We start from the raw sequence: 288,358 nt of genomic DNA, 5'->3' as shown, positions 1-288,358 counted from the left end.
AGTTCTTTATCCACCTAGCTAGAACACCCTGCACATCATGTGACTTCACTTTCTCTATTAGTCTACCATGGAGAACCTTATCAAACTCCTTACTAAAGTCCATGTATATGACATCAACAGCCCTACCTTCATCTACCAGCTTGGTCACTTTCTCAAAGAACTCTATTAAGTTGGTAAGGCACGATCTCCCCCGCACAAAACCATGTTGCCTATCACTGATAAGCCCATTCTTTTCTAAATATAAATAGATCCTATCCCTCAGTACCTTCTCCAGCAACTTTCCCACCACTGACGTCAGGCTCACTGGTCTGTAGTTACCTGGAATATCCCTACTACCCTTCTTGAACAGGGGGACAACATGAGCATGCCAGACCTCTGGCACCTCACTTGTGTTTCAGGATGCCACAAAGATATGTGTCAGGACCCCAGCTATTTCCTCGCTCGCCTCCCTCAGCAACCTGGGATAGATCCCATCCGGTCCTGGGGATTTGTCTACCTTAATAGCCTCTAGCCTACCCAATACATCTTCCCTACTTATGTCAACATGATCCAGACTAATCAAACTTCTATCTCTAATCTCAGCATTCATCATGGTCTTCTCCTCAGTGAACACTGATGCAAAGTAATTATTCAGAATCTCACCCATTCTCTCAGGTTTGACACACAGCCTTCCTTCATTATTCTTTAGTGGAGCAATCCTTTCTCTAGTTACCTGCTTGCTTCTTATATAAGAATAAAATACTTTGGGATTCTCCTTAATTCTGTTCGCTAACGTTATTTCATGACCCCTTTTAGCCTGCTTGATTCCTCATTTAAAACTGGTCCTACTCTTCCGATATTCCTCCAGGGCCCAATCTGTTCTCAGTTACCAGGACCTTATGTATGATTCCCTTCTCCTCTTGGCTGGTCATTTGATTTCTCCAGTCATCCATGGTTCACGAATCTTGCCCTTCCTATCCTTTGCCTTCAACGGGGCATGCCTATACTGCACTATCTTTAACGTATCTTTGAAAGCCTCCCACATCTCAAATGTGGACTTCCCTTCAAATAGTTGTGTCCAATCCACATTTCCCAGCTCCTGCCTAATTTTGATATAGTTGGCCTTGGCCCAGTTTCGTACTCTTCCCTTAGGACCACTCTCATCTTTGTCTAGGGGTATTGTCTACCTGACCCTATCCTTTTAACCATGCATTTCCCTTGGTTAATCCACCTGACATGTACATCCCTTGACACTGCAGGCAATTTAGCATGGCTAATGCACCAACCTGCACATCTTTGGCCTATGGGAGGAAACCGGAGCACCGAGAACAAACCCACACAGACATGGGGAGAATGTGCAAACTCCACACAGACAGTCATCTGTACTGCGATACAATGAAAAGTATTGTTTTGTGTGCTAATCATACCTTGCATAAGTACATCAGGGTAAGAGAACCGAATATAGTGTTACTGCTACAGAGAAGGTACAGAGAAAGATCAACTCTACCGATGAGAGGTCCGTTCGTAAGTTGCTAACCATGGTGAAGAACCTGTTCTTAAATCTTTTGGTATAGAACACAGAATGTAGAACACTACAGCGCAGCTCAGGCCCTTTGGCCCTCAATGTTGCACTGACCTGTGGAACAACAATCTGAAGCCTATCTATCCTACACTATTCCATTTTCATCCATATGTTTATCCAATGACCATTTAAATTCCCTTGATGTTGGCGAGTCTACTACTGTTGCAGGCAGTCCATTCCATGCCCTACTACTCTCTGAGTAAAGAAACTACCTCTGACATCTGTCTTATATCTATCAACCCTCAATTTAAAGCTATGTCCCTTCGTGTTAGCCATCACCATCTGAGGAAAAAGGCTCTCACTGTCCACCCTATCTAACCCTCTTATTATCTTATATGTCTCAATTAAGCCACCTCTCAACCTTCTTCTCTCTGACGAAAACAGCCTCAAGTCCCTTAGCCTTTCCTTGTAGGACCTTTCCGCCATGCCAGGCAACATCCTAATAAATCTCCGCTGAACCCTTTCCAAAGCTGCCTTCCTGTATTGCCCTGACCAGAACTGCACACAATACTCCAAATGCAGCTGCACCAGAGCTTTGGACAGCTGCAGCATGACCTTGTGGCTCGAAAATATAATTCTTTTACCAATAAAAACTAACACACCGTATGCCTTCTTAACAACCCTATCAATCTGGGTGGCAACTTTCAGGAATCTATGTTCCTGGACACAGAGAACTCTGCTCATCCACACTACCAAGAATCTTACATTAGCGCAGTATTCTGCATTCCTGTTGTTCCTTCCAAAGAGAATCACCTCACACGTTTCCACATTAAACTTCAGTTGCCACCTCTCACCCCAACTCTGCAGCTTATTTATGTCCCTCTGTAAACCGCAACATCCTTCAGCACGACCCACAACTTTACCAACCTTAGTGTTATCCACAAATTTACTAACCATTACATCTCCACCCTCATCCAGGTCATTTATAAAAATGACAAACAACAGTGGGCCCAGAACAGATCCTTGTGGTATACCACGAGTAACTGAACTCCAGGATGAACATTTCCCATCAACCACCACTCTGTCGTCTTTCAGCTCGCCAATTTCTGATCCAAGCCATTCAATCACCCTCAATCCCATGCTCTGTATTTTGTGCAATAGCCTACCATGGGGAACCTTATCAAACACCTTACTGAAATCCATATGCACCACATCAACCGCTTTACCCTCATCCACCTCTTTGGTCACCATCTCGAAGAACTCAATAAGTTTTGTGAGGCACAACCTATCCTTTACAAAACCGTGTGGACTATCCCTAATCAACTTATTCCTCTCTAGACGATTATAAATCCTATCTCTTATAACCTTTTCCAACACTTTACCCACAACCAAATTAAGGCTCACTGGTCTATAATTACCAGGATTATCTCTACTCCCCTTCTTGAACAAAGGTACTACATTTGCTCTCCTCAAGTCTTCTGGCACTACTCCTGGACACAATGATGACATAAAGATCAAAGCCAAAGGCTCTGCAATCTCTTCGCTGGCTTCCCAGAGAATCCTAAGATGAATCTCATCTGGCCCAGAGGACTTAACTATTTTCATATTTTTGAGAATTGCTAACACTTCCTCCTTGTGAACCTCAATCCCATCTAGTCTAGTAGCCTGTATTTCCGTATTCTCCTCAACAACATTGTCTTTCTCTATGAATACTGATGAAAAATATTCATTTAGCACTTCCCCTATCTCCTGCCCATGCACAACTTCCCACTACTATCCTTGATTGGCCCTAATCTTTCTCTAGTCATTCTTTCATTCCTGATATAGCTACAGAAAGCTTTAGGGTTATCCTTGATCCTATCTGCCAATGACTTCTCATGTCCCCTCCTGGATCTTCTTAACTTTCTCTTTCGGTCTTTCCTGGCACACTTGTAACTCTCAAGCATCCTAACTGAGCCTTCAAGTCTCATCCTAACATAAGCCTCCTTTTTCCTCTTGACAAGAGATTCAACTTCTTTACTAAACCATGGCTCTCTTGCTCGACTACTTCCTCCCTGCTTGATGGGTACATACTTATCAAGGACATGCAGTAGCTGTTCCTTGAATAAGCTCAGCATTTCAATTGTGCCCATCCACTGCAGTTTCCTTCCTCATCCTATGAATCCTAAATCTTGCATAGTCACATCATTATTGCCTTGCCTCCAGCAATAACTCTTGCCCTGTGGTATACATCCATCTCTTTGCATTGCTAAAGTAAACATAACTGAGTTGTGGTCACCATCACCGAAGTGCTCAGCTACCTCCAAATCTAACACCTGACCAGGTTCATTATCCAGTACCAAATCCAATGTAGCATTGCCCTTGTCAGCCTGTCTACAAACTGTGTCAGGAAACCATCCTGCTAACCTTGGACAAAAACTGACCCGTCTAAATTACTTGAACTATTTCCAGTCAATATTTGGAAAGTTAAAGTCCCCATAACAACCACCCTGTTACTCCTGCTCCTATCCAGAATTATCATTGCTATCCTTTCCTCTACATCTCTGGAACTATTCGGAGGCTGATAGAAAACTCCCAACAGGGTGACCTCTCCTTTCCTGTTTATAATCTCAGCCCATACTACCTCAAACATGCTTTCTGCCACCGTAATACTGACCTTGAATAACAATGCCACACCTCCCCTTCTTTTACCATCTTCTCTGTTTTCCTGAAAAATCTAAATCCCAGAACCTGCAACAACCATTCCTGTCCCTGTTCCATCCATGTTTCCAAAATGGCCACAACATCAAAGTCCCAGGTACCAACCCATGCTGCAAGCTCACCGACCTGATTACGGATGCTCCTGGCATCAAGGTAGGTACACTTCAAACCACCTTCCTGCTTGCCAGTAAACTCTTGTGACCTTGAAACCTCATTTCTGATCTCACTACTCAACCTCCTGGACACTGAAACTACAATTTAGGTTCCCATCTCCCTGGTGAATTGGTTTAAACCTTCCCGAAGAGCATTAACAAATTTCCCTCTGGTTCAGTTGTAGACCATCCTGTTTGTAGAGGTCGCACCTACCCTAGAATGAGACCCAATTATCCTGATATCCAAAAGTGTTAGGTGCATTCATCAGAGGGAAATGGGTCTGGGTGGGTTACTCTTTGGAGGGTTGGTGTGGACTTGTTGGGCCTCTTTCCACACTGTGGACGAATCTAATCTCTTTGAATCTACTCTCCTCTTCCCCTTCCCTTCTGAGCAACAGGGACAGACTCTGTGCCAGAAACCTGTACCCTATTGCTTACCCCAGTAAGTCGCTCCCCCCCAACAGTATCCAAAATGGTATACTTGTATATGATTGAGGGGAACGGCCACAGGGTTTCCCTGCACTGCCTGCCGGTTCCCTTTTTGTCCTCTAACTGTAAAGTATCTGCCTTTTTCTTGTACCTGAGGTGTGACTACCTCCCTGTAACTCCTCTCTATTACCTTCTCTGCCTCCTGAATGATCCGAAGTTCATCCAGCCAGCTCCAGTTCTCTAACACGGTTTTCGAGGAGCTGGAGTTGGGTGCACTTTCCACAGAGGAAGTCAGTAGGAATACTAGTGGTGACCCTTACCTCCCACATTCTGAAGGAGGATCATCCAACTGCCCTAATCCCCATTTCCCACCATTCTAAATTCACAAAGAGACAGTAGAAAAAATAAAGAATAAAAAAAATCTAGTTATCTTACTAATCTGGAGTACAGAACTCTTTTTTTTTGGTTAGCGGAGGATGATGGGTGGGAAACACTACTTAAGTAAGTGAAATACTACATTTCGGTGGTTGTGTTACCTGAAACAATATCGAAATAGTGTTTTGGGTAACGCAATCACCCAAATGTACTATTTAACTTACCCAGAAGTCCCGTGTCTGTTCCTGCTCAGAGTGTGCTCCGCCTATTCACGAGGTAAGTTTTAAATCAGTGATTCACCTTCCCATCAGTCCCCTGGTCAACGCTCCTGCTCTTCCTGCTGCTGTAACAAAAATGGAGGGCCCGATGCTCAAGGAGTGAAACTTACTTAATGTATGATTTATCTTGTTATCTAGCAAAACAATACATTTCACTGTATCTCGATACATGTGACAATAATGAATCAAATCAAGTCAACTTTTGTATCTTCTGGGAGAGAGTGGAAGAGAGTATAATCATGGTGCGAAGGGTTTTTGATTATGTTGGCTGATCTCTAGGCAATGGGAAGTATAGGTGGAATCAGCAGAGTCAACCATTTACATTTTAAGAACTTTCCACAGATGTGAGTTAGATCTCATTCGAGCAGAAGGAAAAACACAACAAAATATCACAATAACTCACCTGGCTGCCAGTTTCCATTTTGGGTTACAATAGAGGATTCCGATATCTTTCTTCAAAAAAAGTGAAATGTCCATTGTCTCCAGAAATTCCCATCAAATATCACAAGTCGGGCTAGTTGAGTTGCTCTTACAGAGATCTGACGTGGCAACAACAAGTTGAACTTCCTCCTCTTCTGCTGTAACTATCTTATGGATCTATTCTATAAATTATATCTGCTATATGTAGGAGAGAATGAAAGTAGCTCAAATCACAGCAAGCACTTAGTGCTCCTTATAACATTGGATCTTTTGGACTCAACAAAAGCAAACATAATTTATGTTTAGAAGATCTATACGCGACTTCCTATTCTCTTACCATCCATAAGGATGTGTGTCAGTGGATTACGTTCATTCTTAAAAATATCGATGTTTGATTATAATTAAGTGAGCATCACACAGCAATCCCTAATGAAGCGAATTTTCTCACAAGCAATTGTAACTCCTTTCATGGAAGAGTAAAAACCTCTTCATTTCAGCAGCTATCTGACCAGGGAGATCTGTGGATTTTTCTTTGTACAGAGGATAAATACTTGCAAAATAATTAATGAGTACAGCCCAAACCTATTTATACTCAGCTCAGGTTCAATGGGCTTTGAAGGTTGTATGTGACCAATTTGATTTGTAATTGTGATACTATTATGTGCAATGTTTGTGAACATACTTCATATGCTGTAGATTTGAATCACCCGTGTTGACTGTAGTTTTTTTCCTATTGTGCACAGTGGCTCAGTGGTTAGCACTGCTACCTCACAGAACCAGGGTCCCAGGTTTGATTCCAGCCTCTGGCGACTTTCTGTGTGGAGTTTACACATTCTCCCCGTGTCTGTGTCGGTTTCCTCCCACAATCCAAAGATGTGCATGTCAGATAAATTGGCCATGTTAAATTACTCTTTGTGTGGACTGGTTGGGCCGATGGGCCTGTTTCCATACTGTAGGGGATCTAATCTAATCTAATCTATATTTTCTGGAATTGACTGGTTCTTCATTTCAATTTTAATGTACAATGAAATCATTCTTTTTCTTTGTATTTTACAGTGGTAAGAAGCTCAAATGCAGCATAAATACAGACAGGAATCCGTTGGGCTGAATAACCTGTTTGTTCTCTATGTAGTATGCTATTTTGTTTTGGTCATCATATTATTTAAGAATTGAATCTCTAAAATTCACATTTTCATCACCTACCTTCCCAATTATTTGCCAGAGTATTCAGAAACCGAAGACTTACGCAAGGTGTCATTTTCTTGTGGTGCTGTCATCAAATGTTAATCTTTCACTGTCTGACATTAATCAGAAATAATTAATTCAATGTTATTTGAAAGATTGTACAGGTTGAGGCTCCTTTCTCCAGAAGAGATTTGATTGATTGTAGTCATGTGTACCTAAGCACAGTGAAAAGCTTTGTTTTGTGAGCAGTACAGGCAGATCATGGTAACAAGGACATACAGAACATAGGGTACTTAGACAGAGTAAGGCACAAAAACTACCCTGCATAGGAGGTGCTTGAAGCAAGATCAATGTAAACAAGATCAATATTATTTCAAGTGAGAAAATCCACTCATCGGTCTATTAACAGCAGGGAAGAAGAAGCTGTTTCTGAACCTGCTAGTGCATGTGTTCAAGCTTCTGTATCTCTGCCAGGCAGAAGAGCTTGTAGGAGAGCACTGTTGGGGAGTGACGAGTCTTTGATGATGTTGGCAGCCTTTCCATGACAGTGAGAAGTATAAATGTAGTCCATAGATGGAAGGTTCCGTGATGGTCTGAGCTGTGCACACAACCTTCTGTAGTTTCTTATGGTCCTGGGCAGTGCAGTTGCTGTAACAAGCTGTCATGTAGCTGGATAATATACTTTCTATGTTGCATCTGTAAAAGTGATGAGGGTGCTTATGGACTAGCTGAATTTTCTCAGCTGCCTGAGGAAGAAGAGACGTTGTTGAATACTGAGGAGTGATTCAGTAGAGGTCTTCAAGATTATGATAATGTTTGATAGGATATATATATGTTATATATTTGACCATATATATATATATGTTTTATATATATAATATATATATTTCCACTTGAGGCAGACAAAGCTAGGAATCATAAATGTAAAAATGCTAGTTATTAATATCTCCAATTGGCAACTCAAGAGAAATTTATTTAGTCAGAGAGTAATTAGTGTTACATTGAGATTGACTATTTTTAAAAAGGTATTTGAATTTCCAGTGACTGACATTGCACAATAGATTTCAAGTTTTATAACTTTTGCTGTAACAAACTAAAAGCAGTATTGACTAAACATCACCCAGCAGGCAACTAATGCTCTAAATTATAGAAAAGATAACCTTATTAATGTTTTAGCATGACGGATAATTCCACGCCACATACATATTTATTCCATCAAGTTTTCCACATGATTACAGTGTTTATGGGAAACTGTCCACAATCACTCCCACCTCTCAATGGGTTCGCACCATTCACATCAAATGGAGGTGGAGGAGAGGGCTGTAAAGTGCTGTCAATTGGGCTTAATATTTAGTTCTTCCCTAATTGTGGGTTGAAATGTTGTTGTACACAAATGCTCTTTAGCAGCTGAGGGCTGACTAAGACCATCTAAATTGCATTTATGCCACAATGTAAAAGTCCAAGGCTCCTTCATAGCAGCATCATCAAACAACACTTTACACTGAACCAGAGAAGGAAATATTGAGGCAGGCTAGCAAGGAGGGCAGTTTTTAAGGTGATTCTTAAAGAAAACAAAGAATTGAAGATACTTCAAAGAAGGAATTGTAGAGCAGAGGAGTTAGTTGGTTCAAGTTTCTTGGATGATGTTTAAATATGTCTCTGCCATTCAGGTTGTGACTCCTTTACTCCCCTATAAGATTTTACGATCCAGGACGAATCCTACATCAGGTTTGCATCCACCTTTCTCCTCTTCCCTCTACACCATCAGAATGGTAGGATCATATTCATTATAATAATTGCAGTAATCTCCCTGTAACACATCCAATTTTGCTTAAGGTAAGACTGATGGAGTAGGGCTACTGCAAGACTGTGATGTTTGCAGCTGTTTGGCTAATGTTACAGATCTCCAAGTGACAGCCTGAAGTCAGTTGTAATTCCATTATTAACAGTTCATTTGAAGTTATCAGCCCAGGAATTACTCGAAAGCTAAGGGCTAAGTCCGTGCATCTGTTCACACTGTTATATAAATTTGGAATTCATCAAAATGTTACACAAGATCACTCAATTTGAAAGAAAACAATCACAATTTGTAGCATGATTTGCATCAAATTCAATTATTTCCAGCTCTTCCTGTACCTTCCTGTTGTGATAGTAATAATAAAAGCAGCAAGTATTAGGACAATATCCTGCAATTGGTGGGAGGAGTCTGCTGTAATTCTGGCACTGAATTATTTACTAAGCAGAGGAGAGAATTAAGCCATTTTTCAGGAGCTGGTAATGACCCATGGAATGGAATCATTATCCTAACAAATTCAATCTACAGACTGCAGAGTGTAAATACAAGGCAACGGTCTACATTTTGTGGCAAAGTCCAAGATAGTTGCTCTGGATGTGGGATGAAATGCAAGAAATGGTTGTGGTGGGTGCAAATCAACTGTACATTTAATAAATGGAAACCCTTCCTATTACTGAAGGCCAAACTCTGGTTAGTGGGACCCTTATTTTGTCAAAGTGCCAGAAGGCCTTATTGACACCCTGCATGACTCTCATGTAGACACATATCAAGTCTCAGATGGATAGCCTAATTCCCTGAGTATTTGTTCTCTGTTATACATGGATAACATTGCACTACACACTGGCTACTTTCAATACACACATCAAAAAGATGAACAGTACTATATACAAATAACTTACATGATAAATTGAGAATTAGCTACTATTTACATAAACTGGCTTGCTCTCAGTCTCTTTGGCAGCTCCTGATAGTGTAAAATTCATACCACGTAACAAGTTACATAGTCCTCTAGCGACACAGTGCGGGTTCAATCATTTCTTGGCTGTAGAAATATAAATTCCATGGTTAGTTTCTGGATGAGTTCCTTCTTCTAGCGGGTGAATTTAAGCATGAGGACGGTGAGGTAGATCAACGTAAACTGGATCAATAACTAGGTGTGATAGTAGGAGACATATGCACAGATGTATCTGCACAATTGAGCCCAAGTCTTACAAGTCATCCTGACAATTAGTCACTTTCATATTCCTGACACCCTTTTGAATTTGCTGAATAACAGTAGCAAAAGCTTATTGTGCATTTGCTAATTGAGTCCAGATCTTGATGTAATGTTTCTGAGAGAAATTCAATGCCAGTGTTGTGCTTCCAATTATCCGTTAAAGTTTGTTGGAGTCCATCACTGACACTGACAAAGATATCACTCCTCCCTTTGATATTTGTGAGCTCGATTAGGCACATCTTGGCTGGTGCCAAATGTGGTGTTTTGAATGTGAAAGTCCCGTACTAGTTGTGTTTTCGGGAAATACTGTATTCTCCATTCCTCGATACATTATCCTGGTGATGTCTGAGTTCAGGCTCAAGGTCTCTCAGTACAGTTTAGAATGGTATTTGGCCGAAAACCATGTAAGACATGCTCATTTGAATAAATGAGTTAGGGGCACACAATTACTCTGTTTATCTGCTGACATTTATCTAGAATAGTTACTATGAGCCTTCCATCTTTCTCAACAGTGAATGGAAGGGTACTATTATATACTCCCTCTCAGATAATGTCAACATTTTCCACCCTGAAGACTTGTAACCCATTTTGATCTAGTGTTATGATCGGGATCCTCAGTACCATCCTCTGGCATTTCCTCGGCACCCTCACAATCAGTGTTAAACTAGACAATATTCAGTTGATGTAATTGTTGCCAGAAACGTTGATTTTCCTGCTCCTCGGATGCTGTCTGACCTGCTGTGCTTTTCCAGCACCACTCTGATCTAAACTCATACTGTATGGTGCCTGCTTGGGAAAAGTGGGTAATCTTTGTGGCTTTAGATCCAATCTGCCCATTGCTCCCTCCCTCTCTATACGACTGCAGTCTTGTTTGTTTCCACGGGTCCTCCAGACTGTACAAGCCTATGCTAGGTTTCTTTTTCCATGGGTCCCTGATTCTGTACTAAGTGGCCCACTCTCCTGTCTCTGACTCCCATCAGCGTTCATCGGTTAAATGAGAGCAGAGTCTGGCTCTCACTAAATTCCTGCCCTGGGCTATCCTAGCTCTGAACTTGGGCTTTTTGTCCTCCTCAAGCACTTGATTTATAGGACAAACTGAGGACTGCAGTTGTTGGAGATCAGAGTCGAGAGTGTGGTACTGGAAGAGCGCAGCAGGTGAGGCAGCATCCGAGGAAGAGGAGAATCGACGTTTTGGGCATAAGCCGTTCATCGGGAATGAAGGCTTGTGAGCCCCGGAGGGCTGAGAGATAAATGGGAGGGAGTGGGTTTGGGGGGAAATGTAGCTGGGAATGTGATAAATGGATAAAAGTGGGGGTGAAAGTGATAGGCCATAGGGGAGGGTGGAGCGGATGGGTTGGAAGGAAGGAAGTTGGACAGGTAGGACTGGTCAAGGGGGTGGTGCCGAGTTAGAGGCTTGGGACTGGGATAAGGTAGGGAAGGGAAGTAAGGAAACTGGTGAAATCCACATTGATCCTGTGTGATTGCAGGGTCCCAAGGTGGAAGATGAGGCATTCTTCCTCCAGGTGGCAGGTGGTAAGGGTTACACAATGGTGGAGGCCCAGGACCGGCATGTCTTGGTGGAGCGGGAGGTGGAGTTAAAGTGTTCAACCACAGGGCAGTGGAGTTGGTTGGTGCGGGTGTCCCAGAGATGTTATCTGAAATTATCTACAAGTTGGCATCCTGTCTCCCTGATATAGAGATCGCATCGGGTGCAATGGATACAGTAGATAACATGGACATCTACACTGCTGAAGCCAGGCACCAACTTGGCACTGCCCCCTTGACCGGTCCTACCTGTCTCACTTCCTTCCTTCCCACCATCCGTTCCACCCTCCCCTCTGACCTATCACTTGCACCCACATCTTCCTCTACTTATAACATTCCCAACTACTTGCACCCCCCCCCCCCCACACCCACCCAGCCCCACCCCCTCCCATTTATCTCTCACCTCCCCGGCCTGCAAGCCTCGTTCCTAATGAAGGATGTATGCCTGATACGTCAATTCTCTTGCTCCTCAGATTCTGTCTGACCTTCTGTGCTTTTCCAGTACCACACTCTTGACTTGGTTTATGACCCAATCACTAGCCAGAAACTTTCACCCTCTTTTACCCAGTTGAATTCTGGCATCATGTGGAGCAGCAGCCCTGCAAAATCAAGCTCAAGCTGGATGTTGGAGAATTCAAGGTTAATGGGATTCAACTTTGGAGGTTATATAGGTGTGTTTAATTTAAACCCACCCAGGGGCACCAATGTTGTCTGTGCGTTGAAAACCAGTTTATGTGTCAAAAACACCTTACCCATTTTGGTGAGGTGGACAAAGGGACACAGAATTTGGTCTACTGTTCAACTCCATTTCATTAACAAAACATTCCTTAGTAAAAGCACCATGTGAACATTTCCCAAATTCTCATAATATTCACTCTCTATCTTGCTCTTTCCATCTGAGAAAGGATATTGCCGACAATGATCCAAGTGTTTGAGCTGGACCATTGGAATTTCCATCTTTTCCAATGTAGGGCACTTTCTCTTCCATGAAGATGGATCTCGCAGGCCTTCTTGAATTGCTGCACAATCTTCTGTCACGTGTCTTGCTACAAGTCTGCTGAGGGGGCAATTTCTGGACTTGTATTTTTATTCCCCTTATCCTAGGCCTTCCCAAATATTCTGTAGCCTTTGGTCAGCAGGGTCATGAGCTTGGTTCAAAGCATGCACTGGGGTCGGGTCAACACTCTTCATTGCTGCAATACTGGAGAGGTGTAAAGTGCATGTCCTCAGGCACAGGTTGGAAGTCAAGATACCAAAAATACTGATTGGTGCTTCTTCAATGCACATAGCATGACATTGCAGTGCTTCCTGCTTTGCCGCCCATTGCTCTAGCTGGGTCTTCATAGAGTATATAGATTCGCTCAAGCAGATCAAAATAAATACACCAATGAGAGTTTTCTGTCTCATTCCTCCTTTCCCATCTGCCATAAAACTCTGACCTAATCATTGAAAATGCCTCTGATAAATTCTCTTTCTGTACTGAGCACACGCAAAATGGAAGTGCAACAATTTTATTTCTTTCCATTTGTCCGCGCCCAGATTTTGGAACAGTTTCTTACTGTCAAATGAACAGGAATTACTGCTGCCTTTGGTCTCTGAGACACTGTGCACTTGTAAAATGAAGCAAGTTAGCAAAGTTTTGCTTGTGATTCAAACTAAGAAGCTCGATCTTATCTTTTGCCCTCCCCATTAAAAGTGCTGAAATAATGCCACATCAATGCTTCACTTTGTGTCCATTTCTCGGTCTTAATGTTTTTCTGCCTGATGTATTAAGAACAATGTAGCATAACAATGGCCTGTTAACAGAACAACATGTCTTTCATGACCTTTTACAAATAATAACCTAATGGATTGAATGAAACAAGGCCTATTTTGAGGTTAGGAGCATATTCCACTATCCTTTATGCTTTAACTGAGCTACCAGGCATCTAGTCAGGGTGTTCTCAAGCAAGGGGTCCATGCCTCTGCACTCTGGGTAATGGGTTCATAGAGGTCAGACCAGGGAGGGAGCTGACTCAGTTAAGGAGATGTACAGTCACCAGTTAGGAGTCTGGGTTCTTCTTGTCCGGGGCTATCTGCTTAGGTGACTTAAGAGAGTGAGCCATCGTCAATCTGTCGGGTTTGTCTAGAGAAACTAGGGGAAATGAGCGAAGGGGCACTAGGGGACTCGCTGCCTCAGAAAAGAGCCTTAGGAAGTTATCCGCTGTGATTAGGAGTTCCAGATTCATGAGAAGGGAGTTGAATATCACCCCCTACCCCACTCACCTGGGCTTTTCCTGCCCTATTATGGGCTGTCTTCTCCTGTGATGAGAGGATAGAGTGAAATGGAAGTGGGTGGTAGCTGTTTAGGCTGGTAATCCAAAGGGGGTGAAGTGTCCTGGGTGAGTGGGTAGGCAGTGCAGAGGCCATGCAGGGTTAGTGGTGTGGGGAGTTGATGGGAAGGGGGTGAAAGAGAGTTAGGGAACATATTGCAGGACTAGTGAGAGTGGTAGAGGATGAGCCTTGGGGGAGGTGGGTGCAGTATCTGAGTTAGTGAGTGGAAGGTTGCAGAGAGGAGGTGGTGGCACTTACCCTGGCACAGAAGAGAAAACCAATGATGGTCCTGCAGCACTAGAAGCTGTTCCTCTGCACTGTGGAGACTGCACTGACCCAGGTGGTGACCTCAGACCACGCTGGCTGGATCTGATGGAGTGACCTCTGCCAGTCCTCTGAAAAGCGAACATATCTCCTCTCTACCACCAGCATTACCAGGACCTTGTCAGAGAATCATGACACCACCTGCTTCATTTCCAACATATGCAGACTGTGTCTGCCAACTAGCAGGGCAGCTTTGGAATGCCAGTGCTCGCCTGGATATACTGCAATCTGTTTAAAAAAAAAAGGTGTGGCCTGAGGGATCTAGGGATGCTGGTCTTTTGGTGAATATCCATGGAGAAGTGAGTTGCTGTAGGGATGGCACATGGTAAGATGGGTTACAATTGGATGTGAGAGAAGCCCCAGCTGTTCACAATACATGTCAATGATTTGGAGGTGGGGACCTAATGTAATATTTCCAAATATGTAGATGATACAAAGCTAATGTGTGTTGTGATGAAGGTGTAAAGCAGAAGATTTGGAAAGGCATAATAAATAAACAACATGCAGATGGAATGTAATCTGAAAAATGTGAGGTTATCCACTTTGGCAAGGAGAACAAAAGTACTGAGTATTTCCCAAATGGTAAAAGGTTATAAAGTGTAAATGTACAAAAGGACTGAGGTGTCCTTGTCAATAAGTCACTGAGAGCTAAACTGCAGGTGCAACAAATACTGAGGAAGAATAATGGAATGCTAGCATTTATTGTAAGAGAATTTGAGGACAGGAGCAGTGAAGTTTTGCTTCACTTGTGTAAGAGCTTGGTTAGGCTGCTCCTGGAGTACCATTTGCAGTTTTGGTCTTCTTATTTTGGAAAGATCTGATTGCAAAGGAGGATGTACAATGAGTGCACATGCTTGATTGGTATTACATTTGGTGGACATTGCCTAAGAGAGTTTGCATAGGTCTGCCACTGCCTCTCCAGTCTGCAGAGAACCCCATCATCTAAACAAGACTTCATCTGCAACTGGACAAGCAAGAAGTTGAATCTCCACCACGGCAAGTTATGAAACTGAATTCAGTAAATTTGTTTACTTATGGACGAGTACCAGAAAATCATATACCATTCTGGATTTGCACAAAAAACACACAATTCTACAGTCTTTTGTGAAGGGAGCCAACTACATTTCTTCTTAGTGGGATTTACATGTGACCCCACTCTCATGCTGTGGTTGGTTCTTGATGCCCTCTGACGTAGATGAGCAAGCTGAACATTTGTAAACAAAATCTGAAACAAAAATCAAGCAATAACTCAGGCTTTCTATCAGGACAAGACTAAGGTAGTCTCAGCCCTGTTAACCCAGATAAGACAGCTCTTATTATCTTCATTGATGCCCAATTTGGAAAATTGTCCCACAAACAGGCAACAAATGACAATCATATTCACATAATCAGCCAGGACTTCTCAACTACCATAACAGGATAAACCCACACACAGCATCAGTTGGGAGGTTCAACGTTGAATCTATTGCTATAAAGTTTCATGGCTTCAAATCAAACAAGGTCGACACATATTTTTCTGATCACAAGACATGGTACCAGGGTGACCAAAACTGAGGTTGGGCAATAGTAGTGGATTCTGGATTAGTGGTGCTGGAAGAGCACAGCAGTTCAGGCAGCATCCAACGAGCAGCGAAATCAACGTTTCGGGCAAAAGCCCTTCATCAGGAAGAAAGGCAGTGAGCCTGCAGCATGGAGAGATAAGCTAGAGGAGGGTGGGGGTGGGGAGAGAGTAGCATAGAGTACAATGGGTGAGTGGGGGAGGAGATGAAGGTGATAGGTCAAAGAGGAGAGGGTGGAGTGGATAGGTGGAAAAGAAGATAGGCAGGTCGGACAAGTCAAGGAGACAGTAACTGAGCTGAAAGTTTGAAACTAGGATGAGGTGGGGGAAGGGGAAATGAGGAAGCTGTTGAAGTCCACATTGATGCCCTGGGGTTGAAGTGTTCCGAGGCGGAAGATGAGGCGTTCTTCCTCCAGGCGTCTGGTGGTGAGGGAGCGGCGGTGAAGGAGGCCCAGGACCTCCATGTCCTCGGCAGAGTGGGAGGGGGAGTTGAAATGTTGGGCCATGGGGTGGTTTGGTTGATTGGTGCAGGTGTCTCGGAGATGTTCCCTAAAGCGCTCTGCTAGGAGGCGCCCAGTCTCCCCAATGTAGAGGAGACCACATCGGGAGCAACGGTTACAATAAATGATATTGGTTGATGTGCAGGTGAAACTTTGATGGATGTGGAAGGCTCCTTTAGGGCCTTGGATAGAGGTGAGGGAGTAGGTGTGGGCACAGGTTTTACAGTTCCTGCGGTGGCAGGGGAAAGTGCCAGAATGGGAGGGTGGGTCATAGGGGGGTGTGGACCTGACCAGGTAGTCACGGAGGGAACGGTCTTTGCGGAAGGCGGAAAGGGGTGGGGAGGGAAATATATCCCTGGTGGTGGGGTCTTTTTGGAGGTGGCAGAAATGTCGGTGGATGATTTGGTTGATGCGAAGGTTTGAAGGGTGGAAGGTGAGCACCAGGGGCGTTCTGTCCTTATTACGGTTGGAGGGGTGGAGTCTGAGGGCGGAGGTGCGGGATGTGGACGAGATGCGTTGGAGGGCATCTTTAACCACATGGGAAGGGAAATTGCGGTCTCTAAAGAAGGAGGCCATCTGGTGTGTCCTATGGTGGAACTGGTCCTCCTGGGAGCAGATACGGCGGAGGTGGAGAAATTGGGAATACGGGATGGCATTTTTGCAAGAGATAGGGTGGGAAGAGGTGTAATCCAGGTAGCTATGGGAGTCAGTGGGTTTGTAAAAAATGTCAGTGTCAAGTCGGTCGTCACTAATGGAGATGGAGAGGTCCAGGAAGGGGAGCGAGGTGTCAGAGATGGTCCAGGTAAATTTAAGGTCAGGGTGGAATGTGTTGGTGAAGTTGATGAATTGCTCAACCTCCTCGCGGGAGCACGAGGTGGCGCCAATGCAGTCATCAATGTAGCGGAGGAAGAGGTGGGGAGTGGTGCCGGTGTAATTACGGAAGATCAACTGTTCTACATAGCCAACAAAGAGACAGGCATAGCTGGGGCCCATACGTGTGCCCATGGCTACGCCTTTGGTCTGGAGGAAGTGGGAGGATTCAAAGGAGAAATTGTTAAGGGTGAGGACCAGTTCGGCCAAACGAATGAGAGTGTCAGTGGAAGGGTACTGTTGGGGACGTTTGGAGAGGAAAAAACGGAGGGCTTGGAGGCCCTGGTCATGGCGAATGGAGGTATAGAGGGATTGGATATCCATGGTGAAGATAAGGCGTTGGGGGCCGGGGAAACGGAAGTCTTGGAGGAGGTGGAGGGCGTGGGTGGTGTCTCGAACGTATGTGGGGAGTTCCTGGACTAGGGGGGATAGGACAGTGTCAAGGTAGGTAGAGATGAGTTCAGTGGGGCAGGAGCATGCTGAGACAATGGGTCGGCCAGGGTGGTCAGGCTTGTGGATCTTGGGAAGGAGGTAGAACCGGACAGTGCGGGGTTCCCGGACTATGAGGTTGGAAGCTGTGGGTGGGAGATCCCCTGAGGTGATGAGGTTCTGTATGGTCTGGGAGATGATGGTTTGGTGATGGGGGGTGGGGTCATGGTCGAGGGAGCAGTAGGAAGAGGTGTCCTTGAGTTGGCGTTTGGCTTCAGCGGTGTAGAGGTCAGTGCGCCAGACTACCACTGCGCCCCCTTTATCCGCTGGCTTGATGGTGAGGTTGGGATTGGAGCAGAGGGATTGGAGGGCTGCGCGTTGTGAGGGTGAGAGGTTGGAGTGGGGGAGGGGGGACGACAGGTTGAGGCGGTTAATGTCCCGGCGGCAGTTGGAAATGAAGAGGTCGAGGGCAGGTAATAGGCCAGCGCGGGGTGTCCAGGTGGATGCAGTGTGTTGGAGGTGGGCGAAGGGGTCCTCGGAAGGTGGGCGGAAGTCCTGATTGTGAAAGTAAGCTCGGAGGCGGAGGCGACGGAAGAATTGTTCGATGTCACGTCGTGTATTAAATTCATTGATGCGTGGACGGAGGGGGATGAAGGTGAGTCCTTTGCTAAGGACTGATCGTTCGTCCTCAGTGAGGGGGAGGTCTGGGGGGATGGTGAAAACTCGGCAGGGCCGGGAGCTGGGATCTGGTGTGGGTGTGGAGCTGGGAGTGGGGTCGGAGCCAGTACCTGGAGTGGGTGTGATGGTGGGGGGAATGGGGGTGGAGGCATGAGCTGGGGTAATGTTGCCCTCGGGGTTCTGGGGTGTGGGGATAGTGACAGTGGGGTCTGTGGGGGGCGTGTCAGCAGAGTGCAGGTGAGTGGCGCTGGTGGAGGCGGAAGTGGTGGTGATCATGGCAGTAGGGGTGGCGGGAGTCACTGAGTGTGTGGCATCAGCGATGATGTGAGGGCCGGAAGTGGCTGTGGGAGTGGCCATGATGTGGGCGGAAGTGACATCATCACGCAGCATGGGGGTGGTAGCTGCATCAGCCGCATGGCTAATGCTAATAGTAGTGGATGTTGGCAGAGCCAGAGACCTGGGCAGGGCCAGATTCTCAGTGAGGATATCCATCAACCCATGCAATAAAATAATTAATCAACCAAATATAAAACTACATGCCTAGTATTCTCCACATCCTGTCAGCCTCCTAGTACTTTCATAATACTCTGCACTGCTGTGCTCCCTACCACACAAACACACACCTCTTCGGTGACTCCCCTCATCCAATACACCAATTATTGTATCGGTAGTCCATTTTACTATCACGGGGAAGAATGTTTGAGGGAAGCAATGATTTAGAATGCACCTTGGCAATGAGGTATTAATGTGGAACACTAAGAACAAATCAATAATTCTATCAAAGGCCAGCTGAACTCTGATTGATATTGTCACCGTGCTGGATCTGTAGTATGTGATGAGGAAACCGATGTGAGCAAAATGTTTTCTTGACCTCATTAGCATCAATTTACCTCTAAAACTTATCTGTCCATATTGTATAAGCTTGAAGACAAAATCTAATCCAGAATGAATATAAAGCCCCCTCAGAAAGAGATAGGAGCCTAATTTAACTCTGGCTCATTTCCAAACATCAAAAGTAGCAAACTATACTCAGAGCTAAAATGTTTCCATACCCAATACAAGTGGACAAAGGTCTGCTGCCTTTATCTCATCTAGACCAGAATGAGGTTGGGCAACAAGATCTGTCAACGAACAGAAAGTGTAGGGTCAGTAATCATTCCAGTTTAAACCACCAAAACCAGAACTTATTCTATGTTTGTGCATGGCATCGGTCAAAAAGTACTGATGGATGAGCCTAGCTTGCCTTTACTGAGCTTCTGACCAGATGCCAATGTCTAATCAACTCTCTTAATTCTACTTGCATTTGACACTTAATAGGTTTTAATAACCACTCAGCAGTAGTGCTGAAGGCTTAAGCACCAGATCTTCCTGTTCTCCTAGTCAAGCTGTTCCAGTACATTAAGATTTATATAAAATTGCGGAAGATTTCCCAAATCCGTTTCAGCAAAAAAAGGACCCAGCCAAATACTGCCCTATCAACCTCCCCTGAATTATCAGCAAAGGGATGGAAGGAGTCTTCACTAGACCCACCAAGTACCAGCCACTCAAATAACCTGCCATTATGCTCATTTTCAATTCAACTAGTTCTCATAGCTTTCTGCATCCAAAGAAGAGGTTGCAGTAGCTTACCTTGACATCAAAGCAACATTCACCAAGTAAGGCACAAAGGAGGTTAGAATAGAATACTGTTAGGTTAAATGGGGCTGACTGCGTTTGATTCCACAGCGTCTAACCCTGCTAAAAACCCTTCCAATGATGACGCTAGTTTATAAATAGACTTGGAATACAGCCAGATTATTTCTGTATTAGATACAGGTGTTTGGTAGGAGTACATTGAAGGTTGCCTAACAGTAGTTATGTTGTAGGACAGAGTACACAGGGTAAACCATTCATAGTTAACTAAGGAAGGTGGGTATGAAACTCAAAGAAAAAATGCATAATAATGCATAGACTAATTCTAAGTGAGAATATTGGACTTTTTTTTAGCATCTCACAAAGAATGACTTAAAAAGAACAGTGAAATTAGAATATGAGAGAAAGCTAGCTAGAAAGATTAAAATAGATAGGAAGAGATTTTGCAGATATGTAAAAAAGGGAAAGAGTAACTAAAGGGGATTTTGTCACTTTAAGAGGGTGAGGCTGGGAAATTATTAATGGGAAACTAGGAAATAACAATGAACAGGTTTTTTTTTCTGTCTTTACAGTAGAGGGCACACATACACTCCAAAAATAGTAGAAAATCAATATAAGACCATAAGACCATAAGACACAGGAGCAGAAGTAAGGCCATTCGGCCCATCGAGTCCACTCTGCCATTCAATCATGGCTGATGGGCATTTCAACTCCACTTACCCGCATTCTCCCCATAGCCCTTAATTCCTTGTGACATCAAGAATTTATCAATCTCTGCCTTGATGATATTTAGCATCCCGGCCTCCACTGCACTCTGCAGCAATGAATTCCACAGGCCCACCACTCTCTGGCTGAAGAAATGTCTCCGCATTTCTGTTCTGAATTTACCCCCTCTAATTCTAAGGCTGTGTCCACGGGTCCTAGTCTCCTCACCTAACGGAAACAATTTCCTAGCGTCCACCCTCTCCAAGCCATGTATTATCTTGTAAGCTTCTATTAGATCTCCCCTTAATCTTCTAAACTTCAATGAATACAATCCCAGGATCCTCAGCCGTTCCTCATATGTTAGACCTACCATTCCAGGGATCATCTGTGTGAATTTCCGCTGGACACGCTCCAGTACCAATATATCCTTCCTGAGGTGTGCGGACCAAAACTGGATACAGTACTCCAAATGGGGCCTAACCAGAGCTTTATAAAGTCTCAATAGCACAACGGTGCTTTTACATTCCAACCCTCTTGAGATAATTGACAACATTGCATTCGCTTTCTTAATCACGGACTCAACCTGCATGTTTACCTTTAGAGAATCCTCAACTCGCACTCCCAGATCCCTCTGTACTTTGGCTTTACGAATTTTCTCACCGTTTAGAAAGTAGTCCATGCTTGTATTCTTTTTTCCAAAGTGCAAGACCTCGCATTTGCTCACATTGAATTCCATCAGCCATTTCCTGGACCACTCTTCCAAACTGTCTAGATCCTTCTGCAGCCTCCCCACTTCCTCAGTACTACCTGCCTGTCCACCTAACTTTGTATCATCGGCAAACTTCATTAGAATGCCCCCAGTCCCTTCATCCAGATCATTAATATATAATGTGAACAGCTGCGGCCCCAACACTGAACCCTGCGGGACACCGCTTGTCACTGGCTGCCATTCCAAAAAAGAACCTTTTATCCCAACTCTCTGCCTTCTGTTAGTCAGCCAATCCTCAATCCATACCAGTAGCTCACCTCGAACACCATGGGCCCTCACCTTGCTCAGCAGCCTCCCATGTGGCACCTTATCAAAGGCCTTTTGGAAGTCTAGGTAGACCGGTTTCCCCGGTCTAACCTACTTGTCACCTCTTCAAAGAACTCCAACAGGTTTGTCAGGCACGACCTCCCCTTAGTAAATCCATGTTGACTTGTTCTAATCCGACCCTGCTCTTCCAAGAATTTAGAAACCTCATCCTTAAGGATGGATTCTAGAATTTTACCAACAACCAAGGTTAGGCTAATTGGCCTATAATTTTCCATCTTTTGTCTTGATCCTTTCTTGAACAAGGGGGTTACAACAGCGATCTTCCAATCATCCGGGACTTTCCCTGACTCCAGTGACTTTTGAAAAATCTCAACCAACGCCTCCGCTATTTCCTCAGTCACCTCCCTCAGAACTCTAGGATGTAGCCCATCGGGGCCAGAAGATTTATCAATTTTAAGACCTTTTAGCTTTTCTAGCACTTTCTCTTTTGTAATGGCAATCATACTCAACTCAGCCCCCTGACTCCCTTTAATTGTTGGGATATTACTCATGTCTTCCACTGTGAAGACTGATGCAAAGTACTTATTAAGTTCTCCTGCCATTTCCTTATCTCCCATCACTAGGCTTCCATCATCAGTTTGAAGTGGCCCAACGTCTACTCTTGCCTGTCATTTGTTTCTTATGTATTGAAAGAAACTTTTACTATAATTTCTAATATTACTGGCTAGCCTACCTTCATATTTGATCCTCTCCTTCCTTATCTCTCTCTTTGTTATCCTCTGTTTGTTTTTGTAGCCTTCCCAATCTTCTGATTTCCCAGTGCTCTTGGCCACTTCATAGGATCTCTCTTTCTCTTTGATAGATTTCCTGACTTCCTTTGTCAGCATGGCTGTCTAATCCCTCCCGGATAATCCTTCTCTTCTTAGGGATAAACTTCTGTACAGTGTCTTCAATTTTACCCACAAACTCCTGCCATTTTTGCTCTACTGTCTTCCCTGCTAGGCTCTGCTTCCAGTCTATTTTCGTCAGTTCCTCTCTCATGCCCTCATAATTACCTTTATTTAACTGTAACACCATTACATCCGATTTTGCCTTCTCTCTTTCAAACTGCAGACTGAACTCTACCATATTATGATTGCTGCTTCCAAAGTGTTCCCTTACTTTAAGATTTTTTATAAAGTCGAGTTCATTACATAGCACTAGGTCCAGAAATAGCCTGCTCCCTTGTGGGCTCCATGACAAGCTGTTCCAAAAAGCCATCCTGTAAGCATTCCATGAATTCCCTTTCTTTGGATCCACTGGCAACATTATTTACCCAGTCCACCTGCATATTGAAGTCTCCCATGATCACTGTGACGTTGCCTTTCTGACATACCTTCTCTATTTCCCAGTACATGTTGCACCCCTGGTCCTGACCACTGTTAGGAGGTCTGTACATAACTCCCACTATGGTTTTTTTGCCTTTGTGGTTCCTCAATTCCACCCACACAGACTCCACATCATCCAACGCTATGTCATTCAGTGCCATAGATTTAATTTTGTTCTTAACTAACAAGGCAACCCCGCCCCCTCTGCCCACCTCCCTGTCTTTTCGATAAGTTGAAAACCCTTGGATGTCTAACTGCCAGTCCTGATCCCCCTGTAACCACGTCTCTGTGATGCCTATCACATCATAATCATTCATGATGATCTGTGCCATTAGTTCGTCTACTTTGTTACGAATGCTACGAGCATTCAGGTAAAGTGCCTTAATGTTAACTTCCTTATCATTAGAGATATTGGAAGTCATAAGATGTCCTAAGTTATCCTTCCTTTTTGCTGCATTCCCAGTCTGTCTCAAGTTTAAATCTGCCTGCACATATGCTATCCTGCCGCTTATCTTTCCATTTAACTCCATACTCCCTGTCGCTTTCACTTTCCCTTCCCCCCAACTCAGACGTTTAAACTCCTACTGACCACCCTATTTATCCTCTTCGCTAGAACATTGGTACCTGATAGGTTCAGGTGGAGACCGTCCCAAAGGTACAGATCCCCCCCGGTTCCAAAGCTGATGCCAATGCCCCATGAAGTGGAATCCCTCTTTCCCACAGCAATCCCTTAGCCACGTGTTTACTTCCCTAATTTTCTTATCCCTATGCCAATTGGCACGTGGCTCGGGCAGTAATCTGGAGATTATGACCATTGAGGACCTGTACTTCAATTTCTTTCCTCGTGCTCGATAATCCCCAAACAGGTCTTCCACCCTAGCTTTGCCTATGTTGTTAGTCCCAACATGGACCACAACAACTGGATCCTCCCCCTCCCACTCCAATATCCTTTCAAGCTGGTCAGAGATGTCCCGAACCCTGGCACCAGGTAGGCAACACACCATGCGAGACTCCCGATCTGGCTTGCAAAGGATACTATCTGTCCCCCAATTATAGAATCCCCTCTAACAACTACTTGTCTTTTTGCTCCCCCCTTGAATGGCCTTCTGCACCATGGTGCCGTGGTCAGCTGGCTCATCCTGTCCAGAGGGAAGTGAGGGAAGAATGTAAAACAATTACACTCACTAGGATAAAGGTACGGGGAAGATTATTAAAATTTATGATTTGCATTCTAAGGTCTTAAAAGAAGTTGCTACAGAATTAGTAGATTAAATGTTTGCAAAATTTGCTAGATTTTTGAAAGGGTCCCAGCAGAATGGAAAATTGCAAATGTTATGCTTCTGATCAAGAAGAGGAAGATTGAAAGCAAGAAACTATAGGCCAATTTACCAACAAATGTCAGAACCCATTACTAAAGAGAAATCAAAACACAATCAGACAAATTTAATATGGTTTGGGAAAGGAAAATCATGTTTGATAAACTTCATAGAGTTCTTTGCGGAAGAAACAAGGATAAAAGGGAGCCTGTGGATTTGATGCTATTGGATTTCCAGAAGGCCACATCAAAGGTTTCTTCACAAAATAAGATCTCTGATTAGAGGTGGTTACGTATGGGTTGAGGACTAGTTGGCAATTATGAAGCAGAGATTGGAGATAAATTGATTATTTTCAGTTTCCTGAAGAAGGGCTTATGCCCAAAACGTCGATTCTCCTGCTCCTCGGATGCTTCCTGGCCTGCTGTGCTTTTCCAGCACCACACTTTTCAACTCTTATTTTCATGTTAGTAAACTGTGACCAGTGGAATGCTGCAGGAATTGGTTCTGGGGCCTCAACTATTTATAATCTATTTTAAAATAAAGAAAACAGAAGTATGGTAACTAAATTTGTTAATGACACAAAGATAGGAAGGATAGTACGTTGTAAGGTAGATGTAAGGAATCTTCAAAATGGATGTAGATCAGTTAAGTGAGGGATCAAAATTTTGAAAGATGAAAGCTGATGTAAATATATGCAAACATTCTCATTTCAACAAGAAAAGTAGAAAAGCAGCATATAATTTAAATTGAGCGACAATGCAGGACATCACAGTACAGAGGGTTCTGTGAGTTCAAGTATATGCATCACAAAACATTAGTATGCGAGCATGCATTGATAACATTTGATTAGAAAGTATAGTCATAGCCATACAGTGCCTTAGTGAGACCACAGCTGGGGTATTATGCACATTTATCTTCTTACTCAAGAAAGGACATAATACATTAAATGCTTTTCAAGAGCATTCGAAGTACTGATTCCTGAGACAAAGGGGTTCACTTAAGAGTGAAGGTTAAGCAGATTGGGCTAATACCTATTAGAGTTTAGAACAATGAGGAACCATCTTATTGGAACCACAATACATACGGGACTTGACATGGTAAATGCTGAGAAACTGTTTTACTTTTATTTGCAATTCTTGAACTAGAAAACATTGTTTAAAAATTAGACATTACCAATTTAAGACTGAGATAAGGAGAATATTTTTCCCTTAGAGGGTAATTGGTAGGTGAAACTTTCTTTCCTAGAACCTCCGTTGGAGGTTGGGTCTTCAACAGATTCAAGGTTGAATTGAAGAAAGTTGATTATAAAGAATTTAGTAGCAGAATGCACATTTAAATGCATAACATTAATCATATAGCATCAGCATAGCTTCAGGAAGGGGAAATCATGTCTAACAAATTTATTAGAATTCTTTGAAAAGGTAACATGCAGGGTAGTTAAAGGGAAACCAGTAGATATAGTTTATTCAGATTTTTAAAATACATTTGATCTTATACTGCACACAAGGCTATTTAGTGAGATAAGAACATATGGCATTAGAATTAGCATGAATAGAGGATTGGCTAAATAAAAGAAGTTGGGATAAGGGGGACTTTGAGAATTGCAACCTGTAATTAGAGGAGTGTCACAGCGATCAGTGCTGGGCCAAAATTGTTTACAATATACATGTTAATGACTTGGATGAGGGAAACAAATATGTTATCACCAAGTTTACAGATGACACCGTTGAATCCCATTTTGAACTAATTGCAATCTATTCTGCTGCTGTGTGGGTTCCATAGTGGCTCAGTGGTTAGCATTGCTACCTCACAGTGCCAGCAACCTGGGTTCAGTTCCAGGATTGGGGGACTGTCTGTGTGGAGTTTGCACATTCTCCCTGTGTCTGCTTAGGTTTCCTCTGGGCACTCTGGTTTCCTCCTAAGATCTAAAGGTGTGCAGGTTAGGTGAATTGGCTGTGCTAAATTGTCCATAGTGTTCAGGGATGTGTAGATTAGGTGCATTAGTCAGGAGTAAATGTAAAGGAATGGGTCTGGGTGGGTTAATTTTCACAGGGTCAGTGTGGACTTATTGGGTTGAAGGGCCTGTTTCCACACAGTATTCCTTGATTCCTTTGGGGAAGGCAAGTAAAGAGGATGATACAAAAAGTTTGCAGGGACAGATTGAGTGGGCAGATGGAAGGTAATGTGGGAAAGTGAGGTTATGTAGTTTGCCAGGAAGATTAGAGATATTGAATATTATTTGAATTGAGAAAGACTGCAGAAAGCTGCTGATAGAGCTGTTTGAGGATCCTCGTGCATAAATCACAAAATGTAACATCAGAGTTCAGCAGGTAATAGGGAGGGCAAAAGAAATGTTGGTGTTTATTTCTGGGGAAATAGTGTATAAAAATAAGAAAATCTTGCTAATATTATACAAAGCACTAGTCAGACCATCAGTGAGATATTGTGAACAGTTTTGTTTCACTTAGCTAAGGAAAGACATATTAGCATTGGAGGCAGTGCAGAGTAAGATCACTTGGCTGATTCCTGCTCCTCGGATGCTGCCTGACCTGCTATGTTTTTCCAGCACCACTATAATCTAAACTCAGGTATGAAGGGACTAGCTAATGTGGAGAGTTTGAGTTGGTTGAGTCCATACTCATTAGACTTTTGATGAATGAGAGGCAACCTGATAGAAACATAGAAGATTCTTATGGGAATTGATGGATTAGATGTGGAAACATTGTTTCCCCTTGTGGGAGAGTCTACAACCAGAGACAGACTTAGAGCAAGGGATCCCTCTTTTAAGACAGAGCTGAGGATATATTTCTTCTCTCCGATCGTATTGATTCTGTGGAATTGTTTTCCACAGAGGGCTGTTAAGCCTGGGTCATTTAGGTTATTCAAGGTTGACATCGATTTTTAATCAGTATGGGATCAAGAGTTACAGGAAATCGCAAGGAACCAGAGTTGAGGATTATCAGATCAGCCATGAACTCATTGAATGGTAGAGCAGATTCAATATGCCTAATGGTCTACTTCTGCTCTGACATCTTATGGTTCTGGATGACAGGCAGGAAAGTGGAGTTTAGGTCACAGTCAAATCAGTCATGATCTTACTGAATGGAAAAGCAGACTTGAGGGGCTGAATGGCCTACTCTTAGTTAATTCTTACGTTCCTCAACATTGGGGAAGCTTTTACAAGTAAGTGAAGATGTATCTCTTGTTGCTGAAGGAGGACCTCAGACTCACAGGCTGGTAGTGATCGTATTGTTTCTGCAGTTGCTTTATTTTCCTCAATCAGTCACTATGGATACTTAACAACTGTTACATGGCCATGCATGTTAAAAAAAACAAACTGGTTGGAGTTTTGAAACAGACTGCTAGGATCCAGTCCGTTAAAAATAATTGGCAATCTTCACTGGGTTATTTTCACATGACTTGCTATCTGGAAAATGAAATGTTCACTATTTGAGTTATCTACTGCTTTGAGATGAATGGCAGCAATATGCTTACAAGGTGGTTTGATTAATCACTTTACATTTGCAATGTCCAATAGATTTAAATTGAATGGAATGTACGAAATGTTGAACATTGGATATAATATTTTAAAATATAATAATACAAGAATATTTTGTCCTTTGTTCATGAAATGTGTAAAATATTTGGATTGAATCCAACATGAATCACAAGGTAACCCTCCTTTAAGACTGACTTGCAAGTAGAAGCTTAGTAAGGATGCATTTAATGCGATATTCTACTTCAGAAATAATTTGAACCGTCACTCATTTAAACATTACTAAAGACACAACCTTCCAACTAAAGACCACCTGTAAGCTATACTGCCTTCAAAACTAGAGATAGATCACTGAATGGAGTCCTGTATCCAACCAGATACTTATCTTACATTGCAGTGTTTTTAAAATTGAGCACCCTGCAATCAGGTAAGTTAGTCACGTAATGGGAAGCATTCAAATGTGTGTTTATTATAAGATTTAAAGTGAGGAAACTAACCAGAAAATTTGCATTTCTCTAACCACTTTAAGAATGCTCCAATGCACCTTGCAGGAGATTTGACACCCAGCCACATAAGGGTCTATTATGATAAGTGACTAAAAGTGAGCGGTATGGTAGCTCAGTGGTTCGTGCTACTGCCTCACAATATCATGGATCTGTGTTTGATTCCACCCTTGGAAGGCTGTCTGTGTGGACTGTACATGGTCTCCCTCTATCTGTGTGGGTTTTCTGTAGGATCTCCAGTTTCCTCCAAAGGTGTGCAGGATTAGCCATGATAAATTCCATGGTGTCCAGGGATATGCACATGAGAGGGTTAGCCACCGTAAATATGGGGTTACAGGTGAGGGTTTGGGTGGGCTGCTCTTTGGAAGCTTGGTGCAGGCTTGATGGGTTGAATGTCCTCTTTCCACATTGTTGGGATTCTATTATTAAACATCTATGACTAAAAGTTTGGTCCAAATGTTAGAAATTAAAAGCATCATAAAGGAAATATATACACACAGAGGTCTATGGTGGGAATTTCAGAATCTAAGGCTTGTAGACAGCAGTAGATTATGGCCATTTAAGAAGTGAAGCAGTCTCTTACTGAGAGAAAGTACCTAATACTGCCTAAAAAGTATAAATGGGAAAATCGGGAAAGGTACCGGATGTGAACAAAATGGTTTTTCACAGGAAGTTGCTATTTGGAATAGAAATTAATTCCTTTATGTTGTCCTCTTTATTTTAAAAATAAGTAAAACTCAAACACAATATTGACAGTAAATGTAGAATTATATCTCAAATAATGCAGGGTTCTATTCCTACAAGGCTATACGAAAATGTAAAAACCTGAGAATGAATTCCAGCAGTGTGTTTAAGCATAGTCTTGTTTTTGATGAGCTCTATCCTAGCACACAGCATGGAAGGAGAGGAGAGAGTGAGTGATCATCAAGTCTGCCTCTCCTGGGTGCTGCTTTCCTCTGCAAAGCAATGGAATCAATTAGCAAGGTCCAACAATTATGAGTGTATTCCAAATGGTATTGGAGGTTGTGCAATTACTTTGTTAAAATCCAAGAATGATCTTAGACTAGAGCACGCATATAATCGCTGGTTGGGTGATGAGAATTCAGACTGTGTGACACCAAGTTAACCAGAGGGCCTCTTATTGCCAGTGCCACCTTCTTTCATGTATCATAGGCACATTCTTTGGCAGGTTTACTGTCATGGACGATAGTCAATCATTTTGATTTCTTCACTCCAGCAGGGTTTACAGGTCCGTGCTGGTGTGAAATTGTAGCATCTTCTCTGTCTATGCCATGCCCTGCTGCTTTCTTTCTTTGTCTCTGCCAGAATCTCTAATGATCAATATTTCTGGTAAAGTGGAACAAAAGCAGCCATAAGACATCCAGTCAAGCTCCAGACAGTTCACTGAGCCAAGTGTTTTCCCTTCTACGTGCTGTTCCCCCAGGTTGCTTCTGCAATCTTCAGCCAGAATTAATTTTGTAAAGGCTGCTCTCCCACCTCCATACACCACTGCAGGTAACACCCAGTTTATATGGGCTTTATGCCATTCACAACTCAAATAAGTGTGTAGAGCTCATTTTTCTTTGGCATTCATGTGGAATTTCAGGGCCTGTGAGCTCGAGTCAGATTAGAAACTGACCAGATTAATATACTGTAATGTCCACAGCAAAGTACAAACTGAAACCATTTTGTATTGACACTGTTAAACAAGAAGTGATTGCCATCCCTGATAGCTGGTACAAAGTATGTTTGGCTGAGACTTCTGGTAATCATTGCATCGAGTATAAAGTAAATGATCTAAAGTACACATGCACACCCTGTGGGATTGTTTATGGGAAGTGAAGGAAATATTGTTTTCTAAGTATAGGAAGGCACAATTTATTATTCCACTTCTAATACGTTACCAGACTCCTCAAGTCCATGAGGTCTAAATAGACGCATCATGTGGTTGATTAGAGTTAAGCACAGAATGAAATCAATTAGAGAATTTCTCCAGAAAGTGACAACTGCCTATTCCTTAAGATCAAAAGTAAGTTCAAAATTAGCAGCTTCCTTTTTGCCATATTTTTGACTCAAACAATTTTACAATATATTCTTGCAAGGCTAGATTTGTTGCCTATCCCTAATTGCCCATGAATGGCTTGCTCAATTATTTAAGAGGGCGGTTAAGAGTTAATAATTTTGCTGTGGGTCTGGAGTCACATGAAGATCTGACCAGGTAAGAGTAGGTGACTTCCTTCCCTAAAAGGAAGTCCGTTCCCTCCTTCATTAAAGTTGCTGGCAACTCCACCCTACATCTCTGATCTTGTCTCATCTTTCCTTGAACCATTTGTGATCATGTTTCCCAGACTCCTTAAACAATTCTGGATCAAAAAAAGGGAAAGCACGTAGAAGAAGGGTCAGGCAATCAGACCATACCATAATGTGACACCAGCTATGTAGCTGTGCCTCCACTTATTGCTCTAAGTCAAAGTCAGAGTATCACCCATGAAGAAAACTGCACAATGCCTGCCTATTGGTCATGTGATACCTATCCTTTACATATTCTTTGAAGGCCAACAGGTATGCCTCCATATCATTCCCCAGTGTAACTTTCTGCAGCACAAAGACTGGCTGAGGTAGGTTGGATGAGGAAATCTTGTGACTCTCCATGTAGACTCTCTGCTGACTCAAAACTCTATTAAACTCTGGGCAATCTTTTTCAGGAGTTGGGTATTCAGCTGCTGAGCTTCAAGGATCTAAATTGTCCTCCCATGAGCAGTTCAATGGATTTGTTGCAGAATATAGTGTCTGCACCTGTTTTCTCTCATCCTCCTTTGGGGTTTTATCTCTTCCTTCCTCGATGTGGAGGTGCCAGTGTTGGACTGGGGTGGACAAAGTCAGAAGTGACATGACACCAGGTCATAATCCCACAGGTTTACTTGAAATCACAAGCTTTCAGAGCACTGCTTCACCTGATGAAGAAGCAATGCTCCGAAAGCTTGTGATTTCAAATAAACCTGCTGGACTATAACCTGGTGTTTTGTGTGACTTCTGACTCTTTCTTTCTGTTAGAGATTCACATCCAACTTCCAACACGTAGGCCCAATTTTCCTCCCACATTAGGGGTACAAAGTCGAGAAATTTTCCAACTCTGTAAACACAACTTGGGAGAAAATTAATTCAGGTTGAGGGCAGATGTTAGCTGCAGTCAGCTCCGCTGCCCACAGTTTGGGGACCACTACAGAGGCTGCCGAGTACTGAAGCAATTGGATAAAAGATAAACTTTGATGCTCTGGCAAATGGTCCCTTTTGTAATGGAAACAGTAAGGCATGTTGGCTCAATGGTTAGCACTGTTGCCTCACAGCACAGAGGACCAGGGCTCAATTCCACCCTTGGGTGACTGTCTGTGTGGAGTTTGCACATTCTCCATTGTGTCTGTGTGGGTTTCCTCTTGGTGTGCCGGTTTCCTCCCACAGTCCAAAATGTGCAGGTTAGGTGAATTGGCCATGCTAAATTGGTCATAGTGTCCAAGGGTGTGCAGGCTAGATGGGTTAACCTTGGGAAATGCAGGGTTTAAGGGGATGGGTCTGGGTGGGATACTCTTTGGAGGGTTGGTGTGGACTTGATGGGCTGAATGGCTTGCTTCCACACTGTAGGGGATTCTATGATTTTCTCAGCCTTCACCCTTCACACCACCTCACTGTCACACTCTCCTCTTGTTCTAACCATGCCAGCATATGCCACATTCATGGCCCCTCATCTTTCATTCCAACCTCTGTGCCTCTTGACCACTCTCCCCATGGACGCTCATACTCTCCATGCCAACATAACATCAACTCACTTCAGCATCAGTTCCCCGCTCATTCTCATAACTCTAGAACCCTTCTGCCAACTTAGTGTCAATTCATGCCAAACCATGACATCCACCCTTTTAACTTTACGCGTTCCTGGCTGATTCACTCTACCCTTCAAATCCACTTATCATTCTGGTGCTGAAACATATTGCTGTTCCTTCACTGTTACTAGAACTCGCTCCCTAAAGGCATTGTGGGTCTATCTGCAGCACATGGACTATAGCAGTTCAAGAAGGCAGCTCACCAACATCTTCTCAAGTGCAACTAGTGATGGACAATAAGTAGTTCTCCTGCTGGTGACATCTACATCTCATGAATGAATTTAAAAGAAATACATGGAAATGTGCTGTCATGAAATAAAATTCTTAGTATCTATTACAACCTTCATTATTTTAAAAAGATAACTGATTTAAAGGAAACAATCTATACCTTCAAGTACTTAATAAATTATTAAAACAGATATTTCCTTTAATCACATTATCCTTGATAAAAACTGTTGTCAATCAAGCTATTGTGGTAATGTCTTAACACTTATAATTCATAACCCTGGGCTGGTGACATAGAAGATGGTGAAGTTTGAATTTAATAAAAATCTGAAATTTAATAAAAAAGCTGGCCAATTGGTGACTATTGTTGATTGTTGTCAAAACCCATCTGGTTCACTTATGTCCTTTCAGGGAAAGAAATCACAAAATTTGCATGTCCTACATGTGACTCCAGACTCACAGTAATGTGACTGACTCTTAGCCATCCACTGAATAATTAGGGGCGGGAAATAAACATTGGTCGAACCAGTGAGGCCCATATTCCATGAACAAATTTAAAAATAGTCAACAAACATCTCTTAAAATTGCAAGCTCTGACTTTCTTTCAACTGAAAGCCACAACAGCATTTGTTTCTAACAAAATTGAAAGGGTTGGGGTATAAATTATTTGCTTGGTAATTCCACAGGGTTTATTCACCTTCTTTATAAATTAATACCTTTGTTAAAAATCCAAACAAAAGGTACCCAACCTCTCCAAAATGATACCTTGCCTCTCCTAAGGACTTGGGTGGTTTTCAATCTTTTCCTCAAATATCTGAAGCCCACAAGTTGTATTTCAGAAATATAGGTAATCAAAATCGTTTGAGCCAAGACAACAGCATTTTTACATGTGCATTTGTCTCCATGAAGTGCAGGTATATGAAATACCTGCCACCAACCTCCAACAAAAGTATTGGCTAGGAATTCTGAAATCAGGGCTGCAGTGTCATTTTGGCCAATGCAATGAGCATTCTAATCTCCACAAAGATTCAGACCTATAATCTCTGAGCCTCCTTTGTTTACATATTATACAATTCAAGCTTCTTTTTATTTTTAAAAATTCATTAATATAACTTTCAGCTCTTACATTCCTACTGTTTAGGCCTTTACTTACTCCCCATTATCAATATCTGGCTGAAGAATGTCTCCTCTCTCAATGTGTTCCCACTTCAGGTGCAATTCTGATAAAATATAAGTTTCTTGAAACAGCTTTAGGATTGGAGTGTTTATTTGCATTTGGTTAGGGTACTGGTCCTCAGTCACCCTGTTGCAGCATGTAACTGGAGAATATTAATGTGCTTCAAGGCAAAGATTCTGCAGAAGGATTCGGACAAGTATAACGTAGTGAAGCAGTTCATGAAGATTATCCAAATCCTGAGTTAAGGTCACTAAAAACTTTTCAAGGCAGTTTTATATAATCTAACCAAATTTGAAGGTAACTTGACTGACTTCATCTGACTTGTACAAGATATAGATGTGTGAAAATATAATGGAGCTGCAAACACAAAACCGTCAGATTTGCTCATAGCTGACAAATATGGAAAAATCCCTGGCTCACAGGAATTTTAGACAATGCATATGTGATGTCTTTTAGTTTTCATAAGTCAGAATTAATCACAGAGATCACTGGGGCTTCACTGAGTATTTAGCATGCTGCTCTCCATGTAGCTGGTAGACTGATGCATTGTTATTTGGCATATGACTGAAGTGTGATTGATCTGTTTTTATTCACTCATTGGATGTGGACATCACTGACTAGACCAGCATTTATTGCCCATCCCTTGGTTGCCTTTGAGGAGGGGGCGGTGAGCTATTGTAGCCCATTTGCTGTCCATCCATAATGCTATTGGGGAGTGTATTCCAGGATTTTGACCCCAATTTCACCAAAGGTATGGTGAACCAAGTCTGGATTGTGAGTAGTTTGTTAGGGAAGTTGCTTGCTGTGGTGATCCCACATATCCGCCCACCTCCCCCCCCCCCCACCCCCGCTTCCTTGTCCTTTTAGATGGTAGTCATTGTGAATTTGGATGGTAGAGTCTAAGAACTTTTGGTGAATTGCCACTGTGCATCTTATAAAATTCACACTGTTGCTTGTTTGTGAATGGGATACTAATTAAGCAAGCTACTTTGTCCTGGGTAGTGTCAAGCTTCTTGGGTTTTGTTGGACCTACACTCATCCAGGCAAGTACAGAGTACTCTATCACACTTGTGCCTTGTAGGGAGTTACTCACTATATGACCCCTATCCTCTAGTACCCCAGAATATATTTTGACATAATAATTAGCTCCTAGCTTTGTTTTGAATACTATAACAGCATAAAATACTTCTTTCTTTCAAAAATATAAACTGAATACCATAAGAGTCTTTTATGTCTTGATTATTCATGTAATAGCTTGGGTGATAGGATGTTCTGTCCCTGTCTGGTAGATTTAGCATTCATTTTTCTCCGTGGTGAGTTGGCAGTCTTCATGGGCATTATTGTACATGTTATTCCTGGTATTGTGGGATTATACTTCTGTTGGTAACTTTGTGTCACTGTGACATTGTTGATATTTCTCCCCCTTTTGGAGATGTTGATGTTATTTTGACGGGGAGAGGAATGGATCTGGGTAGGGTACTCTTCGGAGGGTCGGTATGGGCTCGTTGGGCCTAGAGGCCTGTTTCACCACTGTAGGGATTCTATGATTCTATGATTTCAGTGACGGTGTTGTTGATGATCTTTTTTTGTATGTTCACCTCAGATGAGGGTCAAATATGGAACCTTTGCCTTCTCACTTGCTTTCTGGTTTTAGTCACAATGGTGTATGAATGATTTTGAGTGCTCAGTTTTATGAACAACCTTTGCTAGGATCTAGTCTTTCACAACTGGATCCTGTGCATGGAGAGTTTGTCATTTCAGCAACACCAGCAGGGATTCAGTATGTTTCTGAAGTGTTGAGCTTCTTTTACCAGTCACTTTAAATGGCCTTTAGTGAGTGTCTTTCCTAGCAGAGGTGTCTTATACTTCCTTTCATTTAACAGCTCCACAGACGATTTCATGTCAGCTTTGGAATGTGTAGATCAGAAAGACAATAAGGCAAGATTTGGAGCCTTCTTAGTCTCTCAGCATTTTGTCAGCACTGTATTGATTGTGCTGATGTGCCTTTTTATAAACCTATGTCCTCTTGGGTACTGTTGTTATCAGGTACTGATGTTCATTCCTTCACTGTTCAGTGAGTTCCTTAAATTCTTTAAAGGTGGATTGGATTCCATTGTCACATAATATTCTTTCAGGAATCCCTTGCTCAGTGAACAGCACCGCTACTGCTGAGATAATTGCTGCATCTCTCAATTTTTCAACTTTCAGATAAAGGGGCATTTTGAGGAGTAGTCAGAAATTATGAGGTATATTCTTCATTGTGTGGAAATGAATCCACTTCTACAATATGCCATGATCTAGTTGGCACATCAGCAATTATAATCTCTTTCTGCTCACTTCCTGGCAAATGTAGTATGTAGACAGCTTTCTTTCAATGCTTTTGTATCCAGTACACAACTAATCCAGCTCTGAGGTGAGACTTTTTATTCCCATGTGACCTTCAAGTATCTTCTGCAGAATTTCTTCTTGCATTAGTTATTTTGGAAAGGTTAGTATAACACCGTCTTTCATTAACCGGTCCTGATAAACCAGTTCTGTTTGTTTGCTTTGGTTGCCATGTCACATCAGACCATCTCTGGATCATATGTTGAGAGAGCATTTCTAACTCTTCGTCGTTGCTGGTTTCATCTCTAATTTGCCTCAGTTTTGATGGTGTTACATTCCCATATCTTTATATTTAGATCTCTTATCTCACGGATTACTGAGATAAGCTGCAGATCTTTGCAACTGCTCAATCGCAGAATAGCAAGACCAGCTGTTTCAGTAGCATCGGACATACAATTACTCTGCTTTCCTTTGAGTGACCCTTTTATTTATTTTTTTAAGCTGTCTATTCTTAGTTGCCTGTAGGTAGTGAGCATTGAATGACTCATTTACCTAACATTTTTCCATAGGTACCTTTAATTCCCAAATATACAATTAAAATCTTCTGGTATCGACTAGGCATGATGGTGTTATCCTGTGCTCCAAAGGGTACTCCAGCTAGTGTTTTTCTTTATCAGAATAGTGTTACAGAGTAGGAAACTAGCATACAAATCATTCATTTTCTCAAATCTGAAACTTCAGACATACCTGTACATTTAAATTCACAGGATACTGTTTCTGAAATTATAGCTTCTACTGATGAGAAGCAGTCCCTTTTTGAAAAAGTTAGACTAAATGTAAAGGTGCTTGTTTATTGCACAAAACATGCCCAGGAGATGGCACTGACAGCAATTGCAGTCAGAGCTAGTGGAGGAAATTGCTCCCAAAGTAGAAATCCAGACAAGTGAAAGGAGCCAGAGAGTAACCTTGTACCAGTTCAATTAATGTTGAAAGCACGTGAAACTTCAAACATTTTTACAGCTGGTAAAGTGACCACATAATCTGAGATGGTAGGAATTATGGGAGTTAGAGAGATACCTTCAATGGTGTAAGAAAGAGATCACAAAGCTTCAAAATAAATGACTTATAGTACTCTTTAGGAAAAGTCAAACACAAAGAAGCACAACAACTTCATGCAGCTGATGGGAATATACAGAGTTTCAGTGGATAATTTTCACATATCACCGACATAATGAGATTATTGAGTTCATGGGAAAACGGATTATCTTTGTGAAATTTAAAGTTGAACTTGGGAATGAGTTTAAACTCAACAAAAAAGTGATATGGTCTAATGACCTAAAGTTACCATTTGAACATAGCACTCCAGCTGTTAGCACTGAAATAGTGCAATCAAGACTTGCAGGCTGAACATGAGAAGCTGGACAAACCTTGTTCTCAGGGAATTAATATTCTTACCTGTGTATTGGAACAGGCCAGACACCCCTCAAAGTATTTCAAGAAAATAGCCCAGACCTTAACTTTGCTAGTTCTTTTAAGCAGGTTATTCCAGGAGAGATGCAGTCGGTCAAACCATGTAGTTTTAAACAAAACAGAATTTACTTACAAGATTATAAGAAGGATGTGGAAGCTTTGGAAAGGGTGCAGAGGAGATTTACTAGGATGTTGCCTGGTATGGAGGGAAGGTCTTAGGAAGAAAGGCTGAGGGACTTGAGGCTGTTGTCGTTAGAGAGAAGAAGGTTGAGAGGTGACTTAATAGAGACATATAAGATAATCAGAGTGTTAGATAGGGTGGACAGGGAAAGCCTTTTTCCAAGTATGGTGACGGCGAGCACGAGGGGGCATAGCTTTAAATTGAGGGGAGATAGATATAGGAGAAATGTCAGATGTAGTTTCTTTACTCAGACAGTAGTAAGGGTATGGAATGCTTTGCCTGCAACGGTAGTAGATTTGCCAACTTTAAGTGCATTTAAGTCATCATTAGACAAGCAAATGGACATACATGGAATAGTGTAGGTTAGATGGGCTTCAGATTGGTATGACAGGTCAGTGCAACATCGAGGGCCGAAGAGCCTGTACTGCGCTGTAATGTTCTATGTTCTATTACTAAATGAAACACAAACAAAAGAGAACAGAATACAGAATAACTTAATCTCTCTGAAAACCCAACAGATTGTACCAATTTAATGATGCTGCTCCCAATACTTGCAAAAATCCTCAGCAACACCCCTTGGCACAAAAGATAAAATCAAACACAGGATCTTACAGGAGAGAAGTCAGAGAGAGAATAAAAGCCTGGAGCTGCTTCTTTGGGTTCAGCAGCTTCAAAACACACTACTATGCTAAAACCAAACTAAACCAGAGACAAGCTGAGCTGGAAGCACTGGCCGCTCCCCTTTCATTGTACAAGTGTTTTTTTTTTAAAAAGTTGAAAGCCTTTTTTCTTGAGGCAATATCTGTTAGCTATAATCAAATTGTCCCTAAAACCCATCCAAACCAAAACTTTGCGGAGTCTGTTCTTTTATGACCTCTCTGGAAAATAAAACAAGGACAACATAACCTTGTTAAAGGAGCAGCATCACCACACCTGAATTACATAACAGAAAGATATTCTGATGGATGTAAAAGCCTCTTTATTACAGAACTTCAAGAAATTGAGTGAAGGCAACTTCCTGTGACAGTCAATGACCTAATCAGTTAAAAAGAACATTGGAGTGACAGACATTGCCAATGGAAGAACTTCACCCTTTCAAATAGCTCTGCAAATACTGTGCAAATGTTTCCCATCAGTCCTGTTTTGGTAGTCTATTCTGTTGTCTGTGATGCTCCTGCTTTCTTATGGAGCCCCTGAGAGGTCTTTGCCTAGCACTTCAGCAGCCTCACATTATAGCAAGTGTCAAAGTGGTGCCTTTACCAATAGAAAAAGAAATTTCAGTTCTAAAAGTATTGGACAAGACTTCATTTCCTTGCCTACAGTGTAACCTTCAGAATGTCCTTCACTTCTACTCATCTATTATATGCATCATTAGATCAGAGATCAAAGGAGATAGAAATTAGAGAGTGAGCATTTTATTTCTTTGCTTTTCTTTACATGTGGTTGTAATCATCTAAGTCCTGGAGGCTTCTCCTTTGAATCAGTTTTTACTTGATTGATTTTACTGCTAGTACCTTCAATTTTTCATGTGGGTCACAGTCCAAAGATTAGCCATTGTCAGAAGCCATCAAGCCACACTATCAATATGTAAGCCCTCCAAAGAAAGAACAATTAAGCATGTGTGTTTTACACATCTGGTATGGGAACCACTAATTTGGTTATACAGTACAGTTCCTCAAGCACAGGTGGGGAGAGAGAAAGTGGAGCAAATGTGTTGAATGTTTATGGTAAAAAGGAGCGGCGTGTGTGACAAGGGTGAGATATAAAGTGAATTGTAGTTTTTCAGTGGGTACTGTTGCTGGACATATGCAAAAGGATAAAATACAAATGATGTCAGATCAAATGGAATTGGAACCCTGCTCTGTGGGTTTCCAGACATCTTGCCTTCACTTGCCATCCTTTTACACAAAGCTATGTTCAATAAAACCTGTTGCTGTTCACTCACAAGATTGTAGCTCTCACATTACCACCCAAGATAGCAATATGAAAGCAAGGTAAAATAGATGTCAAAAATGAAACAAAGAATACAAAGCAACATATAGTAGAATTAGAATCAATTTTAATTACAGTTAATTCCAATTTGGATTTTTCTCATTTATATAAATGATTTGGATGTGAACAGAGGAGGTATGGCTAGTAAGTTTGCAAATTTCACCAAAATTGGAGGTGTAATGGACAGTGAAAAAGGTTACCTCAAAATACAACGGGATGGGCCAATGGGCCAAGGAGTGGCTGATGGAGACTAATTTGGATAAATATGAGATGCTGCATTTTGCAAAGGCAAATCAGAGCAGGACTTATACATTTAATGATAAGGTCCTGGAGACTGTTGCTGAACAAATAAGCCTTGGAGTGCAGGTATGTAGTTCCTTGAAAGTAGAGTTGCAGGTAGATAGGATAGTGATGAAGGCATTTGGTATACTTTCATTGATTGGTTAGTGCATTGAGTATAGGGGTTGGGAGGTCATAATGCAGCTGTACAGGACAATAGTTAGGCCACTTTTGGAATATGTGTGCAATTCTGCTCTCCTTGGTATAGGAAGGATGTTGTGAAACTTGAAAGTGTTCAGAAAAGATTTACAAACATTTTGCCAGGGTTGGAGGATTCGAGTTGTATGGAGAGGCTAAGTAGACTGGGGCTATTTTCCCTGGAAAATCAGAGGCTGAAGGGGCATGGATAGGGTAAGTAGACAAGGTCTTTTCACTGGGGTGGGGGAGTCCAAAACAAGAGGGCATAGGTTTGATGTGAGAGGGAAAAGATTTAAGATGGACCTAAGGGGCAACTTTTTACCGCAGAGGGTGGTGCATATATGGAGTTAGCTGCCAGAGGAAGTGATTGAGGCTGGTACAATTACAATATTTAAAAGACATCTGGATGGGTATATGATTGGGAAGGGTTAGAGAGATCTGGGCCAAATGTGAGCAAATGGGACTAGATTAATTTAAGATATCTGGTTGGCATGGATGAGTTGGACCGAAGGGTCTGTTTCCATGCTGTACATCTCTATGACTCTATGATTCTATCTTTAACGGGATTCATTTAAAATTATGATTTTTTTTTAAAAATCCCTTTTTATAAAATCATTGTACAAATTTACACTGCAATTTCCTTGTACCAACAAAAATGCACTGCTGTGATGTTTCATTTACTTTCTCGATAGAAAATATTGCCTTTACACTCCCTGTAAAATCCAATTGCTGGTGCCTGTAATGCTAAATCTGGTATCTATGCACATTTTGCCTGTTGATGCAGATTAGCCATAGCATCTGAATCAATTAGCTGCTTGGTCTAAGTTAATGCGAATGTTTTATTTATCCCCTCCCATATATTTTTCAATCCGTCCTTTAATTTCGCTACCTCATCCTGCATGACATACGTATCAGTGCTGTTGCTTTTGCTGAATTGTCAGGTACTGTGCTCCATCTCCGGATGAGATATAAAATAGACCTACTTTATCACTGTCTTCGAATGTTCCATTTCCAGAAGATACAAATGTTAATGGCTCCACTGAACCATCCAAGCTTGTAAATTCTGTGGATTATGATCCTTTTACTTGAGACTGCCGAGAGTAAAAGAAACATTTTGACACCGATGCTGAATATTTTGCACAGAGTCTTGGTTGGAATGCCAATCTGGAATATTGCGTTCCACTGAACATCTTGTATCGAGTTCTGAGGGAGAGTCACTAGACCCAAAACATTAACTCTGATTTCTCTGCACTGATACTGCCAACCTTGCTGACTTTTGCCAGCAGTTTCTGTTTTTCTAACACCTTGTTTTGGCCTTGGAAAAGGTAGCACAGATTCTTCAGAAGAATATCAGAGTACAAAGTGTTAAGTTAAAAGGGCAGGTTGCATAACCTTGATTTGTACTGCATTTCCTTGTGTTTAGGTGCTTGAAACATGACCCAAATGAATTATTTAAAATAATAAAACAATTCAATAGGGTAGATACAGGGAATCTATTTTGTTGGTCGGCAAATGGAGGAACAAATGGAGAAAAACCTTAAAATTAGAGCCAGGCCATTTAGGAGTGAAGAGAGGAAGTGCTTTTTCATGCAAATGGTACTGGCACATTTCAACCTTTCAAAAGGCTATAGATGCTAGGGTTCATGGCAAATCTTGATCAATCGATGTTCATTGAGTAAGGGAAGCATGGGAAATGAAGCAATTTTGAGCAGATTGTGATGACGCACAGAACAGCCAAGTTCTAATTGAATGGCAGGAGGTCTTGAGGGTTGAATCGCTGATTCCTTTTGCTATGCTGCTGTGATGTTTATAATACTGTTAAGTTGAATTAGCTTTAAGTCTAGTCAGACACTTCTGCAAACGTTCAGCCTTGATTCAGTCACACCATACGATCATAAGGCCATAGTAAATAGGAGCAGGAATGGGCCGTTCAGTCCCTTGGGTCTACTCCAACATTTAATCAGATCATGGCTGATCCAAGATTCCTCATGTCCACTTTCCTGCCAATTCCCCATAACCCTTGATTCCCTGACTGACCAAGAATCTACCTATCTCAGCCTTAAATATACATGAGGACTCTGCCCCCATGCTCCCTGTGGCAAGAAGATTGAAGAAGAAATTCCTCCTCATCTCAGTCTTAAATTTATTTTGCAACCATGCCCTTTGGTCCTAGACTCTCCCATGAGGGAAACATCCTCTCAGTCAAGCTGCTTAAGAATCCTGTGTATTTGAATCAGATCATCTCTCATTGTTATAAATTCCACACCTTATTCTCACACCTTATTCATAGACTGAAATGTATATGTGGGACATTGAATTTTCTACTGAGGAGCACTGAATTGAGAAGATCATGGCCTGGATTTGTCCATGTGATAGGTGTGTGAACCCAGTACTATGAACATTATATTAAAGTGGCTGCCTGGATGTTGGATCTTTGGTCCAAGTGGGCTGTGTTGGAACTCATATACTGGATTAGTGGTGCTGGAAGAGCACAGCAGTTCAGGCAGCATCCAACGAGCAGCGAAATCAACGTTTCGGGCAAAAGCCCTTCATCAGGAATAAAGGCAGTGAGCCTGAAGCATGGAGAGATAAGCTAGAGGAGGGTGGGGGTGGGGAGAGAGTAGCATAGAGTACAATGGGTGAGTGGGGGAGGAGATGAAGGTGATAGGTCAAGGAGGAGAGGGTGGAGTGGATAGGTGGAAAAGAAGATAGGCAGGTCGGACAAGTCAAGGAGACATTAACTGAGCTGGAAGTTTGAAACTAGGATGAGGTGGGGGAAGGGGAAATGAGGAAGCTGTTGAAGTCCACATTGATGCCCTGGGGTTGAAGTGTTCCGAGGCGGAAGATGAGGCGTTCTTCCTCCAGGCGTCTGGTGGTGAGGGAGCGGCGGTGAAGGAGGCCCAGGACCTCCATGTCCTCGGCAGAGTGGGAGGGGGAGTTGAAATGTTGGGCCACGGGGCGGTTTGGTTGATTGGTGCGGGTGTCTCGGAGATGTTCCCTAAAGCGCTCTGCTAGGAGGCGCCCAGTCTCCCCAATGTAGAGGAGACCACATCGGGAGCAACGGATACAATAACTGATATTGGTGGATGTGCAGGTGAAACTTTGATGGATGTGGAAGGCTCCTTTAGGGCCTTGGATAGAGGTGAGGGAGGAGGTGTGGGCACAGGTTTTACAGTTCCTGCGGTGGCAGGGGAAAGTGCCAGAATGGGAGGGTGGGTCGTAGGGGGTTGTGGACCTGACCAGGTAGTCACGGAGGGAACGGTCTTTGCGGAAGGCGGAAAGGGGTGGGGAGGGAAATATATCCCTGGTGGTGGGGTCTTTTTGGAGGTGGCGGAAATGTCGGCAGATGATTTGGTTGATGCAAAGGTTTGTAGGGTGGAAGGTGAGCACCAGGGGCGTTCTGTCCTTGTTACGGTTGGAGGGGTGGGGTCTGAGGGCGGAGGTGCGGGATGTGGACGAGATGCGTTGGAGGGCATCTTTAACCACGTGGGAAGGGAAATTGCGGTCTCTAAAGAAGGAGCCCATCTGGTGTGTCCTATGGTGCAACTGGTCCTCCTGGGAGCAGATACGGCGGAGGTGGAGAAATTGGGTATACGGGATGTCATTTTTGCAAGAGATAGGGTGGGAAGAGGTGTAATCCAGGTAGCTATGGGAGTCAGTGGGTTTGTAAAAAATGTCAGTGTCAAGTCGGTCGTCACTAATGGAGATGGAGAGGTCCAGGAAGGGGAGCGAGGTGTCAGAGATGGTCCAGGTCAATTTAAGGTCAGGTGGAATGTGTTGGTGAAGTTGATGAATTGCTCAACCTCCTCGCGGGAGCATGAGGTGGCGCCAATGCAGTCATCAATGTAGCGGAGGAAGAGGTGGGGAGTGGTGCCGGTGTAATTACGGAAGATCAACTGTTCTACATAGCCAACAAAGAGACAGGCATAGCTGGGGCCCATACGTGTGCCCATGGCTATGCCTTTGGTCTGGAGGAAGTGGGAGGATTCAAAGGAGAAATTGTTAAGGGTGAGGACCAGTTCGGCCAAACGAATGAGAGTGTCAGTGGAAGGGTACTGTTGGGGACGTCTGGAGAGGAAAAAACGGAGGGCTTGGAGGCCCTGGTCATGGCGAATGGAGGTGTAGAGGGATTGGATATCCATGGTGAAGATAAGGCGTTGGGGGCCAGGGAAACGGAAGTCTTGGAGGAGGTGGAGGGCGTGGGTGGTGTCTCGAACGTATGTGGGGAGTTTGGAACTCAGCCCAGGCATTGCCAGAGAGGGAGCAGAAGCTGCTCAGTACAGGAACAGGCTATGTACAAGATCTGTCTCAGTTCACCTGCACTGCACTGAATTTTAAATTAAAGCAATAAAATGTAAAACTGCCCTCCAGCCCTTACCTCAATTGATTCTCCATGACTCAACCTTGCCAGTGCTTGCCACCTCATGCCATTATTCACTCCCATAGCATGTCATATGACAATATATACCCTTCTAGGCAAAAGTGAGGACTGCAGATGCTTGAAACCAGAGTCTAGATTAGAATGGTACTGGAAAAGCACAGCAGGTCAGGCAGCATCTGAGGAGCAGGAATATCGATGTTTCGGGCAAAAGCCCTTCATCAGGATTAAAATATCAATTTTCCTGTTCTGCGGATGAAGCCTGACCTGCTGTGCTTATCCACCACCACTCTAATCTAGACCCTAATATATACCCCTCTACCAATGCCCTGTGTCCAACACTGATGACTCTTTTTAGCTGATGTGCCAACTTTGTGCCAACTCGAGAATTCTTGCCTCCCCCACCACCCTTTGTCCTCATCTCATGTCCACCACAGGCAGTCTGCAACACTACAAATTGTACAAAATAAAACATTAAATATGTATTGCAGACTTCACTAGAAAGAAGCACTCATTCATCAAAACAAACCTATTGCATTTACATTTCTTCAACTACATAATGACTTGGAAGAATAAACATTTTATTCAACTGCACAATCCCTAATAACAAAAAAAAATTGGAATTCATTTGTAGTCCCACTTAAAAGACTCTCTAATCATTCAGAGAAGACACTCAAACTATGAAATGGCAGACACCCTACTGTGATAGTTGTTATTTGCAAAATCAGTCTTACAGCAGTAATCCATTAATAGATTAGATTACTTACAGTGTGGAAACAGGCCCTTCGGCCCAACAAGTCCACACCGACCCACAACCCTTACATTTTACCCCTTCACCTAACACTACGAGCAATTTAGCATGGCCAATTTGCCTAACTTGCACATTTTTGGACTGTGGGAGGAAACCGGAGCACCCGGAGGAAACCCACACAGACACGGGGAGAATGTGCAAACTCCACACAGTCAGTCACCTGAGGTGGGATGGGAACCCTGGTCTCTGGCGTTGTGAGGCAACAGTGCTAACCACTGTGCCACCATGCCGCACATAATAGAAGCCCTCAGATTTTTTGTTTCTTTATTCATTCACAGGATGAGGGCATTGCTGGCTCTGCAGCATTTACTGCCCATTCCTAATTGTCCAGAGGGCAGTTAAATGTCAACCACATTGCTGTAAGTCTGGAGCCACATGGAGGCCAGACCAGATAAGGATGGCAGTTTCCTTCCCTAAAGGATATCAATGAACTTTATGTGAGTAGACATGGAATGAGATAACTAGCAGTGAGTTATTTTCAACATTTCAGTAATATCATCCATTGACTTAAAGGGCAGGACTTCTCAAAGACTGAGTAACTTGACTGTTCTCTTTGAGAATTGCGTTTGATAGGTCCTTTTGACACTTTTGATGTGCCTTCTTGACATGTCCTCTTTACACCTTTAACATGTCCTGTTCACATGCCCTCTTCATGCATTTTACATACTCTCTTAGCATATTTGACAAGATTTCATGACATCTCTTTTGATACATTTGACATGTTCTCTTGACACTTTTGTCCTGTCCTCTTAACACCTTAAACATGCCCTGTTAACAGGTCTTCATAGCTCAATTGACATGTCCTATTGACACTTTTGACAGTTGATTTTGACAGATTTGTTGACACTTCCAATGAATTTGACAGATAATGAGTTTATGTTTTGTTTACAAACACTCCTACTGCCTTTTTACAATACCAAGGTGGTCATCCCCAGTGGGCATCCCAAAAGCATAAACGTCATTTTTGATATTTATTCTTTCTTTTTCCTTTGTGCTTTCCTGTATCCACCCCCTGTGACCACTGTATACCCATTTAAAATTTTTTCTGATTCTTGATTTGTTTAAAAATGGTTAATCTCTGATTACTTCCTATTGTGAAGAAAGTCCATCAACCTGTAATCTTCCTTCTTTTTTCTCTCTCTGCAAATCGTACCTGACTGGTTGCATATTTTCCAGGGTCTTATTTAAGAATTATAGCATCCACAGTGTTTTGAATTTGTCCCAGTATAATTTTCCTGCCTGTGGGTTGAATTTATTCAGAATTCATGCTCTTACCAGACTTTTTGTGCCTGTCAATCTGCAGTGAGATCAAGGATTTGTAGGTGTGATGGTTCTTTAATATGTTCTCATAGAGGATTTCACTCGAGAACATTCAGCTGGTATGCAATCAGAACAAGCTAATATGAATATCCATTATCAGGGCACTGCCATGATTCTCTATTTAAGGAGTCCACTTTAAGTAAGCTCAGCAGTTCTGAGAAGGGTTCAGAGGAAGGGTCACTGGACCTGAAACACTAACTCTGATTTTTCTCCACAGATGCTGCCTGATCTGCTGAGCTTTACCAGCAATTTCTGTTTTTTTGATTCTGGCAATTTTAAGACTGACTCTCACCAGTAGGAGAGCTGTCGGGCTCGATACTCCAGGAATCGCTGCGTGTGCCAACTGCGTGTTTGCTTTGTTGCAATTAGTGATGACAGCAGCAATGCAGGCTTATTTTGTATTTGGCTATTTTGCATAATTGCACTTCAGTTGCTATAGTGCAAAAATATCAGACGTTTGTCAGCAATAACTACATTTCAGTTGCTGAAGAATAGTGTGGTAGAGTAAACAATACAAGCTACAAATTGTTAACACTAAGTAAACCCATTGGACCCATTTAATGCAATACTGCTCTTTCAGTGTTTATGATGTAAAACAGAAGTTGTTTGCAGAATGAATAAATAATGTGGCAAGTGAGGAGAATATTGTACTTGCAATGGTATTGCCAGATGGTTATTCTTCCAAAGAACACAAGCTGGACCTCATAATTCTAGTTAACTAATGTTCAATTTTGAAAGAAGTATTAACAAGTTGGTTGATATTTATTGTATACTAAGGCAAGGCAGCAATAGTTTATTGTTGAATATGATGAATTAGAATTCATAGAATTATTGCTTTAAAGAATAATTTAAATCTTTAAGGAGTTTACATTTGGTAAAGGGGAGGGCAAAGAAAAAAGCAGAACTTTCCCCTTATTATCCAGCTGGTTTAGTTAGGTCATCTATGGAAGATAAACAACCCTGATGTCCCAATGGATGTACATGCTGAATTAACTGGAAAAGTTAATTGTGTCATTCAGAATCAGAGAGCTTGTGGAGATAAAATAGCATGATTGATTGAAGCCTCAAATAGATTGTTTCTACCAATGGATTTCCCTACATCTGATGGATGTCACTTAGAATAATTCAATTTTCCTTTGGTAATCTATTGGATTTCTTCCTGCTATCTACCAAATTGGAACCACCTGACATAAGAGGTACAGTTAGTAAGTTTGCAGATGAAACCAAAATTGGAGGTGTAGTGGACAGCGAAGAGGATTACCTCAGATTACAACAGGATCTTGACCAGATGGGCCAATGGGCTGAGAAGTGGCAGATGGAGTTTAATTCAGATAAATGCGAGGTGCTGCATTTTGGGAAAGCAAATCTTAGCAGGACTTATACACTTAACGGTAAGGTCCTAGGGAGTGTTGCTGAACAAAGAGACCTTGGAGTGCAGGTTCATAGTTCCTTGAAAGTAGAGTTGCAAGTAGAGAGGATAGTGAAGGCAGTGTTTGGTATGCTTTCCTTTATTGGTCAGAGTATTGAGTACAGGAGTTGGGAGGTCATGTTGTGGCTGTACAGGACATTGGTTAGCCCATTGTTGGAATATTGCATGCAATTTTATTCTCCTTCCTATCAGAAAGATGTTGTGAAACTTGAAAGGGTTCAGAAAAGATTTCCAAGGATGTTGCCAGGGTTGGAGGATTTGAGCTATATGGAGAGGCTGAACAGGCTGGGGCTGTTTTCCCTGGAGCGTCGGAGGATGAGGGGTGACCTTATAGAGGTTTACAAAATTATGACGGACTTGGATAGGGTAAATAGGCATAGTCTTTTCCCAAGGGTCAGGGAGTCCAGAACTAGAGGGCATAGGTTTCGGGTGAGAGGGGAAAGATATAAAAGAGGCCTACGGGGCAACTTCTTCACATAGAGGGTGGTATGTGTATGGAGTGAGGTGCCAGAGGAAGCGGTGGAGGCTGGTTCAATTGCAACATTTAATAGGCATTTGGATGGGTATATGAATAGGAAAGGTTTGGAGGGATATGGGCAGGATGCTGGCAGGTGGGACTAGATTGGGTTGGGATCTCTGGTCAGCATGGACGGGTTGGACCAAAGGGGCTGTTTCCATGCTGTACATCTCTATGACTCTATGACTGTATGACTCTAAGTACTGTCTAGAGTGCAGCATTGGTGTGATTTAGGAAATTTGGCAGCCAATATATGCACACGAACCTCTCACATACAACAATGTGACAATGACTGGATAATCTGTTTTTTGAGATGCTGATTGAAGGCAAATGCTGTTCAAGACACAAGAGATTACTTCCCAGCATTTCTTTGAAATAGTGCCAAGGAATCTTTTAGATCCACTTGACCAAGTCAATTGGACTTTAGTTTAATGTGTAATCTGAAAGCTGGCACCTTTGACATTGCAGTGCACCCCCAGGTCTGCACTGGGATGTGAACGTTCATTTTCACACTCAAGTCCTTGTGTGGAAACTTTGTGATTCAAAGGTGAGACAGCATCTTAGCAGCATAATCTTGAATTCTCAGGAATTCATTTTACAATGTGATTAAGTGTCTTTGTGAAAAGAAGGAATCCAAAATCTGTCCTCTCCTCTTAATCATTCACAGTAATATAACCGGTTAAAGCAGGGACCTAGAGATTATGTAGATGTGTTTTAGCCCATGCCCTATCTGTGACTTAGTGTACTATAATCTGAAGTAGATCTACTTGGAACACAAAATAATGATTCCAGTATTAGAAATAGCAGGAAAGTGAGTAATGCAATTAGTTAGAATCACAATGTCACTTCACCTACAATGCAGAGCTGGTGTACCATTGTTACAATGCCAGCTATTGGTAGTACTTGACAAGCCAGATTCCAGAGTGGCTTGAGAAACCATAATGTTTAATTTTGCAGTTTGCTTCCCGTGGTGATCAATCACTGAATATATTCGCACAGTCTGTCAATGTTCCTTGAACAAAAAAAATGTTTATTACATGAAAGAAAGAATAAAACAAAGCTAAGTAAGATAAAGCTCTGTAAGATAATTTGGAAAACTATTATTATAGAGAGCAAAAGGGAATGATTTAGCTCGTTTTCTCAGCAATATTCATTAAAGTCACTCAGCTCCAGTGAAGTACCGTTCCCATCTTCATTTTCATTTCTTACTCAACTGACGAGGTGCACAAAAAGGAGGACAAATCCAACCCAGCCAATTGTCACCTTAGTGCTCCTCTCTGTATCATCAGCAAAGTGATGGCAGTGGCTGTTGATAGTGTTATCAAGTGGCACTTGCAAAGGTATAAACTGGTTATTCCTGGGTCCCACTAGGGCACTGGACTCCTGAACATCTTACAGTCTTGGTGCAAATATGGACAAGAGACCGGAACTCCAGAAGTGAGATCGAGAAAGAAGTCTTAAGCTGACATTACTGGACTTCATTACAAAGCTGCAGTTGATGGAGTATAAGGTCAAACAACTTCAGCAAAACTGTTGCCAATAGGAACTATAGGGGGAAACTCTTCACAGGTTAGTGTCTTTCCCAGCACAAAGGAAGATCATTCTGGTTGTTTGAGGTCAGTCATCTCAACTCCAGGCCATCTCTGTAGGATTTCCTCACAGGGGGTGGTGTCCTAAGACTAACCATCTTAAGTTGCTTCAGCATTGACCTTCCCTCCATCATAAGGTCAGCAGTGGGTATGTTTACCGATGATTGCACAATTTTCAGCAACATAAGCTACTTCTCAGATACTGAAGCATTTCATGTCCATATGCAGCGAGATCTGGATAAGTTTGGGCTGAAATGTGGCAAGTAACATTTGCACCCAAAAATGGCAGGCAATGACTATTTCTAACATGCACGAATTTAGCCATTGCCCCATGACATTCAAAGGATTTGCCATCACCAAATTCTTGACAAACAACATCCAGATGTTACCCGCCAAAGCCCTTCATCAGGAATGTGCTTTTCCTGCACTACTCTAATCTTGATTCTAATCTCCAGCATCAGCAGTACCCACTTTTGCCTATCCAGATGTTGCCATTGACCAGAAGTTGAACTGGACTACTCTAATCCATACTATCCTGAAGAGAAGGCCAGAGGCTAGGCATCCTGGAGTATGCGACTCACCTTCTGTCTCTCCAATGCGTATCTACTATCTACAATTCACAAGTGAGAAGTGTGAAGAAATACTATTCAATTGCCTGGAGGCCATCCAGGACAAAGCAGCCAACTTGACTGGTACCTCATCCACTACCTTCAACATTCACTACCTTCACAATTGATGCACAGTGGCAACAGTGTGTACTATCTACAATATGTGCTGCAGTAACTCACCAAGGCACCTTCAACAGCACACCTTCCACGGCCACATTCCTGATCATCCAAAAGGACAAGAGCAGCAGATGCTTGAGAATACCACCACCTACAAGTTCTTTTCCAAGTCACACATCATTCTGCTTGGAACTATGTTGCCATTCTTTCATTGTTATAGGACCAGGATCCTGAACTCCTTTCCTAACAGCACAGTGAGTATTCCTACACTCCAAGGACTGCAGTCATTCAAGAAGATAGATCCACCATCTTCTCCAGCAATGGGTAATAACTGCTGGCCTAGCCAGTGATCACCACATCCTGTGAACAGGAGAAGTAAGGACTGCAGATGCTGGAGATCAGAGGCAAAAGGTATGCTGCTGGAAAAGCACAGCAGCTCAGGCAGCATCCGAGGAGCCCTTAATCAGAAACATTGATTCTCCTCAGATGCTACCTGACCTGCTGTATTTTTCCAATGCCAGACTTTTCGACATCCTGTGAACAAACGGATTGATCTGGAACTCACTGCCTGTAAGAGTGGTAGAAGCAGAAACCCTCATAATATTGAAGAAGTATTTAGATGTGCACTTGCAATGCCAAGGCAGCCAAGGTTATGGGCTAAATGCTGGAAAATAGGATTAGAACAATGTGGTGCTTGTTTTTAACCAGCGCAGGTTTGATGGGCTGAATGCATCACTGAATGCTAAGAGAAAATACTAACTATTTCCACACCTATCTATTTGAACTTCCAAAATAGCTCAGATTTACCAGACTTGAAGAATTCCTTAAACCACAAAAAAATTGACCTTCTGTTGGAATGGATCTTTTCTTCTGAACTCAAGCTGCTTTTGGTCCCTGCCCCCACCTTTCTCTGATTAGAAAAAACTTAAACAGCAATGATCTCACCAAATCACTGTTGAGCCATTTAGCTTAAGTCACATGATTTCTTAACAAGGCGAAAGTGAGGACTGCAGATGCTGAAGATAAGAGTTGAGAGTGTGGTGCTGGAAAAGCACAGTGGTTAGGCATCATCCAAGGAGCAGGAGAATCAACGTTTCGGGCAAAAGCCCTTCATCAATGTCGATTCTCCTGCTCCTCATATGCTGCCTGACCTGCTGTGCTTTTCCAGCACCACACACTCGACTCTGATTTCTTCGAAAGGCTGTTTCATGCTCCTTGTCCAAATGGCTTTCTGACCTCTAAAAGCATGAACTAAAACTAAAAATCAATTTTTCCTCCCTCTCAAATCCAATCTGCCATATAACAACATATTAACAACTTTTATCATAATCACCTATGCAACAGAGAGAAAAGAACAATATTATTAAATAGAAATGACAACCTGATTTAACAGAACTGATGGCATGCATTTGATCTGTACAGGTCACATTAGGACTGCAGTATCTTATTGATGGATCACTCAATGATTCATTATCTTAATACAGCTGACTGTCCAGTGGATGTGAAAACAATAAAATCTTGATCGGCATAAGAAACCCCTTCCTCTCTTAAATGTGAAATGTATCATTAACCTTGTCGTAACCTTATTTACTTCAAAAATGTCGAGCACTGAGTTTCTGTTGGCACAGTACTGCAGTATTTTCAGCATACTCTGAGCATTTACCAGGGGATTGCTGTTTCCTAATGTTGCTATAGATTGGACTTTGGCATAAGGATGGGGTGGGGGGGGGGGGGGGGGGGGGGGGAGGAAGCAGTGCCAAAAATAAATAAGCATTTATTCTGAAACATTCTAATTAAGATGATTTTCCCTAGACTTCACCAAGGCACTTCTGTTTCAGTCCTGGACACTTACATGAATGGGATGGAATATGGGCTTATATAAGGGCACACCATTTCAAATTAACAGCAAATTTGACTGAACAGAGCAAAACTGCCACAATATACTTGAACATTGATTATACAAATACAGTCAAATGTTAGATCTACGCACTGGATTACAGAATTGTTTGATGTGAGGAGACAAGTGGGGGTTGAAGAAGGGGAGCACAAATTGGCGGGGGCGGGGGGAGGTTTGGATTGGAAGACACGTCTGTGAATTACCTGACCGGAAAATGAGCTACAAGAAGCATTGACGCATTCTGCTGTTTTTGAACCTGGTCAGGATAATTTAAAATGACTGGCCAGCTCATCGGTGGATGTATTTTATCTGCATCTCAGCTGAGGTGTGCAGGTCTGTTTGAGGGCACATTCACGATCGATAAATGTAAATATCTTTCTGGAATCAATTCTTTTTTAGAGCATGTGCCATGGCAGCCCGATTCTAAGGAAGCGGCAGTATGATTGTAACGGTGATAGTATGGCAGTGCGACAACTGTAAGGTTCATTAGCATGCTGAGAGCACTGTGCTGCATGTATGTGTACAACTGCTTTTTCCCTGATTCAGTTGTGTTAACAGCATTACAATTCTCCTTTTGACTTTCCTAAAACTTTCCTCAGACATTTATGGATGTTAACTGAAACCCGGAAGTTTGAGGATTTGGAAATGTTTTGCCTCTCTTCTCTAATAACTGAACACATTTCTTTTTTTTAATGTTTTCCTGGGTATTGGAGGCATTGCAATGGGACGATACTATTTTTAAAGAGGAAATTTACTAGTCTATGCCTCTAACCCTCATGCACTGACACATACTATGCTTTAAAGCCTTCCCATTATCCCATTGGTGGTCCCCACTGGTCTCATTTACAAACAACTTACCATCAGCATTTCCAATGGGAGTTTCCTGGGTTTTGCCCTTCTGTTGCATTCAGTGAACTGAAGCTTGTGCACAAAGAATTGGAGGTAAAGCTGGTATTGCTCAAACAAGGTGGAATCTGTCCGTTTTGAATGTTCTGGAAAGTTCTGTTGGTGAACGATTGTGTCTGCAGAGAAGGAGAATGCAACCTATTCAATATTACACTCCTCAAAAGAATTAACAGACAGCACAGATCCAAAGAGGACCTCTCTGCAGAGCTCTGTGTCAGAAGGGTTTGTTGCAACTGACCATTTCTGTGGCTTACTATGTGAATATTAAAAGTTATGTTAAATGCCAGGTCTGGCTGTAAAGTTCTCTGCTGCCCATTGTTTTTGTGATTTTGATTCCTTCTAGGGACCTCTATGACATTAGCCAGACAGGCGTATGGGCAAACACCAGGTCAGGTCGACATGTCCTGTACAATTTCACTTCATTACCATTGTGCTTTATAGTGGTCACATGGACCTATAGCTGTTTCTGCCTGTTTTACAATATTGTATGTACTGTTAAAGCTAGGGAATATTTGTAACTCCTTCTGCAGGCAGGTGTAAAGATTCTACTGAAGCTGCAGAAACTTGACAAGGTGGACTCTCCAGACAATACTCATTGGAGCTTTTGGAAAACCAATGTTTCTGTCACTAAGCTCAAGTTCCCTATACTCTCACAGTGCTCCATAAAGATATTGTGAGAAAAGATACACCCCTCCCTACCGTGAAAAACCCTCAAATCCTGGGACTGACTGTGATGCTTGTTGGAACGATCTTAACACTATCGTGATTGCCAAAGATACATTCCCATTAACAGTATGGTCCTAAGTCCCATTGTAAAAGCTGGATCATGCCTCCTGAGAGCACACTCTGCTGGTAATTTATTTCAATAAAATTTACCCTAATGTTTTTTGCCTCTTGGCATTGATGCATGCCATATTTTGCTGCTACATGACAACTATTCCTTTTGAGGGATTTGTTTAGCATCCTTTAGTTAAGGAAGATAATTTAGTTGCAGTGGCAAACACAGACACAATGATATGGCGGAATTATATCCATGTTTGAATTTACCACCTGACCAACACTATCACAGGACCATCACTTTCACAGGCCCGGCATGTTTTATTTGCCCCATCCTTCTCTCTCACTAGCCCAATGGGCCAAACATCCATTAATGACCTCCTCGCTCCAGCCCTAAACTTGTATCTTTCTCCAGTTTCTCTGCTGTTTCCTCTTGTGGCTTCTCCTAGCTCATCCTGTCCTCTAGACCCACCTACTGTTCCCTCAATTCTATTTCCACAAAAATGACAGCTACTCATCTACCCTCCTGGTCCCCATGTTAGTTGACGCTGCAAATGGTTTTCTGTCATCAGGTCTTGTGCCTCTCTACTTTAAATCTGCTATTATCATCCCTCTCATCGAAATATCAACTTTAGACCCCACAATCCTTGCAAACTGCTACTCCATCTCTGAACTCCCTTGCTGGTCCGAAATCCTCAAATATGTTGTCAGCACCTAAATCCATACCCATCCTTTCCAGAAGTTTTGTGTTTGAATTGAATTGAATTGAATTTATTGTCATATGTACTGAGGCACAGTGAAAAGCTTTGTCTTGTGAGCAATACAGGCAGATCACAGAGTTAAGTAGCATAGATAAATAAACAATAGGTAAACAGCTGCAAAAACAAAAAAAAACACAGGTACAGGCGAATGTTAAGAGTTTGTGAGTCCATTCAGTATTCCAACAATAGGAGGGTAGGAACTGTTATGAAACTGGCTGGTGCTTGTGTTCAGGCTTCTGTACCTTCTCCCCAATGGTAGAGGTTGTAGAAAAACATTGCCAGGGTGGGATGGATCTTTGAGGATGCTGGCGGCCTTTCCTTGACAGCGGACCTGATAGATGGACTCTATAGATGGGAGATTGGCCTTTGTGATTGTCCGGGTCAAGTTCACCACTCTGTAACCATCTCCGATCTTGAGTGGTACAATTGCCATACCAGGTAGTGATACATCCAGACAAAATGCTCTCAATGGCCCACCTATAAATATTGGCAAGGGTATTCACCGTCATGCTAAATTTTCTCAGCTGCCTGAAGAAAATGAGGTGTTGTTGGGTCTTTGTAACCTCTTCATGTAGTGCATCTACATGAAGAGTCCAAGAAAGCTTGTTGTGGATGACCATTCCCAGGAGCTTGAAATTCTCCACTCGTCCCACCGCTGTGCTGTTAATGTGTGTGGGGGTGGGGGGGGATGAGTAACATCCCAACGAAAGTCAATAATGAGTTCCTTGGTTTGCGCGGCATTGAGAGCTAGGTTGTTCTCCGTGCACCATTTTCCCAGGTCTTCCACTTCCTGTCTGTAGTCTGTTTTGTCACCATCTGAGATTCGATCAACCATGGTGGTGTCATCAGCGAACTTGTAAATGGCATTAGTCTGGAATTTGGCGACACACAGTCATGGGTATTCAGTGAGTACAGTAGGGGGCTGAGAATGCACTGAGGGGCTCCAGTGTTGAGTGTTTGTGACGGTGAAATACTGTCCCCAATCTTCACTGCTTGTGGCCTGTGGGTCAGGAAACTGAAGATCTAGTTGCAGAGAGTGGGGCTTAGTCCGAGATCACTAAGTTTAGTAATCAGTCTCAAGAGGATAATAGTGTTGAAGACTGAACTGTAGTCAAAGAGTAGGATTCTTACATAGCTGTTCTTGGTATCAAGCTGTTCTAAGGAGGGGTGAAGGACAAGTGATATGGCATCTAACGTGGATCTTTTGGCCCGATAGGCAAATTGAAGTGGGTCAAGAGTAGTGGAGAGGCTGGAGTTAATTAATGCCATGACCAGCCTTTCAAAGCACTTCGTGATCACCAAGGTTAGGTCAAAGCTTTGACAAAAGGTCAGTTAGACTCGAACACCAGCTCTTTTCTCTCCTTACAGATGCTGCCAGATCTGCTGAGATTTTCCAGCATTTTCTCTTTTGGTTTCAGATTCCAGCATCCACTGTAACTTGCTTTTATCCTGATCTGACCTCTGTTTGGATAGGTTCATCAGGACTTGGTGGATTAGGTGTTACCTCTCCGCCAAACTTCTGCTCAAAGCGAGCATACAAGGGATATATCATCATTTTCTATCTTGAGCTGTCTCTTTTTAGAACTATGATGTCATTCAGTCCTTGCCATAGTCGCCGGGTGTCTGTCTGGGTCAAGAGTTTGGATCAGTATCAAACTCTTCTATCAAGTTTCCGCTGCTGCCTTTGTATTGAATCAACACTCATCAAAGTCATGTTGACTGATGACAATAAAGTTAAAAATCACACAACACCAGGTTATAGTCCAACAGGTTTATTTGGAAGTACAAACGTTCAGAGCACTGCTCTTTCATCAATAAACTAATACTTCCAAATCAACCTGTTGGACTATGACTTGGTGATGATTTTTTACTTTGTCTACCCTGTCCAACGCCCGCACCTCCACATCATGACTATAGTAAGGGTGAAGCATCTCCTTCTCAACCTATCTGTAGCTTTGAGTGGTTGACCACAATACCTTTCCAAAGTTGTCCAACTCATTGGGACTGTTCTTACTTGGTTCTGTTGTTATGTACATAATCAACTTAAGGTAAAGAATTGCCATCAATGTTTTCTAGCTTTATTCCTGCATCATTAAATCTTATGTTAATTGTGTTTAAATCCAAGTGTCTATCTTTGGCTTTATCTACATGCCGCCTCCAGGTGACGTCATCCAAAGTGAGTGGTGAAAACTCCCAGTTCTACCTCAAAGCTACCTTGACTAAAATCTCCTCCTCTTCCTCCACTCTCACAAAATTACCAGGCTGCTTATCTGACATCTGACTGAAAACATTGTCTTCAGTCTTTCCTTCAAATTCCATCTCCTAACTTTCAAATTCATCCATCTGAAAGTCAGCCAGTTTAGTTGTGATCTTGTCTGAGATTGAAATGAGTGTCTGACCTTCTATCTGTGGCATCGCAAACACCACCTAATTCTACTTCTGCTGGTCTCTCAGCTCATGTGTTGCTGAAATCCTCAGGTATGTCTTTGTTACTTCTGGACTTGACTATCCCAATGTACTCCTGCGTGGCTTTCCACTTGATGTGCAGGAGATCACCCAAAATTTTGCTGCATGATTCTTAACTTAGAACAAGACCCATTCCCCTTGCACACTAGTGATCACTGATCTGCATTTTAACATTTTCTTATTTGTTTACAATCTCATGACCGCCCCTCACTATCTTTCTAATCTTCAGTCTCAATGAAATATCTATACTCTTCTAATTCTGTCCTATTAAACATCCCTGGTTTTAATTTCTCCACCAATCATATCTGTGCCTTCAATAGTTTTGGCCCTAAACTCTGGAATGCTTTCCCTACAGTTTTCCACCAGTCCACCTCACTTTCCAGTTTCATGTTTCTTGGTAAGAGCTTCATCTTTGACAAAACTCTTGGCTAATTGTTCTAACATTCCCTATTCTAAATTAGTATCTAATTTAGATTTATAAGACTTCTCAAAAGCACCTTGGGAGTTTTTATTATGCTAATGGTGTTGTGTAAATAAATGTTGTTGTTGCTGTTCCTCTAGCTGTGAGTGTTACCACAGCTTTTACTCCAACACAGAGACATCTGTCAGATTAGCCAGAATGCATTCTATGAATGCCTCAGAGAAACAACAGATGCTGTACTTGCAAGTAGCAAAACCATCATCAGTTTCTCGATGCAAAGAAGGTTGAGTCAAGATTAGAGTGGTGCTGGAAAAGCACAGCAGGTCAGGCAGCATCCGAGGAGCAGGAAAATCAACACTTTGGGCAAAAGCCTTCCTGTTGGAGGGCTTTTGCCTGAAACATCGATTTTCCTGCTCCTCAGATGCTGCCTGATCTGCCATGCGTTTCCAGCACCACTCTAATCTTGACTCTGACCTGCAGTCCTCACTTTCACCTAATCGGTTAAAACTGGACCAGATTCTAAGGGAGTTATTTTGGCTAAAAAGGTGAGAAAAGGGAAAATGGCCATTATGCTAATATGACTAACCTAGTTAAAATTCTGATCTTAACACTCAAGCTTGGTCCTCATTGCTAATTACCAGGATGTGTACTTGCCCAGATGTCCTATACTCCAAAGCAATAGGTTCAGTGCTTAAGTGCTGGTTGGATGCAACTTCTGAGGAGCAGAAGTTCCACTGATGATGAAGAGTGCACTGAGCTATATAAAACTGACTATTTCAGAACAGCCCAGAAGCTGATGTAAAGGGCATACAGGTTCTTGGATGTAGCACTTGATGGTTCTGGTAGAGGAAGTGCAGAAGAAAATCCTGTAGAGGTAGTCCATGTGTTGCAAAAGAGTTCCATACTGGAGTCTGTTTGCAAATTGAGTTGTGCACAGGTCAGAACACAAAGTAGGAAAATGTGAAGCAGCCATTCAGACGTACAGGAAATGTGTGTATGTCAGATCTTTAAAGTTACACCCCGGTACTCAATCCTGTCTGTGAGTACGTTCGTTCATGAGTCACATATTCATAAATCAGGGACCCCTTGTGCACTCAGTAAACAACAGACACTACCTTGTCATGCTATCCCTCTTTCCTGTACAGGCTGGTGCTGCTCTACTGGGCCTTATGTCCTATTCCAACTCCTCCCCCAGACATGGAGGATCCCTTACAAACAGCATGCCCATGAGCAAACCCTCCTTTTCTCCTGGTGAAACTTGAATACAATTTCTGCAATAAATGTTGATTGAATATTGATGAAGTCTTTTCAAAGTTACCAATAAATTACCCGATGCACATAAGAGGTCTTTTTCATAGCTCTAGCCATGATGGAACAGGGCATGAAGTGTTGGAATATTTTCTCCCTGGCTTCCATTAACAACCTAGGATACAACTCATCTAGTACTGGTGACTTATCCACCTTCGAGGAATGCATTCTTATTCTGAAAGAGACCTACGGCCGAGAGTTTCATTTTCAGGATATAATGTGACAAGGCTAGAAAGAGATCTGGGAAACACAAGCCTATACCCCATCATCATTGAAGGGAAGTATAGTTTCTAGGCAGATATAAATTAGAACAGAAAGCACAGGAGCAGACTCTTTGGGATTGTTGTGTATTCTAAAGAACATCAGCCCCTGGAGGGATTCAACAACCTGAAGTATTTCCGTTCTCCTTGTGCCTTCACACAACTTTTTCGTTCAGTTGGTTGTTGAAGATATCCTCTTACTCAAATAAGCATATTCGGACCCTGTAGCGTGCCATTCACTGAGGAAACTGTACGAAGTTCATGCCTTACACAATCCAGCCAAGGTCTTTGTCATCTGAGCACCATCTTGTTCACTGCAGTTCCTGCTGCTGTTGCTGTCTAGAGTCACAAACTTTAACCTCATAGTTGTCTCCAGTTGAGTAAATGATGACAGCAAATATCTGTTCAAGGATGTTCAAGGCTTGTCAAAGGAAGTTAGCTCACTTTGTCAGTAGCATATTATACAAATACAGTATAATAAGTGACTCTCCCATAGACATTAGCTTCTAGAAACTAAATACAGTTGCACTTTTCTTTGCAGGTACAATAAACATCAAGATTTCCAATATGAACTGAAAACAAAAAACGCTGGAGATCACATTGAGTCAGCCAGAGTCTATGGAGTGGAAACAAGCTCATGTTTCGAGTCTAGATGACTCTTCATCAGAGCTGCCTGACCCACTGTGATATCCAGCATTTTTTGTTCTCAGTTCAGAATCCAGCATCTGCAGTAATTTGCTCCTCCAAGATTTCCAGTATGGTGGACAGTGTACAGACAAACAATCCACAATGAATTCTGATGACAAGGAGGAATAAGGATGAAGTAAATTTGATGCTCAGTTCTTTCCACATTAGCCAGTATCAGAATCTGATCTGGGGCACAAATGAGTTTCAGTTCCATATTCGTAGGCTGCAGTGCAAGTTAGTTGTGTGCCCATGCAATAATTACAACCTAGGATTCCAGCTTAGCTTCCAGGGCGCATTTTCCAGTTACTGGGAGCCTGTCACACTGAGTAGCTGGGACAGCCTTACAATTATCTGCAAGGTCAGCTCTCAAAACCACTACACCAGTGTGCCTTTACTATGGGCAGATTCAGTCATAATATTTCCAACACTGCAATTTTTGAGTTTACATGGAGGTTGTACCAGAACCAGGTAGTTTTTGTATATTGTCCTTGAGCAGGTTGCATTGCAGATTCACTGGAATAATTCTGGCACTAAAAGAGTTCAATGTTGAGGACAGCCTGTTTAGACTAGACTTATATTCTCTTAAAAATAGATGATTGAAGGTTGATCTAATTGAGGTTTTTAATACCTAAAGGACTTTTATTTCAAAAGAGCTAATTGAGTATTTGGGCAGAAATTATTTTCACTGATGGGCAATCTGGAGAAAATGGAGAAAATTCACAATTAGAGCCAGGGTGGCCAAGGATAATGTCTGAAATTACATTGTCACACATAGACTGATGGAAACTCTCTCCCACTCAAAAAAACTATTAAAGGTAGGGATCAGTTGAACATTTTAAAACTGAGGTTGATACATTTTTGTTAAGCAACCATGATGAGTGGAAGAAGTTAAAATACAGATCTGCAACGAACCAACTGAATGGTGGAAGAGGCTGAATACCTATGTAAAAACACCCCAATTGTTTATACAAATAACATAGAATTAAAATGTGTTTTAATCACATGATCAAAGTTTTTGATTTCATGGTGCTTAATGAAAATATTCATTTCTAGGATCCTTTATAATTTAATTTGCCAGGGTACAATTTAGCTGATAATATAGTTCAATTGTTTCTGAAAACAACCCCAACCTATCTAAGTTTCTCCCTTGGCTGAAATGCTCCAGCTCAGACAACATCCTGGTGAAATTACTCTGCACACACTCTAGTGCAATCGCATTCTTCTATAGTTTGACAATCAGAACTGCAAAGACTACAACAGCAGTGACCAACTAACATCATAACCACCTGTTATTGTACTCAGTGTTTTGACAAGTAAATGCAAGTATTCCATATGTCACTTTAACTAGCGTATCTACCTGTCTTGCTACCTTCAAGGATTCAGTGGACAATGTACATCAAGGTCCCCCGATCCTCTGTACTTCTTAGGGTCCAATGATTCAATTTGTATTATCTTACCTTAGTCTTCCTAAAGTTTTCCTCATACTTTTCAGGATTAAATTGCATTTCCTAAAGTTCAGCCTAAATGACCAGCCTGTCTATATCTTCCTGTAGTCTAAGACCTTTCTCCTTGCTATTTACTAAACCAACAATTTTGCATGTCATCTCTGGATTTACTGATCATAACTTACATTCATACACAAGCAGCAAGGGGCCCAGTACCAAACCATGAGGTATACCACTGGACACAGGCTTCCAGTCACAAATACAACCTTTGACTATCACACCTCTGTATCGTGCCACTAAGCCAATTGTGATCCCCATTTGCCAACTGTCCTGGATTACCAGTCACCCAAGAAAGACCTTGTCAAAAGTCTTACAGGTAGTCTACATCAACTGTTCTACTCTTATCACCTCCTCAAAAGAAAATCAATCAAATTTGTTTGACATGATTTCTTGGTGAATAAGCCATATTGATTATCCTTGATTAATCCTTGCCTGTCCAAGTGGCAAGTACTTCTGCCCCTCAGAACTTTTTCCAATAGATTTCCTACCACCTATATTAGATTAACTGGTCTATAGTTCCCTGATTTATCCATACCACCGTTCTTGAACAATGGTACCATATTAACAGCCCTCCAGTCCTCTGGCACTAATCATGGGGCCAGTGTGGATTTGAAAATGAATAATATAGCGCTCACAATCTCCTCCCTTGCTTCTCACATCAGCCTGGGTTACATCTTATCTGGGCCTGGTGATATATGCACTATTAAGGCACTAAACCTTCGAGGCTCTTAATTCTAATGTGTTCAAGTATATTACAGTCCCTCTCTCTGACATGTTTTATAGTACATCGACCTTCATACAGTGAATACAGGTGTGAAGTATTAATTTAAAATCTTACCTACAACTTGTCACAAAGCTGTTCCTTTTCTCAAGGATGCTGTGTCCTTGGTTTTCTTTTCAGAGAGATCGTAAACATCTCCTGGTGCCAATTGGACTGGTTTGGTACAGAGATTAAAGGACATTGAGAGGCCTTATATGTAAACAAATGAGACTTCAGGCCAAAGTGGTCATGTTTTAGAAATGACCTGTATAATGAAAGGGGAATGGTCAGCTCTCTAGCTGATCAGTTCAGTGCAGGAGTTTAGCTGTATGTGACCTCTCTCTTTCTCACTCTCTCTTTCTCTCTGTCCTTCTACCTTCAACCTGTAATCATGTGTTCATTTGTACTGGTTGTTAAGGGGTGGGGTTTTGCTTATTGGGATTGTTGTATATATTTGGAACAGCACAATTAAGTCTAGTTTTGTATGGGTTCTTTATTCTGTTCTTTGTGTTTCATTGTGTAATTTTGTGATTAAGTTTTTGTCTGGTTACATCTCCGAGACACCCTCCCCAATCACCGCCACCGCCACATGGCCGAACGCTTTAACTCCCCCTCCCACACTGCCAAGGACATGCAGGTGCTGGGCCTCCTCCATCGCCACTCCTTTCCCACCCGATGCCTGGAGGAAGAATGCCTCATCTTCTGCCTTGGGACCCTCCAAACCCATGGTATCAATGTGGAGTTCACCAATTTCATCATTTCCTCTCCCCCCACCTTATCCCGTTCCAAACTTCCAGCTCAGCACCACCCTCATGACTCGTCCTATCTGTCCATCCTTCTTTCCACCTATCCGCTCCACCCCCTCCCCTCTGACCTATCACTTTTACCCCCACCTCCATCCACCTATTGCACTCTCAACTACCTTCCCCCTCATCCCCACCCCCTCCCATTTATCTCTCTACCACCAAGGCTCCCAGCCTCATTCCTGATGAAGAGCTTTTGCCTGAAACATTGATTTTCCTGCTCCTCGGTTGCTGCCTGACCTGCTGTGCTTCTCCAGCACCACAGTCCTGACTAAAGCCTGGTAGTCAGCCTCGCTAACGTACTCTGGGTAATTTTCACTGCACGCTTACCGAAACAAATTGCAAAGTTATGGTCTGGTCTGCCTGCTTAAGAATGTTTTGAGTGGTCTGGCCTAGTCCATAACAAACCTTATCTCCACATAGAAATTGCCACTTTGATCACTAATGCATCCTACTCTTTCACTGGTCATCCTGTTGACTTTAAAATGCTTATGAAACACTTGTAAATTTTTCTTTACTTTACTGGCCTGTGTTTTTCATGGGGCCTCTTTGCTCTCCTAATTTCTCTTTTTAAGTAGCCTTTGCCATTTTTTATTCTCCTCTAAGGTTTCTGGTGTTTTCAGCCTTTGGTATCTACCATAAGCTTGCCTTTTATTCCCTATCCGATTATTGCTGATAATTATCAATTCATTTTCAAATGCTGCTATTGCATCAATCTATCAACCAGCATTGCATTCAAAAATTGAACCACTTTCAGCATAAAGACGTTATTTCTATATTGCTTCTGTATGTTTTGGTCAGTCGTCACTTTGTAGCATTCAGATATTGATCCTTTAAAAAATGAAAACAAGTTCTGTTTAGTTACTTCACCTAAACAATTCATAGTGTTAAACTCCTGTATCAGTTTTCCTTTTAGCCTTCTCTGCTCTATTGTGAATAAACCTCTCCACTCTTTCCTGATAACTGTCACCCATCATCCCTGGAATTGCCCTAAGAAGTGAGACTTTAAAATCATATGCAATAGGAATATCCACGTTCATGCCCTTTCCCTATAACCCTTGATTCCCCATACTGGTCAAGAATATATCTATCTCAGACTTAAATATGCACAAGGACTCTGCCCCACGGATCTCCAGGGTAAGGAATTCCAAAAACTCACAGCCCTCTCAGAGAAGACATTCGCCTTCTCTCAGTCTTAAATAGATATCTTTTTATTCTGAGACTATGTCCTCTGGTACTAGACATTACCGTGAGGGGAAACGTCTTCTCAGCACTTACTCCATCAAGCCCCTTAAGAATGCTATAGATTTCATTGGGATTAGCTCTCACTCTTCTAAACTCCGGCGATCTGATTCCCATCACTATGTGGGAACCTGTCACTGCCAAAGAGGAAATTCCCAATGCTGGTGCAACTGAATTGTCATTGTCATAACAGTAGAGGCAGAAGAAAAATTAAATGCATGGAGGAACCTGGGAAATTCTGTCAGACTAAACATCATGGCCACATTTCCCAAATGGTGTCAGATCACTTATTGCTGAATTTAGGCTGATGCTTTGTCATCATTTGGCTCCTGAAATGGATAATTGGAGCCTCAGCTTTACTTCAGTTGGGTAGCCACTTATAATCAAAAAATGGACCCAAAATCCTTAGTTAAGAATTTACAAGCTGCTGTTAATATCCATGAACCTCCCTCAATACAGTTGGACTCATGGAGCTTCTATTTAGACTATTTACTCAAAATAACTGAGCATTGGTCTTAATGGGATAAATCAGGTTGAATACAGTTCTACATTAGCAATTATAAGTATCACTAATATTCTTGAAGACTATTCTATCTACAAGGAATGCAATGAAAAGTCAGCTCATATAAAATAGCTAACATGAAAACTTCACCTGCATAATGGCATCCTTTATGGATGACTAAATTCAATAATTGTCATGGTAACCATTTGGCAATGTAACGAAATTGTACAAAACCCATGTTTTTAAACTCTCTATATGTATTTTCATTTCTGTATGTATTTTAACTAATTCATTTGCTTAATGAAATGGGTAAAAGTTATTCCTTTACAGGTTCATTGAAAATTTCATTTGGCAGGATGCAATCTCACTGAAATTGTGGTTCAGTTGTTTACTGAAATGGAAGTGTGCAAGATTTGCTTATAAGTTGCTTTCATTGCCATTTTGAGGATCAGATAACCAAGTGAACTAAATGAAGAATCTTCCAGAATCAAAAATATTGCAGGAGATTTTCTCACTCTGTTGAATACAGCAAAATTTATAAAGCATTTGTTTATACTTTACCACAGCTGGTGCAGGGAGGAAATCCTCCCACATTATTTTCTTCAATATATGTTACTTTGTTAATTTATTCACCATACTTTGTTTATTGGTATATAAATGCAGAATACACATCCGATACCAATAAAATCAAATTAGAAACATAGTTTGCATTCTTCTAACTGAAAAGTCTTATGATGTTAGATAATGGAAAAAGTTGTCACTAACTTAGCGGCTATGGGTCAGAATTCACGAACAGACTTAACATTAACATGCAGCAATTCTATTTAAAGGGTAAGTTTTGGTTCATAAAAAGAGGTATTATTTGCATTAATAAGTTGAATCTTGCAAGAAGAGAACAATTCAACCCAACTTCTTTTTTCTGTGTTGTAAAAAGCTGCTAGTAAACACAGAACAAAAAAAAACTTTCTACAATTGCCCATTTTCACACTGAAGACTTCTGCTAATTTTCTTGTCATCAAGTGCAGCAGTTTTATTTTGTTAACTACATTTTAACTCTTCCTATATTTTGAGTGTATTCCTTCCCCATTTTTAAATTGTTGCTTCCCACATGCTGATTTCTCACTCCACGGAAGGCAGGATAACATGGAGAAGTTGGTCTTTACCTTGTCCTGGATTCCTCTGTCATTTGTGTAAAACAGAATAGGTGTTGCTGAGATGCCTCTTTCAAAGACAGATGTCCAACTTAAATTAGTGACTTTATGAAGTCTGGTGAAATATGTTTAAGGTGAATGGTATTGAAGCCAATGGTCAAACAGAGCACTTTTGACTCATCTACAGCTAAAGCCATCGGATTAGCATTTTGACAAGTGAATTATTACATATAAGTAATTCAGCCAAGGAAGTTTTAAAGGGTCATTGTCATGCTGTGAAGATGACTTTATCAGAACTGTAACTGAAAGAGGCATTTCCTGAAGTTAAGCCTCCGCTCACGAGGAGCAGTCCGCCTACGCCTATGAGCAATGGGGCTGTTATGTGCTATTAAATGTCATTGTGCTTCAGAGAGGTAGTGGTTAATTACTAAGTCAATAGATGAAATTAGCTAGAAGCAGATGAAAAGAGAATGAAAGAATAACAGCTGGTCTCCTTTGTGCTTAGTTTGAGGTCCCATCCCCTGCCTCCCACCTCCTGTGGTATCTAGAGTGCCATTCTTTTGTAAATTGATCTTTTGAACAAAGAAACCTAGGGGAAGAAGATTCAGATGTTCAACATCTATATATCATGTTTCAATCACAGTTCATCAGAATCACTGTATTTAGAATCCATTTGTTAACTCTCAAATTTTGCCTAGTTAGTTTAATGAGTGCCAGCTATAAGCTATGTACTGTAAGATTGACAAAATTGTGCCATTTTGATTGCACCTCTAACAATTTTAAAAATGAGATCTTCAAATGCCTTAGTATAGATTGCGTAATATAATGGCTTGAATCAAACTTGTGTGATTTGTCACGGTTGCTACTGGCAATAGTTTCAGGTTCTCCAACTGAGGTAATTGTGACCAATCAATGTCACGACCATTGGATGGAGAGAAATAGAATGAAATGTAACTTTAAAGTTAAGCCATTATTACCAAGACTAGAATTCGTACATTTAGTGTTTACATCAAACTGCATGTAGTGACACCAATCTTTTCAATGCTGTTCTGAATAATTGATGATGTTTTCTCACTGTCATTGAAAACATGCAATTTACGATTATGTGGAAGGGTGGACGCACTTTTGGCAGCAGTCTATGCAGCAGAAGGTAATGGTATTTTCAATTAATGGAAATTAGTATATGTATATGACTACCTTCTCCCCTGGGGCTGAGACCATCAAAAATGTTAATGCATTGCAAGAACTTACATTTGAGGCATTTACAATACGGATCCTTAAAGCAACAAATTCATCATTTAGTGACAATGAAATAGTGAATTGTACTACTTCTTCCCACATTAGCACACCCTTGAAGCAATTTTGTAAATTCTTATCTGGGCAATTTTACTATGAATTAGCTTCCTGCTTTTTATTCATCTGCCCCATCAATTGTTTGTAACAAGGTTAATCTGAAAAGGATCCCTTCCTGGTCAATGCCTTTGTCCCAGACTAAGTGAATTGATGTTTCAAACACAGCCAATTTATCCAGTGAGATTATTAGTTACTAAATGCAAAAAGAAATAATTATGCAACACAAGTATACACAGCTTAAGAATAGGAAGTGAGTAAAAAAAGTATACATGGACTTGTAGGTGGTTCATGAAGAGTGGACAGTGGAACATTGATAGTTGAACAGTTGATTTCAGGATTCCTTGCTTTGCTGTAGTCCTTTTACAGTGATTGGCTGGCAGTACTCAAAGTGAGAGAGTCCTTCTGTTGTCCTGATTTTGGAGATACTGGTGTTGGACTGGGGTGTACAAAGTTAAAACTCACACAACACCAGGCTACAGTTCAACAGGTTTAATTGGAAGCACTAGCTTTCGGAGCATTAATCCTTCATCAGGTGGTTGTGGAGTACACAATATGTCAGGCACAGAATTTATAGCAAAAGTTTACAGATGGTGATGTAACTGAAATTATACATTGAAAAATACCTTGATTGTCTGTTGAGTCTTTCATCTGTTCGAATATCATGATAGTTTCACTCCTTTCATGTATAAATCACAAAACCTTTTTTTAAAAGTTGCATTCTCAGGTTAACTGTTAGCTAGACAATGTGCTGAAAGTGTTCGCCCCCTGTGTTCTCTGTCTGTGCCATAATGTTTAGATTGATTCATGCAATTTTTGAGCAAAGTACAATGTAACTCTGCAAGTACAAATTCACCCCACAAACTTCCCAGGAGCTGAAAAACTATGCCATGTTCTTTGTGACCTGCAACACATTATCAATGAGGATGAGCACCTCGCCAAGACCTTCCCCACACCTCCACTGCTTGCCTTTAAACAACTGCCGAACCTCAAATAGATCATTGTTCACAGTAAGCTGCCTGGCTTTCAGGACAACCCTGTCAACTGTAGGCACTGAAAGACGTGTCAGAGTGTGGACATGGATACCACCATTACACGTGGGGACACCTCCCATCATGTACATGGCAGGTACTCATGTGACTCAGCCAACGTTGTCTATCTTATACGTTGCAGGCAAGAATTCCCTGAGGCATGGTACATTGGGGAAACCGAGCAAAGGCTATGGCAACAGATGAATGGGCACTGCACAACAATCAACAGACAGGAGTGTTCCCTCCCAGTTGGGGAACACTTCAGTGGTCCAGGACATTCAACCTCGGACCTTTGGGTAACCATCCTCCAAGGTGGACTTCAGGACAGGCAGCAGCGAAAAATGGCTGAGCAGAGGCTGATAGCTAAATTCCATACCCATAGGGAGGGCCTTAACCGGGACCTTGGGTTCATGTCACATTACAGGTGACCACCATTGCATTATACACACACACAGACACTCCTACAAACACACACACACATGCACTCCTATACACACACATACACATGTACACACATATTCACAGACACGCACACAGACACTCACACACACCTTTACAGACACACACACTCCCACACTCACACATGCATCCTCTCAGAGACTTAGACCATTCTACACTCACACACACACACATATACACGCTCTCTCACAGACACTCACAACCCCCCACCCCAGACACACACACACACTCCCACACTCACACATGCACCCCCCTCACAGACTTAAGACACTCTACACTCACATATACACTCTCTCTCACACTCACAACCCCCCAACCCAGACAGACAGACACACACAGACACAGACGCACACAGACACAAAGACCCTCATGCACACATATACATATACGTTTGTGGGGTGAATTTGTACTTGCAGAGTTACATTGTATTTTGCTCAAAAACTGCATGAAATCATGTAAAACTCTGTTATCTCACATTTTAGATTAGAATTAGTCTAAACATCATGGCACAGAGGGAGAACATGGGGGCTAACACCTTCAACATATTGTCTAGCTAACACCAATCGTTAGTTAACCTGAGAATGCAACTTTTCTAAAAACGTTTTGTGATTTATACATGAAAGGAGTGAAACTATCATGGTATTCGAACAGATGAAAGACTCAACAGACAATTGGTATTTTTCAATGTATAATTTCAGTTACATCACACTGTAAACTTTTGCTAAATTCTGTGTGTTAGGATTGATCCCTCCACAACCACCTGATGAAGGAGCGGCGCTCCGAAAGCTAATGTGCTTCCAATTAAACCTGTTGGACTATATGCTGGCGTAGTGTGATTGTTAACTTCTGTTGTCCTGTTTGGCTTTCTCTGGCGTGTTAGTTAGTTGGCTCCTCGCACTCAGAGCAAGACACTTTATGAAAGTTACATTCCATGGGTCCTTTGCCGGACACCAATGAATTTATATCTGCAGTATTCTTTTGTTTTCTTTAAAAATGGTCAGAAGTCACATAACACTAAGAGAGAGTCCAACAAGTCTATTTGAAATCACAAGCTTTCAGAGCACTGCTCCTTTGCCCGGTACTATAACCTGGTGTTGTGTGACATCTGACCTTGTCCACCCCAGTTCAACATTAGCACCTCCACATCATTAAAAAAAATGCACTTTGGAATTAAAAGTTAAAAATGTCCGTAGTACTTGGAGTTCTTATTCGTCCTAACAGTAGCAGTCCAGAGGCAAATATGTCCTCAGAAGGAATAAAGTTGCAAATTCATACATTTGCATTGTATCTCTCCCTCCCATGGATGAAGGATTTCATGGCATTTTACACATTCTCTCATTTGGGATGCTGGAGATCATGAAAGGTGCTCCGTAAATACAAGATTCTTTTTCTTAAAGTACTGTTATGTTAGCTTAAACATTTGATCCTAAACTGTTGGTGAATAAAGTAATTTAATTCAGAACAACTCATAAACTAAGGATCAATATTCATTTTCTATATTAGAATGATAAAGTCTTGCAACAGAGCAGGAGGCCATTTGGCCCACTGTGTCTGTGCTAATGTTTTTGAAGTAACTATCTAAGTGGTGCCAATACCCTTCTCCTGCTGCAGATTCCTCTCTTTTCAGGTGTACAAACGGATAGTGTTTGTTATTATTAAAATATCAGCAACAGGAATCCTCCACAAGTTTTATATGTTAGCTAATGCATTATCTGTAGTTGAAGTAAGAATTAAAGCAACTGAAGGGCATGCAGTATTGAATGATCACAGGCGTTTATCATAACTTTAAAAGATTGGTAATCAGAGACTTCCAGCATAGATGTAGTGCCTGGTAATTTGCTGTCCCTTTGAATGATGAGGAGCTTGAATAGCTGGTGACCCCAGGAAGAGAGGCTTGAAGGCAAGTAGAAGTGTGGCCAAAGAACATTATACAAATGATGTTCTCTGGGGGAAATGACAGCACTACATTGAGCTTTAATGTAGCAATGTCATTCACACAGTAGTTGGATATATCAGTCTCATCATTCGATTTTCAGTTCAATGCAGCATCAAAGAAGTATGAGATAGCCTATTTTAGCAACACTTTTATATACAGGCAGTTCTATAGCTGGACAAAAAGATGCTTTCTTCTTCAGGCACATAAACAAATACATCATTTGTACAGCTATCTATGCACATTACCAAGTGAGTAGGAAGGGTTACGGTTGCTGAATGCACAGGTGGTGCACAGCCACCAGCATAACATTATCTTGTTGTTTTGTTGGCAAAGTGAATAATGTATAAACCTTCATAGACTCAAGGATTCCACAACTATTCACACTGAAAACAGACAGCAAGGCTGATTCATGAAAGCTGTACATTAACTGTTCAAATCTTGGCTGCTGAAACTCTGTGGGAGCTTCATACATCTCCAGGGAGGTCTTTTAACAAGGTACACTGTAGAGGAGAGAAATACGGTAGATTACACAACTGAATGATTAAAGGGATGTTTCAGATATGTAGACAGTTTTGAGGATATTTGGTTGGACTGGCAGAATATGTGGTGTATTGGATGCCATACATTGTAGCCATTGACAGGGCTATATGGTGATATAAGATTGGTCACTTTCAGAAAGGTTGCTGTAAAAGAATGGGAATGAGCATTACAATGACTTTATAAAAAAGTTATATTTCAGAATAAGGGCTTCACTGGCCAAGTGCAAATTAAAGTTACCCCCTGGTAAAATTAAAATGTCGGAAAATGGGGCTCAGTGGCAGGTTTTCTTTGGGTACTCTGCACCTCCAATAGAACTCCGCAGTGATCTCCACAGTCTGTGGACCCACTTGTGACATAAGGCTCACAGAATGCCATCTGAGAATATTATACAGAGTAGACAGCTGAAGTATGTAGAGCAGGAAGATGATGCTTTCAGTCAGAAGCTATGTTGTTTTATCACCATGCTGCCAATTTAGAGTTCAAAACATAGAAAATAAGGCCAGGAGTAGGCCTTTCAACCTTTCTAACCTGCTCCACGATTCAATATGATCATTGTCCAACTCAGTACCCCGTTCCTGATTTTTCTCCATCCTCTTTGCTCCTTTTAACAACAAAAACTATATCTAACTCCTGACTGAAAACAATCAATGCTTTGGCCACAGCAGCTTTTTGTGCCAGAGAATTCCAGAGGCTCTGCATGAAGACATTTCTCCTCATCTCAGTCCCATGTGGCCTACTCCTTAAACTGTGCCCCTTGATTCTGGACTTTCTGGTCATTGGGAGCATCCTTTTTACATTTACTCTGTCAGATAAGGAGATTAAAATTGCGCACAGTACTCCAGGTATAGTCCTTGTACAACTGCAGCAAGACATCCCTGCTCCTGTACGTGAATCTTCTTGCAGGAAGTACAACACCCACCTATAGATAACTGATATTATTTAAAGGTATAAGCAGTTACTTACAGATGAGTTGCTAATCGATTACGTTTGGACATTATTTCAATTCTACAGTCTTTGGGGTTGACTCTGGTGTTTCAAAGGTGTATAGGCAAGATTGGGACACATGCTGAAGTTCTTTTTGATTACTTCAAGAATACTATACAAACCAGTTGCTCCTGATCTTCAAAACACTCGTAGGTCTTAATCTTAGAAACACTAGTAGGTCTTCCTCTTGGAATGCAGCATGCCTGGGAGAATGAACAGAGGCACACAGAGCTAGAAAACCTGCTGGAGGCCTGGAGGATGACATTGGGGAATGAGTGAAGAATTCTCAGCAGGAGATCATATTCAGTAAGGGTGTTCAGGGAAAAGATCTCCTACCAGGAACTCAACGAGGAACAATGTGTGAGAAGTCTACACTTCAGGCATCTTCACTGAAGGTTGCCATCTGTTGTAACTCAATCTTAGAGCACAGCAAGGACCACTTTGACAGTGGCTGTGAAGGTAACCATGGTGATGAACATTTTTGTGATTGGCATTTTCTGACTGGAGTTGGAGAAATTTGTGATACCTTACACTCCATGTTGGGTAAAGGGAGTTATCAAAATTCTCCATTGTGAGAGGTGACGATGGAATGATGCAAGCTTGTCATCAAGACCATACAGCCCTTGCCACCAGCTCTCAGGTGAGGAGCTCTGAGGAACAGGAGTGTGAGGAGGAAGAACAGAAAGGGAGGTGGCAACTGAAGAAGATCTTGCATGTCCAGGCTACAAGAAGAACACATTTGAGTGTGATACCAGTAACAAGAACTTCAAACCTTTCTGAACACAATTTTAAAAGTTTGTTATTGAAAAATTTCTGTTTACCTATTCATCTTATTAGGATGAATGACTTCATGGCTGATTATATTATACACTGTTATGTGTTTATTCGCTCACTAAATCTATCTATCTATATCAATTTGCTGACATCCTATGTCTTTTAACAATGTACTTTTCCATTGAGCTTTGTATCAGGAGCAAGCCTAAATGTGTCACATTTAGCCCCTTACGGGAAGTCAAAAAAAAAAGTTTATCCTTGAGTACCTCAATGGTAAGAGCCTGTCAACCTGAAGTAACCAGTATTCTAACTTTCTTTTTTCTGTCCTTAAATCAATTCTCCAACCATGCTAATAAATTACCTTGCCCCCATCCCATGAGCCATCCCACTATCTTACGTAATAGCCAGGAAAAATAAAGAATGAACCACATTGTCACAAATTTGGATGAATTGTTTAAAAATAAGGTTGTTTCCTGGAAGTTTACTGAACCAGGGGAATGTTCCCAATAATGCATCAAATGAATAGGTACATAAGCTAAGGGCTCTGAATTGGTTAATGTTCATATTATATTGGCTCCACCCATTCTATTCATGTCACAGGTGAGGTGAGAGTGATCACTCTTAACTCGCACTTGACCAAGTGTAGTGTCAAAGGACCCTCGCAATACTGAATTCAATGGGAATAAGGAGGAAAACACTTTGATGATTGGAGTCTTACCTGTCACATAGGAAGATAGTTGTCGTTGTTGGAGGTCAGTCATCTCAGCTCCAGGACATCTCTGCAAAAGTTCATCAGGATAATGTCCTAGATACAACAATGATCACCTGCTTCATCAATGACCTTCCCTTGATTATAAGGTCAGTAGTTAGGATTCTTGCCAATGATTGCACAACTTTCAGCTCTATTTGTGACTCCTCAGATACTGAAGCAGTCAATGGGTGGGTGCAAGTGTAGACAAGTAGAGTCCTTAAATAAAAAATAATTCAGGTGCATGGGAAAGAGGGTGGTTTCCCAAAAGACAACATGCAGAGAATACGCACAGTAACATAGAAAACAGGAACAGGCCATTTGCCTCCAACACCTGCTTGTTCTGCCACTCAGTCCTCCACAGAAGGGAGGATGCTGGCATAATGCTAACATCATTGAAGTAGTAATTCAGACATCAGACAAACACTCTCGGGACTGAAGTATGAATTCCATCATGGCAACTGGTGGAATTTAAATTCAATTAATAAAAGCATGAAATTAAAATCTATTCTCAGATATTATCATCAGCCATCAAACATATTTTGATCATAAATATCCATCCTCACCTGCTCTGGCCTACACATGGTTCCAGATCCACAGCGATGTGGTTGACTCTTAACCTTCCTTTGAAATAGCCTAGTAAACCATCCAGTTCAAGGAGTAATAAGGAATAGCAATAAACAATTGTCTTGTACACATTCCATGAAAATAAAAAATAAATAAAATTGACCTGATTGTGACTTTCATTCTACTTTCTGAAAAATAGAAAAGCCTGCTCCATAATACCTTTGACTCCGTTGTCCATCAAACTCTGTCTCACATAGCCTTGAATATATTCAGCGACCCAATTTCCTGTTCTCTACAGGGCAGTGAATTCTAAAGATTAATGACCCTCTGAGAGAAGATGTCCTTCCTCATCTTTGTCTGTAATGGCTGATGCCTTATTTGAAATGAATTTTTACTTGTTCTAGATTCTCCCACTTAGCATCACATGTGCAAAATCTCATATGTTTCAATAAGGTCACCTCTCTTTCTTCCAAACTCCAATAAATGTAGACCTTAACTGCTCTACCTATCTTTATATCTCTTCACTCCAGAAACCAATGTAGTGAACATTCTCTGTACTGTCTCCAATCTAAGAATAAATATACACCTCCTTAATTAGGGAGCTCAAACTTGATCCATGTATACCACGGCATTCTGCAGTATCTCTTCATATTACTGTCAAACTGCTTTTATATTCCTCCAGCCAAAGTAGACAACTGAATATTTTACCACATTAGACTGAATCTGCTCAATGATTACCCAGTCATCGAACCTATCTATATCACTTTGTAGACTCATTGTGACCTCCTTTCTTTGTATCATCTGCAAATCTGATTACAAAACACTAAGAGAGTGCGTCCAAGGCATTGATATAGATCGTACATTGGTGAAGCCACATTTCTAATCTGAAAATAATCCAGTCATAGTGACTCTCTGTTTCCGGTTAGATAGGCAATTCTCTTTCAAACTTATCACCAAAAAATTTCAGGAACTATAATTTCTACAGAGTAATCTGGAGTTGCACGTCAAGGGCATACCGATGCAACTGTCTCCACAGGAATTGCCCCGTGACTTATTTTTTAAGGTTACTTATACAACTTCTGAAGCCTTTTAAAAATGTCTCCTGAATTTAGAGACTTCAGAGTGTTCTGGATTAAGGTAAGCTTAACACCTACTCAACAAAAGTTAGAGAATTAAAGATTTACTCTAACTCCTGGGTAACAATGGAACCAATGCCCCTGTCCCTTCCCCTCCTCTCCCCCCACCCTCTACAACTCACAGCTAATCACAGAAATTGCTGGAGCAGCTGAGCAGGTCTGGTAGCATCTGTGAAGTAAAGTCAGAGTTAGTGTGTCAGGTCTGGTGACCCTTCCTCAGAAATGGAAACAAAATGTTAACTCTGATTTCTTTTCACAGATGCTGCCAGACCTGCTCAGCTTCTCCAGCAATTTCTGTTTTTGTTTCTGATTTAGAACATCTGCAGTTCTTTCAATTTTTTCTCACAGCTAGTCACTCTCTACTCACCTGCCAACATTGCCTTCCCCAAACCCCTAATGTGTCCCACGACCCCTGACCGGACTGGACCCTCCAGCCTCTGATTGACTCTTCAATCTACCTTAAGCACTCATTAATTTGCCTGACACCATATTCCCTCACTCATCTGCCACTCGAGCCCTTCATTCACCCATCACCCGACCATACCCCCTTACCCACCTGCCAGCTTAGCCTTCACTGATACTTATCATCACTCTAAACCCTCATCCACCTATTACCATATCCCTTCGTTTACCTGCCACCTTATTCCATCTCCCCTACATCTACCTTTTCTCAGTTGCTGTCACATTGTACGTATAACATATAAAATACAGCATTCTTAATTCTTGGAAAAGGGGTTTGGTTTTCATGCTAATTCTCTTCTCTCCTGGCTGCAGGTAATCTTGGATTTGCCTTCAGTTTCAAAGCAGAAGACTCAAGTCCAGGAAACTCAACAGTTGATCAAATGTAAACACATATCTTTTTGGCCAAACAGGATCAGAAATAGGGGCTTCATTTGCCTTGACAGTGAGAACAGCATATTGGAAGAGAGCCTTAAGCTTGATGAGCAAGAGTTCATTAGTGACACTAAGAAAGGAGAAGATACAACTAATTGTACAGACCTTCAGACGACCAAATCTCTGCTCCCCCCACTAACTGTCAATCCAACATTTGTCCCCATCCTCCCACCTATAATCAATAACATCTCCCCAAGATACAATGTGTTCCTTATGCCACTTCATATAATGAGATAACCTGATCATATCCATCACTCTTCCAGCACACAAAGTCTTCAAATACCACTTTACTTATAGTCATTTACAGAGAGACCTACAATTTATATTTTAGCCAAGATGAGGTCCATTGTACCTGATAAAGAGATCATCGACTTATGCACTACACATTATTCTTTCAGTAGATACCAAGTCAGAAAGGATGGAATTGTGCTTAAATTTCCCTCCGCCCTCATGTTACATTAAGCTTTGTGTGGAATGGCCACCTCACCAAGATTATTGGCTGACAATAAGAAGAGTAACAAGTAGCAATGCGAATAAATGTCCAGTTTAACACCAGGGTTTAAATTTTTTATGATTTGTTGAAAGCTAAGATTAGCTTCCAAGTCTTTTCACTTGGAATCCACTTGATAGCAAGAAGTGTTTCAAATGAATGTCTTCTGATTACTGTAACTTTATTGAGAAATGGGTTTTTATCCTCAGTAAACTGAGAAATGACAAATACCTTGTTCCTTCTTTAGACTCAGTGTAATAGCTTTTCCCTGATTGGTTGGAAAAATGACGACTTGTATATATAACACTCCATAACATTCATTAAAAATGTCTCTAAAGTAGTAAACTGCTTTGAAATGTAGTTTCTGTTGTATAGGCAAACCTTGGAGCCATTTTACACACCAAAGCACACACCATCTTGACTTAGAACTATATCTCCATCCTCTCAGTGTTACTGGGTCAAAATCCTGGAGTCCCACCCCACTGTCAATGTGCTTACACTGCATGGACTGTAGCATCGGAAGAAGCCAGCTCACTGCCAACTTCTTAAAGGCAATTAAAGAACAAAGAAAAAAGATTAGAGCACAGGACCTGGCCCTTCGGCCCTCCAAGCGTACACCGATCCAGATCCTCTATCTAAACCTGACACCTATTTTCTAAGGGTTTGTATCCCTTTGCTCCCTGCCCATTCATGTATCTGTCTACTTACATCTTAAGTGACACTATTGTGCCCGCCTCTACCACCTCCACTGGCAAGGCATTCCAGGCATCCATTGCCTTCTGCGTAAAGAGCTTTCCATGTATATCTCCCTTAAACTTTGAATTTGTGACCCCTAGTAATTGAGTCCCCCACTCTGGGAAAAAAACTTCTTGCTATCCACCCTGTCTATACCTCTCATGATTTTGTAGACCTCAATCAGTCCCCCCTCAACCTTTGTCTTTCTAATGAAAATAATCCTAATCTACTCAGTCTCTCTTCATAACTAGCACCCTCCATACCAGGCAACATCCTAGTGAACCTCCTCTGCACCCTCTCCAAAGCATCCACATCATTTTGGTAATGTGGTGACCAGAACTGTAGGCAGTATTCCAAATGTGGCTGAACCAAAGTCATAGAATGTGGGCGGCACGGTGGCACAGTGGTTAGCACTGCTGCCTCACAGCGCCAGAGACCCGGGTTCAATTCCCGCCTCAGGCGACTCTCTGTGTGGAGTTTGCACATTCTCCCCGTGTCTGCGTGGGTTTCCTCCAGGTGCTCCGGTTTCCTCCCACACTCCAAAGATGTACAGGTCAGGTGAATTGGCCATGCTAAATTGCCCGTAGTGTTAGGTAAGGGGTAGATGTAGGGGTATGGGTGGGTTGCGCTTCGGCGGGGCGGTGTGGACTTGTTGGGCCGAAGGGCCTGTTTCCACACTGTAAGTAATCTAATCTAATCTAATCTAATGACATGCCAACTCTTGCACTCAATACCCTATCCGATGGAGCAAAGCATGCCGTATGCCTTCTTAACCACTCAAGGATCAGTAATCAGTGCTCGTCCAAACAGTGATCTCTACAAGACTAGTGGCTGGGAACTTTGGCTGCATAGTTTCCTAAGCCTCAAATGTGGCAAGTAAAAAATGCACTTCCATGTAGTGCTAAAAGTTGCCACCACCATGTTGGAAAAAGCCAAAGATTTAATGTGCACCAACCAAGACTAAAACAGACATTAGGTACTTCATGTATGCAAGAAGGACCATACAACAGGAATTGGTGTTGTAATGTCATTGAACTAGTATGCCAGAAGCTCAGGCTAATGGTCTGTGGACATGGGTCTGAATCTTACCACGGCTGCTGGTGGAATTTAACATCAATAAGTACAGCTGAAATTGACAGGAAATCTGCCATCTTTATGTGGTCTGGTCTACATAGGACTCCTGACCCACATCAACATGGTTATCTTTGAAATAGCCCAACAAGTCACTCAGTTCAATGGCAATTAGGGAAGGTCAACAAAACTTAGCCTTACTAATGAGGTCTACATCCCATAAAAGGAATTTTAAACAATGCAAATAGGGGCAATAATTGCACTTACAATGTCAGACTTACATGTTTCCTTACAGATAATTCTTAAAGGCATTGGCGGCATTTTTTTGTTAAGAAAATATACCTTATTCATAAAACTTGTAAATGTTTAACACATAACAGTTCAAATCGTCATTATGTAAAGTGAAGTACAGCTTTATTACTTTCAGTACAGTACTTGTTGCCTCACTATACTTTGAATTCCAGTGTTTATTTATAATATACATTTACATTTCATGTCAACCAGTCTGTGGTGCATTAAACATTTTCATCTCTGAGTTGTACTATTTTGGGAGAATCCAGACAGTGGCCTTTCTCCATTGGGCTAACCTTTAGAATGTCCTTTGGCGCCTTATCCTGGACCTTGAAATGTGGTAGTTAATCATGGACATCTCTTTGAGTTACATGGAGTTCTGTAAGATCACAATTACAAGAGATTTTTTTTAGAAACTTATTTGAAGGTGGACTCTGTAAAGCTGGAGTGCTGCTCTTGATACCACACGCAAACAACGTAGTCAGCTCTGTCACCCCTTTCATCCTGCCCATGATAGATTTCCCTGGATCCAAACACCCCTTATCCCCCACTTGGTCAATGATTACATAGATCCAGTCACTGCTAGGTCCCCACCATTGCCACTCACATCTCCAACTGCTGATCACCCAACGTCCCCTGCTACCAATCAGCCCTCACTGATCTCTGGCCAATTATTGCAAAAACACAGCCCCAGCTACCAATCTCCATCACTTTGGTCTATGCTTTCTTCCTGGAACTGCTGATCATCCCAATGGTAAATCGCCTCAAATTCCAATCCCCCCTCCAACCAACAATCTCCTGACTATAGACAGTGATTTACACCCTCTTGGTGTCTATTGATCAGCCCCTCTCAATCTCACCAAGTAACTCACCCTTCCAAACCACAAGTTATACTACCTCAAAGGACACAGGGCAGCACATGTATGGGAGCACCATCACTTTCAAATTTGCCCCCAAGTCACACACCATCCTGCTTTGGAAATATATTACTGTTCTTTTACTGTCGCTGGGTCATTGTGGCTTTCCATATGGCAATGGACTGCAGCAATTCAAGAAGGCAGCTCATCATCATCTTCTTGAGCGTAATTAAATATTGACAATAAGTGCTGGCCCAGCCAGGGATGCTCACATCCAATGGAAGGATAAATAAAGATAAATCACCCTGCCCTTTCCTCACTTACCTCAGGGACAATGCTAATGTCATGATGGCCTGATGTTCAAGGACACTTCATTGGGAGTGATGCCTCCTGTTTTCTGAAGCACACATATTTTGTAGAATTAAGTCTCCATGTAAAATTGAGCTGAAGCCCTGTCAAGTGGACTGATCTTCCATGGAAATGTCTTTTTTGTGTGATATAATTTAATCTATCTGATGTGCAGTCTATACTATATCTCATCCCTAACATTTCATTAATAATGGCTGGTTAGTCAAAACAAAAACACACAGCTCACTACCAGCGAATATTCATAACCATTCAGTATGGCAGAGGGAGGCTTGACCCCTGGTTTGCTCGTTGTTCCATGTCATTCATGGCTTACAAACATGTAGCTGAGGAATGGAGAAAGCAAACAACCTCAGTTGGGTGGACCCAGGCATCTCTTTGCAACTGACTGTGAAGGCCGTTAGTAGCTGTTTCGGAGGCAATCAAGTCTCTGAATGGTCGTCAGACCAACGATAGAGGGTGAAGAAACGACCACTGACAAAGATTGTGCCCAGGAGAAAATGTAAAGCAACTGCACCTGACCATTCCTGAGCACAGCTCGGCAATAAGATTTCTCTCGGTCTTCTCTCAGTGATAATACACCACAAGCCATGCTATTGTAAAACATGATAGATTATTGTCCATTTATACTGCAATGTAACGACCAGCACCAATGCAGATGCTGCAAGAAATCCCAGGCACGACTGCAAAAATAATATGAGGTGGTACAGTGTTAACGAAAGTCACATTTCACCACAGTAAGAGTGGGTGAAACAGCTCCTGCCAATCACCTATGTCTTGCACCGTATCTGTGTATGGAGACACACTACCGCGTACACACACAATGTTTATCTTAGGATGTTTTCTTGGGAGGAGAGGGCTGGGTGTTAAGGCAGATGACAGTTTTTCTGTGCTCCGCTTCCCACCCCTATACACTCACACAATTGCTGGAGGCTGGATTGTTCCATTAGCTGGGATTGCCCACTCCATTCCCTGGGCTACAATTATTGATCGCTCGCTCTCTCTCTCTCTTTCATCCAGCACTGCAGTGGCAGGGCTGCAACGTCAAAAAGAAAAACACCCCACTGGCTGAAGCTCCCTCACTTGCAGCCATTTTAGTGTGGGGCACCAAGCGGAAACACACACACACACACACACACACTCAGAGAGAAAGAGAGGGAGAGAGCCACAGTCTGGATGAGGGCAGCTGCCGGCTGCGCCTTACCAAGTCCACGGGATCTCCCTGCAGTAACCAGGCGCCTCGGAGTGAAGTAAGTGTACGCGCTAACTCCCACAGTCAGCTTTGAGTTACCCAGTTATTCCAAATACCCCTTCAACATGGGCATGCACCGCGGTGGTTGGGTACCTCTTTGGGGCTGGAAATGTCGAGTTGAAGGTGTTAACTTTGAGGAGTGCATGTGGGCAATGGGGAGGGGGAGAAGCACCTCCATTTGGGCGGTGAAGCAGGGGTTTTTTTTGATGGTTTTATAAGTTTGTTTCGTTGCATGGTATGTTTTTTTTTGTTCTTTGCCTGCTCAATTTATCCCACCCCCATAAATACACGTTGCGTTCGATGGAGAACTGAGAGCGGCGCTGAACTTTAAAAGACGCGTGCCTGGGATTCCTGAGCTCAGGATGTGCTGCTCTGATGTCAACTTTCACCATTGCCAAAAAGATTGGCTCTTTGAAAAAAAAAGTCACCTCTCTCTAACACCGATCGCCGCCACAATATTTTACACCCTGAACAGAAAATTACAAAGGGTTCCCTTAATTTTCTACATCTCTCCCACCGCAATGGTCTATACCTCCCACTCCAATGTCACTGGCAGAATTCATCCTGAATTCTATCGCGTGTGCTCCGTCTAATGAGGAACTTAAGTGAAAGAAAAGTTAATTCAGTCCTCAAAGGGTTAAGGAGCACAGTAGCAAGCTGCTATGTAAATGTGCCATCTATATCCTGGGACCTGTCACTTAAACTACATCAGATTAAGGTAATAATTGCAGCTGATCAGTAGTTGTCATAAAACATCTCGGTGATAAATTATCTTTGAGCCGTGGAAGGGGATTATGCGGTGGGAAATTTAACACCGGACGCCGCGTTTGATTTAAGTACACAGCACACGCCGCCTGAATCGGGATTGGGTTTAATCTTGCGTTAAAAGGGATATTTACTGTCGCAGAGAGACTGAGTCATGCTGGAGATGGCAGTTCAGCACTGAGTGGGCAGACGCACAATGTCAGAGCAGCAACAACAAAACAATCTAACCACCACAGCCTGTCTGCTTTTTAAACAGACTTTGTGATCCATGCACAACTTCAAGCGGGTTGAGAAAAGTTGACTTTGTCTTTTGCCTACTCGTTAGCCCGATCCGACCAAGGAAGGCGAAACTGGCTGTTTGAAATCGTTCTTTTGTTTTTGACCCGTTTTCTGAAAGAAGTAAGTAGACCGGATACGAGACTTGTTAATCAAGTTAACAGCATCTGAGGTCAAGAACATACTGTTCTGAAGCAGAAGGTTGTAGCAATTAGCAAAATCGGGATTAGTCAGAGTGCTTAAAATGTAATGTAATTGAAGGAGTCCGCAACGTTTTACTCGGAGGTAAGTTTCTGTGAAAAATTCGATATTGAATGAATTACCGTTTGTTTCTTTTCTCCCATTAAACAGTAAAATCGGTTTCCTTTTTTGAAAGTTTTGAGATACTTTGATTTTTTTAAATTGAAACAGTCATTACTTCAGCTGTGAGATGTGGTGTTTTGTTCAGCAGTTTAACACTGCGTCCCCATTGTGACAGCGATTGCTCGTTCTGCCTCGCAGCTCGACTTTGACAATCCCCAGCAACTGAGGGGCTGTTCGTGATTCGATGTGTAGCATAGAATCTCGGTAAAATGTTCCGCTGCTATGGAATTTCCAGCGTGAATGGCTGAGTGATTAGAAAAGCTACACTACTAAACTTGGAAACCCCACTTACCACCTCAATGTCCGAAAACAATGTCAGGGTTGCTCAGGTGAAAACAAGTTAGAGCTACAGTGAATGTTAGTCATTATTATAGTATTTTCGTTACACTGTCTTTTTCTTCAGGTTCAAAATATGACAGAGGCTAAATTATTTGCAAAATAAATTTAGTTAAAGCACGTAATTGATGCTTCACTTTTTTGATGAATGCAAATTGGAATTTTGTAGGTGTATAATTGTCTGTGCCTTTGACAATATTAAAATGAAAACTTAAGTTATTGTGTGCTTTTCCAATGGCTTTCAAAATGTGTAATTTTCATAGAAACAATAGACATAAAAGAAGTTGTATTAGGTAGTAAGTGGAAAAACATACTTTTTGGAAATAGTGCCTTTTGTCATATCAGTCCATCTAGTTTTGAATGGTGTCAACCTAACTGCCAAATCATTTTATGTCTTTTCAGTTACCTTTCTGGAAAGATATTGCTTGAACCAATATATATTATTTGCTTCAATTCATAATCAAATATTTTAGATTATTTCATAAACCACCAAATTAAAAATAGTGTTGTGTTTATAACATGCACATTATGTACAGAATTATAAGGCATTGTCCTCCAATCTGTGTTACTGACTTAAGTACCATCCTGTCTATTGTATAAAGTATTAATTTCCAGTGATTTCAGTATTATGAGGTGTTTCAGGCCTTTACAACTTGATTTCAGTAAACAAATGTTCTATGCATAATGACATAGCAAATCCAGAACAACAGTTATTAAGTAGCAGTAGGTTTTCGCAACCTTTTTGTTCACAGAAATATAGATAGCGGATGAGGTAGCAGATATATAGTGGTTGATGTGTGTAATTTCCATGGAGTGAGATGCCATTGTGGCATTTGTAACATTGGAACTGTAGTGAGCTGCAGTCTGTCACTATTATTGCACATTTTAAAACTAATACACTTACATGGCTGCATTAAGAGAGTGGAAATTTTGTGGGCAGGATTTGCATTAATAGCAAGCACATTACTCTGTTACTGACAATGGGACTTTCCCGTTCTGTGGTGCAGTCAGGGAGGAGTTAGCATAATGACAATACAGAGAGAACTTGGAATTGGCGGTCAGGAACAGGGTCAGAATAATTCCATTCTCCCTTAAAATCAGCAATAGAGCATGAATTAACTCATTCAGGAGAGGAAAGCAATTAGCAGGATGAGACATGCATAATAGAAATAGTGCATTGAGGACTGAAAGTTTGGTAGAAAATAACTGATATCTTAGAATTTTTGCCTTCCTGGCCAATGGATTCCAGAGTTAAGGGATTGAAAAAGGCAAACTTTAAAAAAAAAAGAAAAATAACCTTAATTTAAAAAATGAACCAAGAGGAATGGATGCATTTGTCATTGCTTGTAGCCTTCAGTTATCTGACACAGATACATTTTTCTAAATGGACAATGATGGGAAGAAGATACTCCACATTCAATTATCACAGTGAATAATTTGTGCAGTACTATGTAATATTTGACAGGTATATTGAAAATCAGCAGGGAGCATATTTATTTAAGATTGAATTCCTTCAGTAAAGCCTCCACATTATGCATCTCTCCCAGTTATTCAATGTGCATTTAATTCGGACAATGGTTGATGGAAAATGTAATTCCCACAATACACTAACATTGCTGCAATACTATTCTAATTTAAAATAAGGTTCTGCTCTTACAAAATGGAGTCTAGTCTTAGGAACACGCAGCAGAGTGTGAGTCAGTGCTGAGCACAGTCAGCTCTGCAGCAAAACTCTCTGAAGCACCTGATTTCAGACATCTCCCACTCAACACCAGAATCTCTAGACTTAGTCAAGCGGCAGATCAGAAAAAAAGATAATTCATACTATTAACGAATTTATTTCCTTTATCCTATTTATCTTTCCCTATCTGAGAGGATTGAATTATCTGCTAATATTGTTCTTGATCTGTAAGGTGACCGTATCTGATGGTACAGATGACTCAAATTCCAATTTTTCTGCTCTTATTATTGAAAAACATCTAACCTCAGATTGAAACCTTTCCAAAATGGGACAACCAAAATCATTGGCTTGGTGCATGAGTAAATTGTAAATATAAATCCATGTCTTACCAAAATTTATATAACGATGAAGGCTTTAGAGAGTGTATGTGTTGGTTGTACAGCACTATGATGTAGCTTTGTGATTGAATTGAATTACATCATGAGAGAGACAGAGTGACCTTCAGTTCCTATTGATGCTAATGCTGTTGTTGTGTGGGTAGTCTTGTATAAGGTTGGGTGCACTTCCTTCTTACAGAGTAGTTTCTGGAATCTGTGGTCTCTTTTTCAAGGTAACTGTTTATTCATATTAAATTATTTAGGCTTAGTTTGAGGTCTACATAGATTACTTTATCTCTTTAGAATGCTTTCATTATAATTCAAACTATCACATCACGATTACCATATCTTCCTACTTACATACTCAGGCATTAATCCTTTACTGTGCACTAATAAGAACAAAGAATTGTACATTTGAATAAAGGGAAGGGACAAATTGCTTTTCTAGATCTGCACATTACAAAAATCTCACCCAATATTGTGTAGGATATCTATCCCATTCTTCAGTTGAGCATAATTCATAAATTATTGTCTAAGGTAAGAGTTCTGAAAGGGTTAATACTGAAGTAAATTTTAAAATGCAATCAATTTGTTAAAGTAAGGACTTGGGTGGGGAAGGGAAGAATACCATAAGTCTTCAAAATGGTCAGAACTGTTATCCAAGGTCTCCCTTTAGTCTTAGTTGCAATGCCTATTTTGCTAATGTAAATTGTATCTGATTGCTATCATGCAATAAAGTAGATCTAGTTAAAGGCAAAAGCCCCTTGTTAGATCATCTAGTAGTTACCTCTACTACTTTAGACCAGGTAGGATTTGTGGACCCAGTCAGAAAAGGAGGATGATGTTTAAAAAGTCACATATTGGCAGCAGTTAGCATCACAAGGCCATACAACAACTATCAACTGGGAGGTTGAATGCGGTATGAGACAGCAACAATTAAATTGAGAAAATAAGTGTTTGTGAGAAAGATATTGTCATTAATTAAGAAAGGTTGTTTTCTTTATCCTTGAGACAGACTTTAACAAATCCATTCCTGGAATGTAGACATGAATGACAATGTAGGCATTTGCTGCTCACTTCTGATTGCCACAAGGATAAAGTATGTTATTGGGGCTCACTTCAAGGCCAGACTCAGTAGAAGTTGTTGGCTCAATTCTGTGAAGAGTGCCAATGAAGTGGCCTGATTTTTACAACAGTTTGACAGGTTTGTTAGCTAGTTTATTGGTTACAAGCTTCTAAAACGTATTGCCCTCTGTTTCCAAATTTGGCATGGTTGAATATGAACTCATGGAAGGGTGATAATGGATAATTTTGCATGCTGCCAGCACATCATTGACCCGTACCATTTTCCTGAATGTGGGATCGGTGACAGAAGGGCTACTTACCTGTAAGCAGCTTATAACTAATTAGGGTAGATTTGTGATCTTTCTGAGGTCAATTATCAGACACAAACTTGACATTTTCCAGCAGTCCAGAAGACCCTTTGCTCTATTGAGAACAGATGAACTGTTTTGAGGCTGCCTCGTGACAGCAGGCCTGGCAGCAATGACCAACTCCTAGCCATTTAAACAAGTTTAAGTTGAGTGGTTCTTATGAGATTGAGACCAGGCATGAGGAGACACTGAGATGTGCAGTTAGGAGCACCCAGAGGAATAGATGAGACAAGGACCCCTGGGCAGGCAACCAGCATCACCTAGCTAAGCGAGTAACATGAGGATTCCAAGACGGATGGTCAGAATTACCTAAAGGAGCAGGTGAGAAAAGGATTCAGAGACAGGGCTAGATTAGTTTGTTGACTTTGCACATTGTCCCCATGTCTGTGTGGGTTTCCTTTGGGTGACCCAGTTTCCATCCACAGTCCAAAGATATATAGTTTAGGTGGATTAGCTTTGCTAAATTGCCCCATTATGTCAAGGAGAGAGCAAGTTAGGTGGGTTAGCCATGGTAACTAGGGAGGGTGGGATGCTCTTTGGAGGATTTGTGCAGATTTGATGGTCTGAATGGCCTCTTCCTGAACTATAAAGATCCTAATGATTTCTATTCTAATTGGAGCTGACTGTTGTGTACATTTTACTTTCTACTTTCTCATCTTTGGTTTGAAATAAATAGCCTGAAGGTTGGCTTAAGACATGAAAGGACAGTGTACTGTAGAAAATGCCAATTCTGTGACACACGGAGCAATATGACCACTTCAAGGAAGGGTCCACGAAACGTGGCCTGGACTGTGCAGACGTGTCTTTTGACTACAAAAACATGGGTTCCAAGTTTTGGAACTTCAGTAGCAGCTGAAGTCATCGTGGTACATCTGCAAAGCTGAAAACTGTGTGGATAGCATGTTTAGCAAAGTGGTCACACTGCAGCTTACAATCAGCCAGGCAGAGAGGGAATGTGTGACTGCCAGGCAGTCTAGAAAGAACAGGCAGCTAGGTCAGGAGTTCAGGAGTACACTTACTAACCAGGTTTCCATTTTGAAGTCTGGTGTCAGTGATGGTTCATCAGAGTCAAGTTCATGGCACCACATGTGGCTCAACTATACAGATTGGAGGGAAGGTAGAGTAGAAGGGCAGCAGTGGTAGCAATTTGATAGTTAGGCAAACAGACTGGGATTTCTGTGGCCATAGACATGATGCCAAGATGGCATGTTGCCTCCTCAGTGCCAGGGTGAAGAATGTCAGCAGCAGGACATTCTTTTTGGCAGGGTAAAGAGTCAGAGCTTGTGGCCCACATTGGCAACAATGACATAAGTAGAATATGATTGTGAAAGTAGGCTTCCGGGAGCTAGATAAGAGACTGAATGGCACAACCTCTAAAGCAGTAATCTCAGGACTGCTCGCAGTATCATTTGCTAGTGAGCAAAGAAATAAGAAAGTTGAACAAATGACCAAACAGCTGGAAAAATGGTGGAGGATGAAATGCTTCAGATTCTTGGGGTATTGGGACAGGTTCTGAGGCAGTTGACACTTGTACAACAAGAATGTGTTCCACCTTAACAGGACTAGGATATTATCCTCTTGGGGAGATTTACAAATGCTGCTCAGGAGAGTTTAAACTAACTTTTTTGGGAGGATGGGAATCTAAGTGGGAATTCATGTAGAGTCAAAGCAAAGCTGGTTTTAGTAAGTGGAAAACCTGAAAATGAAAGTGGGAAGCAGTTGAAACAAATTCTAGAATATACTAAGGTCAAATGACAAATAATTTAGAAAATTAGAATTAAAAGCACTCAATCTAAATGCACACAACATTCACAACACGATATAAAAATTAATGGCATTGGTAGAAATAAAGAGGTACGATTTAATTGCCAATGTAGAGGCATTGCTGCAGGGTGATCAAGATTAGGATAGTTGACATTTGTGAGGAATAGGTAAAAAAGAAACAGGATTAGTGTACTAGTGAGAGAGAATCTCTGATTAGAAATACAGGATGTGAAATTTTTTTGGGTATAGCTAAGAAACTGCAAGCGGCAGAAAACATTGATAGGAGCAGTTTACAGGCCACCAAACAGTAGTGTCAATGTAGGGCATAGCATAACTTGCAAAACTAGATGTGTTTGTAGCAAAGAAAGTGCAGTACCCATGAGTATCTTCTATCTGTATGTAGACTGGGTAAATCTAATGAGCACCAGTGCTGTGGAGGAGAAATCCCTGGAAGCTTCTCAGGTGGTTTTTTTTGGAGCATTATGTTAAGGAACTAACTAGGGCACAGACTTGATCTAGTACCATGCCAAGAGAAATGTTTGATTAATACTATTATTGCAAAAGAATAGGGAATAGTAACCATAGTATGAGCAAACTTACACTAAATCAGCAAATATGTAGTTGCATCTGAAACTGGGGTCTTAAATTTATTTGTGGGTAATTTGAAGTTAGGATGAGGATGTTGGTTGTGATGCTTAGAGAAATTCATTAAATGGTTTGATGGTAGATAGGCAATGGTCAGTGTTTAAATAACTAATGCTTGGTTTTTAGAAAAAAAAACACACATTCCTTTTGAGGAAAAAATATCCAACAGGAATAGTCAGAAAGCCATGGCTAACAAGGGAAGTTGAAGAAAAAGTAAATCAGAGGAAGAGATTTGTACAGCTGCCACAAAAAAGTTGTCACTTTGAGCGTTGGGAGAAATTTACAATTCAGCAAAGAAGAACCATGAAATTGATAAAGAGAGAATAGAATATGAATGTAAAATAGCAAGAACATAAATAAGGGACTGTAAAAAGGGAAAAAGGTTAGTTTTAGTAAAAAGGAACTGTACTGGAGAGAGTGTTGAAAGATAACTATAAAGATAATGGATGCATTGGTGATCGCCTTTCAAAATTCTTTTAGTTCTGCAATGGTACCTACAGAGTGGAAGGTTGCAAATGAAACCCTACTGTTTAAGAAAGAAAGGGGAGAGTAAATAATTCTGAGAAAGTATCACCAAACTGGACCCAAAATGTTAACTTTGATTTCTCTTCTGCCAGACCTGCTGAGCTTTTCCAGCAGCTTCTGTTTTTGTTTCTGATTTGCAGCATCCACAGTTCTTTCAGTTTTTATTTAGTATGGATTGTTGATTGGTTAACAAGCAAAAATCAGACAGGAGGAATGAGTGGCTCATTGTTGGGTTAGGAGGTGGTAATCGGTGGTGGACTGCAAGAATAAGTGCTTGGGCCCACAATTCATATCATTCATTTGGATGTGGAGTCAATTATAATATTTTCAATAAAAGCAAAATATTGCAGATTCTGGAAATCTGAAACAAACACTGAGAATGCTGGAGAAATTCAGCAGGTCTGGCAGCATCTGCAGAGAGAAATATAGTTAATGTTTCGAGTCTGATGTGAGTCTTCAAGACTCCAAGAAGTGTTTCCAAGTTTGTTGATGATACAAAATCTAGTGGGTAGTGAGTTGTGAGGAGGATACAAAAAGGCTTCAAAGGTATTTAGAAAAGATGGGTAATTGGGCAAGAAGTAGAATATAACTTGGAAAAGTGTAACGGGCTCATACTTACCCCATGTCGATTCCAACTGAGTTTCATCCTTCATGTTTTGCATCTGCCCAGGATTATAATTATTGATGTGATTTTGTTTTTCAATGCTCCTGAAACAGCTGTTCTTGCCCCATTCTGAGATTTACACTCATTGCCATGCATCATCGTCTGCACACACTCTCACACTCTCTCTCCATCAGCACCACCTCATGCTGTCTCAAAGCTGTCCTGGGCCCCTGTATCATTTCATTCTCAGCCTGGTTAAACTTTTAATACAAAACCTTTTCTTTTCCTTTCAGGAATTAAGGAATGATAGCTGCAACAACTCAAAGATATACACACCTCTCTGGAACCTTCCTCCCTCACCCTTCTCCTAACCCACCTCTTGTCAGGTATTTAGATTAGGAAACAGGCCATTTGGACCAACAAGTCCACACAGACCCTCCAAAGAGTAACCCACCCAGACCTATTCCCCTACCCTATATTTACCCCTGACTAATGCACCTAACACTATGGGCAGTTTAGCATGGCCAATTCATCTGACCTGCACATCTTTGGATTGTGGGAGGAAACCCACACAGACATGGGGGGAATGTGCAAACTCCACACAGGCAGTCGCTCAAGGCTGGAATCGAACTTGGGCCCCTGGTGCTGTGAGGCAGTAGTGCTAACCACTTATCCACAGTGCCACCTATTTACTGTCCTTTCAGACCTTTCACTCACTGATGCTGAACATTCTGTACTCAACAAAGATTTTATTTGTCTGTCTCCCTGCCTCAATGAAGTTCAGGCTAGTCATGACTTGGAACTCTTCTTCTATTGCCTGCCCCTCTGATCCCATTTCTTTGGACAAGAGTCCATTCCCCATTTCACAGAGTCCTTCACCCATCTCCAGCACTCTCCCTCCACCTGTACCCCTCCCTCTGTACATTTACCTGTACTCAACCTGTTCAGTGAGAATTGTTGATGTGACATCGATCACCTTAATTTCTCTGTCCACCGTACCCATTTGAACCTATCTCCCTTTGAAATGACTGCACTCTGTGCTCGCAGATACAACTCTGACTTTGTAATCAATCCTGCCGACAAGAGTGGTGCTGTTATCTGGCAGACTGACTTCTGCATTGCAGAGACTGAGCACCAGCTCTCAGATGCCTCTTCCTATCTCCCACTGGACCATGAGCCCACCATGGAATATCAGGCCATTGTATCCATGATGGTCACTAATACCATTTCATCTGGGGATCTTCCCCCTCCCCCGACAGCTTCCCAATTCCCAGTCCACCAATCCTATACAGATCACTTCTACCCAAAATCGACACACTGGACTGGCCTGGCAGACCCATTGTTTTGGCCTGTTCCTCCCCCTTGGAAAGTCACCTCTTCCCAGGTTGATTCAATTGTCCAGTCCTTTCCCACTTATATCTGTGATTCCTCTGACATCTGTTTGTGGGCTCCAGCCACCACCTCATCACCATGGACGTGCAATCCCTTTACATGTCCATCTCCCATCAGGTTGGTCTCCGGGCTCTCAGCTCCTTCCTGGAAAAAAGGCCTGAACTTTTCCCATCCTCCTCCACCTGCTGAACAACTGCTTCTTTAACCTTTTCTCATTTTCTTCACGTCAGAGGGGTGGCCATGAATACCCACGTGGGCCCCAGTTAGGCCTGTCTCTATGTGGGGTATGTGGAACTTTCCTTCTTGCAGTCCTACTCTGGTCCTTCACCACAACTCTTTCTCTGGGATATGAATTACATCATCAGTGCTGTTTTCCTTTCTTGTCCAAACTTGGAAAAATTTCACTTCTAATTTTCACCCTGCCCTCACCTTCACCTGGTCCATCTCTGATTCCTCCCTTCCCTTCCTTGACATCTCTGTTAACATTTCTGAGGACAGTCTGGCCACCAATATTCACTACAAATCCACCAACTCTCAGTTACCTGGATTACATATCCTTATACCCTGCTTCCTGTAAAGACTCTTGTCCATTCTTCCAGTTTCCCCATCTCCATTGCATATGTTCTGATGATGTCACCTTTCATAAGGGAGCTTCCAAAATGTCCACCTTCTTCCTCAACTGAGGGTTCCCCACTACTGTGGTTTACAAGGCCCTTAGGCAAGTCCAACTCATGTCATCCACTTCTGTCCTCACCTCTTCTCTTCCCTCCCACAACAATGATAGGACCACCCCCCGGTCCTCGCCTTCCATCCCACCAGCATCCACATCGAGAGGATCTTTAACTGTCATTTCTACCACTTCCAGCAGGATGCCACTACTGGGTACATTCTCTCCACCACCCGCCCCAACAATACACACCTCCCTATCCTTCCTTGTCAGCCCTCCACAGGGACCATTCCATCTGGGATATTCTGGTCCACTCCTCCTTCACTCCCAATACCTCCCCACATCCACACAGAACCTTCCCATGCAATCCCAGAAGGTGCAATGCTGAGTCATTTACATTCTCCCTCCTCTGTATCCAAAATACATTTCCCAGGTGAAGCAGTGCTTTACCTGCACTTCATTGAATTTAGTCTATTGTATGTTGGTATGTAGCATGCAGTTCAGAAGACAAATGGTATGTTGGCTTTATTGCAAGAGGATTTGGATATAGGACCAAATAAGTCTTGCTCTAATTGTATAGAACTGTGGTGAGACTGCACTTGGAGTATTGTGTGCAGCTCTAGTCCCCTTGCCTAACAAAGGATATATTTGCCATAGAGAGAGAGCAATAGAGGTTCCCCAAGTCTGATTCCTGGAATAGTAGAATTTGTCCTGTGAGGAGACAGGGTATGTATTCTTTACAGTTAAGAAGAATGAGAAGTGATCCCATTGAAACTTAAAGTATGCTTAAGGGAATAGACAGATTAGGTTGTTGAGGAAGGTTTGTCACTGAGTCAGTATGGGTGGAAGTTAGGAATAGGAAGGGAGCAGCCACCTCATTGGGAGTTTTCTATATGCCCCCTAATAGCAATAGGGAGATTGAAAATCTCATAGGCCGGCAGATTTTGGAAAAAATGCAGATGTAGCAGGGTCGTTGTTATGGGTGACTTCAACTTTCCCAATATTGACTGGAACCTCCTTAGTGCAGATGGTTTGGTTGGAGCCGTTTTTGTCAGGTGTATTCAGGAGGGTTTCCTTACTCAGTATGTAGACAGGCCGATGAGGGGAGAGGCCGTTTTGGATTTGGTGCTCGGCAATGAGCCAGGACAGGTCTCAGATCTCATGGTGGGAGAACACTTTGGTGACAGTGACCACAACTGCCTCACAATTACTGTTGCCTTGGAGAGGGAAAGGACAGTTACCAAGAGAAGATATTTAATCGGGAAGAAAGAAATTATGATGCTATCAGACAGGAGTTGGGAAGTACAGATTGGGAACAATTGTTCCACAGATAGGATACAACAAACTGTGGCGACTGTTGGAGGAGCAGTTGTTGCGAAAGGTGCACAAATTTGTTCCTCTGAGACAGGCAAGAAGGCATAAGATTAAGGAACCTTGGATAACGAGAACAGACGAGCTTCTTGTCCAAAGGAAGAAGGCTGCTTACGTTAGGTGGAGGAAGCAAGGATGTAGCACAGGTTTAGAGGATTACAGGCTTACTAGAAAGGAGCTCAGAAATGGACTGAGGAGAGCCAGGAGGGGCACAAAATAGGCTTGGCAAGAAGGATTAGGGGGAACCCAAAGGCATTTTCTCATATGTGAGGAATAAGAGAATGATCAGGGCAAAGGTAAGGCCAGTCAGGGATAGTGTAGGGAACATGTGCGTGGAGTCTGAACAGATAGGGGAAGCCCTACATGAGTTTTTTTGCTTCGGTTTTCACTAAGGAAAGGGATCTTGTTGTGAATGAGAACTTTGAGGAGCTGGGAAATAGGCTTGAACAGATCAAGATTGATGAAGTTGATGTGCTGGAAACTTTGGCAAACATTAAGATTGATAAGTCCCCAGGGCCAGACCAGATTTATCCTTGGCTGCTCCGGGAAGCGAGAAAGGAGATTGCTAAGCCGTTGGCAAAGATCTTTGCCTCCTCTGTCTCCACGGAAGTCATACCAGAGGATTGGAAGGAGTTGAATGTTGTTCCTCTTTTCAAGAAAGGGAATAGGGAAATCCCTGGCAATTACAGACCAGTCAGCCTTATGTCTGTGGCCAGCAAGGTTTTGGAAAGAACTCTGAGGGATAGGATTTATAACTATTTGGAAAAGAGCAATTAAAGACAGTCAGCATGGCTTTGTGAGGGGCAGGTCATGCCTCACAAATTTTATTGAGTTCTTTGAGGAGGTGTCGAGACATGTCGATGAAGGATGATTTTCATAGATTTCTTGTAACTGATGACATGAAGAAATCTGGAAATAGCATGGGAATATGGCATTGAGGCAGCTCATTAGTTCAAGAATGGTGGAGAAGACTCAAGGAACTGAATGCCTCCTCCTATGTCCCTATACTCAGACCTGCAACCGCAAGCTGTCACTCCTACATTTCTGGAGAACCCGTTTCAGCTTTGGGACCCCACCTCTAGACATGAATTATCCAATCACGGCCAGGTGACTTTCCCATACACCGTCAGCTAATGACCCTCATTTGACCCTGACACTGTGGTTCTTGATCCAAATCACAAAATCCTGCCCATCCTCTCACTTGCCATGTGAGCAGATTACCAGAGAAGTATGTCGATTCAGATTCAACTCTCACTTTTGAAATGGATTTGGATGAAATTAGTTGTGAAAAATAAATGTAACACCACAGTTGGATTTGTTTTCCTGAATAGAAGTAGTGGTTTTAATAAGGATAAAGGAGAGTTAGAATAATCACCTGTGCACCAAGGGCAGAATTTTCTTGAATGATTCTGTCCAGATTTTCCATTCCTGATTATTGTATATGCTTGGCAATATTATTCAGCAGTGACATAATTACTCCTTTGGTCTTCATTTTACACACAAAAAAAGTATCCTTCTTTTATTTTTCATCCTTTTAGCTGTTTCTGGACTATCTCAGAGCCGTAGGGTCTGTTTCCATGCTGTATGACTCTTCGGCCCAACCAGTGCATGCCAAATATAATCCCAAACTAAACTAGTCCCACCTACCTGCTCCTGACCCATGTCCCTCCAAAACTTTCCTATTCAATTACTTATCCAAACATCTTTTAAATGTTGCAATGTGCCCACCATTTCCTCAGGAAGTTCACTCCTTACTGAAACCACCTTCTGTGTAAAATATTTACCCCTCATGTCTTTTTTAAATCTCTCTTCTCTCACCTTAACAAGATGCCCCTTCGTCTTGAAATCCCCCATCCGAGCGAAAAGAGACCTACCATTAACCCTATCAAACCCCTTGTGATTTTATAAACATCTATAAAGGTCACCTCTCAACTTTCCTTCACTCCAGTGAAAAAAGTCCCAGCCTATCCAGCCTTTCTTAATAACTCAAACCTTCCAATACCTGGCAACTTTCTGTTAAATTTCTTCCGAACTCTCTCCAGCTTGATAATATCCTTGCTGGCAAAGAGTGCAGTTGATAGCCCTGTTCTCAATCTGTTACAGAGGCATGAACACAAAACTAGAAGGCTTAAAGTGTTGATGGTCCATTGATGTTTCTCTTTCCTTTTAAAAGGCATTTGTGTGGCTCATGACCCTGAATATCTAACTAACCAGGCATTCTCTCTGTGGAGAATCCTAGGGATTTGTATACTACTTTTTAAACCATAATATGCTGAAAATCTGTTATTTTTAAATTGGGAAATTGTCATTTCTATTAAAGAATTTGAAAATAAAAGATTTGAAAGAAAATAATAATTGACCTAAATCTAAGTTTTTCCCATCAAATCATTTCTAATTGAATTTGTAAGCAATAAATTTAGTCAGCAGTCAAATAAATCTAACACAATCTATCCACAATGATTACTCTAATCCTTTCCAGCAAATCAAAATTAGTTAAAGAAAAACAGTTTACTTTGAAATTAAAGCAACTTGGAATAAAAAGTATTTATAACTAAGAATAATATTGGTGTGTTGACATAGCAGACTAGAACTTGTTGAAGTGGGACATTTCACAATGGTGCACCCCATTAGTTAGAATCTTTGCTGCAATGTTCACCACAACATTTACTCGTGTTGTAACTTGCTGGAAATGTAAGCTGACAATGATGCAGAAAGGAAGTATGAGCAGGAGCAGTTTTTTTTTAATTGACAGGTAGGGTGTGGGTATGGGTCTCAGTGGCTGGGCAGCATTTATTGCCATCTCTAGTTGCCCTTGAGAAGTTGGTGGTGAGCTGTTTTCTTGAACTGCTGCAGTCCACGTGCTTTAGGTAAACCCATCATTCAATCCCTTGAACATTCTCTGCAATTGAATATGATCATGGTTACTCTTATCCTGGCTTCAGCTCCACTTTCCTGCCCAGTGCCCATAGCCTTTTAACATATTGCTAATTAAAACACTGTCTATCTTCTCCCCATAATGATTAAGTGTCCAAGTGTCCACAGTACTGAGGTAGTGAATTCTACAGAATCACAACCTATTGAGAGAAATAATTCCTCTTCATCTCTTTTTTAAATCTGTCACCATTTAGCTCGAAACTATAACTTCTCACGCTAGGTTGCCCCAAAGTATCTACTTTGTCAATCCTCTTTAGCGTCTTATATATCTCAATTAGATCTCCTTGTCCTTCTAAGCTCTAGTGTGTATAGGCCTAACCTACTCAATCTCTCTTCATAAGACAAGACTTAGTCCTTAGGATAAATTGAATGAACCCTCTCTGAATTGCCTCCAATGCAATTCCATGGTTGCTCAAGAAAGGGCAGCAAAACTGTATCCAGTATTCGATGTGCGGTCTCATCAATGCCTTGTACAATTGCAACAAACTTCCCTGCTTTTATATTCCATTCCATTAGCAATAAATGTTGAAATTCCGTTTACTTCCCTTATTAAATGTTGTGCCCCCATATTAGCTTTCCAGATTCATATACAATGTCACTCAGATTCTTCTGCATCAAAGCATTTTGAAGTTTCTCTCTAGATAATGTTTCCTTTTTATTCATCTAAAAAAACCTTACACTTATTCACATTTAACTCCATCTTCCAAATTTTCACCCAATTCACCTAATCTATCCATATCCATTTGTAAATTTCTTATGTCTTCATTGCAACCTACTTTATCACCTGTTTCTGGGTCACCTGCAAATTATTCGATGGTATATCATCATCTGCTAAATTTAGCTACAGCACAAGGAAAGATGGGAGGATAATGAAGAGGGGAAAAATGACTTAGAGTCAAATAAGATGTAGTAAAGAAAAGAAAGGAAAGGTTGGTATTAGAGAGGGAGAAAAGGGTACTGAAAAAAGTTAGTTTTTCTTTTTTTTTAAATTTTAAATCTCAAACAATTAATTTATGAAGGTAGTTGATTCTACCATTAAAATCTTAGAGTTTCTGGACCAAAGATATTGAAAGGGAATGAATGATTGAGTGAGAAAAATTAGGATAAGAGATGAGTAGAGAGGATATGGAGTTGGTGACCCAGCGTGATCAGTTAAGATATCAAGGTTACAAACAGCTTGACTCAAGTTCAGGCATTGGCTAAGCAGGGAAATGAAATTGATGGTTAGGGAATAGCATTTTAGATGAGGGACAAAGTCAATAGTCCATTGATCTCCCAGTATTTAATTAATGGAGATTTTTGCTTATCCATAATTTGATGTTGAGCAAGCAATTCATTGGAGAGGGTTGGAAGAGTCAATGTCAGGGACGTGTAGAATCTGATGGGCTTTCAGATGATGTCTCTGAGGGAAAGTGCGTAGATAAGTTTAAAAACAGATGATTTGAGGATGGATCAGGTGAGCAGAGGGTTAGATATGGTGGACAGTTGAGAGCCATTTTCCTCGGATGGTGACGACTAGCATGAGGGGACATGGCCTTAAATTGAGGGGTGATAGATATAGGACAGATGTCAGAGGTAGTTTCTTTAGTCAGAAAGTAGTAGAGGTGTGGAATGCATTGCCTGCAACATTAGTAGACTCGCCAACTTTAAGGGCATTTAAATGGTCATTGGATAGGCATATGGATGGAAATGGAATAGTGTAGGTTAGATGAGCTTTGGATTGCTTTCACAGGTTGGCGCAACACTGGGGACCAAAGGGCCTGTACTGTGCTGTAATTTTCTATGTTTAATGGATCAATTGTTGATATGGGAAGTAATGGTGTAGAAATATGAAGAGAAGCTTTTGCAGGAGATCCTTTGGGGTTGTAACCAGATGGATAAAATTGAACTAGGTAAGAGGATACCATTTCTAGTGAGAATTTGAGAGTGAAAAGATCTGTGCTCTTATTTAAGAAATTTTCCTCGTTAGAATTGCTTTTTCCGGTAGAGTCACAGAGATGTACAGCATGGAAACAGACCCTTCGGTCCAACCCGTCCATGCCAAACATATATCCCAACCCAATCTAGTCCCATCTGCCAGCACCCAGCCCATATCCCTCCAAACCCTTCCTATTCATATACCCATTTAAATGTCTTTTTAAATGTTGCAATTGTACTAGCCTCCACCACTTTCTCTGGCAGCTCATTCCATACACATACCACCCTCTGTGTGCAAAAGTTGCCCTTTAGGTCTCTTTTATATCTTTCCCCTCTCACCATAAACCTATGCCCTCTAGTTCTGGATTCCCCGACCCCAGGGAAAAGATTTTGTGTCTTTATCCTACCCATGCCCCTCATGATTTTGAAAACCTCTATAAGGTCACCCCTCAGCCTCCGACACTCCAGGGTAAACAGCCTTAGCCTTTTGAACCTCTCCATATACCTCAAATCCTCCAACCCTGGCAACATCCTTGGAAATCTAGCTTCCCACAGAGTTCTAGATCAGGTCCTGAGGATTTATCCACTTTTATGCGTTTCAAGACTTCCAGCACTCTATAATATGGACATTTTTCAAGATGTCACCATCTGTTTCCCTACATTCGATATTTTCCATGTCCTTCTCCAACGTAAATACTGATGCAAAATATTTGTTTAGTATCCCCCCATCTAGTGCGACTCCACACAAAGGCCACCTTGCTGATCTTTGAGGGGCCGTATTCTCTCCCTAGTTACCCTTTTGTCCTTAATGTATTTGTAAAAACCTTTTGGATTCTCCTTAATTCTGTTTGCCAAAGCTATCTCATGTCCCCTTTTTGCCCTCCTGATTTCCCTCGGAAGTATACTCCTACTGCCTTTATACTTTTCTAAGGATTCACTTGATCTATCCTGTCTATACCTGACATGTGCTTCCTTCTTTTTCTTAACCAGATCCTCAATTTCTTTAGTCATCCAGCATTCCCTATACCTACTAGCCTTTCCTTTCACCCTGACATGAATATACTTTCTCTGGATTCTCGTTATCTCATTACTGAAGGCTTCCCATTTTCCAGCCGTCCCTTTACCTGCGAACATTTGCCCCCAGTCAGCTTTTGAAAGTTCTTGCCTAATACCATCAGTTGGAAGAGAAAGAATGGCTTTCTTATTTTTCCTGTTACAGGGTTATGAACTTGTGGAATTCATTTGTCAAATGTAGTCAAGGCTGAGATGGATCGAATGTTTTAATCTTGGGGAATCAGAGGATATGAGAAGTGGATGGGAAGCTGGAATTGAGGTCAAACATTAGCTATGATTTAATTGAATGGCAGGCTTGAGCAAATATGGCCAATTCCTGCTCTTTATTCTTAAACAATGTTCCAGTATTATTAAAATTCACTTCAAACATTATTCTCATTGTTCATGTTATCCCCAAAATAATGTATTATTAAAGACCCTTCAAACTAAAATAGAAATCATAATTCAGTCCAACTGCTCCATGGAAACATTTATTTTTCATGTGTGCAAATGGTCCTACACTTTGCTCATAAACACTTCTCCTTAATTCTTAACTTATTAAGGAGCAAACTGATGTGATCGATGCTGCAACTTCAATTGAAAGTTAAGTTGGGTGCAAATGGGTGTTCAAATCCATCTTGTTATTGTCTCCTTGGGAGAATCAGTTTAAAATTATCAATGTAGCTTGCGTCTTAACCATTGACCCTGTAAGTAAATTGCAGTCTCAGAATTTCCTTTGTAAAGAGTTGCTCTTGTTCTCTATTCTAAATCTCATACATTTACTTCTGTTTCTATCGTCCATTGTTTGGGCTCTGAACCTCAGAAAGTGGTCTGGTTCAACCTATCATGTCTCATTCTGTCAAAGTTTTTCAATAGTGCCATTTTCCAAAAAGTTCACATAATAGCTTTAACTTTTTCAACATCATCTATCTTGGATGTCCCACAGTCCTATTAGCAATTAAAGCTTATAAAATCTTTGATTTGCAGGCAAGCAAGGAACATTGTGTGACTTACGTTTAATGGACATATGTGCTGGAGTTGGCAGTTTATCAGAATGCTAATTGTTGGTCCCTATTTTAAAGCTTACTGCATTGGTATACTGTACTGTGTGTCTTATAATAGTATTGCGTATGCTGTCTTCAAGGGGAAATATTTTTGGCATTATTGAATATTTGTTTAAGTATTTGATATAGCACAAAAGCTGCTGATTGTGAAATAGAATCAGTATTGCCCTTTTGAAAAGAAATCTTTATTTTCTTGCAGTCAATTATCTTAACAACAATATCAGGTCTTTGAGACTGACCTTGCTTTCAGAGTTTCCTGCAAATTAAGATAAATGCAACATTTTTTGCTATTTTCCTATTGGCTTTAGGCTTTCTGGTGCTACTTAATTTGGCACAGAAAGTTCATAAGTGCAAGAAACAAATTATAATTTTATAAGATAAATTCAAGAAAACCTTTCTCTATAAAGACAAATGTTTAGTTGTGAATCCTTCAAAACATTGATAACATGGGATCTGGAGCATGTTTGTGTTACCCGCCTGGCTCACTCCTTCGCAGTCATTGGCCAATGGAAATGGCCGAAATTTTCACATTCAAGAAAAACAATTTGTATAATCTTGGCAAAACTGTCAGGAGGAAAATGGCTTCTGAAACATCTGCTGAGTGAGACCTCTGCAATGGTGCCATAGATGCATGTTATTTGCACATGGGGTGGAACTGAATTTTCTTTCCCCTCCGCTATTCAGAATGTTAGACTGAACTGTTTTATCTTTGCCTTTTACTTGCTTTGGAATGAACAAACTTATCAATTTTCTTGGAACCAATAGAAGTTAAAAACTGATGCAGTGAAAAATTGGTTGTTGGTTTACTAAGAGCCTCTTTCACTATTTTGATTGATTGGCATGGTGGCACAATGGTTAGTACCTGGGACCTAGGTCAATTACCAGCCTCAGGTGAGTGTCTGTCTGTGTGGAGTTTGTATGTTCTCCATGTGTCTGTGCGGGTTTCCATTAGATGCTCTGGTTTCTTCTCACAGTCCAAAGATGTGCAGTTTAGGTAATTTGGCAATGCTAGATTGTATGTAGTGTCCAGGGGTGTGCAGGTTAGGTATCTCGGCCATGCTAAATTGTCTGTAATGTACAGATTAGGTGGTTTAGCCATGCTAGGTTACAAAGATTTCTGGGGAGGGTGGAGGTCAGTGGGTCTGAAGGAGATATTCTTTGGAGAGTTGGACCGAATGGCCTCTACCTGCGCTGTAGAATTCTAAGATTCATTCACAGGATGTGTGTGTCACTGGCTAAGCCAATATTTATTGCTCATCCTTAACTGGCCAGAGAGCAGTTAACAGTCAGCAACATTGCAGAAGGCCAGGAGTCACAAAGGCCAGATCAGGTAAGGATGGTAGTTCCTTGCCTAAATGGCATTGATGAACCAGGTAGATTTTCCCTCAGCAACCAACAATGGTTTCATAGTTATCATTAGATTCTTAATTCCAGACTTCTATTGAATTCAAATTCATTCCAGATGCCATGGTGGGATTGGGACCCAGGTCCCTAGAACATTGCCTGATTCCCTGGACTAGGACATCACCTTCCCCTGGCCTTTGCTGGCATTGATCATTTTTATTCTCATTATCTATACAGTAACTCGAAATGCAGTCCCAATGTAAAGGGACTCCGCCTGTGTGAAATGGGGAAGTAGTGCTTGAAAAGCATGGAGAAGCACTATGCAGGATGTAGATCCATGGTGCAAGTTTGAAATACCAATTGCTTTATCCATTGATATCAAACATTGGAAATACCATACTCTGCTCAGAAAAAGGGATGTACAAATTTTGCTCTAGATTTTTCTGTCTCTCAGCTCATCTATCTTTTTCCTTTTATCATTATTGCATCCTATTCCATCATGTATCTACTTCAGCTTGCCTGTATCAAAGACCCATCAGCGTAGACACAAATGAACTTCATGTGAAAACAGTGTATCCTAAAAGAGTTCATGATGGAAGACAAACTTGCCTTTGAAATTTTAGGTGAATATTTGAACTCAATGTTGATCATGCTACAGCATTAGAGAGAGATATACTGAAAATATTCAGGACTGGAGACAACATATTGGTGTCTGGTAATGTCTTACAGTGAAAAATGTCATATTATACATTCAGTCTTTTGTTCTGGGTGTTGCTTCTGATCCCTGAATGATTTCATGATTCATAGCAACCGTATGAATGCTTGAATAACCAAATACTTGTCACTTACATCAAACCTATTCCTAGCCTGCAGGGGAGATGGGAGTCACAGCTGCTCCTGGAGAGTATTTTGCGTACTGGAAGCTTTAAACCCCTAAAACAGTGTAACACATCTAATATTTTTTCACTGAAATTTGGTTAATTTATTTGCCACCATCCTCTGCAATTGAAAAGTTGCCAGTGCAGTCTACATGTACGCACTGACCTCTGATAAATTTGTCTCTGCTAAAACAAGGAGGAGAATTGTTCACAGCCCTGTTAAACATTCAAACACAACGTTCTTCACAAAACTTTCAAGATTATGATCTATTGGAAAATTCAGAGGTAGGTTTTTCAACTTGTCAGGCTAGTCTGAAACTGATGTGGATTGACCATCAAATAATTATTGAAATCTATAATAGGTGATCGATTTCACCACTTTAATACCATGTCCGGGCAGTGAGTTAAAAACTATCCACCCTTTTCCACTCCCCCACCCCCAATCCTCACCCCATTGTCTGTGACATTATTTCCCTTTTTCTCAGTTGTCATTAATTTTCTTTTTTATATTCACTGAAATAAAAAGGCTCAAAGCTGGATATTTCCGTGTTTTTGTAGAGGAGAGGAGAAGAAGAGAAGAATTCCATCCTGCATGTGTGTTTCAATATTAAACTCCTTACACTAAGGTGGATCAAACCAATGTACACATTTCACAAGACAAATGTGATCATGGGCTCATTTGTGTAGTTTCATGGCTGTGGGTGGCATGGTGCCTGAGTGGTTAGCACCGCTGCCTCACAGCGCCAGAGACCCGGGTTTGATGCCAGCCTCCGGCGACTGCCTGAGTGGAGTTTGCACATTCTCCCTGTGTCTACATGGGTTTCCTCTGGGTGCTCCGGTTTCCTCCCACAGTCCAAAGATGTACCAGTTAGGTGAATTGGCTATGCTAACTTGCCCATAGTGTTCAGGGATATGTAGATGATGGACATTAGTCAGGGGAAATGTAGAGCAATGGAGTAGGGGAATGGGTTTGGGTGAGATACAATTCGAACAGTCGATGTGGACTTGTTGGGCCAAATGGCCTGTTTCTACATTGTAGGGATTCTATGATTGATCTCAAAACCTACAAAGTCACACCTCGACGTTATGTCTTTTGAATACTTTTAAGTATTTTGTCTTGCCTGCTGTGCTTACAAATTCTTTGTAATGTGTTCTGACAGGAATATTACATTTTCTTTTCACTGGATTGAGCATCCAATGCCCTCTTGAATGCTTCAAAGGAAAACTTTTTTCTCACTTTTTGCATTTGCTTCTTTTGCAAAACAACTCAAAACTCCGGTGCTTAATCTATTTTGTTTCTCATTGTCCACTCTGTCTAGCCCCTAACGATTTTGAAAATGTCTATCAAATCTCCTCTGAGCCTCCTCCTCTCCAAGGAAAACAGTCCCAATGTCTCCAATCATTTTTTAGAATGGAAGTGTTTCAATGCTGGACCAGCCCTGCTGATGTAATGTTAATGATACTGGACAAATAAACCAGAACTCCAGTATAATCTTCTAATATTGAATCCTAGCATGGCATATGGTGAAATTTGAATTCAATTTAAAAAAATGAAATAATAACCCAGTTGTGACCGAGTAACCACTGTTGATTTTTGTAAATATCTATTTGGTTTCCTAAAGTCCTTTAAGGAAGGAAATCTGCCATCTTTACCTGGTCTGACTACATGTGACTCATAGCATTGTGGTTGACTTTTAGCTGTGTGCTGAGTCATTTAGGATGGATAATAACTGTTGTCTTAACCAGTGACACCCATTCCCGATGAACAAATGAAAAATGTTTTGTAAACCTCTTCCACATTCTATCCAATACGTTCACATCCATTATATAATGGGGTGTCCAGAACTGTTCATTATATTCTAGCTGAGGTCCGACCAAGGTCTTTTATAAGTTTATCAGAGCCAGAGGGGGAATTGTAGTGATTGTAATGAGGTCAGTCAGGTGGACCTCACAGAATATGAATTCCCTGATTGGGGCTGTTAATCTGGTCCAATCAGGATGCCCTGGCTGACAGATACAAACAGGAGAGTCAGAGGTTCTGCTCGCTCTGAGAGTTGGCTCTGAGGAAGCTTGACTGGTTTCAAGTAATATGGATGTATAAATAAAAGGGAGGAGCATAATGTTGCAGTTTGCTTCAAGTTATGCCTCCAGCACAGAGAGAAGATTAAGTTCCTGGTCATTTGAACTCTAGTCTGTAAACTGCTTCAGGGTATTACAAGAAGTGGTTGCAGACCTTCACACTCTCCTGCAGGACAGCTGATGCCAATAGGATCTGGTGGGCATACATTGTCAGTGACCATGAAAGTCTATATTCCCCTCAACTACTTCACCCTTGGCTCCTTCTAGGTATCTGCACAGGACACTTGCAGAATCTCACAATCTGTTACCTGCACATATAATTGGCTAAGTGATCGATGCCACATCTCCCAGTCCAGTCATTTTTGAGCATTTCGCAACTCATGAGGCCAGTCAGCATTTTGCAGCCCCGGCTGGTGTTCTGAAGGGCAGGGAGTCACTGGCTATGAATACATCACTAGATTGCTGTGAATTGGCAATTGCAAAAACTTCTACCACATCAATGAGTTGCTCAAATGCAACCACAAGAAGATCATCCTACCTCCCTGTACGAGGTTTCCAGGGAACTAGCGTTTCGTTTCTGTTCTGTGTCCATCAAACTGTTCTGAGCTGTTCAGATGTCTTACTGGCTAGATGCTTTGGGAAATATCTGAGGCTGTCAGAAAGTCATGGAATCACTCAGAGCAGAAAAGGCCCTTCGGCCCATTGAGTTTGCACTGACATCTCTACCATTAAAGGTACATTAATACAGTGTTTGGCCTTTATTAATAGAGGGATTGAGTTCCGGAACCAGGAGGTTATACTGCAGCTGTACAAAGCTCTGGTACGGCCACACTTGGAGTATTGTTTACAGTTTTGGTCACCGCATTATAAGAAGGATGTGGAAGCTTTGCAAAGGGTGCAGAGGAGATTTACTAGGATGTTGCCTGGTATGGAAGGAATGTTTTATGAGGAAAGGCTGAGGGCCTTGAGGCTGTTCTCGTTAGAGAGAAGAAGGTTGAGAGGTGACTTAATAGAGACATACAAGATAATCAGAGGGTTAGATAGGGTGGTCAGGGAGAGCCTTTTTCCAAGTATGGGGACGGTAAACACGAGGGGACACAACTTTAAAGTGAGTGGAGATAGGTATAAGACAGATGTCAGAGGTAGTTTCTTTACTCAGAGAGTAGTAAGGGTATGGAATGCTTTGCCTGCAACAGTAGTAGATTCGCCAAGTTTAAGTGCATTTAAGTCGTCATTGGACAGGCAAATGGACGTACATGGAATAGTGTAGATGGGATGGGCTTCAGATTAGTACGACAGGGCGATGCAACATCGAGGGCCAAGGAGCCTGTACTGCGCTGTAATGTTCTATGTTCTAATCCTAAGTTCCTTCACTTGTCCCATATCCTTGGATATTATGATATTTCAAGTTCTCAACCAAACATTTTACAGAGTCATAGAATTATTGAGTCATACACCATGGAAACACACTCTTTGGTCCAACCAGTCCATGCTGAACATAATCAAAACATAAACTAGTCCCACCTGCCTGTGCCTGGCCGATATCCCTCCAAACCTTTCCTATTCATATACTTATCTAAATACCCTATAAATGTTGTAACTGTAGCCACATCCATCTCTTCCTCTAAGTTCCATTCCACACATGAACCACTCTCTGTGTAAAAAAAAATGCCTGAGGAGAAAGTGAGGACTGCAGATGCTGGAGATCAGAGCTGAAAATGTGTTGCTGGAAAAGCGCAGCAGGTCAGGCAGCATCCAAGGAACAGGAGAATCGACGTTTCGGGCATAAGCCCTTCTTCAGGAATGAGGAAAGTGTGTTCAGCAGGCTAAGATAAAAGGTAGGGAGGAGGGACTTGGGGGAGGGGTGTTGGAAATGCGATAGGTGGAAGGAGGTCAAGGTGAGGGTGATAGGCCGGAGTGGGGTGGGGGCGAAGAGGTCAGGAAGAAGATTGCAGGTTAGGAAGGCGGTGCTAAATTCGAGGGATTTGACTGAGACAAGGTGGGGGATGGGGAAATGAGGAAACTGGAGAAATCTGAGTTCATGCCTTGTGGTTGGAGGGTTCCTAGGCGGAAGATGAGGCGCTCTTCCTCCAACCGTTGTGTTGCTATGGTCTGGCGATGGAGGAGTCCAAGGACCTGCATGTCCTTGGTGGAGTGGGAGGGGGAGTTGAAGTGTTGAGCTATGGGGTGGTTGGGTTGGTTGGTCCGGGTGTCCCAGAGGTGTTCTCTGAAACGTTCCGCAAGTAGGCGGCCAGTCTCCCCAATATAGAGGACGCCACATCAGGTGCAGCGGATGCAATAGATGATGTGTGTGGAGGTGCAGGTGAATTTATGGCAGATCTGGAAGTATCCCTTGGGGCCTTGGAGGGAAGTAAGGGGGGAGGTGTGGGCGTAAGTTTTGCATTTCTTTTTGCCTTTTTAAAATCATTCTTCTTTCACCTTAAAAATTTGCCCCCAGTCTTGAAATGACCCACCATAGGGAAAAGACACCTCTCATTCACCTTGTCTACATCCCTCATTATTTCTGAAGCCTCTATAAGGTCACCTCTCAACCTCCTATGCTCCATTGAAACAAGTTTCAACCTATTCAGCTTTTCCTTATAATGCAAACTCCCCATTCCTGGCAACATCCTAGTAAGTCTCTTCTGAACTCTCTCCAGCTTAATAATATACTTCCTATAAAAAGGTGACCAGAACTAGACAGTATTCCAGAAGAGGCCTCACCAATGTCCTGTATATCCTCAACATATTACCCCAACTCCCATATTCAAAGATCTGAGCAATGAAGGCAAGCATGCTAAATGCCTTCTTAACCACCATACCTACATGTGATACAAACTTCAAAGAATTATGTATCTGAACCTCTACGTCTCTCTGTTCTACATCACTCACAAAGGCCCTACTTTCAATTGTAGAAGTCAAACTTTTGTTTGTTTTACCAAAATGTAATACCTTACATTTATCCAAATTAAACTCCATCTGCCACTCTTCAGCCCATTCACCCAGTTGATCAAGATCTCTTTGTAATCTGAGATAACCTTAGAACATAGAACATAGAACATAGAACAATACAGCACAGAACAGGCCCTTCGGCCCACGATGTTGTGCCGAACTTCTAACCTAGATTAAGCACCCATCCATGTACCTATCCAAATGCCGCTTAAAGGTCGCCAATGACTCTGACTCTACCACTCCCACGGGCAGCGCATTCCATGCCCCCACCACTCTCTGGGTAAAGAACCCACCCCTGACATCTCCCCTATACCTTCCACCCTTCACCTTAAATTTATGTCCCCTTGTAACACTCTGTTGTACCCGGGGAAAAAGTTTCTGACTGTCTACTCTATCTATTCCTCTGATCATCTTATAAACCTCTATCAAGTCACCCCTCATCCTTCGCCGTTCCAACGAGAAAAGGCCGAGAACTCTCAACCTATCCTCGTACGACCTACTCTCCATTCCAGGCAACATCCTGGTAAATCTTCTCTGCACCCTCTCCAAAGCTTCCACATCTTTCCTAAAGTGAGGCGACCAGAACTGCACACAGTACTCCAACTGTGGCCTAACCAAAGTCCTGTACAGCTGCAACATCACTTCACGACTCTTGAATTCAATCCCTCTGCTAATGAACGATAATACTCCATAGGCCTTCTTACAAACTCTATACACCTGAGTGGCAACTTTCAAAGATCTATGTACATAGACCCCAAGATCCCTCTGTTCCTCCACCTGACTAAGAACCCTACCATTAACCCTGTATTCCGCATTCTTATTTGTTCTTCCAAAATGGACAACCTCACACTTGACAGGGTTGAACTCCATCTGCCACTCCTCAGCCCAGCTCTGCATCATATCTAAGTCCCTCTGCAGCCGACAACAGCCCTCCTCACTGTCCACAACTCCACCTATCTTCGTATCATCTGCAAATTTACTGACCCACCCTTCGACTCCCTCATCTAAGTCATTAATAAAAATTACAAACAGCAAAGGACCCAGAACTGATCCCTGCGGAACTCCACTTGTAACTGGGCTCCAGGCTGAATATTTACCATCTACCACCACTCTCTGCCTTCGACCGGTTCGCCAGTTTTCTATCCACTTCACTGTCCACTCTACCACCAAATTTGGTGTCATCTGCAGCAAAAAAACTTCTTTAAAATTTGTAAGGTATCTGGCCTCCACTACCTTCCCAGGCAGTGTGTTCCAGATTTTCATTACCCTCTGAGTGAAAAAGGTTTTTTTCTCAAATCCCCTCTAAATCTCCAGCTGTCTCTTACCCTAAAACTATGTCCCCTCATGATTGACCCCCCTCAACAAAGGGAACAATTGGTCTCTATTGACCCTGTCCATACTCCTCACAATCTCATATACATCAATGATGTCTCACCTCAGTCTTCTCCCTTCTAAAGAAGAAAATCCAAGCCTAGCTAGCCCGTCCTTACAGCTCAATTTCTCCAACCCAGGCAATATTCTAGTGAACCTCTCTGTACTCCCCCTAGTGCTATCACATCCTTCCTATAGTGAGGTGACTAGAGCTGAACACAGTACCCCAACTGTGGCCCAAATCTTTTTACTTGCGTCTTGTCAATTGTGGACAGACTGTGTCCATATGCAGCAAGACCTGGAAAATATCCAAGCTTGTGGCAAGTGACATTTGCATCATGCAGATGTCAGGCAATGACCATCTCCACCTTTGTGTTCAGCTCTTTTGTCCATATCTGAACAAAGGACATAATGAGGTCAGGAGCTGGCTGGCTTTGGTGGAATCTAAACTGAGCTTCAGTGGGCAGCTTATTGCTGAACAATTGCCATTTACTAGCACTGTCAATGACCCCTTCTAAAATGTTGTTGATGTTTGAGAGTAGATTGATTGAATGATTGTATTTGTATTTGTCATGATTTTTGAGAACAAGACATACCTGGGCAATGTACCTGGGCTATGCTGGAACATTGTGGCGAGGGACATAGTTAGTTCTGCAGCTTAAGTCTTGAATTCTATTGCTCCTGTGCTGTCTGGGTCAATAGTTTTTCAGTACCCAGTGCCTCCAACTGTTTTATGATGTTCACATGGAGTGAACCGAATTGGCAAAAGACTGATATCCATGATGCTTGGGACTTGGAAGGAAACCAAAGTGAGTCATCTACTACTAGATAAGTGTGATTGCAAATATACCATCCTAATCTTGTGTTGAAGAGCTGAGCTCCCCAATCATTTAGGTTGGGCATATTTGTGAAGGTTCATCCTCTCGTTAGTTGTTCTGTTGTCCTCCATCTTACATGAGTAGATGTGGCAGGAGTTCAGAGCTTAGTTTTGATTTACTGATTGTGGGATTATGTCGTCTTGTCTCTTGTATCTTCGTTCCATCCTTTTGGATGCACATGGTCCTGTGTGGTAGCTTCACCAGATTGATACCTCATTTTCAGGCATGTCTGATGCATGCTCTCTGACACTGTTGATTGAACCAAGTTTAAAAATCTAATTAGATCAGGAAATTGATTGATCCCTGGCTTGATGGTAATGGCAGAATGGGGGATATGCTGAGCCATGAAGTTGCAGATTGTTTTTGAGTGCAACCCTGCTGTGACAGATGGTCCACGTCTCTTGAATACCCAGTTTTGCACTGCTAGGTCCATTTGAAATGTATTGTTGATCGGAACACATAATGTATGGTGGATATTCTCAATCGGAAGACAACTTCATCTCTGTAAGGTGCAGTAGCTACTCCTATTGATACTGTCCTACAGATACATGTGCAGTAAGTAGATTGATGGGAGAAAAGTCACAGAATTGTGTGTTACAGAAGAGACCCTTTGGCCCATTGAGTCTGCACTGACAAAGACTACTCTAAATCTATGCTTGACCCACTTTCCAGCACTTGGTCCACAACCTTTTAATGTTATGACATTTCAGGTGCTCATCCGAGTTCTTTTTTAAAGCTTTAGAGGTTTCTCCCAGGCAGTGGATTCTGGACCCCACTAACCTCCAGGTGGTCAAGTCAGGATTTCCTTCTTGTTCATCCCCCATTCCCCAGTCTAATAGATACATCTTGTAGGATTCAGTAACTATCAATTGATGGGGCAGTAATCAACAGGAAGTTTCCTAGCTCATGTTTGATCTGATGCCATGAACCACATTAGGTCTGGAGAGATTGCTGAGGACACCAAGGGCAACTCCCTGCTTACTTTATATTAAACATCTGTCAGATTGTACTTAGATATGCCATTGCAATCACCTTTCCTGACCTAATTAGATCATTAAACCTCTTTAACACTCTCCAGTAGCATGGCACAACACTTATCCTGCTAATCTCCTCTTCTTGAATCTCAACCTGGAAGAGAGCTTGCCTATGGGGCCTTACAGACAGCAGCTTGAGCTTTCAGGAGGCATTCATACAGTGGGACACAGCATTCCTACTTTGGAAATCTGTTGCTTCAGTTTGTGGACAATTTCAGCACGGATATCTTCACCTAGGTCTTTTTAAATATTTCAGCTGAAGTAGAGTTACACTGTTGGCATCATGCCTGCAATCCCTCTTTGTTTGGGAAGTCCAATGCAGCCTGTGAGTTAAAAATGGGTTGACAAAAGCATTGAGCTCCCCTGTCCTGATAATGTGTTTTTTTTTTCACTGCCAAAACATCAGCAAGTTAAAATCATCACCCTATACCTTATATGTCGATAGCACTATTCTCATGTGTAACAATGTCACTTGTCAATATTGTATTCCCTTTGACACTTTCTTTCCTGTTAAAAATCTTTACCTTACGAATTTTCTGTGTATTCAACTGCCTCAGACTTGACTGTCTTCCCAGTATAGCGCTGGCAGCCAATTTCACTGATCTGCACGAAGTTTCTATGTTCAGGACATTAATGGAAATCAGAAACAATGGAATTCCAACAGTAAATCTTTGGCTAGTTAACTGAATACTTCTCTCCCTGCTGATACCAAGTCTCAAAAATGTACCTACCCAACAGTCAATTCCGTAGTCGGAAGTAGTCCAGATTTTCATTACCCTCTGAGTGAAAAAGATTTTTTTCTCAAATCCCCTCTAAATCTCCAGCTGTTTCTTACCCTAAAACTATGTCCCCTCATGATTGACTGAAATAGTCATTTTCACTTTATGCAATGATCATTGTAGTAAAATATTCTCAAGGCTATCTGGAATATTTAACTTCATAATGGTTCACCATCTGTTGGATATGACTTATTACATTTTCTATGCTCTTAAAGTACTTTTTAAAACTTTTTGACTGTTTGAAATTTTGTTTGAATTGGCTAAATCAAGTTCGTTATTAAGACGCAAATTCCTAAGGACTGGGATCATTCTGTTTTCGGACTGTCTGAAAGCAGGAGGGAAACCTCAGCCTATAAAGAAGAGAAATTCTGTTGGATCCTCTGGCAGTCAGGTCGTTGATTGGTAGATGGCAGTGTAGACCAGGAAGTTCCGGCTATCTACTGCTACCAGCCAACCATATTACTCATTCCTGATGAAGGGCTTATGTCCGAAACATTGATTCTTCTGCTCCTCGGATGCTGCCTGACCTGCTATGTTTTTCCAGCACCACAATCTTGACCAGCCAATCAGAGACCAGCAGCTCTAGAATTCAGCAATGCCAAAGTGGATAACCATTGCTGTTGCCAATACAACAAACCTTGGACTCCCATGACTGAGGATCTCCCATGAAAAAGGTATGTTTTTAAAAATTAATTCATGGGATATGAGTATCGCTGGCTAGGCCAACCTTTATCAATAATTATCCTTGACAAGGTAGCAATGGGCTACCTTCTTGAACCTTGCAGTTCTATGGATGTACTGGCACAGTGCTTGTAGGAAGGGAATTCCAGGATTTTGACTGAACAACAGGAATGGTGGTATAGTTTCAACTCAGGATGGTGAATGGCTTGGAGGGAAACTTGCAGGTGGTGGCGTTCCCATGTACCTGCTGCCTTAGTCCTTTTTAAGTGGTGATGGCCATGGAATTGGAATCTGCTGTCTGAGGAGTGTCAGTAAGCTACTGCACTGCATCTTGTTGATGGTTCATACTGTTGTCGGTGGTGGAGAGAGCAAACATTGAAAGTAGTGGCAGTCAAGTGGGCTGCTTTTGCCCTGGGTGGTGTCAAACGTCTTTGTGCAAATGTTGTTTATTGGAGGTGGATGGGCTTTTCACAAAGTGAGACCTAAGGGGACAATGATGGGGGAAGGACTGTTGGAAATGAGGAAAGGGAAGGGTGGTTCTTTGCAGCTTTGGGCCTGGTCCCTTGGTCATGCACAGATCAAGTACCCACCATAGGTAAGGCAGGAAGATGGCAGATTCTAGTCTGCCAACATCCTGTCTGAATTAGTTCACTCTCTGCCTCCAGTCCTGGAACATTCCAACCAGAGAATGTGAAAATATTTTTAAAAGATTTTTTTTAATGCATTAATTGCCCATCCTTAATTGTTCAGGGTCAATCACATTGCTATGGGTCTGGAGTCACATGTAAACTAGACCAGGTAACGACAGTGGATTTCTTCTTTAAAGGATATTTGTGAACCAGCTAGGTTTTTTCCTAACAATTGACTATGGTTTCATGGTCACCATTCGACTCTTAATTCCAGATTTTTCTAAACTGAAATTAAATTCCACTATCTGCTCTGGCAAGGTTTGAACTCAGGTCCCCAGAACATTACATGGGTCTCTGGATTAATAGTGTAGTAATAATACCACTATGCAATGGGAGATATGAATAGCATAAAGTCCTTAATATCACAAGATATCATCCATTTTGTTGTTTTAGTCTGTTTCACAATGGGATGGCTCACTAAATGGGGTAACTGACACAGTGCCATAAAAAAAAGCAGAATTTCTTTAGTGGCAGGAAAACAATTCATGACAAAAAAACAAAAAAAAAAGGAAAAGCTTTTTTGTTTCCCATGAATAATTAAAGTTCTGAAGAGAATATCATGCTGGCCATTATCAATAGCATGTAGGAGAAGTTAATGGGGAGAGTTGGCATCTTCCTGCTGTGTGAATAGTCAGCACTGAAATGACACTGTCTTTAGTTAAATACAAAAAGAATGATTATAATTCTGAACAGTTATTGTACAGAACCTAAGACAATAGGAACCAGTAGTCAACAGTGTTGCAAGGAAACCATTCAGTCAAATGTAGGATGCAGTGGAAGGAAGATATTACTTCTTAGTTCTTGTGATCAAGCTGCGAGTCTACTAAGATTGTATCCTCAGCACATTCCACTTCAAACATGAAAGCTGGATAACATATTCTAGGCAGTTGCACCTTCATTGTCCCAAATATACCCTCAGCATCTCTTGGCATGACAGTCACTGACTTAGGGCTACTGAGTGGACCATCAGTATTCCACCAGCATGCATCAGTGCTAAGCTAGTGATGCTTGTGCTGACTCCGTTACCTTCATTGGATGGAAGATGGCTATATATATCCAACACCTTCTAGATGGTAACATGGTGGCTGGCTTGTGAACTGCTGTGTATTTACACCACCACCACAAGGACATGTGTAAATGAGCTTTGAAGGTAGCAGACCTTGACACTGGCAACTGGGAGACTGATGGCCTTGACCTCTGGAAGCTGATTGTAAGCTAGACTGATCAAGGAGAGGTGCCAGCGAAACCTGCAATCTTTCAGTTCACTGTCTTCATCTTCAACAAAAGAAGCAGAAGCCACCATTGCAGAGTAAAGTTCTAAGTCATAGCAAGTGATGCTTAACACAGTATTGACAACCACAACACAAATCATCAACTTAAAAGGTGAAAGGTTAATTCTTGTGATTAAGTCTATAGTTTCTGTGATCATTCATAGCAGAAATTACAAATGTGTAATGAAGACTCAATTTATAATTCACTGACAATTTTTTTAAAAAAGAGTCAGAAAATCAATTTTACATAGTGAGTTGAAAACAACATTTCTGAGTAATGATGTGATTTTAACTAAATGACTATGTAGTGAGCTAATTTCCATGTTGTTTGTTTATCTTGACAAAGGGGTCTAGAAAAACAACGTTCATTCACAGAGAAGATGTTGATGACAACAGAGGTGTTCTTATTAGTAAAAGCATCTCAAAACACAGTCAGGGTAGAGATGAGAAGTTCTGAGTATTTTAAGAATAAAATTTCATAAGTACAAGATGGAGATGTCAGACAGGAAGACATCTTATGAGGATGTTGAAGACAAGAGTTTAAGGAATCCATGTTCAGCAGTAATAGTCAGCTGAGTTAGCAGCTTGCTTAAAAGTCCAGAAGAGTGTTATTAATCGATGAAAATAACATTAAGTCAGTGCATAAGACGTTGCCAAAATGGAAACCGATTACAGTTGTGCCAGCTGAGCAAGAACCTTTAAGGTGGAAATAAGAGTAACCCTTTATTGAGATTGGAGTGTATGCAAGGTTGCTGCTGGGATAAAAGGCTTGATATTTTTAATGAGCTTTTTCCATTGGATCTTGTACAGTGTAGTATAGTCTTTCTTTCCTTTGTGTAATGAACATTTATGTTCTTTTGTTAAAAGTGCATTGTCAGCCTCTTGTGGATATGTTCCGTGACTAACCTCCGGGGTAAACAAAAGAACAATTGAAATTTATGCTTTATAAAGCTGGGTCTTAGACTGTGATCTGATTGTTCCAGTATTCCAGTATCAGTTGGGATCATATTGTATTACACATTTCAATTTATGACCACGGACCGCCTTTCACTGAAATTTCTCTTAAAACATGTTCTACACTAAACAAGTTAGAAATTTCAAATACAAAAGAAAAATACTGTGGATGGTGGAAATCTTTATTCAAGACAGAAAATTATTTAGTCATTCTGGCAGCTTCTGTGGAGAAAGAAACAAAATTGAAGATTTGGGATGGTTGCCCATTGTTAGACGAATAAAATGCTAAGGATTGAACAGGTTTTAAGTAAATAGAAGAGAGGAGATGATGTAAAAAGGAAGACAGCATAAAAGGGAGGCCTGTGACAGGTGGAAGGTAAGATTGAATAAATAACAAAGAGATGCAGGTGCACGATAAAATGGAATGATAACCAAACTAGAAGCAAAAGATCTAAATGGGTTAGCAGAATCATTTCACAAAGATATTGATGAAAAAAGTGGGCTCTTGTTGTGTAAGAGGTTTAGGACCAAATTTGTGATGATGTAATGGAACTGCTCCTCACTGGGCATAAATAGTACTGTGGACAGAGTAAGGGAAAAAAGAAAAAAAAAGACATGGAGAGAATTATCTTCCAATCTGTTTGTCAATAAGATCCCTTGTTTGGATATGAAAAGAGTGAATGTAAGTCCCAGCTGCCCCTCCCTTTATTGACTTTTAACAAATTGCAACATCTGCCTGGTATGTGGAATGTTTTCAAACCTGTTTTATGCCTGAGAAATAAACATTGCACCTACATTACAGAAAATTTCTGAGATTGAACAGTCAAGTATTCAAGTCCTTTAAACAAATGAATGTTTAAGTGAGGGATCAGTTATTTTAGGGTTATGTCTCCTTCCCCAGGAGCACACCCACAAAGTCTATGAAAAAGTATTTTTCCAATGTGGAGGCAGTCCTCCTGCTTGCAGACTATTTGTTCTACTACATTGGCTAACAAATGGCCTCATTCTTAATGCTGAAGGCCAAGTGGAAAACCCCGTCTACCTACTGTGGGCTCTGTAGGGGAGGGCCCATCTAATCAGACCACCTGTCATCCTGGAGGGGCTTCCTGATGTCAATGGCAGCTCCTATGGTGATAATTCACACCCCCACCCCCACCCACTTACCAACTGCCACCTCCCTACTATTTGCTGAGACCTTTCTGATTGTCCCTGGTGACCTCTGTCATGTATCACATAGGTGTGAGTGATGCATTGTTGGTTGGCAGGTCTTAGAGGTGGGCTCTTGAACCTTAAAGGTACAGCTGCCTTAAAAGCATCCCAGGAGCTGCAAGATGGGCACAAAATCTAGCTGGACACTCCAAAATAGGCTTTCTCTTTCTCTTTTCCCTGTCTTTGAGGCCATTGATTCAACAATACCCCAAAAACCAAAGAACTGTGGATGCTGGAAATCAGAGACACAAACAGAAATTGCTGGGAAAACTCAGCAGGACTGGCAGCATTTGTCAGAAGAAAGCAGAGTTAATGTTTCGTGTTTAGCAACCCTTCTACAGACCAAATTCCACTTTGTCATCGAACTGACCAGCATTGCCTTTTATGAAGAAGGAAGGATGGGCCGTAAAATCTGGTCATAGAAATGATGCTGTAATTCTGAATCATAGAATCATCACAGTATGGAAGGAAGACATTCAGCTGTTCAGGTCTGACACAGTCAACATAACCATTTCACTTCATGCCATTCTCCTGCCTTTCTTCTGTAACTCTGCATTTCTTCCTTCGAGCTCACTTTGGAATAACTAGATGGAGCCTGCCTCCAAAACCATCTCAGGCAGTGTATTCCAGACCCTAAGCCCTCGTTGCATGAAAAGGATTTTCCTCATATCATTTTTTTGCTTCTTTTATCAATTATTTTAACATCCATGCCCTTCTAGTTTTCCATCCTCTCACGAATGGGAATATTTTCTCTCTATTTACTCCGTCCAGACCTTTCACAATTTTGAACATTTAAATCCGATCTCCTCTCAATTTTCTTTTATGCAGGAAGAACAGTCTCAGTTTATATTCAGAACCGAACTTTTTTCAACCATTCACATAAACTTGTTTCGCACTCTCTTCAATGCCTTCACAGACATCCAAAGCTGTGGCACCCAGAACTATATACATTACTCCAGCTGATGCTGAGCTGCTCCCTTATATCAATTTAACATAAAGTCATTGTTGCTTCTATTAGTAAAGCCTAGGAGATGGTGGGCTTTATTAACTGCCCTTCATTCTTAAGGATATATAACTAATGGGTGGCATTACTATCTCATTAGTATTGCACTGGTGTTTAGTGAGTTCTCTTATGAGTGTAGAAACCGCTATGAGTTGTCCCTTGAATGATTGTTCCTTAACCAAAATCTATTTGATTTATTTTTCATTGACTGGCTGTTCCTGGAACATTTGTGGCATAACTATCTTTTCCTTGAACAAATTTGGCATGACTGGTTGTGGCTCAAGCAATTGTTTCTTGACTTTAACTAGCTTAACGCATTGACATTTGAAGAAAATTGAAGAGATATTCCTGTTCAAGAGTAAGAATTCTTGATTATGGAATTGACACCCTTTGTTTGCCGAATTGCTTAAATGTAACTTTAATCTTAAGCAGCATACCTCCTGTACTATGTAACTGTATCCATTATCTTCTGATTATATGGTAACACTCAGCCTTGTATCACCTTAAAATTAGTGAGATGGTAACAGACATAAATACCTTCATGTCAAAAATCTTGATAACCTATTTCTCTCAGAATATCTTTGGCTTCCCTTCTATTGTAACCTGTTCCACCTCACTAGTGTTTCCATGTGAGCAGCTAGTTGAATTGTCACTCCACTATAAGCCTGTCCTTTTTCAGCACATCTTCTGAAAATATTCTATGGTTTTAAGATAAAGCACACTTGTGCCTGTAAGGTTTCTTTGCAAGCAGTATTTTTCTAGCTTTTAGTATTTGCTGAGTGGTTTAATCTCTGTATTGAGTCTCACGTGTGGCTTCATAGTATTTGCATTTCTGCAGCTTCTGCTGATCCTCTATAATAAGGTTCGTCTTCTCCTCTGTGTGACTTCTGGACCTCTGCTTCATTTGGATCACTTTGTCTGGAATAAAATGTTTCTCTCACTTTAATGAATCTGACAGCACAATCCCCATCTTCAAACTTAGCCAAAGTTTCATTCTGTTATGTGGCTTAGCCACTGTGCTATATCGGATTGATTTTTGAACAGACCTCGGAGCTAATAACTGGGTATCCGTGAGATGCAATGGAACATTGGCGGCAGCAGAATTCAACTATAGTCTGTACTTTCATAGCCTCCAACATAACAATCCCATCAAGCCAAGGGATCAACCCTGGATCAATGGAGAGTGCAGAATCTATGTTTTAAGATAAAGCATGCTTGTGCCTGTAAGATTTCTTTGCTTGTAGTATTGATGCTAGCTGCAGAAGGTCATTCCAGGAACGAAGAAATGAGGTACCAACCTAGTGAAGCGACAGTAGGACTTCTTGGAGACACCCTTCAATGCAGCATGCATTAGACAATTCCCACAATGAATAGATCCAATCTATGCAATTTTGCCACAACCAGCCTTGAAAGATGGTAGACCATTAAACAACTAACATGAGGTGGGGGGTTCCACAAATATCCCCATCTTCAACAATGCGAAGCCTAGAACCTCAGGCAAAAGAACATCTTCAGCCAGATATGTCAACTGTTCTATTTTGTCATCTGCCTCCATTCCCCAACATCACAAATACCAACCTACAGATAATTTGATTAATTCCATGTGATATGAAGAAACAATTGAAGGCCCTGGATACTACTAATGCTATGGGTCCTGACAAAATTCCAGCTATGGTGCTTCGGAACTGGCTGCACTCCTAGCCAGGCTGATCCAGAAGAGTGACAGCATTGGCTTCTAGCCAACATGGAGCAAAATTGCCAGATATGTCCTTTATATTTTAAAAAACAGGGAGCAATCCAGTTTGGCCAGTTATCACCCATCAGCCTCCTTTTGATCATCCGCAGAGTGATGGAAAGTGTGCTATCCAGAAACACTTACACAGCAATAACATGCTTCACTAGTGCTCAGTTTGGGTCCCATCAGGGCCACTCTGCTCCTAACCTCATTGTAGCCTTCGTTCAAACATGTACAAAAGAACTGGACTTGGAAGGGTAGTGGAGAGTGAGTTCCCTTGATATCAAGACAGCATTTGACTAACTATGGCATCATGGAATCCTAGCAAGACCAGAGTCAATGGGAATAGGGTGGAAAACTCTTTAGGCATAATTTCAAGTTATACCTAGTGCAGTGGAATGCTGTTGTTATTGTCATTGTCGTCGTCGTTGTTGTTCCAGCTCAGACCCTGAAATTCAGACCCTGAATATGGTCCAACCATATTCAGCTGCTTCATCAATGGCTTTCCCTTACCATAAAAGTTTCAAGTGGGAGATGTTCACTGACGAATGCACAATGTTCCACACTTTTTTTGACTGCTTAGAGATTGAAGCAGTCCATGTTAGTATACACCAAGACCTGGACAACATTCAGGCTTGGGCTGATAGTGACAAATTTACATTTATGCCAGCAATGACCATCTCCAATAAGGGAGAACAACCTCCTCCTGATATTCAATGGCACCACCATAGCTGAATCCACCATGATCAACTATCCTAGGGGATGCCATTGAACAGAAACTGAATCGAATCAGCCATACAAATAATATTGGTCCAAGGCAAGGCATTCTTGGGTGAGTGCAGATGGGGAACTTGGCTGTTAGTGAACTGTGTGGAGGAATAGTGTAAAACTTCAAAAAGGTCTATATGATTTTGAAGCATCATGGACAAGCTGCAGATAAACTAAATGCAAATGAAATGTCATTTTGGTAGGAAAAATGCAGACAGACAACATAAAACAAAAGGGTACAATTCTAACTGTGGTTCAGGAGCAGAGGGACCTAAGCATATAATTCAGTGAAGTTGACAGGTAGGTGGACCAAGCAACTAATACAAATGCTCAGTATTTTGACCTTTATTAATAGAGGCTTGGAGCACAAGAAGTTGTGCTAAGCCTTCAGAAAATATTGCTTTGGCCTCACATAGCTTTTTGTATCTTTTCTGGGCAGCACAATTTTGCTAAAATGTGGAAGTATTTGAGACGATGGAAAAAAAGATTCATGATAATGTTTCCAGGAATGAGGAACTTCAGATATGAAATTAAATTGCAGAAACTGGGACTGATGAGGAAAATCAGTTCCCACACTCAAAAAAGTCAGAAAAAGAGGACACAGGTTTGATGTCAAAGGCTAAAGAAGCGATGGAAGCAAGAGTAAAAGGAAACATTTTCATACAGAAGGCAGTCAGGCTCTGTAACATACTGCCTGAGAGTGAGTTCATTGAGGCATACAAGTTGGAGGTTGTCTGAATCGGAAGAATGTCTAGGATTATGGGAAGAAGGTCGGGGAATCATGCTGGGTAAATTACTCCTTTGGAGAGTATGCAGACATGAGGGACAGCATGGCCTCCTTCTGTGCTATTACAATTTTGTAATTCTGTGTAACCCAATCCAGATATCCAAAATATGTCTATATCTACAAGGCTCAAGTCAGGAATACGGTAGAATACTCCCCACTGCCCGGATGTTTATCACTCCAAAAAAGCTTAAGAAACTCAACACCATCAGGGATAAAGCAGTCTACCTGATTATCACTTTCAGCATTCATTCCTCCCATCAGTGACCACAGTGGTCATAGTGTCTACTGTATCCCAAGATGCATTGCAACATCTTACTCATGCACTTTTGACAACAGTTTCCAAACTAATGACCTCCACCAAATAGAAGGGGAAAGGTAGCAGAAGTATGAGAAATCACCAGGTGAAATTTTCCTTCTAAACCACACACTATTCCAAGTTGGAACTATATCACCGTTCCTTCACTGTTTCAAGGTCAAAACCCTGAAATTTCATCCCTACCAGAACTGTTGGTGTTCAAACACCAGATCGACTGGAGCATTTCAATGGGGTGGCTCACCACTATATTCTCAAGGGAAATTAGTGATGAACAGTATATGTTGGTCTTGTGAGGGAACCCCAGATCCCATTAAAGAATAACAAGAAACTTTTTAAAAATGATTTCCCCTTTGTGTTCAATGAGACCCATGTCTAGCTGTTAAAGTCAACATGCTGGCTTAGATTAATAATTAGTTGCCTGTTTGCTTGTTGTATTTATATAACTAACAGTGGTGCAGACCTTCTTTACTAGTTTTCAAGTCTATCTGTGTTGTAATTGGAAGTAGACAGGATCATTTTGAGTTCCTGATCTGATTTCCACTTTCTTTGGTATTAAAACCCATCTGCACCCAAACCATGACAGTTTAAAATTTGTTCACAATGTTTTACAATTTCTTTATTCTAAGTGAGTTATTCTCCTTCAGAAATCATCATTTATTGACTTTTGTGCTGCTTGCTGGAAAAGATTGTACTGATTTGCAATTTGCTAATTTGTTTGACTTTTTATATTTCTATTCCTACATTCTCAATTTTGCACTGCTGATTTGTTTACTTTTGCATGTTCGATGAAACCACATTGCTCAGTAAGGGCATTTCAATCTGCTTTGTAATGGCATTTGGATATGGAGAGGAGAGCAGGACGGAGAGCAGGAAAAGTACATACACTTCAGGTCCCTGTTCAAATTTGTCCCAAGAGACAAGCTTTCAAACCCATGTACCTGATAATGTTTTAACACCATCTTTAGCATTGCTTCACAAGAGAGGCTATGACCAATTTCGGCCATTTACTGGAGGCTGGCATCAATCATTGTTACCACAGTATTGACTTCTTTATGTATGGCCTTTTCCTTTTATGTCAACCTTGATGAAATTTGCAACATCGATCAATTTCAGCCACTAATAAAAGTAACAAAAGCTTTGCTTTTCTGGGAAGAATATTTGGATTGGTTTCTGAGACAGTTCTGAACAGACATGCAGTGATGCAGAATTGAAAAACGTTGACCATCTGCTTGCTTTATTCACTGTCAAATCTGGCTAGAGAACTGAAAGCATGATTAGGTTAGTTTTTGTCTATTAAAACTGCTTACAGGGTCATCTTAGAATTTAAAAATACTGCACTGCTTACTTTCTGTACACAAACCATCTTATTAAGCCTCTCTTTCCTCTACTCTAAACTTCAAAAAGCAATACATGGATCTCATGGACTCTTTTGTCACAAAGATTAAAGTCTTCTGATCAGCTGCTTCCATCTCATTTCTCTCTTCCACCAGCCCACTGGCAAAACATCTGCTAAAGTTCCTCACTGTCCCACTAGTTCTCCACTCCTGTCCTCCTGAACTCCTCTTGTCCTTGAGACCCTTCAAATCATTCAACTCTGTTCCAATAAACTGCTAACCACCCAACTTCCTCTCCTGGACCCCAGCTATTTTTAACGCTGCTATCTTCAAATGCTATCCCTCTTCCTTTTAAATCCATTTCATCACTTCTCCCCTCAATGAAAATCTCTTTGTATTTCTTCATTTTTGTAAATTATTGCCTCATCTCCAACGATCTTGCATCTTGATTCTGCACTCAACTTTGCCAGAGCTCCATGGACAATTCCCACCAACCAGTTTTTCACACAATCTAAATGGTTCTTATCAAAGTCAAAATTGATATCTTTGTAACTCAGAGAAAGGTAAACGGTTGCTCCTCCTTCCCAACCGGTGTGCAGCCTGTCATGCAGTTGACACTCCTTCCTCATTCAGCCTGCTCCACTGTTAACCAGCTGGGTGCACTGCACTCATTTTGTTCCATTCTTACCAAGTCAAACTATCACTTGAAATGGTTTTGCTTCCCACTCCTAGGTGTATCTATCCTATCTATCTTTCCTATTTCTACTAAAGATGCTGCCCACCAGCAACATCATCCAAAGATGCTACATTTGTTTTCATATGCACAGTGTCTAGCTCTACCTGACTTCCTCCTAACTTTTGTACTCTGACTGAACTGATTAATTTATTTATTGTCTCGTGTACCAAAGTACAGTGAAAAGCTTTGTTTACAGGCAGATCATAGGAAGCAAGGATATACAGAACAAATGATTTAGAGGCATACAGGTAACATTACACAGGATATACCACAGAGATCAATGTTAACAAGATCAGCATTAATTGAGGCTAAACAGTCCATTCAATAGTTTAATAACAGACAGTAAAAAACTGCTCCTGAACCTACTGGTGCATGTGTTTAGGCTTCTGTATCCTCTGTCTGATGGAAGAGGTTATAGGAAATGATTACCACAGTGCGAATGATCTTTGGTGTTGGCAGCATTTCTGTGGCAGTGAGCTGTGTAAATGGATGAGAGTTTGGCTCTAGTGATGGCCTGGGCTGTGCACACTACCCTCTGTAGTTTCCTACAATCCTGGGTGGAGCAGTTGTCTGTCTGCTTACCGGATGCACAGAAATTTCCTCCAACTAAGTTGAGAACATTTGAAGCTCACCCTTTGACCCCAAATCAGAAATCCATTCCCAATAGAGTGACCAACTGTATTCCTCTCCTTGGCAGCATTCTGAAATTAATCTGGTCAGTATTTAGCTGTGGTATAACATCTGGGCCAACATAAGCTTTGATGTAAGATTCATGCTTTTACTTAGGATGCCTACTTCCTTTGCATCTTGGAGGAAGCTTGTTTCTGCCTCAAAATTGACACCTACCTCTACTGAACCTCATCCAACAATACAACAATACATCCAGGAAACCCTTTTCAATGGGGAAATTCTAGTACTTGGCTTTTAGAACATTTTCAAAAAGTGTGGTGCTCGAAAAGCACAGCCAGTCAAGCAGCGTCTGAAGAACAGGAGAGTCGATGTTTCAAGCCTAACCTCATCAGGAAAGTTCCTGATAAAGAGCTTATGCTCAAAACATCAACTATCCTGCTCCTTGGATGCGGCTGTGCTTTTCCAGGACCACAGTTTTTGACTCTGATCTCCAGCATCTTCAGTCCTCACTTTCTCCTTAGAATATTTTGCCTTTTTGCAGCACTCAGCAAAATTGGCACCAACAAGGGAAAGAAAAAAACAGGTAGTTCAGAGAAATAACCCTTTAATACTACACTGCTTATTCACAACTCATTTGCAGACCCTGTATTCCATGCACATGAGTACATGTGTTTATAAGTGCCTTTAGGCTGTGTGAAATCTTGCCTTGAACTTTATACTTTGCTTTTAAAACAGTTAACATGCATATTGTCAACTGTCATGGATTGCCATCTTTAGTTTGTTGTGTGATTTGGAATAGTTTGACAGTTGAAAAGATGCCTGGGAAGCTAAGACATTGTTCTGGTTCCCACCAACAATTCCCTGGAGCTGTCCCATGTGCTGAAATTCAACTCTATATAAACAAGGCAGCCAATTCGATAGGGTGAAATTAGAAATGAAACAAACCAGTCTTACACTTGGTGTTTTTAATCCTGCATACCTTATGCAATGCTGTTTTATGTATAGTCCAATAGAGATAATTATATTCTCATTAGTAAACTACAGATTACAGTAATTAAGTACAAGATAGATTAAGGACATTTTGCCTATACAGCTGTAGAACAGATTAATTTAAAAAAAGGCATCCACTACAAACAATTGCCCTTGTCACTCAATTCTTCCCATTGGACTGATTAAATTTTGGTATACAAATTATGGGATGAGAGGAGACAAAATATACACCAATGAGATTCAACAAAGAGTTGAAAAGCAGCTGTTCCTTGGAGCACTGGTGTAAATTGTTATGGAATACCCTGTTTATGCTTCAGAAATAGTTGATGCCATCTGGCAATGACATGCAAAGATTTCTATTGGGACATATAATGCCATCTCTTCCATGACATATTTTCACAGCAATGGGCCAAGAGTGTGAAAAACTGCTTTGAATCAAATCTCCTTGTCTAGAGACATAGAGCCATAAAGTCACAAAGCACAGAAACAGACCCTTTGCTCCAACCAGTCCACACTGAACATACTCCTAAACTAAACTAGTCTCACCTGCCACACCTGGCCCATATCCCTCCAAACCTTTTCTATTCAGATACTTATCCAAATCTCTTTAAAATGTTTTAATTTTCCCCATATCCACCACTTCCTCAAAGTTCTTTCCACACGCAAACCACCCACTGTGTAAATAAATTGTCCCCATTTCTTTTTTAAATCTCTCATCTCTCATCTTAAAAAGGTGGCACCTTGTCTTGAAATCCCCCTTCCTAGGGACAAGACACCTACCATTAACTCTATCTATACCCCTCATAATTTTATTAATATCTATAAGGTCACCCCTCCACTTCCTACATTCCAGTGAAAAAAGTCTCACTTTTTTGCCACATTTCAACATAACATTGTTTAACGAGTAGACATGGCATATATTTGAACCTATAACATTGTCACGTTCCACAATCTTTTGTTTAATTTACTTTTGTAATATGGGTGTTGCTGGAGGTAAACATTTATTGTCTGTCACGAGTTGCCATTGGGAAGGTGGTGGTGAGCTGACTACTTGAACTGCTGCAGTCCATCTGTTGTAGGTTGACCAATAAAGTGATTAGGCAGGGAATTCTAGGATTTTGACCCCGTGACAGTGAAGGAACAGCAATAGATTTCCAAGTCAGGATGATGAGTGGCTTGGAAGGGAACCTGCAGGTTGTGGTGATCCCATGTATCTGCTGGCTTTGTCCTTTTAGGTGGAAGGTGTTGTGGATTTAGGAGGTGCTGTCTGAGGATCTTTGGTGAATTTCTGTAGTGCATCTTGCAGACCGTACACACTTCTGCTACTGAGCATTGGTGGCAGAGGGATTGGATGTTTGTGAATGTAGTGCCAATAAGTGGGCTGCTTTGTTCTGGATGGTGTTAGGTTTCATTCCTGTTGTTGGACCTGCACCCATTCAGGCAAGTGGGGAGTATTCCATCACAGTCCCTGATTTGTGGCGTCAAGAAGTGAGTTACTTGCCACAGGACTCTGAGCCTCTGACCTGCTCTTGTAGCCACTTTATTTATGTGGCTTGATTTTTGGCCAATGATAACTCCCAGGATGTTGATAGTTGGGGGGGGGGATCATGCCATGCCAAGAAAATCTTAATGTACTTTAGTATATCAACACCTAAAACACAACAATATTTCAAACAGCTCATTCTTGTCATTGCATGACAACAAGTAACTGGGGCACAGTTTGATGATGGCTGGAACTCATCTTTTTGTCAATATCTACATTTTTCCTTTCCTAAGTTTCCTAACTTTCCTGCATGTTTTGACTTCATAAACTACTGTTCGCTTTTGAAATGTTGCAGTGCCTTCAAATCTGAGAGAATTGTGATTTTCTTTGAATAAAGCCGAAAAAGCAATTCTTTAAATTATTCCACAGGGTGTCATGGATATTTATTTGATGTTATTTTTATTGCTTTTTTGTAATATTGCTGCTTATGTTGAAAAATAGATCCAACTAGTCCAATTCACTAACAAGACTCAAATTTTATTGGAAATCAAAAGTAATATGTGAAAATAAGAAATTCTTCCAAGTGTACTTTTATTTAAAGAGTTTCCTTTGTGAAATGATCCTTAGACGAGTTGACTATAAGGATGGGATAATTCAACTTTACTCATGTTTCCTCAAAATTTTAAGTTTTGTTTTGTGGAAATTATCAAGATAATGCTCTGAATGCTTTTCTTTTATCCCACCAGACTCTCCAGTCAATCAGTAGACTTCTGCTGCTTCTCATCTCACTACCTGGCTGATCATCTCCTCTATCTCTCAGGTATGCTATTTCAATTCTTACTTCTGAATTGAAATTCTGTCATGATTAGGAGATAGATTGCAAAAAAAACCCTAAGAACAGGAAAATACCAGATATTTCAATTTATTACTAATATCTGTTTAATAATGACTAGATTACTATTGTTACATTTATCTTTCTGAAAATTACATATTAAATATAGATAAAGTATGTTTTTAAAATTTCATTCATGGTATGTGGTGTCACTGGCAGGACCAGCATTTATTGCCCATCCCAAATTGCCCATGAGAGGGTGGTGGTGAGCTGCACTCTTAAACTGCTGCAGTCAATTTAGCGTAGCTATACCCAGAAGATTGTGAGGCAGGCTGTTCCACGACTTTAACCCAGTGACACTGAAGGCACGGTGAAATAGTTCCAAGTCAGGATGGTGAGTGGCTTGGGTGGAAGCTTACAATTGATGGTGTCCCTATTTTTCAGTTACTCTTCTTGTTCTATATGATAGTGTTCATGGGTTTAGAAATTGCAGTTTGAGGAGATTTTGTGATCTTTGTAGTGCACCTTGCATCTTGTTGGCAAATCTCAGGAGGTCCGGTAGCATCTGTGGAGAGAAAGCAGAGTTAACATGTTGAGTTGAGTGCCTCTTCATTAGAACTGATAACAGTTGGGAAAAAGTGATATTTAGGCAAGCCTGAAGTTTTTTCATTCACCCTCACCATCCTCCGCCTGGCCAACCTCATCCTTACTCTGAACAATTTCTCCTTTTAACTCTTCTCACTTTCTTCAAGTCAAAGGTATGGCTATGGGTACCTGCATGGGCACCAGTTATGCCTGTTTCTGGAGGGTAGGTGGAACATTCCTTGTTCCAGTCCTATTCCGGTGCCCACACACAACTCTTTCCCTGGTACATCAATGATATCATCAGTGCTGCTTTACTCATTCGTCCAAAATTAGGAGGTTTATTTAATTTCATGTCCAAATTCCACCCGTTCTCACCTTCACCTGGTTCTTCATTGTCTCCTCCCTTCTCTTCTTGACCTCTCTGTTTCTATTTCTGGGAATAGGCTGGCCACTGATATCCATTAGAAATCCATCGATTCTCAGTTATCTGCTTCCTGTAAAGACTCTATTCCATTCTCCCATTCCTCCATTGTATCTGTTCTGATGATGACACCTTCGGTGGGGGGCGGGGGTGGGGCTCTGAAATATTCGCCTCGTTCATCAACCGAGGATTCCCCAGCACCATGATTGACAAGACCCTTAGCTGTGACTGACTCATCTCTCACACTTCAGACCTCATCCCCTCTCTTCCCTCTCACAACGATAAGATACCCCTTGTCCTCACTTTACCTGCACTTCACACAATCTAGCCAACTATATTCACTGCTCACAGTGTGGTCTCCTCTACACTGGGGAGACTAATTACAGACTGAGTGATTGCTTTGCAGAACAGCTACATGCTGTCTATAATAATGACCCTGAGTTTTCAGGTGCCTGTGATTTCGACATGACTGTGTCCCCATGCCAACATTTCTGCTACAGGGCTCTAGGAACCTCTGTTCAAGATCAAACAACATTTCACTTTCTGCTTAGGGACTCTGCAGCCTCTAAGATCAACATCGAGTTCATTAACTTTAGAGCCTGACTCCATCCTTCCATTTTTTTAACCACCCTTACACCATGGTTCTGGTCCAGCATAGCCTGCCCATTCTCTCCTACTCCCAGCTCTCATTATCACTGATACAGCTTCTCTTCTGTCCTGACTTATTGTGAATAATCTTTTTGTTTACCTACCCCTTTCATATTTCTGTCTCTCTGAGCTCCATCTCCTCTTACCTGCTCATCTCTCCCCGCAAAACCCTAACCTTGTCTTTAGCAGAATTACCACCTTATCCTTGCTGCTATCAGTTCTGATGAAGACTCACTGAACTTGAAACAATCACTCTGTTTCTCTGCTCACACATGCTGCCAGACCTGCTGAGTTTGCCAGCAATATTTTTTATGTTTCAGATTTCCATTTCATGCAGTTCTCTGTTTAATATATTGTAGATACTATACACTGCTGCTACTAAGTATCAGTGATGGAGAGAGTGGTGTCAATCAGGCAACTGCTTTGTCCTGGATGATATGAAGCTTCTTCCCTGTTGTTGAAGCTGCATTCATCCAAGCAAGTAGGGAGTCTTCCATTGCACTTCTGACTTGTGCTTTGTAGATGGTGGACAGGCTTTGGGAAGTCAGGAAGTGAATAACTCTCTGCAGGTTTCCTAGCCTCTGACCTACTCTTATTGCCATTGTATTTATGTGGTTGGTCCAATGAGTTTCTGGGCAGTGGTAACCACCACATGTTGATAATGAGAAATTCAGCAATAGTCAGGTCATTGAGTGTCAAGGTGCAATGATTAGATTTCTCTCTTGTTGGAGATTGTCATTGCCTGGTATTTTGTATGTCACGTTAGTTATTGCTAGTTATCAGTCCAAACCTTTTCATAGAGGTCTTGTTGAACTTGGACATTGACTGACTCAATACCTGAGGAGTTGTAAATGGTGCCAAAATGTTTGCATGCCACCTGTGAACAGCCCCACTTTTGACCCCAAAATGGAGGCGGTTATTGTAAATAGTTAGGCCAATCAACTCTTGCAGAGATATCAGTTAGTCATCCCAGCTCTCTTCGAACAACCAGTACTTTCTTCCTTTGTGTCAGGTATGGCCCCAAACAATGGAGAGTTTTCCCCCTCCCATTGATTTCAGTTTTGCTAGGGCTCCTTGATCCTACACTCAGTCAAATACAAACTTAGTGTCAAAGGCAATCACTCTCACCTCACCTCTAGAATTCAGCTCTTTTGTACATGTTTAAACCAAGGTTGTAATGAGGTTAGGAGATCAATGTCCGTGTGCAGATTGTTGCTGAACAAGTGCTGCTTGGTAGCTCTCTAGTCGACCCCTTCCATCACATTACTGATGATTGAAATTAGACAGATGTGGTATTAATTGGCTGAGTTGGATTTATCCAGTTTTTGTGTACCAGACATACCTGGGCAATTTTCCTCATTTCTGGGTGAATGCTCATGTTGCAGCTGTAATGGAACGCATTGGCTAGAGGTGAAGCGCATTCTGGAGGACATTACTATTGCTGGAATATTTTAGGATGCAAAGCCTATGCAGTATTCAGTGCCTTCAACCATTTCTTAATATCACATGGCATGAATTGAATTGGCCGAAGACTGACATCTGTGATGCTGGGAATCTTCGGAGAAGGTGAAGTTGGATCATGCACTCATCACTTCTAGCTGAAGATTGTTGCTAATGCTTCAACCTTATTTTTTGCACTGATCTGCTGGGCACTCCCATTGTTGAGGATGACATTACTTGTGCAGTTTCCTCATCCAGTGAGTTGTTTAATTGTCTTCCATCATTCATGACTGGATGTGGCAGGACTACTGATCTGTTGGTTGAAAAATTGCTTAGCCCTGTGATAATTTGATATCTGTGCAGTTTGGCATGAAAGGAGTACTGTGTTGTAGCATTCTTAGGTTCACAGCACATTTCAAGGTGTGCTTGGTGCTGCTCTTGGCAATCCTCCTGTGCTTTTCAAAAATGAATATATTAAGTAAATTAATATTCATCAATCTCCAACAGGAGAGAGCCTAATCACCTCCCCTAAACATTCAATATCGCATTGTTATTGTTAAATTTCTAGAAATTAGAACATAGAACTGTCCAGCTCAGGAACAAGGCCTATGGCCCATCATGTTGTGACAAACATGACACCAAATTAAACTAATCCTTCTGCCTACTTTTGATCTACAGAGGAATCTTGATTATCCGAATGTCGATTATCCGAACAAGATTGCAAGGTTCTGATGTTTGGCTAAACTGTGTTATCTGGCATTCGATTATCTGAACATTTGATTATCCAAAAAAATTCCCTGCCTGTATCGTTTGGGTAATCAAGGCTCCTCTGTATATCCCTCCATTCCTTGCATATCCATGTGCTTATCTAAGAGTCTCTTTAAAGCCCCTATCCTATACCTTCACCAGTACCCCGGGCAACACATTCCACACTCATACCACTCCCTTTGTAAAATATCTGCCCTTCACATCTCCTTTGAACTTTTACCTTCTCGTCTTAAAGGCATGCCCCCGGGTCTTAACTCAGGGAAAAAGATGCTGTCAATACTATAACATAAGAATCAGGAGCAGGATAAGGCCGTATAGCCCTCAGAGCCTGCTCTGCCATTCAATAAGATCATGGCTGATCTTTTCATGGCCTCAACTCCACTTACCCGCCCTCTCACCGAAACCCTCAACTCTTTTACTGTTCAAAAGATCATCTATCATAGCTTTACATTATGCAATGAAGAAGCCTCAACTACTTCACTGAGCAGGGAATTCCACAGATTCACAACCGTCTGGATGAAAAAGTTCCTTCTCAATTCTGGCCTAAATCTGCTCCCTGTAATTTTGAGACTTTGCCCCCTAAAGCGAGTTTCACTCACTAGTGGAAACAACTTCCCTGCTTCTATCTTATCTATTCCCTTCATAATTTTATAAGATCCCCCCTCTTCTAAATTCTAGTGGATGTAATCCCAGTTTACTCAGTCTCTCCCCATAAGCCAGCTCCCTCAACTCCAGAATCAACCTAGTGAACCTCTTCTGCACTCCTTCCAGTGCCAGTACATCCTTTCTCAAATAAGGAGACCAAATCTGCACACAGTACTCCAGGTGTGGCCTCACCAGCACCCTATACAGCCTATACAAATTCCTTTTGCCTTCTTAATTACCTGTTGTACCTGCAAACCAACCATCTGTGATTCATGCACAAGGACACTCAGGTCCCTCTGCACAGTAGCATGCTGCAATTTTTACCATTCAAATAATAATCCTTTTTACTGTTATTCCTACCAAAATGATTTCACATTTATCAACACTGAACTCCAGCTGCCAGACCTTTGCCAACTTACTTAAACTATCTACATCCCTGTGCACACTTTGCTGTACCATTTATCTTCGTGTCCTCCGCAAACTTGGACACACTACTTGTGCCCCCCCCCCCCACTCTATATCATCAAAGTAAATTGTAAACAATTGTGATTCCAACACTGATCCCTGAGGCACACTACTGGTCACTGATCGTCAACCAGAAGAGGACTCATTTATCCCCACTCTTTGTTTCCTGTTACTTAATCAATCCTCTATCCATGCTAATACATTGCCCATAATGCCTTGCATCTTAATCTTATGCAGCAGCGTTTTGAGCAGTACCTTGTCGAATGACAAGCTACTGGGTCCGCGTTGTCCACTGCACTCATAATACCTTCACAGAATTCCAAACTGCCTTTTGGTCAGGGAATTGAATATAGAAGTCAGGATGTTGCAGCCTTATAAGACTTTGGTTAGCCCACACTTAGAATATTTTGTTCAGTTCTGGTCACCACATTACAGGAAGGATATGGAGACTTTGGACAGGGCGCAGAAGAGGTCTACCAGGATACTGCCTGGATTAGAGGCATGAGCTATAAGGAGAAGCTTGAACTACCCTCTGCCTTCTATGGGCAAGCCAAGTCACTGTGGATCCCAAGCATCTTAATTTTCTGGATGAGCCTACCATGAGGGACCTTGTTGATAGTTTATATAAGTGATTTGAATGTGAGCATAAGAAGCATAGTTAGTAAGTTTGCCGATGACACCAAAATTGGAGGTGTAGTGGACAGTGAAGAAAGTTACCTCAGCTTGCAACGGGATCTTGATCAGATGAACCAAGGGGCTGAGAAGTGCCAGATGCAGTTTAATTTAGATAAATGTGAGGTGCTGCATTTTGGGAAAGCAAATCTTAGCAGGACTTAGACATTTAATGGTAAAGTCCTCGAGAATGTTGCTGAACAAAGAGACCTTGGAGTGCAGGTTCATAGCTCCTTGAAAGTGGAGTTGCAGGTAGATAGGATAGTGAAGGTGGCGTTTGGTATGCTTTCTTTTATTGGTCAGAGTATTTAGTATAGGAGTTGGGAGGTCATGTTGCGGCTGTACCAAACATTGGTTAGGCCACTGTTGGAATACTGCATTCAATTCTGGTCTCCTTCCTATCAGAAGGATGTTGTGAAACTTGAAAGGGTTCAGAAAAGATTTACAAGAATGTTGTCAGGGTTGGAGGATTTGAGCTATAGGGAGAGGCTGAATAGATTGGGGCTGTTTTCCCTGGAGCGTTGGAGGCTGAGGAGTGACCCTCTAGAGGTTTAAAAAGTCATGAGGGACATGGATAGGATAAACAGACAAAGTCTCTTCCTTGGGGTGGGGGACTTCAGAACTAGGGGGTATAGGTTTAGGGTGAGAGGGGAAAGATATAAAAGAGACCTAAGGAGCAACGTTTTCATACAGAGGGTGGTGCATGTATGGAATGAGCTGCCAGAGGAAGTGGTGGAGGCTGGTACAATCGCAACATTTAAAAGGCATTTGGATGGGTATATGAATAGGAAGGGTTTGGAGGGATATGGGCTGGGTGCTGGCAGGTGGGACTAGATTGGGTTGGGATAGCTGGTCGGCATGGATGGGTTGGAGTAAAGGGTCTGTTTCCGTGCTGTACATCTCTATGACTCTATGAAAGCCTTTCTTAAATCCTTGTAGACAACATCCACTGCTCTAACCTCCTCGATCACCTTCATCAGGCCCTTGGAAAATTCAATCAAGTTCTTAAGACATGACCTGCCCAGCATACAGCCATGCTGACTGTCCCAATTATGCAATGGTTTTCCAAATGCATGCTAATCCTATCTCAAGGATGTCTTTCCAATAACTTCTTAACCATCAATGTGAGACTCACCGGTCTAAATTTTCCTGGATTATCCCTATTTCCCTCCTTAAATAAAGGAACAGCATTAGCTCCTCACCAGTCCTCCGGGATCTGTCCACTGGCTAATGAGGACACAAAGATCTTGGTTCAGGCTTCAGCATTCTCCTCTCTTGTCTCTCTCAAGCCTTGGGTGACAGTCTGTGTGGAGTTTGCACATTTTCTCTGTGTTTGCGTGGGTTTCCTCTGTGTGCTCCGGTTTCCTCCCACAATCCAAAGATGAGCAAGTTAAATGAATTGCCCATGCTAACTTGTCCATAGTTTTCAGGTATGTGCAGATTAGGTGCATTATTCAGGAGAAAAAAAATAGGATAATAGGGTAGGAGAATGGGCTTGAGTGCAAGATTGCTTTGCTTTCTCTGAGAGCCGAGATGGAGAAACTATTCTTTTCTCTCTTTCTAATCTTTGAATAATTGACTAGTCAGCTACCTGTCATGTTGAGACACAGTTCCTTATAACTTGCACAGTGTGCTTGCTACCCAAATGATGAGATAATGATAGGCCAAACCTGTCTTCTTGAATCTCAGTGATTGGCCAGTTCTGTCTTGATAACCTTTGTTTGATCATATTGCCTCGCTGGTTCTCTGGTTTCCAGCCCTCATGTGACTAACAAGACAACACTCTCACCTCTGCCAACTTCTCAGTTTGCAAGGAGCCAGCCCATATGGCACGGTTATTGCACAATCTTGCAGGTTTTCATCCATTCAGTTCCTTTAACAATAGCACAGTTACACCAGATTAATCAAAAACACACAACTGGAATCAAGATAGGAATTAATGATCACTTAAACTTCAATTACTGCAAACAAACTTTATGACAGTGCTTGAAAGTTGTTAGGATCAATTGAACTCAGCATTACAGATTTAGCATGTTACAGTTCCCACCACCTTCACGTGCTTGTTTCATTGTCCCAGTTATTTGATTTTTATGGCCATTGCTTCCCTCTTCACCACGTGTCATACCATTCATGGCAACAATGAGTAAAGGGTTGGGAGAGTGTTACTTAGTGTTATCATGAAAAACTGAAGGAGCAGGGACATGGGAACACAAACACCTGTAAGCTCCCTTCCATATCCCACACCCTCCTAAGTAGGAACAATATTGTCATTCCACCATTACCATTGGATCAAAGTCCTAGAACTCCCATCCCAGCAACAATGTGGATGTTCTATCTGTTATGGATCAGGCCAGACCCCTCAAAACATTTCAAGAAGGTAGCCCAGAACCTAACTTTTCTAGTTGTTTTAAGCTGGTGTAAAGTGGATATTCCAGGAGAAATGCTGCTTTCAAACCACTTAGTTTCAAACAAAACAGAATTTATTTCCAAGATTACTGAATGAAACACAAATGACAGAAAACAGAATACCAAATAACGTATTCTATCCGAAAATCCAACAGGTCATCCCAACTTAATGATGTTGTTCCAAATACTTGCATCAATTCCCACAAACACCCCTTGGTACAAAAGGTAAAATAAAACATAGGTTCTTACAGGAGAGAAGTCAGAGAGAGAGAATACCAGCCTGGACCTGCTTCTGTGGGTCTAGCAGCTTTCTCCACATTACCACTAAAAACCAAATCAAACCAGAGAAAAACTGAGCTGGGAGAACTGGCCGCTCCCCTTTCATTGTACAAGTGTCTTTTAAAACTCGAAAGCCTTCTGCCTGAGTCAATATTTGTTAGCTATTATCAAATTGGCCCTAAAACCCTTCAACCCCAGACTTTTAATAGTATGTGTCATTTATGACCTCTCTGGGGAAAAATGCCAAGGACACCATAACCCGGTTAAAGGAGCAGCTTTGTCACACACCCAACATGGACAGCAGTCGTTCAAGCAAAGTGGCTCAACAGTTCCTTGTGTAGAGTAATTAGTGATGGGCAATAAATGTTGGTCACGTTAGTAATACTCACATTCTGTGAAAAAAAAACTTCTGTTTTCTGCTCGCTGAGATCTAGCTTCCATTCAATTAGTTAAACTGTCATGGTGATTTGTCAAACTGTTTATTTTTAACACTTATTATTTTGTTGTTTAGGTCCCTGATGATCAGAATATAGCAAAAACAATATCATTAGCTGTTAACACTGAAAACTCCAATGCCAAAATCCCAAGTTTTTTGAGTGTGTCAAATTGAAACTGAATGCCAGAAGCTCAAACCCAAGGCTCCAAATTTGGACGGTATTTCTTACATCCTGGTTCAGTCTGTTCACTGAAGAAAGGCATCTAAGATTGGGGAAAGAATGGATGATGCTTACAGGGACAGGACTACCCTGATGAGGGGTGCGAAAGACATTGCCAAGGAAGTTAAGAAGCAAACAGTGAAGAAAGCCAACAAAGGAGCAGATCATGACGAATACAACCAGACCTCTTATGTCAATTTTCAAGATGATGAACATTACAACTACCGCGGAGAGAGTTATGGAGAGGAACCTCATGAAGATGAAGGATCAAGTGATGCTACCGAAGGTCACGATGAAGAGGATGAAATCTATGAAGGTGAATACCAGGGAATCCCGGATATGGGACAAAGAAAGGAGAACCAAGTAGCCATAGGACAGCCTGTCTCCGATGAGTATAAGGATCGTGAGGAACTGGATGCTGAGAGGAGGGCTGACGAGGAGGAGCTGGCACAACAGTATGAGCTGATCATTCAGGAATGTGGGCATGGCCGCTTCCAGTGGGCACTGTTCTTTGTGCTGGGATTGTCTCTCATGGCTGATGGTGTGGAGGTGTTTGTGGTGGGCTTTGTCCTGCCAAGTGCTGAGACAGATATGTGTGTAGAAAACTCCACTACAGGATGGCTGGGTGAGTAACTAAGTTAATTTGCATTTTTTGTATTCTGTTCCTTTTTTTTTATCAAGACCAAAGCTGTATTTCACCAGATTTTATGAACTTTCATTCATTTTCTTTTCATTTTGAAATGTCATTCCCATCATTAAACCGTTTGACAAAATATGCATGAAAATGTAAAATGTGATAGTGCTTCTTGGTGTGAAGTCTGATTATCAAAAAAAACTCAAAGAATATATTACACTGCTATATCTCTACAGGTGATTTCCTGCTATTGTCTGGTTTAGTGATATGCATTCATTTTTTTTTAAAAAACCCAGCCAAATGAAAATGAAATTGAAAAAAATATTTGAATCTATTTTAAACAGTAATCATTTTGGACAGACTTTTATAAAATGTGCAAAACTATGAGGACTACAGGAACAGTTCCATGAGGCATAGATAAATACAGTGCCACCTTGCAAACAAACAATGTACAGTGTTTTCAGAGTAGAAGCATTTGAAAAGAATTTCAACTTTTAGAAATTATTTACTTCACATTGATGCAATAACATTTGGCTGTCAAATGGATACATATGGCACCAGTAGCTTCTAAAAAAATATGTAAGGCAGAAGAAAAGGTTTACTGAGTAATTCAACTCAAGCTACGGTTGTGTCAAATTGCAAATTTACAAATCTCCTAAAAATTGAAGGAGGCAATTTTTCACCATATAATGACAAAGGAAAAGTTACACTGTTAATACAGTTGAAAGATCCAGTGTTGTGGACAAATATAGCCTTCTACATGAGCATAGGGATAAAGCTGCTCAGAAAATCCCAGCTAATAATTGTTCTGAGTTGTACTGATTTGACACTTTTGGTGTAGTCCGAAAAATACTGGCTGTTATTACCATCCTAAATCCAAATCGGAATTAATTTGGTAGGGTCAGGTTGGCACAGAAGTATTTCTTTAGTATCTAAGACAAGATGGTCTGTGTCCTACTCTAGTACTTGAGTTGCACTCCAGACTGTCACTTTAGTGCAGAAGTGTCAAGATGCTGCATCATTGAGTATATAATATTTTGGATGAAACATTAAACCAAGACTCCAACTGTTTGTTTTCATGTATATAAAAGATCTGATGACAATGTTCAAATATGATTCTGGCCAAGATTTATACCTTGTGTATTACCATCAAGATACAATATCTCATTGCTGTTCATGACCTTGCTGTGCATAAACTGAAACTGAACAGAAACTGAATTGGGCTATCTTCTATATTTCTATAAAAGATGGTCATTAATCAATCCAACAGGGAAACATGGAGAAAATTGTTTATTTAAGGAATACCTACAAATATGGAACTTGCTACCACATGGATTATATATTGTGAATAAAGTAGATGTGTTTAAGATAAATGTATTTGGGAGAATGAGTAATAGAAGGAAACGGCTTTAGGTGTAAATGAGAAGGAAGAGATGAAGCTTGTGTGACATTCCCACATGGGAGAGACTGTTTGATCTGAAAGATTCATGTTTGTTTTGTAAATTCTGTGAAATTTTCAATTGATATTGCTGCCTCAGCTTTGATACATTATTTGATGGCATTAGCAGTTTAGATTAGATTAGATTACTTATAGTATGGAAACAGGCCCTTCTGCCCAACAAGTCCACACTGACCCTCCGAAGAACAACCCACTCAGACCCATTCCCCTAACACTACAGGCAATTTAGCATGGCCAATTCACCTGACCTGCACATTTTGGACAGTGGGAGGAAACCAGAGCACCCGGAGGAAACCCACACAGACACTGGGAGAATGTGCAAACTCCACACAGTCTGTCGCCTGAGGTGGGAATTGAACCCAGGTCTCTGGCGCTGTGAGGCAGCAGTGCTAACCACTGTGCCACCGTTTCTACTATTGATGCCTCCTTTAGGTAAATAGTGATTGTACACAGAATAGAATGTTTTCCAGAGCTAAATTCTCAGGGAAACTGTTCAGGATTAGCATTGATAGTTAGAGCTACAATGCTGAGTGAATCGGTGACAGGTGTCAACTCAAAGAAGGCTACCCTTTGTCAAGTGAGCTTGGCATGGACATGCCTCTTACTTGACCTGGCAGAATAACAGCAGCTGTTACACATTTGAATGAGACATATTGGTAGATGAAAACCCATATGGAGGCCTGGACTGGAGTCATTGCCTACAGCTTTGGAAAAATGGAGCAATCTCTGGGGTCAGGTGCTCGCCTTCTGAACATGGTCATCAGTCATTTTGAGATTTCAAACTGTGGCAAGGTTGCTGTTGCCCTGTGGACATTTGGTGCTAATCCTTAATGCAGAAGTTAAATGGCAATGTGTATTAATATATCTCTTAAATTAAACATACTGTTCAATCCAGCAATGAAAATACATCTCAAACAACAGATTGTAAGAGCCACGTAATATAAAAGAAGGTCGAAACGATGCTAAACCCAGTTAGTACATATCAGACTCCATCAGAACCACTGAGATTCTAAAAATGTAAACCTCTGGTGGATTGGATTTGGAGTAATTTCTACCATCTATGCATGAGGCAATAACTGATCAAAGGTGTTGTGTCAGGCCCGACCGCCAAACTTATGATCCTGGTGAGATCATCAAATTATCTTATGAACTCAGATGAGATCAGACATGACTACCAACTTTTTGTCACTTTTATCCTGCCAACTTTATCTAGTTTGGTCAAGCAACTTCCAGTTTGTTTGAAAGTAGACAAAACGTACACTTAGAAAATAAAGCCTCAAGACTCCATAGTTTTGCACAAAACAATAAAGATACAAGCTGGAACATAATACAATTCATATACATCAATCCTCAGAATTAATATGGTGATTAACTTGGCGAATGTACAATGATCAAATACTTGTCAGCACGCAAGATTGATGGATCTAAGATTACCAGTTGTGTACTGGGTATTGAGAATAACATTACCTTTATGGGTAAACGGCATTGAATTGTTCCATCAGTCATGACCATATTGAATAGTGGAGCAGGTTTGATGGGCTGATTGACCCACTTCTGTCCCTATGTCTCTATAAATAACTCCATAACTGAAGTCCCTCACCCTTGAAACCATTCTTTTAAATGTTTTCTCCACCATGTCTGGAGCCATAATAAAAGTGTTATGCTAAGAATTCAGCAGATCATTCCAGTTGAGGCCTAACCAGTTTTCTTCCTAAAGGTTGATCAAACTTTTTTTAAAAACTTTATCCGTCTGTTTACAATATCCTGAGCATTGTGTAGTTTTGGTCTCTATATAAGTGCATTCGAGGCAGTTTAACAGTTGTGGAATGGGAGCAGGGGTTATCTTATGAAGGAAGATTGGACAGGTTTGGTTTGTAACCATTGGAAGTTTGATAAATGATCGATTGTTGTCACACACATCAAGATACGTCAAAAAGTATTGTTTTGTGAGCAGATTTTGCCATACAACATGCATCAGGTAGCAGAACAGTGCAAAATACAGAGTTACAGTCACAGCGAAGGCACAGAGAGTGCGAGATTAGAATTAACATTTGAAAGGTCTGTTCAAAAGTCCTGATAAGAATGAGGAAGAAGCTGTTCTTGAATATGTCCATATGTGTATTTAAACTTTTATATCTTTCTACCCGATGAAAGAGAGTATAACTGGGATGGGAGAGGCTTTGATTATATTGGTTGCTTCTGAAGGCAGTGGGAGGTATAGAAGGTGTCAATGGATGGAAGGCTGATTTACGTGATGGACTGGGCTGTGTTCACATCTCTATCTAGTTTCTTGCTGTCTTGCGATGAGCAGTTGTCATACCACACTGTGATGCATCCAGATAGGATTCTTTGCAGATGATCTTATTGGAGCGTATCAGATCCTGAGGGATCTTGACAGGATGGTTGCTGAAATGAGTGCTTTTTTGTGTGGAAAAGACTAGAACTAAAGAGCAGAGCTTAAAATAGAGTTTCACCCATTTAAGATGGAGACAAGGAGATTTTTTTCTTTCAGAGGATTAAGAGTCTATGGAACTCTTCAGCACACAACGGTGGATGCAAAGTCATTGAATACTTTTTGCAAAGATGTAAATAAATAATTGACAATCAATGGAGACAACGGTTATCAGGGTAACTGGAAATGTGGAGTTGAAGCAGCAATGACACCAACCACGACCACCTCAAATCCTGCAACAGGAACGAGGAGCTAAATGGTCTAATCTTGCTCATAATAGTATTACTCAATATTCCTTGCTTAACAGTTTACTAAAGTTATGGAGTTGTTATTAATATTATTTCTTGCGCAAAATGCGCAGCTTTTGTTTTACTTATTAAGGTCCTTTTTGCTGGGGTGATGTTACCGATGGATTGTTTATTTACTTCTTGTGGAGTTTTGATGGAAAATTAGAATAATCTCAGTAACTGTTGCTTTTGTTTTTAAATTATCTCAAGTACATTCTTTCATGGTTCAGCTGGTAGAAGATAAATTGAACATTGACACAGAGCCTTAGAACAACATCCAGAGTTTGACACATCTACCTACTCAGAAATATGGCCTTATCTGGGTATTGGTTACACTGAATTTACAGTACAGAATTTGACCTTGCTTGTCTATGCCAGTGCTTAGACTTCACCCAAAGCTCCTCATACTCTATTTACTTAATTCACTCGATCAACATAACCATACCACCCCTATCGACATATTCACCCTTTCAACATACCCTTCAACATAACAGGAGAGGACAGAGCTTTGGGTACTTGCAGCAACTTGCAAGATAGGGACAGCACCTGTAATTATTGGGGTGGTCATCAATGCCTTTATTTATCATGCCAGACCTCTTCTGCTACCAAAGTATTGGAGTGCCAAATAAAATGAAGCATTTCATATCGTTTTTGTACAATGGAATACCTATTTTTTTCACAAATCAAACTAGGGTTGGGCATCAGCACATCACTTCCATTTACATTTCCAAATTGTTTTTGTCTGTCTTTGTATTGTTGCCCATTTGTTCTTTCTTTCCTATTCCCTTTTGCACAAGTTAAAAAATGCTTTGGTCACTTTGGGTCTCAGAAATGTTCCACCTTTTATTTCTTTTATAGCTAGCCTCTTACTTGAGGCCACACCCTTTTACTTTTGAACAGTAGCTTTCAAAAGTTCTGGAACTCCTCCCTTCCTCATCTGTACTGCTAAAACATTTTTGAGAGGGGAGTTTACTTGACTAATTTATTGAAGTTCGTAGAGAAGTAACGTTTAATATGTGATTGTCACAGCTGCAGATCTAGAACACTATAAATCCAAAATAAGTGGCAACTGACTAGCAATTTAGAGATTGAGAATGTAAATCTTAGCATTACAAATGGGAAAATTAGATTAATTAAATCTGTTAGTTTGGATCATATAAAAAATAATTGTCAGAAGCTTTGCAAAAACCTACTTCCTTGCTAACCTTCAGGGTAGCTGCCACCTCCAGTCAATCTGGCTTACATGTGACTCCTGTTCCACTCTGCATGATTGACTCTTAATGCCCTTGAGGGAACTAGTGAAGGTCAGTGAATTCACATGTTTACTTAAATATCTAGCATGAAATTTGATTAGGTTATAAGCTAATACTCGAGAACTTCTGTTTTCCATTGCACATGGATAGAATTATAAATGCAATGCTATTCAGTTGTTAGTATGAAGAATTCGGAACACTTTGCTGCATGTTGCTGCTTTAATGTGCTATGGAAAATACAGCTACAATAAAAGAAATCCAGTAAGTTGATCAACAAATGTTAATCAATAGAACTGACTTCAGGTCAACAGAAGATCAATGCTTTTACTTTTACTGAAAGAAATGTCCGTTTGATGGAGCTACTTCATGTTATTGGTGAGGGCAAGGGGTTAACTCAAGTGATATTATTGATCTCTTTTCCAATCTCAGTATCCCTTGAGTAAGTTTAATACTCTCATTTGCTAATGTACTTCCTTGATGTGGGATCAGCAAATCCATCAGCCTATCAATGAAAGGATCAATTACAGAGGCTTAAAACTAGTAATGCAATGATTGCTTCCTTTCTTTAGTAAATTACATTACTGAACTCAAAGCAAAATTGTTTCTAATGAATGGTGCATAATTTGTCGCAAAGTACTTAAAAATAGTTGTGAATGTTCTCTGTATGAAGGCAGATCCCTAATGATTAATTGCTGGAACCATGGCAAACAGTGCACCTACTAGGGTTAGGGATCAAATCCTGTGCTGTTAGTGTTCATCTGATCCACATCGTCGTCATCTAGCCAATGAAGGTAACCCTCCCCCACCATTATTAGGACCGTGACCAGCCAATCACAGCACATTATGAAACTGTCGTCAACATGTCAATACAAACTTAAAGAAGAGAAAACCAAAGACCTGTGGATACTGGAAATCAGCAACAAAAACAGAAATTGCTGGAAAATCTCAGCAGGTCTGGCAGCATCTGTGCAGAGAAAGCAGAATTATTGTTACAGGTCTAGTGACCCTTCTTCAAAACCTAAAAAACAGTTTTTTCACCACAGCCTTTTAAAAAATCAGTTGGAGATAATACACATTTACACTTAACTCCCATGATTTTTTTCTTTTTTTGTTAAAGAAGTTCCGATGAAATCATGGAGGAAGAGGATTGCAGTGCCTGCATTGAGTAATTGAGCCTGACAGTGTGAGGCAGCTCAATTAACACAATTGAAAGACCATAATCCTTAAAGTATACTTGAGTTACTGGCCAAGTCTGCTGATGTTAATTCATGAACCTCACAGTCAATCTAACTAAATCCTTTCAGCCAATTTATCTTTTTAGTAATGTTTTTAGCTGTCACCATTCAACAAACTCGGGAGATGGACAGAAGGAAATAATATCAAATTTAGCCAGAATTATTTTGTTTGAAATTTGCACAGTGCTAGATTTTGACAATTTTTTTAACTGAGAAAACTGCTTATTTTCCAACTTAATTTATGGCCTGCTGCTGAAATTACATCATCTTTCAGAGAGGGTTTCTCAACAGAAATGAAAATTTGCCACTGATCATGCCTCTAATAATGATCCCTTGGTATTTCATAAGCTGTTAATAGCAATTTATATGAGGTAAACACTTGGAGTTCAAATTGAAGCTATGCAGTTTGTAATAGTGGTTAATGGTTAGTGCCAGTTAAAACATCACTTTAATTGACAAATGTTGCATGTTCAGCAAAAAAATTAGGCATGAAGAAATACAGATTATGGAATGTGATCAATAAATGTATAAATGAAGCCCTGACAGCAATCTCTGAAAGATGCAAATGTTATCAATAGCACTTATTTGTTTGTACAGCATCATTAACAGAGAGAATAAAGATCAAAAGCACTTCAAGGAAGCCTGATTAGCAAAAGCTGCCACTAAAGGAGATACAGGTTGTCCTCACTTATAGTTGGTGTTGTGTTCCTAAACATGGCAACATTACGTGAAAAGATTTTAAGTGAATCTATAGCAGTCAATGTTAAAACTTGGGATAGATTCTAAAGGACTTGCTTAGTAGAGAAAAAAATAAACATTTTACCTGCACCCTCTACTATAGTCCAGAGAGTGACCATCTGAGAGTGTAGCCTTGGGGTCCTCTGTCCAGAGTCTGTGCTGAGGATCTGTTGACCGTTGTGCTCCAGGCTACCTGCTGGGTCCCTTGATTGTTCCTGGGGTGCACTGCATCTCTCCTCTCTGGCCTTTGCTACCTTTAGGATCCACTCAGACTAGTGCTCACTGGGGCTATATTTCTTGATTGACTGTGGTGCCTTGGCCTTTGTCCCAATCCATCTAACTGGTGGGATGTCAGTTATGGTTGGACTCAATGGTATTTTCTTCCTTTCCTCTCTCTTTCTGTGGTGCTGGTCAGCATTATAGAGTTCCCTCACAGGGCCAGCTCATTCATGTTGAATCATGAATAATATCTCTTCTAACTGTGGCCTGAGACTAAACAAGGGATAGTACTGGCAGCATCATCAATGGAGATTTTAGTTATACAGCCATGGACATTAGTCCCTCTGCTTTTAATTGATTCATTGGAAACAGCTCTTTTAAAAAAAATCCATATTATGAACTTCCTTCAGTGTTGTAGTAACACATGCAAATGTTTTCCCTCATTAAACTCACTACAGAAACAATCAAGGCTGCAGCAAACCAAAATTAAATGTTTGAAATCTGTTTGCATGGTAAACACTTCATGGTGTATACTTCCCGATTTGTCTGTTGAGTTTATCAAGAAAAAACAGCACTAAGTGCAAGGGTCTCTTTGGTTCATAATTATTTTAAGTTCGGTTTTAATATCTGCTTCAGTCACTGCTTTCACTGGTAGTGTGTTCTTCTGAGGCTGATCGATCAATTTCCTTCATGGTTTGAGATTGTTGTGTAAGTCGTGTGGGTGATAACATTGGAAGAGTTGGGCTACCAAAATGACCTTGGTGACTGGTTGATTCAACCAGTAAACAAAAATTAGTAAACAAAACTTGACTAAAATTACTTACTGTGGTGAAATGTTGTGCAGCATTGCTTGGAAGTCCATTTACACGGTATGAACAGCATTACTTTCATCCAGGACAAGAGCAAATTAGATGCTGGGAATTCAGTGGTGAATAACTCACCAGATTCTGGATTAGTGGTGCTGGAAGAGCATAGCAGTTCAGGCAGCATCCAAGGAGCTTCGAAATCAACGTTTCGGGCAAAAGCCCTTCATCAGGAATAAAGGCAGTGAGCCTGAGGTGTGGAGAGATAAGCTAGAGGAGGGTGGGGGTGGGGAGAAAGTAGCATAGAGTACAAAGGGTGAGTGGGGGAGGGGATGAAGGTGATAGGTCAGGGAGGAGAGGGTGGAGTGGATAGGTGGAAAAGGAGATAGGCAGGTAGAACAAGTCCGGACAAGTCATGGGGACAGTGCTAAGCTGGAAGTTTGGAACGAGGGTGAGGTGGGGGAAGGGGAAATGAGGAAACTGTTGAAGTCCACATTGATGCCCTGGGGTTGAAGTGTTCTGAGGCGGAAGATGAGGCGTTCTTCCTCCACACGTCTGGTGGTGAGGGAATGACGGTGAAGGAGGCCCAGGACCTCCTTATTGTATCCGTTGCTCCCGATGTGGTCTCCTCGAGACACCACCCACGCCCTCCACCTCCTCCAAGATTTCCGTTTCATCGGTCCCCAACGCCTCATCTTCACCATGGATAGCCAATCCCTCTACACCTCCATCCGCCATGACCAGGGCCTCCAAGCCCTCCGTTTTTTCCTCTCCAGACGTGGCCGAACTGGTCCTCACTCTTAACAATTTCTCCTTTGAATCCTCCCACTTCCTCCAAACCAAAGGGGTAGCCATGGGCACACGTATGGGCCCCAGCTATGCCTGTCTCTTTGTTGGCTACGTAGAACAGTTGAACTTCCGTAATTACGCTGGCACCACTCCCCACCTCTTCCTCCGCTACATTGATGACTGCATCGACGCCACCTCGTGCTCCCGCGAGGAGGTTGAGCAATTCATCAACTTCACCAACACATTCCACCCTGACCTTAAATTTACCTGGACCATCTCTGACACCTCCCTCCCTTTCCTGGACCTCTCCATCTCCATTAATGACGATCAACTTGACACTGACAATTTTTACAAACCCACCAACTCCCACAGCTACCTGGATTACACCTCTTCCCACCCTACCTCTTGCAAAAATGCCATCCTGTATTCCCAATTCCTCCACCTCTGCTGTATCTGCTCCCAGGAGGACCAGTTCCACCACAGAACACACCAGATGGCCTCCTTCTTTAGACACCGCAATTTCCCTTCCCACGTGGTTAAAGGTGCCCTCCAACGCATCTCGTCCACATCCCGCACCTCCGCCCTCAGACCCCACCCCTTCAACCGTAACAAGGACAGAACGCCCCTGGTGCTCACCTTCCACCCTACCAATCTTCGCATAAACCAAATCATCCGCTGACATTTCCGCCACCTCCAAACAGACCCCACCACCAGGGATATATTTCCCTCCCCACCCTTTCCGCCTTCCACAAAGACCGTTCCCTCTGTGACTACCTGGTCAGGTCCACACCCCCCTACGACCCACCCTCCCATCCTGGCACCTTCCCCTGCCACCGCAGGAACTGTAAAACCTGCACCCACACCTCCTCCCTCACCTCTATCCAAGGCCCTAAAGGAGCCTTCCACATCCATCAAAGTTTTACTTGCACATCCACTAATATAATTTATTGTATCCGTTGCTCCCGATGCGATCTCCTCTACATTGGGGAGACTGGGCGCCTCCTAGCAGAGCGCTTTAGGGAACATCTCTGGGACACCCGCACCCATCAACCACACCACCCCATGGCCCAACATTTCAACTCCCCCTCCCACTCTGCCGAGGACATGGACTTCAACAGTTTCCTCATTTCCCTTTCCCCCACCTCACCCTAGTTCTAAACTTCCAGCTCAGTAACTGTCCCCATGAGTTGTCCGGACTTGTTTTACCTGCCTATCTCCTTTTCCACCTATCCACTCCACCCTCCTCCCTGACCTATCACCTTCATCCCCTCCCCCACTCACCCATTGTACTCCATGCTACTTTCTCCCCACCCCCACCCTCCTCTAGCTTATCTCTCCACGTTTCAGGCTCACTGCCTTTATTCCTGATGAAGGGCTTTTGCCCGAAACGTCGATTCCGAAGCTCCTTAGATGCTGCCTGAACTGCTGTGCTCTTCTAGCACCACTAATCCAGAACCTGGTTTCCAGCATCTGCAGTCATTGCTTTTACCTTGAATAACTCATCAGAGCCTGTTTACAAGGCATTAGTCAGCAAACTGCAGCACTAATCTGGCTTTTGCTGGATGGGTGCAGCTCCAACACTCGAGAAGCTTCACTGCACTTTAAGACAAAGCAGCCATGTTTATCACCGTCCAAAGATGTCAGTGGCTACTAAGGGTAGTGAAAATGTGGAGTTGAGGGCACAGTCATATCAGTCTTGACTACACTGAATAGAAAAGCAGGCTAGAAGGAAGCAACTGGCTTCTGCTCCTATGTCGTATGTTTATATTTCAGTCATCTGATCTGCCTCAGTGATCCTGCACATTCCTCCTCGCCTGTTTCACAGCAATTCCAGGCTACCTCATACTGTAGCAGTAGGCCTTTAACCCCCACTCCCCACAGTAGAAACCTTCAGAAAAGCAAAAGGTACTCAAGATGATTCCCTTGAAGATTGTATTTGTTCCCTGCTAATGCTTCAATTATTTAGGAATTTTCCTCCGCTTCAAATGAGTTGCATTGGGACTATGCATATTTTATCCACCATCTGCCATAGCAGGGTGCAATATTATTGAATAGACAATAACTATGCACACAGCAATCCTAGCTAGGATGCCTTGTGGACTGCTTGGTTAATGCGATCTGAATAGGCAGAACTGGGATTCTTCCACTTCACTCCATGTAATGCTCTTAAGCTAATGACGTGGTGATTCTCAATTCTTTAAATTGAAAGTTGCCTTTCAAATGTATTAGTAATTACAGCCCTCCTCCCATCCCATTTGAAATTATTGTACTATGTAATACTAGTAATATAGAAGTGCTGCTTTTAAAGGGTATTTTAACAGTGCTTTTAAGGGACCACTGGTAAATCTCACTGCAGGTGTTATCCACCTTTGTGTAACCATTCCCAGATGAAAGAGCCAGCCCATTCTGTTCTGTATATTTGGACACAGCCCTGTTAGACAATGACTAGCCTGATGAATTGGGTGACCTGTTTTAGCTGAGGAGCAGGTTATTTATCAGACCACTTTCCTGATAGGTTTTCTGTTGTGGTGAACCTCCAACTAGTAGCCCCATCCACATTTGAGCATTTCCGATCCTTGTCCTTTGCGGTCACAGTGTAGGGTAAACAAAGGGGTATGTCTTTAAGAGAGACCATTTTCACTTCTTATCAAACTGAAATTCTAAAGTTTTCAGCAGTAGCGTCACATGGAGGCCTTCAATGTTGATGATGGTGTAAATAGGTGTCAGATACTTAATTCATCAAGAGAAGGAATTGCAGGGATCGTGACAAAGGAAATCTCCCGAGGGGTTAAAGCAGCTCCCAAATTTTGGCTCCACCTGATCCCTCTGGCATTTTGTTACCTGGAAGACTGATAACATTATGGCACAAAAGTAAATTTGTTACAAATTATGAAATACCATTAAACAATTTAGTACAAATGTGCACCTAACATCAGGTTCCCAGTTAGAATTTGTCCAAATGTATTGATCTCGTTAAAATTACAGCTCATGGATTTTGCTTTACAGCATTCAGTTCACATCAACAAAATTACAGAAAAATTAAATGTGAATGTAAAAGTGAGACACTGTTTGCTCATTCAGAATCAAGAAGTGTTATGATGTAGAATGAGACCATTCAACCCATTGTCCCTCTGCCAGCTCATTAAATGAGTATCATTACCTACTGCCAATCTCTTGTGTTCTCCCCGTACTCTGCAGACTAGCTCCATAATCATCTACTGCCCTCATAGATGCTGAGAAGGTAGCAGAGTAGGACGCTCCAGCTGGAGCCCCTCTTCTCTGCCCGTTCTTTTTCTTTTTTTTCCTCTGGAGTGTTTTTTTTTAAACTTTTAACTTTTTAAACATACTTGGAGGAGAATGGAGGATGCAAGTCCCAGACCAGAGGCCATCTCAGGAGGTAAGTTCTGGAGGCGAGTCCCAGACAGGAAGCTGGTGTGGAAGGGGATTCCCCAACCAGAGGCCAGTGTGGGAGGTGATGCCTTGGATTTAAAACTCAGCCTGGTCTGGACACTTGGCCTGGTGCAGTCTAACACGGTCTGGGGTGAAAGAACTGCGAATAGAATACTTCTTTTTTGCTCACATGCTGGACTTTCATTTACTACTATTTCAATTTTGTACCAAATACTTAAGTGCCTAAACCTAGGTGACTTGCACGTAAGATGACGCCATAAGTGGCTACCTTGCAAGCTTTTCATTGCACTCATTCGAGTGCACATGACAATAAAATACATGCGTACATTCGTTCGTTTGTTCGCTCATTCATTCGAATTAACCTGTCTCCCACCACACTTCCATTCAATGCAGAATGCCAAGACACAATGTATTAAACCAGCTGATCCCAGATGTGATCATATTCACCAATTCACTAAAGACCTGGAATAAAAACTGAAAGCGCTGGATATACCCAGCACATCTGGCAGTGTTCTGAAAACGTTATATTGGATCAAAGCATTAACTTTGTTCCTCTCCTTCACAGATGCTGCTAGACCTGCTGAGTTTCTACAGCATCCCTTTACTTTTGTTTCATTAAAGACCTGGATTGTTCTGAAAATGCTGGTTACTTTGTTTGGAATTTCATCCTTTATAAGATCTGCTGAAGAGTACTTGACTTGGCCCTGATGCAGGGATGTTGATAGAGTATTAGAATCCTATGTTAACATTGCAAATTTTTCCCCAGTATATGTGGCATCAATGCTTGTGTAGATCCAGTATTTACAAATTATTTCTTATAACTATCAAACAATGTGAATTATAGCTGTCTTATGATTTTTCAAAAATTCTGTATTTTACACATAAATAAAATGACCTTAATGAAGCTTAATCCCTGAGATTAAACATTGATGTCATTCAATACCAATGAAGTCAAATAACACATTTTAATTCTCAAGCATACTTCTGAAATAGGTTTTCAACAATCCAATTCATACCTTAAAGATTTATTTGAAATATATAACCTCTCTAATATAAGCAGTGGCAATAACAAGAAAACATGTTAAGTGAATACTGGGAATGATATAACTTCAGAAACCATTTATCATGCTATTAATTTCTGAAATTAAACATTTTATTGTTTCACATTTGTTCATATTGTGCAAGAAATTGTGGCCAGATTTTCTTGGCAATGTACACCACTAGTCTTGACCAACCTTCAGAGAGGTTTAAGGAGGGAAATCCATATCTTAGGGTGTAGGCATCAGTTAGATTAGTGAAGGGATGGGAATTGAAATGTGCAAGATGTTGGAATCTGGGAATGCAGAGGTCAGAGGGCAGTAGAAATAAAGGTGGTTTCATGGGTACAAAAAAAATTATTTTCTTTCTGAATTTTTTCCCTTGTGGTGGCGATGTAACAAGGTTGTTTCGCTTGCTTTTCCTCACACTATGCAATAAATATGTTGCTTCAGTTTAATTCTCCAGTTAAAATCAACATATCCAGCCTAGCCAACTAGTCAGTGACAGCATTCAAAGTTCAAACTCTAAACAAGATTACCAGCATTGACAGCACAAGCCAGGTATTTATTAATTTTGGGGACATAATCTCAAACCCAGGCATGAATGATTATCTTGTTTAATGCAACTTGTCTTTATGTTCCATATTAAACGATATTACTCTGCCAGACTTTTGCATTCACATTCTAAGTCTGAATATTGGCTAGATTTTAAAATTTCAATTGGGAAAAAAACCCAAAGATTACCAATATGTTTAAATTGACCAGGGAGCTTTATGATGTACATGTTTTTCTTTGATTGCTAGAGGTCATGATCACCTTCATTTACAAGGTGACTGATCATATTCAAAGATAAAGCAAGTAAAAATGTGAATTTATTAGAGGGACTCATATAATTTAGCTTTCTGTGAAAGCATCAGTGCATGAAATCAGGGGGGAAAAAACTGCATGTTTCAGCTGAATAGCTACGTCTATCTTAGGAGTTTATTTTCACAGCCTGTCATTGAGATGAAGAAATTGAGCTGCACACAAAAAAAACTATCCTTCCCCTCCAAATCTCCATATTTATGTGGGGCCTTGAGGTAAAATACATTCAAAGAATCCCAATGTGAAATTGCAACAACAATGGGCAGAACCTTCCAAGACACTGAATTAGTTAGGTATTGGAAAGAAAACCGGGAGAACCACATGAAATCAGTGGCAGAGACTCCTGCTTTTGAGAGCAAAGAGTCTCATTTTCAACTAAGTGCTAAATTGTGAGATGTGATTCTCATCAGTGAGCAGTAACAGTTTATTTACACATATTAGTGTGCATTAATATCCTCATTATTAACCAATCTCACCTCATTTAAATGTATTTTCCAATTCTCCCACCAACTGATTAGATTAGACTCACTACAGTATGGAAACAGGCCCTTCGACCCAACAAGTCCACACCGACCCTCTGAAGAGTAACCCACCCAGACCCACTCCCCAACATTTATCCTGACAAATGCACCTAACTCTATGGGCAGTGGCTGCATGCACCTCCCTCTCCACTTCCCCTTCCAGATCCCCAGCGGTAAAGAGGAGAGTCAATTTCCTTCTGTTTAACATGCTCTGGGGCAAATAAATCAAAATATGCAGGTCAGCTGTCAACTGCCACTGCTTGACCATTTTAATGGCTGGACTTTAAAGATGGCAGTAGTGCCAGGAATCTCAGGAGATCCTGGCAATGATGACCAACACTTCAATCTATAGCCAGTGGAAGGCTAGGATGAACAGTATACCACTGGGGCATGGTGCTGAAGTCAATTTAGGAAGGTAATGTGAGAAATGCTCATTTGAAACCTGCCAAAATTGGCACTTAGCTGATTTCTTGTGAAATTCAGACTGAAGTATTAAATAATGTGGTGTTTAGAACTAATGGTTCGAATGTAAATTCTTGTGCCAAATTTCATGACAAATGTCTTTGTTACTCTATTCCAGTATAGACTTAATCAGCCTCTCACATTGTACCCAATGAGCTCAACTTGAAGTTATCAAAAACTGCTGTGTCCTAACTTATGCCAAGTCCCTCTCACCTTTCACCATTGTGCTGAATTACCCTTAAATGATAGTGGTTGAACTGCAGTTTTTAAATTCTTGTTCTTGTTTTCAAATCCCTCCATGGGCTTGTCCTTCTCAACCTCATCCAACACACATCTCTGCAAGATACCTACAACACACAGTAGGTCCAACAATGAACAGTGGATCCAGTTCATCGGAATGGAATCAGACTGGTGTTCAAGAGTCAGGGAGCATTTTAGTGACCATGGCCACAACACTTTACGTTTTAAGTTTACTACAGGAAAGAAAAGAGTTGGTGTTCAAAAAAAAATTTTGGATTGGGAGAAGGCAGATTTATTTACAATAAGGCAGAATCTAGCTAAAGTGGACTGGTAACAGCTGCTTCTGGGTAAATCTACAGCAGAACAATGGGGTTCATTCAAACTGGAATTGGTGAAAGTAATGCCCTATGTTCACCTTTAGGATGAAAGGTAGATGCAGCAAGCCCAGAGAATCCTGGATGTCTCGGCATATTCAGGACTAGATAAGAGGGAAACCAGATGTTTTTAACACGTACTAAGGGAACAAATCAATGGAGGCCCCAGTGGAGTATAGGAAGTGCAGTAGAACTTAAAGCAATTAGGACAGCAGAGGTGACATGAATAGACACTGGCAGGTTATATTAGGGAGAATCCCATGGTACTCTATAAGTATATCAAGTGGAAGAGGATAAACAGGGAGAAAGTAGGGCCCATCAGGGACCAAAGGGGCAATCTGTGCGGTGAGCCAGAGGAGATAGGTAGGACGTTAAACAAGTACATCACATCTGCTTTCACTTGGGAGAAGGAAGATATCGATACAGAATTCAGGAAGAAGGACTGTGAGGTTTTGAGCAGGTTCTTGACATAGGGATTGAGGAGTTACTGGAAATTATAGTGGTCTTAAATGTGGAAAACTCCCCAGGTCCAGATTGGTTCTATTTGATGGAGAGGAGAGAAGAAATTACAGGGACTCTGGCTCAAATTTTTAATTCTTCTTTGGCCTCAGGAGAGGTGCCAGAGGACTGGAGGACAGCTAATGTGGTTCCACCTTTCAAGAAGAGTGGTAGAGATAAATCAGGGAATTACAGATCAGTGAGTCTCACATCAGTGGTAGGGTCACTAATGGAGAAAATTCTGAAGGAAAGAATTAATCTCCATCTGGAGAGAGAAGGTTTGATCAGGAGTCATCAGCATGACTTTGTCAGAGAGATGACATGCCGAACAAATCTGGTTGAATTTTTCGAAGAGGTGACCCAGCATTTGATGAAGGAAAGGCAGTTAATGTAGTTTACATGGACTTTTGAAAACCTTTGACAAGGTCTTACATGGGAAACTGATAAAGAAAGTAAAAACACATGCTATCCAGGGTAACTTGGCAACTTGGATCCAATCATGACCTCATGGCAGGAAACAGAGGGTGGCAGTAGAAGGCTGTTTGTGTGACTGAAGGCCAGTGTCCAGTGGCATATCACAGATATAGTGCTGGGTCCCTTATTGTTTATGATATGTATAAAAGATAGAGGGAAATGTGGAGAGGGGTGATAAGTAAGTTTATGGATGACACAAAGATCGGTTGAGAGTGAGGAAGAAAATTGTAGATTACGGAAGGATATGGATTGATTGGTCAGATGGGTAGATCAATGGTAGGTGGAATTTAACTCTGATAAATGTGAGCTGATGCATTACGGATGAAGTAACAAGACAGAGGAGTACTCGGTGAATGGGGGCATCAAGAGATTATGAGGAACAGAGGGATCTTGGGGTGCTTGTCCACAGATCCCTGAAGGCTTGAGGACTGGCTAATAAGGTAGTTAAGAAGGTATTCAAGACATTTGCCTTTATCGGTCATAGCATAGGTTATAAGAGCAGTGAGGTCATGTTGGAATTGTACAGAACTTTGGTTAGGCCACAGCTGGAGCACTGTATGCAGTTCTAGTCACCACACTAGAGGAAGGGTGTGCTTACACTGGATGGGGTGCTGAGGAGGTTCACCAAGATCTTGCCTAGGATGAATCAGTTTAGTTATGAAGAGAGAAATCTGAGAGGGGACCTGATTGAAATGTATAAGATTATAAAGGGCATGGACAGGCTGGATAGAAAACAGCTGTAGCCCCATAGTTAAAGATTCAATAACAAGGGGCATAAGGTAAAAGATAAGAGGTTTAGAGAGAATTTGAGGACTTTTGTTTTTCCCCCAGAGTTGAAATGCACTGTCTGGGAGGATGGCTGAGGCTGGAAACCTCAATCTTATTTTAAAAAAAATACATGGGTGAGAACTTGAAATGTCATAACATAATGTAACATTCTGCTGAGGGCCAAGTGCTGGAAAATGGGACCAGTGTAGATTTAGAGTAGTTTTTGTTTTTGTCAGTGCAGACTCAGTGGCCCGAAGGAACTCTTCTGTGCTGCATGATTTTATGATTCCTCAGATCTAACCTCTTGAGCTTCTTCAATTTTAATCTCTCCAGCACTGGCAGCCCTGTCTTCAGTTGCAAAGGACCTAAGATCTGGAACTCTTTGAAACTCTCCTCTCTACCTCTTTTCCCTCTTTTAAGATACTCATTAGAATCTGACTCTTTGATCAAACTTTTATACTTCTACTGTAACGCACACTGTGGCTTTTGTTAAACTTTGCTTTGTAATGTTCCTGTCAGGTGCTTTAGAATGTTTTATTATATCTATGTAAATACAAGTAGTTGTCATCTTTCTTGAACTTGTATCATCTCACTGCTGGAATTAAACAAAGGAGACATATATATTGATTTGGACAGGAGCATGTCTTTTTGTCATTGTTACTCAAGTGCCATTCTGAGTGGCATAGGGAACCATAATCTTGGAAACTTTGGGATCATAGCAACAGTGGATGACCTTGTTGATGGAATTCTAGTATCTCATGTTTAGCAAATGTACATTCCCAGAGTCTAGGGATAGGCAGCTTACTTGTTGAGTTGAAGTTGATTAGACTGCTATGTAATCTGTCGAGGGTGAGTTCTGGCTAAGCTGGTTTTTATGTTATCTCACTGAATCCTTTGCATCTGGTCTCTTGCTGTTTCATTTATCCTACTGGCACTCCAATTCTTCCATATGGATAACATTTCCAAAGAAATCCATTTACTTCTTTGTTACTATTTCAGAGTTCTCTTGTTCTTCTGGTCTCACTCAGGACTTCTTTTTTAATTCTACTCCCCACCAGACTTATCCTTAAAGAATGGATAGAGAACTGGCTGGAGGATAGGAAAGAAGGATTAGGAAAATAGGTATCACAGGATTCAGCATTTGGATCCTAGCTATTCACAATAAGTAATAATTCAGATGAGGGAACTAAATGTAATATTTCCAATTTTGCAGATGGTGTAAAACTGGGTGGGACGGTGAGTTGTGAGGAGGATGCAGAGAAGTTTCAGTGCGATTTAGGCAAATTGAGGGAGTTGGCAAATGCATGACAGTTGAAATATAATGTGGATAAATGTAAAGTTGTCTACTTCGGTAGCAAAAACAGGAAGGCAGATTATTATCTGAATGATGATAGATTGAGAAAAGGGAAGATGCAATGAAACCTGGATGTCCTTGTGCACCAGTCACTGAAAGTAAACATACAGGTGCAGTTGGAGTGAAGAAGGCAAATGAAATGTTGGTCTTCATAGCGAGAGGATTTGAGTACAGGATTAAGGATGTCTTGCTGCAATTGTACAGCACCTCAGTGAGACAAAACCTGGAGTACTGTGTGCAGTTTTGGTCTCTTTTTCTGTGGAAGGCTGTTCTGGCTCTGGAGGGAGTGCAACAAAAGTTTACCAGACTGATTCCTTTATTATGGACCAGGCCAGACTCCCCTCAAAACATTTCAAGAAAGTAGCCCTGACCCCAACTTTTCTAGTTGTTTAAAGTAGGTGTAAAGTATGTGCACCATGGTATGCAGCTGGCCCAACAACACCGTTTTAAACAAAACAGAATTTATTTTACACATGAACAAAAGAAAACTGAATTTAGAATAACAACTATTTGAAAACCCAATCAACTCTATCGCAACTGAATTATGCTGTTCTAAATACTTACAACATCCATGTAAACACACCTTTGGCAAAGAAAGGTAAAATCAATCACAGGTTCTTACAGGAGAGATGTCACAGAGAGAGAGGATCAGCATGGAGCTGTTTCTTTGACCAGTCGCCTCGAAAACTGACTGCTTATTAAAACCAAACCAAACCAACCCAGAGAAAAGCTGAGCTGGGAGAACTGGCCACTCCCCTTTCGTTGTACAATTTTTTAAACTTGAAAGATTCTGCTAGCTATGGTCAAATTGGCCCTAAAACCCATCCAAACCAGACACATTGGAGCTTCTGCATTTACGATTCCTCTCAAAAAGAAATCAAGGAGAGAATAACCTTGTTAAAGGAGCAGCATCGTCATTCCTAGGATGGCAGGAGTGATGTATGAAGATTAGGACCTATGTTCACTGGAGTTTAGAAGAATTGGGGGGATCTTGTAGAAATCAATAAAACTCTAATAGGACAAGACCAGGTAAATGTGGGGAAAAATGTTCCCGATGACTGGGGAGTCCAGAACCTATGGTCACAGTCTAAGGATATGGGGAGGTCATTTTGAACTGAAATGAGGAGAAATCTCTTCAACCAGAGAGAGGTCACATTGTGGAATTCTCTGCCACATGAAGTGGTTGAGGCCAAGCCATTGAATTCAAAATGGAGTTGGATTTATTTCTTAGGGTGAAAGGGACCTAAGGGTATGGAGAGAAATTGGGAACAGGGGTCTGAGTTGGATGATCACCTTTCAAAGGGCTGAATGGCCTACTCCTTCTATTTTCTGTTTCTACATTTCTATGATCCTTTCCAAGCACCATATAGTGAAGCTGGTGAATTTGCTTTCTTCCTCTTTCCTGATGCTCCACACTTCATATCCATAATTCATTATTGACCCAGCATCACATTTTAGTATCTTGGTTCTCACTCCAAGACTCAAGCTGACAATTCTTGGAAGTTTGCTTCATTTTACAAAAAACACTCTTGAGTTGTCTGATTCACTTTTGAATGTCAGTACTGCTTTTGACATTGGATGTTACTGTGTTTCCCAGTCAGTTGAATTGATTGATATGCTCTAACTTTCCTCCATTTACTGCAATGTTGCATTTTACAATGCTCTTTATCTTTGTCATTACCAAAGCATATGTTTCTTGCAATTGTACGTCAGCCCTTTTCTTTATGACTGTATAGATTTATGTTCGTAAATAGTTTTATCCCAGCAACAGAGGAAGGTAATTAATGCACTTCTTATGTGGAAATGAGCTAAACTATGATGGTAAGGTACACCGCGTGATTGATACTAAGCTGTATCTCAGCTTGAATGCAGTTAAAGTCAACTTAACAGAGGTAGAGGGGGGAAAAAAAAGTCAGTGTTTCTGCCAGTTTTTATACACCGTTTGAGACTCCTCCCACTCTAATTATTCTTTCCCAGCTTATCCCATGTTCCTGTCTTTCATATTGGGGTGATTACCACTGATTGCAATCATAATTACGGACATACAATTTCCAGTCCGTGCACTGGATATACATGGCCTGAGTGCAGTCATTCACAGGGAGCGCTGGTGAAGAGGAGTTGCAGAAGAACTCATTGTCTCTTTTTTTACAACAGCAGCTGGATCAGTTAATGTTTTAAAGATATTAAGGGTTTTTAAGGTTCATGGTAATATGGCCAAATGAAAGTAGTAAATGGGGATGTGAGGACATTAATGGTGCATGTGTGTGAGGACATTTCTGGAGGGGTATGTGCTTGCAAAACTCAGAAAGTAATGACCAATATTTTGTGATTGGACATTGGTGGTTTACGTGGGGATGTAAATATATTAGGATTTTCTAAATTTGAACATTTGAGAAAAAGATATTATAAGGCTGAAATATCCAACAACGCTATTTAATAATCAACCAATGCCTGATCGGAGCATCAATTCGGTAGTTCTATCTATGATATTTCACTCTTCATATTTTTCACAATATTTAATTTTGTATCATACATTATATATAGTTGTGTAAAAGGTCGTTTTGAGACCAAATTTTTATCTTCAAAGAGCTTAAGTGGGGATAATGTCTTTGAGGAGTCAATAATCTGACTAGATCTTGGAGACCACTAGAAATGTATCTCAGCAGTTGCTGACCATGGTGCTGAATTCAGTTAGGAACAGCCGTCCCAGGCTATCGATTTCTGACACTTTAAATAGAAAGTTAGAGTCATAGAATTGTACAGCACAGAAACAGACCCTTCAGTCCAACACATCCACGCTGACCAGATATCCAAAATTAATCTAGTCTCATTTGCCAGCATTTGGCCCATTTTCCTCTAATCCCTTCCTATTCATATATCTATCCAGATTGTACCAGCCTCCACCACTTCCTCAGGCAGCTCTTTGCATACACACACCAGCCTCTGCATGAAAAAGTTGACCCTTAAATCCCTTTTAAATCTTTCCTCTCTCACTTGAAACCTTTGCTATCTAGTTTTTGACTCCCCCACCCCAGGGAAAAGACCTTTCTATTTATCCAATCCATGCCCCTCATGATTTTATGATCCTCTATAAGATCACCTCTCAGCCTCTGATGCTCCAAGAAAGTAGTCCCAGCCTATTCACGCTCTCCCTATAGCTCAAATCCTCCTCCCTGGCAACATCCTTAAATCATTTCTGAAACCTTTCTAGTTTCACAACATTCTTCCTATAGCAGGGAGACCAGAATTGAATGCGGTATTCCTAAAGTGTACAGTCGCAACATGACCTCCCACCTCCTGTACTCAATACACTGACCAATAAAGGCAAGCATACCACATGCTTTCTTCATTGTCCTATCTGGATAAATAGTTATAAAAAGACTCACTAGACTGTTCCTGTCTACGTTGCTGCCAAAACTAGCATGAGAATCATGAATAATTATGCATTTCTGTGTATGACTACCATAGGAGTTTTGAAGAATTTTATAGAAAATTGACTATTACTGAAACATAAAGCAAACAGAGAATGCTGAACTTTTCAAATTTGGTATGCCTCTTATTCAGAGTCAAAAAAAAGTCATCCTGTACTCAAAATAATAACTCTGTTTCTCTCTCCACAGATTATGCCAGACTTGCTGAGCTTTTCCAGCATTCTCTGTGTTTGTTTCAGATTTCCAACATGTACAGCATTTTGCTTTTATTACTCAAATATATATGGTAAAGACTTTTTTTTCTTCCGGCTCATATCACCTAATTTGGAATTCAGATGCTCTTTGTAAAATTAATCTGTTGATTAGCTGAAAACCAGCTTGCAACTGGGGAATATAAGTACTTGAACTCCATTGTTGTTGAAAAACAGCACATTTTGTCAATTTTTTGTCATTTTGTTACTCATCAGAATATCTTGCAAGAATGCCAATTCAAGTGGAAAACAAACATTTATACTGTATAAGAGGAGTTCAAACCAATAACTAGCTCATGCAGGTTTTTCATTTGTTGGTTTGTTGGTTTTCCCCTTGAATTGTATTCTTGTGAAATGTCCTGATGAGTGCACGATGAGATGGTTCAATAAAATGTGTCTTCATTTGGCAATACTCTAGTTCTGTTCTACTAAACAACTATTTATTTAAACTCCATAAATGCTTTTGAAGTATAGCCACTCTCTGATGTAGAAAATTAATTTAATTGTTATTTTTTAAAGAATGAGATAAATTCATTGGAAGCAGTCCACAGAAGATTTTCAGGACTAATGCTTGGAGTTGGCAGCCTTTCTTCTGAGGAAAGTTTGGACAGTTTGTAGGATAGGTGGTGACTTGATTGAAAAGTCTCAGGTCATCAGGGGTCTTGACACGGTGTATGTGGAAATTGAAGAGGATATTTCCTCTTGTGGGACAGTCCAGAATTAGGAGTCAATGCTTAAATATAGAGTCACTGAGTAAAGCCAGATATAAGGATAATTTTGTTTTCTAAAAGAAGGCTTTTGGAATTCTTCCTGAAATGTAGTGAAAGTGGAGTCTTTGACTCCGTATTTTTAATACAGTATTGGATAGACCCTTGATAAGTAATCAGATGGAAGGTTATCAGGCAGGAATTTAATATCAGCTATGATCTCATTGAATGGCCTGCAGGTTGAAGGGCCCAAGTGCCTGTCCTGCTGTTAAACCAAATGCATGTAGTGTATGTTAGATTAGATTAGATTCCCTACAGTGTGGAAACAGGCCCTTCAATCCAACAAGTCCACACTGACCCTCTGAAGAGCAACCTACCCAGACCCATTTCCCTCTGACTAATGCACCTAACACTACGGGCAATTTAACATGGCCAATTCATCTACCCTGCACATCTTTGTGTCTGTGGGAGGAAACCGGAGCACCCAGAGGAGACCCACGCAGACACAGGGAGAATGTGCAAACTCCACACAGATAGTCGCCCTAGGCTAGAATTGAACCAGGGACCCTGGTGCTGTGAGGCAGCAGTGCTAACCACTGCACCAACGGGCCGCCCATGTCTGAAATGTTAACAGCCAATGCAGGCCCTATAAACCCCCACAAACTTTAATAAGATAATGACCAGATGATCTGTTTATATGATGTTGTTTCATGAATAAATATGAATAAGAATACAAAAAGGCTTCCCCTACTCTTTGAAATTATGAGATCTTTTACGTCACCTGAGAGGGCCCACGGAGCTCAGTGTAATGTCTCATCTGAAAGACTACACCTCTGTTAGTGTGACAATCCCTCAGTAATACTATGAATGCCAGTCAATGTTCAAGTCTTGGAATAATGGACCCTCAACATTCTATTGAGTATATTGTTAATATTTACTAGCACTGTGAAGATTATTATTATGTTGGCAATGTTGCAGTGAAATACGCTCAGTACAGACTGTTTCAGACTTGTATTCTAGGAGACCATTGAATCTCACTTAGAGTCAGACAACTTATTTCACAGAAATAATTAGAATCCCTACAGCGTGGAAACTGGCCATTAGGCCCAACAAGTGCACATTGACCCTCCGAAGACTATCCCACCCAGACCCATTCCCCCACCTTATTACTTTACATTACCCCTGACTAACACACCTAACCTACACATCCCTGAACACCATGGGCAATTTAGCATGGCCAATTCACCTATTTATTTTAGCTAATATCAATCCAACACACGCAGATGCCAACAACTATGTACAGATAGACAAACATAGACACAACAGAGGCATATTGCAGTTTCAGAACACTTCATCAGATATTAATATTTTGAAACTGTCAGACAGTGCCATCTTAATTAATTTCTACCCCGTATGCCACTGGTCAAATTACATGGATCTGCATACGTGTTTCCACAGGCAAACTTTTAAAGTCATAATCACAACATTTAAGAAACAGACACTGACAAATTTGTCTATGTGCACTTTTGTGCTACTGCTGATATCTGGTCTGCAAAGTGTGGAGCCGATAATCTAAATGAACTATAAATGTTTCCAGAGACATCAGTACGTGCTGACTGGCTGTTAATTACCTTGAATGGATAGCACAACATAAAGTAGGAAGCACAGCAACAGTCCTTGCTAGTCAAAGTTATTTACCCTAGACACCAGTGGGAGGTTAATTGGACAGAAAGCCGTATTGTAGAACATGCGGATCAAGGCATGGAAAGCCCTGTGACAGATTGTCATTAAGATATGTTGTGCCTGAGGTGTAGGCTTGGACTGTGACTTACTTGGCACAAGGGAAACCTGCAGCGCATAGAAAAGGATAGCTAGATGTGAATGAAGATAGAAGTATTTACTGTGTATGAGTATTGATAATGTTTACATGAATTATAGTATATGGGCTCAAAAGCAACTAATGGAGCAGAGAAGTATGTTAATATGAGGGACTTAAGAACATATTTTGTCTTTAGTGTCATACCATTGTCCTGGTAAGTATTCTGGGAAAATCATATTTTTTAAATGATTAAGGGAATACGGGCATTGTTAGCTGGATCAGCCTTTGTTGCCCATCCTTAATTGTCCTTGTGAAAGTGGTGGTAAACTCCCACCTTCAACGGCTGCAGTTCTCTGGTGCACATATACCAACAGTGCTGTTTGGGACAGAGTCCCATGATTTTAACCCAGCAACAAGTAAGAAACAGCAGTACATTTCCAAGTCAGGATGGCCATTGGTTTGGAGACGAACTTGTAATTGATGGCACTCCCAAGATGGTAGTCATGGGTTTGGAAAGTGTTGTCGAAAGGGCCTTGGCAAATTTCTGCAGTGCATCTTGTAGAATGTACACACTGCTACTACTGAGCATTGATGGTGAAGGAAATAACTGTTTGTGGATATGGTGCCAATTAAGCAAGTTACTCAGTCTTGAATGGTGGCAAGCTTTGAGTGTTGTTTGAGCTGCACTGATTCAGGTCAGTGGAAGGTATTTCATCACATGCTGGAGATTCAATGACAGTAATACCATTGAATGTCAAAGTGCATTAAATTCTGTCTTGTTGCAGATAGTCATCACTTGTATTGATCAAATGCTAACTGCCACTTATTAGTACAAATCTGGATATTGCCCCGGTCTTGCTTCATTATCTGAGGAGTCATGAATAGTGCTGAACATTGTGTTGTCATCAGTGAACATCTCCAGTTATAGAGTCATAGAGATATACAGCATGGAAATAGACCCTTCGGTCCAACCCGCCCAGGCCGACCTGATATCCCAACCCAATCTAGTTAAACCTGCCAGCACCTGACTCATATCCCTCCAAACCCTTCCTATTCATAAACTTGTACAAATGCCTTTTAAATGTTGCAATTGTACTAGCCTCCACCATATCCCCTGGCAGCTCATTCCATACATGTACCACCCTCTGTGTGAAAAAGTTGCTCCTTAGGTCTCTTTTATATCTTCCCCCTCTCACCCTAAACCTATGCCCTCTAGTTCTGGACTCCCCTAACCCAGGGAAAAGACTTTATCTATTTATCCTATCCATGTCCCTCATGACTTTAAAAACCTCTATAAGGTCAGCCTCCAATGCTCAAGGGAAAACAGCCCCAGCCTGTTCAGCCTCTCCCTATAGCTCAAATCCTCTAACCCTGGCAACATGCTTGTAAATCTTTTCTGAACCCTTTCACATTTCACATAATCTTTTCAATAGGAAAAAGACCAGAATTACATGCAATATTTCAACAGTGGCCTAACCAATGACCTGTACAACCTCAAAATGACCTTCCAACTCCTGTACTCAATACTCTGACCAATAAGGGAAAGCATACCAAACACCTTCTTCACTATCCTATCTACCTGCAACACCACTTTCAAGGAGCTATGAACCTGCATTCCAATGTCTCTTTGTTCAGCAACACCCCCGAGGACCTTATCACTAAGTGTATAAGTCCTGCTAAGATTTGCTTTCCAAAAATGCAACACCTCACATTTATCTGAATTAAACTCCATCTGCCACTTCTCAGCCCATTGGCTCATCTGATCAAGATCCTGTTGTAATCTGAGGTAACCTCCTTCGCTGTCCACCACACCTCCAATTTTGGTGTCATCTGCAAACTTACTAACTATACCTCTTATGTTCACATCCAAATCATTTATATAAATGATGAAAAGAAGTGGACCCATCACTGATCCTTGTGGCACTCCACTGGTCACAGGCCTCCAGTCTGAAAAACAACCCTCCACCACCACCCTCTGTCTTCTACCTTTGAGCCAGTTCTGTATCCAAATGGCTAGTTCTCCCTGTATTCCATGAGGACTAACCTTGCTAACCAGTCTCCCATCTGATCTTATGATGGAGGGAAAGTAAGTGATGAAGCAGCTGAAGATAGTTGGGCCTTAGATACTATCCTGAGGAACTCCTGCATTTATATCCCAGATCTGAGACAACTAGCCTCCAACAAACACAACAATCTTTCTTTTGTGCCAGAAATGACTTCTAGCAGCTGAGTGTCTTCACCTGATTTCCATTGACTCTAGTTTTGGTCTGGTTCCTTGAAGCCACATTCAGTCAAATGGGAGGGCCCTCTTGTGGCACAGAGGTTGTGTCCCTACACCTGAATAGGAGGCCTGGGTTCAAGTCCCACCTGCTCCAGTGGTGTGTAATAACATCTCTGAAGAGATTGAATTTTTTTATTAACCTATTTTTAAAAATCAATCAAATATGACCTTAATGTGAAGGACAGTCACTCGCACCTCCTTTGTGAGCACTGATGCTGTGAACATCAGTGCCTGTGGAGAGCATCGATTCAGTTTACTCCATTCTTTAAAATGCAATGGCTTTCAACTATACTCTTTTACTGAGTATGTAACTCTTTCAGTTGAATTACTGTGATCCAAAGCTGGCACAGCTGTTCTGCCTTCACTACATTGAGAAAATGGATGTCAAACATCAACGAGTATGCATATTATTTCTTGGTAAAGGCCTTTACTACTGTCGGTTTACCTCATCGGTTATGACATGATAACCAATGACATGATAACATTTTCTCTCCTTCACGGTGAGTGAACAGAAAATTCTAGACATTGTTATAAGTCACTCCCCCACCCACCTTCTTTTCTTCTAAAGTGGCAATATTTCATGGCAGCAACAGAAAACCTTATGGAAGGCACAGCATTAGATGATAAGGTGTGACTGAGTGTGCTGAAACTAAAGTGAGTGAAAGTGATATATATCATCATAGTAAAAGATATCTGGTGTGTATTGAAACCTGTTAACATAGCATGAGATAGTCTCATTGCAGGCTTGCTGTTATGGTTCAGAGCATGTGTAGTGTGTAATCTATTCCTAGCTTGCTCAACTTTCCTCAATTTAATAGTTTAGGACACAAGTCAGGTTTTGGTCTGGTACAGAAATTGAGACTTATGAAAACAATTACATTATAGATTGAATGTGATTCTTATAACTGAATGTAATAATGTGATTCTTTAGTATTAATCATGAAGATCATTGTAGGTTTGAAACATTAGAGAATGAGATTATTGTGTAGTCTAATTTCACAAGCATTACAAAAGTTTTGATATTCAACACATATTGAGTTGTGTACTGGCCTGACTTTCACCATTGAGACTGAATGCCAAGGTCAGGAAATTTCCCAAACAGCAGACGCATCTCCTTTAAAAAAACACCCTTACGAGTCACAGTTTTATTGTGGGGAAATGGAGGGCATGATGGAGTTGGGCCATTCGTGTCTGAAGGCATGTTGGAGGTGGCTGGGAGGTGTGTGAGCACAGAGGCAGGCTGGTTAGAAGTTCCACCTCTGTGTTCTCTGGAGCTTTGGCACATTTGTATTAAAGACTCTAACTTACTAGCACGCAAATGTAATTTCCTTCATCTTCACCCATTCCCAATGTTCCATATCACATCCACGACCTGTCTGCATCATCCATAAAATAATAGTGGCACGCCTTGAAATGTATTTTAAAAAGTTTGCTCTGAAGAAACCATGGTAATATCACTGGATGAGTAATCCAGAACCTCAGGTTAATGTACTGGGTTACATGGGTTTATATGTGAATTAAAAGTGAAGCCTAACGGTGAACATGTGACTGCTGTTGATTGTTGTAAAAATACACCTCTGTCACCAATGACCTTTAGGGAAGGAAATCTGCCATCCTTATCTGGTCTGGTCTGCTTGAGACCTCAGACCCACAGCAGTGTGGTTAACTCTGAACTGCTGCTCCAGGAAATTAGAAATGGACAATACATGCAGGCCTAGCCAACAATGCCCATGTCCTGGGAATGAATAAAAATAGCTGTGCAAATGTCTATATAGCTTTAATTTTGAAAGGATAGAAAAGGAAGATGATAATGATTTATTTAAAAATAGTTTTGCTAATGTTGACCCTGATTTTTATGGAGGTGAGCTTTTGGAGCTAGGGACAGTTGTTCAACATATATTCCACACAGCTTGCCTCTTTTCTCTGTCAGTTTTCCCATCTGAAGGTCAGCTTGATTGATAGGCTTGTTCCCCTATCGGACAGGAAAAGCTGCAGAGGAAGCCATAGACTATGAGCAGATAGGAACCTTGGACCTGTATTAGAGATACTGTGGGGTGGGGTGGGGGGGGCACGTGGATTTTCAGGTGGAGCACGGAAGACTGTCAATACCTGGAGTGTTGAGGTCAATCCTATTAGGGAGGACAGATCTCCATTTTCTTGATGTTCAGTCAAGATGGAGGAGAGAGAAGGTATGTTCTGAATTGCGAGTGGGATGTTTGATGGTGGCCAGTGAAGCAGGCAAACTTGGGGAGCTGTTGGCAAGGCTAGAGGGTGAGAGGAAATGGAAGCAGTCCTGTTCCTCTTTGCCTACAAGCAGTGCTATAAAGGCACTTAGCCTACTATGAAGTAGTCGTTACCTCCCTTTGGCTGCTGTACTTCCCAAAATCCTGGAAAACAACTTAAAATATGGCAAGCCTCCTCATAATATTTCAATAATTAACCCTCTTCCAGAGAGTAGGTTGGGTCTGCTAAAATCAGTGGGCATTCGGAGAAAGGTTTAAGATTATTTAAATTTTATCTTTGTGTCACCCATTTTTTTGTGACCCTTTTATAACCCTGAAATAAATGACTGCTCAATCTTCAATTCTAAGTAACCACAAAAGTATGGCATGCAGTTCTGGTCACCATTTTAAGGACAGGATGCAATTCGAGTGGAGAGAGTAAAGAGGAGATTTACCAGGATGCTGTCAGGGCTGAAGGATCTAAGATATAAGGAAAGGTTGGATAGGATTCAGTTGTTTTCCTTGGAGCAGTGAAGGCTGAGAAAGGACCTGATAAATGTTTATATTATTATGATGGGGTATAGATAGAACAGATAGGATAGCATTTATTTTTTCTCATTACTACAGGAATCAATACCTAGGATTGACCAAGATTGAAGGTAAGAGGTATTAAACTAAGAAGGGAGTTGGGGCAATGTTTTCATTTCTGAAAGGATGGTTGAGTCAGAAGCTCTCATAACATTGAAGCAGTGTTTCAATATTCACCTGCATTGCCATAGCCGCTAGGGTTATGGACCAAAAACTGGAATTAATAGTCATATCTTTAACTGGAACAGTAGGCTGAATAGCCTCTGCTGTGCTGTAGATATCTATGAATCAGTGTGTTTCAGAGAGTAATTATATATCAAAAATAGCAGTGGTCCTAACACCCCTGAGCACTGTACTATAAACCTTTTTTGCAGTCTGAGAAACATTAATCATTACTGTCTGGTTCCTGTTGCTCAGTGAATTTTGTATCCATGTTGCCACTTTCCCTTTCAGTCCAGAAGCTTCAGCTTTGCTCACAAGTCTGTTGTGAGGCTCTTAACCAAATGCTTTTTGAAAGTTGAAGTGCACAACAGCATCAGCAACAACTGTAACAATCTATGGCCAGAGTGTCAGGTGGATAATCCATGTTGGCCTCCTCCAGAGACGCCCAGCACCAGAGATGCCAGTCTTCAGCTGGAGGTGGAGCATGGAAGACTGTCAATACCTGGAGTGTTGAGGTCAATCCTATTAGGGAGGACAGATCTCCATTTTCTTGATGTTCAGTCAAGACGGAGGAGAGAGAAGGTATTCACGCCACATCATATCAAGAAATGGCTCAAAGTACTGGACACTGCAAAGGCACTGAATACATTTGGCAATAGTACTAAAGACTTGTGTTCCAGAACTTGTTGGTCTCCCAGCCAAGTTGTTCCGGTACAGCTCCAACTCTGGCAAATACTTGCCAATGTGGAAAACTGACTGGGCATGTCCTGTATGCAAAAAGCAGGACAAATCAAACTCAGCCAATTGCCGAGGTAAAAACAATGACTGCAGATGCTGGAAACCAGATTCTGGATTAGTGGTGCTGGAAGAGCACAGCAGTTCAGGCAGCATCCAAGGAGCTTTGAAATCAATGTTTCGGGCAAAAGCCCTTCATCAGGAATAAAGGCAGTGAGCCTGAAGTGTGGAGAGATAAGCTAGAGGAGGGTGGGGGTGGGGAGAAAGTAGCATAGAGTACAATGGGTGAGTGGGGGAGGGGATGAAGGTGATAGGTCAGGGAGGAGAGGGTGGAGTGGATAGGTGGAAAAGGAGATAGGCAGGTAGGACAAGTCCAGACAAGTCATGGGGACAGTGCTGAGCTGGAAGTTTGGAACTAGGGTGAGGTGGGGAAGGGGAAATGAGGAAATTGTTGAAGTCCACATTGATGCCCTGGGGTTGAAGTGTTCCGAGGCGGAAGATGAGGTGTTCTTCCTCCAGGCATCTGGTGGTGAGGGAGCGGTGGTGAGGAAGGCTCAGGACCTCCATGTCCTCGGCAGAGTGGGAGGGGGAGTTGAAATGTTGGGCCACGGGGCAGTGTGGTTGATTGGTGTGGGTGTCCCGGAGATGTTCTCTAAAGCGCTCTGCTAGGAGGCGCCCAGTCTCCCCAATGTAGAGGAGGCCGCATCGGGAGCAACGGATACAATAAATGATATTAGTGGATGTGCAAATAAAACTTTGATGGATGTGGAAGGCTCCTTTAGGGCCTTGGATAGAGGTGAGGGAGGAGGTGTGGGTGCAGGTTTTACAGTTCCTGTGGTGGCAGGGGAAAGTGCCAGGATGGGAGGGTGGGTTGTAGGGGGGCGTGGACCTGACCAGGTAGTCACGGAGGGAACGGTCTTTGTGGAAGGCGGAAAGGGGTGGGGAGGGAAATATATCCCTGGTGGTGGGGTCTGTTTGGAGGTGGCAGAAATGTCGGCGGATGATTTGGTTTATGCGAAGTTTGGTAGGGTGGAAGGTGAGCACCAGGGGCATTCTGTCCTTGTTACGGTTGGAGGGGTGGGGTCTGAGGGCGGAGGTGCGGGATGTGAGCGAGATGCATTGGAGGGCATCTTTAACCACGTGGGAAGGGAAATTGCGGTCTCGAAAGAAGGAGGCCATCTGGTGTGTTCTGTGGTGGAACTGGTCCTCCTGGGAGCAGATACGGCAGAGGCGGAGGAATTGGGAATACGGGATGCCATTTTTGGAAGAGGTAGGGTGGGAAGAGGTGTAAGTCAATTGCCACCCAGTCTACTCTCGATCATCAGTAAAGTGATGGAAAATGTAATCAACAATGCTATCAAACAGCACCTGTTCAGCAATAACCTGCTCAGTGACACACTATTTGACCCAATCACCTGATTACAGCTTTCGTTCAGTCAGGAACAAAGCACTGAATTCCAGAGGTGATGTGAGAGAGGTTGCCCTTTATATCAAGTTCATATTCAATCAAGTGTGGCATTGAGAAACCCTAGCAAAATTAGATTTAATAGGAATCAAGGGAAAACTCTCCACTACTTGGAGCCATACCTGTCACAAAGGAATATTGTTGTGGTCTTTGGAAGTCAGGCAGCTCAGTTCCAGGACATCTCTGCAGGAGTTCCTTAGGGTAGTGTCCCAGATCCAACCAGTTTTAGTTGGTTCGTCAATGACCTTCCCCTCCATCATACGGTCAGCAGTGGGATGCTTGCTGATGATTACACAATGTTCAGCACCATTTGCATCTCCTCAGATACTGAAGCAGTCCATGTTCAAATACAAGACCTGAACAATATCCAGGTTTTGATTGAAAAGTGGCATCTATAATTCATACCATACAAATTCCAGGCAATGATTATCTCCAACAAGGGTCAACATCATTATGACCCTTGCTATTCAATGGCATCACCGACACTGAATCCCCCACTACAAATCTTGCTCTCAAAGGAATTAGAAGACACTTTCTATCCAAGGCACCTTTTCCTGTTAAAACATACTAGCCATAAAAAGAAAGAAGACGACGCTGGGAGATCAGCAGACAGAGGATCGAATACAGTGGAGGAGACAAAGACTGTGTGGACTTGAGATTAAGTTTATTCAATGTTTAGTAACATAGAATGGGGCGGCACGGTAGCTTAGTGGTTAGCACTGCTGCCTCACAGCGCCAAGAATCTGGGTTCGATTCCAGCCTCGGGCGACTGTCTGTGTGGAGTTTGCACATTCTCCCCATGTCTGCATGGGTTTCCTCCGGGTGCTCCAGTTTCCTCCCACAGTCCAAAGATGTGCAGGTTAGGTGAATTGGCCATGCTAAATTGCCCATAGTGTTAGGTGCATTAGTCAGAGGGAAATGGGTCTGGGTGGGTCACTCTTCAGAGGGTCGGTGTGGGCTTGTTGGGCTGAAGGCCCTGTTTCCATACTGTAGGGAAGCTAATCTAATCTAATCTATCAGCATCGTGGGGATTACCATTTACCAGAAGGTGAACTGGACTCACCATATAAATACAGTGGCTATAAGAGCAGGTCAGAGGCTAGGAAACCTGCAGCAGTACCTTATCCCCTGACTCCCCAAAGCCTGTCCACCATGTACAAGGCTCAAGTCAGGAGTGCAGTGGAATACTCCCCAGTTGCCTGGATGAACAAAAGAGAAGTACAGCATAGGAACAGGTCTTTCAACTCACCAAGCCTGCACTGATCACCATGTCCTAACTAAACTAAACCTGCTGCCCTTATTCATACAATATCACTATTTTTCCTCCCTATTCGTATAATCATCCAGATCCCTCTTAAATGTCGCCAACATGCCTGCCTCGACCACGTTTTCTGGCAGTGCATTCCAGTATGGGTACAGCTCCAAGATGTTTGAACTGTCGAGGACAAAGCAACCCACTTGGAACCATATCCACAAACATTGCTGCCTGAACATTTATGGTGGAGGAAGTCAATGCTTACTATTTGCAAGGTGTACTGCAGCAATGTACAAGACTCCTTAGACAGCACTTTCCTAACCCACACCTACTATCATCTAGAAGGATAAGGGAAGTAGATACATGTGAACAACACTATCCGTATTTCCCTACTCACTATCCTGACTTGACAACACATTGCCATTCTTTCAGTGTTGCAAGATCAAAATCAAACAGCGGTATGGGTGTACTTAGACCAAATGGACTGCAGCTTTTAAGAAGGCAGTTCAGCACCACCTTCTCTTGGGATAGACAATAGTTGCTGGTCTAGCCAGCTGAGCTCATATCACCTAATTGAGTAAGCAATAACATGAAAGGGAGCACGGCTAGTTCTAGTAACCTGAGCATTGCACTTTCAGTAACTTGAGGCCTAGCCCACAAATATCTCAGGTTGGGAAGTTGGCACTAACACAGGCAATAAATACAAGCAACGCTGGAGAAACTCTGCAGCATCTGTGGAAAGAGAAACACAGTTAGCATTTTCAGTCCGGTATGACTATTTGTTGAAAAGTTACACTGAATTCAAAACATTAACTTTGTTTCTGAGTTTCTCCAGTACTGTCTGCGTTTATTTTAGATTTCCAGCATCTGTGGTATTTTGCTTTTATTCCAGTTGGGCAGGCAGTTGTGCATACGCTGTAAGTCCTTGACAATTACAGCCCATACTGTTGAACAGTATAAGGGTGAACGGTTCCATTTTCAAAATTCCGTGCAGTCCTGATTGCCAGGAAGTGCTAATGTTTGAATGATGGGTGTGTGGTACACTGAGCAGCACGCGGCTAGTGATGTAATGGGTAGAAATGTTCTTTGAAGATATGTTTGCTGATCTTGTCCACCTACATAACATCATTGAGCATGTTATGCCCAGTGTGCCATGATCTTATGCCTGTTTTCTGGCATTTGACCATCCTTTCTAGCAGCTTGCTTTAGCTTTGAGGGTCTTGTACCCAGCATCAAAACATGGCCTCTCCCCCATACTGAACTCCACAGACCTTGCAGTCCTTCTCTCTTCCCTGCTGCTCAATCTACGCAGTTTCCGGTTGAAGCCAATTTCAGTGCTGGCAGTGTGCAGAAGCGTCCTTCTTTTGAATGCAGCTCCTGTTTAAGAGGGACTTTAAATGGTGCAAGCAAGCTGGAATACATCACAGCCAAGTATACTGGGGCTCAGCCCCTTCTTATGCATTCATCCAGACATGCAGCATAGGTGGCACAAAGTTGAACACTACAGTCGGGCAACTGAGGAGGGCACACAGCGTGTGCATATTACCCACCTCAATGGGAGCACGATGTAAAGATCATGAATTGTCTTTACCAATTTCTCCCCTCCCCCCTCCTTCCCCACAGCAGAAAATGTATTTTTAGCCCTGTGAGTTCATTTGTCTCAACCAAATAAATAATCAGTATATCCACAGAACCAAATTAACAGGGTGGCACAGTGGCTCAGTGATTTAGCACTACTGCCTCATAGCACCTGGGACCTGGGTTTGATTCCAGCCTTGGATGACTCTGTCTGTCTTTCTGTGTGGAGTTTTCACGTTCTCCCCGTGTCTATGTGGGTTTCCTCTGGGTGCTCCAGTTTCCTCCCACAGTCCAAAAATATGCAGGTTAGGTGGATTGGCCAGGGTAAATTGCCCTGTAGTGCCTAGGGCTGTGCAGGCTAGCTGGATGAACCATGGAAAATGCAGGATGATAGGGATAGGGTGGGATGCTCTTCAGAGGGTCAGTACAGACTCGACAGGCCAAGTGGACTGTTCTGTACAGTAGGGATTCTATGTATGTTATTTAGAAGTAGCTGCATCACTTCAAGGGGTTTCGTAGTGGCTGGTACAGGAGAATAAATATTCATATTGGTGCACCAGAAGATAGGTTAGGAATTAGAAAGTATTGCTGGGGAAGGCAATGTGAGCTTTACTCCATATCCGATTGTGATTTGTCAGACACGAAGCAAGTGCTGGCTAATGCTTGAATATTATCTTTCTCACAGGCACACTGACATTTCTTTCACCTTGATGACCACAGCAAAAAAAGGGATAAGCTTCTTTTCGTCAGAGTTCAGACGCAAAGCAAAAACTTTGTCAAGACATACACTGCAGTTACAACGAAGAAGCACAAATCATATTTAAATTTATGGTGTTACAAAGTTTTTGAAATATAATCGCTGTTTGAAAACCATATACAATTTGTGCTACTAATAACCTCAAAGGGTTAAGCTACACAATAAAATCTCTTGTGAGCATTTAAACATCAGTCTACCAGTTAGAAACACACAGGCTTTCTCTTCTCTGTTTTCTCTCATGTCCTTATGAGAATACCTATAAGAAGACTGAATAACGAGTGCAATCATATTAAGTTAAATGGTCACTTTTATTTAATTCTGTTCAGTTAGGGTGTTCTTCTGATTCTAGGAACAGTTAAAGAGTTAACATAGGGATACACTGGCTGTGGAAGGATGTACTTAGCTGCCTGAAAAACCCCAGCATTATCCAAGACATTATGCAGCTGTCTCACTGTCATGTGGGGTTCTGTAATTCTCCTGACACCCTGCTGTAACCTGTCAAAACAATTCAAGCAGCAGAATACCCTTCATCACAGGCCTTTCAATTAGATTTGAAATCTATAATTGCCTTTCCTTGGCCTGTGTTGTGTGGATTGCAAACAAATCAAATTTCGATAACAACATCGGCAATTTGTCAAAAGCGTCAATGGACTTTGACAAAAAGAAACCTGAGCAGCTTCTCTTTCACGTGGGCTGAGGGGAACGTTGCATCAATTTGTCAATAAGTGAAGTGCCACAAAGCAATGAAAGGATATTTTCCTATGGGGTGAAAAAGTGGAGGGAGGTTAGAACGTTATATCAAGTGTAAAATTTCAGGGCGGTACAATGAAGCAAGCTTTCAGTGCATTTCTGTTTTTGTGAAACAGGTTCAGCCTTCTCTGGACAGTTCCCTCAAGAGTTTCTTTGGGAGCAATCTTTAGCAAATTTTCAGCCTTTAAGAAATGTACCCTCCTCAATGAGTGAGTTGAATTGACAATCATGCCATTTGATGGTGTGCCCCAGACAGACAGTACACTTGGACTGTGCTCCTCCTAGCCTTTAAGAACAGCTTTGGGTGAATTTTAACATTTTAACCCTCCATCACTGCATGAATGTCCATCCTCGCAGTCTCCATGTCTTTTTCAGGGTAGGAGTCAACATTGAGAGATACAAATGAGTTAATGAATGAATAAAGGACAGCATTTTATTCACCTGGATAACTGCATAGTTTCTCATGTCTGTGGAGTGTGATGCAGGTACTTGCAGTTATGTAAGACATATCTTTGCTGTATTTACTACTTAATATCAAAATTTAGCTTCTGAGGTGAGGTATTATTTGCCTATTAATACGTAGTTAGTTTTCATTGGTTCTGATTCATGTTAAAGTAAAAGGAACAAAAAGTAAAATTGAATTGCTCGTTTCTTCATTTCATCATTGTAAATTTGTGAAATTTAGTTTATGATTCCTCAAGCGGATTGTAACAAGCATTTCTGGGATTTTGGCACTCAGTAAATTAAAAATGTTGAGTTTAGTTTCTAAGCTCCCAATCAACAGCAACATGTTTAGACACACAATCGTGTTTTATAAAATTCAGATTTGTCTTGGGTGTTGCCTATTTTTGTTCAAGTTAATTGCTAAACGAATGATTGCATTGTTTATGATGCAAAAATGTATTTCACTGATTTGTATGTGAAGTTAAAAAAATCCTGAACCAAGCACTAAATTTGCTGGCAAGCAAGCATCACAGCTGCCGTGCTGCATCTGAAGTAAGTTACCATTTGCAAATATGGCATGCATAACAAAATTGAAAAAGCAGTGCTATCAACAGTTTCCATAGACTGTCACTTCGATTTTTTTTACTGCATCCCCAATGCAATTAACTGATGCTGCCTAAAGGTTGACCAAAGTAATCACCGTGTTGTCTCTGAATGGTATTGCTGTGATGGAAAACCTTTATAAAACCAGAGTCAATGCTCCTGCTATAACTTTTCCGCCACAGACAGAGTCAGCAATAAATACTAATAGGGTCTTAAATTTGAATGCACTTCATCCTGTTTTAACATCATAATCTGCATCAAGACCAGTTTCTAGAATCAGAATAATAGATTTATTACAGCATAATAAGAGATAATTCAGCATGTCTGCACTGGTGTTCTGAATGAAAACTTCACTTGCTGCATGCCCCTGTCTTCTCTCCATAACCTGCACATTGCTCCTTTTCAGATAATAATCTAACTCCATTTTTAATGCATCGATTGAATCCACCTTTACCACACTGTCAGGCAATGCATTCTAGACTCTAACTACTTGCTGCATGAAAGGCTTTCTTTTCTCATAACACATCTGTTTCTTTCACCAATTACATCTGTGCCCTCTCAATCTCAGCGGGAGCAATTTTGTTCAATCAAATCTGTCCAGTCCTCACATATTTTGAAAACCTCGATAGGATCTTTTCTCAGCCTTTCCTTCTGAATGGAAAGCAATCCTAACTTCTCTAATTGAAGTTCTTTTATATCTAGAATAATTTTGTTAATCCCTTCCATACTTTCTTCAATGCCTTCACATTCTTCCTGAAGTGTAGTGCCCAGAACTAGACAGAATATTACAGTTGAGCCCAAACTAGTGTTCTAGATAAGTTTAACATAATTTCTTTGCTGTTTTACTCGTGTCTCCATTGAAAATGTCGAGGATGCTTTATGATTCATTAACCACACTCTCAAAATATCCTAATCCCATCATGATTTATATACATATCCATCTGTGCTCCTCTGCCTCTCCTCCCTATCCCTTTTAGAAGAGTGCTGTCTATTTTATAGCCATCACCCAAACCCGATGTTATATTGTGTCTCCATGTTGTTCTTATCAAATGAATCACATTACATTTCTCCACATTGAACTTCAGCTATCACCTCTACACATTTTTCATCAATGCGTTCTACAGCTTCCACAATGCACTATTCTTCCAAGTTTTATCTCACTTGCAAATATTAAAATTGCCCCAGTACATGAAGATCTAGGACACTAATATACATCAGGAAAAATAAGTAGTTATTCTCTTGGAAAATACACTACAATCCTTCTTCCAACGCGAAGACTATCAATGAACTGCTATTGTCTGTTTCCTGTCACTCAGCCAGTTCTGTAACCTATGTTACTATTGAGCTATTTATCCCATAAGCTGTAACTTTGCTCACCTGTTGTGCGTCATTACATCAAATGGCTTTTGAAAGTTTAAGAGTCTTAGAAATATACAGTTCAGAAAGAGGCCATTTGGCACATTGTGCTTATGCCAACTCTGAAAGAAATTATCTAATACTTTCCAGTTCACTGTTCTTTTGCCATGACCCAGCAGGGTATTACTTTCATGAGTGTGTATATGTGAATTTTCTAAATTACGACAGTGACTACACTTTAAAATGACTTCAAACATTGCAAAATAATTCAAGATTTCTAGTTTTTGTGAAAAATGTAACTTAAATGCAATTTTTTTTATTTTTGTGTTTTCAGTTTAATCTGCTGTAATGCATATTCAATTCTGAATCTTCACCCACACTCTTACCCTGGCATTTTTAACCATGACAGTAAATTGATTGAAGTCTATAATGAGAATGAAGCAACAAACATGTATGAAGCCCTCCAGGTTCCTCACAAACTCAACTCTCTGCTGCATAAATTCATGACCGTTACTGCTTGTTATGTTTTGACCCCTTCGTGCTCTGAGTTTCTGAGAAATTAGGCAAGGAATTGGCATTCACATCCTTGAGTGTTCACAACCAATGGATAACTTTTGATGTGCAGTCGCTGTTGAAATGTAGCCAATTTGAGCAAAAACATATAAACATCAAATGAATAAATAAATGACCAATCAATCTATTTTTGATGGGTATTCTGTGAGAAATGAACGTTACATAGGACATGAAAAGCAATGCTCCCTCTTTGAATAATGTCACAGCGTATCATCACATCTATCTGATAGAATGATAGCATCTTATTTAAATATTCCATTTAAAAGACAGCGTCAGTGACATTAACCTCTCCCTAGATCAGCACTGTAGTATCAATCTAAAGTGTGTGACCAAGCCCTAAATGACACACATCTACTGACAGAATATTAAACATGTTATCAATGAAAGCATACGTGCTAAGGGGAAACTTGGCTGTGTTGGGGTGAGTAAATTTGATGCCATGGAAGGATACTATTGATTTCCATAGAGAGGGATATTGAAAGAAAAAGGTGAGGTATGGTCGCAATCATGAAAGACATTATTGACAGTTTTCAGTGTTGGTTATGTGAAGAATACCAAGAACTAAATTAAACATTATAATTAAAATTGACAAATAAAGTGTGAAGGGTTACAATTTCTGAATTAATATCTGAGTCACATAAAATTAGCAATAGGAGCAAACTAGATAGGGTCACGTGGCTAGAGGAGTGAGGCCATATTTCATTAGACACGGACAGTAAATATGGAGTAAGGTAAAGGATAGACCAGACCATAAGGCTGCTCGCTCTCTTTAGAGACAGAGAGAAAGAGAGAGAACTGGTGATGGCTTAATCTAAGGGCCATCTCGCCTCATGCGAGGGGAGAGGTTCAGAAGGAGAGTCCTTCGTGGTAACCTAGGCTGGTGCAGGAATTGAATCCACACTCTTGGCATCACTCTGTATTGTAAACTAGCTTTGGATTAGTGGTGCTGGAAAAGCACAGCAATTCAGGCAGCATCCGAGGAACAGTAAAATTGACGTTTCGGGCAAAAGCCCTTCATCAGGAGAGCCTGAAGGGTGGAGAGATAAGTCAGAGGAAGGTGGGGGTGGGGAGAAAGTAGCATAGAGTACAATAGGTGAATGGGGAGGGGCTGAAGGTGATAGGTCGGGGGGGAGGGTGGATCACTCCACCCTCCCCCGACAGATCACTTTCATCCCCTCCCCCATTCACCTATTGTACTCTATGCTATATCTTTAAATCTACTCTATATCTTTAGACACATGGGGAAAGATGTGTGACAAGGCAGTAAGATCTGGAGTTAAAGTTCCTTCTCCGTCACTGGTGTGCCTGATGATTAAGATGTTGTGACTCAAAGTCTGAAGAAGTTTGCGGGACAGGTTATCACCATTTTGAACACTACAATAGCAGTTGGACATTTAGTCCTTTGCCTCTGAATCACTGTTCAAAGAGCTTGATTAATTTATACCTCGACTTTACTGAATCCATTTGTCAGATGTCTTTACTTAGCAAAAATCCATAAGAAAATATTCAAGGACTGTGATTTGGGAGGGATGGTTGCAGAAATGTCATTAATTGGAGAAATCCGTTTATCTGTTTTTGTGCTGCAAGGTAGATCGGAAAAACAGTAACAGTTGTTTTGAAGGGGAATGAAACAGTGCAGAAGCAAAGGGAGTTAGTTAATGTGGTTGCTAACATTGGTCACAATCAGGTAATCAAATGGAGAATGGATAAAAGAAAGGATCTTAGTTCATGGAAACTTGAAAAGAATGAGAGAAATCGAGAAAAAGCTAGACATAATCCCTTATAATTATCAGCTGCCCTTTGACTTGAGGATGACATCACTTCAGGATTGAAGTTTTTACCAACAGTTCCCATGTGCCCGATGGCCTAATTCTGAAGGGGAAGGATTTGTGACAAGGCAGTAGGATCTGGAGTTAAAGTTCCTCCTGTGATCACTGTGTCTGATCATTAAGATATTGTGACTCAAGGCCTGAAGAGGTTTGAGGGACAAGTTATCACCATTTTGAACAATTCGTAGCAAGGTCCCAGTAATTAATGTCAATGCAGCAGTGTTTCAAGGAGAGCTTAGGTTTAGGTGTATCTTTAAACTATTTGTTGTGCTCCCCTAGAATATTGGCCATTTCCAAATTGAGAAACCAGAAGTGGGTGGAGTGTGGCTTTTCCAGGATGTTGTTGCTGTGATCTGTATTGTTGGGGTAGTTTGAGAAGTAAAAGCATAAAAAGGCAGTTACTTGACTAATAATTTGACGACCGCAGAAACGAGAGACAATCTGTGATGTTCCTGATGATGGTTCAATGGATTGTATTGATACGTTGGCACAATGATCAATCCTTCACTCTGGTAGCTCAGTCCTACTATTAGCACTAGTTTTAGTCAGCTCATTGTAAAAGGTCCTTTCCTCCACTCATAAAATAGCCACGGCTAAGGTGTCAGATAGCTAACTGACTTCTAAGTCCTTTTAAGTTGGTTGCATAGTGTATGAGCAACCTGGTGACCACACATCCTCTAGTTTCCACTCCTTCATAGGAAGGCTGTGATGCATGACAACAAATACTGGATTAGTGGTGCTGGAAGAGCACAGCAGTTCAGGCAGCATCCAACGAGCAGCGAAATCGACGTTTCGGGCAAAAGCTCTTCATCAGGAATAAAGGCAGTGAGCCTGAAGTGTGGAGAGATAAGCTAGAGGAGGGTGGGGGTGAGAAGAGAGTAGCATAGAGTACAATGGGTGAGTGGGGGAGGGGATGAAGGTGATAGGTCAAGGAGGAGAGGGTGGAGTGGATAGGTGGAAAAGGAGATAGGCAGGTCGGACAAGTCTGGACAAGTCAAGGAGACAGTGGAAGTTTGAAACTAGGATGAGGTGGGGGAAGGGGAAATGGGGAAGCTGTTGAAGTCCACATTGATGCCCTGGGGTTGAAGTGTTCCAAGGTGGAAGATGAGGCGTTCTTCCTCCAGGCGTCTGGTGGTGAGGGAGCGGCGGTGAAGGAGGCCCAGGATCTCCATGTCCTCGGCAGAGTGGAAGGGGGGGTTGAAATGTTGGGCCACGGGGCGGTTTGGTTGATTGGTGCGGGTGTCTCTGAGATGTTCACTAAAGCGCTCTGCTAGGAGGCGCCCAGTCTCCCCAATGTAGAGGAGACCACATCGGGAGCAACGGATACAATAAATGATATTAGTGGATGTGCAGGTAAAACTTTGATGGATGTGGAAGGCTCCTTTAGGGCCTTGGATAGAGGTGAGGGAGGAGGTGTGGGCACATGTTTTACAGTTCCTGCGGTGGCAGGGGAAAGTGCCAGAATGGGAGGGTGGGTCGTAGGGGGGTGTGGACCTGACCAGGTAGTCACAGAGGGAACGGTCTTTGCGGAAGGCGGAAAGGGGTGGGGAGGGAAATATATCCCTGGTTGTGGGGTCTTTTTGGAGGTGGCGGAAATGTCGGCGGATGATTTGGTTTATGCGAAGGTTTGTAGGGTGGAAGGTGAGCACCAGGGGCGTTCTGTCCTTGTTACGGTTGGAGGGATGGGGTCTGAGGGCGGAGGTGCGGGATGTGGACGAGGTGCGTTGGAGGGCATCTTTAACCACGTGGGAAGGGAAATTGCGGTCTCTAAAGAAGGAGGCCATCGGTGTGTTCTATCACCTTCATCTCCTCCCCCACTCACCCATTGTACTCTATGCTACTCTTTCCCCACCCCCACCCTCCTCTAGTTTATCTCTCCACGCTTCAGGCTCACTGCCTTTATTCCTGATGAAGGGCTTTTGCCCGAAACATTGATTTCGCTGCTCGTTGGATGCTGCCTGAACTGCTGTGCTCTTCCAGCACCACTAATCCAGTATTTGCTTTCCAGCATCTGCAGTTATTGTTTATACCTGCATGACAACAACAAAGGTGAGATTACAACTCGAAACACCACCTCCAGCTCAACCTGTATGAATGTGGTGATCTTTGTTGGTTCACCATTTGAAAACAATGGACTGAAAGTTTTAAGCTGTACTATGTCAGCACAAGTGAAACCATGATAACCATCTTGGAAGTATTCAGTGTTAAGCTGGGGTGAAATATTTGTTTGACAGCAGTGAGTGCCTATGTGAGAACATCTTGGGGTCTCTCAGAGAAAGGGTGAGGAAACATGCTGTCAAATGGGTCTTTAATACAGACCCTATAGTGGTACGTGCCATGGCAAAGCTTCACAGACTGTGGAGTCAAATGTCTGGGTTTCCTGAGAGAAACTCCATCTTTGCCCATCGTCTATCAACTCACACGCGCCTTGACAAGATGCAGCCCTTTCTTTTTTTTTCCACAGCACAAACAGTATCATTTATTAGGGACTTTAGCTTGGTTTCATGATAACAAAACGTAACTATTCACTTTCCAAGATTAAAATAAATTGTTTCCGTTTGCCATTAAATACTGTGGAAGTGAATCGAGTACAAGTAAACCTTTTGAAAATAGGATGCTTCTAGTGAATTGTTAATGTTTATAGAAAAATACATTTTCCAACATTTGCAAATAGGCATCTCTTTATGATGTATTCAGTAATTCAATAATTTCTGTTCCATTGTGCATTGCTGATGTACGTCTGCGCCATTGCATGTTATTTTTACAGCATAGAGCAAATATTCCTGAGTACTGCAGCAGATTTTTGCTGCAAGCTATGAAGCTGTGTGCAATAGACCGAAACCTGGTTGTTATTCAGTGGCCTCAGCTATTTGCTGCTTACCATCTTGGTCTAAATCCCATCGCAGTCAAGTCTTTGTCCACCCTGGTCATAGGCCATTATGTTAGATTATCTGTATTGACTGATTGAATGACTTGCTAAATAACCACCTAACATAGATACAAGCTGTGGTTTTTCAATGGGCTCAATACAGACAAATTCTATGGTAAACAGCTCTAAGTGACTTAACGATAGGGATGAACCTTACCTGAGGTTGGCTAAATGTCATTTTTGCCAGGTTTCACAGAGGGTTTCTCTGTATGAGGCCTAGTGGGTTTTCGCGCACTGTCACCACAAACTCACCTCATTATCTATACACCACACACCTATAGAGCCCTGTTATTGTACTCTCCCATTTCTGTGGTGAAGATATTTGCTCTAGTGAATTATTCTGGGTTGCTTGGCACCAGTGCCATTGGTATAAAAGGCCACTATTTGCCTGGTCAAGCACTGGCAGTATGGAACTGCCCTTATGGTTAAATTTAAAAAACAAATTCAATCATAACATAAGAGCATCACTGGGTGAGCCAGCATTTATTGCCCATCCCTAGTTGTCCCTGAGAAGATGGGGGAGCCTTCTTGAAACATTGTGTGCTTCAGCTAGGGAGGGAGTTCCAGGACAGTGACACTGCAGGAACGAAGGAACTGTATCTGCTGCCCTTGTCCTTCCAGGTGGAAATGGTTGTGAGTTTGAAAGGTTATTGAATATAGAGCTTTGGTGGATTTCCACAGTGCAGTTTGTAGAAAGTACACACTGCTGCTACTTAGTGTCGGTGGTGGAGGGAGTGAATGTTTCTGAATGTGAAGCCAATCAAATGGGTTGCTTTGTCCTGGATAGTGTCAAGCTTCTTGAATGCAATTGGAACTGCACTCATCTGGCAGGTGGGAAATATTCCATCACACTCCTGACTTGTGCCTTGTTGATGGTGGACAGGCTGTAGGGAGTCAGGACGTCAGTAATTCACTGCTGTACTCCTAGCCTCTGACCTGCTCTTGTAACCATAGTATTTACATGACAAGTCCAGTTCAGTTTCTGGTCGATGGTAACCCTAGGATGTTGATCGTGGGGGTTCAGTGATGGCAATGCTATTTAATGCTAAGAAATGATGATTAGGTTCTTTCTTGTTGGTGATGGTCATTGTCTGGCATTTGAGTGGCACAAATGTCACTTGTCAGTTTCATCCCAAACCTGGAATTGTTCAGATTTTACTGCATATGAACAGGGACTGCTTCAGTATCTGAGAAATTGCAAATGGTGCTGAACATTGTGCAATCATTGAACATCCCCAATTCTGACCTTGTGATGAAGGAAAGACAAATGATGAAGTGGCTTAAGCTGATTGGGCCTTGGACACTACCTTGAGGATTTCCTATAGAGATGTCCTGGAGTTGAGATGACTGACCTCCAACAACCACAGTCATCGTCCTTTGTGTAAGATATGACTCCAACCAGCAGAGAGCTCTCCCATAGATTTTCATTGACTCCAGTTTTGCTCAGGCTCCTTGATAGTACTTGGCCAAATACAGCCTTGATGCCACTTTAATCTCACCCCCGGAATTCAGCTCCTTCATTATTGGCATCCGCTCTACACCCCAGAATGCTGCCTCCGGTCCCACAATCGAGTTCCCCAGCTTCCTTCCTGCAGCACTGGCCTTGGTAACCTCCCTCCACCTCCACTGTGAATGCATCCCCATGGCTGACTACAGCCCATCTCCTTGAATAACCTCAGTGGTTTGCCTTGAAGATGAGTCCCAGGCTTGCAACTGATATCTGTACAGCTCTCCGACTTCCTGCGACTCCCCAGACTGGTTGCATTGGAGCCAAAGGGCTGACCATGCCCCACTCTGAACTGTAGAGATAGATACAGATGCTCTGATACTGACCACCATACACCTAAGTCCCTAACCTGATAGCAGTGGCTGCCCTTGACTTACTGTGCTGGGTCCTCCAAACTGACAGGTGTCTCTCTTAAACTGACTGAGGACTACTCCCTTTAGCCGTATTGCAAAGCGCACTCCTTAATTCCACTTGCAGTGTGTTTTGTGCAAATACGGCTCTCACATAATGTATGTGTAAAGTTGATGCTTCAGGGTGATGAACAGCAACTTGTCCACCTATTGACTGATCACTGTTGGCAACCGTGAGAAGCTGCCCTGCTTTGTGTCTGTGCTAAACAGCAAGGCAACACAGAAGCACTGTGAGTCTTTAAGCTCTAGCTGAGGGTGCAACTGGCAAAAAGACAAGTGAAGGCAGGGGTGCCATGAACATCTGAGTAGGCACAAAGTGACTGAGTGCTGCGAGAATGGACAAGGAGTCCTGAGCTGCAGCTTGGTCCAAACCATGAGCTGGAGCCTATCACTGCACACAAAGAGCCCAACAGCAGCATCCCAGTGCACTCCAAGTGGGCTGAAGTGGAGCACCATACAGTAAGTGGATCAAACATGTGCCATGTTGATATGGTGAGGCTGGTATATATTTGATGCCAATGTCGGTGGATATTGGAGTTGTGTACAGTCACTACCCACATCATAGTAGAAGGGAAAGAAGAAGATCTTGTTGAGCTCCCATATGTAACACTTCATTGTAGACATGTGCCCATGAAGGTACCTGGCATTCAAGATGGATGCCCAGAGGAACGAGTGGCAAGCCGGATTCTCCAGACCACTGCTCTGGCTTTAACCACTGGAGTTATCAGTGTCTAGTTTCAATCTGGCAAGTGGGTGAATGGGAGAATGCATATTATTGAGGTATGATTAAGTAGAGTTAGGGTTAATGAGTCGTTAATGTATGCTAATATATGCAAATAAGTCTCTTGCCACTTACTGGTGAGAATGTCAACTCACTGTTCAACACTTGGTTTGGAAATGGAGATTTTGTTCTGATCATTGGCCATCTCCTGTGACTTTCCATAGGCCACGTTATTCAGGATCTGGAATGGTTCAGCTCAGAGAAAATGATCCCCTTCCTTCAAACCACATGTTGTTTCACCTCAGTTTTTCTTGCTGTAAGATGTGCTTGTTAACTGTGGTGGTTTTGAGATTCCATAGTCCATTACAATTCCAGTAGAAGGGAAAAAAAAATCAGTAATACAGGGCTTTATGTGAGGAGACGCTTATATCCCTTAGTTACATTGAAGAGGGCCTGGGAACCTACAGGGAGGGGGTGGGATTTTGTTGAGTAGGGGTTGGGTGGGCTGTGTATGATGTATTGTGGGGTGATCAGGTGGCCCTCAACCCTGGCGCCTGACGTTGAAGATGCAGTCAGTAAGCCTGGGGAGATGAAGATACCAGCCTTTACTCTGAAGGAGATTGGAGTCTGGCTGAGGGTCAAGGCCCTAGGTACATGCCATTTAAAATCCTTGTTCAATTGATATTATTAACCACCTTAAAGAAAGTGCTGAAATGCATTTCTTAAGGAAAAATGAGAAATTAGGACTTCTTTGTAAATTAGCAGGCACCACAACCTCTTTGAGTTGTACAGGGTCCAACATGGTTGTTAAAATGGTACAAGCTCCCATCAACTCCACATTCTCTGGTGGTAACAGTTTCTGAGCCTGTTCTTTTTTTCTCAACAACCAAACACAGATTGGCCAGGCATCACAATATGTTACTGTTTGTGAGTGGTACACAGCATGACATTTGTCAAAGAATCCCATTCTTGACCTTCTGAAGCCATTGTAATTGAGATCAAGGTGTACGAATGTCAGATGTTGGTGCACAGTGAATAGGACACGGGGCATAGAGATTATAGCACAAAATTATCTCTCTAGATCACTGCTTTCTGATGGTTTTTCAATTGGATGTTTGAAACAATATGGCACAGAAGCTGCCTGTGTACACTATGAATGACCGTGAAGATGCAGCAGAATGTGAATCGTGTTTAACCGTTACATGAATAAAGGGGAAGGTTGTAAATTTCTTGTTTAATTTGATCACTGTACTGAAAGTGTTAGCACCATGCTTCCAGGTTAAAAGCCTTTCATTTCTGCCTGCAATGATACTTTGTCTTCCCACTGGCTTTTAGAGATATCCCCCAATCTCTTTCCTTATCACTGCTTACAGCTGTGCTTGCTCTGCTCCTCATAGTCCTGTGCAATCTGTTATTCATGACATTGACTGCAGTCACACTGCTGTTTGTCACAGACTCATTGCTGCCTGAAGGAGCCTCCAACTATAAAGTTAGTTGAGAGGCACACATCAGGGATGGGCTGTGATCTTATATGAAGGTGGAAAGACAGACTCCCTTTACAGTCAGTGATGTTTATCTTTCCATTTAGTAAAGGAGATAGTCTGCACACAGTTATATTCAAAGCAAAACAGATGCCCTTCTTCTTCATTCCTGTCTCATATTACACTTAAGTTATTTTCAATTTATTCCTGAAGGAATATTAAGAGTGGAATCATCCCAGCTGCTGAATAATGTATGCTATGGTGAGATATTTGGGAATCTGGAATGAGCTATCAAGCAAAGTTTGTACCGACATCAAAACCAAAAAGTCCAATTTTCCAACTAAGTTCCAGACATTGAAACGAGATTCTACCTAGTGAGCAGCAAGATGCCTATTAATAGGGATTATTGCTCATTATCACCATCCTTATTGTTTAATCTTGCCTTATCAACATGCACTCTCCTGCTCTCCCAGCTGCTGCCTGGAAAGTAGATGCCAAAAAATTCTGCCATGGAAGTCTGAGTGGGTCCCTGGTCAGTCCAGCTCACTGCTTTTACCTCTCAACTTCCATCTTGGAAACCTGACAGCAGCTCAGGACCACTCAATCAGCAGTGGCTGCATGCATACCCAGCACCTGTAGAGGCTGGCATTCAACATGTACCAGCCTCACCACACTGTCATGGCACATCTCCAACATACAGTAAGCTTCTGCACTTTAGAGCACACTGGCACCTTTCATTGTAATGCTGCTATAAGGAGACTTTGGGACAGGCTTTCACAGACTGAATCACATTGCATCTCAGGGCTGCTCGTTCACTCACTTTGCAACTATCGGGATGTTTATAGCATCTCAGCCTGGCCTAGCCTAGCCTTGAAGCACTTCACCTTTTAGACTCACAGGGTTTCTGCAGTGCCTTGCTATTCAGTACAGGCGCAGGCCAGGTAGCTTGTCATGGTTTTCAGCTGTCACATATCTAGGGTGAGACATGTTGTAATATGGCACCATGTTTTGACAATCGAATGCCGACAACATGAGGCAGCAACGTACGTGGCAAGCCATATTGTATATGCATCCACCAAATGACCATGTCTCAAAGTCTAATGGCCGTGAATCTCAGTCAAGTCAAGGGGGTTGCTGTCAGTCAGGTGGTCTGAAAACAGTCACCAAGGACTTCATCTATTATCAGTCCGGGGGGGCTTGGTCATGGTCAGTCAGCCATTCAGCACAGCTACTGTCAGGATCCACACTCCTCCTGGAGGGGTTTCAGCCAAATGTTGGGCATGCAACCACTCATCTGGGCTGTTAGCAAGGCAAAAGGAAGCACTATGTGAAATGAAAGAAGTTGGCACTGCTGACCAGGCAGGGGAAAAGTGTTGAGATGTTCAGAGTGAGTGAATAGGAGGCATAAAGGCCAGAATTCATGGTATTAGGGTTTGGGTTTTGATGTTGCATCCAACTGAGAGTCATGATGGGGAGGTGCCAGTGTTAGACTGGGGTGGAAAAAGTTTAAAAATAGGCAAAAGTGAGGACTGCAGATGCTGGAGTTCAGAGTCAAGATGAGAGTGGTGCTGGAAAAGCACAGCAGGTCAGGCAGCATCTGAGGAGCAGGAAAATCAATGTTTCAGGCAGAAGCCCTTCATCAGGAATGGGCAATCTGATTGGCCTGCTCCTCAGATGCTGCCTGACCTGCTGTGCTTTTCCAGCACCACTCTAGAAATACCACAACACCAGGTTATAGTTCAACAGGTTTATTTGGAAGTACTAGCTTTCAGACCACTGCTCTGTTGGTCCATAAGCTGGTGTTGTGTGATTTTTAACAGTGAGAGTGGTAGAGCATGAGCCTTTAGTGAGAGCTGGGTGCAGTAGCTGGGATGGAGTGAGTGTGAGGTAACAGAAAGGAGATAGTGACACTTAACGCTGGTAGAGTGCAGAATGTCATTGACCTTCCTATGGCATTGCTGAACATTTCTATGGACAGGCCAACCTTAGACTTAAACTGACAGCATGTGGTGTCATGATATCTTATTGTCAGTCCTGAGGGGGAAAAGGTATGGTGCTTCTCTGCACTCACCCCCATTCACCAGGACACTCAAATTCCTGTTTGCAAAGTGGTGTTCCAATTTCCCCTTATTTGCCATGTCCAGGAAACACATAGGGCAGCTCCAGACTGCCAGTACTTGACAGGATGCCCTTTAAATATGGCGCCTCCACCAGGAACCCTGGGATATCTCTGCAATGGCAGATCTGCAGACTGTGAGCAGGAGAATCAGGCTGGCATTGGGCAAGAGGGACACGATTGAGTCTTGGAACCTACTTAATGAGGCCAGTTTGGGGCAACAGTGTGAAAAATCTTGCTAGACCTTGTAGGAAGAAACCCTTCCTGCATTGGAACTGTCACTTAGCCAATTTCTGATAAGATTTATCCTTTCACAGAAGAGCTGTGAACTTTTGAGCTGTGTGATTGCCTATTCATCAAATTGAATCAATTTGAATTGAAATGCAATGACAGTATGTTGGGGTGGGGCTGTGGGGATAATAATGCAGACCAGCAGCCATTCTGTTGTGCTTGGATAGATTCAGCCAATACCTTTGGGATGGAAATCTTCCATTTCTGACATCTCTGAATTCTGCTGGATAATTTTCAATTCACATCAAGTGAGAAATTATGGATAACACAGTTGCAGTCATTCTGAAATAGAAATGGACACAAATGCATGGTGCAAGTCTGTGTGAGCCAACTGCAGAGGATGGGAAAGCTCCCTAATTGTACTAATTTGGCTGTAACGTGGCACAAGCTGTAAATAGCTTTGACTGCCTGGTTCAGAAGCAGTAGCTGTTCCCTCTCATTCTGCAGGAAAAAGGATCTCCCAAACAATTATAATGGAAACTGAACGCAGAACAGCTACAGTTGTTAATACATTTTTTGTGGTTATCTACAAGCTCAGTAACTCTGCTGCTTTTAGGAACCAAGCTTTCTGTCCACTTTGGCAGCAGGAAGAGGGAGAGCAGAGGAACCTGTACAACATAGACTGCAGAGTCATGCATTCTTATTAGCTCCATCAATATTCAGCCCATTGCCTCCCATCAGTCCAGCAATATGAGTCGTGCCCTCACTTGACTGTAACAGAATCCCAAGTACACACCAGAAACAAATTTATCCAGCACCTGAATGCTGACCATGTCGAATATTGTGAAAGCCCATGATGCTTATGTGCAGTCATTAAGTGGCAGGGAATGCCTGAAGCCATTTCAGACTAAAACAGATAAATTCAATGAATTCAAGGGAATCAGCCAGAGTCAGCATGGGTTTATGAAAGAGAAATCCTATTGAACGATTTAGTGGACTTCTTTGAAGATGTAACATGTATTAAGCATAACGAGGAATCAGCACATGTACTGTACTTAGACTTTCAGAAAATTTTTGACGAGGTGTCATATTAAAAGTTATTGCAAAATAAAAATTCTCATGTTTTAGGCAATAAAATATTGGATGCAAAGGAGATGGGCTAGCCAATAGGAAATAGAGAGTAAGCGTGGATTGGTCATTTTCTGATTGGCAAGATGTGATGAGTCATGGGCCACAGGAATCAGTGCTTGGGCCTCAATTTCTAACATTTCATATCAACTGTTTGGATGAAGGGACTGAGAACAAGTTGCAAAACTTGCTGAAGGTACAAAGATAGACAGAAAAGAAAGGTGTGAAGAGGACACATAAGGATATAAATTGTTCACGGTGTGGAGTGTGGAAGTGGCTGGGTCCCAGGTGGGATCGGCTGGTGAGCCTGGATGGTGGGGAGCAGTTAGCAATAGGAAGGCTGGTGAGCCTGGATGGTGGGGGGCAGTTGGCGGTGAGAAGGCTGGTGAGCCTGGATGGTGGGGGGCAGTTGGCAGGGGAGGAGAGTGATGGTGAGCCTGGGTAGCGGTCAGTGCGGGGATCTCCTAGTGCAGTGAGAGATTGAGTCCCCGTGGGGATAGCCCAGCATGGAGAAACTGCAGTCCCATGGGTAAAGAAAGACTGTAATTTTGAACTTAACTTTATTTTTTTGATTACTACATTGTATTGTAATGTCTTTTTAACTTATCTCTACTTTTCTACTTGTATCTAAGATTTTGTACCTCGGTACCTCAACCTATGATAATGCCAGGAGTGGTGATGCTGTAGATTTTTAACTGTATCCCTGTACTTGAGTACGTGTGATAATAAAATCTAATTCCTAATTTTTACATTATTTAAGTGAGTGGACAAAGATCTGATAAATGACGTATAATGTGGAAAACTTGAAATTTTTGATTTTGGCAGAAGAATGGGAAAAAAAAATTATTTAAATGATGTGCGATTGCAGAGCTCTGAAATAAAAGAGGAATATGGATGTTTTCTGAGGAAAGGTCACCAGACCTAAAATGGTAACACTGATTTCTCATCACAGATACTGCCTGATCTGCTGAACTTTTCCAGCAATTTCTGTTTTGTTCCCAATTTACAGCATCCGCAGTTCTTTCAATGTTTACGTGGATGTCTTAATGCATGAAATGCAAAAGGTGGACATGCAATTACAGCAAGTAATTAGAAAAGGAAATAGAATATTGTGAGCAGACACTATGGGCAATTTAGCATGGCCAATTCACCTGGCCTGCGGGAGGAAACCCACACAGACATGCAGAGAACATGCTAACTCCACACAGACAGTCACTGGAGGCTGGAATCGAACCTGGGACCCTGGTGCTGTGAGGCAGCAGTGCTAACCACTGAGCCACTGTGCCACCCCATGTTTTTGAAAAATCCAAGTACAGTATGTTAACAAGCTTACTCATATTACTACTCCAAAACATTCTCATAGATTAGTTAAATATGACTTTCTTTTTGTGAAACCATACTGTCCCTTCTCAATTCCCTTCAATTTTCCGAGTGCCCAATTATAACATCATTCACAATTGAAACTAACACCTTCCCCACAATAAGTGCCAAGTCACCTGGCCAATAGTTTCCTGTTTTCTGTCTCCCTCCCTTCTTGAATAGCGAATTTGGATTTGCTACCATCCACTCTGATGAAGTTTCCAGAATCCAGTGAATTTTGGAAATTTACAAATAATTTATTCAATCGTTATCCACCTTTTTAAAGACCCTAAAGAAAGAGAAGATGGCAGCAGCAGAGTAGGCAGTGCCTGGGCTCCTGAGACTGGGGCTCATCCATTCTGTCTGCATTTCCTTTTTTAACCTTCTGTTCTCATTTTCTCTCTTTCTTTCACTTTATTGGTTTTTTTTTTACTTACCTGGAGAGAGCTGAGTTGGCATCGGAGTCTGGAGTGTGGCAGCGGCTGGGATTGGCAGCACTTTGACATTTGGCAGCAGAGTAGCTGGCAAGCACGATGGCAATCGCCAGGACTCTTAAGAACATTGATATACAAGGGATCTTGGGGTGAAAGTCCATAGCTCTCTGAAAGTGGCAAAGAAAGTATACAGCATAACTGCCTTCATCGCTTAGGGTGTAGAATATAAAAGATGGCTAGTCATGTTGCAGCTGTATAAAACTTCACTTCGGCCGCATTTGGTGTATTGTGTGCAGTTTTGGTTACCACACTGTAGGAAGGATATGGAGGCCTTGGAGACGGTGTAAAAGAGGGTTTAGCAAGTTATTGCCTGAATTGGAGTGCTTGAGCTACAAGGAGAGATTGGACAAACATGGATTGTTTACCCTATAACATTGGAGGCTGTGGGGCAACCTGACGGAAGTGTATAAAATTATGAGTAATTTAGTTTGCCATTGTAGATGCCAGACTGTGAAGTAGTGTTTAACATTTCACCTGTATATTCATCAGTCACTGTTAGCAATCCCAAGGGAGGAGAAGGAGTAAACAGAGATGAGGGCAGAATATTTATGATTGTGCTGATGAATACCACAACATTATAGGAGCATTTCCTGCATCTTTACAGTTACAGACTGTCTGTCTATCAGAGCATCAGCTGCTTGCATTAAAGCAGACAAGTTGGCTTGACAGGGTCTAACAATTAAGTTCAAGTTAGCCATTCCTAGTTCTGTTGAAACCTTAACTAACTGCATATACTTCTGTTTATCAGCTGCTCTCCCTGTAAAACCTGCTTCTCATTATTCATTGGATGATAATCTATAAACAGGAAATTTTGGTAAGTGAGATTTCCAATATTCAGTAAACTCACTGGAGATCTGATTGTACCATTTATTTTAAAATTACATTTTGCAATAAATAAATAAAGCCATTTGAGAATATTTAAGAAAAATCCCATTGCCTGAGGTGGGACCTGAGCCCATCATCCTTGAATTGGGAGTCTCCTTATGATTGTGGTCAGGCAGCACCTGAGGAGCAGGAAAATCAACTTTTTGGGCAAAAGCCCAATTAGGAATCAGGCTGGGAGCCTCGGGGGTGGAGAGATAAATGGGAGGTGGGGGTGGGGCTGGTGAGGTGGTATCTGGGAGTGCAATAGGTGGATGGAGGTGGGGGTGAAGGTGATAGGTCGGAGAGGAGGGTGGGAAGCTGGGAAGGAAGATTGACAGATGGGACAGGTCATGAGGATGGTGCTGAGCTGGCAGGTTGGAATTGGGTTAAGGTGGGGGGAGGGGAAATTAGGAAACTGGTAAAGTCCACATTGATGCCATGAGGATGAAGGGTCCCAAGATGGAAGATGAGGCCTTCTTCCTCCGGGCGTCACGTGGTTAGGGAATAGCAATGGAGGAGGCCCAGGACCCGCATGTCCTTGGCACAGTGGGAGGGGGAGTTGGAATATTCAGCAACGGGGTGGTGGGGTTGATTTAGTGCGGGTGTCCCGGAGATGTTCTCTGAAGCGCTCTGCGAGTAGGCATCCAGTCTCCCCAATGTAGTAGAGACCACATTGGGAGAAACGGATACAGTAAATGACGTATGGAAGTGCAGGTGAAACTTTGATGGATGTGGAAGGCTCCTTTGGGGCCTTGGATGGAGGTGAGGGGGTGGGGGTGGTAGTGGTGTGGGTGCAGGTTTTGCAATTCCTGCGGTGGCAAGGGAAGGTGCTTGGAGGGGAGACTGGGTTGGTGGAGGGCGTGGACCTGGCAAGGCAGTCACAGAGGGAACAATCTTTTTGGAAAGTGGATGGGGTGGGGAGGGAAATATATCTCTGATGGTCGGGTCCATTTGTAGGTGGTGGAAATGACGGAGGATGATGCGATTTATGCGAAAGTTGGTAGGGTGGAAGATGAGAACCACTTTCATCCTCATGTGGTCAAGTGACCATGGGCCCAAAATTGTTTACTGTAAATTGACCCACACCCAGAGAAATTGAGTCTGACAGGAAATTAGCCAATTTAAATTAAACAGCAGCTAGCAGATATCGGATACTGTGAACAATGGAAACCAAGGTTAAAGAGGTCGCAAATGTTCAGGGGGAGCCAGTTTTAATCAGCCTGAGAGTTGTGTGTTGGTGGAATATTGATCAGACTTTCCAGTACCTTGACATTCAACCTGTGCCTGAAGACATGCACTTTGCACCTGTCCAGCATGGCAGCAGCGAAGGGTGTTGATACGACCCCATTGGATGCTTTGAACCCAGCCGATGACCCCATTGGCCAAAGACAATGGAATATTTGGGAAGGCCTAGGATGTTGGGGATAAAAATACACATTCCTATTCCTGATGAAGGGCTCATGCCCGAAACGTCGATTCTCTTGCTCCTTGGATGCTGCCTGACCTGCTGCGCTTTTCCAGCAACACGTTTTCAGATAAAAATACACACCTGGAAACTATCCCCCCTCAGCAAAGACTCATGGCAGAAGACAGTGCAGCAACCCAAGAAAATCCAAGAGAAGATTTGCCCTGACCTGCTAAACCCACCTTCATGGAAAAGAGCTGTACCTCAGACAGGAAGGAGATTCCAATGGCCCAGCACAAACACATGAACTGTTGTGGGTAATATCCTCTCTTAGGCGTCAGCACCGACCAAACAGGAAAAGACGATCCCTCTGAGGGGATGGATAAAGACCTCCCCCCACCCGATGAGAACCAAGAGGTACCCACTGGCCCATAGCTCCAGGTAACTGGGAGCAGCGGTCCTATGACAGCCCTGCTGTCAGATGGAGAACTGGACTGTGTGGACCCTGGGCCTGATCCAAAGACACCAGAGCGGGGAAATGGCCCCAGCGTGGAGCCGGACAGCTACCTCAGCCCTGGGAGGGCCCAGCAGTTTGCCGTCACCAGGGGGATGCACACAGCTACCCCAGAGAGGCAAGACCAGCAGCAAATGGACACTGGTAACCTTGTAAATTGTTAAAATGTGCATAGCATCAAATCGGCTACGCGATGTGTTTCTACGGTGGCCTTCCTGGCCAACGTTAAAGCCGATGTCATGTTTCTGCAGGAGTGTGGGATACCGCACCTCAGCAGCTACAGGAGATGGTCGAGCTTCTGGGCCCATGGGCCATCAGTTTGGTCGGGAGCAACGATAGCCATGACTCCAGCCTGGGTATCCTGTTGCGAGCAGGCAACTTCACCATCTCGGATGTTAAGGAGGTGGTGAGCGGGCGCCTCCTTGTCACCGACGTCATGTACAGGAATGCTCCCCTGAGACTGATTAATGTGTACGCCCCAGTGGGTAAGAGTGAACGGTTGGCCGTCCTGCAGCAGCTTCCACTGTTGCTGGCTACGTCCAGGCCGGTCATTCTGGCCGGAGACTTCAACTCTATCATCGATGCAGATGGATGATCCGGCAGGGGGGACTGTAAACTGGACGCCATGTCCAGAGCCCTGATGGACACGGTAAAAGATGCCAAGCTGCACGACATCTTCAGCACCCCTGCAGACGGAGCGCAGCGTAGATACACGTGGTCACGGGCAGACGGGTCTATCTGCTCAAGGATAGATTACCTGTTTGAGTTCCGAACGCTCTTGGTCAGATTCATCGACGTCAAGCTGGTATTCTTCTCTGACCACTGCCTCCTGCTGGCCGACTGTCACCTACAGGATGAGCAGCGGGCTGATAAGGGAACGTGGAAGCTGAACACAAAGCTTTTGACCGTGGGAAACATTGAGGAGCTCAAGAGGGACTATGCAGGTTGGAGAACCGTGAAGCCCCTCTTTGAGTCCCCAGCGGACTGGTGGGAGACAGTAAAAGGGAACATCAAGAGGTTCTTCATCCTCAAAGGTGTTCAGGAGGCGAGAGAGAGGCGGGGAAAACTGTCCCAGCTCCAGGAAAGTATGCAGAACCTGCTCCTGCTACAAACGATGGGGGTCGATGTCACGAAGGATCTCAAGGAGTTGAAGGGCCAGCAAGCCTCGCTCTTTGACTCAGAGGCCTCCAAGATAATCTTCCGGTCCAGGTTCCGCTCGGTGGAGCAGGACAAGACGTGCTCACGTTTCTTCTTCCAGAAGGTGCACAAAGAGATCACCATGCTCAACAGCCTGAAGGAAGAAGATGGCTCAATAACATCATCTCAGGCTGATGTCATGAGGATCAGCAAATCCTTCTATGCCAGTCCGTAGCTTCCATCTGCCCAGTTTCTGCCTCACTTTGCTGATACGCTCCTCCCAAGACTTGGCGCATGCCCCAGCCCCCCTGAACCAAATACCCAGCACCTGACGGCGAAGGGGATCGAGGATTGGTCGGCCCAGTTCCCGAAGAGCATGGCCTCGCTCTTGCCTTGGTTTACCTTGGCCCCCGAGGCCCACTCGAACTGGTGACATATGCACATGAATCTGTGCATGGACAGCAGATCAGAGCAGAAAATGGCGACGTCATCCATGTACAGGGAGGCCTTGATGTAGGGACTCGATGTATAAAGATCTGGGCAACGGGGGAAAAAATACACCCAATGCCACCCTCACCCTGATGGCCACCTTTGTGTGTGGCTGCATCAAGCTGTGCGTGGATCCCCGGTATGCAAACACCAAGTGTCACTATGCACTGAGGTTCTACCTGTCTCCGGTGTTGCGAAGGATGGGCCTGGCCTCGCTGCCGCGGAACGCTCCGAGTAATTGGACCGTTCCGTATCACCTGTCCTTCATGGAGAAGTTTATGAAGAAAAACACCTTTGACCACAAGTCCATCAGGAAGTGAACAACACGTAGTGTCCTTGAGACCCTTCGGGAAAAGGAGAGAGCAGATCCTATCGAGCGGTTCCCTGAGCAGACTGTCAAAGCCATTTGGCAAAATGCCTCATCGCCAGAACTTTCCAACAAGCACATGGCTGGTGGTGAGAAGGGCTCTGCCTGTGAGATCCTTTATGCACGCCCGGACTCTCAGCCACACCGCATGCTGCCCTCGAAGTGGCTGCGGGGGGGACGAGACTGTCACACACCTCCTTCTGGAATGTGCCTATGTAGAAGAAGTCTGGAGAGGAATGCAGTGGTGTTTGTCGAGGTTCGTCCCGAGCAGCACCGTGACGCGGGACTCCGTGCTCTATGGCCTGTTCCCCAGGACGCACACCGAGGCAAACATCAACTGCGCCTGGAGGATCATCAACTTGGTGAAGGACGCTCTCTGGGTGGTCCGAAACCTGTTGATCTTCCAGCTGAAGGAGTTGACCCTGACTGAGTGTTGCAGACTGGCACATTCCAAGGTCCAGGACTACGTGTTGAGGGATGCGCTAAAGCTTGGGGCAGCTGCCACCAATGCGCGGTGGGGAAAGACCACCGTGTAACGCCTGCCTGCCTAAGAAGAACAGGGGGCCTACGCAGTAAGGGGGCTCCGCTGACCCCCCTGCTAATTATGTAATTGTACAGACCTGTATATATGAATGATTACTCTGTCTCTGTATACCAAGAAATGGAATGTTTACGGATGCACGGCATGACCAATTGTACAGATCATCAAAATATTTTATGAATAAAATACATTTTTGAAATTAAAAAAAGTCGGAGCCCTTGGCCTTCCCCACACCCTAAACATTCCATTCATCAGGCTTGACGCCATCCCCCCGCCGGGGAGCGTGGCCTGGCATCCGTCTGTGTCGTGACAGTGGGGCCAGCACGGCTGTCACTGGTCCCAGAATGGCTGTCGGTGGTAACATCTGCCTGCCTAAGAAGAACAGGGGACCCACCCAGTCATTTGGGCTCCGCTGACGCCTCAGTAGATGAGCTGGATAGTAAATGTACAGACTTGTATATAGGAAAAATAAATTTCGATGTCTGTATGTAAAGGAATGTAATGTGTGCACAAGAATGGTATGACCAATTGTAAAGAGATCAAAATAATTTTATGAATAAAGTATATTTTTGAAATCAAAGAAAAGTAAAGAGCTAGATAGACTGGGTTGGCAGGGACTCCATGAACAGAACTCTGGATAAGGGGGAGAAGAACATACCAAATGTTGCCTTCATTCTGATTGTCTTCTTTGTGTGTGGCTGCATCAAGCTGTGTGTAGACCCTCAGTACGCAAACACCAAGTGAGACTATGCACTGAGGTTCTACCTGTCCTTGATGTTGCGAAGGATAGGACTGGCCTTCCTGCCATATAACACCCCAAGTGTGAGGGACAGAGTCCTTGAGTACATTGAAGGCTGAGATAGATAGATTCTTGATCAAAAGAGGAACCAAGGGCTATGGGGAAAAGGTGGAAAAATGGACATGAGGAATGTCGGATCATCCATGAGCAAGTTAGAATGTATTTCAAAGTATGTATTGCTTTAGATCTTACTCTTAATTCAACATATTGCATGTATCCAGCCCAATCTGAGATACTTACAGGTGAAAGAATAGTTTAGTACTTGAAGATTAATGATGTCCCTGCATAAGTTGGACTTTAAGGAGGAACTGGGAAAGAAATGCTTTAATCTGTGCGCGAGGTTGGAAGTTGGGTAGAATAAGTCTGAGTCATGAGTGTGGCTGGGGAAGAGAAGTCTTGTCACATGAGTGAGGTCTAATAAAAACAAAATACTGTATCTTGTGGAACAGGAAAGAATCATGTCACTTGTCACTCAGCTATCCCAGCCTTCAAAGTGTCTATAAGCTGAAGAAAGAAGCTGCGACCTGTGAAGAGGGAAATCTTCACCCACTGCCTGAGACATTTGTCTTTTCTCTATCCAAGTCTCACTGCACCCATTCTGGTCATTGAGTCAAGAAGCTCTAGAAAGCTATTTCAGGCTCACTAATGGAGGGCTGGAAGAGTGTATCACTGAAAAAGCCATTATGATTTCATGTACAGATATTTGACTTCCACCAGCAAAGAGCCTCTAACTATTTATCATTTTGATTATATGGCTTGCAGCGGCCTTCTGAAGAATTGGAATTAGTAACTGTTAGTGCCTATCAATGGGAAATTCCTTCCAAGCTTTCCTTTCCAATCCAGATTTTTGGTATTCTATACTGTATTTAAGATAACTGAAACTGACTATGTTAAATCTGGAAAATTACTACCAGAAACCAAATGAAATGGCTGCTTGTGTTTGTTGCAATGATTCTCCATTAACATTTGGACATTCTTATACCTTGCATAGTCTTCCAATCCATTAGTTTAAATGAGTGAAGAAGGTGACAGTAAACTTTGGAATTTTGCACTAACAGGGTGGATGAAATACATTCGGTCTAGAAAACTCAAGAAATAATTATTCTGAATGAAAACAGACAAATAAAAATTAAAATCAACCTTCTAAAAGGTTCCTGCTGCAATTGGCACAATTAATACCGACAAAGATGACTCAACTGTGCAGCAATAGTGGAGCTTTGTGGAGACATTGAAATTAATGCGTAGTTTTAAAAACATTCCCTGTTGAGGTGATATTTGGCAGCCGGGACTAAACAAAGGCTATCTGTGTTTTATTACAGGAAGTATAGTGTACCTTGGGATGATGTTGGGGGCCTTTTTCTGGGGTGGTCTAGCAGACAAGATTGGCCGGCGGCAAGCCCTCATCATTTGTATGTCCGTCAATGGTTTCTTCGCCTTTCTTTCATCCTTCGTCCAGGGCTATGGGCTCTTCCTCTTCTGCCGATTCTTCGCTGGATTTGGGTAAGATCCGATGTCATGTTTTCAGACCATGACAGGGCTTTTGAAGCATTAATTACAGATATTTTTACTTCAACATGTTTGGACATATAATGGTACATGTCTGGAGCAAGTAGGACTTAGAACCTGGTCAGGAGGCACTATCATTGCATTACAAGAGCACGGAGGATTTTATTGCTCAGATCTTCCACTGAAAAGATACCATCAGTATCTCATTAAAGACTTTATCTAATTATTACCTCTTTTGGTATCTAAATATCTTGCATTCTATCATATTATAGAGATTTTGTGTGGAGTCTATTTATTAATGAATGTAATGTTTATATACCATTTCTGATTTACTTTCTGATTTTTGGCAACAGGCAATGTGGAAAAAGGATTTATAGAATTCATAAAATCATAAAACCATAAGATATAGGAGCAGAATTAGACCATTCGGCCCATCCAATCTGCTCCACCATTCGATCATGGCTGACATGTTTTTCAACCCCATTCTAATACCTTCTCCCCATAACCCCTGATCTCCTTACTAATCAAGAACTTATCAATCTCTGTTTTAAATAGAGTCAGTGACTTAACCTCCACGTCACTCTGCAGTAATGGGTTTCACATGCTCACCACACTCAGGTGGAAGAAATTCCTCCTCATCTCAGTTCTAAAGGGTCATTCCTTCACCCTGAGGTTGTGCCCTTAGGTCCTAATTTCTCCTATCGGTGGATATGTCTTCTCCACATCTATTCTATCCAGGCCTCCTAGTATTCTGTAAGCTTTGATCAGATCCCCTCTCATCCTTCTAAACTCCATCAAGTACAGACCCAGAATCCTTTACTGTGCCTCATATGACAACCCATTCATCTCCAGGATCATTCTTGTAAACTTCCTCTGGACCCTGTCCAATGCCAACACATCTTTTCTGAGATACTGGGACCAAAATTGCTGACAATATTCCAAATGCGATCTGACCAGGGCCTTATCCAGCCACAGTGGTACACCTCTGCTCTTGTGGTCTCGCCCTCAATTAATACAGTTAGGCAGAAAGTAGCCAACTAGAATTATACAGCCATAGAGCGTGGAAACCGATCCTTCAGTTATGGAGTCATAGAGTCCTATAGCATGGAGACAGGTCCTTTGGCTCAAACTGGTCCATGTCGATCAAAAAATGTCTATCCGCGGTAACTCCATTTCCTCGCATTTGGCCCATATTCTTCTAAACTTTTCCGATCTAAGTATTTGTCAAAATGCCTTTTAAATGTTAATAATGTACCTGCCTCAAACACTTTTGGTGGCAGTTCATTCCATATACGTATCTCATACGTGTGTAAAAAAGTTGCCTCTCAGGTTCCCTTTTATTCTTTCCCCTCTAACCTTAAACTGATGCCCTCTAGTCCTTGATTCCCCAACCCTGGGAAAAAGACTGAGTGCATTCACACTATCCATGCCTCTCATGATCTTATACACCTCATGAAGGACCCCCCTCAGTCTCCTCCATTCTAAAGAAAACTGTCCTAGCTTGTCCAACCTCTCAGACCATTGAGTCCAGACAACCTCCTTGTAAATTTATTCTGAACTCTTTCCAGTTTAATAACATCCTTCCTATAACAAGGTGAGCAAAACTGAACACAGTACTCTCTGTGCAGCCTCACCAATGTCCTGTACAACTTTAACATAACTTCCCGACTTCTATACTCAATGCTCTGACTGATGAAGGCCAGTGTGCCAAAAGCCTTCTTCATTGCCCTGCCTACCTGTGACTCTACTTTCAGAGAGATGTGAACCTGAACTCCAAGATCCCTCTGTTCCACCATACTCCTTTAAGGCCCTACCATTCACCATGAAACTCCTATCTTGATTTGACTTTCCAAAATGTCAGACCTCACGTTTACCATATTAAACTCCATTTGCCATTTCTCGGCCCATTTCCCCAGCTGATCAAGCTCCTGCTCCAATTTATGATAACCTTCCTCACTGTGCACGATACCGTGTATTTCAGCAAACTTACTTATCGTGCCTTGTAGATTGTCATTCAAATTATTGAGATAGATAACAAGCAGTATTGGACCCAGCACTGATCTCTGAGGCACTCCACTAGTTGCAGGCCTCCAGTCCGACACACATCCTTCCATTATTACCCTCTATTTTCTACCATCCAGCCAATTTGCCAGCTCGCCCTGGATTACATGTGATCTAACATTCCAGAGTAGCCTACCATGTGGAACCTTAGCAAAGGCCTTACTGAAATCTATATAGACAACATATACAGCCCTGCCCGCATCAATCTTCCTGGTCACTTCATCAGGGAGAAAGGAATGGGAAGTTATGTTGGTACGATTTGATAAATTGGAATGAATGGAGTCTGGCCGGGGGAGGTAACAACAGAAGTATGGTCTAATCCTTTCCTGCAAATCCTATTTAATTCTTTGTAATTGCAATGACATTTCTATGTATTGAATATCACATGCAGAAATTACTATCTGAGGTGTAGAGGCCTCTGTGTAAGTTTACATATTCTCGCTGTGTCTGCTTGAGTTTCCTCCCGGTGGTCCAGTTTCCTCCCACAGTAAAATATGTGCAGATTAGGTGGATTGGTCATGCTAAATTACCCATAGTTTCCAGGAATTTGCAGGCTATGTGAATTCACCATGGGAAATTGATATTTTGTATGTATATGTTATGTGAAGTGTATGATTGTTTTGTATGTATATCTGAAAGGAACAGAAGAAATAGGAGCAGGCGCATGCCACATGGTCCATCCAGCTCATCAAGCCATTAGTATGATCATAACTAATCTTCTGCCTTAACTCCACTTTCTAGTTAGGTCCCATATCCTTTCATTCCCAGAGAGAAAAACTGTAGTTATGTTAGCCTTGAATATACTCAAAAGTAGAGTACCTTCAACCACCTGGGGTAGACAATGCCAAATTCCACAACCTTCTGAGGCAATAAATTTCTCCTCTATCCTAAATGATTAATCTTTCATTCTGACATTGTGTGCCCCTGAAATAAACTTTCAGTTTCAGCTCTGTTAGAGTCTTGACTGATTCAAGGAGATCACCTCTCAGTCTTCTAAACTCCAGGGTGTATCGACCAGTTTACTCAGCAGCCCTTCAGGAGACAACACTTCTATCTCATGAATCAATCTTGCCTACTTCAGCTGTTACAATGCAAGTAATCCTTCCTTAGATATGTAGACACTTAGATATGAAGATAAGGGCACCATGGTAGCTCAGTGGTTAGCACTGCTGCATACAGGGACCCGGGTTTGATTCCAGCCTCTGTGTGAAGTTTACACATTCTCGCTGTGTCTGCTTGAGTTTCCTCCCGGTGGTCCGGTTTCCTCCCACAGTAAAATATGTGCAGATTAGGCGGATTGGTCATGCTAAATTGCCCATAGTTTCCAGGAATTTGCAGGCTATGTGAATTCACCATGGGAAATGCTGGGTTACAGAGATTGGGAAGGAGAATGGGTCAGTGTGGATTTGATGGACCAAATTGCTGCCTTCCGCATAAGGGATTCTATAATTCAATGAAAATTGTGCACAACACTTCAAGCAATTTTGCACCAAATCGCTACCTAATTGTTGCAAGACTTCCATTTCCTTGCACCCCAAAACCAAGCAAAAAGGCAAGCATGCCATTTGCCATCCCAGGTATTTGCTGTACCTGCATGCAAACATGTGTTTCTTGTCTGAATGCACCTACATTTCTCAGATGAAGCTGAGGTCTTATCCATGTGGAACTCTACTTGTTATAACCTGCCAACTTAGAGTCATAGAGATGTACAGCATGGAAACAGACCCATCCATGACGATCAGATATCTCAACACAATCTAGTTCCACCTGCCAGCACCTGGTCCCTATCCCTCCAAACCCTTCCTATTCATATACCCATCCGAATGCCTTTTAAATGTTGCAATTGTACCAGCCTCCACCACCTCCTCTGGCAGCTCATTCCATACACGTACCACCCTCTGCATGAAAAAGTTGCCCCTTAGGTCCCTTTTATATCTTTCCCCTCTCACCCTGAACCTATGCCCTCTATTTCTGGACACCACCATCCCAGGGAAAATGCTTTGTCTATTTACCCTATCCATGCCCCTCATAATTTTATAAACCTCTATAAGGTCACCCCTCAGCCTCCGACGCTCCAGGGAAAACAGCCCCAAGTCTGTTCAGCCTCTCCCCATAGCCCAAATCCTCCAACCCTGGCAACATCCTTGTAAATCTTTTCTGAACCCTTTCAAGTTTCATAACATCTATCCGATAGGAAGGAGACCAGAATTGCACACAATACTCCAACAGTGGCTTAAGCAATGTTCGGTACAGCTGCAACATGACCTCCCAACTCCTGTACTCAATACTCTGACCAAGAAAGGAAAGCATACCAAATGCTGACTTCACTATCCTATCTACCTGTGACTCCACTTTCAAGGAGCTATGAACCTGCACTCCAAGGTCTCTTTGTTCAGCAACACTCTCTATGACCTTACCATGAAATGTATAAGTCCTGCTAAGATTTGCTTTCCCAAAATGCAGCACCTCGCGTTTATCTGAATTAAACTCCAGCTATCACTTCTCGGCCCATTGGCCCATCTGGTCAGATCCTGTTGTAATCTGAGGTAACCTTCTTCACTGTCCACTACACCTCCAATTTTGGTGGCATCTGCAAACTTACTAACTGTACCTTTAATGCTCGCATCCAAATCATTTAAGTAAATGACAAAAAGCAGAGGGCCCAGCAACAATCCTTGTGGCACTCCACTGGTCACAGGCCTCTAATTTGAAAAATAACCCTCCACCACCACCCTCTGTCTTCTACCTTTGAGCCAGTTCTGTGTCCAAATGGCTAGTTCTCCCTTTATTCAGTGAGATCTAATCTTGAAAATACTTGCTTATTCCTATCAGTGAAAAATACAGTTCAATGGCACCAGTCCACAGGATTCAGTGAGGTGTCTCTTTTGCTTCTTCCAGGTACTCTTGATCTCCGATTTTCAGGTCTAAGTCCTTTCCGTTCTTTGCTGCAGACAGGGAAAGACATATCAATTGTCCAGTTTCTCGGTCGCTAGTCAAAGGCAATAACTTATTGCAAATAGTGGCAAAGAAAAGCTGGTTACCTTTCAGTTCATGGTTACTTCATCACAGAAAGAAGAGTTCCGGTTGGAATGCCATCCTTCTAGGAATTCACATGCATACCAAACAGAGATATGCATGAGAATTCCTAGAAGCATGGCATTCCAACTGAAACACTACCAACAAACACATTGAGTTAGACCCCATCTACCACCCCCTGAGAAAAAGAACAGGAAATTACATCATCACAGGAAATGATGTCACCTCAGGAAATGACATCACCAACCCAAAGAAACCCAAACATGTAAATAGAAAGCAGGAATTATCAATAGTGCTTTGCCCAGAGGCTTGCTGAAGATGTTACCTAGTAGGGTGATGAAACATCTGGAAATGAACCTTTCAGGCCAGCAAGCAAAGTTACATTCTTTTATAATCTTTGAGCCAAGTCTAATTGCCACATTACTCAGGTAACAATTCAAAGATTATCTCCTTTAAGATTCTGCATTTTAATTTGGACTGGAACTCCTCATTCCTATTTCTATCTTTATCATTGGTTTTTACCTGGATCTCAACAATTGGAGTCCCTTCCTTCCATTCCAAGTTCATCTTTCGTTACCAGGTGATGCTTTTAATGTGGGAACTGGGCAGACAACACCTTTTGGAAAACAATATCTAACTCCTGATTATATTGTTACCTTTCAGTTTCAAATTTCCTTTCTCATTGTTGAATAGAAAGGCTTCTAGTTTGTGTTATGGTCAGTTTGCGCAACCAGCCTGTGATCCTGGTTCTCACTTCCAAGGTGGTAAGTACTTTGTACCTGTTGGTCAAAGAGAAGTGCTGAGCTTCCTTCATCATTACATCTTGGATCTACTACATCTGTCTGTCCCAATGTCATACTCGCCTCTCCTTGACCAAAAACTAACTTTAAATTTAACCTAAGGGGTGTAATTGCCTCCAGGAACAAAGTATCCAGGTAACTCTCCTCCCTTCCTGATGGCCTGCAATGTCTGAAACTCAAGCTCCAAATCATAAACTCTGAGGAAAAATGGGTCAAGCTGTAGACCAGAAATATATTAAACCCAGGATATATCATACCAAGGATCTGATTGTCCAAGATCACAATACCCATTCTAATACATCACATGTTACAGTTACAGCATACCTGCCATGTCTGTCCAGTCTTATATTTTTATTTGTTTGATGAGATAATTAGTTACTAATTTACTGAAGTAAAACAATAGCATACTATTGTCTCCTAACTTAGAGAAAAAACACTTAACTGGAGGTAAAACAAAAGGAATAAATTGCAACACATCCCCTTCCCCTTGTACTGATTGTATGAAATTCCTGACTTTATTACTAAGTTTACAATGCTGTTCTCCAATGAGTCTCTGTTTTACACCTAGCTGAAAATCAAGACAAATACCCAGGTCACATGAGAAACAGGATTGTGTAGGAGAGAATGATAAGTAAATCAGAACATCATAATAATTGACATGAAGCGTGGATTTGGAAAGCCTACAGATAATAAAGGGAAGGAAAGTTGGGAATAGGCTCAGAATTTTAGAATGGGTTTTGATGTTCTGCAATAGAGAAAATTAAATCACAATAAATGGCGTGATATAGTGAATCTACAAAAGCTAGAATGCAACGAGGAAAATGTGTAAAATTTGAGTCAAAGTACAGAAATATTGGAAATCTGCTAACTCTAGATTCTTGATACATGAATCATTTCTTCATTTTGCTTTTCTGTGTTAAATACAATTAGAAAACATACTTGGAAATTAAATTAAATGAAACATGAAGCTCATTCCTAAATTAGATCTAATGCATTTTATAATCCACAGGGAGCTAAAAGGAGCATTAATGTGGTCACTAATGTTGGCTTGGGCCAATGGCTGACAACGGTTGTTATTTCCAATGGAGTAATGACTCAGCTACTCTTGAGACCAGTACTAATGAGGTGCCCTCTCATTGACCCCTCAAATTGGCAGACTGCGGCTCCTGGGCTTTTAGTCCCGTAGCGTTTAGGCCTGCAACTGATTCAAACAAAAAACATGAGGTCTATCCTCAAGGAGCTGTGCAGGTTCCCAGAGGAAAGTAACAGCTCTTCTAGACTGAAAAGCTGACAAATCTTAATAATCTTGGGATTATATAAAATCAAAAGGGTAAAACGTACTTTCCAGGAAGTTTGATGACATTGGTATGATCACTTTTGAAGTGCTGACTGCTATTCTAGTTGCTCTGGATCAGGTGCATAAGTTGACCCCAATTATTTTACATCAAATAATTGTCTGAACCTATACACAGTATATAAGTCAGCACCACTTTTATGTTCAAAAACATTCCACGCACTTGGAGCCTTAGGCTCAAATTTTCATCTCAGAAATGGATATTTTACTCGCCTTATAAGTTGGCTCATGGGATCAGTCAGCGTTAAGAACTATATTGCCAAGAAGATGTGTGTAATTGTAAGACTCGGCCCACAAAACAGACTGCACTTGGTAAATTATGAACAGAAGTGCATTCCCCTTCATAAGTAATGAAGTGCAAAGCTGCTACCAGACTTAAAGTGAGAAGATTTGCAAACTCTTCAACTAATTGTGCTGTCGCAAATAAGTTCTAAGTTAGTGAAAAACTGGGGCCTAGTAGGAAAAAACCATCCACTGTGAGGAAAACGCCAGCAATGACCAGGCACTGACTTGCTTTCAAGAAGAAGCTATATGAATGAATCCTTGAAAATCGTCAGAATGGTTACATCATCACAAGAACTGAAAAGAATATTTATGCACTTAAGATTGCATGTCCATGCTGAGAAGCTAATCATGGCAGACTATAGGGCAATTTTCAGTAAATTCCCCACCACAAGGTAATCTTGTCACTGATTCTACAGGCCATCCCCTTTTATCCCCAACCTCCCCTCTCCCATCAAGAGTTAGCAACCCAAAAACACCAAGGAGTTAGTTGGACTCACATATATAAATGTTAGGTAAATTTTATCCAAATTATTTATTTTGCTTGTTCAGATCAAAATGTTTTGAACCCATTTTATGACTGAATTCCCCAGGACTGAAAAGCACAAAATCATCTGTCAGCTATCAGAATAGTCTGTAAAATATTTAATAATGCAGCGTTTTAACCTGAGAACTTAGCTTTGTTCGCTCTTTAATGAAATTTTACAATGAAAAAGGTACAGCGGTATAACCACCTGTTGGACGTTGTGTGGTGATGATGGGGGTGAAGATTCATCACTTATTGAAATAACTTTGCCCAGTCTGTGCAGTGTGGGGTTTTATAATCTATTTCACCTGAAAGCTCCTCATTTGTACTGTCACTTGATACTCAATACTTGTTTGAGAAGAGACAACAAAGCTCAGAAATCCCAGCTTATTGGTCTCCACAATGAAAATGAAGTTATTATTTTCTCCTCTTAACCCAGGATTGGAGGAGCAGTTCCAGTTGTGTTTTCCTACTTTGCTGAAGTCTTGGCCCGGGAGAAGCGTGGTGAGCACCTGAGTTGGCTCTGCATGTTCTGGATGATCGGAGGGATCTATGCATCCGCCATGGCTTGGGCCATCATTCCTCATTATGGTAAGATAACAATACTCATAAAAGCTGACCATCACAAGTGCTCTGATATATGTTGGATCACTGTCTGGTACTGTGCAGAAGATGACTGTCTTTGGCAATAACTGCCAAAGGGAAGAATCTGTATGATGTGAAAAGGGGAGCATTTGAGAAAGTTGGATTCAGTCATTATTTTGAGTTTGTTTTATTTTAGTACAGTACAGATACAACCAAAGAAATGGCAGATGCTGGAAATTTGAGACAAAAATAGAAAATGCTAGAGAATCTCAGCAGGTCTGACATCATCTATAGATAGAGAACCAGAGTCAAGGTTTCAGGTCCAGTGACCCTAATTGGAGCCAGCGTATGTGAGAGGATGGTGTGGGTAAAGGAGTATGTGATAGATGGAGACGGTGCCCAAAGGGAGAGAAAGACAGTTAGGCCGACAAGTGATAGAAAATGGTAAACCAGGGAGAAAGGGTATGTCTTTTACTCACACCCCATACCCCAGGCCCTTTCATCATGTGGGTTACTTTCAGCACAGCAACCAATTATCATCTGCTTATGGTCCCCATTAGCAGCTTTTCATCCTCCCAGTTTATCATTCTCCACTCCTTTGCCTGCCTAACTGCCTTTCTCTCCCTCTCAGCTCTGTTCCATCTATTGCTTACTCCTTTAACCCTGCCCATGATCTCATAGAATAGGAGTTCCCTGATTGGGGCTGTTAACATGGAACATAGAACATGGAATACTACAGCACAGTACAAGCCCTTTGGTTCACGATGTTGTGCTGAGCATTTATTTTATTCTAAGATCAATCTAACATACATACCCCTCAATTTACTGCTGCCCATTTGCTTGTCCAGTAGTCGCTTAAATGTCCCTAATGTATCTGACTTTACTTCCACTGCTGGCAGTGTATTCCATACACCCACCACTATCTGCATAAGACCAGCAGTAGTCTCACCTGATCTTCCTTCACAATCTGCTGTAGGTGCAGTGTTGACTTTCTTTTTACCTTTACCAATGTAGTTTTACCTGATGAGACATTACTTATGTTTGCTCCTGTAACCTAAGAACAAAATGTGGGTAACAAGATTTGATAGCCTTTTAGCTCCTGGTATCTACATGTACACTGCCATGTCTGAGCGAGTACTGAGCATATTGTCGCACAACCTTCTCCCAATGTCTCACTGCAAGTCCCAGTAAAATAGAGACAGAGAACTTTATACCATCAGGTACAATGCCATGATACAATGTTGATGTCAAAAATGTCTTCCCAAGATATAAAGCATATTAGCTATTAGATACAACACAGCATAATGCTCAGGAGGATACAAAGAGCCTGTAAAGAAAAAAAGATAGATAAAGTCAGCTGCACACCATTATTCGTAAATTAGCAGTGTCCTTTAGGGAAGGAAGTTTGCTATCTTTACCTGGTTTTTCCTACATGTGACTCCAGAAATGTGGTTGACCCTTAACTGCCTCTGAAATGGCCCAACAAACCACTCAGTTCAAGCAGCTATTAGGGTTGGGCAAGGAATGCTACTTTTGCCAGTGACCCCTATATTGCACGAAAGAATAAAGAAAAAAATCAGCAGGCAGTGTGAAATTTAAATATTGTCTGCATCACTATGAATAGGCACAGGTAAATTGTGTATCATGATCCTTGAGCCCAATTTCCAGCCTCATCTAATTTTTCTCTCTGGTAACAATGGAACTATTTTCAGAGATCATTTTGAATGCATTATTCGTTTTGAGTTGGTGACAATTAGTGTGGGTTTTCACTGGGGTCTGATACTTTATGTAGGCAGAAAACTATGAAGAATAGAATGAAGCAAGGAGGGAAATTATTTGAAGAATTTAACTTTGAGTTGATGAGTGTCAACATTATGGTGTCTCATTCTGTACAATCACAGTAATCTCTCTCTCTCTCTCTCTCTCTAGAGATAGGTTCATACACAGGAATGAGAAATAGATGGTCATTATGATACCAAATAGATTTTTAGCATCAGCCTAATCTTTCTCTCACAATTCCAGTTGCTTGAAAGGGAAACTGAACTGAGTGAGAGGGAGGGATAAACTTCAAGAAGTTTCAGTGCACAGGAACTGTTATGTTTCCACTTTCCTCCTCTTCCCCTAAAAGCTGTTCAAGGAACACCATACCTTTAATCCCTTGGAGGCTGGAATAGGATGGGTAAGGTTAGGGGGTGGTACAGACGTAAAGGATACAATATAAGTAGGTTATTGCAAGTCATGGTAACTTACAATCAGAGGGTCAGTGCATAGAAGTCCACCTGAAAGTGAATTGGTTTTATCTATTTATACTAAGTCCTGCATATCCATAATATTTATAGTGATGATCTGGGCTATGCTTCGTCGTGAGGAACTAAATATTAGACAACAATACTCTAATCTATTTTAAGAAGCATTTCTAGATACTTAATAACATATCACAGTCTCTAAAAGGCTTCAGCATTTATTTTGCTAACAGTATGCAACTCAATGTCAGCTTTGATTTGTGGTTCAATGAGATCCAGATTGAAAATGACTGACTGCACTTAGGATCCTTTCGAAAACGCTCTTCATTCCTACCATCTGTGCAGTATTTGAAACCATGTCTGGAGGTGAAACAGTCATACTCTTAACCTAGTGTATAATCCAATTCCTTCGAAGGCATTTATTCCATTTACCAGGAGCTGTGTCATAATCGATTATCCACATGCTGTTGCTCTTGTGTTATTTTACATCTGAACTTTAGTTTGTTCTGTTGGTCAGAGGCTCATTCTTTTTTAAACAGTATTACTTCATTCCCTTCATGACCTTTTTTCACAGTGAGGTTTGTTTTCTAACCTAAGTGTGCATGTAGATATTGGCCGCCCTATACTCCCACCTCCACCCAGCTACCTTCTCAAGCAGACTGTGGAAGCTTTAAGCCATGGTGCAATTTAACATTGAAGCTGATTATCTCAATTAGCAACGACATTTGCTGACTCTCAGCCAAGCCAGCAGAATGAAAAGCTTTCAGATCTTGTCTGTGCAACATGCAGCACCTCACATACTGTTCCCTTTTCTGGCGATAGAAACATAGGAGTTGTGCTGAGCATGTGGAGCTTGAATGTTGAATGGACAGATCAGTAATCAGTCAGTTCAAATCAATACACAAAGACAGAATATTCACCATCCAATTGTATACAATATTTATTAATAGGAAAGAATATTCTGTTACTGAAGAGAGATTAGGGACAGAATCTACCAAAGTCCTGAGTAGTGTGGACTATGACAAGAAATTTGGGAGGATTGAGTGAGGTGTGGAGTAAGGTCTTTCTCAACGTTCAGACTAACATGTTGCATTTTTCAATCAAGTCCCAGATGTTGAGACATGATTCTCACTAGAGAGCATCCTATTGATCAGTATTAATGCTCACTTGCGCCCTCATTCCTACCTGATCCCACCTCATTAAAACCCTGGCTCCCTGTCCACAAGATAAAAACTCGATGCTGAAACTTCCCACCATGTAAGCCCGAGTGGGAACCTGCTGATTTCAGCTCACCACTTGCTCCTCCGGAATTCTGCCTTGGATACTGAGGACCTACACCTCAGGGTGGGCTCCGTAAGCAGCAGCCACTTGCACCCCATGTCCATGGACGTCTGTGTTAATGAGGCACTTCTGAGACAATTGCACAAGAAAACTCTCTCAGCCTCACAGAGCCAAATCCTCCATGAAATGTAATGAAAATGTTAGTTTGCCAACATAAAATAAAGATTCAGCCCAAGAGTTGATCAACGTTGACTCCCTGGAAGTTGTCTGAGGCTGAACCAGAATTTTTGCAACACTTGTCATATTGGATTCTGAGGTGAATGTTTGATCAACTATTCACACCATCACTGGGATCGTTTGCTTCCAGCTCCACAACAAAACCTGATTCTGCACAAAGCTCCACCCATCGACTGCTGAAACCCTCACCCTTTGTTACCTCTAGACTCAACTAATCAAGTGCTCTCTTGGCTGGTCTACGGGTCTTACATCCCAACCCCTTAACACCTCCCTGCCCCCCCCACTCAAAAAACAAACTTGGGCTCATCAAAACTCTATTGTTCCTATCCTAACTCTCTGCAAAAACCTTTCACCCACCATGTGCTTTCCAACAGATTTTAACAAACCTCAACCTGTGGATTCCATCTTCATTTTCAAATCACTCCATGGTTTCATCCTTCATCTTGGTAATTTCCTCCATCCCTATGCATTTTTGACATCTCAGAATTCTCTAACTCTGGCCTCCTGAACATCCCAATTTTAATTGCTCCACTTTTGGTGGTTGGTGACTTCAGCTGACAAGATCTGGTACTCTGGAATTTGCTCTCTAAGTATTCCCACTTCTTCTCTACTTGCCTCTCTCCCCCTTTAAGATGCACCTTGTAACCGCACCCTTCAATGAAACATTTCCTGACCTCTGGATACATCTCTCTGATTTGGTGGAAAAATTTGATTATTCTCTTGATGTTTTTCTGCGCTAAAGACATTATATAAAAGAAAAAAATATATATACTTATAATTTTTAGCTTAATATTGAAAATAATGTAAATATTTTTACAACTTATTGCATTCTATGCGCTCCTTTCCAGAGTTTTTTCATATTTCAGCTATATTCTTTGAAAAAAACTCAAAAATTTTGCTTTTCCCTTCCATATTTTTGTATTTATCTTTCTTACAATTTTGACAATTTCATGCACACTCTTTTACCTCCCACTCACTTCTCAACCAGGCTACAAGAAACACTGAGACATAATAAACTAGGATTCGAATCATAACTTTTAGTCAGTACTTTCCCATTTCCAGCATGTTGTACAAAGCACTTGGATGCAGTCTAATGCTACTTATTGAAATAATTGTAATCATCGCTGTCATCTCTTTTTACTATCTAAAACTCTGGACCTTTTCAGTTCCAAAGCAAACTATCTAAAATTTAATATCACTTCTGTGGTAGATAAACAAGATGGAGTGTCTGCAGGCTGACCTGCGGTGTAATGCATCAGGATTGATACATGTCTCCATGAACCGGGGTAATATCTTCAGTCAATCTCCATATTTCTGCTTCAGTTAGGATTTACAGTCATTTATCAATGAGCTTATATATTGCACTTAGGACGCATGATAAGCCATTTTTAAAAAGTATTTGAATTTTGTTTTCTTTTTCCTCGCTCTTTTATCATGTTGCTGTGCACCATACTGAGACTGACGGTGGTCCAGTACACCATGAGCATTGTCAATGTTTGAGTATAAACCATGAGTATTGATCGACTCCTCATCCATTGAAAAGATCCACTATCTACCCTTTCAACCAGTGTGCCTTGAGAACTGTCCAATTGTGCTGTGAAATTTTGTGCAAAGATAATGTGAAGCATTAATGCATTTGATCCTTCTTTAGCTTCTTGTATGTACCATTTGCAAATCTCTCTCATAAGATCATAGCCACAGTAGCTGCAAGTAAATATAACATTTATGAGCAATCAATTCAGCTGAAAAGTGGGTGCATGAGAAATTGTTTGTCTCATTGAAGTTTGCTTTGATACTGAAAAGTTCCGGAATTGCTGGTCTACACATGTATCATTTCCAGTTGGGATTCCCAGTTAGTGGCTGGTAGTTGGAAGCTTGGCTTATTTTTAAAAAAAATTCTTAACACTGTGGCACAATGATCAACAGATCAAACATCACAAAGCTTGTTTTGGTCATTGCATGAATATGGTAATGCACTCGAGGTTGTGATCCATTCAGCTATGGCAAGTTGTGAAATCGACACCATGTCACGTAGGAGTGAGCACTGAGGGTAAAAGTGACTGTGAGCCCTGCCAGATTGTCATAAGACTCAAATGGCTTATAAATATGGTTCACAAGATGGAATGCATTGTCCTTGCGTGGCCTGTCCTTCATTTAAAGTTGATCTTATCCAATATGATTGCTTCTTGACACATGCTAAACTGACTCACTCAGTTGTCCACCATTCCAGTCTTGCCCACTTCCAGGAATAAGTTTGTAAGGTCTTGTAATATGATACATCGCGATAATGCATTCTATGCCTGTTGTCCTGAGTGTGATTATCAAAAGCTTTACAACTCAGCTTCTGGTTGATATGCAGGTCAAAGTATGAAATTAATTTATTACAGAAATTTACATTGTCAGCAATGCTACATTAATATGCATAAAAATGGAGGTGAATAAAACAATCACATCAAGTAATTGTTACAACACTGGGTAAACCTTCCTGCTTCATTTAAACCAGCAACACAGAAAAGATTTATCCCACATAGTAATCTGTGAAAATTTGAGTGGCTGAGAACTATTTAAAGTATAAATTAACAACTTTATTTCTTAAAGTATAACTGAGGATAATTAACTACCAACTATTTACAACTCCTTCCACTCACCTATCTTTTACCATTCCTTCGATAATACTAGTCTGATAAAACCCCTGATTAAGATTTACCAAAATTCAAATTTTCAAAACCAGCCAGCTGTCAAATCTTCCATTTGGATCTTCCTGTCTTCCTTCCTTAGGGATTATGTTTCACAGGTCACAGATCAATAAAGGTGCCTTTAAGAGAGCTATTTTTTGGGCAGTCTCTAAATGTTGGTGATGTGGCAGTCCACCTCCCAACAGTTCAATTTCTCCAGTCTTATGCCCCCAAAGCATTAGATTGTGTCATTGGCTTTTAAGATTGTCAGTATACTAAATTCAAACTGAATTAGAATTTATTACTTTTGGCTTGGCGGGGGGGGGGTATAATTTTAAACAGGCCTGATTCGAATCTGTTTTTGTGTCCAGGCACCCCATCTAATCTAGCTTTTGACCAAGTGTTACACCGTTACCTTATTAAGAACACTTGACGCTGTCAGGTATTTTTTGATAGCTTTTAATTCTCTTTAAAGGTATAGTACACCCACCTCTTCATAACCCATAATCATGCAATAGTCGAGAAAAATATTTGTTAACTGTAGTTAACTTTTGTTTTAGGTGTGATGTCAAAGTTCAACCAAACATGCTATTTTGTAATTCAGTCACGTGATTTTTTAAATAGGTTTTGCATGATCTCTACTGTTGTAAATAATATCCTGGTGAAACCTTTGCTGTTAAAAACATTGGCTTCTGTCCAATAGTGTTTTCTGCCTGGTTTGGTGCACTGTGACAAAGGTGTCAGAGAAAAACATTCAGGTTGCGGAGCGAATAAACAAATGGGAAGTAACTAAGTGAAAAGGTCCTTGAAGAGCTAGAAACAGTCAAAGTGGAAAAAAACAAAACAATAATTAGGATAGAAAAAGAGCACAGAACACAGAACTCTGGAAATAAAGAAAAGGAAAACCTAAAAGCTTTGGGTTCTGAATGTCACTTGCAAACTTTTTATTTGCTTCCCTACTACTAATATGAGTTATTCACTTTTATTGTACTTTTGTGACTGCTTTACTATATTCTGATAAGGGAAATGGAAAATTCCCAATTTTTATATGATGCTTTAGTTATTTGTCATGAGTGGGCTGATTTCACATTGGGCCTTGGTGAAGGGCACAAAGATATAAAATATAATTGTAGACTAAAAAGTCCAGTAAAATGTAAACAAGGAATCTAGTCAAGCCTGCTCTGTGATTCAATACAATCATGGTTACTGATTTGGTTTCAAAACCATCTTTCCAACTGACTTTCTACTTCTCAGAATTCAAATATAGACCAACAATTTGTCTCTCTCAGTTTTAAATATGCTCCCTGCTGTTGTATGTACAATCCTCTAGACACAGAATTCCAAAGAGTGAAGGAATTTTTCCTCATCTTGGTCCTAAATGATGATCCCCTTATCCTGAAACTGTGCCCCTATGTTTTAGAAAGAAAAATAGAAATTGCTGGAAAAACTCTGCATGTCTGGCAGCTTCTGTGGAGAGATTGTACAACCAAGGAAAACTACCTCTGTGACTCCCATAACAAGCCTCTTCAGTATCTTGTATACTTCAAAGAGGTTATTTTTCTAAACTTCAGAGTATGGACCCAATTAACTCAGTCTCTGATCACCGAATAACAGGGTCTTTCCTGGAACCAATCCAGTGAAACCATTGCAATCCCATCTCCAATATATAGAATCATGTACACCGTTATTTTAATACTTTAATACCAAAACTCTGCACAGACATTGTCTCACCATTGCCTGTGGTCTCTGAGCAGCATCCTCTCTAGGCACTTCAGAAATACTTTAACAAAATTGTGTCTATGAAGGGATATACAAGCTTCAATAATTCATATACTTTTAAATGTCTTCATATTATTACTATTAATTAGGTAGTTGATCTTTTAGTGGCTGAAAGCAGCTAAGAAATGTTCTGGAGGACAAGAGAACTTTTCTTTATTATTTGGGTCTATGTGTCATTGTCAAGATCAGGATATTTTGGCCATCCTAAGTTGCACTCCAGAAGATAGTGGTGAGCCTTCTTCTTACTGGGCACAGTTTGTGAAAGGTCTCCAATTCTGCTGGATAGAGGCGTCCAGGATCTTATTGAAGCAACAATGAAGGTAGGGCAAGACAGTGTGTCTCACAAACCAGTAGGAACCCGACAATGTGACAACAAAATCTGGAGACAGATTTTGTTGTCACGTTGTCGGGTTTCTATTTGTTTGAGACTCTGTTCAGAAGGCATAGCATTCATGTTTTTATTTTTAAAATGTGTAAGAACCTTCGAAATGGACACTTTGTTTCAATTATGAAAACATAAGTAAGTGTTTTGTTTATATAACATTCTTCATAATGCCAGAACTCTTGAAGTGTGTTACAGCCAATGATAATATTTGTTTGTGAACAGTTGCTGCTTGATGTGGTTGATACAGAAATGGCCCATCAATCATTCCTACCTGACCGTGTGGTTGCTGAGTGCTACTCTGTTCTTCATTTCTGCTAAGAGAACAGCATCATGGTATGACAATATTGATGGATCAGCTCTTTGACTGGAGCTCTTCAATCCTATTTCCCTGCTACTTCTTGAACCATTATTATACTCTTCCTTTTTAAAAATTGGATCAGTTCTCTCTTTTAATCTCTGCTGCAATAGCCATTCCTTGTTCCTTTATCCATTAACATGATCACAATATTTCAGATTCTCCTTCAGTTCTCCTAATAATAATTCTTGCTAGTGTTGCATAATTCAATGAAAACTATAGTTTACTGTTTATCCTAAATTTATTTTCAATTCTTTTGGAGTTTTGAGTTGGTTCTCCCTTAACCTTCTATATACCCAATTTTCAACTGTTCCTTCATAGCTATGACCTTTCAGTTTTGGAAACATTACAGGATTCTCCATTGCATTCTCACCCTAGCTCAGACACTCATTGCCTGCTACGCCTTTTCAACATGTTCTCTTCTTATCTGGGCAACCATTTAAAAATGGAAAGATAAGAATGCAATTTCACCTAAGTCAATTGTACTATAGCACTTTGGATCCCTGGACAAACTGTTCGGTCAAATCTATGAATATTTTGGTTTGTGCCAATTTCATCAAATTTCACAGAGTATCTCTTCATGAGGCCCAGTGAGATTTCTCACTGTATCCTCTCAAATTCACCTCATTAACTACCTTTGCCTCTCGTATGGCACCCCTTTTGACTGATGATAGCATGGTTTTGCCACTCATTGTATGTAAGACAATAAGATAACTGAGCAGAATCAGGCCATTCGACCTGTTAAATCTGCTGTACCATTTGATCATGGCTGATGGGTCTCTCAACCCTGTTCTCCTGCCTTCTCCCTGTAACCCTTTATTGCCTTACTAATCAAGAACCTAACTATCTTTGTCTCAAAGATCTCGATGATTTGACGTCTGCAGGCTTCTGTAGCAATGAGTTCCACAGATTCACTACCTGCTGGCTGAAGAAATTCCTCGTTATCTCAGTTCTAAAGGGTCGTCCTTTCACTCTGAGATTGTGCCCTGGCTCATGGTCTCTCTTATTAATAGAAACATCTTCTCCACATCCATTCTATCCAGGCCTCTCAGTATTTTGTAAGATTCAATAACAACCCCCTCATCCTTTTAAATTCCACTGAGTACAGGCCCAGTGTCCTCAGCCTGTCCTCACATGACAAGCTCTGCATCCCCAGGATCATTCTTGTAAACTTCCTCTGGACTCTCTCCAATGCCAGCACATCCTTCCTGAGATGTGGGACCCAAAACTGTTTACAAGATTCCAAATGCAGTCTGACAAAAGCCTTATACAGCTTCAGCTGTATGTCCCTGCTGTTGTATTCTAGCCCTTTGAAAATGAATGTGAATATTTGCCTTTCTAACTATGAACTGAATTTGCATGTTAACCTGAAGAGAATCCTGAACTAGATCTCCCACGTCCCTTTGTGCTTCAGATATCTGATGACTTTTCCCATTCAGAAAATAGTCTGCACCTCTAGTTTTCTGACCAAAGTGCAAAACTTCCCACTTTCCTACATTGTACTCCATCTGCCACTTCTTTGCTCACTCTCCAAGCCTGTCCAAGGCCTTCTGCAGCCTCCTTGCCTCCTCAATACTACCTGTCCCTCCACCTATAGAGGGCTCAAGACTGGGAGATTGAGAATGAAGAACAGAGAGAAAGAGCTAGGGAATTGGGATAAGGAGTGGAGACTCTTGGATGGGTGTTTGGCTTTGGGATGAGACAAAAAGAGATGGAGACTGGATGATGAGCATTTGTGGGGGAGAGAGAGATGGAAGCAAGGGACTGGGGGTGTTAGTGAGAGAGTCTTGGAGACTGGAAAATGAGGGTTCAGGGAGTGAGAACGACATTAGGAATGGGGAGTGTTTCAAGTAGGAAAAGTGCTCAGTTTTTTCCCCGACCGAATATTATAATATTTGCCTTCAATACAACGTTGCAATTTAGTTTAACAACCATGAAATGGAGGAAGATTTGGATCAAAGCATTGATTTAGATTCACTCACATAAGCTAATGAACGGAGGGATATTGTTGTTTCCACTTGCTACATCGCAGGTGATTTGGAGTTAAAGTATCATGCATTTTGTAATTCCCTGTGTATATTTTCTCATTTCCCTCTCATTATGACTGACGTCATCCATTTTTCTTTGTACAAAGAACACAGGAAGCAGTCACTTTGCTTTCGTGGTCTACCAATAGCTTGTCAGCACAATATCATTGCATACTTGGCCAACAGATGTTTGTGTGATAAAGGAGCATCAATAAATGTCACTGTTCTCTCCAGATGAACATGTTTCTCTCTGTAGGTTATCCCATGTAGCAACAAACTTTGACAAAATGTCATACCCTAATGACAGTCTAATTATGGTCCCATTAAGGAAGCTTGTGTGCAATCTTTACATCTTTGACATTCATGCAATGAAAATTATAAAGAAAAACAGACTGGAGCAAAGCAAAGTCCGAAATATTGTTGTCTCTTGCTCACTCTGAAGTATTCACATACATCAAAGGCACAGCTTTATGCTCAGCTTTCTTAAAATATGACATTTTTCCAATAGAATTTATTGGGACCACCAGGAGTGGAAATAGTCATTACGTAATCAGGCTTGATATCTTGACTTTCTGGTGGTGGGATTAGGTCAGTGGTGGTTCAGTGGTGGTTCAGCACTTGTGGTGTCCAGAGGGTAGGACCTCTTTTCCTTATATTCATATCCCATGAACTTACATCACCTCTTCGAAAACAACCCAGGATGTAAAAAAAAATAAGCTTGCATTGAATGAGAAACTCTTGGTATCTGATTTATGACAAGTTGAAGGTAGCTTGCAACAGCTGAGGTCGTCCACTGAGATTGTAGGTGAATGGTTGTCTTTGCTGAACTTTGAAGAAAATGACAGGGGAGGAGGGCAATGTTGATCGACCTGGACAGTTGGTAGAAGCAAGAATTTTTCAGGGGGTATTATGGTCGGACACCTCAAGAGGTAATTGAATTGGAGGACAACTAAAGAGTGATAAGAGGTCCCGGAGGTAACTGGATGGTGGGATGGTGGAGATTAAGGGGTGGTTCCTCAGTAGATGACATTGCCTGAAAGCTGAGCCTTCTGATAATTCAATGTCCTCCCAAATTATAAATGTTTGGCCTAGCTGACTAGCTCCCTGCCTGCATAGTCTGTACAGCTGACCTTAGAGTGTTTTTACAACTCTCTGGTGTTAAACTGCAATCACTTGACAGGAGGTTTGACCACTTCCTATCTGCCTCCACCATGTCCAATGTGGACAATGTGAAATAAACACAATATTTCTTGCTTCGGAGTTGCCGACATGCAAGCTGAACCGAAACCTCTGATGAAATTCTGCCCCTTCATGCGGGGGTCTGATGGTGATTATTGTGACATGAGAGGAATCATTTGTAGCTAACTCCAGTCCTTCCTGGGAATCCATGCAGTCATACCATTTAACAGGGGATAGCAAAGGGCAGCTAAAATGTTGTTCATTTCCCACCTCAGCTCCAGTGTTTCTGAGGATGGTTGCAACACATTGACCACATTTAGAACATAGGACATAGAACAGTACAGTGCAGAACAGGCCTTCGGCCCTCGATGTTGCATCGACCTGTGAACTATTCTCAGCTCCTGCCTCTACACAATCCCATCATCATCATCCATGTGCTTATCCAAGGATTGTTTAAATCTCCCTAATGTGGCTGAGTTGACTACATTACTGTCTCCTTGACTTGTCCGACCTGCCTATCTTCTTTTCCACCTATCCACTCCACCCTCTCCTCCTTGACCTATCACCTTCATCTCCTCCCCCACTCACCCATTGTACTCTATGCTACTTTCTCCCCACCCCCACCCTCCTCTAGCTTATCTCTCCACGCTTCAGGCTCACTGCCTTTATTCCTGATGAAGGGCTTTTGCCCGAAACATTGATTTCGCTGCTCATTGGATGCTGCCTGAACTGCTGTGCTCTTCCAGCACCACTAATCCAGTATTTGATTTTCAGCATCTGCAGTCATTGTTTTTACCTCGTTGATTTTAACCCTACTGCGAATCCTCTTGCAAGGATGCCTGCCTTGAAGAAGTTTTCCTCCTCTCTCTACAAGAATCTCAGGGAGTCCCTCTCCCACTGCAACTCCCAGGTCATTTCCTCTGCTCCTCATTTCCCCTTCCCCCACCTCATCCTAGTTTCAAACTTCCAGCTCAGTTACTGTCTCCTTGACTTGTCCGACCTGCCTATCTTCTTTTCCACCTATCCACTCCACCCTCTTCTCCTTGACCTATCACCTTCATCTCCTCCCCCACTCACCCATTGTACTCTATGCTACTCTCTCCCCACCCCCACTCTCCTCTAGCTTATCTCTCCATGCTTCAGGCTCACTGCCTTTATTCCTGATGACGGGCTTTTGCCCGAAACGTTGACTTCGCTGCTCGTTGGATGCTGCCTGAACTGCTGTGCTCTTCCAGCACCACTAATCCAGTATTTGATTTTCAGCATCTGCAGTCATTGTTTTTACCTACATGAGCAGGTAGGGCATTCCACACCCTTACCACTCTCTGCGTAAAGAACATGCCTCTGATGTCTTTCTTAAATCTATCACCCCTCGATTTGTAGTTATGCCTCCTCATACAAGCTGATGTCACCATCCTCGAAAAAAGACTTTCACTCTCTACCCTATTTAATCACCTGATCATCTTGTATGTCTCTATCAAATCCCCTCTTAGCCTTCTCCTTGCCAATGAGAACAGACCCAAGACTCTCAGCCTTTCCTCATAAGACATTTCCTCCAGACCAGGCAACATCCTGGTAAATCTCCTCTACACCTTTTCCAATGCTTCCACATCTTTCCCGAAATATGGCGACCAGACTGTACACAATATTCCAAATTTGGCCACACTAGCGTTTTGTATAGTTGCAGCATGATATTGCGCCTCCGGAACTCAATCCCTCTATGAATGAAACCTAACACACTGTACGCCTTCTTAACAGCACTATCCACCTGGGTGGCAACTGTCAGGGATCTATGTACATGGACTCCAAGATACCTCTGCACATCCACACTACCAAGAATCATTCCATTGACCCAGTATTCTGCCTTCCTGTTATTCTTCCCAAAGTGCATCACCTCACATTTAGCTGCATTGAACTCCATTTGCCAACTCTCAGCTCAATTCTGCAGTTTATCTAAGTCCCCCTGCAATCTGTAACATTCTTCCAAACTGCCCACTACTCCACCAACTTTAGTGTCATCTGCAAATTTACTAATCCATCCACCTATGCCTGCGTCTAAGTCTTTTATGAAAATGACAAACAGGAGTGGTCCCAAAACAGATCCTTGTGGCACACCACCAGTAAACGGACTCCAGGCTGAATATTTTCCATCAACCACCACACGCTGCCTTCTTTCAGAAAGCCAGTTTCTAATCCAAACTGCTAAATCACCCTCAATTCCATGCCTCTGCATTTTCTCCAACAGCCTATCATGTGGAACCTTATCAAAGGCTTTACTGAAGTCCATGTATACCACGTCAACTGCTCTACCCTCATCTACATGCTTGGTCACCTTCTCAAAAATCTCAATGAAGTTTGTGAGGCACGACCTGCCCTTGACGAAACCATGTTGACTATTTGAAATTAAATTGTTGCTTGCTAGTCAAAATCAGTCAAAATCAACTGCTACGGCATGGGCTGAAGCTTAACCCTGGGACCATGCTGATCTGGGAGACCTTGTTAACAGTCCAGTTGCGAAGTACAATGCCTCAAGGCATTAATTATTGTTCTTCCTTCCAGCAGATGGAGCTGTTGCGCATTGTAAATCACATCATGACTGCAAGTTGCCTCCTTATTGTATTTCCAAATGGCTTGGAAATACAATCTGGGCTTTGGGGAAGGGGAGAAAGAGTAAATACAAAAGGGAATTGGAAGCCAACCTGGGTTTAGTACCTTTCAGAATTGTTGATTTCCAGTAATAGCAGGTCCCATCAAATAACTTGTTGTACAGAGGTGCCTATAATCTAAAGTCTCACATTTTGCATCTTCGCTATTTGCAATCTACCATCATTATTAAAAATTTAGACGCAGAAATGCATTGAGAACAAAAAGTACCAGCCAGAACAGATCAATAGTGCAGGTGAAACTGGTCTGATCTAGAAGAAAGTGCCACATAGGATTTACATATCGAAGGTCAGAAGGACAGCCCCTCGATTTAAAGCAGGAAAAGACAGGCTAACACTCTTACTGTGTGCCAATGTCACTGATTTTAAGTGCAAACGCACGTTGGTTTATCAGCCAGAAAACTCTCGAGTCTTTAAAAGGAAATGATTTGTTAACTTGCTTGAGAATTGCTTTCTGCACTAAGTCAGGGCTTAGATGAGGACAAAGAACTTATGACCAGGACATCAGCTCAGCCCACTCTCAGAGATAACCATCTTGTGTTAAATTGTGTTCTTAACCCCAAATACAGCTTCACTTATCAATCCAATGGACCAGGAACCTTCATAACTTACTATCCCTATAAATATTTTCATTCACATTTCTTAAACTCATGGAAACAAACCTTTCAACCAGTGCCTATGGTTGCTGGAAGGAATTAAACATCCTTACATTTGAGGTAGACAATTAAAGACTCATGGATGAACTTGGAGAATCAGCCATCAATGTCTACAAGAAAACAGTTTGGCCTGAGGCAACTAGTGATTTCTCAGGGTTTCTTGAAGTTAATACTGAAGTAACCGGGGGAGGGATCTGAAAACCTGCTCACAGTTGGCATGAGGTAGAACTGTACAGGAGAACTGGTGGAGTCCCCTGCAATCAAATCAATGTAAGGAGGAGGAGCAGGTCAGGCTGAAGGAGCTCAATTCACAGCAAAGGTAATGGCAGACTTCCTGAAAATATCTGAAGAATTTAAAATATAGAGATTGATTAGATTAGATTAGATTACTTACAGTGTGGAAACAGGCCCTTCGGCCCAACAAGTCCACACCGCCCCGCCGAAGCGCAACCCACCCATACCCCTACATTTACCCCTTACCTAACACTACGGGCAATTTAGCATGGCCAATTCACCTAACCTGCATATCTTTTTTGGAGTGTGGGAGGAAACCGGAGCACCCGGAGGAAACCCACGCAGACACGGGGAGAATGTGCAAACTCCACACAGAGAGTCGCCTGAGGCGGGAATTGAACCCGGGTCTCTGGCGCTGTGAGGCAGCAGTGCTAACCACTGTGCCACCGTGCCGCCCACTGATTATGATACAAGTGTGAAAAAAAACCCATTTGCGTTTTTGCAGAGTGATTGACACTGCAATTGTTTCTTAGCGAGAGCCGTCATAAAATTCAAAGCAAAAGATGAAGCAGTCAAAAATGACACATTTCTTATCTACTGCTACATCAAGATCTACCCCACCCACTTCCTCCACCTCTATCTTCAAGTAAACCTCCACCACTTTCCCCACAAACATTCTGCAGGACAGCTTTATAATAATGGAGAATGCAGCAGATTTTATATATTTCTGACTTTTTCTGCAGTAGAAAGTGTTTATGATCAAATAAACCATCATTTTCAGTACCATACCTGTACTGTGTGTTTTATTTCAAAACCTTGAATGGCTGAAACCATTCCAGTTGACTTCTATTATAAACTTGTCACTGTTTACAATTTCACGATTGTAACATTTTTCAGAGAAATATCCTCCATTAACAGTAGGTCATTACTGTATTGGAGAAATGCTAAAGAACAGTGTTGTAAACAGTTGTTATAATGTAGCATTGCTAGTGGGTAGCATTCTTCTCAGCATCTAGGTTTTAAGTTCATGGTTCACCAACGGTAGAATCTTGTGCCCCTCACCATGGCAAGTTTGTTGATCATTGGCGGGGACGTTTAATTAGGGCAGAAGGGTGACAAATGTTTGACCTCACTACCTTCCTGCCTCCACTTCTAAGTCCATAGTAGCAGATGACCTTCCTCCCAGCCATAATATAATGTTAGCTAGGCCACAGCTGGGGTGCAGTGTTGCAGTTCTGGTTTCCAGTTATAGGAGAGATATAATTGCACTAGAGAGACTGCAAGAGTGACTCACCAGGATGTTGCCTGGGCTGAAACTATGAAGAGAGACGGTGAAGAGAGTTATTTTCCTTCGAGCAGAAAAAGCAGAGGTGGGGATCTGATTAAAGTGTACAAAATTCTGAGGGGCATAGACAGGGTAGATAAGGAGAACTTTTTCACCTTAGTAGAGAAGTCAATAACCAGGGACATGGTTTTAAGGTAAGGAGCAGCAGGTTTAGAGGGCATGTGAGGATTTTTTTTTCATCCAGAGGATTGTGGGTACTTGGAACTCACTGTCTAAAAGAATGGTAGAGGCAGAAACCCTCAAGATATTTAAGAAATAGTTAGACGAGGACTTGAAAAATGAAAGTAATGAAGGCTACAGTTGCTGGAAAATGGAATTCAAATTAAGAGATGCTTGAGGATCAGCACTGACTTGATAGGTGTATAGCCTGTTAATGTGCTGTACAAACTCTGTGATTCTATAATTGGGCCTCTCCTTGTCATTGCAGTTAGTTAGGGGATAGGCTGAGGGGTGGGATTTGTATTCCAACACAAATTCAAAGGAATGAAGAAAGGAAGGGGGTGTATTGCATTTTTGCAGGCACACAAAAATACTCAAACACTTTCTGCCCTCTCTCAGCTGCAGCGTAAATCAACACTGTGTGCTCATTGTTTTCTGATATATTTTCTTGTGGTGATCAGTATCTTTCTCTTCAGTGAACCCCAGCCCTGTCAACATTTTCAAATATTCAGCAGTAACCTTATCAGGACCTGAGAACAGCTTTCTTTGCACTGTTCATGGAGTGATGATGTCAATATGCCTGCTTTCAATTAAACAATAAGAGATTAAGCAATTCTGATGACTTTGAAAGACAGGAGGAGCTGGGTGCCAAATCTCTTGCCCAATTTGGTCATTATTTGCTGCAAAAGGGATGCTAGTGTAACCTCCCACTTTGCAATTCAAGCGCAGATATAATTTAGGTTTTGCTGAGCTGTGTTGTTTTCACTGCAGTTCATTTGTGTTACCCTGTTACTTTTGGCATTGATTTGGCATGTTCCAGCAGCCAGAATTGATAGCATTCGTCATAAAAAGAAATACAAAATGAATTATTTTACTTCCAAAACATTTCAACTTTAACAGATTTTCATGAGGGGAAGAAGGTATCACGCTGAAAAGCAAAATGTGAAATAAAATGAATAGCCCTCGCATCTCAAGAGTGCATTTTCACTGTCCTTTGATAACCCTTCTGACCAGCTTGTAAAAAACACTATTGTTCTGCCACTGCCAAGATAGATCAATTAATCTATTATTAACAGGGTCAAGAAATTCAACATCAGCTAAGTAAAGGTCAAATGGATGTATGAGTCTGTTCCTTCCAACAAAATTATATTAAATTGGAACTCTCATGAGCTCTTAGCCATGACTTAATTGCATAAGGTAAATGATCAGTCAGAAAGTACAGACTGCAGAATGAGAAATCTCTGTGAAGAATCTCTCTGACACCTGCAGGTAAACAAGAAAAAGCTCAGGCTACTAATCAAACTCTTCAATCTACATTAACCAACAAAAATATACCATGTCTGGTTTGATTCCACACACAACAATGCTACAACCATGATGTTTCAGAGCATTTGAGAGCCTGGGACTAAGCTTATTTTGATAACAATCAACACCTCTTCCTAATAATCTCTCTTTTGAGGTTTGACTGACATCAAATTAGTAGCTTCAGGTAATCTGCTTCGAAATACTAATTTGAAAAAATGTGATGTCCTCATTGCTGATGACAATTAAAGCTTTCCAAATGTAGTTCTGCGTTATCAGCTTAAATTCAATAATCTGTTTGCATCAATATTATCTCTGATGCCCCATCATATAGCACTTTGTGCCACTTCTCAATAGCCTGTTGCCTAATGGGAAAAAAATCCAGTTCTGTTTCCTTTTATCATAAAGTCTCATTATTCTTCCTCATTATCCTTCTAAACCTCGAGTGCACAGAATTACAAATCAGATTGAAAACACAACCTTCCCAATGAGTGATATGGAATTAAACCAACTCAGTTCAATTTATAAACAACACGTGAAAGCTGATACATTTCAAAGTTAGATCAGCTTTGTTGATAATACCAACGTGAGGCAGATATTTTCAACAATCTCACCACGATCACTTTTATTTATACTGGCAGGGACAAATCCAGTTTGTGTGTATAATTCATATGTGCTCCATCAAAGTGCTTTATCGTACATTTATTTGCAAATTATTACTTTTGTCATACTTTATTTAATTTACCTGTATCCCTTTGAATGTTAGTGCATTTGTAAATTGCCAAACTTTTTCTTTGATATCTTACATTCACTAATATTTGCAGAAATGCCCTCTATACATTGTCTTGTGATAAATGTCATGTTGATATTTTGCATTTTACACCTATACCTCTGTAATATAAGGGGAACAAATAACTCCATTGGCCTTTGATGTTTGCAGTAATTCAAATCCTTTTCTCTACATTATAGTTACTGCAAAGAGAAAAATAAATCATTCTGTACTGCTGCTCATGACTGGCTAGTGTTTGTGCCAGGAATGAGGTAAAAACAATGACTGCAGATGCTGGAAAGCAAATACTGGATTAGTGGTGCTGGAAGAGCACAGCAGTTCAGGCAGCATCCAACGAGGAATGATTGCCATGTATATTGTGTGTGGATGTGGGTCGATATGGGACTGAGTTCAGTTGTGACGTTCTCTGTAGTTGAACAGTCTGTGATACTTACCACCTCAACCTCCATATGTAAAAGATGTGGAGACAGATGAACCTTTGACGATGTTTCCTGGTGCATACTCACAGTGCTTGGCAGCAGCAGGATTATCCGTTTAATGTAATTACTGAAGCAATTAGCAGACATGTTTGAAAAACTATGATCAGACATGTTTGAAAAGCTATTATGTTTTGCCAGTGACACACAGCGAACCCCTCAGTGTCGCAGATCACCTGTTCAGAGGAGACGAGAGCAGACAGGAGTGATGGAGTACCATGCAATTCAATGCAGCAGTCACTTGGAAGCACATCAATAGGCAAATACTTGCTGCTGTTTGATGGTCACTCCCAGACAGCTCCAACTAGCTGTGTTGAGAAGGAAATTACTCCATGAAATGCAGGTGGAGAATTAGCTGCCGGTCCCATCTGCCTCCATCTTGGGTGCCCTCTCTTCAGAATAACACAGCCTTCACTGTGCACCCACTATAGGCAATCTACAGTTTGAGGGAGCTGGAAAGGAAATTACTGCATGAAATAATCTTGAATTGGTGGGAGAAAGGCAATGCCATGTAAATGAAAGATAAAAAAAGTCGCAAAATTAGGTGAAAACGCATCTGCTGCTGAAATCGTACTTATGCCTTGGCTATCTCTGGACCGAATTCTTCCAATGGAATCCTGGATGGATTCTGGTTTCCTATTGCTAGAGGTCCTCCAAACCTTACCCACCTGTGGCTTAACATCTACTAAGTTTTGGTCCCTTATAATTTACCTGTTCTTCCAAACATAAATAGATTCTGGGTCAAGGACATGCCAATTTTAAAATTCGCACTCTTTTCAAATCTCTCTATGATTTCATCACTCCCAATTGCTACCATCTCTCTGTTCTACAAGCTTCTGTCATATCAGCACTTATCAATTCATATCCCTGATTTTGATTATTCAACCATTGTATTTTTTAATCATTCATAGGATTTCACCATTGTTGGTTAGGTCAGCATTTATTGCTCGCAAGGCAGTTAAGGGTCAACCTGGAGTTGCATATAGGCCAGAGGACAGCAGTTTCCTTCACTAGACTGCATTAGTGAACCAGATGGGTTTTTCCAAAATTGACAATGGATTCATCGTCATCAATAGACTTGTAATTCCAGATTTGTTTTATTGAATTCACATCTGCCATGGCAGGATTTGAGCCTAGGTCCCCAGAACTTTACCTGGGTCATTGGATTAACACCCTAGCGATAATACCACTAGGCCACTGCCTCACCACCATTAGTGGCATATCTTCCAGTTACCAAAAAAAACACCATTTCAACTGGGACAACACATCTATCCTGGGACAGGCTAAGCAAAGACATGCCAGAGAATTCCTGGAGGCCTGGCACTCCAACCACAACGCCATAAACAAACACATAGATCTAGATACCACCTATCAACCCCTCAGAAAACAAACAGAAAATGACATCACCAGGAACCCCATCCAGGACAAACATATAAATAGAAAGCAGGAGACAACAGCTTTGCTTCACTTGGAGGTCGCCACTGATAATGTTACCTAGCCAGGTAATGAAACATCTGGATATCAAACCTACAGCTCAGCGAACAAACCTACACCCTAAGTTACCAATATCCTATGCTCTGGAATCTCTCCCTAAATTTATCTAACTCTCTCTCTCCTCTGTGTAAGTTGCTGCTCCTGCTCCTGCTCCTTTGACCAAACTTTTGATCATCTGGCTGAGTATCATCTTTATGTAACTCAGAATGAAACTTTTGTTTGATAGCTCACTTGTAAAGTATGTTGTGATATTTTGCTACTTTCAAATCAGTGTTAGGACCAGACCTCATCCTGGTTTCCTAGTTCATTATGGCTCTAGTCAAGACACCCTAACTGTTAGGCTCCTGGCTCACGAGGAATGACCTGGCTCCCATCTTTGTTCACCCACCTCCTCAGTTGGTTAAAATAAGGTTAATTTACAAAGGATCCCTTTTCTTGTAGATACCTTTCTCCCAAACCCAAATGCATTTGTGTTTTAATAGGAATCAATTTCACCATGCTTTCCTGAAATATCAAAAAATGTGAATTTACTAATCATATGCCAGAGGAAATTTTAATTCAAATACACACAGATTAAAGATGAGGTCAACACAAAAAGTTAAACAAAACAGATTTACAGATCAATCTCTGATTTATTTGAAGGGAAATTAGTTAAAGTGGAGATTAAGGTTAGTAGTGGAGGTTACTCTTAGAACTGATATTGGTAGATGAACATTTAGTTTCGTAATGCTTCGTTTCCAAGATTAGTTGAGATTCTGTAGTTCTGATTGTTTCTGACTATGATTGAGTTGCTGTATTCAGGGTGAGAGAGAATCATTTATTGTTCTGCTTCCTTTTTAACTGATGTCTAGCACTCAGAGATAGAAAGGATCTTTACCTGCAATGCAGAATAACTAGAGGATAATTCTTTAACTGTGACCTTCAAAATACACTAATACTTGAACCCAACCTGGTACATATGAGTGTTGAATCCCACTAGCCCACTCCAGTAGGGTTGAAACAGCCTCTTTGACCCAACTTTATGTACTCTTTACGGAAAAAGTGCAAAATGTATCTGCAGTTTGAGAGATTATCCACATAGCAGGTGGTTTGTTGTTGTTCAGGGGATTGTCAGTACCTTGTTCTCTTTGCAGTCACGAGATCACAGTCCAGTTTTTATAAAAATTCTTTGATATTTTAGATGTTACATCCCATTAAGACAACATGGAATTTTCTTTTTCATTTACAATTATCATCTTTATTGCAGTCCAGCTAAAATAAAACACATTTTGGAATTCGGAGCTTAAAACTATTTTAGGATTCTGATCCATGATCATGACAATGTAATATATAACTGTATACAGTAGTTTTTCAATATTCATTCATGGGCTGTAGCTGTTACTGGCTAGCCAGCAGTTTTTGTCCTTCTCAATTGTTGTTGACATTTTGCTTTCAGATCCCAGGGAGTTTGGAGAATTTCCAGCAGATTAAGTTCACAATGGGGCAAACAATTGTGGAATGAATGAGTTTCATAAACCAAATAATCTTTGTTCACTCTTATGTTTTTTAAAGTTTCTTTTTCTTTTCTTCTCTACTTTTGCTGTTTGAAAGCCAATGTTGCCTGTCCTGAGAGAGAATAATGCAGTTCCAGCATGCTATTCTGCATGCCATTGGCCAAATGTTCAGTGTATTTATCTATGCTGAAAATTGTTACAGGATTTCTGGGAAGCACACAGAACAAACTGGATTAGCAATGTCACACTTGGCCAAGGCAGGATCACTACAACGCCATGGGGATTTGAAACAGTGGCAGCAATTCAAAGGACAAAAAGACACCTTTGAAAAATAACAGGCTAGGTTCCTTGTATTTGAGTTGCAGACATGGTTCCTTGTGTTTACCCAGATAATTTTCCTTTTGATGGGAAATACTGAAGGCTTCAGGCTCAAGCAGTCAGTTGGAAGATTTGTATATGTGCAGTATGCAGTTTCCCTACTCCCAGCTGAACCTACTAAAATATTTTTGCAACAGTTTGTTGTGTTTAATTGGAGTCTACTGAGGAATTTAATTTAATGCTTATGCTCCCCTGGGAGTTCAACATAATTTTAAAACAAAAAAACCCCACTTCTCCTCTCACCACTGACCTCTGTCTTTCTGCCTGTTTTTCTCTCTTTCTCTCTCTCTCTCTCTCACACACATACACACACACACACACACACACACACAATCACTCGAGGCAGGAGAATTAATGAATCAAGACAAAAGTCTACCTCAATTCCAAATGTTCAGGAAAATATTTTCCCATTTAAAATGTAATTGTTTGTGACTACTACTGATTAAAATGAACGCTAGTAATGCTTTCATAGACTGGGCTTTGAGTAAAACAGTTATCACAGGCTGCCTGAACTGCTGGTCTCTCTATAACCTTTGTTCCAGAAAAAGTATCTAAGCTAATTGAGTTCTATTGATCAATAACCTCCACCACTCTGTGAAGAATAAATCTTGAAGACTTGCCATTGATCCTTGCCCTCAGCCTGGCACCTTCATCAGTGTGATTGGTGCTGCATGTTGTGGGACTGTGTCATGTCTACAGTTTTTCTCAGTGTGGGCGTACAAAGATAATTCAAACATTTTTGTGTGCAGGCTACTATGCATCAGATCAAGGACTCTTGCAGCAGTTATGTGTCAGCATAAATCTCAAGGGCTGCTGGCTCAGTTAGCCTTGCAGTGGAGTCAATTATGTATCATAATCCATATAATGAGATTTTCTGGGGATCGTCTGAAATGTTAACCCTTTGTGCCCTAAGACTGTATCACTATTCTCCAGTGCTGAATTTCAGAGTGCTGTTTGTGCACAATTTGGTAAACACTGTACTGAGAGACGTATCTTTGCTAGTTTTCTGACAAATTGCAACCTTTAAATATCATTATCATTTTGAGCTGAATTCAGCAATACTTTTACATTAGATTTGGATATATTGGATACTTCGTTGCTTCACTTTAGATGAGATATTATTGAAGGAGATTGTGTACTTAGTTTCTTGTTGGGCTAACATTAATACAAATGATTGTTTGGCCTCCTGTAGGGCTATACATTTCTATGACTCTGTTCTCATAAACTTGCACGTAATGGTTGTTTTAACATTAAAGGATGAGGGAATCTAAGGTGCGCAAGTCATCAACCATGAATGAAAAAGAACTTTCTTTTATTCAGCAGTGCATAAAGTCCTCAGGTCATCCAATTTTTTTTTGATTCTTTCAAAGATGAGGATATTACTGGCTAGGCCAACATTTATTGCTGACAGGGTTGGGGTGGCACACTGCCAGGGACCTGGGTTTGATTCCAACCTCTGGCAACTGTCTGTGTGGAGTTTACACATTCTCCCCATGACTGCGTGGGTTTCCTCCAGGTACCCCGGTTTCCTCTCTCAATCCAAAGGTGAATTGGCCATACTAAATGGTTCAGTATTCAGGGATATGTACGTTGGGTGCATTACTCAGAGGTTAAATATAGGGAAATGGGTCTGGGTGGGTTCCTCATTGGAGGATCAGTGTGGACTTGTTGGGCTGCAGGGCCTGTTTCTACACTGTAGGGATTCTATGATCTATGATCTGTGCCTAATTGCCCAGAAGACATTAGATTATGGCAATGTGGTTGACTCCTATCATGACATGTGTGTTAAATCAGGTAAAGATTTGCCTTCCCTAAAGGGAAGTAGTGAACCAGAGGGGTTTTTACCTAAAGTCAACAGTGGGCAGCTCTACTCATTCCCGAGCCCCACGTTGACTTTCAATACCCACCCATCTCCCTTACTTTAACCTCTGAAGTGAGCAAATCCTCAGTCTAGGTGTTTCTGTAAACCCTCAATTAATACCTTTGGTCAACTTCTCAATTTTTATCATCTTTCACACTCTCTTTACTGGATCTCAAGGAAATCGGTGACTATCTCCTTTATCAACACCAACTTACTAGTGCTCTTCAAACTCACGTGTGTTATCTCTGAAACCAATCCCTTGCTCCTTCATATTTCCAAACACTCAACTCTACCTCTCTCCCCCACTCCCACTTTTGTGCCAAATGACATCTTCAGCAGTTTGTTCTGCTTCTTTTCAAAACTACTGTCATTCTCCTCTCAAAGACTCTCAAATTGTGAGTCCACCTTCTAAACTCTTAATATAAAATCAAGCTAATAAAATAAGGCTAGAACATGTAATTCAGTTCCCAACTTAATATTATATCAGTACATCCTGATCAAATGATGTTGTCCACCACATCATTTCACTGGGGAGATAGAGTTTGCAGTGTCATGGATTTGAATTGCAATCCCCCCAGTTACTGGACAATTGTTCTATTAATTTATTATTCATTCACAAGACATAACCATTTCTGGTAAGATCAGCATTTATTGTTCTGTAACTTTAAGAAAATGGTACTGAACTGCTTTGGTATCTTTGTGAGCTAGCCTTCTGTGTTTTGATTGATCGGATCTGCTTCGCTCAATATTTTTAATTTTCATAACATCAGACAAATTAGGCTTCCAGCCATCTTGGGAACTATTATTGAAATCATGGATGTCACCAGTTGTGATGTCCTAGACTAGATTGAGTTGAAATGTTACTTTTTCCTCCCTTGTTCAGATGACCTGATGTTTAGTAGTAGAAATTTTACACTCTGAACCACAAAGTACATGCTGATTTCATTGATTGTAATCAGTGCAGTGATAAAGATGTTATATTCCCTGCAGCACCCTCTTAGGAAAAAGATGATAAGTTGGATTTCCCAGTCCTGATTATGGGCCCGCTGGCACTGTGTACTGAGGGTGGGATTGAATTTGGCTGTGATGCTTTCACTGTTGGATAGCCAGCTGGCACACATTGTCAAAGTGCATAATAACCAGACTAGGGGCTGTTGAAGTATATTCTCAGGTGGGAATCAATGCCTTTGAAAAAGGCAAAAAGAACAGATAATTGGAAAGAAAAAAATAATTGAGAAAAAATGCTCACATATATTACAATTTACACAGTTTGTCCTTAATCAGCTATTTTCTGAGATCTGTCTGAGTATTCACACATACTGCAGGCTTCTCTGTCGCAATGATTCATTTGGTCATTTTGGGTAATCAGTAGAGTGAGAAGGTGATATTGAGCGAGAGGAATGCTCAGCCAGTCTCTGGGGTTACTTGAGTTCTGTTCTGCGCAGTGGTCCATGGAAATTGCTCCCTGGATACAGTCTAACCAATGGCTTTAACAATCTGTGACACCGCAGGAACTCAGGGCTAGGCTGAAGATTAATGACTAGCCAAGTATATACATGCTGCGGTACTTGCAATATGCAATAGTGATATTTAACCCTGTATTGTTGCCTTCATTTCATTTGAGAATAGAGTTACTTTGCGAAAATCAGTAACTATTTGGGTCCTGGCCTTTATTATTATGTTGATGCAGACAGATGTGGTTCTATCACCTTACATCAACATGCAACTCCATGAGCAATCGCTATAATAGAAACCAAGAATGAAGAAAACCCCAAAGTATTCCTCCCTGGGGGTTTATTGATTTTTATTTTATTGATTAATGTGAAATAGCAATTACAGTTTGGTACTGTTTGACTTATATTCATGCATTACTTAGTTAAATCAAAAACCTTTTAAAAAATTAATATCAAAGAAGACATCGTTCTCTTCAAATATACATTGCATACATTTATGCAACATATGGGGTGAAATTAATGTTCTGCAGTAGCACAAAAAGGTGCTAATGAATCAGCAGCCAATATTTCACCCCCAAATTTTCTTTGCCAGTGAATTCAATGGGAAAAAAAGTTTAATAACCTGTTTTATACTATCATTTTAAATATGACTTGGAGACTGAGAACCAATGTGAATCAATAAGGCAGAGATAGCAATCAGGACTTATTGCAAAGTAGAATATGCATTGGAAAGACTTGATCTAATTGTATTCTAGATTAGAGTGGTGCTGGAAAAGCATAGCAGTTCAGGCAGCACCCGAGGAGCAGGAAATTGACGTTTCGGGCAAAAGCCCTTCCTGTTGAACCACTCTAACCAACACCACTCTAATCTAGAATCTGGTTTCCAGCATCTGCAGTCCTTGGTTTTTACCTAGTTGATGTAATTGTAGTTAAAGGAGGATGAGAGGTCAGCAAAGTGAGTTAAAATTAAATGAGTTAAGATTAAATGAGGTAGACAACCCCAAGACCAGGATAGGTTTGATCCCGTTCCCACCTGATGAGTGCTTGTTCTAGGGATTATTGGATTGTCACCAGAACTGACTAGAAAGAGCTGGACTCAGGATTTTCAATGTGATGCAACCACAGTTCAAACCATCTAATATTATCGATTCAAAGGCACTGGAGAATTTCATGACATCATTCAAAGTACAGGCCTGTATAGAAGTATAAATTAACTCTGGAGTTGGTCTTTTGACCAACAGTGAGGAACTGATTTTATGGCTCTTCTGCCGACCATCCACTGTGGAACCAGACTCCAAGCTTCAAGGAGTTGGCTGACAGACAATCGTGAGAGAACCCCTTTGAGTGCCCTTGTAGTTAATGTGTCATTGTTCTGTGCAGATCAATATATGGAATTTTCTTTCATGGAACAAATTAACATTTTCTTACATTTGTCCTTTGCAAAACCTATTTTAAAAATATCTCTCCCCTGATGATGAAGTTGATAAAAGCAGCACAAAACTAATCTGTAAAGATCATAAGGTTACATTCAACTCCTGAGCTGAGTTAACCGATCTCAGCTTAGGTGGCAGGAAGGCTGCTATAATTACCTTCAGAATCCTTGGCCAGATTGGGTAGATAGGTCAGTGCTTGTTGCTGGAATGAGCACATGCAAAGGGAGGTTATGTTTCCAGCATTCTTACCACCACTCGGTTATCTGTATTGGAATTAGCAAGTATCATGGGTGAATACTGCATTTCTCTATGTCTTATGCAAATACCACCTATTGTGTAGTACCCACACCTATTTAATAAATTTGTATAGTACACAAATCGCTATTTCTTTCAATCAATTGGTGCAGCTCAGATAGGCATGTCTTAATTAACTTAGTAAACCGCACGTTTACCTGGTTGAGTGTAGCTCCAACAATACTCGACATTTGACACCATCGAAGACAAAAGCAGCCCACTTGAAAGACACACTGAATCATTAGATTTTACAATACAGAAGGCGGCCATTTGATCCATCATGTTTGTACCGCATTCTGAAAGAGTTACCTAACTCATTCCACTTTCCACCCCTATCTCTATACTCCTCTAACTTCTTCAATTTCAAATATATATCTGGCTGTCTTCTGAAATATCCCCTGGAATCAGCCTCCACCATTCTTCTGCCAGTGCAATCCAAACACACATCCACAAACATTCACACTTTCCACCTCGAACACTCAGTAGCAGCTATGTGTACCATCTATAAGATGTACGACAGAAATTCACCAAGGCTCCTGACACATCACATTCCAGTCCCATCACCACTGCTGTCTACTATACTGTGGTTCAAGAAGACATTTCACCACCACCTTCTCCATTGCTGTTAGGGACAAGCAATAAATGTTAGTCCAAGCAGCACCACCCATCCACTTCCCATTAATGAAAAGCAAACATAGTTTCATTGAGACAGGGCAAAACAATAAGCAAAATATTGAGCATATGGACTTCTATGATAACTATAAAATGGTAAATTTTTTAAAAAATCAAATAATTTGCAGGTATACCTCCACAGGTACTTAATGTAGAGTCAGAGAGCTGTACAGCATGGAAACAAACCCTTCAGTCCAATGTATCCATACTGAGCAGATATCTGAAATTAAACAGCATTTGGCCCATATCCCTCTAAATCCTTCCTATACATGTAACTATCTAGATATCTTCTAAATGTTGTAATTATACCAGACTTCACCACTTCCTCTGGCAGTTAATTCCACATACAAACCACCCTCTGCTTAAAAATGTTGCCCCTCAGGTCCCTTTTAAATCTTTCCCCTCTCACCTTAAACCTCTTGTGTCTAATTTTGGACTCACCCACCCAGGGGGGAAAACTTTAACTATTGACCCTATCTATGCCCCTCGTGATTTTATAAACCTCTATAAAAATTGCCTCTCAGCCTCCAATGCTCCAGAAAAATAGTCCCAACCTATTCATCCTCTCCCCCTCACTCAAACCCTCCAATTAATGTAACTTATAAATGTTTTCCTTAATTGATATAGCACCGTGTTCCCTAAGGATTTGGGCTGGTATTTCAGGAAAAAGAGATACAAGAGAAGAACACAGGCAGGTGGAAAGCAGTTTGAATCCAGAATTGCTATTTCATGGTGATGTATGGAAATCCTTGCAGTGAAAGAGGCTGAGATAGTCAACTTAAATGGGTCATGGTAATACATAATAAGGAGTGAGGAGAGAGAAGGGAATAAAAGGGAGAAACAAAGAGGAAAGTCAAAATATATATCAAATTGCCAGCATTTTACACTAACAATCATATACCTGGGGCCCTGGTCAGGTTTTCATGGGTTCAAGGTATAAATCAAAAAAGTCAGTTCCCTTCTGGTACTGCAGTCCCATTCTTCCCAAATCTGATGGATAATACGTTAGATATGTATTACTCCTTCCATGAAAGATCAAGATTGCCATTTCTGCAGTAGACACCTTGGGTATGAGGCAAAACCCCTGACCATTAACACTCAGATGACAGTGGAATACAACAGATGTGCCATTGTATTAGCCACTCACCTCAGCTATGGGTGAGGCAATGGATATAAGTTAGGAAATAGATCTCAATGGGAAATGGAAGACAGTGAAGTGAATGATAAACAGTACTGGGAAGGCAAAGAGGAGTTAATAAATGCCAAGGAAAAAAAAGGATGACAGGTGACTGATGAAAGACTAAAGAATAGTAAAGATCAAGAGCAAGAGAGGAAGTGCCAATATTTATGGCAAAGTAGTAGAGGAGAATGTCTGTCTGTAAAATGATAGGAGTTTGGATGAGCCCATGAATACTCTGTGTGCCAGAGTTTGAGGGCTTTTGAATGCAAGAGGACATTATTTGAGGTAACATACTGAATTATGGTTCCATTTTTCTTTGAAAATGAGATTGTTATTAATAGAGAGATGCAAAAGTGCTTTGTGATAATTAGAATGCTTAATTCTCATCCACAAATTCAGATGTTACCAGTTAGCAAATTTCTGACTTCCTGAAAAATGAAATGTTAGTATAGTGCTTTCATTATTGAATTGTGAAGGTACCCATAACAGCAGAAGATACCAAGAACATCAGCCACAACAACTCAGAGAATGTCTAATGTCAGCAATCCTCCAATCCAAAACTTCCACTGATCTGTTCACCATGAACAGATTGTGTTAATCCAGGATTTGAAACAATTATACTCAGTCATGTCTGATGTCATAGGATGTTTCAAAGGATTTGCAGTACTGAATAGCAAAGAAAATGCAATTAATTTGACACTCCCAGAAAGTGTAGCATTCACATATTAAGTACAAGCTGGGTAATAGGGAACAGAATGGTGTTACACATTGTCTTCATTACAACACAGATACCTTGGATACACTAAGCAGATTGCCGAATCCAAATAAAGCTGCAAATGTTCCATTGGATCTACAATTGACAGCATCAAGGTGAAAGACATTCTCAAAATTAATCTGCTGCATTTTGGTCTGCATAAAGATGACCAATTTCAATCAGAAACTGCGACTGACCCATAACTGAACGTACTGTGGAAAGTCACCACTGAGAGTAGCCTGACAATGATCAGAGAAGTGCCAGACACCCTCTGATATTTTTGACCTTACAGAGACAAGCTCGATATCTCAAGAGCCTTGTAGTTTTCAAAAGAAAAACATTTATGCCTGAAGCTCTCTTCTGGGACATATTGCCATAACTACACCCAGGGATTATGGACAGAGGGCGAAAGAGACAACAGGTGGATGATGTGGCCTAATGGGCAGGGATCAACAGTGATGTTGAGCTTTAGGGATGACATCTGAGACATCAGCCACAACAACACAGAGAATGTCTCTGCCCCTCAATCCTTTGGTTAAAAACTTCACTGATCTGTTCACCACAAATGGAGCTAACTTCATCTTACTCATTGACTATTTCTCCAAATTTTCAATAGTCAGGAAAAGAACACTTGGGGAACATCTGTGCCAGGCAATTGATTTGGTGCAGCTAAAGAAATGGTTTTTGACAATGAGCTGCAGTATGTAGGCAGACTTCACAGGGATATGTGTGCCACATGGGGTATGAACCATGTAATGTTCTCAACACATTTCCCTCCATCAAATGGTCTTGCCAAGCAAATTGTTTGGACAAATAAATCACTTATCCTGAAGTGTAGCACAATGAAATAAGATTCTCGTATTGCCGTGAGTCTGATTTTGTTTTTTCAGCCACTGCCTACCCAAGTTCTCCAAGATGTAAAACACACTTCTTGATAAGCAAGGGAGGATGTGACTGCATGCAGGTGCAGAACTGCCTCAATTACACGTACAACGAAAGGTCCCAGTCTCACATTCCACAGTGGGAAAAGGGTTACCCACAAAAATATCCAGTGTGTGCAGAGTCTTGCAAGATATCAGGTCAACAAGAAACACATCAGCAACTTGTCTATAAATCAAGAACAGCCAAGATAAAGTCCACATCTCCAGAAGGTTCTTTTGGTTTGATTTATTATTGTCACATGTACCAAGATACAGTGACAAGTGTTGTTTTGCACACTAACCAGACAAATCATATCTTAAGTGCATCAGGGAAATAGAACAGAATGCAGAATATAGTGTTCCAGAATTGTAATTACTCTGCTGCACAAAGCATAGAAAGATCAACTCTAATGTATGAGAGCTTTGCTCATAAGCCTGGTAACAGCAGGAAAGGAGCTGTTTAAATCTGCTAGGAATGTCCAAGATGACGCTAAAGCATGCCGACTCTTTGCAGTCTCTCCTAAGCAGGTTATACTATAATGAGATCAGGAAGAATTGCGACCAAAATGACATGTGGACTCTTATACTTCTGTACTCATAAAATTTCCAAAGGGTGTAAAATGGGATTGGTGGTGGGGGTTGAGGTGAAGACACATCCAATGAGCCTAGGGAAGGGCAGAGCTGCAAATAATGTTCATCCCCAAGCCCAACAGCAGCCTTGTGCAATTCAAACCATTCAGTTTTCTGATTGGTGTGGGCCCTGCCTTTCTCCAGGTATAATACACAGGTTGGAGCTTGAGGACATTAGTGACCCATGAAGACTACTTAAAGATCTCAATTGGTCAAAGAGTAATTGTGGGAACAGACTGTCCAACAGTTCCCACAATCCTGGTTTAATTGTGCTAAGGGAAGGGAAAAGCTCTCAGGAAGGGTGTGTCCAATCCCGCTCCATGTGTCACAATCCATTGCCAATCATTTCAGGCTCTGTCAGTCCCTCTGAGGTTTTTGATAAACTTTTGCTAAATTTCTAAGGTAAGAGAATTCAAACCTTAAAATTGTGTCAATTTTTAACATGCAGATACCAATCAGTCCAAGTTATTTAAACATAATGTACAGTAAATTCCATCACCAGCAGCAATAGAATGCAACATCTGGTGATAAATGTGCAGAAACATCACATTACACAGGTTTCTGACACGTTTAAAAATAAGCTGCTTTGTGCAACTTTCACCAATCAAGAGATGATCAGTCTGAAATGTTTTGAACAATTGCTATTGTTTGTGAAGAGCAAGCTGTCAGAATTGTCTGAATGAGTTACAAAGCTCAAAGTTTGGGAGAAGATTTGTAGCTCGGGTGCTCGTTGTTGTGGTTCTGTTCGCCGAGCTGGGAATTTGTCTTGCGTTGACAACGGAACGAGGACATGCCGCAACCCAAAGGACTAGCTACACTACCATACATCAAGAGCATTTCGGAACTGACAGCCAGACTACTGCGACCACTAGGACTCATAACAGCACACAAACCAACAGCCACTCTCAGACAACAACTCACCAGAGCGAAGGACCCGATACCCAACATGAGGAAAACTAATGTAGTGCACAAAATCCCACGCAAGGACTGCACAAAACACTACATCAGACAAACAGGAAGACAGTTAACGATCCGTATACATGAACACCAACTAGCCACGAAACGACATGACCAGCTATCCTTAGTAGCCACACACACAGATGACAAGCAACATGAATTCGACTGGGACAACACTACCATTATAGGACAAGCCAAACAGAGAACAGCCAGGGAATTCCTAGAGGCATGGCACTCATCCACAGACTCTATCAACAAACATATTGACCTGGACCCAATATACCGGCCACTACAGCGGACAGCTCGAACTGACAACCGGAAGCGGCAGAGACAGGCCACTATAAATGCCGGAGAAAACAGCACAGCAGCGCTTCACAGGAGGCTCCCAAGCACTGAGGATGTCACCTAGACAGGGGACGAAATGTTTGCAAGACAAATTCCCAGCTTGGCGAACAGAACCACAACAGTTACAAAGCTTTTGGATTTGCAGGTACAGTTCTAAATATGTGCACCTTCCCTCTCTAGGTTGGAGTTTCAGTATGGGCTCTGCATATCAGTTCCACAGCTGGCGGGTGTTTGTCGTTGTCTGCGCTCTTCCTTGTGTCTCCTCTGTTGTCGCACTCACCTTCATGCCTGAAAGTCCCAGGTTCCTGCTGGAGGTACGGTACTTGGAATGAATGGCTTTTTTTCTCTGTGTACTGACAATCCATGATAACTTTTTTTGTTGTCAGAAAAAAATTGAGTCAGAAAAGATAAATATTTTCTATTTTTCAGGCATCCTTTCTTGCCCTTGTTTCCTAAAGGCACCGATGCGCGTTTGAAGAACTCTATAGTGGCTATTATTTGTCCATGAGCTCAGAGTATTAGAAAAATACTTTATTATGTAGGAAACAATGATTAGTCCTGAACCTTTCATCTTTCAACACATGTATTTTCCAAGAGTCACCTAATGATAACAAATCATCCCAAGCCCAGGGTATTGCTGCAGGAACTCATCAGAATAGGGTACCGAACATAGAGACAGAGATGTACAGCATGGAAACAGACCCTTCGATCCAACTTTTCCATGCCAATCAGATATCCTAATTTAATTTTGTTCCATTTGCCAGCATTTGGCCCAAATCCCTCTTCCTATACATATGCCCAACCAGGTGCCTTTTAAATGTTGTAATTGTACCAGCCTCCACCACTTCCTCTGGCACCTCATTCCACACATGCATTACCCTCGGAGTTAAAACGTTCCCATTGAGAGATCCAAGATGGTGGTTGTCCGAGTGGCCTGAGAACTTCATTAATGACCTTCCTGCTGACAAAAAATCAAACATTGGGATGTTCTCTGATGATTGCACATTGCCCAGTCAGATTCAGGATTCTCAGAAATGTTTTAAAAACCGATGCCTACATATCTAAGTGCAGCTGGACTTGGGTTGACAAATAGCAAGTAACATTCATGGCATACCATTGCCAACAAGAAAGACCTTAATCATCTTTCCTCGATATTCAATGGCATTACCATCCTTGGATCTCTCATTATCAATATGTTAGGGGTTATCATTGATCAAAAACTGAACTGGACCATTAGATAATGGGTGGCACGGTGGCACAGTGGTTAGCACTGCTGCCTCACAGCACCAGAGACCTGGGTTCAATTCCCACCTCAGGCGATCCTGTCTGTGTGGAGTTTGCGCATTCTCCCTGTGTCTGTGTGGGTTTCCTCCGGGTGCTCTGGTTTCCTCCCACAGTCCAAAGATGTGCAGGTTAGGTGAATTGGCCATACTAAATTGCCCGTAGTGTTAGGTAAGGGGTAAATGTAGGGGTATGGGTGGGTTGCGCTTCGGCGGGGCAGTGTGGACTTGTTGGGCCAAAGGGCCTGTTTCCACACTGTAAGTAATCTAATCTAATCTAATCTAATAAATAGTGGCTAGAAGAGATGGTTGTAAATTTTCAGCAGATGATTCATCTTCTGACCCCCAAAGCTATCCACCATCTACAAGGTACATTTGGAGTCTGATGGGATACTCCCCACTCGCCTGACTGAGTGCAGCTCCAACAATACTCAAGAAGCATGACACCTTCCAGAAAAATATAATCTGCTTGATTGGTACTGCGTTTACAATTAATCATCCTCTCCCCCTCCGATACTCAGATAAGTAATGTGTACTCTCTACATAAGTACTGTAGAAATCCACCAAGGACAATCCAAACCCATGACAACTTCCATCTAGAAAACACAGACAACATTTATGTGAGAACACTACCACCTGCAAATTCTGTTCCAAGCTATTCACCATCCTGACTTGGAGATATAACATCGTATCTTCGGTGTCACTGGATCAACATCCTGGAACTCTCTTTCTAACAGCACTGTGGGTGTCCATACATCATGTGCAATATTTTTAAAAGGAGTTCACTTCTGCCTCCTCCAGGGCAATTTAGGATTGGCAACAAACTCTGGACCAACTGTGAATTGCATATTCCTTGCACTAATAAGGAAAGCTATGGGACCTGGATCAACAACGATCTTATGAGTGTCATCAGTACGATTACAAGACTGATATTTCTGAGAATGCATTTACTTGATGGTTTTTCTGTAGGTGGGGAAACATGATGAGGCCTGGATGATTCTGAAGCAAATTCACGACACCAATATGAGAGCACGGGGACAACCGGAAAAAGTATTCACTGTAAGTGTCACTGAGAAAAATTCAAGGATAAAAGATGAGCTCGGGTTGGAGAATTGTAGAGTCTTGAGAGGGACTGAAATGTAGGATGATATGACCGAGAGGATGCCTTAGAAGCAAAAACTTCTTTACTCCAGATCTTCCTGCATTTATAGCCCAACCTGATATGCAGGGGTTACCTGTCCCCAGAAACTGATACCGTTCTACAAGGTGGAAATCAGTCAGAAGGCAAGAATGATTGGTGTCCCACCCAAGATCTGTGTATGATGAAAAATATCTGATTAACCTTGATAGCAGCATTTAGTAAAATAAAACAATGGAACTCCCACAGAAACATTTTTGCTTTTTCCACATTCATTTGCCAGATCTTTACTGACTCATTTTATCTGCATCCAACTGTAGCTCCTTGTTTCCTCTTCACAATTTATTTTCCTACCTATCTTTGTGTCATCAGCAACCACATCTCTTCTCCCATCACCTGAATCATTTTTTAAAAATTTGTTCACAGGATGTGGGCATTGCTGATTGGGCCAGCATTTATTGCTCATCCCAAATTGTCCAGAGGGCTTTTAGAAAAGTCAACCACATTGCTGTGGGTCTGAATTCACATGGAGGCCACACCAGGCAGGGATGGCAAAACTCCTTCTCAAAAGGTCCTTCTGAAGCAGATTAGTTTTTTATGACAATTGACCAGGTTATCTGTCTGCCATTAGATTGACCTTGTTTTGCAGATTTTTATTGAATTTAAATTTCACCATGAAGGGAATTCAAAACCACATTCCCAGAACATTTGGCTGGGACTACTTATAAACTTTTTCACTATGTTTTATGTGACAATAAATTGCTATTCTATCCAATCCAGTGACATTATTGTTACATCATCACCTCCCCAAAAACATCATGCAATATAAATACAATAATACAATATATGTTTAAAAATATTGAGGCCCCAGTACTTATCTCTGTAGCACAAGGCTCGCTACATTTTGGCAACTAAAAGAATGGTTTATACCTACTCTCTGCTTCTTATTAGCTAGTCGATTCCTGCATCATGAACTTTTAGTTGAATTGAATTAGCTCTATTGTCACATGTACTCATATGAATACGGTGAAAAGTTTACAAGTTGCCACTTATGGTGCCATCTTAAGTGCAAGATACGTAGGTATAGATTCTTCACTACAATTCCTTGGAAAAAATATTAGAAAATTAATGAAATAATAAGTACAGCACTGTAGATCAATACCTTACAGAAATCCCTAACTACCATACATCACTGGTTCCTCTTTTATGCAGAGTACATGTTAGTTCCCCAAAGAATTCTTTAAAAAATGTTAAACAAGATCTCTCTTTCATAAAACCATATTACCTCAGCCTGATTACTTTGAACATTTCCAAATGCCCTTGAACAATGTCTTTATTAGTAGCTTCTACCATCTTCTCCACAATGAAAACTAAGCTAATTGACCTGTAGATTCCTGCTTTGCATCTTCTCCTTTTCCAATAAAGAATTTACATTTGCCAATCTCCAATCTAATGGAAAATTCCCTGAATCTAGAGAATTTTAATAAATGAAAACCAATGCACCAACTATCAACTAGGCTGTTCTTTTAAGACTCTGAATAATGTCCATCAGAACGCAAGTACTTGTCATGCCTCAGGTCCAATAATTTGCTTCATCTCCCTTCCCTAGTGACTGTAATTTTCTTGAATTCTTCCCTCACTTCCATTTCCTGATTTACAGCTATTGCTGTGGTGTTACTTGTATTCTCTAATGTGAAGATCAATGCAAAACAATTCATCTGTTATCTCCCTATTTTCTATTATTAATTCCGCAGACTCAAGTCCTGTAGGACCAACACACTTTGATATAAAACAAAGAACTGAGGATACTAAAGATCTGAATGCTGAAACAAGGACAGAAATTGCTAGGAAAACTCAGCAGGTCTGGCAGTATCTGTGGAGAGAAAAAAGAGACAACATTTCGAGTCCAGTGACTTCCTCTCTCCCCCCCCCACCCCCCCCCAGAACACTTCCACATTTTTCTTTTTTTAAATTTCTGTACAAACTCTAATCATCTGTTTTCAAATTTCTAGTTATCTTGATTTTATCATCTGATTTTCCCTCCTTATTAATGTCTTAGTACATCTTTGCTGTGTTTTGATATTCTGTCCAATCCTCTGATCTACCAGATATCTGTCTGCAATGATACATAACTAACTTTTAAGTTTGATACTGTCCTTAAATTTTTTACTGAACCAATTTCCCTGACCAGTGACCAGCTCAGAAGACTTTGTCCGCAATGGTATTGTCACCTCCTGGAATAAACTGTCCAAATATTTTTTTTTCCTCTGAGTCACAGTATTTGCAGTTCAACTTGCAGCTCGTAAACACTGAGTCCACTCAGGCTGCAAACACTTACTGTAGATGTACTTGCTCTGGATTGCATTGACGTTCAGGAACTCCCACATGCCGCAATGGCAACACATTGCCTATCCTGTTAGACTGAATGGTATTTTTATTAGTTCTTTCATGGAATGTGGGTGCCACTGACTATGCCAGTATTTTTGGCCCATTCCTAATTGCCCTTCAAATAAGAGGCTTGATCGGCCATTTTAGCTAAGAGTCAACCACATTGCTTTGGCTCTGGAGTTACGTTAAGGCCTGACCAGTAAGAATAGCAAATTTCCTTTCAGAGAGCGTCTTAGTGAACCCAGATGAATTTTATCTACAGTTAGTGACGATCTCGTGGTCACCATTATTGAGGCTAACTTTCAATTCCAGTTTTGCTCACTAAACAAATCTAATTATTTTATTCAATTTTTCATTTTCCTCTTTCATATGTTTTGTTAAACCTACCCTATGTTAAACATTAGAAATGGAATTCATCTTAACCACTTTATTCATCAACAGTTGACTAGATATTTGAGTGTGAACTAGATGCTTAAGGGTTTTAAAAGTTCTACATATTTCTAGATTCTAGCACTTTATTACTTGGTACACATTATAGTCATCATACGTATACTTTACTTTTAAGAGCATTCCCAAAATGATGGACTGTGTTATTCCACGACTGTAGTCCCATATCTGAGCAATTTTCTTTGAGGCTTAGTTGGAGGCTGGGGTGGGGAGTGGATTTATTGGGTTTATTATTAGTTATAGTTGCCCACCAGTAAGTGTGATAATTGAGTAATCTAATAAAAATGCCTCTGAAGAGCTGTTGTAATGCAATAGTACAGTCCCTGCCTCTGAGACAGGAGGCCCAGGCTCAAGTCCCACCTGCTGTAAATAATCCACAAACAAATCAATTATAAAAGAACTAACATTACCTATTCCTGAACTTGTAAGAAACACTCTGGTTTATGCCAGTTGGGAGCCAGCCCAATCAATGAACTGGGATGACAGACTGGCAACAGGCAGGCTGGGTTACAGCCATTGATGCCTTATTCATTTTGATCCATCCGCCAGCTGTGACTGCCATATGGCTACAGTTGTGGTCAGACAGCCCTTGTCCCTCTTGAAGTGCTCTCTCTTTCTCCTACTTATATTAGGCAAAAGTGAGGACTGCAGATGCTGGAAACCAGAGTTTAGATTAGAGTGGTGTTGGAAAACTACCACAGCATCCGAGGAGCTCCCACCTCCGACCACCTTTCAGTGGTGGAGAGCCTCTGATTGGTCTTCCAGCCTCGGGAGACTGTCCTTCATGTTTAGCTGAGTGGGGCTCCTGTGGGATACCACCCAATTAACCTCCTCGTCCCAGACTGCCCTTGGATGGCAGCACAAGCATCACCAGATCCTGGCAAGGACTTCATCCTGGCATCAGGGTCAGGCCTTGACATAAATCCAGCCCAATACTTTCCAGTTGAAAAATGAGGGAATGACCCAAGGGTCATGGTATGAGATGTCCCACTGCTGCAAATGTTAATATTCCCAGTAAATTAGCATGACACATTGGCTGGACAAGTTGGGTGGATGCAATATTTGGCTCACATATCCAAAATAGAAGTCTTAGTTGGTCAGAATAGAACTCCTCAAACTAAGTCTGATTATCGGTGATGCATTTGCCTTCTAGTAACAGGGAAATAAAGCTTGAAAATGCATTTACCTCAGAAACTATTGGATGAAAGAGCAGCACTCCGAAAGCTAGTGCTTCCAAATAAACCTGTTGGACTATAACCTGGTATTGTGATTTTTAACTTTGTCCACCTCAATCTAACACTATCTCCTCCATATCTCAGCAAATAATTACACTGGTGAATCATACTCAATTTGCCAACTCTTATCTTCACAGGTCAATAGAATCAAGACTCCAAAACTGATTGATGAATTGATAGAGATACAGACAGACACGGGCACTTGGTATATGAGATGGTTTGTTCGGATCAAGACTGAACTGTACAGTGTAAGTCAAGCAACTATGTTACAAATTGGAAAGATACCTTTCTCCTCAATGTTGCATGTTACAATATGCCAGAAAAGAACAGTTCATTGCCAATTTAGACAATTCAGGTTGAATGTAGGTTCATCTCATGATGAAGTTCTGTACAGATGGGAATTTTAAATGTTGAATATCTGAGGTCTAACATTCTGAAGTTTGGCAATGTCGAAAAATTTATGTCTGGATGAGGGGCTGGGAACTTGTGACAGAATTAGGTTCCACCAGGACCCAACCTGACAACATTATTCTTTAATAATAAGTTTGGCAGATCATTCACCCTCCCTGCCCAATCAGTCCAAGGGAACACAACGGAGACTACATTCCATGCAGCTCTCATTCTAACAGCCATTGGGATAGGGCAACCATCCACCCCTTCAGGTGAGAGGATCCACACTGGCAGCTGGAACAGTTCAGGCACACTGTTCCAGGATATCTTCACCCTGCAGTGACACTGAACCTTGATCACTCAGAGGGAATGGCACTGGGGATGATAAGTTCTGGCCCTCCTTTGTCTCTGACCCATTCTGAGGGTTCCTCAGCTGAAATCTCTTCATGTAGTGGAGGTTTGACATCCACTGCAGGTTGTTACTGACTGAGGACCTGCTGACAGATTGACTTCTCCTCCATCCCACCCACTATCCAGGATGATGACAAGCAAAAATCCCCATTCGTAGGCACCTTGTCAGTAGCAGCAGTAACCACATCTCCACATCCAAAACACTGTCAACTTGTTGTTCCCAACATTGAGAAAAGCCTCACTGATTTCTCACCATAGCTCATTTTCAGGGTTTAATAAAATCCTGCCTTTTGTGTCTGCCTTCATAGAGGAAGATACAAGAAGTGCCCCTGAAATAATTAAGACCCAAGGGTCTAGTGAGAGGATGACTGAAAAAATTAGTAAAGAAGCAGTTGTGGAAAAACTAATGGGACTGAAAATTGACAGCTATCCAGGATCCAATGTACATTGATGACCATCTTTCAAAATTCATTTAATTCTCCTTTGGTGCCTGCAGATTGTAACCCACTGTTTGAGAAGGGGGTGAGAAAAAAACATGAGGAACGACAGACCTGGTAGCCTGATGTCAATAGTAGGAAGAAATACTGGGATCTATAATGAATCGATATGATTACTGGATATTTAGAAAATAATTGTCCAATTGGACAGAGTCAAAATGGATTTGTGAAGTGGAAAGCATGTTTGACAAATCTGTTCAAGGTTCTTTTGAGGACGGTACTCAGATATTCAATAAAAGACAAGAAGTGAATATGGTGTATTTGGATTTTTAGAAGGTTTTTGTCAAAGTCCCACACAAGTTACTGAACAAAATCACAATTCATAGGATTAGCAAGAATTCTAGCAAGAATTGAGGGTTGGTTACCGGGCAGAGAATAAAGAATGTAATAATCGGGTCATTATGTGGTTGGGAGGCTGTGAACAGTGATGTGCTGCAAGGATCAGTGTTTGAGTCCCAGCTGTTCACAATCTCTGTCAATAATTTGGATGTGGGGAGCATTTGTATTATTTCCAAGTTTGCAGATGATACAAAATTTGGTGGGAATGTGGGGAGCTTTGTAGCTGTGGCATTTTAAGAGATCATCGTGGAAATAGTTAAAAATCACACAACACCAGGTTATAGTCCAACAGGTTTATTTAGAAGCGCTAGCTTTTGGAGTGCTGCTCCTTCACCTGGATCTGTGGAACACGATCATAAGACACAGAACTTGTAGTAAAAGATTAGTGACATGCAGCTGAAATGATGTATTGAGCAAACCTAGATTGCTGTTAAGTCTTTCATCTTTTAGAATGCGTTGCATGTTTGGAGCAGTGTTCTGAAAGCTAGTGCTTCCAAATAAACCTGTTGAACTATAACCTGGTGTTGTGTGATTTTTAACTTAGTCCACCCCAACACTGGCGCCTTCACATCCTAGTGGGAATAGTTCTTAAGTGTCTTTGAGTGTTCCCTTTTATGCAGCAAGTTTCAGATGACCACAACTCTCTGGGTGAAAAAAAATTGTCAAATCCTCTCTAAACCTCCTGCTCTTTACCTTAAAACTGTGCCCCCAGTTATTGACCCCTCTACTAAGGTGAGAAGTTCTTGTCATCCACCCTGTCTTTACCCCTCAGAACTTTGTACACCTCAATTAGATTTCTCCCCTCAGCTTTCTTTGCTTTAAGATAAACAGCTCCAGCCTATTTAGTGTCTCATCATAGCTAAATAGCCCAGACAACATCCTGGTGAATCTCTTCTGCACCTTCTTTGGTGCAATTGCATCCTTCCTATAATGTGATGACAGAACTGCACACAGTGCTCCAGCTGTGGCCTGAATAACATCATAACATCCTTTCTCTTGCCTTTCATAGCCAAGGCATTGAATACAAGTATCCCACGTGTCTTCTGAACCAACTTAACTACCTGTACTGCTACCTTCAAAGGTCTATGGAGAGGCACACCAAGATCTCTATAGTCCTCTGTACACTCCAGGGTCCTGCCATTCATGGTGTATTCCTTTGCCTTGTTAGTCTTACCAAAAGGTATCTCTTCACAATTTTCAGGATGAAATTCCATTTCCCACTGTTCAGCCCAACTGGACAGCCCATCGATATCATCCTGTAGTTTCCTCATTATTTAGCACACTGCCAATTTTCATATCATCTGTGAACTTACTGATACCTCCCACATGTATGCTTAAATTATTAATGTCCACGACAAATAAAAAGTAACCTCGCCCCAACCATAGTGGTGCACTGCTGGATACAAGCTTATTGTAGAGTGAGTGCAGAGTACGTTTAAGGTTGGGATGGTGGGACTCTCCCATGAGGAGAGATTGGGAAGATTGAGCCTGTCACCTCTGGTGTTGAGAAGAATGAGAGGCGACCTAATATGAAAACTTCAAAATTATCTAAGCTATAGAGTCGATGCAGAGAGAATGTTACCCTTGTCTGTGGGGTCCAAAACCAGGTGACACAGCCTCAGGATGACAGATGAGCCTTGGGGTGAGGAGGAACTGCTTCACTTAGAGAATGGGAGATCTTTGGAATTCTTTAGGGCTGAGGACATTCAGTCATTCAATACATTCAAAACAGAGATCAATAAATTTATAGCAATTAATTATATCAAGGGCTGTAGGTATAGTACAGGAATAGAGTATTGAAATAGATGATCAGCTATGACCTGGAGTGGGATAGGAAGCTCGTGAATGGCCTATGGCTGCTTCTATGTTTCTTTGGGAGAAAGGGAAAGAGACAAAATACAGCTTTGGTATGAGGATGAGAAACAGATGGTAGTGCATTGGCTGTGCATTATCTATGCATTCCTGCAGGGAAATTCAAATATTCATATAACTGGCAGATCATCCAGTAAGAACCATTTTACACCTCTGCTGGATTTGTATAATGGTGCTCGATACTAAATGTATGTCCAGATATAGGTGGGGGATTGGCAGGGAGGGTAACAAGTGAAGGCTGTGATGCTGCCAGGGCATCGGTTCAATGTCACCTCACAGGTCTCTGATATTTGGAAAACGAGTGGTTGTGAAAAGCAAATGCCCATCCACCATTTTGAAATCACCAACTAATGAGCAGATCTCCTTCACCAATTTGTGAGAAGGAGCTTAGCAGCAGAGAGGGAGGGCAAATCAAGCAAACCAAGACCAGAGAAGCAGAAACAATTAAAATGAGAGATAAGCAGAGACACACAGTAACAAAGAGAGGGAGACATTCAGTTCTAATTACGATCTGTGAGTAATGTCACAGGGGATTCATTTTAATAATATATTCTACATTTCATAGTTAGATACTCTTACTTGTCATTGACAAAGTGAAAAAATCTGCTTGTTAATATTCCACTTATTTATCTTCTGTAAAATATTTAATTTTTTATTATAATCATAGGTTTGGTGAGGGGCTGTCATTATCTAAGGCACTGAAATGTATTTCTGTGTCTCCTTCACTACTGAACAGTCAATTGAAGCTTATTTTAATGTTTTTTGTAACCCAGTGTGCTAATGGTCTGCATTTATTTTTGAGGAAGTGGTATAGAATGGTGCAGGGGTACAGAAAACCATTTCCCACCACTGTACCATTGTACATCTCTGCTGGCAAACCACCACCCAGTTTTAAATAATTACTTGCTTCTTATGTTTTGGCATTTTAAACAATTTTTAAAAAGGGGTTTTACTGGCAGAAGAGAGGTGTCAAGGCCAGAGGGAAAATGCAACCCAGCTAATAAGAATACTTGCTGTTTTCAGAGTCAGGACTTAATATCAGCAGCTTCTGAAACAAAGAAGCTTTTTGAAAAACAAGACAAATGTTTTATCCTGATGGATCCTGCTCTACATCATGTACATTACTTTAAATAAAACCTGAAAATTTTATAAATTTGGTTTTTACTCACTATCATGCTCAAAAATTAACCACTAGAAACTTAGCTTCTGTACAGAAAAACTCAGCAAAGTATCGCATCTCTGAGACTCTGATTGCATTCCAGGTTTAAGAATCCTGTCTCCATGAACCCTACTTTATAGATTTCTGCCTGCATTTTGGATTTCCAGTCCAGACATGGAAAATTAGGATGGATGGGGAATTGGGCCAGGCAGTCCTGGAAGACCATAAGGTGCTGCCTTCTTTCTGAAACAAGCACAGAGAATGCTGGAGAAACTCAGCAGGCCGGGCAGCATCTGTGGCGAGGGAAACTGAGCCAATATTTCGAGTCCAGAATGATTCTGAGAAGAGGGCAAGTGGTGTAGGGGCTCAGTGCAAAAGCTGACGAGGTTGTTAATGGTAGTGAAAAAGAAACAGATGTAAAACGTGTGTAAATTAAGGTGTGAAATGGAGACAATGTGTCCTCTCAATTGAAAGCAAAATAAAAAAGACACAAACCAGACAAGGCTGTCGGGCAAGTTGGGAATAGGAAAAAATAATGTAAGACAAATGAACAACATGTATCATGGTCAGTTTCTGAAGTTATGGAATTCAGTGCTCAGACCAGCAGGCTGTAAAGTGTGGAGTATGAGATATTGTTCCTTGAGCTTGCGTTGTGCTTCATTGGAACATTGCAGCAGGTCCAGGATAGAAATGTCAGCCTGAGAGCAAGGTGGGGGTTTATTGAAATAGCAAGCAACTATAAAGTCAGGGCCATTCCTCCAGACAGAGCAGAGGTGTTCTGCAAAAATGATCACCAAGTTGCATCGGGACTCACTGAGGTGAGGGAGACCACATTGTGAACAGTGAATGCAGTTGACTAGATTGAAAAGTGAATTAGTGCTTCACCTGGATGGGGTGTTGAGGGGCATTGGACTGTGAAGAGGGAGGAGCTGAATGGGCAAGTGTAACACGGCTGCATGGGAAGGTGCCATGGGAGAGTAGAGGCGTGTTAACGGTGATGCAGGAGTGGACCAAGGTGTCATGGAATGAATGGTCTCTGCAGAATGTTGAGAGTCAAGGAGAGGGAAAGATGAGTTTGGTGGTGAAGTCCTGCTGGAGCTGATGGAGGCAGTATGGTAGTGGGAGGAGGGCAACAGGGGTTAATCTATAGTAAGTTTAGATGGGTCATGTTTGTAGATGTAGGGGGATCAGGACAGCGGAATCAGCATCCAGGTGTGAAGGGTGTGTTTGGGTCCTGAGAGGGAGATGGGGATTAGATACTGAGCAGAGAAAGGATGGTTAGGTATTGAGGGAAGGAAGGCAGGTCAGCTGTGGAGTGAAGGATAGAGGTCGAGGTCAGGTATGGACCAAGGATCAGTGGGGGGAATAGACTATGGATCAGGGGAAGAGTGTGTGAAGGATGTGTTGGGTCCGCAGTGGGTGAAGGGTGCGTTGGGTCCCGAATGGGTGGAACGGTGCATTGGGTCCGCAGTGGGGGAAGGGTGCGATGGGTCCACAGTGGGGGAAGGGTGCGTTGGGTCCGCAGTGGGGGAAGGGTGCGTTGGGTCCGCAGTGGGTTTTGTTTCCCAAGGATGTCATGTCAGAAGCTGGGGGGTGTAAGTAGAGTTGGGTAGGTTTATTTGGAGGGACGTGAGGTAAGTATGGAGTCAATGTAACATTTACTCAGATGTTAGCCCAGCGTTTTAATAATTTCGTCAATTTAGTTTCATCAGATCTGTCTGAATTCTCTGGTTGATGCTCAGTGTCAAGGAATTGTGGCGGAATATTCAGTTTCCTGGACAATTCCTTCAGGGAATGTTACATGGGGTCCCCACATGTATTCCCCCATGGATGCTGGGATAATGACTGTGACCATCGGAAAATCTGTAACAACATGGCAATAAATTTTTCATTCAGTAAACTGGCGGAGCTGTCCATCAGGTAGCACCCTGTTGTGTAAATGCTCACTTGGATTCTGTCATGCACTGCAAAGTTTAGAAATACCAATTTTATACAGCAAGAATACTCAAATATCAAACTTTATTTGGAGTTTCTTTCTAAGCCACAATGGGTTTATAATCAACTAGAAGAAATTGAGGACTGCAGATGCTAGAGACCAGAGTTGAAGAGTGTGGTGCTGGAAAAGCACAGCTGGTCAAGCAGCGTCCGAGGAGCACGAGAGTCGATGTTTTGGGCATAAGCCTGATGAAGGGCTGACACCCAAAACCTTGAATCTCCTGCTCAATAGACAGTAGGTGCAGGAGTAGGCTGCCTGACTTGCTATGCTTTTCTAGCATCACTCTAATCTAAACTCTGGTTTCTAGCATCTGCAGTCCTCACTTTTGGCTAGCAGGAGTAGGCCATTCAGCTCTTCCAGCCAGCTCCACCATTCATTATGATCATGGCTGATCATCCACAATCAGTATCCTGTTCCTGCCTTATCCCCATAACCCGAGATTCTTCTATCCTTAAGAGCTCTATCCAGCTCTTTCTTGAAAATATCCAGAGATGGCCTCCACTGCCTCCTGGGGCAGAGCATTCCATATATCTACCACTCTCTGGGTGAAGGAGTTTCTCCTCAACTCTATTCTAAATGGCCTACCCCTTATTTGTAAACTGGGTCCTCTGGTTCTGGACTCACCCATCAGCAGAAACATGTTTCCTGCTCCTCGGATGCTGCCTGACTGGCTGCGCTTTTCCAGCATCACACTCTTCGACAATGAGTTTATGCACTTTTTTAGGCACAAGTATCCCTTTTCACAATTCCAAAAAGTATCTTCCTTTCACCAAAGTTGTTCCAGGATCAAGCCCAAAGGGATACCTCATCCCTCCAGTGGGGAGAAGTATAATCATTACTCCGGCTCTCACCTCCTACACTATCTCACTCTCCTTTATACCCTACCTGCTCCCCATCCACCATTTAATGAATTTGCTCGATCTTATCCCATGACTCTTCGTAGCATGTTATCAATATTTTTGGGCTACTACCCTTCTCGTACCATGCCATCATATTGAATATCCTAAATGTGCATAGTTCCAATAATAAGAAGCTCAACACCATCAGCACAAAGCAGGCTGCTTGATTGGCAGCCCATCTAAAACCATCAACGTTCACTGCTTCACCACCAACATACAGTAGCTGTAATGTATACCATCTCCAAGATACTGTGCAGCATCCAACAAGGTTCTTTAAACAATGGTCCAAAATCCACAACCTTCACCACTTTGAAGGCTAAGAGCCGCAGATACATGAGAACACCAGTAGCACCTCCTATGTTTCCTCCCAAGACACATACTGCCCTGATTTGGAAGTATAACACCATTCCTTTACTGTCTTTGGGTCATAATTTTGGATCTATCTCCTTAACAGCACTGTGGGTACCCCAACAGCCCAAGGACTGCAGCAGTTCACAATAGCAGTTTCCCACAAACCTTCTCCAAGACAACTAACGATGGACAATAAATGCTGACCTAGCCAGCAATATCCATATTCTAAGGATGAATTTTAAAAATCTACAAGTACCCATACACATAAGAAAAAAAAGACCTATTATTTAAATTTCTATCTTGCAGATTACATTCTATACATATAAATGGCCAGCTGCCTCCAGGAACTACAAGTGGTGAAAATGAGAGCGGCTGGCATTGTGGGCAGGACTTCCAATTCCTAGTAAATGGAAGAGATGCTCTCTGTCCTGCCAAAAATCAGTGCCTGGGACTGCTTTAAGGACGATTTTTAACTGTTTCCCACAAGCTGCAGAATGGTGAGAGATTGGGAAGTGTTGACGTCCAAAGGGATCTGGATGTCCCTGTTCATAAGTGATTGAAGATTGACATGTGTGTTCACCATGCATTTAGGAAGGCACATGGTATACTGACCATTATTGCAGGTGGATGAGTATACAGGACTAAAGAGGTCCTGCTGCTATTTTTAGAACCTTGGTGGAACTGTTGGGAGCATTCTACACAGCATTGGTCCCCTTACTCAGGATGGATATATTTGCTATCAAGGAAGTACAGCACAAGCTCACCAGACTATTTCCTGGATGGAGGAACGACACTTTGAGGAGACTGAACCTGTATTCTTCAGAGTTTCAAAAAATGAGAGGTGACCCAGTTGAAATTTAGGTCTTACAGTATAGATACATAAAAGGTATTTCTACAGGCTGTGTGGTTTCCAAATAAGAGGCAAGTTATTTAGGATTGAGATAAGAAATTTCTTTACTCGATACATAGTTAAGGTTACTCCCAAGGACTGAGAAAGCTGTCTTTGACTACGTTCAAAACAGATGAATACTAATACTAATATTTGAATACTAATATCATCAAGAAATATGTATCATAGAAATAAAGATGTGAGTCTAATCACATATTTTAGATGAAGTAACTGAGACTATGGATGAAAGGACTGAACAAGACAATAGTTAAGCCACTTTTGAAATATTGTGTTCAATTCTGGTCGTCTTGCTATAAAAAAGGGACATGGAAGATATAGAATGTAGTGAAATAGATGGTGATATTTTGAAAAATGTCCATATTACAGAGGAGGAAGTGCTGGATGCCTTGAAACACATAAAAGTGGATAAATCCACAGGACCTGATCAGGTGTACCCCAAAAATCTGTGGGAAGCTAGGGAAGTGATTGCTGGGCCCCTTGCTGAGATATTTGTCTCATCGATAGTCACAGGTGAGGTGTCAGAAGACTGGAGGTTGGCTGACGTAGTGCCACTGTTTAAGAAGGATAAGGACAGACTGGGGAACTATAGACCAGTGAGCCTGACGTCGGTGATGGGCAAGTTGTTGGAGGGAATCCTGAGGGACAGGATGTACGTGTATTTGGAAAGGCAAGGACTGATTAGGAATAGTCAACATGGCTTTGTGCGTGGGAAATCATGTCTCACAAACTTGATTGAGGTTTTTGAAGAAGTAACAAAGAGGATTGATGAGGACAGAATGGTGGATGTGATCTATATGGACTTCAGTAAGGCATTTGACAAGGTTCTCCATGGGAGACTGATTAGCAAGCGTGGAACTCACGGAATACAGAGAGAACTAGCTGTTTGGATACAGAACTGGTTCAAAGATAGAAGACAGAGGGTAGTGGTGGAGGGTTGTTTTTCATACTGGAGGCCTGTGACCAGTGGAGTGCCACAAGGATCAGTGCTGGACCCTCTACTTTTCATCATTTCTATAAATGATTTGGTTGTGAGCATAAGAGGTATAGTTAGTAAGTTTGCAGGTGACACCAAAATTGGAGGTATGGTGGACAGCGAAGAAGGTTACCTCAGATTACAACAGGATCTTGATCACATGGGCCAATGGGCTGAGAGGTGGCAGATGGAGTTTAATATAGATAAATGTGAGGTGTTGCATTTCGGGAAAGCAAATCTTAGCGGGACTTATACACTTAATGGTAAGGTCCTAGTGAGTGTTGCTGAACAAAGAGACCTTGGAGTGCAGGTTCATAGCTCCTTGAAAGTGGAGTCGCAGGTAGATAGGATAGTGAAGAAGGCATTTGGTATGCTTTCCTTTATTGGTCAGAGTATTGAGTACAGGAGTTGGGCGGTCATGTTGCTGCTGTACAGGATGTTGATTAAGCCACTGTTGGAATATTGCATGCAATTCTGGTCTCCTTCCTATTGGAAAGATGTTGTGAAACTTGAAAGGGTTCAGAAAAGATTTACAAGGATGTTGCCAGAGTTGGAGCATTAGAGCTAAAAGGAGAGATTGACTAGGCTGTGGCTGTTTTCCCTGGGGCGTCGGAGACTGAGGGTTGACCTTATAGATGTTTATGAAATCATGAGGGGCTTGTATAGGATAAATAGACAAAGTCTTTTCTCTGGGGTGGGGGAAGTCCAGAACTAGAGGGCATAGGTTTAGGGTGAGAAGGGAAGGATACAAAAGAGACCCAAGGGGCAACATTTTCATGCAGAGGGTGGTACATGTATGGAATGAGCATCCAGGGGAAGTTGTGGAGGCTAGTACGATTGCAACATTTAAAAGACATTTGGATGGGTATATGGATAGGAAGGGTTTGGAGGGATATGGGCCAGTTGCTGGCAGGTGGGGCTTGATTGAATTGGGATATCTGGTCAGCATGGACGAGTTGGGCCGAAGGGTCTGTTTCCGTGTTGTACATCTTTATGACTCTGACTCTAATTGCAGAAATCAGTGCTGAATTTTAACATTGATATTTTTATCATTTGCCACAAAACAGGATTTTGACTGTGAATGTGGCTGTGGCTAATTTGAAAATACAAGGAAGGATGGTCATTTCACTTGCTTTGTTGATTTAAGATGTCCCATCTCAAATGCAAGATTTCACGTGATTTTGACGGATTCCTGGTAGTTGACTTCTTGCACACGTGATTTCTCTAATGTCTCTTTATCCACCCTCTGCTGAATTTGACATCGTGGAGTGAACTCAGATGTGCTGTACTCAGGATTCTTACAACTCCCACCAACTGACAAGTGTTTATAACAATTAAAATACTTGTTATGTTGCCACAGGGAGGATGGGAAGTGTTTATCTGACTCCATAATATTCTTTCAGCGAAGCCTGATATTTAGTTTTCAGGGGGATTTGCTTTCAGGCCTTCCAACAATTAAAAAAAAGACTAAATAATCACATTTCTTTAATGAGTGAGCTGGTGGCATGACAGCTCTCTCCTCCCTCAATTCAAATGAATGAGCCCCAGGGTTTCAATTTTAGACAGACCTCAGGCATCCAATTCAGACAAAGGTAGTGGCTGCATTATATGAAGGGGAGAAAGCTGTTTAACTGTCTATTTTGTTTTGCTGTTCATCGCAATCAATGAGGTTGGGTAGAATCTCCTGCTGCTGGAGGTGGTGAACTTGAACGTTTCATTAAATGGTTTGGTGGAATCCCCAGGCCCCATTGCCGCCTTGCTTCCACCAGAATTAAATTCTGGGCTGGAAAATCCAAAGTCAGCCTGCCTGCTCCACTGCCAGTTGGGGCCTGAGAATGACCAAGCAAGAACTGCTTTTGCAGTCCTCTACTCATCTCAGTGGCACAGCTGCAGGTAAACCCCTTGCCACCTGGGGTCTTAATTCAAGGAGCCAGCCTTGAATTGCTGGTAGATTTGCTAATGCAAGGTTGAGGTGTGACTGAGTGGGCCTGCCCTTGGGGCCAGTGCTGGCCTCACACCAGCTCTCCAGCTGGCCTGGCGAGATCACCACTGCCTCCACAAGGTTCCACCTGTTTTTACTGATTGGTCACTCAAGTCCAGAAACATGAAACCTAACTCTACTGCACTCTGTGGTAAGCTGGTGCTGGTGAATGCTTACCCCTTACTAGCGTTCCTTTTGCACATATATGTCCATTACGATAAGAGGAAAGAACATAATTACATGGATCTTGAGTCAAATGATATGCATTGTCTATGTTCTCAGATTTGGATGACTTTCATGCGATGTTTTGACTATCCTGTGAAGAAAAATACCATTATGCTGATTATAGTTTGGACAACTTTGTCATTTGGGTAAGGCTTCCTATTGTTGAAAATCATCAACTACAACTTAGCTGTGTAATAAATGTTTTGATCGTTGTGTGATTTTAAATTACTTAAATCAAATAATAGATGTGTTCTGGTCCACTGTGTGATTACCACAATTTTTTTTATTATTTATTCATGGGATGAGGGCATTGCTTACTAGGCCAGCATTTATTGCCCATCCCTAATAACCCAGCGGGCAGTTAAGAGTCAGCCACATTGCTATGGGTCTGGAGTCACATATAGGCCAGACCTTGTGAGGGTGAAGTTTCCTTGTCTAAAGGACATTAGTGAATCAGATGGGTTTTTTTTTCTGACGATTGACAATAGATTTATGGTCATCATTAGAGTATTAATTCTAGATTTTTATTGAATTCAAATTTCCCCATCTGCCATGGTGGTATTCAAACCCAGGTCCCCAGAATCCTGCCTGAGTGTCTGGATTAACAATCCAGTGATAATACCACCAGACCATTGCCTTCTTGATCCATATGTGAAGCACAACAGTAGTTCAAAATAGGTTATGAACTTGCTCCTTTCACATGAGTTCCCAAAGTAGGAAGGGAAAATATATACTTTCAAAGGGTATTTTTCTAGACCAGGAAAGTCAAGTGAATATTTATAATTATAATCCAAAAAAATGTTGTTTGGTATCTTCTTTGTTGGCTGAGTGAGTAAATGCATCCGATTGTGTACTGTTGATCCATACTGAAATATTCCTAATTCACTCCCAATCGAGTTATTACAATCAGTGTTCCCACCAGAGATGTGTGGTCACGCAGCAATCAGTGGGTCAAACTGGCTACATATAACCAATGATCCCTTTAAAATACACATACACCCTGAGCCGCACCACAATCTTAAAGGAACCACACAGTGCAACAAAACAACCCTGTACAGCAAAGTGAAATTAGAGGGAACATTGGTTAGAATTCCCAATTGTCTTCCTGGTCCAGACAAGAGGAAATTACTTGGGATTTCTGCAGCCGAGCACTGGCTTGAACATGTACTAGAGCGTTCTGGTGTGTGTGAATCCCACATAGGGACAGACAATCTGGTGCCTCACGCAGAGAGCCTTTATCGTGCACACTATATTTCAGCCAACGTAGCCTCTTTAAGAAAATTGGATGAGAATTGCCAACAACTGTTTGGTCACATTGTGACAAAGTAGAGAGAGCACTTAGCATATATTTTTTTAGACAAAAATAGAATTTAGATTTTTCTTTAAATTTCCAACAGTTGTTCTGGTACATTTTAAGCCCATCTTGTTCCTACCCATGGTTTGCAGTAGTCAGTTAATTAATCAATTATGAAACCATCCATTATTGTATCATCCCATTATGCTTTCTATTATTTGCTCTCAAGCATTACTAAACAGATTTAATTGTATAAACAGCAAAGCATTGTAGTAAATTGTTTCCTGTGCTTCAGTTAATGTGAAAGCACCATCCTTCTGCTCTTATTTATACATCTTCTGGCAGACGCACAACTTTTAGCCTATTCTGTTATTTTTAAGCTACTATGGTCTCTCTGTCTGGTTCCCTGATGTCATCAAACACCTTCAGGCTGACGAGTATGCATCCCGAGTGAAAAGGTTTTATGGCGAAAGAGTTGTGGATTTTGTGTTCAACTTTACTCTGGAAAACCAGATCCACACGAACGGAGAGTACATCAGGGACAGGTCAGGAATGACTAAATCATTCACCTTCATGCATTCAAAGTATAAAAATGCATTATGGAGAAATCATTGGGAATCCAAGGTCTCAGTGTCAATATTCAGACTTCGGGACTGGGAGCCATTAGATAGCTTCTACCATCTAATCCAGACATTTCCAAACTGAGGGGCTGTAGCATTTTTACTTAATACAGATTGAAGGCCCTTTATTAATTATATCTGGAACATAACTGCTGAATTAAGCTAATGAAAATATTGTTTCTTAGAAAGACATCTTAAAGCAGATTCAGCTTGTTTGGCTATATACAAGGAAGAAAGGACTCCTTTACAAAAAAGGTCATGATGTAGAAATGCCGGTGTTGGACTGGAATGGATAAAATCACAAGTCACACGCCACCAGGTTATAGTCCAACAGGTTTATTTGAAATCATAGGCTTTCGGAGCACTGCCCCTTTGTCAGGTGAAGTGTCTTCTGATTTCAAATAAACCTGTTGGTCTATCACTTGGTGTTGCATGATTTCTGACTTTGGCAAAAAAGAGATAGATAACCTTTTTTTTCAGAAAAGAGAGTATTCAACAAACGTGATGAATGCCAAACAGCATTTTCTTTTTTAATAGGTTTACTATTATGAAGTTTAAAGCAGTAACATTTGAAGATTCCCTCTTTAAGAACTGCTACTTTGAAGATGTGACATCATTAAGTACATATTTTAGGAACTGCACATTTAATGAAACTTTATTCTATAATACAGGTAGGTGGGCAAATTGTGACCTTGATGACGAACATGTTATTTTCCTATGTCTAATTTCTTGGGTATTCATTCCATGCTGAAAATTTGTTTATGAAACTCTTTTGTTGTCATTGGCTCCAAATTTCCTTGCTTACAAACTTGTTAGCTGCAGAAGATCATGTCCTCCAGACAATACAATGAAGAATGTATCTCATTTACAAATTGCAAGTAGATGTAAGCACAAGTTTCAGTGAGATTACCTGTGCCCAGCCTTAGCCATAATCATACAAACAGGTATGTGAAATCTCACTCTTTGGTGGGCCACCTGTAGTGGTGATGTTCACAGAGCCCTTTCGAAGACCAGCATGCCTCCATTCAGCTCACCACATCAACACACATCTTTGCACCAGCCCATGGATACCTTTTGCCCTTATGGAAATTCACAGCAATGGTACGAACTCTTACAACTGCAGTTACAGTAAGAGATTGTGGAATTCCTGAAGAATTTACGAACAGTTGTATTTCATGCTACTGAACTGAGATTGAGCCTGATTAGGTTCAGTTTTCTAATTCATCAGTAAACTCTGTCACATCTGAATTAAGAGTGGTCACAAATCCATGTTTATTTTGATCATGTGGGATAAAAGTATTTTGGAGTGGAAACAAGAGTGAGTGTGAATGGTGATATGAGGTGAAGGTGGGATTCTCTCTTCCAAGTTTGACATTTGTTTCTTAGTGCAGTGTTAGTAAGGAAATCCTTTTGTGAGCTATTTTAACACAGAAATTAACTACTTATCTTAGACACCTGTCTTTAAATAGCTGACAGAGGTCTGCCATATATTTACATTCATTACAGTTTCACAGGGCCAGCTTAAACTCTGAAGCCTCAAACTATCCCCTTACAATGAACAGAAAAAAGTCTAATAAAACATAAATTTGCAAATTGTCTGCTAAGGTTGGCGTGGAAACCTTTTTAAAATAATGAACTGTGTAGTTTTCAAATCATGCTTGCCTTATTTACACTCTTCAATTTATCTTGGTTGTGGTTTAAAGAGAGAATTTTAATGGAAAATAAGAAGGAGGAAATGCCAACCATTCAGCTATTTAATTAACCATTTTAGTTTTTAAATCAATGCCAGCCATAAATAAATATGTTTCTTCATTTTCCTTTAGATCTCGATAAGTCTAAATTCATTGATTGTCAGTTCATCAATACCACATTTCTTCACAATAAAGAAGGCTGCCAGATTAACTTTGATGAGGACTACAGTGCATACTGGATCTATTTTGTCAACTTCCTTGGTACACTAGCAGTATTGCCAGGCAACATTGTATCTGCACTCCTCATGGACAGGATTGGCCGCTTGACGATGTTAGGTACAATTTATCTTTTATTTTTAATATATTTAAATACCCTTCTGAACAGTTCATCCTATATTTTGTACCACTAGCATGGGAATAAGATTGAAGGTGATCACAATTTGATTTTAAACTTGTCTTTGTAAAGTTGTTTTGCTAAATATTTGGTGCATGAGCGTAGACTACCATCGCTAAGATGACCTTGAGCTGTATAAATTAGGTAGATGCCAGGTTTAATGTTTGGATACACCCAGGATGTTGGTGAGGCCATTACAACTTATCAGTCTCACTGGACATCTCACGTGATTCTGCTACATTTATTGCCATAGCCCACATCATTTAGATCCCGTTAAGCTTCCACACAGCAACTTTTTGTTCTCCATTGCCATTTTGTATCATGAATAGCTTTGAGACAATCATCAACTTTCAACAGTTTTCATCTTACTCAAAGAAAGTTGTGATTCCAGCTATCTGAGTAGCTTAAGACATTGAAACATGAAGAAATATGAATTTGTCAAATACGTACATACAAAATGAGATTATAAGTTGAATAATATAAAGAATCCCATTTCGCAATTCTGATATTCCTGGATGATCGCTGGCTCTGTAGTGCATGATATAAACTCACATTTCAAAGTAGGAGAAATCTTCCATAATATCCAACAATTTCTTGATTAATCTTAGAATTAGGTTATTTTGAACATAGATGATTTGATGTTCCAGCTGGAAACTACTATCTCAACTTTTAATTAATCATGGAACAACTGCATTTATATAGTTGGAATAGTAATCCACTTTTTATCTTAGATTTACTGTTTATACTTCTGTGTTAGGAGTCAGCCATTAAGACCCTTTGAGTCTTCTGTGCCATTTAATTATCATGGTGGATTTGTATCTTAATTTTAGTCAAACTGGATTCTTATATTTTGTCTTGTTCGGAGATCTGAAAGATCCCAGTTAATAGGTTCTATTTATGCTAAAATAAGATTTCCAGATATAATGAATATGAATGAACTAACTTACTGTCAGGACACATCTGAGCCATTTTCAAACTGGCCTTTGATTATCAACTTCATCACTTAGCTCATGATTATATCCTTCTTCAACATCTGCACTGTCTTTTCAATATTTTATCTTCCCATAACATCCCACACCTGCATTTTCTGCTCTTCTCATTCTAATCACTTCACTGCTAATTCTTGAACTAATTCACTTAGGCCATGCCCAGTTCCAACTGCCTTCCTATTGTTTATGCCTCTAAATAAAACTGATAAACATCTTATCTTGTGTTGGAGGGTGAAAGTCAGTAGAGTGTCAGACAAGAATAAATATTTCATTAGTCTCTGGAATGGGTAGTGGTTCTTCTGGAAGGTAACATGGCTCTCTGCTTTGGGGATGTAGAGTTGGATTTTTCTGTGTTGAAGCGGTGACAATGTATTCATCTTGCCCTTCGGACTCTGTGCTAACCACACAGACACTTGTTGGGCCAGGGGCAATGAAAGGTGCAGGACATTCTCCTGTCAGGATTCCATGCTGCCTAGTCAAAGCACCCTGCTAAGAGTCCAGAAAATCCTAATAGAGTCCTCCAGAGGTGGTGGAGGATGTTCATGAAGCAGAAAAGGCTCCAAGGTGAAGGAAGCTAATGATCTGTAAACTTCGGCAACAATCGAGGCAAAGGCTATGTTTTGGGTGCTGCATTGAAAGGAAGGAGGCCTCTTCTGTATCCTTTCACTCCATCACTCGAGATTAGAGCCATCCCGCTGGTATTCCAGGACTAATACCACCTCTCCCCAATCAGATGGGAGAAATATTCGCTGAGAACCCATATCCAGCCCACTGCTCAAATCCCCCCATTCTTAAACCACATTCGTCCACCTTCACACCTATGTTCTTTCTATGTAACAGTTGAAGACAAGGTAGACAGCTTAAAATTAGATGTCCATTTCAGAACTGTGCCCACTGCCAGCTCACATTGGATGATTGCAACCAGATTGCAGTAGGTGACGTTTCTTGCAGTTGCCTTAACTGGGAGATGCTGGGTGGGTGTTCAGTGCAAACTATCCAGTGGATTCCTCCTATTAATTGGATTTTTGAAGGTTAGACATAGATGGAGGGATCTTTCCCCAGGAATAAGAACATGAGGACGAAGTGATCTGCATTGTTCATTCATATTTTGACTGAACAACAAGAAAGAATCACATTGCTATCTTACCACCTGATTTGCCAGGAGAAGGAAATACATGATTCAGAAGGCTGGTGAGTTACAGAAGAAATAAAATTATGCAGTGACCTTGCTCATTTGTTAAGCTTTATGATGCTGAGGGTTTTCTCTTGCCTATTGGAATTAAACAGACCCATGCACTCAAGGGAAATCCCTGGATTGTGACTGATCAAATGGAGAAGATTCCTTCGAACTGACACCAAACACATTGAGGGGCTTCATTAGAAAGGTGCAGAAATGAAGTTGAGTTGTTAAAGGCAACGCACACTCATCTTTTCAACCACTACATACCCTTCCCACCTCATTCACATGGTCAACAGATCACATTTTAGACTGATCAGCCATTTCAGAACCCGCCAAAACGGAGCCGAAGCAAGTCTTGTTTCTGATTTCCTAAGATGACGATTTGTGGAAGTTTGCAATGCACAAATTGGCAGCTGCATTTCCAACATCATAGAAATGAACACAATTCAGTCAGTACATTCTTAACTGTAAAGTACATTCTTAACAGAAGCCTTGAGGTTATGTAAAACTACGTAAATGCATGACCTTTGTTTTAGTGACTTGGGCAGAATGCCCTGTGATTATTTTTGTTCCTGTAAGACCACTTTTATCCAAAACATTAAGTTGTCATCCCTACAGATACTGATGACATTGTGAATTTCCAGCAGTTTCTATGGCTATTTGACATTGACTACCTGTTGGTCTTTGACCCCCTGTAGGTGGATCCATGGTTCTGTCTGGGATCAGCTGTTTTTTCCTGTGGTTTGGGACCAGTGAAGCCATGATGATTGGAATGCTCTGCCTGTACAATGGTCTGACCATTTCGGCCTGGAACTCCCTTGACGTGATCACTGTAGAGCTTTTGCCAACTGACAGGAGGTTAAGTATACAGTGTGCCACTTATATCCTTTAAATCCATGTATCATTCCCAGTGTTGAGGCAATCATGTGGATTTGTAAACGATCAGAGCCTGCTGACAAGCACCTGAGCTTTAGATATCTAAATAAAAGAAATACTGTCAAAGCTTTTCATTTTTACATGTATAAGGACAGACACAAGAATGCCAAATTTCAAAGGGAATAACAATTTATATTGGCAACTCTGATGGGTCAAGACTTAACATGGAGAATGCACCAGGGAATGCACCATTGTTTTCCTTGTTCTGTTTAGTTAAGAAGAGGTGCAATGGTTGGACTTGTTTGTTCTGTGTGCAGAGGACAGGTCCCTGTGTATGAATTCATGCAGCTATTAGCAATCTGCCCCCAGGAAGCCTCTAGAGGGGGAGAGAATAAACAAACAGGCAACTATCACCTTTGAAGAGGGACATAGTTTGGGTGCCCATTGAAGAGAGAGTCTCCATTGAGACTGTTGCTTACATTGTGTTGTGTTCATTCCCTACCACTAATAAAATAATAGTTTCAGGGAGAGGAAGTCTTAAGTGGCCTCAGTTTGCCCAAAGGTGAACAGATGAGCTGACACCTACCCCAGCAGTGAAGTCCCAGTGGAAAGGGGTAAGCAACAGACCTGGCACCTCTGCCATGCTAGCTGATTTTATACCCCTTGCAAACAGCCAAGCCAGTCTCTGGGTGGGAACGTATCACATTCCAGTCAATGTATCTTTGTTGTAGGGATTGGATAAAGCTGGATGCTCGAAAAGAAATATACTAAATTCAACCAGTACCAAGTTTTGTAAGAAAATATATCACTTCCAGATTGGCAAATGACACATTATCAAAGCTAGCGAGCCAGATTTTCTACCAATTACTGACATTTTTATGAGTCAGTCAGTTGTTGGTTCACACCAGGAACTTAACCTGAGGTGAAGCCCTCAGTTGCGCACTCTTGCAGCTGAGAAATATCCAATGGCACTATTCCAAAGTAAGGAGGGGTAGTTCTCCAGTGTGCCTTGGCCAGTTTTAACCCTCCATTAGCAACTGATAAGTATGTCATCTAGTGGCTATCTAATTGTTGGTTGTGAGAGCATGTAAATTGGCTGCTTTTTCATTTCATACATTTACAACAGTGACAATAATTCATGAAATACCTTGTTGTTTGGAAAGACTTTTAGGACATGCGAAGGTCTGGAAAGGTATTAGAAATGCAAGTCTTTCTGGCATTGCATTTTTTACATCACCCATTTGAGCTACACCTGTAGTTTAAGGGAAGAAAAAATACCTGTTTCATTTGTCAAATAGGAACTGGTGTAACACACATATAACAAATATATAAAAGACAACGTCACCTAGTCTTATTTAGGTCAGGGTAAGAATTCCCACCCGGGAGAAAATCCTGTCTCTTGGATAACCAGTTAGACAGTCCACACCCAACAGCGCCATCAGGACAAGTGGTCATTGCTGGGACTACAGCCTCTCCTCAACTCCAGTGGACCTGAATGAGAAATTGAAATGGGCTTTTCCAATAGACAGAGTCTGACAAACCTCAGCATGAATCTCCAAAGGGTGGGTCATATGGTACCTGACTGTATGGAATCCACTTGCTAGCAAACTCTGAGCGAGCAGAATGGAATGTAAAATTCCCTCAATGATGTGGGCGTTGATGAAGGAGCAGCGCTCTGAAAGCTAGTGTGCTTCCAAATAAACCTGTTGGACTATAACCTGATGTTGTGTGATTTTTAATTTTGTACACCCCAGCCCAACACCGGCATCTCCAAATCATGGCAATAATAATGGTTCTCTGAGAAAGCAGGATAGGCAAGAATTATTGACCTGCCCGTGTATCCCAAAAATATGGGAAAGGCTTCTGCAAGTTGTTTGGGCTGATTAAGGCTGGGAAATCTTTTATTTTCCACCAATCAGGAATTCTGTGCCTGAACTGGTGATGGAAACAGGTTCAGTCATAACTTTCCAAAGGAAATGAGATAAAAATGGGAGAAGTAAAGGTTTGAAGGGGAGTATGGAAAGAGAAGAGGGTTGGAACTCATTGATTTGCTCTTTTTAAGGGCTGGTGCCAATATGATGGGCCAAATGGTCTCCCTCTATGTTGGATGATGTGATTAGTGTAACTGTAACCCTGGATGGATGAGAAATGATTGGGCAAAAGTAGTTAAATAGGCAATTATGTGAAACCTGACCCTAACCTGTTACAAATACATTAGTTTTCCTTTTAACTGTGGTGGCCTTTGGGATCTTGTGCTGGGTCTATGATTATAAAATGTAGGAGAGGCTTATTCTTGGTATTTTGTCAGCCTTCTGAATATAATACTGGTCTGCTGGACTTTCTAGGACTTTGAAAACTGTCAGCCATGGTGAAATGAGCTGCACTCAAAACCTGTAAGCATCCACTTTTGAGAGCATTGTTTGCATGGAAGGTTACTTGCCCAACCCCTTAAGCAAATCTTTGACCTCGATTGGTCTACCCTCTCCCAAACCAGTGATCCTTCCCAAGCAAACCTCCCTTCTAATTACTAATCCAATCTTCCTTCAATAATCCTCGATCTTTCTTGGTTGCTGGGGACCACTTAAAAATGTCCTAAGAAGTACTATTTCTCCACAGGTTTTCTTACTTGTCTTTTGTCTAGCTTTCTGCAAGGCAAGAAATGGATTTGAAGAATCATAGTGAAGTCTTTCCATGACCTTCACGTTCCTAGGATTTTGAGGATTTCTGACAATTTACAAATGCACAACCCCTGGCTCCCCTGCCTTTGCATGAGTATTGGGACTTATGATTCTATATTTCATGCCTGTACAGTTGTCAAATATTGCTTTAGTTTGAGACTGCAAATGTATAGTGTTATAAATATAGTGTGAAGCAGATCTTATATCCATGTTGTTTATATGGACTTTATTCTACACGGTAGACTAATTAGTAAGGTTCGATCCACGTGGAATTCAGGGTGAGCTTGCCAATTAGATACAAAATTGACTTGATGGTAAGAGAGAGAGGGAGGTGATAGAGGGTTATTTTTTGGAATGGAGGCCTGTGACCAGCAGTGTTCCACAGGAATTGGTACTGGGTCCTCTTTTAGTTGTCATTCATACAAACAATTTGGATGAGAATATAGGAGGCATGGTTACTAAATCTGTAGGTGGTATAGTAGTGCTATAGTGGGCACTGAAGAAACTTACCTGAGATCTTGACCTACTGGGTCAATGGACTGGGGAGTGAAGCTTGGAATTTAATTTGGATAAATGTGAGGTATTGCATTTTGGTTAAAAACAACAATGGCAGGAATTAGTTAGCAGAAGAACAATGGCAGAAACTGTATACAGTTAATTGTAGGACTCTGGGTAGCATTGTAGGACAGAGAGACCTAACGGTTCAGGTACATAACTCTTTGAAATTTCATCACAGGTAGACATGGTGGTTAAGAACGCATTTATCAAGCTTGACTTCATTGCTCAGACCTTTGAATATATGAGTTGGGATGTCATGTTAACAGGTCATTGATGAGGCCTCTTCGGGAGTACTGTGTGCAGTTCTGGATGCCCTGCTGGAAGAGGGATATTATTAAATTGGACAGGGTTCAAGTATAGATTTAGCAGGATGTTGCCAGGAATGGAGGGTTTGAGTTATAAAAATAGGCTGGATAGGCTGGGATATTTTCACTGGAGAGTAGGAGGTTGAGGGCTGACCTTATAGAGGTTATAAGATCATGAGGTGAATTGCAAGGGTCTTTTTGCTAGGGTGGAGGAGTTCAAAACTGGGGGGCATATTTTTAAGGTGAGAGGAGTAAGTTTTGCAAAGAACATGAGGTGCAACCTTTTCACACAGAGGGTAGTTCACGTGTGGAATGAACAGCCAGAGGAAGTGGTGGATGGCGATATAATTGCAAGACATTTGGCTAAGTAAAATAATATGAAAGGTTTGGAGGGATATAAGCCAAAACAGCCAAATGGGACTAGTTTAGTTTGGCAACGTGTCAGTATGAACTAGTTGGACCGAATGGTCTATTTCTATGCTGTATGACTCTGAGAGGTGACAAAGAAGCAAATAAGCGAAGGTAGTGGTGGAAGTTCAGTAAGCTTCTAATCAGTTTTACATTTCTGACAGCACCTCTGTAGCAATATGTAATCATCTTTGTGTTTATTATTATTATTAATAAGCTGGATACGAAGTGTGCTTTAGTCATCTGCAAGCAGCTTCCATAATTAACTTTTGTCCACATCCTATTAGTTGCACTCGTGTGAAAAACCAATCAGCTATACTCCAGCAGGATTTTAAAATGAGTACAGATACACAACAATAATTTTTATGATGCTGTTAAGAAAACAAACATCAAATAATTACATGATTGCCCAGCTACATAGTTGAATTATTTTTGGATAGCATTTCAGCTGCTTTTGCAGATGCCTTAGAGCAGTTGCCTCACTTGAGGCACTTTCCATGTATTGAGTTGCCTTTGTGACATTTTTATTTATCACTCATGGGACTTGGTGTTACTGGCTGGCAAGCATTCATTGCTCATTCCTCGTTGTCCTTGAGAAGGTGATGTTGAGCTACCTTCTTGAACCGCTGCTGTCCTCATGCTATAGGTTAACATACAATGCCGTTCGGATGGAACTCCAGGATGTTGACCCAATGACAGTGAAGGAATGGTGATATATTTCCAAGTCAAGATGGTGAGTGGTTTGGAGGGGAAAATGCAGGTGGTGTATCTGCTGCTCATGTCCTTCCAAATAGAAGTGGTTGTGGTTTGGAAAGCGCTGGCTAAGGATCTTTGGTGAATTTCTGCAGTGCACCTTGTAGATAGTGCACACTGCTGCTGCTGAGCATTGGTGATGGAGTGAGTGGATGTTTCTGAGTGTTGTTGGAGCTTCACTCATCCAAGCAAGTGGGAGTATGCTATCACACTCCTGATTTGTGCCTTGTAGACAGTAGACAGCTATGCAGTGACAGGAGCTAAGTTACTCACCACAGTAGTACTTTAAGCCTCTGATGTGATCTTGTAACCACTGTGTTTATGTGGTGAGTCCAGTTGATTTCCTGGTCAATGGTAACCTCCAGGATGTTGATTCCAGTAGTGGTAGCACCATTGAATGTCAAGTGGCGGTGGTTGGCTTGTCTCTTATTGGTGATGGTGATTACCTAGCATTAGTGTGGCATAAATGTTTCTTGCCACTTGTCAGCTGAAGCCTGAATATTGTCTATATCTTGTTGCATTTGAACATGGATCACTTATACTGATCCATTAGTTGTGGAATCACTTAGCTCTGTCTATCACTTGCTGCCTATGCTGTTTGGCATGCAAGTAGATCTGTTTGGTAACTTCACCAGGTTGACACCTCATTTTCAGGTATGTGTGGTGCTGCTCCTGGCATTCCCTCTTGCACTCTGAGGTTGAACCCCTGACTTGATGGTGATGGTGGAGTGAGGGATGTGCTGGGCCATGAGGTTACAGGTTGCTTTGGAGTACAATTCTGTTGCTGCTGATGGCCCACAACACCTGATCAAGGCCCAGTCTTGAATTTCTATATCTGTTCAAAAGTCTGTCCCATTTAGCACAGTGATAGTGCCACACAATATGGTGGAGGATATTCTCAATGTGAAGACAGGAGTTTGTCTCTACAAGGACTGTGTGGTGGTCATTCTTACCAATACTGTCATGAACAATTATATCTGCAGCTGACAGATTGGTAAGGATGAGGTCAAGTATGGTTTTCCCTTTTGTTGGTTCCCTCACCACTTGCCACAGTCCCAGTCTAGTAGCTATGTCCTTTAGGACCCGACCAGCTCAATCAGCAGTGCTGCTGCTGAGCCACTCCTGGTACCATCATTGAAATACCACCCATCCAAAGCACATTTTGAGCCCTTGTCACCCTCAGTGTTCAGCATGCAGGAACACCAAATCATCAGCAGAAAGATGTTACATGGTAGTCAGCAGGAGGCTTCCTTGCCCATGTTTAACCTGAAGCCATGATCACTTTTGTGGTCGAGAGTCAACATTGAGGACTCCCTCCCAACTATTTACCACATGAGCACCACTTCAGGTGTGATTGTGATGTCTTGGGCATTGTCCATCAGGTAGGATTCCAAGAATGTGATTGTGCCAGGTTCAGTAACCACCAGATGAGGACTTTCCAGGATCGACAGGGCTGTTTTTGCCATTGACTTTCCTTGTGCCTAGGTCGATGCCAGCTGCTCCGTCTGCTTTAATTTATTTGTTGAGACTTCACAGTGATTGATACAATGGAACGGCCTGCTAGGCCATTTCACAGGGCACTTTCGAGTCAACCACATTGCTGTGGATCTGTAAACCAGGTGAAGATGGCAGATTTCCTTCCCCGAAGAATGTTAATGAACGAGATGGGTTTTTCCAACAACAGGCAATGCTTTCTTTTTCATCAGTGGATTCTTAATTCCAGTTTTTTTTTATTGAGTTCAAATTCAAACTTGCGTCCCCAAACTTGGGTTTCTGGAATAATGGTCTAGCGATAATACCACTAGGCTATCACCTCCTGTAATGCTGCTATAATTTCGTAAACATTTAAAGGGAACACTACACAGGGTTAAGGTCATATAAATATAGTGCAGTGACCCTTCTTTACAAGGATCCTCAGTGCAAGTTTCTTTGGACTTAATCCTGTTCCTCAATTTAGCTTTAAACTAGCAGTTTCAGTTGAAAAAGCTGCCACAAGACTCGACTGAAAGTTGTTGAATATCACACTGTTGTAATCAGGGATGACATTCAATGATGATCATCCCGCAGACATCATGACATTTCTCTTACAGCAGCTGGACCAAGAAAATCATGTTATTTCAAAATTTGTTGGTTCTGGGAGGATTTGGGATTCAGGAGAGATGCATTCAGCCAGAATCTGCAGTCTGAGAAGGGCAATGTTGGCAAATACGTTTCCTATGATCCTCAGCAGGCAATGCTTCGTTGGTTGTCACAATCATTTCAGGCACCCTTGTTCTTAGACATGGTCACAATCATTGCACTGTACACATCCTGGAGCCCATGGATAGCTGGACACTTTAACTTTGCTAACCTTACCACTGTGGGTTTGACACTGAGCTCTGCTATACCAGGCAGGATCTCTATGATATTGAGAGCCTCATCAGTGATTGCGTTCTCCATAGATTTCAACTCAAGCTTGCATTGCATCCATCTCTTCAACTGTTTATTGCAGCTAATGATGACTTCCCCTGCTTTTTCTTTAAATAGCACTGTTTTCTTTGTTGATGGCCCTGTTACCATTTCAACCTTCTAACATTCCTGCGTAGAAAGGTATTTGGAGATTTTAGCATTGTTGTAACCAGTAGTCACTGATGCACCACCCAGCAATCTGTAGGGTTTTATTTGCAGCAGTTCACAGTACAGTCAGAGTCTCCTCTCTTGGATTTCCTAATTAATTAGACTGGACCACCTAGCTTCAGTGACAGATTCCATCAAGGGGAAGCTAACCTCGAAGCAGTCAGCATGTTTCTGCTCTCACTTTCCACATTGAGAGTGCAGAATTATTGACGGTGTCTCGGATTATGTTCCATTTCACAGGTTCACAGAATTGTTACAGTGCAGAATTCAGCCCATCCTATCTGCACCAACACACTGAGCAGTTTCACTTTGTGACACTTTTCTTGTGTCACCTTTTAATTGTAGCCCTGCACATTTTTTCGATGTAAATAATCATCCAATCCCATCCTGAATGGCTCAATTGAACCTGTCATCATCTTCCAGGCAGTGCATGTCAGAGCCTGACTACACCTTGTGTGGAAAGGTTTTTCTCATCTCCCAATTACTTATTTTACAAAACATTTTAAAATTGCACCCTTTGTTTCTTTATCCATTTATGAGCGGTAATATTTTCTCCTTTTCCACTGTGTTTAGACCTTTCATGATTTTGTAATGACCAAAACTCCTCTTAACCTTCTCCTCTCCAAGGAAAATAGTCTCAACTCCTTCAATCTTGCCTCATAACTGAAATGTTCCATCCCTGGAACCCTTCTCTGAAACCTCTTCTGCACTTTTTCCGATGCATTCACCTCCTTGCTATAGTGTGGCATCCAGAACTGTACACAATATTCATGCACAAGTCTAACAAGTGTTTTGTGTAAGTTCCATATCCTCCGTGCTTTTGTACTATTTATGAAGACTATGTTATTGTCTAGTTTATTAAATCCTCTATTTGTCCTGCTACCTTTAATGACTTTGGTAGATTGTACAAATATCTGCACCCAGGTCTCACTGCTCCTGCACATCTTTTAAAATAGTTAGCACTGCTGCCTCATAGTGCCACAACCCAGGTTCAATTCCAACATCAGGTGACTAACTGTGTGGAGTTTGTACATTCACCCTGTGTCTGTGTGTTTCTTCCAGGTACTCTGGCTTCCTCCCACAGTACGAAGATGTGTAAATTAGGTGGATTGGTCACGGTAAATTTCCCCGTAGTGTCCAGGAATGTGCAGGTTAGGTATATTAGTCATGGTAAATGAGAGGTTATGAGAAAAAGACTGAGTCTGAGTGGGATACTCTTAATAGGGTCAGTTCAGACCTGATGTGCTGAATAACCCTATCTGCACCATTGGGATTCTATGACTCTATATCAATAGTATTACCCTCATCAATCCTGTCTTTAACTGTTGAAAAAGTTGCTCAGCTTGCACCCTCAGCAAGTCCATACTGACACTTCTGATTCAGCCCACATTTTCCCATGTGGCTATTAATTTGATCTAGAGTAGTTGTTTCTAGAAATTTAAAACTGACTGGCCTGTAATTACCAGGATGATTTTTTGCAACCTTTTTGGAAAGGCATAATGTTGGCAATTCTGCAGACCTCTGGCACCACTCCCCAGTCCAGGGAAGATTAAACGGTTTGTTTCTAGTACTTCTGTAATTTCTACTCTCACTTCCTTCAATATCTTTAGATGCATCTCATCAGATCCTGGTGACTTATCAACACTAAATACTGACAGTTATCCAGTACCAGGAGAAAGTGAGGACTGCAGATGCTGGAGATCAGAGTCAAAAAGTGTGGTGCTGGAAAAGCACAGCCGGTCAGGCAGTATCCGAGGAGCAGGAGAGCTGATGTTTTGAGCATGAGCGTGATGAAGAGCTCACGCTTGAAACATCGGCTCTCCTGCTCCTCTGGATGCTACCTGACTGGCTGTGCTTTTCCAGCACCACACATTTCAGCAATTACCCTGCACCACCTCCTTACCCATTTTAAACACTTCTAGTGACTGAGTATCCTCCTCTTCAATCATGGACTGGACAGCATCTGCTTCATAGGTAAAGACATGTGCAAAGTATTTAATTAACATCTAAGTCATGCCTCTTGCCTCTAAGTGTAAATCCCCCTTCTCATCCCTAATTAATCTTACTCCTCTTTTTAACTATCCTCTTAATATTGATGTGTTCAGAGAAGACTTAGCTTCTGTTCTCTGAAGGAGAATGTCAGACAGTGCATCTGAGTTGCAGAACTGTTAGATAGGCACGATGACTGCCACTGATCTGAAAACTGCTTTGAATGAAAAAAATCTTCAGAAGTTGTATCGTAACCATGTGCTAACTTTACTATAGATCTGTATCACAGTCTGCACTGTGCTGGCTGTGTGTGCTGATAATAATGTTCAGAGATTCACGTTGAGTGATGTTCAAATCCAGGTAGAAGATGGAAATATAAGACCATGGCAATTTGACCCCTTGAACCAGCTCCACCATTCACTATGATCATGACTGATCGTCCAACTCAGTTCCCACTTTCTCCAAACTCCATTGCCACCCTCTAAGAACGATCTCTCACCATTCTCAAAAATATTCAGCGCTGTGCTCTCAAGTATTTTCTGTGGCAGAGAATTTCACAGACTCCCCACTCTCTGGTGAAGAAATTTCTGCTCTGCTCACTCCTAAATTATCTTTTGACTGTGACCCCTGGTTCTGGTCTCCCCAGTCATTAGGAACATCCCTCCTGTGCTTACCTGTCTAGTCCACTTAGAGTTTTATAGGTTTAAATAAGATTTTTTTCCTCATATACAATTCCCCAGCCTTGAAGCAAGGCTTATACCAAAAGAAGGCATTGGTTACGCAAAGCCGCATGTAGCAAAACTCAGATAATTTCTGCACATTCTTATTTAGCTTTTCCAGGCCATGATATTCAAGGCAGAAGGGTCATGCCTCATGTTCTGCACCCACTCTTCAATTGAAATCCCCCAGTCGGTAAAGATGTTCTGAGATATGGAGTCTTACAATAACTGTGTTAACCTCAGCAATGATACTCATGTGATTAATCAGCTGTTTGAGTTGAGAGCTAGATGGAGAGAACACATTTTGAATCATTTGTGAAAGGTTTCTGTTGACACAGGTAGTGAATTCCTTGTCACAAAGTCTGCACCTTGCTCAGATTTTGCCTCCGAATTCCTTCACTGCCAAATAATTTTGTAACATTTTTATTTCAGTCATCATCTCTCTTTAAGACTGGTAGATTGAAGGAGAGCTATGTTAATATTCAGCCTGTCAGATTTTCCGTCAGTCAGAACTCCCTTACACATGTAGTTGACCATACCGAAAGTTGGCTATCAATCTAATGTCCTTTAGGGAAGGAAATCTGCCTTCCTTACCCGGTCTGGCCTGCATGTGACTCCAGACCACAGCAATGTGGTTGACACTCAACAACCCTCTGGGCAATTAGAGATGGGTTTAAATGCTGGCCTAGCCAGAAATGCTCACATCCCATGAATGAATTTTTAAAAAAAATTCAAGCCCTTGATCCTGGTGTTCCAGTTTGCCGGTTGAAGATTTTGCAACTTCCTTATTTTCGCTTACTTGTCATGCGTGCCCTGGACTCTCTTTAATGTTGAGTAGTGACTCTAAGTTCCAAGCACCCCATTGAAGCAGACAAGTCTAGTGAGTCAGCACCCTATAGCCGGGGGTTGAGGGACACACTGCTGAAGACAGTCCATAGCAACCATTTTCTCTGTCAATTGAGTTTGGCTTATCACTCCTTTCTCTCATGTTGTGTTAATTCTCTGCACTTAAACTGAAATGCTTACTGGAGGGCACAAGCCTGGATAAAAATTATCAAGACTGTCTGCTACCCAAACATCAGGGTCTCTCTATCAATCTCACCGATTGAATCCAAAGTAATGTAAAGCACAATGCTTGGTATCAGGTTAGTGGCAGGAATTCCTGGAATGATATTTAGATATCAATCTGCCTTTGGACTCAACTTTACATTTTCTCAGGGTTTACTCTCTTAACTTCCAAACTGCTGTATGTTTGAAATAACCACACTTCAGTTTTAAAAAGATGAGAGATCCACTTGTTTAATTCTTGTCATGTTGCTTTCTACAAAATAATTGGTCTGGTCCTGTAAAATGGTACATGACTCTATAGTGCAGCCATGAATGTAGCCCTCTGCAACACTTACACCTAACATTAACTTCTAGCTAATTAGATTCTAACTCTTTACAGATATATATATATACATATATATATGTGTGTGTGTATGTTACAAATGAAGGTTAATGAGTATCCTGTTATGATTAGAAGCGAAACATGTGGAGGTGGGGAGGGAATTGGGAGGGATACTCATTGAGCAGATAGGAGAAGTATGTGGCCAGGTCTTATCATGAGCATGGGGATAGTAAGACATCATTTGTACCTTCACAATCCGGGTAAGGCCTAAGAGTTTTGCCTTTTCCAGGAACTGATGCTTCTGAAATTGTCTTTCTAACTATTTACCTCTAAGCCTGATGTAACATTTTCCTGTGCACTCTTTTGGGTATTTATAGAGTGGAGAATGTGTCTCCTGTACCCCATTTCATGTAGAGAGACCACCAGTGCTGGATCACTGAACCTGGGACGCTTTACTAAATAAATCCATCACAGAAAACAGACAAAGTGTTCAAATTGAATACATAATTAAACTGAAAATCCTGCTATTGACACATGTATGCCATGCTTGAATTTTAAAATAAGCCGAACCTCAAAATAGTTCAGTTATCTTACTCTTAGTCCCCCAGTCACCCAGTTCACCACTTTCCTGATTTTGCAGTAAAGGAGAAAATGTATCCTGGAATGTTAACATTTGTTGACAAAATGGTTCAGTGGATGACTTCTTGAGTTCTCACCACTTCTCCCAGAGCTCTCCTTATATAAGGTTTAACAAATTAGTTTGTTAAACCTATTTCTTCCTTTAAAAATTTTGAGATGTACGAACATAGAAACATATGAATGCTGAGCAGTAGTCTGTTCAGCCCCCTAAACTTGTTCCACCATTCAATAAGATGCAATCAAACTTTAGCAAAATGACCAGAAGTGATTCTAGCAGTGTAGATTATATTCCTCCTTCACTTTTCAGATAAATGAATAACTTTCATTGAAATTAATAAACTCTCTATTTTCTTTAACAGAGCAACAGGATTTGGATTCTTGAATGCCTTGTGTAAAGCAGCAACAGTACTTGGAAATCTCATTTTTGGCTCTTTGGTTGGCATTACCAAAGCAATCCCTATCCTGCTGGCGTCCACTGTCCTCGTCTGTGGAGGCCTCATGGGACTCCGACTTCCTGATACAAGAAACCAGGTTCTCATGTGATTAGGTAAAACCACCTGATGGATTTTTAGTCGGCCAGTGGCAGTGATCAAGTGGGAGGTTTGAATTTTAAAAAGTCTGTAGTTTAAGACTGAAACAGTGATTGTCACACACAAGTTTGTCACTTCTCCTGAAGACGCCTTCCTTTATCCTTGTGCTTTCTGAAACTTTGAAAATAATGTGATCAATGGGGCTGCAGTCTGCACACACACAATTGTCCGTGTGGCTGAGGGAGCATAAAGAAGGAATAGTTAATCAGTTCTGACAGAAGGTTTTTAATCTAGTGTGTGACCATTATCCAGTCTTATCCTCCCCTCTATAAATTCAAACCAGTGTAAAACTTTCAGTCAGGATAAATCAGCAAATGCATCAAGTCAGTAACGTTCTGAGGCAAGGCTCAAAGCAAACAATGACATGCCATTAATCCTACTGAGATGTTTGCAGGACCCAGATGTGTAATTATTCCATTTCTTTAATATTGACAAAATCAGTTTGTCCCATTTGTTAAAAAAGCTAGCTTCAATGAACAATGTTTGATTTTGGTAGAATTGGAGAAGATTATATTGCAACGCAGAAATCAATTTCCAGCTGTAGCCCTTTTCTGTTTTTTTTGTATCATCTTAAAGCTTCACCTTACAGTGATAGTGATGAATTAGATTAGTAAGGAATGTCCCACAAAAACAGAAACTAGCCTCTCTCATTTTCACTTCTATCCTTTGATGTCATATTTCCATTTCCAAATGTGTTCAATAACATGCTACAAAACAGCAAACACTTCAAGAAAGTCATTTCTTGTGTAAAGAGACTTGAAATGTTATAATAGGAAATATTATATATCATTAAAAATTTTAAACTGTAAATGCACTATAATGTCATTTTAACCAAGAATGTACAGAACCATTTAAGTAGTTGTTATTTTTACATACTTTTATAACATTTCATGTGAAAAGAATATCTTACTTACTAAAATCAAGAATTTTTAAAAATCACTGGTTAAACATCAAAACCCGATAGAGAGTCCATTTGTTAATTTGAAACCTAAATGGCCTTTGACCCCATGTTTGCCTGCAAAATATGCATTGTGCCTATTGTAGTCTGATCTATATATAAATATTGTTTTCATTTCAATTGTAAATGTCAGAGTTGAACATTAATGTTATTGTGATTTCAAGATTATCTGAATAGTTATTTATAGGAATTACTTACGGGCTTGTTTTGATTCTTTGCATTTAACTGTTTTGCGTAGTTTTGTGATGAGTTGTCAAACTCAGGCTCGGAATTTCATTGGAGCTGCTCCTGTTCTGCTGTAGTAATTAGTAAGTGTGGCAGAAAGCACAGGAGCCAGACAGTAAAGCAAAGGAGATTCCAAACCATAGTTTAGATTTCCCAAACAAAACCTTCCATTCACTATTACTAAACTATACAGCTGGTGATTGGGTTGAACTTCCTTCTATTATATCATGTCATGGTATAGTTTTCCCTGCCCAACAGTTTTACCAAAAACAGATGTGAAGATAAAGCATTGTTGCTTTTCTACTAAAATTAGCTAGTGGAGGATAATTTAGCACATTTGTAACATAATATTGACAGTGTCTTAATAGACTACTTTTTAAACAGTCTGGGGAGGAGGTAACTTTCCTACTGTTAATTATTTTGCCCTTTAATACAACAACAAACAACTTTCATTTATATGGCACTTTTAGCAAAGTAAAAACATCCCAGAGCACTACATTGCTAAGTTATTAAGTAAGAACAATAGAAGTTAATGCATTTTAGAACTAATTTGCCCGAATTTTAATCTTTAACAAGATATCAATCACTAGGTCATCTGCTCCTCATAAACCATTTCTCTCATTCCACCAATTCTGTTTCTCAGTGATGTTAATGGAATGAAAATATCGGCTGCGTTATATTATGGGTGATAAAACTAAAAACACACATTTACTTCCCCACTAAAAACACCCACTTAACTCCCCAGCCATTAACCCAGTTCCTTTGTTAAATCCAAAAATGCAAGATGATTATTGATAAATTGGTACTGTAAATTACCAGCAGAAATTTGGTGGTTGTATTCTCATTTGAAGGATGAATAAAAATTCCCAAGAGGATTAGCAACTATGGCAATTGATTAACAGAATATCCCAGAAATGCAGAGCTTAACCAGATTTTTAAGTATGCTAATTCCTTAGCTAAAGTCTTATAGGTATTTTGGAGACTAATTTACTATGATGCTTCTCTTTCTATTGATCTCCTCTGTAACCTGTTAAGCTGCTCAGATGCACATTGAGCTTGTATCTATAATGGATTTTGGGCTGGTCTACCTATTACTTATACTTCTATGCAACATTTGTTTAAGTCTGACCTCCAGTGGGCAATATAAATACAGCATCAATTGCTTTAAAATGAAGTGAGTTCACCTCAAGATAAATTTGGAGCCATTACCATGCAATGTTTTGGTGAATTCACTGTCAGGTTAACAGCCTTTGTAACATTCCCTCCAGTTATCAGCCATTAGTTATCCTTGAGGTGAGCAGGAATTCTTTAGAAAATAGGAAAATTTAAGCATATCAAATTTAACTTGTTGGCGTCTATTAACCCCTAATACACTTGTTATAATATTCAGATTCATTTCAAACATCTCTAATATTTTCTGCTCAACATTTGTTTCTGGGAAGTCATTCCTCTACCATAATGGAATCGGGAATAATCCTGCTCTTTCCTGAACAAGTTGTGCATTCTTAAACACTGTATACTGGAAACTTAAAGATCAAGTTCAGCCTAATCCTTCAATGAACCAAAATGTGTTAAACCTGTGTACGGCAAAAAAGTGACCCACGAGATCTCAGAACATTCATGGAGATGCTTGCTGACCCTTTCAGTTCAGATCAGGCAGCTCCTTTAAAGGTACCATTGAAATTCACATTCTGATCTCCATGTGAATGATTGTCAAGATGTTCATTCTAAATATTCCAATTAAACAAAGGGATTTTTGTTCTTTCATTGCTAGATTTAAGTACTATAGGATAAAGAGATGCATAAAGATTAACCTAATTGGCATTAGTTTGCAATGTATAATGATTATCTGCTTCTATGTAAAAATTAGAATTTTCTTTTGTCTGTATCTTCCTCATGTCTTGATGTTTTAGGTATGCATATGTGTTGTAGATCTAGTATATAATTCTAATTGCAATTGTTGCTCTGCATTTGTGAATTTACATCTGCCTCTGCCAGGGCCATCGCCAGAATTTAGTAAGCCAGGGAGACAAAGCTCTTTACAAAGTCTATAGCTTAATATAATAATGCTGAAATTTGTAGTATACAGTTGTATACAAGTTAATAAAACTGTGTACAATCCGTTCAAATAACAAATTCTAAAATGTGACACATAACAGAAGATAAAAGCTGATAGCTACCAAATACCCAGTAGAACAAACTATTCACAAAGTATATATAGCTCTTTAGATTCTTATAATTTAAATCCAATATTATCTTATAGGATAAATGGAAAATCCTATAGGAGTTCTTGGTAATGCCTATGCAGGATTTATGCCAAAACTTTTGTATGCAGATAGATCCATGTAACTGTCCCTTTAGTCTTCTTAGGACATTTTCTACAAATGTAATTAAAATAGAAAAATAAATGTCTGTAGGCTTAGCAAGAGCTAATTTGTGAATCAGAATTCCACTGTTACTGATCACATGTTTGTAAGTATTTCAGCACAGTCACTTTACATGCTTCAAAACATAGAAAATTGGTGCAAAATTTCTTGTGGAGCACGAGGGTAACACTTTATAGACATCTGCTGATAAGAATGGACAGTAACTTTTGTACATTTTGTGTCTATAAACCATTTAGTAGAAAAGGAATCTAACTTATTACAACTATATGCATAGACAAAAAAGCAGACTGGATCTTCAATCTTCTCTGGAAATCATGAGATGCATTAATCACCATGTGTCATAAATCATAAAGTTGTTGATAACTGATGAATAGTAGAGTTCCTGTTAGTTTTGCTGTTGTAGAGTTTAGGATTCAGATCAAATTTCTAATTTCTAAGCAAACTTATTTATTCAGAGTGTGATGAAGCCTGATTAAAACTTATGTTTGACAATGAAAAAGGTATCACTTCCCATCAAAACAATAAAATATTGATGATATAAACAATACACATATGTAGACTTAAAGTGCATGCCCTGTATCTTGTAATGTAACCTTGCTCTGGATGACACTCTAAACCCATTGCACCTGCTGAATATTTGCATAATAATTATGTAAGAGTTCAAATTGTAATCTGCGATGTTTTAAAAAATAGCCTATATTTTCCAAATTCTCTATTTCAGCTCCCACTTATTCACAACATTGCATTCCTGTGTATTTAATATAGTGTTTATGATAGTACATGATACATTTCACTGATCATTGCTGGTAAATTAAACCGTGATTTAGTAAAATAGCAGAAATACTGCAGATGCTGAAAATCAGAACTGAAAAAAAACCTGCTGGAAGTACTTAGTAAGTCAGGCAGCCTCTTCGGAGAAAGAAACAGAGTTAACATTTCATCAGAATTGATATTTATTAAATTGGTTTTGGAATCAACTGCTGTCTGAATTGGCCTATGTGTATTAATTATTCAGGTTATAAAATATTTTTCCATATTATTGTGGAATAGTGCTGCATATAGATTTTTTAAAACAGTGATTAACATTTATATTCATACTTCAGTCTTCCCTCAAAACTAATCCAAAATTATGACTATAAGTTCAGAACTCTTTTTTTAAACTTGTATCATCCTCCCACACCTGCCAAAACACAATCTTTTGAGACATCCTTATTCTTTAAGAGGGTTTTAACAACCAAATCTTTGGGCTTTATTACAAATGATTGAGATCAACATTTTCATAAAACATAACAACCTGAAGCAAATGTAGTCCATGATTAGCTTGCCCCATTTTTGTAACTTCTAGTCAGAACCTTCATCTCCCGGCATGATTGAAATCACAAGCTCATCAAGTCAGAAAATTAGAACCTAATTACAGTAAATCAGAACCCTCAAGAGATTTCCCTCAGTTTGGATTTTGGCCTTGAAAAAAGTATTAACAAGACCTGGATTATCATGGAACCAACTACCTTGGCCTTGAAGTCTCATTGTTTCTTGATAAAAGCTAATTAAGATTTCCTTCCTGAAATTGCAAGATCAAGTTTACAATAATTGATAAACCTTTACTCCGGTCTTGTTTCAGTGATTTTAAAAGAATGCATTTTCTGAATTCTATTTTCAGATATTCACTTGATCGTGTTCATTCTATTGATCTGGCCAGGATTTAGATCGAGCAATAGGGAATGTCCTCCTTCAGATGCAGAAACAGTGGAAGCCCCACATACCTGAAGTGAGGGAAGTCCACAGCAATTTAATGGTCCTCAGCCCCATAGCTTACCAATATCAGGTCTTGCATATGGTCAAGCACCTCTGTCGGGTAAAAATTCCAAACCTCTATTTCCATCCAAGAGCTGCTGGTTATCAGAACCTGGCAAATTTCCCACTGTCAGGAGCAGGGCAGCTACTGCTCAGAGGATCACCTCTGGAGCCCTTGATACAAGTGAGTGGGACAGGTTGGGAGTCACTGGCAAGTGTCAATAGAAAGAAGGAGGGGTCTTTAGGTGGTTTTCAGCTAACCCTACTGATGCTCAAACCTGAAATAATGGGGCTGGGTGACATTGGAAAGCACTGAAGAGCCATGCAAATCCAGTTAAAGATAGTCTCCCAATGAACCTGTTCAGAGATGTTATTACACACCTCTGGAACAGGTGGGACTTGAACCTGGGTCTCCTGGCTCAGAGGTAGGGACACTACCACTGCAACACAAGAGCCCTCAAGTCTAGTCACACAAGTTCCAATAGGAACATGGGATAATCAGTGTCATGTGGCTCATTAATGAGCCTAATCGACATCCAGCCATGGTCAGAGAGGATTCCTACACTGCATCCATTGTACCCTAACATAACCGGAACCAGTTTTCTTGATAATGAGATCTCAGTGCAGGTCTCCCCCATCAGATTCCCCTGGCCCTCTCTCCATGTATGTGCTCCAGCAGAGTCAATGCAGGTTTGGATTGGGTGTGACTTAAAGTGACGGAGGCCTTTCTTCTTGCCCAAACCCACTGCCAACCAACCCATTTCCAGTTTTCACTAAGCCTGGCTGATATTTCCAATCCAAGGAGATGGTTTGGAATTATATTTTAGCAGGACTGCAAGGGTTTAAACTTTCACTGCTTTCAGCTGGTGTTCCTAATGATCTGGAAAGCTGACAGGGTTCCTCCAGGTAAGGTCTTGGCAGTTTCAGAAAGTGTGTTCACATTTACAATCTGGATCCAGGTGCCTACCTGAGAACCTTCACATTCAAGGGCCATGCCAACAGCCTTCACCCAGGCCTCCAACCACCCAGCCCTACCACACTACCAAGCCCTGATTTCCTGACCCACATCCCCTCCAAGGTCCCCAACAGACCTGCTGACACCTTCACTGTGATGTCTTCAACCAAGAATTCCAACCCTGCAGCTCTGAAAACCTGATCTCCCACCCCTGAGATTGGCAGCATATCCACCCTTCCCTCTCAAAATTGTCCCGCTTCCATTGCAACCCACTCTTCTGCCTTAGGCCTTTGGCCTGGTTACCTCCCCACCCTGGTTCCTGGCACAGACTAAGCTGCTGCTGTGACTATCAATAACCATCTCCTCACCCAACTGAAGGCCTGGTTGTCCATCAGGCTAAGCCTCTAGTTGAGGAACCAATTACTACCACCATTATTATGCATTCAGAGTTAAAACTTCATTGCATGTGTGAACAGAATTCTAAATTGTGGCTTCCCCTTCCAATGTTAGCTCAGCTAGCTGGATGACTGGTTTGTAATGCAAATTGATGACAATAGTGTGGGTCCAATTTCCACATGAGATAAACACAAAGGTCTTTCTTCACAACCTTTTCCTTTGCCTGAGGGCGTGGTGACCCTCATGCTAAAGCACCACCAGTTATCTCTCTTTCTAATAAGAGAGCAGTCCTTTAATTTTATAAAAGTGTGGTGAATTTACCTGACCTTTTATAACTAGCCAGCTCCCTGTGAATCAGCTGAGTAAAAATTCTACCCTATGTATTTCTTCCATATAATTATTATCTTTATTTACGCAAGAATATGCAGGGAAAGCCATCAGAGTTATATGAACTCGATCAAGAATAATTCTTTCAGGACAAAAACACCAGAATACCCATTAAAATTAAGTTTCTGTCAATTAATTTGGAACTTGTATGGCAACTTAGAGACTGAGTTGGGTTTGCCTCTTGCCATATCTGCTCTGCGAGATTTAGATTTTTTTAAGCTTGACTATCGGATTAATGATTATTGCATGATCCACGTTGGGTGAAGTTCTTACATGCGTAATACTTGAGCATTTTTTCTACACACGTACCACTAAATGGAAACAGGCCATGATATTTGATTTACTTAATGAGTTTCGAAAACAGAACATATAGATGGTGAAGGGATTTATGGCTATAACACAGACTTATTTAATTTGTACTACATATGACTCCTATCCTTAGTATTGGCGATTGCCCTGACATATAAGTCTACGTGCTTCTTCATGAAAGTTTTGGAAAATAAGTAACACCCACAACTACCTACTCTGTGTGCTTGCTATTGTATGTCAGTCGATTGTGTAGAAGTCCTGACTTTTTTTTTCTGTTAAATTGTCCAAAACTGGGATGCATCTTGCTAGTATGCTGCAACCAATGGGATTTCTGTACACTGGAACTACAATGTGTTTGGCATAAAACTCTTGAAGCTGTGTGTATATTCATGAAAGGGCATGTCAAATGTACAGTCTACATTAAAAATGTGGGTTTATGAATAAAAAAATTGCCAAATAACTAATTGCTGTAATGAATGATGTAATGTGAGCCACGTGAAAGCGAGAGCATTTTTGCTCTATGGTATTAAAATAAATAAAACAGCAATGTTCTCATTAGAAATAACCTGCATCTGAGCTTTCATTAATGGTAATGTTCATTAACTGAATAGTGATTGAAAGCTAAAAGATCTCTCATTTTTTTAAAACAAATCTGAGATTGAATTGGCTGTAATTTCAAGCAAAACCATAAATATTGTTCCAGATAAAGGGGAACAGGTGAATTAAAGTGTTCTTACTCTTCTCTTCTGGCCATACTTGTTTTCTTTCTTTCTTTTCCCTTTTAAAAATCTTATCTTAGAAGTTCTTTCTTTCAAATGATTTATAGAAAATTCCACGGGATAAAAACAAAGTCAGATTTTGGAATGCATTTAAAACTTGGATGAATGGTCTGCAACACACGTATTTGTACAAATGTTACTAAAGAAGGAGAAACACTGAGAAAGACTAGAAATTACAAACTGCGAATTACTGAAGCATGAAGTTCACATGCATTAGTGTCTAATACGTAAATGTGCAGGTAAGTTCTTTTCAGTTGGCTGGGCAGAGAAGTTCCTTTTTTGGGGGCTCAGATGTGATTGAATTGAGTCAGTTGTGTTAAAACACTTCTAAATTGGGAATTGCAGATAAAACTAGGATTCTTTCCCGAGCTTTCTGGAGTTAAATGTG

At 41.4% G+C, this 288,358-nt stretch overlaps 1 protein-coding gene across 4 annotated transcripts; it reads left to right on the top strand.

Moving 5' to 3' along the window:
• Window positions 1-81,455: 81,455 nt before the first annotated feature.
• On the top strand, window positions 81,456-287,898 carry sv2ca (synaptic vesicle glycoprotein 2Ca). 4 transcript variants are annotated; one of them, XM_072547718.1, is made up of 14 exons: window positions 81,456-81,742; window positions 127,559-127,632; window positions 136,485-137,254; window positions 199,119-199,299; window positions 207,804-207,955; window positions 241,781-241,914; window positions 243,850-243,939; window positions 248,226-248,336; window positions 260,149-260,237; window positions 261,766-261,930; window positions 262,543-262,676; window positions 263,829-264,032; window positions 266,958-267,117; window positions 279,550-287,898. In XM_072547718.1, the coding sequence occupies exons 3-14, from the start codon at window positions 136,690-136,692 to the stop codon at window positions 279,731-279,733; spliced, it is 2,169 nt and encodes a 722-aa protein (XP_072403819.1). In that variant the 5' UTR covers window positions 81,456-81,742; window positions 127,559-127,632; window positions 136,485-136,689; the 3' UTR covers window positions 279,734-287,898. The 4 variants fall into 4 exon arrangements, with proteins under 4 accessions (XP_072403819.1, XP_072403829.1, XP_072403839.1 ...); XM_072547728.1 differs by lacking the exon at window positions 81,456-81,742 and adding an exon at window positions 82,540-82,908; XM_072547738.1 differs by lacking the exon at window positions 81,456-81,742 and adding an exon at window positions 82,919-83,070.
• The last annotated feature ends 460 nt before the right edge of the window (window positions 287,899-288,358 follow it).

Source organism: Chiloscyllium punctatum, chromosome 2 (genome assembly GCF_047496795.1).
Source record: "Chiloscyllium punctatum isolate Juve2018m chromosome 2, sChiPun1.3, whole genome shotgun sequence".
Classification (NCBI taxonomy): domain Eukaryota; kingdom Metazoa; phylum Chordata; class Chondrichthyes; order Orectolobiformes; family Hemiscylliidae; genus Chiloscyllium; species Chiloscyllium punctatum.
This window is presented reverse-complemented; position numbering and strand designations above follow the sequence as displayed.

What these genes read in the sequence shown, in the direction of transcription:
- sv2ca (XM_072547718.1), top strand. Translation starts at nt 136,690, where the DNA reads ATGGATGATGCTTACAGGGACAGGACTACCCTGATGAGGGGTGCGAAA. An exon ending in GGAGAGTACATCAGGGACAG is followed by an intron (nt 261,931 to 262,542) that starts GTCAGGAATGAC and finishes CTTTTTTAATAG; the next exon opens with GTTTACTATTATGAAGTTTA. An exon ending in TGGCCGCTTGACGATGTTAG is followed by an intron (nt 264,033 to 266,957) that starts GTACAATTTATC and finishes GACCCCCTGTAG; the next exon opens with GTGGATCCATGGTTCTGTCT.